Source organism: Mya arenaria, chromosome 4 (genome assembly GCF_026914265.1).
Source record: "Mya arenaria isolate MELC-2E11 chromosome 4, ASM2691426v1".
Classification (NCBI taxonomy): Eukaryota; Metazoa; Mollusca; class Bivalvia; order Myida; family Myidae; genus Mya; species Mya arenaria.
In genome coordinates, this window is record NC_069125.1 from 50803195 (window position 1) to 51067575 (window position 264381).

General features: G+C 35.8%; 10 protein-coding genes and 1 long non-coding RNA gene across 29 annotated transcripts; 5 read left to right on the plus strand and 6 right to left on the minus strand.

Moving 5' to 3' along the window:
- Positions 1-7134: 7134 nt before the first annotated feature.
- Positions 7135-55065, minus strand: LOC128230375 (TPR repeat-containing protein DDB_G0287407-like). 2 transcript variants are annotated; one of them, XM_052942588.1, is made up of 28 exons: positions 54366-55065; positions 54029-54205; positions 50944-51081; positions 48676-48714; positions 48376-48565; positions 46500-46640; positions 46142-46395; positions 45530-45688; positions 45221-45325; positions 44337-44404; positions 43131-43215; positions 42681-42820; positions 42397-42459; positions 42062-42122; positions 38971-39107; positions 38688-38850; positions 38250-38345; positions 37296-37453; positions 36265-36367; positions 34818-34973; positions 34061-34179; positions 33631-33775; positions 32650-32764; positions 32112-32364; positions 31831-31957; positions 9521-9631; positions 9106-9330; positions 7135-8884 (listed from the first exon to the last, which is right to left on the minus strand). In XM_052942588.1, exons 1-28 carry the CDS (start codon positions 54621-54623, stop codon positions 8819-8821), a joined length of 3852 nt encoding a protein of 1283 aa, XP_052798548.1. In that variant the 5' UTR covers positions 54624-55065; the 3' UTR covers positions 7135-8818. The 2 variants fall into 2 exon arrangements, with proteins under 2 accessions (XP_052798548.1, XP_052798547.1); XM_052942587.1 differs by lacking the exons at positions 7135-8884; positions 9106-9330; positions 9521-9631; positions 31831-31957; positions 32112-32364 and adding an exon at positions 33222-33270 and having other exon boundaries at positions 32696-32764.
- A 1947-nt stretch (positions 55066-57012) lies between these two features.
- Positions 57013-72658, minus strand: LOC128231787 (clathrin heavy chain 1-like). Its single transcript, XM_052944982.1, has 9 exons — positions 72514-72658; positions 70102-70215; positions 68715-68817; positions 67840-67995; positions 67492-67610; positions 65837-66001; positions 65402-65518; positions 64023-64196; positions 57013-61406 (listed from the first exon to the last, which is right to left on the minus strand). The coding sequence occupies exons 1-9, from the start codon at positions 72556-72558 to the stop codon at positions 61269-61271; spliced, it is 1131 nt and encodes a 376-aa protein (XP_052800942.1). The 5' UTR covers positions 72559-72658; the 3' UTR covers positions 57013-61268.
- Positions 72659-73872: 1214 nt separating this feature from the next.
- Positions 73873-95905, minus strand: LOC128232261 (uncharacterized). 3 transcript variants are annotated; one of them, XM_052945728.1, is made up of 11 exons: positions 95874-95894; positions 94499-94555; positions 90373-90503; positions 88195-88349; positions 87411-87441; positions 86907-87093; positions 85890-86030; positions 76841-78808; positions 76524-76615; positions 75836-75995; positions 73873-75230 (listed from the first exon to the last, which is right to left on the minus strand). In XM_052945728.1, the coding sequence occupies exons 3-11, from the start codon at positions 90476-90478 to the stop codon at positions 74462-74464; spliced, it is 3609 nt and encodes a 1202-aa protein (XP_052801688.1). In that variant the 5' UTR covers positions 90479-90503; positions 94499-94555; positions 95874-95894; the 3' UTR covers positions 73873-74461. The 3 variants fall into 3 exon arrangements, with proteins under 3 accessions (XP_052801688.1, XP_052801686.1, XP_052801687.1); XM_052945726.1 differs by lacking the exon at positions 94499-94555 and having other exon boundaries at positions 95874-95905; XM_052945727.1 differs by lacking the exon at positions 95874-95894 and having other exon boundaries at positions 94499-95311.
- Positions 95906-95929: 24 nt separating this feature from the next.
- LOC128229674 (uncharacterized) lies at positions 95930-163883 on the plus strand. Of its 7 annotated transcripts, none has more exons than XM_052941454.1 (12): positions 95930-96022; positions 111501-115020; positions 133692-133864; positions 136886-137853; positions 140226-140899; positions 142372-142529; positions 144016-147532; positions 147808-148074; positions 149341-149492; positions 156822-156944; positions 157181-158797; positions 158940-163883. In XM_052941454.1, exons 2-12 carry the CDS (start codon positions 111720-111722, stop codon positions 158988-158990), a joined length of 11001 nt encoding a protein of 3666 aa, XP_052797414.1. In that variant the 5' UTR covers positions 95930-96022; positions 111501-111719; the 3' UTR covers positions 158991-163883. The 7 variants fall into 7 exon arrangements, with proteins under 7 accessions (XP_052797414.1, XP_052797418.1, XP_052797417.1 ...); XM_052941458.1 differs by lacking the exon at positions 95930-96022 and adding an exon at positions 96424-96538; XM_052941457.1 differs by lacking the exon at positions 95930-96022 and adding an exon at positions 101121-101243.
- Positions 163884-164564: 681 nt separating this feature from the next.
- Positions 164565-170643, minus strand: LOC128230361 (RNA guanine-N7 methyltransferase activating subunit-like). Of its 2 annotated transcripts, none has more exons than XM_052942564.1 (4): positions 170536-170643; positions 165892-165961; positions 165402-165506; positions 164565-165066 (listed from the first exon to the last, which is right to left on the minus strand). In XM_052942564.1, the coding sequence occupies exons 2-4, from the start codon at positions 165951-165953 to the stop codon at positions 164841-164843; spliced, it is 393 nt and encodes a 130-aa protein (XP_052798524.1). In that variant the 5' UTR covers positions 165954-165961; positions 170536-170643; the 3' UTR covers positions 164565-164840. The 2 variants fall into 2 exon arrangements, with proteins under 2 accessions (XP_052798524.1, XP_052798525.1); XM_052942565.1 differs by having other exon boundaries at positions 170503-170577.
- Positions 170644-170683: 40 nt separating this feature from the next.
- On the plus strand, positions 170684-179620 carry LOC128230036 (cyclin-H-like). 2 transcript variants are annotated; one of them, XM_052942019.1, is made up of 9 exons: positions 170684-170753; positions 172737-172883; positions 173215-173337; positions 174031-174306; positions 174626-174739; positions 174981-175036; positions 175491-175561; positions 176837-176948; positions 178569-179620. In XM_052942019.1, the coding sequence occupies exons 2-9, from the start codon at positions 172767-172769 to the stop codon at positions 178684-178686; spliced, it is 987 nt and encodes a 328-aa protein (XP_052797979.1). In that variant the 5' UTR covers positions 170684-170753; positions 172737-172766; the 3' UTR covers positions 178687-179620. The 2 variants fall into 2 exon arrangements, with proteins under 2 accessions (XP_052797979.1, XP_052797978.1); XM_052942018.1 differs by lacking the exon at positions 170684-170753 and adding an exon at positions 171010-171028.
- Positions 179621-182556: 2936 nt separating this feature from the next.
- Positions 182557-185196, plus strand: LOC128231867 (thioredoxin domain-containing protein 17-like). The gene is made up of 4 exons (XM_052945111.1): positions 182557-182728; positions 183488-183569; positions 184050-184131; positions 184565-185196. Exons 1-4 carry the CDS (start codon positions 182590-182592, stop codon positions 184631-184633), a joined length of 372 nt encoding a protein of 123 aa, XP_052801071.1. The 5' UTR covers positions 182557-182589; the 3' UTR covers positions 184634-185196.
- A 3205-nt stretch (positions 185197-188401) lies between these two features.
- LOC128230893 (14-3-3 protein epsilon-like) lies at positions 188402-200473 on the minus strand. Its single transcript, XM_052943321.1, has 10 exons — positions 200301-200473; positions 198335-198540; positions 197622-197746; positions 197121-197464; positions 196719-196771; positions 193594-193606; positions 193030-193229; positions 191960-192066; positions 190651-190994; positions 188402-190237 (listed from the first exon to the last, which is right to left on the minus strand). Exons 1-10 carry the CDS (start codon positions 200362-200364, stop codon positions 190179-190181), a joined length of 1515 nt encoding a protein of 504 aa, XP_052799281.1. The 5' UTR covers positions 200365-200473; the 3' UTR covers positions 188402-190178.
- Positions 200474-206407: 5934 nt separating this feature from the next.
- LOC128232143 (uncharacterized) lies at positions 206408-214326 on the minus strand. 7 transcript variants are annotated; one of them, XM_052945530.1, is made up of 7 exons: positions 214196-214326; positions 213258-213352; positions 212144-212164; positions 211774-211890; positions 211187-211374; positions 210739-210843; positions 206408-210162 (listed from the first exon to the last, which is right to left on the minus strand). In XM_052945530.1, the coding sequence occupies exons 2-7, from the start codon at positions 213334-213336 to the stop codon at positions 209614-209616; spliced, it is 1059 nt and encodes a 352-aa protein (XP_052801490.1). In that variant the 5' UTR covers positions 213337-213352; positions 214196-214326; the 3' UTR covers positions 206408-209613. The 7 variants fall into 7 exon arrangements, with proteins under 7 accessions (XP_052801490.1, XP_052801491.1, XP_052801492.1 ...); XM_052945531.1 differs by having other exon boundaries at positions 214233-214304; XM_052945532.1 differs by lacking the exon at positions 212144-212164 and having other exon boundaries at positions 214233-214304.
- A 1032-nt stretch (positions 214327-215358) lies between these two features.
- On the plus strand, positions 215359-227647 carry LOC128232306 (gametogenetin-binding protein 2-like). The gene is made up of 12 exons (XM_052945787.1): positions 215359-215768; positions 218232-218425; positions 218744-218887; positions 219173-219271; positions 219997-220107; positions 220573-220776; positions 221463-221643; positions 221880-222092; positions 222610-222988; positions 223910-224022; positions 224247-224336; positions 225657-227647. The coding sequence occupies exons 1-12, from the start codon at positions 215682-215684 to the stop codon at positions 225840-225842; spliced, it is 2001 nt and encodes a 666-aa protein (XP_052801747.1). The 5' UTR covers positions 215359-215681; the 3' UTR covers positions 225843-227647.
- A 27327-nt stretch (positions 227648-254974) lies between these two features.
- Positions 254975-258709, plus strand: LOC128230608 (uncharacterized). 2 transcript variants are annotated; one of them, XR_008260274.1, is made up of 4 exons: positions 254975-255058; positions 257602-257729; positions 258276-258434; positions 258603-258709. It is a non-coding gene; the product is annotated as an uncharacterized LOC128230608 (long non-coding RNA). The 2 variants fall into 2 exon arrangements; XR_008260275.1 differs by having other exon boundaries at positions 257602-257720.
- Positions 258710-264381: the final 5672 nt, after the last annotated feature.

Genomic DNA, 264381 nt, shown 5'->3' on the forward strand with positions numbered 1-264381 from the left:
AGTTCAACCATTCGATATACATAAATTAGTTTCACCATTCGGGATACGTAAATAAGTTTTACCATTCGGGATACGTAAATAAGTTCTACCATTCGGGATACGTAAATTAGTTCTACCATTCGGGATACGTGAATAAGTTCTACCATTCGGGATACGTAAATAAGTTCAGCCATTCGGGATACGTAAATAAGTTTTACCATTCGGGATACGTAAATAAGTTCAGCCATTCGATATACATAAATTAGTTTTACCATTCGGGATACGTAAATTAGTTCAACCATTCGATATACATAAATTAGTTTTACCATTCGGGATACGTAAATAAGTTTTACCATTCGGGATACGTAAATAAGTTCAGCCATTCGATATACATAAATTAGTTCTACCATTCGGGATACGTAAATTAGTTCAACCATTCGATATACATAAATTAGTTCTACCATTCGGGATACTAGTATATAAATAAATTCTACCCATTGGGGATACGTAAATTAGTTCTACCATTCGGGAAACGTACATTAGTTCTACCATTCGGGATACGCAAATTAGTTCTACATTCGGGATACGTAAATAAGTTTTACCATTCGGGATACGTAAATAAGTTCAGCCATTCGTGATACATAAATTAGTTTTACCATTCGGGATACGTAAATAATTTCAGCCATTCGATATACATAAATTAGTTTTACCATTCGGGATACGTAAATTAGTTCAACCATTCGATATGCATAAATTAGTTTTACCATTCGGGATACGTAAATAAGTTTTACCATTCGGGATACGTAAATAAGTTCAGCCATTCGATATACATAAATTAGTTCTACCATTCGGGATATATAAATAAATTCTACCCATTGGGGATGCGTAAATTAGTTCTACCATTCGGGATACGTACATTAGTTCTACCATTCGGGATACGTAAATTAGTTCTACATTCGGGATACGTAAATTAGTTCTACCATTCGGGATACGTAAATTAGTTCTACCATTCGGGATACGTAAATTAGTTCTACCATTCGGGATACGTAAATTAGTTCTACCATTCGGGATACGTAAAATAGTTTTACCATTCGGGATACGTAAATTAATATATTCGAGAAATTCAAGTAGAAGTAATTCTAACTGGCCAATCGTGCAAATGTGTATATACCAATCATTGAAAGCTCTTCTTGAAGTAGATCCAAAGTAAGTAAGTCAGTAGATAACAAAGTCCTACAACAGTGCACATCATGATAATATTGTTAACACCCCCTTGACATGAAAGTTGTTTGCAGACCCCAAATGAGTGTATTATTACTTTAAAGAGAAGGGCAACACTATGACTTGGCCGTTGCAAACAAAAATTAAGCCAGGCACAGGGTTCACCCAGTGGTCGAGGGTAGTCTGTAAAAAAGCATATAATAACTTTAATATTGACCTTGTAGATCCAGATACCGAGAATAACCCCAAGACGTTTTGGAGAGTAATCAAGAGTAAGAAATGTAACAGTGTTGTGGTTGCACTGCCTAAATAGTCAGATGGGTTTACCAATGTGGATAGCCAAACAAAAGAATGTTTATTAAACAATAAGTTTACCTCAGTATTCATTAAAAACCCATAAATAATTGGATAACATTCTGAAGGAACTCCTCATCCAACTATGTCAAACGTGAACATCTCACATGCTGGCTTGGAAAGACCCTTCCACATCTCAAGCTTAATAAAACCGGAGACTGCTAAAATAACTTTCTTCTGAACTAGCACAAGCATTTACCATAGTTTTCTGTTGAAGTATGCAAGAAGGGCGAAAAGAACAAGACAGCAAACTACAGGCCCGTGTCTCTGTCTTCAGTCTCGTAATAGTATCCCAAGTCCCACCTTGAAACATCTCGACTTCAACAACATGCATACAGATAAAATGCTCAATATAGATTCCGCAAAAGAAGATAATGCGAATCACAACTCATTCTAACCATCAACAACCTTGCTAAAAATAAAGAAAACCACGATATTATATTACGTGTTTGTACTTTTTTGTCCATAGCCAAGCTAGAGGCTACTATACACGTGCATATTAGATAAGGTTTTAGTGACCATAAACAGGAGTGGATACAGGATATCCTCGTTTCGAGAAAACAACAGGTTGTACTGGGCCTATTTCCAATACTTGACATATTCAATCAGGGGTGTCACACGGACATGTACTGGGTCCGCTTCTGTTCCTGGTTCGTTATTCTAAAACATCTTAAGGCATTTCATAACTGGAGTCATTTTCTTAAGAAATACTTTTTATTGATTAAATTCATCTAAAAACATCTTAAGTCAGTTCCTTAACTTAAAATTTCCATAGTATAATTATGTAAAGTAATAAAGTCATTGGAAATAGTTTTTTAGAAATTTATTATATCAAGTGAGATACTTAAATTTAATAGGAAAGTCATTAAAGCTAGGAAATGACTTAGGATGTTTTATGAATACCGGCAGTGCTATAAAACCTATAAGGCCTTTAACTGAATATACGGACGTAATATGGGACCCTCACTCAAAGAAGTTCAAGCCAAAAACACATAGGGAAGAGCTCAGATACTTTTATATCGGTAACTATAGGAGGACGAGCAGTGACGCAGGCCAATCTAGGTCAACTCACATAGGGAAGAACTCAGATACTTTTATATCGGTGACTATAGGAGGACGCGAAGTGACGCAGGCCAATCTAGGTCAACTCACATAGGGAAGAACTCAGATTCTTTTATATCGGTGACTATAGGAGGACGAGCAGTGACGCAGGCCAATCTAGGTCAACTCACATAGGGAAGAACTCAGATACTTTTATATCGGTGACTATAGGAGGACGCGAAGTGACGCAGGCCAATCTAGGTCAACTCACATAGGGAAGAGCTCAGATACTTTTATATCGGTGACTATAGGAGGACGAGCAGTGACGCAGGCCAATCTAGGTCAACTCACATAGGGAAGAACTCAGATACTTATATATCGGTGACTATAGGAGGACGAGCAGTGACGCAGGCCAATCTAGGTCAACTCACATAGGGAAGAGCTCAGATACTTTTATATCGGTGACTATAGGAGGACGAGCAGTGACGCAGGCCAATCTAGGTCAACTCACATAGGGAAGAACTCGGATTCTTTTATATCGGTGACTATAGGAGGACGAGAAGTGACGCAGGCCAAGCTAGGTCAACTCACATAGGGAAGAGCTCAGATTCCTTTATATCGGTGACTATAGGAGGACGAGTAGTGACGCAGGCCAATCTAGGTCAACTCACATAGGGAAGAACTCAGATTCTTTTATATCGGTGACTATAGGAGGACGAGCAGTGACGCAGGCCAATCTAGGTCAACTCACATAGGGAAGAACTCAGTTACTTTTATATCGGTGACTATAGGAGGACGCGAAGTGACGCAGGCCAATCTAGGTCAACTCACATAGGGAAGAACTAAGATTCTTTTATATCGGTGACTATAGGAGGACGAGCAGTGACGCAGGCCAATCTAGGTCAACTCACATAGGGAAGAGCTCAGATTCTTTTATATCGGTGACTATAGGAGGGCGAGCAGTGACGCAGGCCAATCTAGGTCAACTCACATAGGGAAGAGCTCAGATACTTTTATATCGGTGACTATAGGAGGACGCGAAGTGACGCAGGCCAATCTAGGTCAACTCACATAGGGAAGAGCTCAGATACTTTTATATCGGTGACTATAGGAGGACGAGCAGTGACGCAGGCCAATCTAGGTCAACTCACATAGGGAAGAGCTCAGATTCTTTTATATCGGTGACTATAGGAGGACGCGAAGTGACACAGGCCAATCTAGGTCAACTCACATAGGGAAGAGCTCAGATTCTTTTATATCGGTGACTATAGGAGGACGCGAAGTGACGCAGGCCAAGCTAGGTCAACTCGCATAGGGAAGAGCTCAGATTCTTTTATATCGGTGACTATAGGAGGACGCGAAGTGACGCAGGCCAAGCTAGGTCAACTCACATAGGGAAGAGCTCAGATACTTTTATACCGGTAACTATAGGAGGACGCGCAGTGACGCAGGCCAAGCTAGGTCAACTCGCATAGAGAAGAGCTCATATACTTTTATATCGGTGACTATAGGAGGACGCGCAGTGACGCAGGCCAATCTAGGTCAACTCGCATAGGGAAGAGCTCAGATACTTTTATATCGGTGACTATAGGAGGACGAGCAGTGACGCAGGCCAAGCTAGGTCAACTCACATAGGGAAGAGCTCAGATACTTTTATATCGGTGACTATAGGAGGACGAGCAGTGACGCAGGCCAATCTAGGTCAACTCACATAGGGAAGAGCTCAGATACTTTTATATCGGTGACTATAGGAGGACGCGAAGTGACGCAGGCCAAGCTAGGTCAACTCACATAGGGAAGAACTCAGATTCTTTTATATCGGTGACTATAGGAGGACGAGCAGTGACGCAGGCCAATCTAGGTCAACTCACATAGGGAAGAGCTCAGATTCTTTTATATCGGTAACTATAGGAGGACGAGCAGTGACGCAGGCCAATCTAGGTCAACTCACATAGGGAAGAGCTCAGATACTTTTATATCGGTGACTATAGGAGGACGAGCAGTGACGCAGGCCAATCTAGGTCAACTCGCATAGGGAAGAGCTCAGATACTTTTATATCGGTGACTATAGGAGGACGAGCAGTGACGCAGGCCAATCTAGGTCAACTCACATAGGGAAGAGCTCAGATTCTTTTATATCGGTGACTATAGGAGGACGCGAAGTGACACAGGCCAATCTAGGTCAACTCACATAGGGAAGAGCTCAGATTCTTTTATATCGGTGACTATAGGAGGACGCGAAGTGACGCAGGCCAAGCTAGGTCAACTCACATAGGGAATAGCTCAGATACTTTTATACCGGTAACTATAGGAGGACGCGCAGTGACGCAGGCCAAGCTAGGTCAACTCACATAGGGAAGAGCTCAGATACTTTTATATCGGTGACTATAGGAGGACGCGTAGTGACGCAGGCCAAGCTAGGTCATCTCGCATAGGGAAGAGCTCAGATACTTTTATATCGGTGACTATAGGAGGACGCGAAGTGACGCAGGCCAAGCTAGGTCAACTCACATAGGGAAGAGCTCAGATAATTTTATATCGGTGACTATAGGAGGACGAGCAGTGACGCAGGCCAAGCTAGGTCAACTCACATAGGGAAGAGCTCAGATACTTTTATATCGGTGACTATAGGAGGACGCGCAGTGACACCGCCAAGCTACATGTAGATCAACTCAAGTGGCACTCAATACCAGTCTAGAGATATCATGCTGTGAAGAGTTGTCAACTGCCTTATAGAAGTCCCTTCAATCTATATACCTACGCCAATGACTGCTTATGAACATGGCCAGAAGTGTTTGCTGCTATAAGCAAGAACACTGATATACAGATAACCCCTTTTCCCTGATGGCACCAGACTATGGAATCAGACTATGTTGACCAGTTTAGGTCTGTGGCACTGACCACCCAGCTACGATACATGGTCGATATATGAGCTGTTTTAAATACACTGTATTACACTTTTAAAGGCACGTGAGATTCTTGTTCCAAGTACACATGAATGCACAGTCCCATACCGGAGGAAGAAGTGATATTGTGTACCATGTATCGGAACACTCCATGTTAAACTGTGGTTTGCTTAACAAAGTCACGTGTTTCATTGAGCGTAAAAATTCAAGGCCACATACATCTAAGAAGATTATAAGTATCTTCCATGGCCGAGAGTGTAAGATAGGTTCATTCCGACCCGAGCGTAGGGTGTTTTGCGGAAACGAGGTTTACCGAGTTTCCGCAAAACACCATGCGCGAGGGTCGGGATGAACTTATCTTACACGAGCGGCTATGGTAGATGCTCTTTCTCCAACCTCAGTTAAACAAAATTAAGTAAAAATGTATTTTTTTGCTGGAACTCTTTTGTGCTTAGTGAAAATAATTGCGTACGGATATGCGATAATTTTGTGGTTGTCATGGATATTCGCGCTGTGATTCAGAGTATGTAAATGGTCTGATTGGTCTTTAAATAGTTCTAAGAAGAGTGAAGCATTATTTCTTGAAAGGTGCGTGAAAACTGTTTTCTGGTTACATTTGAAGCGATAAATAATTAACTAGGGTTCTAAATATTGTCACAAGACAAGGTTTCCATGATGCGCTACAGACGACAGTCTTCAACAAGGGAGGTAATTACAATGTGGTAACAATTAAAAGAAGTTCCATACGGGCATTTTATCTTCGCCCGTGGGCAAGATAAGAATTTCTAGCATGGTCAAATTAATGGATCTACTTATCCGAGGTGGGAGAAAAGGTTATCATAACAATCAACATTATATTTTTAACAACCGGTTTCTCTGCGACCAAAACATTAAATTCGTTATACAATAAAACAGTTATCTTTAGCTTGCAAATAGTTGCTATTCGTGATAAAAAGGCACGGGCCTAGAGCGGGCCGAGGATTTGACGTTGGGGGGGGGGGGGGGGGGGGGGGTCACCTAGAAGCGTCAGCTTAAGTTGGCTTAAAGTGTTGGCATTGGCCAGTATGTGGATGGATACTTTCCTCTTGTATTCAAGTATCAGTTTAAGGGGGTCCGTGTTTAATGTTTATACAAAAATGAGGAAAGCCACGCCCACCTCATTTATGTTCATGAATACTTACGAAAATTTAAAAGACCCATTACTGCCTTATGTTGGAATGGCTTTGAAACATAAGTTCAGTGTACTGATTATTTTGTTCAATTTAAGGATCAGGGCAAATCAAGATTACAGTTGATTTTAAACAAGAGGCGTTGATTATTTCAATGCCTTGGTTTATACTCAATCATTCTAGCTTGATTATGCAGACGGATGAAAGTGGAAATGAATCACTCTTCAGTACGTTACCTGGGTAGAAACCATTCCTTTTTAAGGGGCTATGAGAAGATACCTCTGATGGGTAACTAACACACGAACTCTCATGAGAGGAGGACACCTCCAAGTGTATACCACCAGATCAATCTCACGCCAATATGTTTTGTATTACAAGTTAGATAGATTCAAAGTTTAAATGACGGACACAGATGGACAAATCAGGCTGAACAGCGCTGCGACGTGCAGAAAACAAAGAACAAAATCGTTCCAATTATCTATACTATGTTTAATAATGGCAAAGGCCAAAAACTACAATCCATAAGATATATATATAATTGCACATACATGCTTTGTCTTAATAATGTGAGTATAAAAAATGTAAAATAAAAATTCAAACACTTAATAAACATACCTAAATTGGAATGAGTGAGCTATCACAGTCAGAAACAAATAAATTAATTACAGTACAGCTTGTATTTAAGAATATAAAAAGTTTCAGGCGCATAGCTGCTTATTTGGGAGTACACAGCAGAATCCACATGATTCTGACAAAAAATAAAATAATTCTGCCAAGGTTACAGTATTCGTTGTTAACAGTACATGCTGTTGCAGACATGGACATTGACATTGACAAATGTAATGATACAGTTCAAGGGCAAAAACGACAGAAATTTATTAACATAATCGGTGCTTAATTGTTTGCTATTTTAGACAAACAATCTGCCAGGAAAAGGTATTACTTGTTGATTTATTATCCTAAAACTGTCCATTTTTCAGAACTTAATAAAGCACCTCAGAACGCCAAGAATGCACCATAAAAAATCAAAAATTTAAGGGGAGAGGTGCATGCCCCTAGATCCCTCTGGTACAATTATGAATCCACATGAATAGAGGACCAGCTACCCTGAGTTTGCACAAAAAGGTTCCTTTTAACCCCATGAAACTGAGCAATAAGTGTATAAATGTTCTATATGTGTTCATATAGTGAAACAGTAGCTGCATGTTTATTATTATTTATATCTGAAAAAAATCATATCACAGTCTTTATCAAAGATGTTTATACTAAAATAGGTAAAAATAAATGCAAGAGAATCAAGTTCCTAAAGATATATGACAAAAAAGTCAATATATATATATAAGTGAAAAATAGACAAATGCTGAATATTGCTATAAGATATTATACATATAAAATCAATAAGAAACATGCATTTAAAATATTACATTTTATTACTACAAAGAAAGTGTGCCTTGATATTACTTCATTAGTTTTCAAACTTTTTCTCAACATGAAATACAGAAACCAACTATAGGGAAAAATCTGGTCAAACATTTAAAATATCTCTTCAAAGTTAATCTTTCCTTTAAATCAAATCAATGAATTTTCTGGTTTGTTTATGCTTAAATTTATGAAGTATTTCAACTAAATTCGAGTTAATTTGAAAATTATGTGGGAAATTTTATTAACTAGTATGATACCTATCATTAATAAGAGCAGCGAAATATTAAAATTTTATATTTTCACAGCAGTGACAAATAACATATTTCACAAAAAAGCATTAAAAACCTAATAAAACTAAATAAATATTTTAGTGAAAATTGCAAATTAAGTACATAAAAGAAATACTCAAAATTGTAAACTATTGCACAACTACTGGATTAGGCTAAATATACATGTAGATTACATTATCTAATGGTCACGAGCATTGACAGGTTTATAGCACATTTTAAATTTAACGCTTGTTTTTGTAAACGTAAGTCGGGTATGAGTTTGTCCTCAATAATATCTATTGGTTGTCCTCGATGATATTGATGGTTTGTCCTTGATCACATCTATGGTTTGTGCTTGATCATATCTATGGTTTGCCATCGATCATATCTATGGTTTGTGCTCGATCATATCTATGGTTTGTGCTCGAACATATCTATGGTTTGTGATCGATCATATCTATGTGTTGTCCTTTTCTTGTGTTTTTTTTTGTCCTTCCTTTATAAATTCTTGCAATTCAGCAGCCTGGCAAAAACAATATAATACATACATAAAGTTTGGTTGACAATCTGATTTGGTAAATATAAGAATAAAAAAAACTCTTTACCTGATACCACTGTGTACGTCAATTTTCTGAAAATCTTGAATAGGAATAGTTATTAAGACCTCACACGTACATACATATCACTGCAGCAAGTATAATGTTATATTTATCTGTTCATGAACAAAGGCTTATTTTAACTTACCGAAGCAGCAAGGCCTTCGTCCTTTTCAGCAATGTCAACAATCTTCTGACAATACCCGCTGGCAGCATCTAAGTGCCCTGCAAGGGCCGCCGTCTGGGCGACAAACATCAGCAGGTTCCCGTTGCTAAGCTGGGAGCCGTCCTCCATAGTCTTTTCAGCGTGCGGGTATGCTAGGTCTGGTTGGTTCAGGCGACGGTAACTCTTTGCCATATTCAAATTCATTTCCTGAAATATGATGAGTTTGCTGTAAAAGTCATCATTTCTAGGATGTTTTCATACAGATACAGGAATGTACTAATTTTTATACAATATCTTAGTATTAAATTCAAAATACTTATGAAATAAAAATTGTAACATCGACAGCAACAATAACAAAAAGGTTATGCTACATGATTTAGGGTTACAGTACACTCACAATGTTATCTGGGTATCTGATAAGCCCCTCCTGTAGAATACGCTGCTGACAGTCCTCATTTACCTCCCCTGTGTTGTTGTTCACACACCAGGCACTTGTCAGTACATACACCTGCAGACATGATATGTATATTTGTAAGGGCATTACTTTCATGTGAACACCATCCACAAGCACATACACCTGCAGGCATAATATGTATATTTGTAAGTGCATTACTTTCATGTGAACATGGTTCATGAGCACATACACCTGCAGGCATTATATGTATATTTGTAAGGGCATTACTTTCATGTGAACATGGTTCATGAGCACATACACCTGCAGGCATAATATGTATATTTGTAAGGGCATTACTTTCATGTGAACATGGTTCATGAGCACATACACCTGCAGGCATTATATGTATATTTGTAAGGGCATTACTTTCATGTGAACATGGTTCATGAGCACATACACCTGCAGGCATTATATGTATATTTGTAAGGGCATTACTTTCATGTGAACATGGTTCATGAGCACATACCCCTGCAGGCATTATATGTATATTTGTAAGGGCATTACTTTCATGTGAACATGGTTCATGAGCACATACACCTGCAGGCATTATATGTATATTTGTAAGGGCATTACTTTCATGTGAACATGGTTCATGAGCACATACACCTGCAGGCATTATATGTATATTTGTAAGGGCATTACTTTCATGTGAACATGGTTCATGAGCACATACACCTGCAGGCATTATATGTATATTTGTAAGTGCATTACTTTCATGTGAACATGGTTCATGAGCACATACACCTGCAGGCATAATATGTATATTTGTAAGGGCATTACTTTCATGTGAACATGGTTCATGAGCACATACACCTGCAGGCATTATATGTATATTTGTAAGGGCATTACTTTCATGTGAACATGGTTCATGAGCACATACACCTGCAGGCATTATATGTATATTTGTAAGGGCATTACTTTCATGTGAACATGGTTCATGAGCACATACACCTGCAGGCATTATATGTATATTTGTAAGTGCATTACTTTCATGTGAACATGGTTCATGAGCACATACACCTGCAGGCATTATATGTATATTTGTAAGGGCATCACTTTCATGTGATCACCGTTCATGAGCACATAAACCTGCAGACATTATCATCATTTGTCAGTGTATAATATGTTAATGGCATCAAATGAATACGGCACTCATAAGCACATGTGCATGTGTGTGTGTGTGTGGGGGGGGGGGTGCGTGTGTGCGTGCCTGCATGTGAGTGTGTTATGTAGACAAGTGCATAATAGATGATTGAGCACATATTTATGAAGACGGATATGTTTGTATGTATATCACCATTTACAAGCCCAGCCACATGCACACATAACATGAGTATGACAAGGACATAACATGTATAAACCACTTATCAGCACAAACACCAACATACAGATGTGTTTGGGTGTAGTGTAAGTAGACTAAGGCATAAGAGATAAACAACAGTTGTCAGCACATACAACTGCAGACAGATGGGTTTGTATATGTATTATGTGTACAGGGGTGTCACATGTGTACACTACTTGTCAGCACATACAACTGCAGCCCGATGGGTTTGTATGTGTGTTATGTGTACAGGTGTGTCATATGTGTAAACTACTTGTCAGCACATACAACTGCAGACAGATGGGTTTGTATATGTATTATGGGTACAGGGGCGTCACTTGTGTACACTACTTGTCAGCACATAAAACTGCAGACCGATGGGTTTGTATATGTATTATGTGTACAGGGGTGACACATGTGTACACTACTTATCAGCACATACAACTGCAGACCGATGGGTTTGTATATGTATTATGTGTACAGGGGTGACACATGGGTACACTACTTGTCAGCACATACAACTGCAGACCGATGGGTTTGTATGTGTATTATGTGTACAGGGGTGTCACATGTGTACACTACTTGTCAGCACATACAACTGCAGACCGATGGGTTTGTATATGTATTATGTGTACAGGGGTGTCACATGTGTACACTACTTGTCAGCACATACAACTGCAGACCGATGGGTTTGTATATGTATTATGTGTACAGGGGTGTCACATGTGTACACTACTTGTCAGCACATACAACTGCAGACCGATGGGTTTGTATGTGTATTATGTGTACAAGGGTGTCACATGTGTACACTACTTGTCAGCACATACAACTGCAGACAGATAGGTTTGTATATGTATTATGTGTACAGGGGTGTCACATGTGTACACTACTTGTCAGCACATACAACTGCAGACAGATAGGTTTGTATGTGTATTATGTGTACAGGGGTGTCACATGTGTACACTACTTGTCAGCACATACAACTGCAGACCGATGGGTTTGTATGTGTATTATGTGTACAGGGGTGTCATATGTGTACACTACTTGTCAGCACATACAACTGCAGACCGATGGGTTTGTATGTGTATTATGGGTACAGGGGTGTCACATGTGTACACTACTTGTCAGCACATACAACTGCAGACAGATGGGTTTGTATATGTATTATGTGTACAGGGGTGTCACATGTGTACACTACTTGTCAGCACATACAACTGCAGACAGATGGGTTTGTATGTGTATTATGTGTACAGGGGTGTCACATGTGTACACTACTTGTCAGCACATACAACTGCAGACAGATGGGTTTGTATATGTATTATGGGTACAGGGGCATCACATGTGTAAACTACTTGTCAGCACATACAACTGCAGACAGATAGGTTTGTATATGTATTATGTGTACAGGGGTGTCATATGTGTAAACTACTTGTCAGCACATACAACTGCAGACAGATAGGTTTGTATGTGTATTATGTGTACAGGGGCGTCACATGTGTACACTACTTGTCAGCACATACAACTGCAGACAGATGGGTTTGTATGTGTATTATGGGTACAGGGGCGTCACTAGTGTACACTACTTGTCAGCACATACAACTGCAGACAGATGGGTTTGTATGTGTATTATGTGTACAGGGGTGTCACATGTGTACACTACTTGTCAGCACATACAACTGCAGACAGATGGGTTTGTATGTGTATTATGTGTACAGGGGTGTCATATGTGTAAACTACTTGTCAGCACATACAACTGCAGACAGATGGGTTTGTATGTGTATTATGTGTACAGGGGTGTCATATGTGTAAACTACTTGTCAGCACATACAACTGCAGACAGATGGGTTTGTATGTGTATTATGGGTACAGGGGTGTCACATGTGTACACTACTTGTCAGCACATACAACTGCAGACAGATGGGTTTGTATGTGTATTATGGGTACAGGGGCGTCACATGTGTACACTACTTGTCAGCACATACAACTGCAGACAGATGGGTTTGTATGTGTATTATGTGTACAGGGGTGTCATATGTGTACACTACTTGTCAGCACATACAACTGCAGACCGATGGGTTTGTATGTGTATTATGGGTACAAGGGTGTCACATGTGTACACTACTTGTCAGCACATACAACTGCAGACCGATGGGTTTGTATGTGTATTATGTGTACAAGGGTGTCATATGTGTAAACTACTTGTCAGCACATACAACTGCAGACCGATGGGTTTGTATGTGTATTATGGGTACAGGGGTGTCATATGTGTAAACTACTTGTCAGCACATACAACTGCAGACAGATGGGTTTGTATATGTATTATGTGTACAGGGGTGTCACTAGTGTACACTACTTGTCAGCACATACAACTGCAGACAGATGGGTTTGTATGTGTATTATGGGTACAGGGGTGTCATATGTGTAAACTACTTGTCAGCACATACAACTGCAGACCGATGGGTTTGTATATGTATTATGGGTACAGGGGCGTCACATGTGTACACTACTTGTCAGCACATACAACTGCAGACCGATGGGTTTGTATGTGTATTATGGGTACAGGTGTGTCATATGTGTACACTACTTGTCAGCACATACAACTGCAGACAGATGGGTTTGTATGTGTATTATGGGTACAAGGGTGTCACATGTGTACACTACTTGTCAGCACATACAACTGCAGACCGATGGGTTTGTATGTGTATTATGGGTACAGGGGTGTCATATGTGTAAACTACTTGTCAGCACATACAACTGCAGACAGATGGGTTTGTATATGTATTATGGGTACAGGGGCATCACATGTGTACACTACTTGTCAGCACATACAACTGCAGACAGATGGGTTTGTATATGAATTATGTGTACAGGGGCATCACATGTGTACACTACTTGTCAGCACATACAACTGCAGACAGATGGGTTTGTATATGTATTATGTGTACAAGGGTGTCACATGTGTACACTACTTGTCAGCACATACAACTGCAGACAGATGGGTTTGTATGTGTATTATGTGTACAGGGGTGTCACATGTGTACACTACTTGTCAGCACATAAAACTGCAGACCGATGGGTTTGTATGTGTATGATGGGTACAGGGGCGTCATATGTGTACACTACTTGTCAGCACATACAACTGCAGACAGATGGGTTTGTATGTGTATTATGTGTACAAGGGTGTCACATGTGTACACTACTTGTCAGCACATACAACTGCAGACCGATGGGTTTGTATGTGTATTATGTGTACAAGGGTGTCACATGTGTACACTACTTGTCAGCACATACAACTGCAGACCGATGGGTTTGTATGTGTATTATGGGTACAGGTGTGTCATATGTGTAAACTACTTGTCAGCACATACAACTGCAGACAGATGGGTTTGTATATGTATTATGGGTACAGGGGCATCACATGTGTACACTACTTGTCAGCACATACAACTGCAGACAGATGGGTTTGTATGTGTATTATGGGTACAGGGGCATCACATGTGTACACTACTTGTCAGCACATACAACTGCAGACAGATGGGTTTGTATGTGTATTATGGGTACAGGGGTGTCATATGTGTAAACTACTTGTCAGCACATACAACTGCAGACAGATGGGTTTGTATGTGTATTATGGGTACAGGTGTGTCATATGTGTACACTACTTGTCAGCACATACAACTGCAGACAGATGGGTTTGTATGTGTATTATGGGTACAGGGGTGTCACATGTGTACACTACTTGTCAGCACATACAACTGCAGACAGATGGGTTTGTATATGTATTATGGGTACAGGGGCATCACATGTGTACACTACTTGTCAGCACATACAACTGCAGACCGATGGGTTTGTATATGTATTATGTGTACAGGGGTGTCACATGTGTAAACTACTTGTCAGCACATAAAACTGCAGACAGATGGGTTTGTATGTGTATTATGGGTACAGGGGCGTCACATGTGTACACTACTTGTCAGCACATACAACTGCAGACAGATGGGTTTGTATATGTATTATGTGTACAGGGGTGTCACATGTGTACACTACTTGTCAGCACATACAACTGCAGACCGATGGGTTTGTATGTGTATTATGGGTACAGGTGTGTCATATGTGTAAACTACTTGTCAGCACATACAACTGCAGACAGATGAGTTTGTATATGTATTATGGGTACAGGGGCATCACATGTGTACACTACTTGTCAGCACATACAACTGCAGACCGATGGGTTTGTATGCGTATTATGTGTACAAGGGTGTCATATGTGTAAACTACTTGTCAGCACATACAACTGCAGACCGATGGGTTTGTATGTGTATTATGGGTACAGGGGTGTCATATGTGTAAACTACTTGTCAGCACATACAACTGCAGACAGATGGGTTTGTATGTGTATTATGGGTACAGGGGTGTCATATGTGTAAACTACTTGTCAGCACATACAACTGCAGACCGATTGGTTTGTATGTGTATTATGGGTACAGGGGTGTCATATGTGTACACATCTTGTCAGCACATACAACTGCAGACCGATGGGTTTGTATGTGTATTATGGGTACAGGGGCGTCACATGTGTACACTACTTGTAAGCAACTACAACTGCAGACAGATGGGTTTGTATGCGTATTATGTGTACAAAGGTGTCATATGTGTAAACTACTTGTCAGCACATACAACTGCAGACCGATGGGTTTGTATGTGTATTATGGGTACAGGGGTGTCATATGTGTAAACTACTTGTCAGCACATACAACTGCAGACCGATTGGTTTGTATGTGTATTATGGGTACAGGGGTGTCATATGTGTAAACTACTTGTCAGCACATACAACTGCAGACCGATGGGTTTGTATGTGTATTATGGGTACAGGGGTGTCATATGTGTACACATCTTGTCAGCACATACAACTGCAGACCGATGGGTTTGTATGTGTATTATGGGTACAGGGGCGTCACATGTGTACACTACTTGTAAGCAACTACAACTGCAGACAGATGGGTTTGTATGTGTATTATGGGTACAGGTGTGTCATATGTGTAAACTACTTGTCAGCACATACAACTGCAGATCGATGGGTTTGTATGTGTATTATGGGTACAGGGGTGTCATATGTGTAAACTACTTGTCAGCACATACAACTGCAGTCCGATGGGTTTGTATGTGTATTATGGGTACAGGTGTGTCATATGTGTAAACTACTTGTCAGCACATACAACTGCAGACAGATGGGTTTGTATGTGTATTATGGGTACAGGGGTGTCACATGTGTACACTACTTGTCAGCACATACAACTGCAGACCGATGGGTTTGTATGTGTATTATGGGTACAGGTGTGTCATATGTGTAAACTACTTGTCAGCACATACAACTGCAGACCGATGGGTTTGTATGTGTATTATGGGTACAGGGGTGTCACATGTGTACACTACTTGTCAGCACATACAACTGCAGACAGATGGGTTTGTATGTGTATTATGGGTACAGGTGTGTCATATGTGTAAACTACTTGTAAGCACATACAACTGCAGACAGATGGGTTTGTATGTGTATTATGGGTACAGGTGTGTCATATGTGTAAAATACTTGTCAGCACATACAACTGCAGACAGATGGGTTTGTATGTGTATTATGTGTACAGGTGTGTCATATGTGTAAACTACTTGTCAGCACATACAACTGCAGACAGATGGGTTTGTATGTGTATTATGGGTACAGGTGTGTCATATGTGTAAACTACTTGTCAGCACATACAACTGCAGACAGATAGGTTTGTATGTGTATTATGGGTACAGGTGTGTCATATGTGTAAACTACTTGTCAGCACATACAACTGCAGACAGATGGGTTTGTATGTGTATTATGGGTACAGGGGCGTCACATGTGTACACTACTTGTCAGCACATACAACTGCAGACAGATGGGTTTGTATGTGTATTATGGGTACAGGGGCGTCACATGTGTACACTACTTGTCAGCACATACAACTGCAGACAGATGGGTTTGTATGTGTATTATGGGTACAGGGGCGTCACATGTGTACACTACTTGTCAGCACATACAACTGCAGACAGATGGGTTTGTATGTGTATTATGGGTACAGGTGTGTCATATGTGTAAACTACTTGTCAGCACATACAACTGCAGACAGATGGGTTTGTATGTGTATTATGGGTACAGGGGTGTCACATGTGTACACTACTTGTCAGCACATACAACTGCAGACAGATAGGTTTGTATGTGTATTATGGGTACAGGGGCATCACATGTGTACACTACTTGTCAGCACATACAACTGCAGACAGATGGGTTTGTATGTGTATTATGTGTACAGGGGCGTCACATGTGTACACTACTTGTCAGCACATACAACTGCAGACAGATGGGTTTGTATGTGTATTATGGGTACAGGGGCGTCACATGTGTACACTACTTGTCAGCACATACAACTGCAGACAGATGGGTTTGTATGTGTATTATGGGTACAGGGGCGTCACATGTGTACACTACTTGTCAGCACATACAACTGCAGACAGATGGGTTTGTATGTGTATTATGTGTACAGGGGCGTCACATGTGTACACTACTTGTCAGCACATACAACTGCAGACAGATAGGTTTGTATGTGTATAATGGGTACAGGGGTGTCATATGTGTAAACTACTTGTCAGCACATACAACTGCAGACCGATAGGTTTGTATATGTATTATGTGTACAGGGGCGTCACATGTGTACACTACTTGTCAGCACATACAACTGCAGACAGATAGGTTTGTATGTGTATTATGGGTACACGGGCGTCACATGTGTACACTACTTGTCAGCACATAAAACTGCAGACCGATGGGTTTGTATATGTATTATGTGTACAGGGGTGTCACATGTGTACACTACTTGTCAGCACATACAACTGCAGACAGATGGGTTTGTATGTGTATTATGGGTACAGGGGCGTCACATGTGTACACTACTTGTCAGCACATACAACTGCAGACCGATGGGTTTGTATATGTATTATGTGTACAGGGGTGTCACATGTGTACACTACTTGTCAGCACATACAACTGCAGACAGATGGGTTTGTATGTGTATTATGGGTACAGGGGCGTCACATGTGTACACTACTTGTCAGCACATACAACTGCAGACAGATGGGTTTGTATGTGTATTATGGGTACAGGGGCGTCACATGTGTACACTACTTGTCAGCACATACAACTGCAGACAGATGGGTTTGTATGTGTATTATGGGTACAGGGGCGTCACTAGTGTACACTACTTGTCAGCACATAAAACTGCAGACCGATGGGTTTGTATGTGTATTATGGGTACAGGGGGCGTCATATGTGTACACTACTTGTCAGCACATACAACTGCAGACAGATAGGTTTGTATGTGTATTATGGGTACAGGGGCGTCACATGTGTAAACTACTTGTCAGCACATACAACTGCAGACAGATAGGTTTGTATGTGTATTATGGGTACAGGGGCGTCACATGTGTACACTACTTGTCAGCACATACAACTGCAGACCGATGGGTTTGTATGTGTATTATGTGTACAGGGGTGTCACATGTGTACACTACTTGTCAGCACATACAACTGCAGACCGATGGGTTTGTATGTGTATTATGTGTACAAGGGTGTCATATGTGTAAACTACTTGTCAGCACATACAACTGCAGACCGATGGGTTTGTATGTGTATTATGGGTACAGGGGTGTCATATGTGTAAACTACTTGTCAGCACATACAACTGCAGACCGATGGGTTTGTATGTGTATTATGGGTACAGGGGTGTCATATGTGTACACATCTTGTCAGCACATACAACTGCAGACCGATGGGTTTGTATGTGTATTATGGGTACAGGGTCGTCACATGTGTACACTACTTGTAAGCAACTACAACTGCAGACAGATGGGTTTGTATGTGTATTATGGGTACAGGTGTGTCATATGTGTAAACTACTTGTCAGCACATACAACTGCAGACCGATGGGTTTGTATGTGTATTATGGGTACAGGGGTGTCATATGTGTAAAATACTTGTCAGCACATACAACTGCAGACCAATGGGTTTGTATGTGTATTATGGGTACAGGTGTGTCATATGTGTACACTACTTGTCAGCACATACAACTGCAGACAGATGGGTTTGTATGTGTATTATGTGTACAGGGGTGTCACATGTGTACACTACTTGTCAGCACATAAAACTGCAGACCGATGGGTTTGTATGTGTATGATGGGTACAGGGGCGTCATATGTGTACACTACTTGTCAGCACATACAACTGCAGACAGATGGGTTTGTATGTGTATTATGTGTACAAGGGTGTCACATGTGTACACTACTTGTCAGCACATACAACTGCAGACCGATGGGTTTGTATGTGTATTATGTGTACAAGGGTGTCACATGTGTACACTACTTGTCAGCACATACAACTGCAGACCGATGGGTTTGTATGTGTATTATGGGTACAGGTGTGTCATATGTGTAAACTACTTGTCAGCACATACAACTGCAGACCGATGGGTTTGTATATGTATTATGGGTACAGGGGCATCACATGTGTAAACTACTTGTCAGCACATACAACTGCAGACAGATGGGTTTGTATGTGTATTATGGGTACAGGGGCATCACATGTGTACACTACTTGTCAGCACATACAACTGCAGACAGATGGGTTTGTATGTGTATTATGTGTACAAGGGTGTCATATGTGTAAACTACTTGTCAGCACATACAACTGCAGACAGATGGGTTTGTATGTGTATTATGGGTACAGGTGTGTCATATGTGTACACTACTTGTCAGCACATACAACTGCAGACAGATGGGTTTGTATGTGTATTATGGGTACAGGGGTGTCATATGTGTAAACTACTTGTCAGCACATACAACTGCAGACAGATGGGTTTGTATATGTATTATGGGTACAGGGGCATCACATGTGTACACTACTTGTCAGCACATACAACTGCAGACCGATGGGTTTGTATATGTATTATGTGTACAGGGGTGTCACATGTGTAAACTACTTGTCAGCACATAAAACTGCAGACCGATGGGTTTGTATGTGTATTATGGGTACAGGGGCGTCACATGTGTACACTACTTGTCAGCACATACAACTGCAGACAGATGGGTTTGTATATGTATTATGTGTACAAGGGTGTCACATGTGTACACTACTTGTCAGCACATACAACTGCAGACCGATGGGTTTGTATGTGTATTATGGGTACAGGTGTGTCATATGTGTAAACTACTTGTCAGCACATACAACTGCAGACAGATGAGTTTGTATATGTATTATGGGTACAGGGGCATCACATGTGTACACTACTTGTCAGCACATACAACTGCAGACCGATGGGTTTGTATGCGTATTATGTGTACAAGGGTGTCATATGTGTAAACTACTTGTCAGCACATACAACTGCAGACCGATGGGTTTGTATGTGTATTATGGGTACAGGGGTGTCATATGTGTAAACTACTTGTCAGCACATACAACTGCAGACAGATGGGTTTGTATGTGTATTATGGGTACAGGGGTGTCATATGTGTAAACTACTTGTCAGCACATACAACTGCAGACCGATTGGTTTGTATGTGTATTATGGGTACAGGGGTGTCATATGTGTACACATCTTGTCAGCACATACAACTGCAGACCGATGGGTTTGTATGTGTATTATGGGTACAGGGGCGTCACATGTGTACACTACTTGTAAGCAACTACAACTGCAGACAGATGGGTTTGTATGCGTATTATGTGTACAAAGGTGTCATATGTGTAAACTACTTGTCAGCACATACAACTGCAGACCGATGGGTTTGTATGTGTATTATGGGTACAGGGGTGTCATATGTGTAAACTACTTGTCAGCACATACAACTGCAGACCGATTGGTTTGTATGTGTATTATGGGTACAGGGGTGTCATATGTGTAAACTACTTGTCAGCACATACAACTGCAGACCGATGGGTTTGTATGTGTATTATGGGTACAGGGGTGTCATATGTGTACACATCTTGTCAGCACATACAACTGCAGACCGATGGGTTTGTATGTGTATTATGGGTACAGGGGCGTCACATGTGTACACTACTTGTAAGCAACTACAACTGCAGACAGATGGGTTTGTATGTGTATTATGGGTACAGGTGTGTCATATGTGTAAACTACTTGTCAGCACATACAACTGCAGATCGATGGGTTTGTATGTGTATTATGGGTACAGGGGTGTCATATGTGTAAACTACTTGTCAGCACATACAACTGCAGTCCGATGGGTTTGTATGTGTATTATGGGTACAGGTGTGTCATATGTGTAAACTACTTGTCAGCACATACAACTGCAGACAGATGGGTTTGTATGTGTATTATGGGTACAGGGGTGTCACATGTGTACACTACTTGTCAGCACATACAACTGCAGACCGATGGGTTTGTATGTGTATTATGGGTACAGGTGTGTCATATGTGTAAACTACTTGTCAGCACATACAACTGCAGACCGATGGGTTTGTATGTGTATTATGGGTACAGGGGTGTCACATGTGTACACTACTTGTCAGCACATACAACTGCAGACAGATGGGTTTGTATGTGTATTATGGGTACAGGTGTGTCATATGTGTAAACTACTTGTAAGCACATACAACTGCAGACAGATGGGTTTGTATGTGTATTATGGGTACAGGTGTGTCATATGTGTAAAATACTTGTCAGCACATACAACTGCAGACAGATGGGTTTGTATGTGTATTATGTGTACAGGTGTGTCATATGTGTAAACTACTTGTCAGCACATACAACTGCAGACAGATGGGTTTGTATGTGTATTATGGGTACAGGTGTGTCATATGTGTAAACTACTTGTCAGCACATACAACTGCAGACAGATAGGTTTGTATGTGTATTATGGGTACAGGTGTGTCATATGTGTAAACTACTTGTCAGCACATACAACTGCAGACCAATGGGTTTGTATGTGTATTATGGGTACAGGGGCGTCACATGTGTACACTACTTGTCAGCACATACAACTGCAGACAGATGGGTTTGTATGTGTATTATGGGTACAGGGGCGTCACATGTGTACACTACTTGTCAGCACATACAACTGCAGACAGATGGGTTTGTATGTGTATTATGGGTACAGGGGCGTCATATGTGTAAACTACTTGTCAGCACATACAACTGCAGACAGATGGGTTTGTATGTGTATTATGGGTACAGGTGTGTCATATGTGTAAACTACTTGTCAGCACATACAACTGCAGACCGATGGGTTTGTATGTGTATTATGGGTACAGGGGTGTCACATGTGTACACTACTTGTCAGCACATACAACTGCAGACAGATAGGTTTGTATGTGTATTATGGGTACAGGGGCATCACATGTGTAAACTACTTGTAAGCACATACAACTGCAGACAGATGGGTTTGTATGTGTATTATGGGTACAGGGGCGTCACATGTGTACACTACTTGTCAGCACATACAACTGCAGACAGATGGGTTTGTATGTGTATTATGGGTACAGGGGCATCACATGTGTACACTACTTGTCAGCACATACAACTGCAGACCGATGGGTTTGTATGTGTATTATGGGTACAGGGGCGTCACATGTGTACACTACTTGTCAGCACATACAACTGCAGACCGATGGGTTTGTATGTGAATTATGTGTACAGGGGCGTCACATGTGTACACTACTTGTCAGCACATACAACTGCAGACAGATAGGTTTGTATGTGTATAATGGGTACAGGGGTGTCATATGTGTAAACTACTTGTCAGCACATACAACTGCAGACCGATAGGTTTGTATATGTATTATGTGTACAGGGGCGTCACATGTGTACACTACTTGTCAGCACATACAACTGCAGACAGATAGGTTTGTATGTGTATTATGGGTACACGGGCGTCACATGTGTACACTACTTGTCAGCACATAAAACTGCAGACCGATGGGTTTGTATATGTATTATGTGTACAGGGGTGTCACATGTGTACACTACTTGTCAGCACATACAACTGCAGACAGATAGGTTTGTATGTGTATTATGGGTACAGGGGCGTCACATGTGTACACTACTTGTCAGCACATAAAACTGCAGACAGATGGGTTTGTATATGTATTATGTGTACAGGGGCGTCACATGTGTACACTACTTGTCAGCACATACAACTGCAGACAGATGGGTTTGTATGTGTATTATGGGTACAGGGGCGTCACATGTGTACACTACTTGTCAGCACATACAACTGCAGACAGATGGGTTTGTATGTGTATTATGGGTACAGGGGCGTCACATGTGTACACTACTTGTCAGCACATACAACTGCAGACAGATGGGTTTGTATGTGTATTATGGGTACAGGGGCGTCACATGTGTACACTACTTGTCAGCACATAAAACTGCAGACCGATGGGTTTGTATGTGTATTATGGGTACAGGGGCGTCATATGTGTACACTACTTGTCAGCACATACAACTGCAGACAGATAGGTTTGTATGTGTATTATGGGTACAGGGGCGTCACATGTGTAAACTACTTGTCAGCACATACAACTGCAGACAGATAGGTTTGTATGTGTATTATGGGTACAGGGGCGTCACATGTGTACACTACTTGTCAGCACATACAACTGCAGACCGATGGGTTTGTATGTGTATTATGTGTACAGGGGTGTCACATGTGTACACTACTTGTCAGCACATACAACTGCAGACCGATGGGTTTGTATGTGTATTATGTGTACAAGGGTGTCATATGTGTAAACTACTTGTCAGCACATACAACTGCAGACCGATGGGTTTGTATGTGTATTATGGGTACAGGGGTGTCATATGTGTAAACTACTTGTCAGCACATACAACTGCAGACCGATGGGTTTGTATGTGTATTATGGGTACAGGGGTGTCATATGTGTACACATCTTGTCAGCACATACAACTGCAGACCGATGGGTTTGTATGTGTATTATGGGTACAGGGTCGTCACATGTGTACACTACTTGTAAGCAACTACAACTGCAGACAGATGGGTTTGTATGTGTATTATGGGTACAGGTGTGTCATATGTGTAAACTACTTGTCAGCACATACAACTGCAGACCGATGGGTTTGTATGTGTATTATGGGTACAGGGGTGTCATATGTGTAAAATACTTGTCAGCACATACAACTGCAGACCAATGGGTTTGTATGTGTATTATGGGTACAGGTGTGTCACATGTGTACACTACTTGTCAGCACATACAACTGCAGACAGATGGGTTTGTATGTGTATTATGTGTACAGGGGCGTCACATGTGTACACTACTTGTCAGCACATACAACTGCAGACAGATGGGTTTGTATGTGTATTATGGGTACAGGGGCGTCACATGTGTACACTACTTGTCAGCACATACAACTGCAGACAGATGGGTTTGTATGTGTATTATGGGTACAGGGGCGTCACATGTGTACACTACTTGTCAGCACATACAACTGCAGACAGATAGGTTTGTATGTGTATTATGGGTACAGGGGTGTCATATGTGTAAACTACTTGTCAGCACATACAACTGCAGACAGATAGGTTTGTATGTGTATTATGGGTACAGGGGCGTCACATGTGTACACTACTTGTCAGCACATACAACTGCAGATAGATAGGTTTGTATGTGTATTATGGGTACAGGGGTGTCATATGTGTAAACTACTTGTCAGCACATACAACTGCAGACCGATGGGTTTGTATGTGTATTATGGGTACAGGGGTGTCACATGTGTACACTACTTGTCAGCACATACAACTGCAGACCGATGGGTTTGTATGTGTATTATGTGTACAGGGGTGTCACATGTGTACACTACTTGTCAGCACATACAACTGCAGACAGATGGGTTTGTATGTGAATTATGGGTACAGGTGTGTCATATGTGTAAACTACTTGTCAGCACATACAACTGCAGACAGATAGGTTTGTATGTGTATTATGGGTACAGGGGCATCACATGTGTAAACTACTTGTAAGCACATACAACTGCAGACAGATGGGTTTGTATGTGTATTATATGTACAGGGGTGTCACATGTGTACACTACTTGTCAGCACATACAACTGCAGACAGATGGGTTTGTATGTGTATTATGGGTACAGGGGCGTCACATGTGTACACTACTTGTCAGCACATACAACTGCAGACCGATGGGTTTGTATGTGTATTATGTGTACAAGGGTGTCACATGTGTAAACTACTTGTCAGCACATACAACTGCAGACAGATAGGTTTGTATGTGTATTATGTGTACAGGGGTGTCATATGTGTAAACTACTTGTCAGCACATAAAACTGCAGACCGATGGGTTTGTATATGTATTATGTGTACAGGGGTGTCATATGTGTAAACTACTTGTCAGCACATACAACTGCAGACAGATGGGTTTGTATGTGTATTATGGGTACAGGGGTGTCACATGTGTAAACTACTTGTCAGCACATACAACTGCAGACAGATAGGTTTGTATATGTATTATGGGTACAGGGGTGTCACATGTGTAAACTACTTGTCAGCACATACAACTGCAGACAGATGGGTTTGTTTGTATGTGTATTATGGGTACAGGGGTGTCACATGTGTAAACTACTTGTCAGCACATACAACTGCAGACAGATAGGTTTGTATGTGTATGATGGGTACAGGGGCATAACATGTGTACACTACTTGTCAGCACATACAACTGCAGACCGATGGGTTTGTATGTGTATTATGTGTACAGGTGTGTCATATGTGTAAACTACTTGTCAGCACATACAACTGCAGACAGATGGGTTTGTATGTGTATTATGGGTACAGGGGTGTCACATGTGTAAACTACTTGTCAGCACATACAACTGCAGACAGATAGGTTTGTATGTGTATTATGGGTACAGGGGCGTCATATGTGTAAACTACTTGTCAGCACATACAACTGCAGACAGATGGGTTTGTATGTGTATTATGGGTACAGGGGTGTCACATGTGTACACATCTTGTCAGCACATACAACTGCAGACAGATGGGTTTGTATATGTATTATGGGTACAGGGGCGTCACTAGTGTACACATCTTGTCAGCACATACAACTGCAGACAGATAGGTTTGTATATGTATTATGTGTACAGGGGTGTCACATGTGTACACTACTTGTCAGCACATACAACTGCAGACCGATGGGTTTGTATGTGTATTATGGGTACAGGGGTGTCATATGTGTACACTACTTGTCAGCACATACAACTGCAGACAGATGGGTTTGTATGTGTATTATGGGTACAAGGGCGTCACATGTGTAAACTACTTGTCAGCACATACAACTGCAGACAGATAGGTTTGTATGTGTATTATGGGTACAGGGGTGTCACATGTGTAAACTACTTGTCAGCACATACAACTGCAGACAGATGGGTTTGTATGTATATTATGGGTACAGGGGTGTCACATGTGTACACTACTTGTCAGCACATAAAACTGCAGACAGATGGGTTTGTATGTGTATTATGGGTACAGGGGTGTCACATGTGTAAACTACTTGTCAGCACATACAACTGCAGACCGATGGGTTTGTATGTGTATTATGGGTACAGGGGTGTCACATGTGTACACTACTTGTCAGCACATAAAACTGCAGACAGATGGGTTTGTATGTGTATTATGGGTACAGGGGTGTCACATGTGTAAACTACAGTTGTCAGCACATACAACTGCAGACAGATGGGTTTGTATGTGTATTATGGGTACAGGGGCGTCACATGTGTACACTACTTGTCAGCACATACAACTGCAGACAGATGGGTTTGTATGTGTATTATGGGTACAGGGGCGTCACATGTGTACACTACTTGTCAGCACATACAACTGCAGACAGATGGGTTTGTATGTGTATTATGGGTACAGGGGTGTCACATGTGTACACTACTTGTCAGCACATACAACTGCAGACAGATGGGTTTGTATGTGTATTATGGGTACAGGGGTGTCATATGTGTAAACTACTTGTCAGCACATACAACTGCAGACAGATGGGTTTGTATGTGTATTATGGGTACAGGGGTGTCACATGTGTAAACTACTTGTCAGCACATACAATTGCAGACCGATGGGTTTGTATATGTATTATGGGTACAGGGGTGTCACATGTGTACACTACTTGTCAGCACATACAACTGCAGACAGATGGGTTTGTATGTGTATTATGGGTACAGGGGTGTCACATGTGTAAACTACTTGTCAGCACATACAACTGCAGACAGATAGGTTTGTATGTGAATTATGTGTACAGGGGTGTCACATGTGAACACTACTTGTCAGCACATACAACTGCAGACAGATGGGTTTGTATAGGTATTATGTGTACAGGGGTGTCACATGTGTACACTACTTGTCAGCACATAAAACTGCAGACAGATGGGTTTGTATGTATATTATGGGTACAGGGGTGTCACATGTGTAAACTACTTGTCAGCACATACAACTGCAGACAGATAGGTTTGTATGTGAATTATGTGTACAGGGGTGTCACATGTGTACACTACTTGTCAGCACATACAACTGCAGACCGATGGGTTTGTATATGTATTATGTGTACAGGGGTGTCACATGTGTACACTACTTGTCAGCACATACAACTGCAGACAGATAGGTTTGTATGTGTATTATGGGTACAGGGGCGTCACATGTGTACACTACTTGTCAGCACATACAACTGCAGACAGATAGGTTTGTATGTGTATTATGGGTACAGGGGTGTCACATGTGTACACTACTTGTCAGCACATACAACTGCAGACCGATGGGTTTGTATGTGTATTATGGGTACAGGGGTGTCACATGTGTACACTACTTGTCAGCACATACAACTGCAGACAGATAGGTTTGTATGTGTATTATGGGTACAGGGGTGTCACATGTGTACACTACTTGTCAGCACATACAACTGCAGACAGATGGGTTTGTATGTGTATTATGGGTACAGGGGTGTCACATGTGTACACTACTTGTCAGCACATACAACTGCAGACAGATAGGTTTGTATGTGTATTATGGGTACAGGGGTGTCACATGTGTACACTACTTGTGAGCACATAAAACTGCAGACCGATGGGTTTGTATGTGTATTATGGGTACAAGGGTGTCACATGTGTACACTACTTGTCAGCACATACAACTGCAGACCGATGGGTTTGTATATGTATTATGGGTACAGGGGTGACACATGTGTAAACTACTTGTCAGCACATACAACTGCAGACCGATGGGTTTGTATGTGTATTATGGGTACAGGGGCATCACATGTGTACACTACTTGTCAGCACATACAACTGCAGACAGATGGGTTTGTATGTGTATTATGGGTACAGGGGCGTCACATGTGTACACTACTTGTCAGCACATACAACTGCAGACAGATGGGTTTGTATGTGTATTATGGGTACAGGGGCGTCACATGTGTACACTACTTGTCAGCACATACAACTGCAGACAGATGGGTTTGTATGTGTATTATGGGTACAGGGGTGTCACATGTGTACACTACTTGTCAGCACATACAACTGCAGACCGATGGGTTTGTATGTGTATTATGGGTACAGGTGTGTCATATGTGTAAACTACTTGTCAGCACAAACAACTGCAGACCGATGGGTTTGTATGTGTATTATGGGTACAGGGGCGTCATATGTGTACACTACTTGTCAGCACATACAACTGCAGACCGATGGGTTTGTATGTGTATTATGGGTACAGGGGCGTCACATGTGTACACTACTTGTCAGCACATACAACTGCAGACAGATGGGTTTGTATGTGTATTATGGGTACAGGGGCGTCACATGTGTACACTACTTGTCAGCACATACAACTGCAGACCGATGGGTTTGTATGTGTATTATGGGTACAGGGGCGTCATATGTGTACACTACTTGTCAGCACATACAACTGCAGACCAATGGGTTTGTATGTGTATTATGGGTACAGGGGTGTCACATGTGTACACTACTTGTCAGCACATACAACTGCAGACCGATGGGTTTGTATGTGAATTATGGGTACAGGTGTGTCACATGTGTAAACTACTTGTCAGCACATACAACTGCAGACCGATAGGTTTGTATGTGTATTATGGGTACAGGGGCATCACATGTGTACACTACTTGTCAGCACATAAAACTGCAGACAGATGGGTTTGTATGTGTATTATGGGTACAGGGGTGTCACATGTGTACACTACTTGTCAGCACATACAACTGCAGACAGATGGGTTTGTATGTGTATTATGTGTACAAGGGTGTCACATGTGTACACTACTTGTCAGCACATACAACTGCAGACAGATGGGTTTGTATGTGTATTATGTGTACAGGGGCGTCACATGTGTACACTACTTGTCAGCACATACAACTGCAGACAGATGGGTTTGTATGTGTATTATGTGTACAGGGGCGTCACATGTGTACACTACTTGTCAGCACATACAACTGCAGACAGATGGGTTTGTATGTGTATTATGTGTACAGGGGCGTCACATGTGTACACTACTTGTCAGCACATACAACTGCAGACAGATGGGTTTGTATGTGTATTATGTGTACAGGGGCGTCACATGTGTACACTACTTGTCAGCACATACAACTGCAGACAGATGGGTTTGTATGTGTATTATGGGTACAGGGGCATCACTAGTGTACACTACTTGTCAGCACATACAACTGCAGACAGATGGGTTTGTATGTGTATTATGGGTACAGGGGCGTCACATGTGTACACTACTTGTCAGCACATACAAGTGCAGACAGATGGGTTTGTGTGTGTATTATGGGTACTAGAGCATCACATGTGTACACTACTTGTCAGCACATACAACTGCAGACCGATGGGTTTGTATGTGTATTATGGGTACAGGGGTGTCACATGTGTACACTACTTGTCAGCACATACAACTGCAGACAGATAGGTTTGTATGTGTATTATGTGTACAGGGGTGTCACATGTGTACACTACTTGTCAGCACATAAAACTGCAGACCGATGGGTTTGTATATGTATTATGTGTACAGGGGTGTCACATGTGTACACTACTTGTCAGCACATACAACTGCAGACCGATGGGTTTGTATGTGTATTATGGGTACAGGTGTGTCACATGTGTACACTACTTGTCAGCACATACAACTGCAGACAGATGGGTTTGTATGTGTATTATGGGTACAGGGGCGTCACATGTGTACACTACTTGTCAGCACATACAACTGCAGACAGATGGGTTTGTATGTGTATTATGTGTACAGGGGCGTCACATGTGTACACTACTTGTCAGCACATACAACTGCAGACAGATGGGTTTGTATGTGTATTATGGGTACAGGGGTGTCACATGTGTACACTACTTGTCAGCACATACAACTGCAGACAGATGGGTTTGTATGTGTATTAAGGGTACAGGGGCGTCACATGTGTACACTACTTGTCAGCACATACAACTGCAGACAGATAGGTTTGTATGTGTATTATGGGTACAGGGGTGTCATATGTGTAAACTACTTGTCAGCACATACAACTGCAGACCGATGGGTTTGTATATGTATTATGGGTACAGGGGCGTCACATGTGTACACTACTTGTCAGCACATACAACTGCAGACAGATGGGTTTGTATGTGTATTATGGGTACAGGGGCATCACATGTGTACACTACTTGTCAGCACATACAACTGCAGACAGATGGGTTTGTATGTGTATTATGGGTACAGGGGCGTCACATGTGTACACTACTTGTCAGCACATACAACTGCAGACAGATGGGTTTGTATGTGTATTATGGGTACAGGGGCGTCACATGTGTACACTACTTGTCAGCACATACAACTGCAGACAGATGGGTTTGTATGTGTATTATGTGTACAGGGGCGTCACATGTGTACACTACTTGTCAGCACATACAACTGCAGACAGATGGGTTTGTATGTGTATTATGGGTACAGGGGCATCACTAGTGTACACTACTTGTCAGCACATACAACTGCAGACAGATAGGTTTGTATGTGTATTATGGGTACAGGTGTGTCATATGTGTAAACTACTTGTCAGCACATACAACTGCAGACAGATGGGTTTGTATGTGTATTATGGGTACAGGGGTGTCACATGTGTACACTACTTGTCAGCACATACAACTGCAGACAGATGGGTTTGTATGTGTATTATGGGTACAGGGGTGTCACATGTGTAAACTACTTGTCAGCACATACAACTGCAGACCGATGGGTTTGTATGTGTATTATGTGTACAGGGGTGTCACATGTGTACACTACTTGTCAGCACAAACAACTGCAGACAGATAGGTTTGTATGTGTATTATGGGTACAGGGGCGTCACATGTGTAAACTACTTGTCAGCACATACAACTGCAGACAGATGGGTTTGTATGTATATTATGGGTACTAGAGCATCACATGTGTACACTACTTGTAAGCACCTACATGTACAAAGCATCACATGACTTTTTTTTGTATGCCACTTGTTGGCACATGTATATGCAAATTGGCTTGTGTATGATGTATCACGTGTCAATACATACATTTGCATGGGAATTATGGGTTTGGGTAGTTTTGTCTGTATTACGATGTTTGTTGGGCAATCACATGTGCATAAGTAGTAATTCTTAATCAACCTAGAAAAATAATCCAAGAAATACCACAGTATTTTAAAACTGGTACTTGCTCGGGAGTTTGATGTAAATTAACGTGTTTTTTGTTATGATTACTTAAAGGCATTGTTTATGTATAGTTAGTGGTACGAGTGCTGCCTTCTCTCAGACTATTATAACATTTTTTTCTTAAAATTGTTTTTCCTCCAATATACTTACCTGTGGTCCAAGCTCAGTGTCCCCCTCATGTAGTGTGTTGACCATACGTGCCACCTCGTCAACATCATTTCTGGGTATCAGTGTGTGAATCACATAGTTTTGAACTATTCCTACATTGCCTGGAAATCTGTGGTAAGCAGAAAGACTTGACACATACATGTATGTAGGTCTGAGTTGAGTTAGGTAATACTCAATTATTTCATTTTATATAATAAGAATGTCGTAAGTTTAGGGCAACTATGTTACATTCAGAGAAATATGTGTGGAAAAAGTTAACATACAGATCCACAGCATAAGCCAGCCTATGTTCTGCTGGCAATCTATCCCTGAATTCAGGTGGAAGGTTCTGGCAGACGATCTCCATGAGTAGATAGGCCACCCCTTGACTCGCCCCGCGAGCTGAGGACCGCAGCAAGGCTTCACATACTTTGTATGCTTCCTCATGCCGCCCCTCCCGCAGGTAGAACTTGGCCATTTCATGGTGGATACATAGAAGACTACGATCAATACTCCCATCCTGGACTCTCCAAGCAACTGTATTTAGGAAGATAAATAGGTAACTCATTTTACACTTTCATGACTGTTTGCTGTTTCTACACAAGCTATTGAAGAGATAAATAAGGTTGTTCATCAAACTCACTCAACATCTTAGGTACATCAACAGTATTTACCAAATTTGTTTAAGATCGAACAAAATATGGTAATGTTCCAAGAAGTCAACTTGAATGGACTCTGCCACCAAGGTGATTCCATACCATACATTTTGCAAACAAGCATTATGTTCTTCCTTATAAAGTAGAATTTACTATAAAATCTTACACAGTTGCTGATAGTCTTCATCCGCTTTCTCATATTCACATTCATTGATCAATGTTAACAGATTGTTTTCCCTGACCATCACGTATGCACTGTTGTCCCAGGTCTGACCCAAGCTCTGCAAGGTATTTATATACATCATTGCATCTTAACAAAGGATTATAACATAACATTCTTAAACATAATTTGAATTATTGCAGTTAATTTTAGTACAGTTATTATTTCAAAACTAACAAGTTTTGGTAGTAACATGATAGTTCTTCATCGGTTTTAAGCCTTCTAAACTACACTTGCGATTTACCTCTCGGATGAAGGGTTAACCTATAGGCCCCTTTGGTGGAATAGGTAGGGAACATAAATGGGCTAATTGAATAATATAATGTATGCTATTGTTGTCTGCCCATAACAAAAGTTGAAAAAACAAATATCCTACATTGTTAACGTTACATATAATAATAACAGTTAGCACGGGACAAATGTGTACTAGATAAAGTCAAACCAACATATACACATATTTATGGCTACATGCATTGAAACCGCTTTCACCATGTTCCCTGAAGACACCATAAGCTCACCTTATGATTGTTTTCTTTATACTCCTTTTTAAAAGAGAGTGAGATGGCGCTGGAATAATTCAAAAGAAGAGAGTTTTTACTTTCAAACAAAGAGATTTAACTTTCACTCAGTTACACAACACAAGGGAAACTCGATATGTTGTTACAAGAAATTAGGACAATCTTATGGATTATAGCTTTATTTTTATGAATCACTGATTCAAATATGTAAAGGCCAATGTAGTTGATTTATCCCCATATCTGTTTATTAATCAATGGTCATGATTTTCAAACAAGTGAAACTATAAATATATTGTATCAGGGCCTCATGAAGTATGTTGCAATTATGATCATGGATCTTGTGCATCGAAGACCTTGAAAATTTAGGGTCCTCATATGTTACAAGCTCATCATGTCAAATCTCCCATACCTCGTATATTTCCAGTGCCTGTTTGTTATACTCAAGGGCCTTTATGCTGTTCTCTCTGTGCGACTCCAGGGTCCCAAGGTTCATATAAGCCATGGCGACAATGTGGTGCTTCCTACCAACTGCCTTTATCTTCACATCCAGGGACCTGAGCATTGTATAGATATATCAAAATTAAGTTAAATTAACAAGCTTACTAAGTGATTTGTTACAAATTATCTTTACAATATCACACTGAGCATGCCAACTCCTTCCTAAGAGCTACCAGTGAAATCTCATTATATTTTCTACGTGTTCTCAAGACTGTTTGGTCCATACTTAAATTATAGATCATTCTTAAATGTATGCAATAAATGCAACTAAATTTTTAGCTATATCTGAAAATGTGGTTTAATTAAAATAGAAAAATATAGTTGAAATTATAAGCACAAACTTAAAGTATAGTTGTTCTGCTTCATCAAGCCTGTTGAGTCTGCGTAGACACAAGGCCTTGTTAGTTAGAATCTCTCCAATAAGTGGGGGAACCTCATGGAAATAGTACTCCTCCAGGGTCTGTAAAAAATATTTTCAAATTCAATGCCAAAAGACCTTATCAATTTACTTATTCAATATACTGATAGGCAAAAAATACATAAAACTTTAACAGACTTAAAGAAGCTGAAATTCAGTTTAACTGACACACATAATATAATACTCTTCTTGGCTTTCATTTTTCCATAGATCAGCATTTCCCATTAAATTTATCAACTAGTTAAGTAATAAATTGGGGACCTTATGACTTGGGAATGCTTTGACCAAATGAAAAATGGAATGGGGGCAAATTTACCAATTGACTTGCATGTTATTGAGCAGAGGATTATTCACAGCAAGTCTTACATGTATTTTTAGAATCTAATATATTACAGCAGTTGTCCAGTTAGCACATGGTTTTTACCAAGGCATCCTGGGTTGGATCCCAGCTGAGTTTGGTTGGAGGCCATCAAGCTGGAAATGTGGGTTTTCTCCTGGCTATATCTCTCATAACATAAGACCAGCACCTTGCGCATCATCATGCCAGTGAGAGTGACTTAGCATAAGTTAATATAACTTTCTCTACAATACATGTAGTTGTAAAATAAATAAATTTGAACTAATAGCAGGAGTATGCAGCAGGTCTTTACTTTGTAAGGGTACATTAGACAATTGCCCACCTTTATAGAATTGTCAAGGTACTCTATTGCCGCTTCATATCTCTCCTCGTGCATGTGGCACATGCCAATGTTGGTCCAGGATGTGGCTATGTTCTCAATGTCTGGATGTCTGCATGCTTTATGGTGCTCTATGGATTTCTCTGTATACTCAATCACCTGTTACATAAGTGGAGCAGACATTAAGCAATATGGGAGTTGGTCTTGGTGGGGTTGAAAAAACAATACACCAGTAACCTAACCTGTGTTTTAAGGTGATATTTTCCATCATTGTAAAGGAAAGGCCCAACAATAGGGATGAGAAAATACGGTCATTAGACCAGACTTATTACTTTTAAATTGTTTTCTGACATTATTGTAATAAGTATTTACTTATTTCTGAAACCATATTGTATTACATGCTAAAACTGCCCTGAGGTATTTGTTAATAAAATATATATAGAAAATACAAGGTTGTTTACCTATTTTTTTCATCTTTTTTTGTTGTTTTTTTAAAATTGTATGTGTAATTCTGAATTTTAACTTTTTGTGTCCATTGGATGTCAATGTTACACCACCCAACGCTGTAGCTACTTCATCGTCTTTATCAGTCACCAATTAATGCTTGATTGATTGTCACTATTTGTTTATTGTCATTGTACATGATGTATGCTGTATTTGTCTCATTGAATATTAAAGAAATATTTAAATAATTGTACATTAACTGCTAGTCCGCCTAACAAATCAATATTTTTGTTTACTAAATGACTTGGGAAGTTGCATAAAGTTGGTACATGGCTTATTAATAAACACAAATATCAGTCGATCTTCAAGCAAGTTTTTCCCACTGCGAATACTGTAAGCTGGGCAAGAATATGCTTAATGTTGTCAGATGGCATGCTTATATAACATTGATAATAAGCACAAAAAGGTAAAAATGTTTATGCAAATTTATAATATAATATGAAAACTAGAACATTAATTCTATTCAACAGAAATTTACAAATATTCAAGGTTGAAGATTGATAAAAAAAAGTGCTTAAATATAAGAACTTCTGACGGTCTTAAAATCATGATGGTTTATTATAGCATATTGTTTCTTACTTCTATTGACATTTGATGTCAGAACTTTTAAGATCCATTTCGACGGTATAAGAAAATAGAAAACTTTTGATTTTAAATTGTTTCAGATTACAACACTGATGACTGTGTCTCATGAGATTTCATATAATACATACTATTAGCAACTCAAATCACATCAGCAAATATTTTTTTTACAAATGCTAGAATAAAGAGACGGTATATGGCCATTTTGTTTCAATGTTTGGCCAGATCTTATTGCAATACCCGTGGCTTGTGATTTGTGTGTCCATGCGTCTCAGCAACAGCAAATATCGAGACAGTATCAATATTCTTTGAATCAACTCATCCCTACAAAAAAATATATGTACACATATATTGAAAAATATACCTTGTCATATTGCTTGAGATTCGTGTATCCAACCCCGATACCATGGCAGCAATGCCCCATCTCCTTCATCAAGTGGTCAGTCTTACCCTGTTGTTGGACCTGACTGCAAATCAAACAAATGAATGTAATGTTGAACGCACTATATTTCTCTAACACACACATGTTTAAAGGTGCATTCCCTCCTCTGTTTATATTCATGCATTAACTTCAGAATGGAAAAATACCACAGATTTGCATTAGCATTAATAAAGCAGATTTCATTCATCAATGAAATGTAGAAAAAAATTGTTAAATTCTTATAATTACAACTGAAGTACTATTATTTATGTAATTTCTATTATATAACCAAGTGATCCTTTTATTTTTTTTATTAGAGTATCATATACCCCGGTAGCCACCAGACATGTACAGTATGGATATTGTTGTCCTGGAATACAATATGGCAATGCCTGTGGAAAGTTTACTCAATCATTGTAACAAAACAAACAATATATTTACCAGCACAGTTTTGAAGGTTTAACAAACACACAATATTTTCCATAATGATAACATTAAAATCATCTCCAGAGGTACAATATGTATGGAAATGAAGTTCTATTTGCATGTGCCAGAATGTTCTTACTGTGTGTCTTGAATTCAAGTCTGAATTGGGGGAAAAGCTCCTTGCACCACAGTTTATTTAAATAAAATCGTAGCCAACCTGTATTTAAAGTCTTTTTACACTGTACCACATTCTTCGATTTTCCAAATATAGGTTATAAAAATATCAGATGAAATATTAGTCAAAATTAAGTTTTTACAAATAAACAAATGGCACAGCTGCAGGTCAGAAGTGTCCACATCTCATTTTCTTTGCAGCACACATAAGTGGTGTGCCATTGAAATGATCACAGATTTCATTGTAAAAATAAAAAATAAATTTTGTTAATGTCATTTCAAATTTGTCTTTCCATGAATTCTTAGGAGGAAATGAGTTTGAAACCTGCTGCGACCAGAAAACCATATTTCTCTTGAGCACGGGCCACCCTTACCACTCGTATCCAGCCAGAAGTTTGAGATGGAGGTCAATTCCCTGTTGTGCTGTGTGGTAGGACTCGCATAAATGACAGGCAAGATCATACTGCAGCTTGTGTAGGGTGCTCCTTAAATTGCCAACATTATCACCATGATTTTGCTCTAAACTTTCAGTCTGAAACAAATAACAGACATTTAGCTCATTTGTTAGCCCTGTCTGTTGATGCTTCATTTATAACAGATATAGAATAAACAAGAGAAGTTATGCTCTTGATTTTCTTTTAAATAAAAATTATACCAAAGGCAGAGTTATGGTTCCTGTGCATAAAACTTCTCCTTATTTAGATATATCTGTGTTTGAAGTATGGAGTCAATACCTAAAAGGCTTCAGGAGTTATGCTCCATCATCAAAATGAACACATTGCAATAACACTTAAAATATCAAAGACTGAGTTATGGTTCCTTGCACAATATTTCTCCTCAATCAAATCTATACATATATAGGTAGGAAGGTTTGGAGTTATGCTCTGGACTGAAATTTATATAAAAATTATTGTAAAGCGTGCATTGAAAGGTAATTTCAGGATTCATTGCTCAAAAATGCTTTCGATGTGACCTCAACCTTTGGCATACTAATCCCAAAACAATAAGGGTTATGTACTAGCCAAGTGAGAACTACCAGTGGAGAACATGGTACTACATTAAACCGTTATTGTGTGGACAAATATTTCATAAGACTGTTGATAGTAACCTTTACTGTTTTATGGTCCACGGTCAAACTGTTTTCAACAAACCATTAGACCAACCGACTAAACAACTTATGGACATTTGCATAATTCTTTCTAAATGGATGAAGAGTAAAATTTATCGTTACACATATGTACAGCTCAAGGTCATGAATGAATATGTCGTGAATGGAATATTTCAAACTATATTTTAAGGATTGCATACCAGATGTGGATGATGCCTACCACAATGTTTATGGCCCTCTCCAACACCTCCTTAATACCCTCAGGCAAACCGGCCATTTTTAGAAACTTATTCACACGCATAAGAAATGGCACCAACTGAAATATATAGACTGTCGAATTAAGCTGTGCATTGAGCATTAAAAAGCAGATCCATTCATACAAATAATTAGATAAGAATACAATGTATACCAATCAACCAACAAAAACAACACAATTTGACAAATGACATAATGCTACACATATGTGAAGGCCAAAGTTGAAGTATTTGAAGTGTTCGCTAAAAACACTGACAATACAAAGGCTATTACAAAGCCTACGGTACACTTTTCCTTCAAAAAACTATAAAGCTCAGCTTTAATATGCTATCTAAAGTGTGATAATATATTACCAGTACTTATTAAAGGATATGTTAAACAAAATTTATGGCTGTGTGTTTACCATAGTCCCTGGTCTGTTTGAGCCCTTCAACTGATCAGTGTCAAGCAAGTTGAAGTAGACCTGGGTCAGTCTCTGGTCAAAACTAGCCAACAGAAGGTTGGCTATCTCTCTACCTGTCAATCCAGTCTTCCGCCACAGGTATATCTGCTGGTATGGGTTGGTCCTGTAAGGTACATGGAATAACAAGGATGAACATACTGGCAAGCTGTAGACAGTGGTCAAATGGTATGAGGACTCCATTGTAAGCCCTTTAAACATGGCATTTAAACCATGTTTTACTTACCCACACAGATATGTGAACACGAAGAAGTTGGACAGACAATGTGCCAGTGCCTCCCTGTCACCAAGTTTGACCAGTAACCCGGGCAACTTCATGGCGGGCTGTAGAAGACCCATCTGGGAATCCTCTGTCAGCATACTCTACAACAAGAGAGCACAATTTTGAGTATGTACAGTTGTATAGTTAAAGCCATACAATATGTACCCACAAGTACAGCAAAGTGTACATGCCAGTGAGATGTGGTGACTCAGTAGACTGGCTAATTTAAACTTTAAATTTTAGGCCACACCAAATTAATAACTTGTTCATCGGATTTCCCGCACCTATTTTTTCAGAAAAGCAAAAAAAATTTTTTTATATTTTTATCACTTTTATCTAAAACAATAGTTATTTTTTTACGAGCGCTAAGTAGAATGTAGCCTTTTCCCTTATAACCTTGTTTTTCGATCATAACAATTATCAAAGCACCGGCTAGTCTCAATCATGCAGCCGCTCTAATTAGAGTCAATGAACAATATATAGACCCAGATACAAGCGTCTAGATGATCGAGACTAAATTGGCAACATGAAAACATTTATTTCACTTCCTGATTCTTGAAAATTACGTGAACAAATGACAATTCTACCACCATTTAAAGTTTGATTAAATTTTGGACAAATGTGTTTGTTTTAATTTGGCTTCCGCTTAAAGTAAACATATATATTCTGGGCAAAAAGTGCTGAATTTCATCGTGAATGACAGCGATTATCCAAAGTTTGAATTTGGTTCGACATGTTTGACGGGAATTCGGATGACCGTTACCTTGAAAAGACAGTTTCCAATCGGTCATCTATAGCTACTTCACCTGTCCAGGTAAAAACTTCAGGTGTGTATTTTAACTTCTTTGTTGTTAGCAAATATGATGTATTTTTTGTATTATTTGTTGCCTTCAAAAATGTACATTAAATGATTTATGCATGTTTGTTTTTATTTTGCTACAGATCAGAGTATAGTGTTTATTTAATTCATATGCAATGCATGTAACAGTAATAGAAAAATAAAGTTTGGCCAAAAAACAAGCACCACCTTTCTTGTGTTATCATCAAACTGTTTACAAACAATGAACGTTTATGTATAATATTGCTTATTAAAATTTCAGATTCCTCCGATGCAGCAGATCATGAAATTCCTGTCCCCATGAGGCAACGAGGGCGTGCTAGTGGTGGAGGCCTTCGTCACCAATCAGTCAATGTTCGTGGACAGTAGGATGACGCTAAAAATTAACCTGACTGATATTCATATGTGCTTCATGCAATCCCATGAGTTTTACCATTCACAAAAAAACATCAAACAAGCTGGATAGTCAATATTTTGTGAAAAAATGGTGTCAGACTGTGTGATTGGAAAAAGGTATTAATCACACTTTGGGTTGTGAATAATTGTTTGTAGATTTTTTAGATGTTCATGTGTATATTTAAACTATATTTGGAAATCATTCAAGTGTTAAATATTTATGCTGATTGGTTTTTATCTACGACAAAATATTCCATATTCTTGTATTTTCTTGCTATATATGAAAATTGACACAATCAGTATTTGCAGCACAAAAGAAGTAAAAGTGTCTTTTGTATTTCTATTACTTGTCTAAATTTGAACAAAATATCTAAAAAAATTAAGTTTAAAACAGATAGGCGTTCAATTCTGAGAAAGCCTAAAATCAATCTGGCGCTGGCTGGAATTTTCTGTAACATATTTGGTGCTGAAATTCTCTTCCAGAACTAAGATGGCTACCAAGGCCAATCATGTAGTTATTGCAAGAGTGATAGCTGTAGTTTATATTTGATTGCAAATGCCTATATTTATTTTGTGATTTATTTTTCAAGTCACCTTGTCTAGTCATTTCCATGGCATGAGATATGACAATGTATTTTAATATGACAATGTATTTTAATAGAGAACTATTTTTAACCAAGTTTTCCTAAGGAAAAGTGGAAAACCTAGTTAATAGATTTGGATATGCCATTAGGCAGGCAGGTGGCTGTGACCATTGGTGCTTGTGTCCAGGCTTTAACTTAGCCATGCATAGGGTATTTTGAAAAAAAATCAAAAAGGTTTAAAAAACTGCAAAACTGTGGTTTTGAGTTCTCTCATTTATTAAATATTTTAAAGAAATACATGCTTGATCTCAAATAGCATTTGTTTGATCTCAAAACTAATATCTGTATAGAATTATCTTTTAGTGTTATCATTCTTTCACTGTATATGTTATCCTTGTACTGTTTACAATTTCATTGTTTAGTTAATAAGTGAATAAAATGAGAGCAAAAGTGACTTAAATGCCTATATATATATATATTTGTTCGCTCCTCGCTCACTCCTCTTTTTTGCTAAATGCAAAACAAATATTTTTATTATTATTTCGCTCGCTCACCCCATTATTTTTTGGAAAAAATCCGATGAACAAGTTATCAATTTGGTGTGGCCTTACCAATTTAATACTTTGTCAGATTTTGGTCAAGAAAAAAAAATGAAATGTGCCAGCAAAAAAAAAAGTACAATTTTTTCCATTTTCTTTAAAAACAGGACTGGGTGTCAGAAATTCCCCATGAAATATTTATTTTATTAAACGACCTATTTCAGTCTTCTAGAATTTTTTACCAAAAAAAACCCAACATTTTTTGCATTGTTTTATGCTACATGGCTTTACATAGATTTTTTGTAAAAAAGATTGATAGCTTATTTGTTTTTTTTATTTCAATAGCTGTAGTTAATCCCTTGGAACAATGCTTCAATAGAGTGTGGTCTTATGCTGTGAGCAAAACCAGTGAACATAGGGGAAAACTATTTTCTTGCTTTGTGGTCATCAACCAAACTCACATATCCCCGGCATACCTTGGTGAAAATAAATGCGCTTACCTGACAACCATAAACTTGTTGGATTTAATGCTTACCGTACTCTGACACTGCTTCATGTAAAATAAACGCAAATCCTTTTTTTTCATAAGATACCAACACCAACTTACATGCAATAGTAATTTGCTAAAAAACATTTTGTGTAAGCCTAAATATATACATGTACCATAACTTCTTCTATCCAAGTTGTATCTTTTTTACCTTGTCAAATTTAAGAAGAAATGCTTTGAAGTAGTCTACCAACTTCTGGAGATAGAAATTTCTGAAATGTAAATCCAATAACAAACATGTATCATCCATTTTTAATTTCTCTGTAAACAACTCAAGTGAAATTGTATTCAAATTGACAGTACATTTCATAATTGTAGATCACAATTCTACCCTAAACCAGTTTTGCAATGTCAAGCATATATTTATAAAAGGTGTGCCTGCATTCCTGTTTCCAAAATCTACCATAGTAGAGCGAGATCAAAGGTCTCCCAGCAACACATGCACAAGTAAACACATTCATAAGTTTTGAAAATCTTTGAATGTACCTTTTATCTGGGTCTGAGAGGTACTTGGCTTCAACTGCATCGCCCAGCTGCTTAAAACCAAACCTGCACAAAGAAATTTAACATGGCAATAACAAATGCATTATTATTTAAACTGAAAGTTGATGGTGTAATAGGCTTGCTGTCTAATAAGCTATCATTTTAGACACCAATACACTCACATTTACCAAATTAATAGACTTAAAGGAGTGATCCATATCCGTGACATGTTGCTGTTGTATTATGGTCTTTGCAATTTTTGTAATTAGATATTTATTCCAGCCTACTTGATCATGTTTCCCTGGTGTATGACCATGTTTTCAAGGGCGTAGTACAGCGGTGTCCAGATGTGGCCAGGTATGGAAAACATCTCCAGTAGAATGGTCTCCGACATTCCCTGGCTGCACAGCTCAATACAACACAACACCTGTATACAGAGTAGAATAGCTTAACAATCTCAAGTTCATTACACATGAAAGCAAGGTTTTTGAATCTATTGTAGGATTTAAACAAGGCCTATGAGCCATACATAAAATATCATAGAAGCTGTGTAGGATATGTAAGGTTTTTGTTACAAAATAGATTGTCTGACTCCAAATGATATAAACATTACATTTTAACCATTGATGTAAATAATTTCTAATAAGGGATCCTTCAGAAAGGCACAATACATCCCCAGTATAAAATCAGCACTCTAAATTGGGTTGAAACTGTTGATAAGCCACCCTTTCTTGCACCTGTTCGACAAGGTTCCCCTGATATTCTTCAACATTGTAGTCTTCCTCAAGCCTCCCCAGCATGTGGGAAAACAGTTCCTCTATACTGAAATACAACAAACCTAAGGATCCCATTTTTAATCATTGCCAAAAATTGATATTTATCAACAATGAGGGATTATTATACATATTTGTCTGAAGGTATTCTATATAATTTAAAAATCAAAACAGATATTAAACAAGAGCTGTCACAGAGACAGGCCACTCGACTATTCTGTCGCTTTTACGATTGCAAAGACTTGGTGAAACATGCATGGATCACTGTAAAATTAGATTACATGCAAAACCTTAACGAGTAAAAAACATTATGAGCATAATTTGCATTATATGCTTGATTGTATAGTTTCAATGCCATACATTTAGTAGTTGCAGAGTTATTGAATTATATGCAAAATCTTAACCAGAATTCATAAGTCGAATAATAAAGGGGCAAAATTTATATTATATGTAAGATAGAGTTATCTAAATTGATTTATTAAGAAGATTGGATGGTTGGGAGCCAGCCCTTGTCTAAAGCTAAAGTCAATGCAATATAATTATGATCTATTTTTTTGTGATATTGTGCGAACATGCAAAACCTTGACCAGAATTTCTAATTCAAATAATAAATGGCCATTATTTGGTTTATATGCAAAATACAGTTATCTAGCTTGGTTATTCAAGGAGGTTGGATGGTCAAGTCCTATTGTATAAAGTCTCAGTACAATACATCAAGTATTTGCTGAGATATCAACCTATGTGTGCTTACATGCAAAACCTTAACCAGAATGTCTAAGTCGAATAATAAAGGCCCATAATTTGCATTATTTTCAAAATATTGATATCTAACTTTATTATGTACGTTGGGTAGTTGGGAACACATATCTAAAGTTTCAATGCAATACATGATGTATTTGCTGAGATAATGACTTGAAGGTGCTTACGTGCAAAACCCTAACCAAGGTGTGACACCGACGTCAAAGCAAGGGTTAGTAGTACAGCCCTCCTGATTCTTGGTATAGTATAGCTAAAAACCTTTGCTCATGTTTATTTTCAGATTTTGGCAGGTAATTTTAAAAAAAATTCAAACAAAGCAAAGGGCTCTTTAAATCTTTGCAATTGTCATTGTGGTGTGATTAAACAACTTTCTGTTGCACATTACTAAACGTTTTAAAGTTCAAGGATTACCTGCTAGAGTTTATCAATGTATCTATCTTCTTGTCCAGCAGCCGGAAGTAGCCAAAAGCAATCAGTTCCTGGAAATAAAGTAAAGACTCAATCATACATGCCATACATATATATATATAGTTAAATTGAAGAATCAAGTTTCAGGAAATGTACATTGACATATCTTACTAACTAGTTCTAGTTGTTTGAAAACTTCTAAAGTCATTCCAAAGGGAAAAGTTTTTCGGCAGAGTAACAGCTAAAAATATTTCAGAAAATAAAAAAGGGTCGGTATTTTTTTTTTAAATCAGCATCTCCTTTTTTTTCGCCATGATGCTCAGTAAATTTTATCAATATGAATGATCATCAATGAAGCACCAAAGAACCCCTTTCTTGCGGAGTAATGTTGCTGCTCAGCTCAGTTCTGTACTTAGAACATTGAAAACACTTCAGATAAAGTTTCTATGTATCACCGTATTGTCAAGGTAATATTTATGGATGGAATGTGTATCGGATAGAAATTGACCTGACAACACTTCAAATGCATCATGGAAATAACATTGTTTGCACATTTCTCTACAATGAATCCCCGTGGAAATGTGAGAGCTATTCCACAGACCATTTAGAGTAGTCACTCTGGGTTTACACATATCAAATCTAAAGTTCACACACACAATATCAAAAGTTATCAGAAACTTCTAAACAATGAAAGTGTATAAACAATTTATGTAAGGTATGTAAGACAACAACTTATCGCCATGGTTATATTAAGAAAGAGTGGTATCTTGGTCATTTCTGCAGCCACAATCATCTCCAGCTGGGATGGGGACAGCTCCTTACCACAAGCTCCATGGCTTTGCTTGAGGTGGGGAATAAAATACCTTCAGCTCCTACTACCAACTTACCGCCATGGTGATGTTGAGAAAGAGAGGTATCTTGGTCATCTCTGCAGCCACAATTCTTTCCAGCTGGGGTGGGGACAGCTCTTTACCACTAGCTCCAAGGCTTTGCTGTTGACAAAATGTATGTTTATTAACATAGACTGTGTAACATATACTTGAAGTTGCAGATTTTTAGATAAGAAAAAAAAATATAAAGTCGTTTTTAGTTTCTCTAATGTTGGTTAAATTATGATGCAGCAAACGTACGATTACACTTAATACCTAGTTCAACTCCAGCCATTTATAAAACCCCAGTAGTCATTCAGTACCCACCACAGCCATGTCCCTCTTGCTGTCAGTGTCAAGAGGTTGGATGGCAATGTTGAGGTAGTTCCTGGCTGCCAGCTCCGTGATGTTGGCCACGTCAGACGTCAGTGTGGACACCACCACCAGGCTTCCTGTGGGCAAGTTATGGGGTAACCAGTACAGAACCTGAGCAGAGGGAGGAATATGTTGTGTATTAGTCTCACCAGTATGAAACCTGAGGGGGTGAAGAAAAGTATTACTTATAAATATGATTTTATTAGGTAGAAAGATTTACTACCTTCTGTATCACAGTGTTAAATTCAATACAATAAACCCGATGAAATGTTTTTTTAGCAAAGTTCATACATCAAATACATTACCCATTTATTATGCTTTTTTGAAACTTTTATTAAAACAATAAAACTTCCGTCTCAAGAAGTTGTTGATGTTATTTTCATGACAATGTAAAAAGTTGATAAAAGGGGCTTTTCTCCACAATATATGCAAAGTTTTATTATTTAACACAGTTCTGGCCCATGTTGCATCAGGACAATGATGATGACAACAAAAATGATGAGTTTATAACAATATCTAAACTTTTCAAAATCAAAAAACAAATATCAATGACTGTTCACAAACCTTGGTAATTTTGCTGATGTATGTCACTTTGTCAATTCCATCCACAACAAGCACAGGCTTCTTGCCCCTAGAAATAAGTTGTCCCATGACACTTTGTAGCTTTTGTACAAGGGCGCGTATGTCCCCAATATCATCACTGCCATCTGTTGATTTGGTGGTCTCCACATTTTTGTCAGATTTTCCCAGACTGTTATCTTTACCAGTGTGTATATATTCAAACTCTGTTACAATTCTGGACAAAAGGCTGCTCACATCTGAAATACAAAACATAAGATCAAATTTTATCTAACATATTATTTGGGCATAATATTTATAACAATGAAAAAAATATTATCATTAAAGAACCCATCTCACATACCTGTGCTATTGTCAGCAAAGCCACAAAAGTGATAGGCAACTGCAATGACCGTGTTTTCTCTGAGAGAGGCGACCCAGTTACACAGCAGGGCTGACTTTCCACTGCCTGTCTCTCCTGTTATGTAAACATGCTGTGGCTGCTCTAGAAATAGAAAAAGAAAATAATCCTAGAGTTGTAACTTAAATCTCACATTTAAATATTTCAGCAAAATATAAGTTGTACTGATCTTTCAATATTTAAATAAAATAGCTAATGTTAAATTAATTTTGTATATTTTTGATATCTTAAAGTCAGTCTTAAAATGAGCTTGAAATATCTTTGTTAATATACTTTACAGTTTTCCTAAACACATACAAAAGACATGTACCATAATAAAATACCTAAACCATTCTGTGCCACACTTAATGCCAACATATCTAAACCATTCTGGGTCCTAGTAACTGCCAGTATACCTAAACCATTATGTTTCCTACTTTACTGCTTATAAACCTAAACCATTCTGGGTCCTACTTTACTACCTATGTACTTATAAACCTAAAGCATTCTGGGTCCTACTATACTCCTTATAATCTAAAGCATTCTGGGTCCTACTTTACTGCTTATAAACCTAAACCATTCTGTGTCCTACTTAACTGCTTATAAACCTAAACCATTCTGTGTCCTACTTAACTGCAAATACACCTTAACCATCATGTGCCCTACTTAACTGCAAATACACCTAAACCATTATGTGCTCTACCTAACTGCAAATACACCTAAACCATTAAATGCCCTACTTAACTGCAAGTACACCTAAACCATTATGTGCCCTTCTTAACTGCAAATACACCTCAACCATTATGTGCTCTACTTAACTGCAAATACACCTAAACCATTAAATGCCCTACTTAACTGCAAATACAACTAAACCATTCTGTGTCCTACTTAACTGCTTATGAATCTTAACCATTCTGTGTCCTACTTAACTGTAAATACACCTTAACCAGTATGTGCCCTACCTAACTGCAAATACACCTAAACCATTATGTGCCCTTCTTAACTGCAAATACACCTAAACCATTATGTGCCCTACCTAACTGCAAATACACCTTAACCATTATGTGCTCTACTTAACTGCAAATACGCCTATATCATTAAATGCCCTACTTAACTGCAAATACAACTAAACCATTAAATGCCCTATTTAACTGCTAATATACCTAAACCATTATGTGTCCTACTTAACTGCTAACATACCTAACCCCGTCTGGGTCCTACTTTACTGCTAATACACCTAAACCATTCTGGGTCCTAATTAACTGCTAATATACCTAAACCATTATGTGTCCTACTTAACTGGTAATATACCTAAACCCTTCTGGGTCCTACTTTACTGCGAATACACCTCAACCGTTCTGGGTCTTACTTAACTGCTAATATACCTAAACCATTATGTGTCCTACTTAACTGCTAATATACCTAAACCCTTCTGGGTCCTACTTAACTGCTAATACTCTTAAATCATTCTGGGTCCTACTTAACTGCTAATATACCTAAACCATTATGTGTCCTACTTAACTGCTAATATACCTAAACCATTATGTGTCCTACTTAACTGCTAATATACCTAAACCCTTCTGTGTCCTACTTAACTGCTAATACTCTTAAATCATTCTGGGTCCTACTTAACTGCTAATATACCTAAACCATTATGTGTCCTACTTAACTGCCAATATACCTAAACCATTATGTGCCCTAACTGCTTACATCCCTTACTAACCGCTTGCAGACACCTGTTTATTGAAAAGGTGAAGGTACTGTGTATATAAATGTTACACCTGCTGGCCAGGAACGCTGAAAACTTCCTAGCTTCAACATGTACATGTATTTAACTCACCTGCAGACACCTGTTTGTTGAGAATGTCCTGATACTGTTCCCCGTGAACATAAATGTTACACCTGCTTGCTAGAAAGGCATCATGTTGACTAAGCACCTCCTCCCGGGGAGATTTCTGATGTGATGACAGATCAGCGAACAACACTGTCTTTAGGTAGGACATGATTGTCTCATACATGATCTTTGCTGCCTGAGATGGAGAAGTATCATTGATATGTTCGGTAACAGACAAAGCATGAAAAAGGAATCTTTTTGAATAAGCAAGAGAAGCTTATAATGTTATATAAAAAAACCATTTACCTCTGCTGGCGTCTTATAGTCGATATGAACTCCTAAAGTCTGAAAATAAAAAAAAAGGATGTAAATAACAGTTATTAGAATGAAAATTATCATAGGCCTCACAAGTACAAATCTACAATAAGGTGTAATGGGAGATAAATATTGAACTAACAACGTCACTTCAAAAGTAAAAGAAGTTTGCAATCGACATGCACCAGAAGTTGGTCATTTGTACACATGTACATGCACTATAATCCTACCTTCTCCCTGTTTTCAGAGACCCTGTGTTTGAGAAATGGGTCACTCTTACACATGTACATGCACTATAATCCTACCTTCTCCCTGTTTTCAGAGACCCTGTGTTTGAGAAGTGGGTCACTCTTACACATGTACATGCACTATAATCCTACCTTCTCCCTGTTCTCAGAGACCCTGTGTTTGAGAAATGGGTCACTCTTACACATGTACATGCACTATAATCCTACCTTCTCTCTGTTCTCAGAGACCCTGTGTTTGAGAAATGGGTCACTCTTACACATGTACATGCACTATAATCCTACCTTCTCTCTGTTCTCAGAGACCCTGTGTTTGAGAAGTGGGTCACTCTTACACATGTACATGCACTATAATCCTACCTTCTCTCTGTTTTCAGAGACCATGTGTTTGAGAAATGGGTCACTCTTACATATGTACATGCACTATAATCCTACCTTCTCTCTTTTCTCAGTGACCCTGTGTTTGAGAAATGAGTCACTCTTACACATGTACATGCACTATAATCCTACCTTCTCCCTGTTCTCAGAGACCCTGTGTTTGAGAAGTGGGTCACTCTTACACATGTACATGCACTATAATCCTACCTTCTCTCTGTTCTCAGAGACCCTGTGTTTGAGAAGTGGGTCACTCTTACACATGTACATGCACTATAATCCTACCTTCTCCCTGTTTTCAGAGACCCTGTGTTTGAGAAGTGGGTCACTCTTACACATGTACATGCACTATAATCCTATCTTCTCCCTGTTTTCAGAGACCCTGTGTTTGAGAAATGGGTCACTCTTACACATGTACATGCACTATGATCCTACCTTCTCCCTGTTCTCAGAGACCCTGTGTTTGAGAAATGGGTCACTCTTACACATGTACATGAACTATAATCCTACCTTCTCTCTGTTCTCAGAGACCCTGTGTTTGAGAAGTGGGTCACTCTTACACATGTACATGCACTATAATCCTACCTTCTCTCTGTCCTCAGAGACCCTGTGTTTGAGAAGTGGGTCACACTTACACATGTACATGCAATATAATCCTACCTTCTCCCTGTTTTCAGAGACCCTGTGTTTGAGAAGTGGGTCACTCTTACACATGTACATGCACTATAATACTACCTTCTCCCTGTTTTCAGAGACCCTGTGTTTGAGAAGTGGGTCACTCTTACACATGTACATGCAATATAATCCTACCTCCTCTCTGTTCTCAGAGACCCTGTGTTTGAGAAGTGGGTCACTCTTACACATTGACATGCACTATAATCCTACCTTCTCTCTGTTCTCAGAGACCCTGTGTTTGAGAAATGGGTCACTCTTACACATGTACATGCACTATAATCCTACCTTCTCTCTGTTGTCAGAGACCCTGTGTTTGAGAAATGGGTCACTCTTACACATGTACATGCACTATAATCCTACCTTCTCTCTGTTCTCAGAGACCCTGTGTTTGAGAAATGGGTCACTCTTACACATGTACATGCAATATAATCCTACCTCCTCTCTGTTCTCAGAGACCCTGTGTTTGAGATATGGGTCACTCTTACACATGTACATGCACTATAATCCTACCTTCTCTCTGTTCTCAGAGACCCTGTGTTTGAGAAGTGGGTCACTCTTACACATGTACATGCACTATAATCCTACCTTCTCTCTGTTCTCAGAGACCATGTGTTTGAGAAATGGGTCACTCTTACACATGTACATGCACTATAATCCTACCTTCTCTCTGTTCTCAGAGACCCTGTGTTTGAGAAATGGGTCACTCTTACACATGTACATGCACTATAATCCTACCTTCTCCCTGTTTTCAGAGACCCTGTGTTTGAGAAATGGGTCACTCTTACACATGTACATGCACTATAATCCTACCTTCTCCCTGTTTTCAGAGACCCTGTGTTTGAGAAGTGGGTCACTCTTACACATGTACATGCACTTTAATCCTGCCTTCTCTCTGTTCTCAGAGACCCTGTGTTTGAGAAATGGGTCACTCTTACACATGACTGTACATGCACTATAATCCTACCTTCTCTCTGTTTTCAGAGACTCTTTGTTTGAGGTCCTCCATCATGTGTGAGGAGTGCTCGCTCTCTGCTGAGTACTTGAACACCTGCTTCTTGTCTCCCTTTTGTACCCCTTCCTCTCGCATCATGTCATCGTACATCTGTGAACAGATGTCAAGTAAAAGTACTCCTCCAGTACAACATGTTCTGTGAAAAATTCATATTAACATCAGGACACCTTATAGCATAATTGTGAGAATATTCATAAATATCAATAAATCTTAATGAAGATGCAAAGACTTTCTACCATTTTGATTTTTAATACTGGGTATAAACATTTTAATTCAAGAAACAAACTGGTTTGCAAGCTAAAGTTGCTTAACTGTTTAACTGCATATTGTTTTTATTGGATATGGAATGTAGAGAAAACAACTGGTAAAAAAACTGTCACAAGAACATGACAATTGCCCCCAATTAGGTTTTGTCTGGGTTGGTAATTGGCCTCTAAGCTAATAATATCACTATTATGAAGCAATAGCAAAAAATGTAGTTGGAGCATTGCATAAATAAAAAGGAACCCAACAACGGTTCTTAGTCAAAGCACTTAGATTCAGATGCATTTGAATGTAATAATTGAACAAGAGGCCCATAAGGGCCTTTGCTCAACTGTCATGGCCCTTGTGGTCATTTTAAAACCAGAGCATGTATGTATGGGTAATAGGCAACAAACATATAATTCACGTTTTGTGTTTGGGTTAGCTGAAAACATTGCCCGTTCAACATTAAAGGACAGAAAGTGTTGTAAGCAGATTAGTTGTATGAACTATTTTAATATGTGCCAAGTCAAGGTAATCTGAGGAAATTTTTTATTTGCTTTCAAAACTGTACTCATAGTCAAAATTTCATTTCTGTAGCTTTAAAAATATAAAATTTGGTCAAAAGGTCAGTCAAGGTCATACGAGGACAAATTTGACACTCGTTTGCAAAACTGTACACATGGTCCAAATTTCTTTACTGTAGCTTTAAAAATAAAAAAGTAGGTCAAAAGGGGTGGGGCCAGCTTTGGCCCCAGGGGCATAATTTCAACTGTTTTGCTAGATGGTCATCATATGATGCTCCACAACAAATATTAAAGGTATGAGCCTTGTGGTTTAAAACAAGAAGATAAAAAATATTGAGTTTGAAAATATTTCTTAAATAAGTCTCTAGGAAACTTGTGACCCCCAGGGCAGTGCCAGTTTTGACCCCAGGGGCATAATTTGAACAACCATGGTAGTGGAACACTAAATTATGCCTTATTCAAAATAGAAAATCCCAATTTAAGTATACCAAACCTGTGAACACCAGGGGCATGGTCAGTAATGACCCCAGGGGCATAATTCAAACAAACATTCACAAGCAATTGTGTTTAGATGGATACGGGAACGACAGACACTTTGGCCAATAGAGCTAAAAATGGCCTTTGGCAACAACAAGAACAAGGGAGAGTAGTACACAAAACCAACTGCGCAACCAAAAGGCAAGTTGTCTCCCTTTAATCCTAGACTTGACTTTACATGTAAACTTGGCTAAAAATAGACTTCGCTCATGTAGACTTGGCTAAAAATAGACTTAGCTAAAAATAAAAAAATAAAAATACTTTCAAGGCCCATAATCTAGGCATGCATGGGCAGATCTGGCTGGTATTCGAAAGGAACCCAGCTGTGATGGATATAAAAATACTGTTTAAGTTTCATCGAGATACAATCAAAACTGAAGACTCTATTGTGTTCACAAGCAATTGTTTACAGACGCACGCACTGACGCACGGACACAGGGATGTACATACGACCTACACATTACCATCGCATAAGCTCATTCCTTATACGTGATTGGCTAGTCGGTGTTATCCGTGATATATCCGAGTTAGGTGTATAGCTTAATTATGTCACCCGATTAGAGTAAGCCATCGTAGCTCAGTGGATACGACGCTGGACTCCAATTTTGGCAACACGGGTTCGAACCCGGTCTCCGACACAATTTGTTTTGTACATTTTGGTACTTTTTTTTACAATTATGATTTCTAAGCGTAACATATTCTATGAAATAATTGTCCTGAGATTCGTTACAGATAAAAACTTTTTTTGGTGCCAATCTGGTGTACAGTCCCTTTAACCTTAATAATGACCGTAAAATCAGGGAGCATATTATTGTCAACGGCAACCTACAAACGAAGTTCGATAAAACGTTATTTGGGACAATATTTTGTAAAACTATTGACTGTGACCTTAACCTTTGGCCTAGTGACCCAAAAATCAATAGGGGTCATTTTCTGGTGAAGGGCAACATAACACCCAAGTTAATTGTTATTAGATGAAAGCATTCTTGTGTTAATGTCAAAATGTTTTGTAACAGATTGATATAAGGACAGATGGACAGTCAAATGATATATGCGCATCTTTTTTATGGGGCATAAAGAGTTCATACATTGACCAAAAAGTAATTTAGAGGCTTTCACACAATTTAGTCCTAATTTACTTTATATTTGCTCTCACATCCATTATTTATGGGACAGTAAATACTAACACCCAATTGGATTGAAAAGGGCTGATGTATGTTGCATCTGCCGAATTTATTTTGAAAAGGACTGGTGCATTTGCAACCCAGTCCGCATAACTTGTATGATAATGATTACATAATAGTGTAAGTAATGGGTAAAAGTCCCATAAAGTTGGACGTATAAGAAAGTCCAATATAATTATTTACATAATTATAAAGCAAATTGGACAAGCAGAGAGGAGGCGAGGAGGGAAGGTGGAAAGATCAACAGCGAATTTGCAGCTTGCAATCTGCATGAGCTTGGAAAATAGAAAGGCCGTAATGCGCATGCTTGCTATGGTGCTTCCATTGCGCTGAGATTATTTTATACTGATATATGTTTCATTCACAGAACCCAACACTGCTTTGCCTCTCAGCCTGTCCAAACTGTTATCAAAATATACACATGCACAATATAAATCAATTTATATCTCCTTTGTCATATAAATTATGTTTTATTTTTCAAACGTTAAGACTTCATGATATTGTCTACCAGATACTGGAAGATTAAAACACTGAATATCACAGTACCTTATCCCTGAAGAACAGTGTAGCTGGTATATATCCAGGGTTGTTAAGGAAGCCATGAAGAAATTCCAGCTCCGTGACACTTCTGTCTCTCACATCAGCCAGCCAAGGGTAGCGAGGTAGTGCATTGTCAAAGTTCTTTTGCAGGCCAGCATCATCCGCCCCATGCCAGCCATACCGCTAAAAGACAATAAAAATGTTCCTCTTTTTCAATTCAAAATGTTTGAAATTAAATATATTTAAAAGTCTGGAGTATTTTAAACCTAAACAAAGCTAAAACCTATGAGTTTTCAGAATATATTTACTGAACTGAGGAAAATATTATCATCTATAAATTTACCTGTCCAAAGAATCCTACAAACATATCAGATCTGTCAATCTCACGGAGGCAGATATTGATGACCTGTGCCTTGTCCGAGGACTCTGCTGTGATGCCCCAGCGCATGTCAACAGCCGCAAACTGTAGTCCATGGGAGTTGCAAAGGTGAGCAATCGAGGGCCAGTAGCGCCGTGTTAGTTCTTCTCTTTCTTCCTCCATACCCCCAAAAGGGGAGGAGAAAAATATTTTAACCACATGTGGACTTTTTAACTTAGACATTTTATACTAATGTGATGGTCCTGAAAGTAATCAATGTTTATAGAATAAAGGGCTAGGAAATGAAGTAAACCTGGGAGGAAAAGAGCGCCCGGTGTAGGGCTCGAACCCACGACCGCCGGAACACTAGCACGGCGCTCTAACGAACTGAGCTAACCGGGCGGCTGGTTCTAACCCACACACACTACAGAAAACTTAAAAATAGTTTGCTTCTGTCGCCTGCATACAGTATCCCGGAACAACCTATTTTCGACCACAACTTATTTTCGATATGTGGTGTAAACAAGTAAATGATTGATATAAATTGGCAATGTCAGTGACGATATCAAATGACATGACATGGCACAAAGTAAATGCGAGCTCGTTTTTCTATGTAACCTAGAAGCGTTTTTATATAAAATACGTGCAATATAGATCCTATATATTCCATTAAAATGAATGTTGGATACAGTGCACAGTGGTTTTTATTTGTTTACAAACAGAGAGTTTTCAAGGGAAATCACTCCCGCAACAGGTCGATTTAAAACTGTTGATTGCTCTTTTTTTCGTTACAGTAGAGTTATTTCCCATTAATGCTCTACGTTTGTAAACTAATAAAAAAAAGTTTATGCGCAGGTTTCTATCATTAAATGAAGTAGCAATGATGTTGTACGTGTCAATATTAAATTACTGCTACAGTAATTATAACTATGAAATTGCCATTATGCTATGTCATGTCATTATTTTATCTACACTTGTGCATGTTTAAGAACCAGGGTAGCTCTGACAAGCTCTTAGCTATGGGTAGCTCTAGCCAGAGTAACATGCCTGAGCACTATTTGGGGAACAAACTCTAATATGTCTAACAATCTTATTGGAGCACTCACCCAATGGGCCTTTGCCCGAGGGCGAGTATAAATGAGCTTGTAACACTCCCAGATGTCATGGGGTTTTCGCTCTCCATGAAGCAGGGGCAGTTTATCATGGTCTCTTTAAAAAAAAATCATAGTGGTTTTAAAGCTTAGGCCACAGGCCTACTGTCTGTAGTACCCCATATCGAAATCAGGTATCGTCGGATCTTCTTTTTGACATGACTTGTTCAAAGAATTAATGCGACAGAGTTAAAAAATGTGACCTATTGTGTCAAGCAGTTTAAAATAATGCAAATTCAAAGAACAATTTATGTCCATAAGATTACAATGTTAATCTGAATTTGAATGCAAGCTGAAGAATATTCAATAAATCTTGGTGAGGAACAGTGGCGAAAAGATTATTATAGATAATTACGCAGAAAATGAGAATGTATTGACTAAAAGACCCCGGCTTACATTACTCACTACAAATTGTCAAAATGTTCCCAGCCAATATCAGGCTTCATTTAATTAGCTTTACATTTCGATAAACTTGCGAGAGGTAAGCAATGTTAATGTATCCTAGTACACATAGGTTTATCAGTAACTGTTACTCTTAAGAAACTAGCCAATAGTATTAAAAATTGAAGAAAGGCCTACCAAGGGTCGTCTCGTGTTGTTGGGGAAACCAGATAACCTAGAAAAAACAACAACACTTGAAACCATTCTTGTGTTCTTGAAACATCCTGTCTGGGTTGTTAATTTTTTTCAACTTAAAAGATAGAAGCATACATTTTCTTTTACCTCATTTAATTTTGAGAACATCTAAGACTGTGATTTTATCTTATACAATTGATATTAATATATTAACGTGTATACAACTTATTGCTCAGTTTTATGGGTGTTAGAATACATATGACTTCTAGAGCCTTTTTTTCATCACACTCAGTATCATTTTTCATAAACTGGCCCCAATTTCTTGGACAATATCAAGTCCTTTAAACCAGGATCAAGCTAAGCTCACTATCTTTGTTTGGTATAAATTGTGTTATAATGCTTCCCCCCCATATTTGTTTTTGTCTGATTTGTTTGTCAGTCTATCTGTCTGTCTGTAAGACTAAGTCCATCTGTCACACATCGAATACAATAAAATTTAAAAATAAGATTTTGATACTGATGAAACTTTGTTTACATCTCCTACTCGTGATGGCATTGTGCAGAACCCATTGTTTTGTGCCACCTTGTATTTCATGTTGCTCTGTATCTCATTTACTCATTGAAGGATATCAACAAAAACATGGGTCATATAGTTATCTCATCAATTCCCTATTGCAACAATCCAAAACCTTGTGTGCAAATCTAGGTCAAGGTCAAAAGTCAAGGTCAGTTAAAGGATAGTATATTCATACACACTTTTTGACTATGTCATAGCCTAGATTTCAAATCATTACAAATCTGTTTGAACAGTGTTCTGTGTTATCAATATATGATTATAGACATGATGTGATAAGTTTCATTTAAGAATGGATAGGAATATAATGAGCAATGAACAAGAACAAATCTCAGGTAACAATGTATATATTCTACCAACTATAAATAATCAATAAAACAGTGCATTAATACAGGCGACAGCATTTGGCAATATGAAGGTATAAAACAGGCAGTAAGAGTAGCCCAAGCAAGCAATTAAAGGATATCATCCTCTACAATAACGGGACTAATTATACTTATTAGCACTTGTAAATCCAATCAAAGATTTGTGCAAACAGAGACTGCATTCCACACAATTCCTTCATGATTGATACATAAATATATAACAACTAATTACAAAATAACTACAAACTGACTTAACACATAAACATACGTATAGAATAATACTTGCTTTAAGAAATATAGCAATCAATTATTCAAAGAATAGGAAACAGATAGAAGATGGTTAAGATCTCTTCTCCCACTTATGCTCTTAACATGTCCACAACTAAAGAAAGCTTCGAAATAAAGTGATAAGTGGAAACTACATTTCCAAATTAAATCACTGATTTATTGTATCTTTTTGTGTAAAGAAATATCAAGAAATGGGTGCCAAGAGGTGGCACAATAAATGTTCATCAAAAGAACCCTAAATTAACCGGTTCAATTTAAATTTAGACAATTCAAAACAATGTTTATCATAATGCCACATTTATAGAAAATATTCCAAAGTTTTGTTGTACAGATTGGACTGGTCCAGTTAAAGAGCGGACCAACATCACTTTGTTCAAACTTTGACATTTCAAGTACCATAGCTCAAGAGTTCCAAAAGGTACCAGGCAGGTGGTCATCAAACTTATATTATGCCCATAAATCTAGGGAGTTTGGTAAAAATTCAACTTAGTGGACAATATTTTGGTTGTAAAAAAAATGTAAAGTTGCATAAATCAGGTATTGCACATTTTGAAGAAAATATAAAACTGTTATAATGTTATAGATATCTGAAAAAAATCATATTTAATGCTTGATGTTGAATTAAAAACATTTTCTGAGATTCCTAAGTGAATACTGATTGGAAAAAACATGTGAACATATAATCTTACTGAACCTTTCCTTCGTAAACTGCTGGTGGTCTATAGCAAAAATATATGATCGTTTCCAGTTATACAATTTACACTTCTTAAAGTAATGCATCAATGTGATATTGACATGTGAAACAAATGAATATATTAATCAATAAATGTACATGTATTACAATTACAATGCTTTTTGATCATCATTTGTAAATGTTACTGGCCTATTGAAGATATAAGCAACAAAAATCTAACGATAATGGTTCCCACTGGTAACCATCCTATGTTTTACAAGCAAATGCATTACCCTAAAAGTACCCTATTGTCTATGTCGAACACTCAACAAATACTGCAGAACTATCAAATAAATACTCACAAAGAAAAACACAAATAAATGAGGTTCAACTTTCAATAAAATGTCTTTTTCTGACTAGTTGTTTATGATTATTTTATTTCAGCTGAACTAACATCAATTACCGGGTTAATTATAAGGACACTGCCCTAAAAACATGTTTACTATGGTGAAAAAAACAATGCTATGTTAAAGATACTTGAACAACTGTGATGAGAAATTTGAATGAACTGAGACATAAACTGTTGAAAATCCATGTGTACATATTAAATATGTTTTATCACATTCAGTTCTACATTTATTGACTTCTTTTAAAAGCCAAAGCAGCTGAACCATTAATGTAAAATTAGCCTACACTATACATCAACATGATACTGTTACAAAAAATCTAGTTGTATATACAAGGGTCATTCATAAAATGCTTAGACTTTCCTTACACTTTATCAAGAATTTAAAGTGTTTTCATATTTGGTAAGATAAAATTAAATAAGGTAGTCAAATAAAATAAGGTAGTCTTTTAAAGAAAATTGCAAGAAAAATGGCAAAATTAGTGTTTACAATTAAATGCTTCGACAGAGCACACAGTTTAACAAGAGCTGTCATAAGACAGTGTGCTCAACTATACACTGTTTGTCTTAGAAATGAATGCCTGTCAAAAACAATGAAGAAAAATAATAATCTAGAAATGTGTCCATAGGTCACAAAAGCGAGGGTCATTATTTTGTTCTACATAAATGTGCATCAAAATTATGAGAGCATCAACTTAATTACATCAAATACCTTCCTGAAAGATCTCATGAGTGTTTGACTAACAATTTTGAAGTTATGATGAGCAACATGAGTTCAACAATTTTTGCTAATTCAAGGGCCAAAACTAGTTGTTCAACGTGCTGTTGGAAAAAACAACCTGTGCACAACTTCATCACTAAAATAACATTCCGCCAAGGTTTCTTTATTCAAGATGAACTAGATTTGGAACTTTAGCTACACAAGTCCAGAAATACAATTTTTGTGAACTCAAGGGCCCAATCTCTGGTTTTACACTGTGCAGTGAAAAACAAAACCCTAGGAACACAACTCCCCTGAGGTTTAAAGATTTTAGGTCAAATAGTTTTGGAGTTTTGAAAAACACAAGTTTAAAAAAAGGACAATCTTTGGTAACTGAAGAGCCATAACTCCCCCATTTCTATGCTCAGGTGCAATGAAACCCCTGGTGCACAACTTTATCATCTCAACAACATTCCCTTAAGGCTTCAAATATGTTGTAGTTTAAATGATACTTATGGATGGAATCATGGACAGACAAATTGTATATACCTCCCTCCCGTAAGTGGTGCATAAAACAGTCAATCAATGGCCATTTGTGTTTTGGTTAATATCAAGTTACATAACCTAATTGTGTGATGGCCTTGAACAACAGTAGTACGAATTCCAATGTATAAAAATTATTTGAGATCTGACTTAAAATCCAAGTTGCCCTAAAACTTTAACCAAACTTTGTGAGTTGTTAAAGGGCCATACTTTGTATTTATGATAATATGGAGTAATGAAACCTAATTTGTGTGATGGCCTGGGACAACTGTGTGAGATATGAAGGCCGTTGAATGAACAGTATTGGAGTTATATGTGAAAATGCCAAGCTGCCCTTAAACTTTAACTAACCTATCTAAGTCAATCAACATTTTTTTTAGTTTGAAGTGAATTAAATGAAGGATATAGGAGTTGTTTGTGAAAATCCCAACTTGCCCTAAAACTTGAACTTGTCACAATGTGCCCAAAAACTTTAACCCAAGACAATCAGGGGCCATAATTTGTATTTAGGGTGGTATGGAGTTATGGCACCAAAGTGTGTGATGGTCCTGAAAAACTGTGAGAAGTATGAAGTGAATTGAATGAACAGTATTGAAGTTATAAGCATAAATGTCAACTTGCCTTAAAACTTTAAACAGATGTGGACGCAGACCCGGGGGTGAGTAGTTACAATAGCCCTCCTTATTTTTCGAATAGTAAAGCTTAAAAGGGGTTGTATGAATATCTTTTAGTGACTTAACAACATCCAGAAATGAATGCACTGATGTATTATTGGTAAAATGTAAGGATAATAAACAAATCTGAAGCAAACTTTCTGAGAATTAAGCTTTTGTTATCGAAGTGAGCGCTATAAATGAATTATGTCGAAATATGGACGGAGCAATTTTCTTTTAAGCTCTATTCATAAAACTCAAATTCTGTATAATTTCTGTTAAAAAATTATATTACATTACATACAGATGCAATAATGCACTTTTATACTTCTGCTAAAATTTGAAGCTATTTAAAAAAAAATCAGCTTTTTTTCACATCAACAAAACAACACCCAGATAAAGGTGCAAATTGAAAAACATGCCCTTGGCTGTGAATATCATGCAAGTATGATATTTAAAAAAAAAATATATGATGAGCGTAACTATTCAAGGATTATGTAAAGTCATCTTGACTCTGCAGTCAAAATGTTATTTGAAAATAAAGAAAATAACTGTTTAATATTACCACTGAATAATGGTAGTTTTACACATATGTCATTGGGTGCCACCATTTTTTCTACCTACAATGATTTAAAATATAACTACATCAGGCAAAAACAATGTAGCTAAATGAAATTTTGTACATTAAAAAAATAACTGTGATATGTTCAAATATAATAATTATCTCTATGAAATGTTTTATGTACAGTGTCCATGTATTTTAAGAATAGCCCTCGTATACAAAGTTTACAATGATCTTACATGTAAAATGTATAAAAGTTCATAGAAATGTACTGTTTTTAAGTGATAAAATTATTAAAAAAAAAAGCATGCATAACATAATACATACATGTGTTACAGTCTAATTATGGCTTATCAAAATATTCAGCTAAAAACAGCACTAGTAGCTAATAATAGCACTATGGGAGTTTCCTGCTAGTTCCTGGCTCATTGATGGTGATAATGGCTCTCTCCAGCCTGTCTGCCTGGTTCCCCTTCTTGGCTGTGTCCCGCACATAGTCAATCAAGGTGTCCTTCTTAATATCAACAGCTAGCACCTGTTGCAAATAAATCACTCATGTATTTCATCTTACAAAAACATGTACTTGTTTGGTGTTTAAGAGTTCATACAGTTATTAATAACAAGAGGCACATCAGTGCCTGTGCTCCACTGGCCAAAAGGTTCAAGCAAAGACCACCTAACGAACATTTTTCGTCAAGTTTCATAGAAATACAATCATCAATTTTTGAGAAGTTATTTAAAAAATTTTTTTACTTTAATAGCTCTGGCTGCCATGTTGTGCAGTGGACCGAAATGATTTGGGCAATTTGAGTAAAGGAGCACCAAACAAACATTTCTGTCAAGTTTTATCGAAAAAAGGTCATCGGTTTCGACGACAAGTCGTATAAAGTTTTTTTTATTTTTAGCTCTGGCAGCCATGGTGTGCAGTGGACTGGAACCATTTAACAAATTTTGGTTAATGACCACCCAAGGAACATTTCTGTCAAGTTTCATCAAAATCTGATCATCGGTTAACATTTAATCTGAATAGATTATGAAGCAAATATCTAACCTGAACAAGAACTGACGAGATAGAATCGACTTGGTGTTTCACTTACACTTTTCGGCCACTTAAGTTACTAAAAATAGCTGTTTCATAAACTTTCAGAATGTCACTTAAACGAAAATTAATGTTCAGTCTATATATACTTTCCTATGTATAAATGTAAGGTTTTTAAATTGATCTTTTTGTGAGAACTTTATGCTTATATGTTTACTCATAAATTATTATTGTTTAAAAATTATTTAAAGATGCTATACGTGAAAAATTAAGACATTATTTTTTTTTCTATTAAAGGGAGGTAATTCAGTAGTAAAATGTAATCAAAGCTATTAAAGCATGGCATTTCTTTTCTAACCATGTTGATATTATTACAGTCTATTCAAGCAAGATGCCTTTTGTTTTTACATAGTACCCATAGGTTCTGAAAAACAAGGAGCACTATTCCCAACAGAAGGATGTCACTCCCTATCACTGCATGAGCATCATAATAAAGAAATGTTTACTCAAACTGCAAGCTGCTCAATTGAAATAGGTATTTACCTCAAGCATACAGTTTTATAATGTGGCAAAATAGTCGGACTACTAGATTGTCATTCGGACTAGTAAAATATGCCATTATGCTAGTCCAACTGGCTAGTAGGTTAAAATGTTTTTCGTGAAGACTGCGGACGAGAAGTCCTTAAAGGTTTTTCTATTTTTAACTTTGCAGCCATGTTGTGCAGCGGACCGGAACCATTTGGGCAATTTTGGTTAAAGGGCATCCCGATGAACATTTATGTAAAGTTTCATCAAAATCTGATAATCGGTTTCTGAGAAGATGTAGTTTAACGTTTTTTTCTATTCTTAGCTCTGGTGCCCATGTTGTGCAGCAGACCAGAACTGTTTGGGCTATTTTGGTTAAGGACTACCCAAGTAACATTTCTGTCAAGTTTCATTGCAATACGATCATCGGTTTCTGAGGAGAAGTCGTTTAAAGGTTTTTCTATTTTTACCTCTGGGGGCCATCTTGTGCAGTGGACCGAAACCATTGAAGCAAATTTGATAAAGGACCATCCAAGGAACATTTCTGTTAAATTTCATCAAAATCTGATCATCGGTTTCTGAGAAGATGTTCTTTAAAGGTTTTTCTATTATTTTGCCCTGGCAGCCATGTTGTGCAGCGGACCGGAACCATTTGAGCAATTTTGGTTAAGGACCACCCAAGGAACAATTCTGTCAAGTTTCATCAAAATCTGCCTATCCGTTTCAGAGGAGATGTCGTTTAAAGATTTTGCTATTTTTAGCTGTGGCGGCCATATTGTGCAATGGACCAGAAACATTTGAGCAATTTTAATAAAGGACCACCCAAGGAACATTACTGTCCAGTTTCATCAAAATCTGCCGAACCGTTTCAGAGGAGATGTCGTTTAAAGATTTTGCTATTTTTAGCTCTGGCGGCCATATTGTGCAATGGACCAGAACCATTTGAGCAATTTTGGTAAAGGACCACCAAAGGAACATTCCTGTGAAGTTTTGTCAAAATCCGCTTATCAGTTTCAGAGGAGATGTCGTTTAAAGTAAAAGTTTACGCACGCACGCACGCACGCACGCACGCACTCACGACGGACAATCTGTGACGACATAAGCTCCATGGCCTTCGGCCAGTGGAGCTAAAAATCACATGTATATTATGGACTTTATAACTATAAAAAAATATTTTTTTCTTCATTTAGTAGTTTATGTTACTTTATCAGTGCTATGTAAACAAAGTCCTATCATATATTTGTAATATTATTTATTGTAGAAGCCTATTATAATTAGTAAAATACAAGGTTTTTTAATTTTATTTCCAGTATCGAACAGAAATCCAAGAAATATTTCATAAAGGGAGAAGAACATTGTTTATATAATTTTAATCAAGTAAATGATTTTACTAAATGCAATGAAAGGAATATTTCAACAAATTTGATAGTACTGTTTTATTAAGTTTGGCGTCATTTTTTAATGCTGAACTAGAAACAAGACAATTTTAACAAGATAATCTATTTGATGTTGTAATGATAGACTGGCAATCCAAGCTTTGGACTAGTATAACAGCATAAACCATTAGTCGTATAAACATCCCCTGACCTGTCCACTCCTGGTGACCCCAATGATGCCCTGTGTCTCTGTGTTCAGTGTCGATGTAAAAATGATGTCCTCTGCCACCTTGGTGGAACACAGGCACGTGGACGTCTCCATATCACATAGGTAGAGGTAGCCATATTTCGTAAGTAAAAACACCAGTCCAAACTCCTTTGACACCTGTAATAATACATGTTTAACAATGTAAAAAATATATATATTCTTGATCTTTAATAAAAGTTTTAGGGTATCCACCTGAAACACCATTTAAGCTTGTTTGTTTCCATTTAACTTTTAATTTCATGCAGCATTTTTCAGTGAATGCCTCATCACTACATCAGACGAGGACATTTTCCTGTAACATGTTTCTGCACTGACATATTATATCTTGATATTGGAATTATAATCTTTATACATGTAATTAACTTGTTTAACTACTTCACTGAACAATATGAATTTTTTTTATAACTTGCAGATTAGTGCCACTCATGACTCCATGACATGAAATGGCGAGACACTTATTTGCCGACATGTTTTTTTCACACATACAATATATTTATTTTTAAATTAACCCGAGATTAAATCACTGTAACACAAAATACCTGAGAACTGAGTTTTGGGGGTAGGGTAAGGTATTTTTTCTATGGTAAAACGATTTGTTTTTGGTGCAAGAAGAGGTAAGTAATTTCTAATGGCCCATAATTGGGAATGCTGGTTTGAATTTTATTTATTTTTTTTTATTTTTATTTATACAAAAATGAACCCTCTAGAAGCAAACTATAAATACAAAAACTAAGTCTTTGTTGTTGAACTTGCATTTTACCTTAAATATATCTAAATATAGAATTACTATTTTGGTGTTGAAAAAACTACACTCCAGTCTCTTGTAATTCTATAATAGAATGGCCACCCACATATTTTACTGTACACTTTAAAAACGTTTTAACTGAAATAAATGTATGTGGATGAGACTTAAATAAAATAAAGATATGTTACGCTAATTTGTATCAATGGCAACAGGCATAGTAACATAAGTCATTACACTTTGGGGAGCATTTCTTAATACTGGGAGCACAGGCAAAGTCTTTAAAATTTGTATAAATGATGTAAAAGGAGACAAGCTTTTCGAAAAATACATCTTATTCCTCACTTTAACAGGTGGATTACCTGAAGTCTGTTACCATAAGTTAGGTTAGTAAAAGGGCAAGTAACATAACCCAGTAAATATGATAACATATTTTCAAGGTATAGATCTTCTACTCCTTGATTTCAGTCAATGGGAATGCATTAAGTTTTGTTTTCTGACGCCAATCAATAGAAATGCATAAATCCAACACATTGTTTTATACTGGTCAAACAGAACGTTAAAAAAATGTTGAGCTCACATGGAGGGCAACTGGGAAGTCATAATGTTCCTCATCGGGCTCAAAGTGGATGTGGTCGTACGTGTTGCGAAGGGCAAAGTTCCCCTGCTTGTAGGGCCCAAGCTCTATCACATGCACCTGAAGATGGGGTGTGGTCAGTGAATTAGAAGAAATTCTAAATCACTTCATGAACAGATTATGTCAACATGGAAGTTTCATGTAAATTAATTAAAAAAGTTATGCAAGAACAGAACAAATTTCTCTTTAAGCAGTTAGAAAGCAAATATATTTAATGACTTCTAAAAATTACTTTCAGTGATTTATATGATCACAATTGTTTTTTTTAGGTCATGATCAACAATTGAATATAAAATTGACTAATTTCCAAAATACAGATAACTAATAAAAATTAATGAGCCAATCTGCATAGCCAGCCTATCCTCGCTACATTTGTACCTTGCCATGGTTGTGAATATCTCGGGAACCAACACAGAATACAGTGGACCGTGAATTGTTTCCAGCAAACTTGTATGTGTCAAAGCACACAGCGTGGCATGCGATGCACTGGGTGATGTCCTCGTCCATGTTGTACAGCTGTGTCAGACCGGATATCTTGTCTTCCTGGCAATAACACATATAATACATTCTATAATGTGCATCAATTACCACACATCATTGCAAGTGCATGTTTGTTCTTTAAAGGTATGATTTTGTTAATGTTTTAATAACAAGTCAGTTCTTGCAGAAAGATATTAGTTTTCATTCTATAACTCCAAACATTACAAAACACTCTCTTAGTTTAAAAAAAAGCCTATACATGATACATCTAAACATAAAAGAGCATGAAATGGCACACTGAATGGTAAGCAATGTGTTCATGTTCCTCAGAAGTGAGGCCTGTAATGGCAGACAGAATGTTCATTGACATGTTTATGTACCTCATGAGTGAGGCCTGTGATGGCAGAATGAATGTTACGTAATGTGTTCATGTACCTAAGGAATGAGGCCTGTGATGGCAGAATGAATGGTTAAGTAATATATTTAGGAGTGAGGCCTGTGATGGCAGACAGAATGATAAGTTATGCATTCATGTTCTTCAGAAGTGAGGCCTGTGATGGCAGAATGAATGTTGAGTGATGCGTTCATGTTCCTCATAAGTGAGGCCTGTGATGGCATAATGAATGTTCAGTGATGTGTTCATGTTCTTCATAAGTGAGGCCTGTGATGGCATAATGAATGTTGAGTGATGTGTTCATGTACCTCAGGAGTGAGGCCTGTGATGGCAGAATGAATGTTGAGTAATGTGTTCATGTACCTCAGGAGTGAGGCCTGTGATGGCAGAATGAATGTTCAGTAATGTGTTCATGTACCTCAGGAGTGAGGCCTGTGATGGCAGAATGAATGTTGAGTAATGTGTTCATGTACCTCAGGAGTGAGGCCTGTGATGGCAGAATGAATTATGAGTAATGTGTTCATATACATCAGGAGTGAGGCGTGTGATGGCAGACTGTATGTTGAGTAATGTGATCATGTACATCAGAAGTGAGGCCTGTGATGGCAGACTGTATGTTGAGTAATGTGTTCATGTACCTCAGGAATGAGGCCTGTGATGGCAGACTGTATGTTGAGTAATGTGTTCATGTACATCAGGAGTGAGGCCTGTGATGGCAGACTGTATGTTGAGTAATGTGATCATGTACATCAGAAGTGAGGCCTGTGATGGCAGACTGTATGTTGAGTAATGTGTTCATGTACATCAGGAGTGAGGCCTGTGATGGCAGACTGTATGTTGAGTAATGTGTTCATGTACATCAGAAGTGAGGCCTGTGATGGCAGACTGTATGTTGAGTAATGTGTTCATGTACATCAGGAATGAGGCCTGTGATGGCAGACTGTATGTTGAGTAATGTGATCATGTACATCAGAAGTGAGGCCTGTGATGGCAGACTGTATGTTGAGTAATGTGTTCATGTACCTCAGGAGTGAGGCCTGTAATGGCAGAATGAATAATCAGTTGTGCGCTAATGTACCTCATACTGGATGTTCTGCGACTCAGGAATGAGGTTTGAGATGGCAAACTAAATGTTAAGTAGTACGGTATATAAATGTACCTCAGGCGTAAGGCCTGTAATAGCAAACCAGCGCAGGTTTACATCAGCCTTGTAACTTGTAATCTCACTGAAGGCCAGTCTGCTATGTCGGCAAAACACCTTCTCTGGCTGGCTGTCCTCTGTAGATAAAAACATACTAATTTCATTAAGCTCTATAGTGACAAAAGCTGTCAGCTGGATCAAACCTATGACCTCTTAGCCTAGGTGATGGACAGACATCTTTACCATAATACTGCTTCTCTTTTTGATAAACATGTTACTTACATCAAGGAAATAAACTTTTTTACTAAACTGAAACGAAAGTTACTAGCCTTCAACAGAAATTTAATAACAAAACAATATATCTACTTGTTTTGAAGAGGTGCCAGTGATACACTGTAGTGTCTGTAATGATTGCCAAGATCTCTGGTGTCAGCCAGGTCCAGAAATGAACAGGGTCATGCACTTTGGTCTTTGTCAACAGGAGCTTTGTTTCAACGTTGAAAACCTCAAATCTTTGTTCAGCTATAAAACATGAGAAATGTAATCAAATAGTGTAAACATCTGCAAGCAAACATTATTTCACAGTGCTTTGTCACTATTTTTGGAACAGAGCAAGAACCTTTCTCACTCAGAATTTTCATCAATTTGACTAAAATTGGGAATCTAATTTTGTTTTCAAATGAACAATAATGCTTTAAAAAATAGACAGAAAAGATAAAAGAATGAGATAGAGTGTGCTTCTTTTAGAATATACCAATTCTTCAATTGGTTGGGGGTGGGAGGGTGTTCTCATCAAAAATTATATTATTACTTCCAAAACAGAAATTGGATATCTTATATTTATATATTCACTCTTGGGAAAAACATGTATGCTTAAGTATTGGGAAACTCGGCCCCAAATTGATAATAGTTACATATAAAAAATATTTTTATTTATTTAACAGCATTCATAATCTCCATAGGCATCAAATAACAGCATTTAACTGTATCAACAGAGTTTTATTGTAGAACTTTGCACTTTTTTATCTCAGTTTTGTTCATGCGTTTGCATATTAGAAACTTATCATAAGAGATATGTGTGATTGTTTTGTGTTGGAGACATATATTACATAAGCATTTAATAAATCTTGAAGAGTTTTGATTGGTCTCTAAAAACTGAAAATATCATATATTCTTATAATTAGACATCCAATTATTTATGTTTCATGAAGATATGATAAATTTTGAACAAGTGGACAAACCTTTTAAAGCAATGACTGGCTCTGAGGGGTTCATGAGGACAGAGTCAGCACTGGTCTGGCCTGCGTAGGAGATGGAACCATCCTTCAGGTTAAATACAGTCACCTTCAGCAGAAAAATCCATGCTTATACTTAAATGCTTAATAATTTTGTATTATATATATTTAACTCTTTTTTTTTAAATTGCATGTATCTAATGTATAATAAGCATCATAATGTACATTCAGTAATACCAAACAGATCAGTCAGATCATTTTGTTTATCAGAATATAATTTCAAAAAGATACAGGCATAAACTTTGTGTTGGTGCTAAAATTTACAGTGAAATTACACTTATACATAATGTTTGTACACTACCAACCACCCAATTTTTGCAGATTTTGCTTATCGTCAGATAAATGCTGTACAAGGTGTTGCAAAGTGTTATTTAACCATAATTAAGTTAATGTAGCTGTATTCAATTTTCTGAAGGCTATTTCTTTGATCCAGTCCTATAAACATAATTAGTCAGTTTTATTGAAATCATACAAACTCACCCTGTAGTCTACAGATCACTTGATTCACACTCTATATGGAGTTTGATCTCTGAAAATTATGCTTTGCAACCGTGAAGGTTTTCAAACCCCATTGTCACTTTATTCACACATGTCTAAATTTTTAATGCCCTCCTTAAACTTGAGTGAACGTAAATAAATCATAAATTGAATACAATGTAGCATATGATTATATGAGGCAAACGAGGCAAGAAAGCCCTAAACCATGCTCTGTGAACTTTTAACAATGTTTGACCTCAGTCACTTTCAATCATAATTTTCAGAAAATTCTTCAAATAGTTACATGAATAACAAATCACATTTAAACAAACAATGTGCAATGATAACATTTTAAATGAATACTAAATTCAATTATGTTCTATTAGTTTCGACATTTACAAAAGCCTACAATATATAACCTCTTCTCTTCCAACAAAGATGCGTTAAAAAAACTAATGGAGCTTCTGTTACAATCTCTTCCTAAAGCTGTGAAAGCCCTTTCGTATATTTTAGTTTCAATTAACTTTTTTTAAAAATGCATTAAAAAAACACTCAATATTCCAGCGACCTAATTATCAAGTGTGGGGAACAAGATAGATACCCTTGTAATAAGCCATTCTGCGAGCACGGTACAATTTACAATATATACTTTTTGTACATGCTACCTGGTTAAATACCTGCATGTCGCAGTAAGCGGCATTGCGGTGATATGCTGGGTGCATGTTTTCAATAGTTGTACTGCAGAATATATCCCTGCGATAACGCAACCTCTTCTGTGAAGGCAATTACTTTTTTTGCAAAAAAAATGTGTGGTTGGTAGTGTATAACAAATTATTTAAATTTAATCTTTACACACCATGGACTTCCCTCCTTCCTCCTTCTTGCCATGCCTAACAGCAATCCACCTGTCTGAGGTGATGGTAACACGGGACCAGGTCACTTGATCAGCTGGTATACCTACATTGGTCAACTGAAAAATGCAAATAAACATTTGTTGACACTTGCTGTCAATCTATGATATTTCAACTTGAAGTCAATCGTTGGATCTACATTTACATCATACGTTGATGCAGTCACACTTGACTATTACGCAACGAGTGGTAACTGGTCAAGAAAAAGAAAAAATTGAAGGAAATATAGAAAGTGAGCTTGGACAGATAAAAGGGTAAAGTAAAAGAAAGTTTTGGCCAGCTATGTGTTCACTCCTTTAACCCAAACCTCTCCGATTTCGGTGGCAGGAGCCGGCACAGCAATGGGAATCATGTGATACTACTTGTAGCTTGAAGAAAAATGAGAAACCTGAGAGCCCCTGCTTGAAGGATACTAAATCAGAGGCTTCTGCAATGTCAGCTGAAAGGCTGATCCACTATGAATTGTTCTCGGAAAGAATGAATTCCAGAAATGTGCTGTAGATGTAGACTGCTGGCGGTACTCATTAGAGTGGGAGAATCTGGTGTTGCTCAATGCTGGGATGAGGTACTTGCTGGCATGGATGTCCACAAGGTCGTTGGTGATCTTGAACATCTTAGTTTGGCCTTGGCTTGTCTGGATTCTAGAGATTCCCAATTCAGGTGGTCTAGCATGGAGGAGATGCTGCTTGTGTCGTGATGGCGGTTGGTCACATATCTGGCAGCCGTTCTCTGTACCTTTTTTTTTTTGACCTCTTTATTTTTGATTTGCAGGTTATGGCAGAGGAAACCAAGTATATCGGTACTGTTCGCTATCGTTATGGTGTTGTCAATGTGGGTGTTCCAGGAGAGGTCTTGGGACATGGTTACTTTGTATTTTGTCTTTGGTTCTACTTCCCGCTTGTGGCCCTTCAAGAAGCATTCATGAAGTATTGGTTTCCTCTTCCTGTGTACCTGCAGGATGCTGCACATTTCCGGAAGGGAAAGACATTCTCAAGCGCCTTTACCATGAAGTTAGCTTGTTGAGATCATCCTGGAGTATCTACAATGTCTGGCATGGTAGGGGATGGTCCACCCTCGAGGTTTGGGATGTTGGAGTTATATTCTTGGGTAAAAACTGAGCTGTATTGCTGATTAAGTATGTTTGCTTTGGCAAGTAAATCACTGAATAGCTTCCCTTTGTCCTTCAGTGGGAATACCCCGCAGTTGTCCTTTCTGAGTGACTTGATATAGCTCCAGAACTGCTTCTGCTTGTTAGGTTGCTGGCCTGAGTCTTTGTCACCAACTTCTCTATCAGGTTTTCAATGTTTTTTCAATAGGCTTGGCATTATTGTTTCTGTGTAAAGCATACCCTTAAATATAATTTGACCTATGAGACGGCCAGATTCCTATAATGAAATATAGGTTACATTTTCATTCCAAATAAAACAGTTGGTTAAGCATACCATTTTCATTAACATCTGTCATATGTCTAGAAAAATAATGTGACTCATTAAAAACAACATATTTTTGTTTAAGAATATGTAAATAATAAGTTTTACTAAATTAAGTACTCAGTAATTATGTCTAACACTTGATACTTCTTCATGCCTTTCTGGGCAAAATTAAATACATTCTTCCAAATCTTGACCCGAACTACAGCAACCTCCTAGATATGATAACATGAATAAACACATGGTCAGATTCTCGGTCAATTAGGGGTTAATGTGGAGCTGAAATTGACTCTCGTGTAGAAATGAAAAGTGGAAAAATTGGCTGGTATTTCTTGGCATGATTGGCTGATGAGTATTTTGTTGTTGGTAAAGAAGACTTTGGTAAAGAAAACTGGTAAAGAAGTAAGTTTCTGGTGTATTCTGTGATTCTGGTTGGCTTGTCTACCATTTGGTCATGGTTGGTATCTTTTGTGATGTTATAAGGGTTGATGGCTCTGCTTTACGTTTGTGTTATGCGGCTGTAGACACTCATTTTTCCAGTTAATGTCTGCAATTCCATGCAATCAAATGTATAAGCAGAGCATGATTTTTTGCTCATGATTTTGGCTTCTTAGGTGAATTCTTAGCATAGCATTTGCTTTGGGGGTCTGTGGTCAGTGCCAAGTCAGGTCGGAAAGCTTTTCCATTTTGAAGAAACCTATGCTAATGTTTGGCAGTTAAGAGGTTTGTACCCTATTTTTAGGGTATTTTCCTCAAAGATTTACTTTATTCATATATACTTTATAGTTGAGTTACAGCTTATGGACAAGGGGTTCTTGTTTAACAAATTTACACACCGAGTCATCTTCGGTCACATTACTTCCCTTCTTTATATAAAAAATAAATAAATGTCAATGAAAAAAAAAATCATTGGAAATGTCACATTACCTGAATTAGTTCGTTGATAGTAACTGGTGGGCCCTTTTCGGCCATGCCATCTGCTTACTAGTTTACATGATTTAAACGTATCCTTTAGAGCAAACAGTGTAGGACTTCTTTTTTTCTTTTTTTTTTTGGGATATTTACCCGGAAGTTTAACACTGGACGTCAAAACAAAAACATATACCAAAGATAGAGGCTACATCACACTAATAATTAGCGAGAATGTTACAGTCACGGTAGAACCAATACTTACCATTATGTGCTGATCGGTGTGCACCTGCAGTGCACTGTATTGTCAATCCCAACCATTATAGGTCTGACTATTCATTTTTGTGTACCCATACTTGCTATGATTTTGCATGTCATATAATTACACCGTCCCATTCGGCTAGTGTTCAATGGTAATGGTAATACTCATTTCAGGTCAAAACAGTTCTGTGGTACTGTATATCAGATAAATGTACACAAAGGAATTAGTATTCCTGATAAAAGTGTGAAATAAGGCTTGAATGATGGATAGTTAATAAAGTGTAATAGGTTTGAATAGATATCAATGGTCCAGTGGTAATCATGTTGGATCCCGGATTCATGATTTGATCCCAACTAATGACTTTGATGGTGATTTATACTGGCTATCACCAAGAAATGGTAATTGGTCCTTATTCACATGTACATAGCAGATTATTGTTTACTGTAAATGTATATGTGTGTCACTATAAAAGAGGTCCTCAGAGTATAGTAAAAAAACACTGTGTATATTTTAGAAAAGGGTATAGTACCACTACTAACGAAAGTCCATCTGATATATCATAAACAAGAATTGGTCAACTTGCTAAAATATAACATTAACAAAACCTACAAGATCAAATAAGACTATATTTACAATAAATTTATTTATTCAATAATGTTACAACAAAAATATAAATAATGATCATGTTAACAATCAGTATTTTCTTATGATTTAAAAATCAATCATTGAAAATCTTCACATATATTACTGTTCACTAATTAGATCACAGTAAAGGTTACGTCAATGTTTGTTATTTATTCAGTTGAACAAGGGGCATAACTCAAAAATTATTAAAGCCAGAGTTATATACCTTATTTATCATGTACATATTGTCTTTGGTAGCATGTATACCAAGTTTCATTTGAATACTTTGAACGGCACCATACTGTACGCAAACAATAATATACCTATAAACTGTTTTTACTCAAAATTGACTGTTTTTTATTTAAAATTATTCATTAGTAAATAACTTGGGTCAAACCAAACCGTAATACACAATAACACAGTAATACTCCTGTGATCTGTCTAATTATAACCTGCAATATTCCACTCCATGTACAAATCAACACTATGGATTGAAGTTGATATTTATTACATTGTAAATATAAAACAAATGCCACTGAAACTAAATTAATGCAATGTGATATAGTATATACCCTAAAGACAATCTACCCGTAATTAATGCACTGGAAAACAGAAAAATAAACAATGAAAAGCATGAAGCTCAGAGCATAAACCAATTTTGTTCATTAAAGCTTGAAACAATTCAATGACAAAAGCAATAAATATAAACATTTCAGTCTGCTTTCATGCATTGTTAATCAACAAGGAGTTCTATCATATGCAAATACAAATAATTATAAACTTATACACTTGTAACAGGTGGAATATTGGTCCAAAAAAGTTGTTTCAGTAAATGAGATTACCATGTGATGTTATTGAAATGACTCATGAAGAACAAGGCTTTTAAGAAGCAAAAGAATTACTTCATTTAGTTACTGCTTGGAAAATTGAATCAAACAAAAAGCCTGGTGTTTCATTTTCTTTTGAACATTGTTTCATTTTCTTTTGAACACAGTCAACAGTTACATCTAGAAACAATAAAATGTTGTATTACTATAATATGGCACTTCTCCGAGTATAAAGTGTAATTAATTAAAATCATTATTCAGTAAGAATATCACAAATTGTATCGATAAATAATTCTGAGTAATCTGAGCACAAGAATTTCTGAACATTTTTGACAATTCTCTCAAAATCGTTGTCACAGAACACTCTTGTCACAGCTGCTTTGAGAAATTTGGTCCATCTGTATAAAGCTCCAACTTTGAAAATGGAATATGCTGTTTCTGAATTGATGTATGTATAGAACAGGCAGTCAGAGGCTTGTGCTTTCAGTCCATCAAGCATGTATTTATCTGCCTCATTTACAATGTCAATCACTTCACTGACTGTCCTTGTGTTGATATCATTACAGTACATTTTCTGAAGCGTATCACAAGTCCGGACTTCACATCCATGAATGTAGTGTACCACACACCGGAATGCCAGAGAACAACAACATGTCACTGGCACTTCTGAGAGAGAGGACTCTGAGAAGTTACCACTGAGCATGGCAGAAAATATGTCTGACCTTGAAACCAGGGTTGACCTATCTGCTAGTACTTTCTCATCATTTACAAGAAAACATACACTATCTGAGGACTGGTCCACATTTTTCAGCTTACAGTCTTCATTTAAATATGGCTGAACAGATTGCCTTATGGGTTTACAGAACTTGTTAGCTGCATGGGTGACTTTGGTAAGAAGTGAGATCCCATAGAGAACACTAGCAATGTCTCCTACAGGTGAGGAGCAGAAGTTCTTCATCACAGTCAGAACTTGGTCCAGGATAACCAACTGTATGAAATAATACTGTCTTGAATCCAAACTCCTGAAATTACATGTAAAACAAAAATATGAATGGTTAAATACATGTATTTGTACACATATGTAAGTTCAAAACCAATTTACTATCAATGTTAAAGAGAAATCATGATTATTTGTGCAGATCAGATCTCCACTAGGTAAAAAATAACAGTCTAAACTGTGACAATTCCTATTATGTTGTGCAAATACCAAGGAGTGTGACATTGAGCTATGATATCTTTTGTGCTCTGCAGAAACCAACCTATGTGACCTTGAGCTAATAAAGCCCTACTGTCTATGCAAAGATAAAATCTTTGTGACCTTAAGCATAGAAATCATTACTGTGCGCTGCAAAGACCAACCAGTGTGGCCTTGAGCTTCTAAATCCCTATTGTGCTCTGCGGAGACCAACCAGTGTGACCTTTAGCTTTGAATTAAGAGTTCAAATTATGATGGCTTAGGCAAAGCAAATACTCCCATGGTGATCTACATTTGTGTTAATGTTACAACAAAGTAGAGGCTGTAACAATGATTACAGACTAAGAGATGAACAGCACCATTACTGTATGCCTCCATTGAGACACATAAAAGTTTTTTACCCCTACTTCGTTCACTGATCATTTATATTACCATGTGATGTAGAGTATATTGAGAGCGGTGTGTAACTGTGGTGCTGTCAGAAGAAGCCTTTCCACCAGCCCTCGCCCATACATAGAACTTGCCACACCCGATAGGTCCTCAAGGAGGGCAAGCCCGCACCAGCCTGACCAGCTTACATCCTTAACATGGCCTGGAAATTAAATATGTTTATGAACATGTAGTTCATGGATTTTTTTATGTTATGCATCAAGGTACTGACTCACACTAACAATGGCTAGTGCCAAGTGCATGGTGGGACTGAGAATTGTGGTGAGTTATGAGGCCCAAACTGGTTATAAAGGTCTGGTAATTTAGTGACAAATCAAACACAAAGAGGGTGAATTTTGGTCAGAGAGTATGTGAGTTAGCTCAGTTGTAAGAACACCTGTTTTGCAAGCATGTGTTCCCAGGTTTGATCCTTGTACTGGCTGCTTACTTTTCTGAGTATGTGACATATTGAATAAGTAATGCAAAATTTTTTATCAAGGGGCCATAAGTCTTTATACCTTCCATGTTTCTTTAAGTGGAGAACTGTATTTTTTAATAACTGTATATTATATGCAATAAGCACACTTTACTGATAAACAAATTGACAAGCTTCAACACTTGCAACCACTGTTCAAACAAAATCAGACATTACTTCAAAATGACTTCTAGAATTTACTAGCTGTATGTTTACCCCTTGTAGAAGAGTGGCCACCATCACTGTTGTTTTTCTGGCGTTTACTAGGAGGTTCATTCTCAAACATTGACCAATCACTCACTGAAAACCTTAAATTGTTGGCCAAGTTAATAACTAGTATAAATATATATAGAACATTGAAATAACTGTGTTGATCTTCGAAAAATATACCAGCAGAGCTTAAAAATTATCCTGTTCTCATAAAATAATGTTTTCTGTAAAATACTACAAGCATCTTTGCATATATATGTTTCAGATATCAAAGTTTATCCCAGTATCATATCTTACATATTTTAATATCTGTAAAGATGTACCTGTCTGAATCAGAATCATCCTGCAAGCTGCTTCCTTTGCTGTATGTAACTTTCCGTTTCTTCCTTCCTCCCATCTCATTCAACAAAATCGCTAGCTTGCTAACATCCTTATCTCGTAACAACATGTTATAAATCAGGACTGGAAGTCCCAGGTTGATTATCTGTTCAAAGCACAAAGGATTCCTGAAAACTCTTGACAGAAGTCTGGCACATCGTGCATGAGGTTTCTCCATTTCTGACAGGTAGCTGAGAAGACTAGAGACAGTTTCCATGGTTACAAGATGTGGTGTAGGGTTTTCCATCTGAGAAACCCGGGATAAGAGAACCAAAATGTTGTTCACGTATGGATCTGACATCATAGGTAGACTTCTACAAGCACGTTGTAATTGGGGATTATTTTCTGAAGAAACTATTGACATAACTTTTTCTTCAGCCTGATTTTTAGTGACCACAGTCTCTTGGTCTTTCTTATCTTGCATGATACTGAAGGCATAATCGTCAATGTCAGCATTGTCAATCTCATTGTCAGCTACTCTATAACAATAATCCTTATCATCCTTCTTACTTTTATCACATTCCACCTCAACATCTTTTTCTTTAATTTCATCGGACTCAGACATTGGTTCAACATCAGGATCCACACTAAAACAAGGGCTGTACACTGGGCTATAACCTCCAAGATTATCCTCAAAATCCCCACTATACCCAGACATGCAAGACTTGGGTGAATCAGCTGTTTCAGGCTGCACTTTGTCATCTCTTGCAAATAGATGGTGGTCACTTCGTTTTTCTGATTTCTGTGGACTGTGAGAGGCATCTGGCTGCTCTTCATGCTTGTATAACTGGCAACTGATGTCCGTGTATTTTGGGTATTTGGGATGCATCTGGTCAGGACACTGGGAACCAGACAGAGGTCTGTATCCACGGTGACCGGGCCTACCTACAGGACTAGCTTTACCATCATCAACATTGTGACTCGACTGCGGAGGAGAACAAGAGTTACCAGTCTGAGGAGAAGTACATGAGCCATACTCCGGAGAACTTTCCCCTGGTGAGTAGTAAGAGGCACTACTGAATGGGCTGTAACCTGTACTGGGGGCTGAATCTGCTGCATGCAGGGGTGTAAACCTCTGAATACAGGTGGGTGTGTCAGTTTCCTCACCCTTCCAGTATGGCTGGGGTTTGTATGTTGGACTGTTTATGCTATACACTGGTCTTCCTGCTGAGGCTTTGATTTCAACTTTTCCAATCTCGTTATCAGAGTCAATGTCACCAATGTCTACCCCTTCCACACTCCCAAAACTTTTACTTTCATTCTCTTTGGCAGTTATCATTTTAATAGGGTGTGCTGTAATTGAAACTACAGTGATTGTTGATTTATTTACTTCCTTAGTTTTGCTTTCCTTCTCTTCAACACCAAAAACTTCATCAGATGTGGACTGTAATTCATGTGTATTTATATTCTGTTCATCCCTGTCATTAACATTTGTGTCTGCAGTACTTGCGCTGTTATCAATGCCACAGACTAACTTTAGACACTTTATAAGAACATTAACAAGTCCAGCCTCAAGTAGCATGGGAAATCCTTTATCATCATAAATGAAGTAAAGCAATGCACTAATGATCCTCTCATGAATGTGCTTATATTCTTCACTCTCAAGAGATTCCATGAACACATTAAACACTTTCTGCTCTCTAATCTTCAATCTATTAACAACCTCCTTGCAACATAGACAAAGCACATTCAGTATATCTAGTCTCCAATTTTCCAACTCATTTCCTTCACTTTGATACATTTCCTTGAATGTTTCTATTCCTCCCGCACTTCCAAACTCTTGTCTGAACACACAATATTCACAGAGCCTGACTACAAGCTTGAAGGCCTCATGACTGAAAGACTGGGCTAGGGTTAGAAGCTTGGACAGCTGGCCTGAGGAAACAACCTGGCATGAAAACTGCTCACTGCAACTGAATTGCACAAATAGATTTCAGCATTGTAGTAAAGGTATACATCTCATTCTGTTTAAAGTTTTCTGCATGCAAGTGTTGAGATTCACTGAATTTTGGATATCAAGCTGGTTCCTTTTTTTTCTACAGACCCACGGTACCTAATACCTGCATCATACTACAGACCCATCGTACCTAATACCTGCATCATACTACAGACCCACCATACCTAATACCTGCATCATACTACAGACCCATCGTACCTAATACCTGCATCATACTACAGACCCACGGTACCTAATACCTGCATCATACTTCAGACCTATCGTACCTAATACCTGCATCATACTACAGACCCACCATACCTAATACCTGCATCATACTACAGACCCACCGTACCTAATACCTGCATCATACTACAGACCCACCATACCTAATACCTGCATCATACTACAGACCCACCATACCTAATACCTGCATCATACTTCAGACCCATCGTACCTAATACCTGCATCAAACTACCGACCCAAAGTACCTAATACCTGCATCATACTACAGACCCACCATACCTAATACCTGCATCATACTACAGGCCCACCATACCTAATATCTGCATCATACTACAGACCCATCATACCTAATACCTGCATCATACTACAGACCCACCATACCTAATACCTGCATCATACTACAGACCCACCATACCCAATACCTGCATCACACTACAGACCCACCGTACCCAATACCTGCATCATACTACACACCCATCATACCTAATACCTGCATCATACTACAGACCCATCGTACCTAATACCTGCATCATACTACAGACCCATCGTACCTAATACCTGCATCATACTACAGACCCATCGTACCTAATACCTGCATCATACTACCGACCCAATGTACCTAATACCTGCATCATACTACAGACCCATCATACCTAATACCTGCATCATACTACAGACCCACCATACCGAATACCTGCATCATACTTCAGACCCACCATACCTAATACCTGCATCATACTACAGACCCACCATACCTAATACCTGCATCGTACTACAGACCCACCGTACCTAATACCTGCATCGTACTACAGACCCACCGTACCTAATACCTGCATCATACTACAGACCCACCATACCCTATACCTGCATCATACTACAGACCCACCGTACCCAATACCTGCATCATACTACACACCCATCATACCTAATACCTGCATCATACTACAGACCCACCGTACCTAATACCTGCATCATACTACAGACCCATCATACCCAATACCTGCATCATACTACAGACCCACCATACCTAATACCTGCATCATACTACAGACCCAACGTATCTTATACCTGACTCATACTACAGACCCACCATACCTAATACCTGCACCATACTACAGACCCAACGTATCTAATACATGCATCATACTAATACCTGCATCACGATACAGACCCATCGTACCTAATACCTGCATCATACTACAGACCCACCATACCTAATATCAGCATCATACTACAGACCCATCATACCTAATACCTGCATCATACTACAGACCCACCGTACCTAATACCTGCATCATACTACACACCCATCATACCTAATACCTGCATCATACTACAGACCCATCGTACCTAATACCTGCATCATACTACAGACCCATCGTACCTAATACCTGCATCATACTACAAACCCATCGTACCTAATACCTGCATCATACTACAGACCCAACATACCTAATACCTGCATCATACTACAGACCCACAATACCTAATATCTGCATCATACTACAGACCCACCATACCTAATACCTGCATCATACTACAGACCCATCATACCTAATACCTGCATCGTACTACAGACCCACCGTACCTAATACCTGCATCATACTACAGACCCACCATACCCAATACCTGCATCATACTACAGACCCACCGTACCCAATACCTGCATCATACTACACACCCATCATACCTAATACCTGCATCATACTACAGACCCACCGTACCTAATACCTGCATCATACTACAGACCCATCATACCCAATACCTGCATCATACTACAGACCCACCATACCTAATACCTGCATCATACTACAGACCCAACGTATCTTATACCTGACTCATACTACAGACCCACCATACCTAATACCTGCACCATACTACAGACCCAACATATCTAATACATGCATCATAATAATACCTGCATCACGATACAGACCCATCCTACCTAATACCGACATCATACTACAGACCCACCATACCTAATACCTGCATCATACTACAGACCCAACATATCTAATACATGCATCATACTACAGACCCACCGTACCTAAAACCTTCATCATACTACAGACCCCCCATACCTAATACTTGCATCATACAAATACCTGCATCACGATACTACAGACCCACCGTACCTAAAACATGCATCATACTAATACCTGCATCATACAACAGACCTACTTTACCTAATACTTGCATCATACTACAGACCCACCGTACCTAATATCTGCATCATACTTCAGACCCACCGTACCCAATTCCTGCATCACACTACAGACCACCATACTTTATGCCTGCATCAAACTACAGACCCACTGTACCTAATACCTGCATCATACTTCAAACCCACCGTACCCAATACCTGCATCACACTACAGACCCACCATACCTTATGCCTGCATCACACTACAGACCCACTGTACCTAATACCTGCATCATACTACAGACCCACTGTACCTAAAACCTGCATCATACTACAGACCCGCCGTACCTTATACCTGCATCATACTACAGACCCACCGTACCTAAAACATGCATCATACTAATACCTGCATCATACAACAGACCCACAATACCATATACCTGCATCATACTACAGACACACCATACCTAATACTTGCATCATACTACAGACCCACCATACCTAATACCTGCATCACATTACAATCTTCCGTACCTGATACCTGCATCATACTACAGACCCATTATACCTAATACCTGCATCATACTACAGATGCACCGTACCTTATACCTGCATCATACTACAAACCCACTGTACTTAATACCAGCATTATGCTACAGACCCACCGTACCTAATACATGCATCATACAACAGACCCATCGTTCTTAATACATGCATCATTCTACAGACCCACCAAATCTAATACATGCATCATACTACAGACCCACTGTACCTAATACCTGCATCATACTTCAGACCCACCGTACCTAATACCTGCATCATACTACAGACCCATCATACCTAATACCTGCATCGTACTACAGACCCACTGTACCTAATACCTGCATCATACTACAGACCCATCACACCCAATACCTGCATCATACTACAGACCCACCATACCCAATACCTGCATCATACTACACACCCATCATACCTAATACCTGCATCATACTACAGACCCACTGTACCTAATACCTGCATCATACTACAGACCCACAATACCTAATATCTGCATCATACTACAGACCCACCATACCTAATACCTGCATCATACTACAGACCCATCATACCTAATACCTGCATCGTACTACAGACCCACCATACCCAATACCTCCATCATACTACAGACCCACCGTACCCAATACCTGCATCATACTACACACACATCATACCTAATACCTGCATCATACTACAGACCCACCGTACCTAATACCTGCATCATACTACAGACCCATCATACCCAATACCTGCATCATACTACAGACCCACCATACCTAATACCTGCATCATACTACAGACCCAACGTATCTTATACCTGACTCATACTACAGACCCACCATACCTAATACCTGCATCATACTACAGACCCAACGTATCTTATACCTGACTCATACTACAGACCCACCATACCTAATACCTGCACCATACTACAGACCCAACATATCTAATACATGCATCATACTAATACCTGCATCACGATACAGACCCATCGTACCTAATACCTGCATCATACTACAGACCCACCATACCTAATACCTGCATCATACTACAGACCCAACATATCTAATACATGCATCATACTACAGACCCACCGTACCTAAAACCTTCATCATACTACAGACCCCCCATACCTAATACTTGCATCATACAAATACCTGCATCACGATACAGACCCACTTTACCTAATACTTGCATCATACTACAGACCCACCGTACCTAATATCTGCATCATACTTCAGACCCACCGTACCCAATTCCTGCATCACACTACAGACCACCATACTTTATGCCTGCATCACACTACAGACCCACTGTACCTTATACCTGCATCATACTTCAGACCCACCGTACCCAATACCTGCATCACACTACAGACCCACCATACCTTATGCCTGCATCACACTACAGACCCACTGTACCTAATACCTGCATCATACTACAGACCCACTGTACCTAATACCTGCATCATACTACAGACCCACCGTACCTTATACCTGCATCATACTACAGACCCACCGTACCTAAAACATGCATCATACTAATACCTGCATCATACAACAGACCCACAATACCTTATACCTGCATCATACTACAGACACACCATACCTAATACTTGCATCATACTACAGACCCACCATACCTTATACCTGCATCACATTACAATCTACCGTACCTGATACCTGCATCATACTACAGACCCATTATACCTAATACCTGCATCATACTACAGATGCACCGTACCTTATACCTGCATCATACTACAAACCCACTGTACTTAATACCAGCATTATGCTACAGACCCCATCGTACCTAATACATGCATCATACAACAGACCCATCGTACTTAATACATTCATCATTCTACAGACCCACCAAATCTAATACATGCATCATACTACAGACCCACCGTACCTAATACCTGCATCATACTTCAGACCCATCGTACCTAATACCTGCATCATACTACAGACCCACCGTACCTAATACCTGCATCATACTACAGACCCACCGTACCTAATACCTGCATCATACTACAGACCCATGGTACCTAATACCTGCATCATATTTCAGACCCATCGTACCTAATACCTGCATCATACTACAGACTCACTTTACCTAATACCTGCATCATACTACAGACCCACCGTACCTAATACCTGCATCATACAACAGACCCACTGTACCTAATACCTGCATCATACTTCAGACCCATCGTACCTAATACTTGCATCATACTACAGACCCACCGTACCTAATACCTGCATCACACTACAGACCCACCGTACCTAATACCTGCATCATACTACAGACCCACCATATCTAATACATGCATCATACTACAGATGCACCGTACCTTATACCTGCATCATACTACAAACCCACTGTACTTAATACCTGCATTATGCTCCGACCCCATCGTACCTAATACATGCATCATACAACAGACCCATCGTACTTAATACATGCATCATTCTACAGACCCACCAAATCTAATACATGCATCATACTACAGACCCACTGTACCTAATACCTGCATCATACTACAGACCCACCGTACCTAATACCTGCATCATACAACAGACCCACCGTACCTAATACCTGCATCATACTACAGACCCATCGTACCTAATACCTGCATCATACTACAGACCCATCGTACCTAATACCTGCATCATACTTCAGACCCATCGTACCTAATACCTGCATCATACTACAAACTCACTTTACCTAATACCTGCATCATACTTCAGACCCATCGTACCTAATACCTGCATCATACTACAGACCCACCGTACCTAATACCTGCATCACACTACAGACCCACCATACCTAATACCTGCATCATACTACAGACCCACCATATCTAATACATGCATCATACTACAGACCCACCGTACCTAATACCTGCATCACACTACAGACCCAACGTACTTAATACATGCACATACTACAGACCCACCATATCTAATACATGCATCATAATACAGACCCACCATATCTAATACCTGCATCATACTACAGACCCACCGTACCTAATACCTGCATCATACTACAGACCCACTGTACCTAATACCTGCATCACACAACAGACCCACCATACCTAATACCTGCATCATACTACAGACCCAACTTACCTAATACATGCATCATACTACAGACCCACTGTACATAATACCTGCATCACACTACAGACCCAAAGTACCTAATACCTGCATCATACTACAGACCCACCGTACCTAATACCTGCATCATACTACAGACCCACCGTACCTTATACCTGCATCATACTACAGACCCATCATACCTAATACATGCATCATACAACAGACCCACCGTACCTAATACCTGACTCGTACTACAGACCCACCGTACTTAATACTTGCATCATACTTCAGACCCACCGACCTAATACATGCATCATACTACAGACCCACCATATCTAATACCTGCATCATACTACAGACCCACTGTACCTAATACCTGCATCACACTACAGACCCACCGTACCTAATACCTGCATCATACTACAGACCCACCATATCTAATACATGCATCATACTACAGACCCACCGTACCTAATACCTGCATCACACTACAGACCCACCATACCTAATACCTGCATCATACTACAGACCCACCGTACCTAATACATGCATCATACTACAGACCCACTGTACATAATACCTGCATCACACTACAGACCCAAAGTACCTAATACCTGCATCATACTACAGACCCACCGTACCTAATACCTGCATCATACTACAGACGCACCGTTCCTTATACCTGCATCATACTACAGACCCATCGTACCTAATACTTGCATCATACAACAGACCCACCGTACCTAATACCTGACTCGTACTACAGACCCACCGTACTTAATACTTGCATTATACTTCAGACCCACCGACCTAATACATGCATCATACTACAGACCCACCATATCTAATACATGCATCATACTAATACATGCATCATACTACTGACCCACCATACCTAATACCTGCATCATACTACAGACCCACCGTACCTAATACCTGCATCATACTACAGACCCACTGTACATAATACCTGCATCACACTACAGACCCACCATACCTAATACATGCATCATACTACAGACCTGTGCACAGAGAGGCTATGGATGCACCTGAGGGCCGCCTGGCAGATATCGGGCGAGTCAGAATCTAGAAGCCTTGCCACCTCAATTACACCATTCTTCTCCACCAGTCTCCGTACATGGGTGCCCGTCTTACCTAGCAGTCTGAGACGGGACACAATGCAAGACATTCTTATATTTTCTTTTAGAAACAGAAACACGCATATTATTCACTGTCTATCCTATAAATATTAATAAGGAAGATCAAGGTCAAACACAATAAATGCAATCAGCAATTATATTATTGCGGGGTTTTGATTTATTACTTTGCGAGGAAACATTTCAGATTTCTACTACAGCTGGAATAAAAACAGCTTATGAACATTAAAGTGAAATTTTGAAAGCACTATTTCAAAAATCAAATGAAACAAATGATGTCACAGAAACGTGACAAATGCCCCAGGATGGCCTTGTAGGACAGATAGCAAATAGTATTTTGCTCTGTCTATACAAATAGCCTTCAGTATCTACCATATTTTCATGGTGACCTATCTTACCTTCCCATGAAGTTTGTAAATATTCAGATGTCAATAAAGCCTGAATGAAAGGGTCATAATTTGTATTTAAGGTCAAATAAAATTGTGAGCAGCCACCATGACCTTAACTTTTGTTCAACTGACATCAAAATCAATAGGGTTCAACTGCTTGTTGTAACAAAATGCCAAGATGAGGTCCCTGGGCCTCAGCGTTCTTCAGTTATAGACCAAGACAGATTTCAGCTTAAGGTCGCAACAACCTTGACCTTTGACCCACTGACCTCAAAATCAATGGGGTTTATCAGCTGGTCATGAGGAACTTGCTTATCGGATCTGAGGTCCCTGGGCCTTCTTTAGATATTAAGCAGAAACCTTGGGGACTGACAGACAGTATGAGACGGGCGTTCCAATCACTATATGCCTCCCTTTAGGGGCATAAAAAGAAATTATAGAATTTTAAACAATTTGACAGATCTCTCATAATCAATTATTAGTATTTTTATACCTTATTGTCCTTATGTAATTTGATTTGTGTTCTTCTACATTTGACTCCTTCAGAAGCTTGACAACTCTCTCGATGACTGCAGAATTGTCTGCCACTTCCCAACTCTGGGTCAATAGAAGCATGTTTGCCAGGCAACGACACGCGCGGTTTTGCACATGCTCTACATCAGTGGTTAGAAACAACTCCACTGTGGGGACAATAAGCCATTTACATTTCATATATTGTATACCTTGAATACTTGAGCATAAAACAGGTTATCAGACATACCTGTACTGTATGATAATAATGAATCCATGGTAACAATAAAAAACACTTTATCAAACATTTTTCTGTTAAAATACAGATTTGATACAAAAGTAAAAGATAATCAACCATGGATAACTGCGCCAAAGATAGTACAGACTATATTGTCATAATTAACAAAACCAACTATAAGGTCTACAATGTTGTTCAGTAAATTCGATAGATATATTTAATTGTCTATAAAAAAGCAGCATACAGTACCTAACACAGCCATGCCTCCAACTTCATTAACCTGTAAAATATAACCAAGATTCAATAATTGAAGAGAGTGGTCTTAGTGGTTTATGTGTCAACCCCTCATCCAAGAGGTTTTAGTTTCAATCCCTACTCTCAGGTACTTTCTCATGGCTTCTCAACAAAGACACCAGCTGCTATGGTTTATACCCAGGAAATGGACTCATAGCGGCTTTAAGCTGTCCTCACAATTAAGCTATAATAATTTAATACAACTTACAACTGAAGATAACATTGGTCATAAAGATTTCAGTGAATATGTTATAAAATATATACTTTTTGTAAACTGAATGTGAATGAAACACGAGATTATCCTTAATGCAGGTGCATCACTCATGTTTTAAAGTATGTAAGTTATAGCTGGATCTGTGTGTCAAAGATATCCTTGGTTTCAAGCCTTCATGAAAGGTTTTGCACAGAAAATGAGTGTAAATACTTCATCAGCTTGTTTCAAGCAGGTGTTAATGCTCACCTGTTTCATATAAATAACTTGAACCTTTTCCAACTTATCGCTTACATTCAAGGTTTTGCAAGATGATGAAGATGCTGTGGACGACACAAAGCCTATGACAATACCTCAACTTTGATTTAAAAACAACAGATGAAAATTACTGATTAATCTAGTGTCTGTAATAATATCAACATTTATTCTTACTAAGTTTTAACATTTTAGGAATTTACAGTGTACTGGACAAAGTGAACTCATCCAGCATTCTAAGTTCTTCCTATGTACATCCTATGCTTTACAAACCTTGGACCTTGCACACTCCTCCATGCACATGTTACCCAGAATGCTGGTTGCCATGTCAATGACCTTTGACCTGTACTTCTCCTCAAGACTGGTTCTAGTTTTGATCAGCTCCAGTAGCCTTTCCACCAGTCCTCCCAAAACCATTCTAGAAACTCCTGAAAAAAACTTGGTATACTAAATTATATATACTGATTGTATCTCTCAGCTGTGAAGCTATGTTATGACTTGTTACAAATGGAGATGACTTTCATAATGAATGATGTATGCACTAGTCTACTAGGTTTATTGAAAACAGTTATTGTTTATTTTTACTTTACTAATAATCTACCGGTATTTGGTGTTAGCCGGCAGTGGCACATGCATGTACCACTAAATACAGTCGAAATTGTTATGTCGACTTTGTCGGGACCTAGGGAAAAAAGTTGACATAATGAACATTCGACACATCCGAATTACAAAAACAATATCACCAAACTCAACACATCCGAGTTCAATTTATGTCCGACTTCTGCAATTGAACGGTCTTGTTACACGTTACCGTCATGATAACAGCTAATGTCTTATTGAAATATAAAGTAAAAAATGATTTATTTGTGTCAAATTTATTTAATTCAATTCAATTAATTGGTTTAAAAGAGTTTGCTTTCTACATGTAGTGTAGAGAAATTTCTTGGTCAAGTAACTTTCATTGTTGTCGAATTTTCCCATGATATCACGGGCCTCCTCGTGGGTTTCAATAAATGTCTCTTGTATAATAAATGTTTCTTTAATAAAAAACATAAACAAACAACTTTATGACAGTTTGTTATTTTGACACGCACGGTAGTCATGAATATTTTCGCACCTAGCTCGATCTATAGTTCGACATAAGGAACAAGGGAAACGTGTGAAATTCAACCACAGGGACTGAAATAGGAGGTCAACATAGCGAAAACGTCGACATAAAAAAATTGACACAAGCATATTTATTTTATATAAAATAAGAAGGAATAAATTCGGGACCGGATAAAAAAGTCACAACCGGAAAGTCGAGATATCCGACGTCGACATAGCGAGTCTGGACTGTAATTCACTTTCTAAAATCAATTAAAGACTAAATGGAAGATTGGCAGTTATCTTCTTCTGAGGCTTTCTAAATGATTAAATCACAACCCATCCAGTGATCCATAACACACACTGCTTGTAAGTGTTATATGACTCAATAGCATGCATTATTGATGAAATATGTGCATCTCATAAACAGGGGCTATTTAACTTGTATTGAGAATCATACAGAGCTAAGGAACATAATTGTCTTGCGGTCTTGAAGGCAAACAATTGAAGTGAAGTATTATGTCTGGGCCATAATTTATATTCAGGATAATTAAGAGTCATCTACTCAATTGTCTGATGGCCCTGAACAACTATATAAGGTATCAAGTCAATTCAGCGAACATTATTGGAGATTTGAGAAAATCCCAAATTTGGCCTAAAACTTGAACCAAACTTCTTTGTCAATCATGCGCCAGTATTTGTATTGAGGGTCATAGAAAGTTGTAACACATGATTTTCTGATGGCCCTGAACAACCATATAAAGTATCAAGTCAAATGAACAAACGTTATTCGAGATAAAATCCAAACTTGCCTGACGCAAAAGCAAACGCCAACACCGAGCAAATAGAAAAGCCTACATTATTCTTTGACTTGTCAATCTAAAAACCATACATTCGTCAGTTACCCATCTGACTAGTAGACAGATAAGTGCTGGTATTGTTGCAATAACCCTAATTAAGACTATTTATCATGAATCATGTGACCATGTTTTAACATGAGAAATGCAAAACAAATCGGTTTAATAGTAAATCGACTTATCGATAACAATGCACCACTGTAAAAAGCCCAACAGGATAATAAGATTATATAAAAATGAATACATGTAATTATGACAATAAACTTCTCAATTCTTTAAATATTAATTTAATGGAATCTTAGGCTTTAATGATTGTTGTCTTGTAAGGTTGTGTTACTTGTTTGGTGTTTATTAGATCTTGATCCTTGTGCCTACATTTATAAACATGGTCTTAGTCTGGGCTTTACCCTGTAGTTTTCATTGATTAATTGTAAACAGATTAAAGACAGAGGAAATGACCCAATGGAAATACATTTCACTTTCAAACACCATTAATATCGAATCATACCTGCAGGAGATTTAATGTAAGTCTTTCGGATCTCAACGAGTGCTTCTAGAACATACTTCACTCTTGAACTGTTCGCCTGCCTAATAATATCCTTCACAGTCATCATTTGTCTGCACTTTTTAGCATATTTCCTGAAATTTATCAATTAAATTTATCAATTTCACATAACTATATTATCCCACAAAACAATGGGCAATGCAGTACCCTACATTATAGCTGGATTTTCCATTTTGACAATGACGTAGAATGTATGGTAAGTAGGCAGTAATTAAAAATTGCTTTTACTTCCATTTATTGTATTGTTCAGAGCAGAAGGTTAAACAAATGTCTTAGATTCAAATCTTCAACAGTTATATTTATATATATATATATTTGACAGTTATAGGAATGAACATATATACAACAATACAAACAATCGAAAAATACAATTGAAAGAAGTGAAGATGGTAAGTTCGATATAGTATTGTTATAATAGCAAATTTACCATTTATTCTAGGTGCTAATTTGGTTCATTTTTATTGTATTTATATTTCCAAGAAACAAATCAGGTTCAGAAAATAGGAGCATCTTAACATTTAACTAAACTTTCTTTATTTCAGTTTCATGTTGATAGCTGTAAAACACACACATCGTTTTAAAGGATGCTAGGATAAATTATTTCTTTCATTTTGCATTTGTTTTACATCAAAGTTCAGTGATTTTCATTAATTTCTGGTGTTACTTATGGAAATCTCTGGCAATTTATGTAAACAGTGTAAAACTGTTGAAAATGGTGAACAAATAATTATCTTCAAATTGCTGGAACCTGGAGGAATCTTCCATAAAAAGCCACCAAAGTTCAATGAAATTGATGGCATTTGTTGACAGATGATGATATTCATTGAAAAATGGGTTTAGGGATACAGGGATGAAAATTGTTGGTAAATGTTGAAAATTTGAACTTTAAATATATTTTTGCCAGAGGTGAGTCACAAGGATATGAACTATGCCCTGGTTTATCAGTTAATCAAAACTTGGTAGGTCAAAAGGATCAAGCCAATCATTTTGAAGTCAGCATTTTAAAATTTAAACATGTTTTTTTATGTGTGAAACATGTTTTCACATGAAATTATATGTAACTGAATTGATAAAACTATGATTACCGGTATTGCTTTTATTGCGATATGAATTTCTTAACATTGACATCTTATTGATGGTTGTAACACAAAATGACTTAAAAGTATGACAATATTTAAATTTAAACAATGGAAGTTAAAAAGTAAGCCCCTTCTATAAGATATGGCCTAACAATTTTCAGTGGATAAAACATAATGGCATTGTTATCAATTTAAATTGCATGTGTTGCTTGAAAATCAAAAATATAAAATGTTTGAAATAACAAGTGCAACTATAAGTATGGAAAAAGGTATCTTTTCTACACTGAAATATCAATTCGAATCAGCGATTGTAAGAAACAATCCTTGATAAGATGGTGTCATAGTCTATAATTCTAAATTTAGACAAATGGCTCATTTTTCTCTATTATATATTTTGTTGTTTGTACATCTTAAATGCAAGAAGAAAAGGTGAGCAACCATAATCTGAACTCCACAGAATGAGATAGAGACAACTGATAAAGATTCGCTGACTAGCCAGTGAAGCATGGCAAATTTGAAGTTGTTAGCATTATTTTTAAACTTACAATGATGATGCTGAATTTTTTTTTTAACAAGCACTGTCACAGGAACTTGACAAATGCACCCAAAAGGCCTCATTAGAAAGAGACCCATTAAATTGGGCCAACATGGACAGATAGCCTTTAGTTTCTAACATTTTTTTCATAAGGACCTTCCCTTAGGCCTTCCTATGCAGCTTGCAAATATTGTTCAATTTTTTTTTTAAAAGGCAAGAAGGTGATAAGTAACTGCATGAAGGAAACTCTGAAAGTCAAATTGTGTCTGTTGAACTTTTTTATGAGATTGTTTGGCATTATTGATAAAAAAAACCTAGAATAGAAAAATGGTATGAAAAAAATAAACTTTTGTCTTTAAATATTTACACCTCAACTTCCATGCCTTAAATGAACGGCCTTTCGACAATTGCGATTATCATCCGATGAACGAAACATCTTAGGATATGCTCAGATCGCATAACAATATACTTGTAAATTGAAAATTGTTTATCTTGTTGTTGACTCCACATACTTTAACCAGCCCAACAGCGTTCATACACCAATTATGACATCAATCACGTAATTCATTCCTTAAATAAATAAACAAAATAACAAGCACTTATAACTTTGAAGTTAATAATGTAGGTAAATGGCTCGATCAATGGCTTCAACTGCTGGTATGGTTCAATCTGCAAATACAGTATGAGGTTCCTAGGTAAAAAGGTTTATCAGCGGTTGACCTTAACCTTTGACCCACTGACCTCAAAATCAATAGTGGGCATGTGCTGGTCATGACCAACCTGGCCCCAGCATTCTTCAATAATGGATCAGAAACAGCTTTTCAGATCAAGGTCACCATGACCTTGACCTTCGACCCACATACCTCAAAAACAAAAGGGGTCATCTACTGGTCATGACCAAACTGCCTACCACATTTGAGGTCTCTTGGTCCCAGCATTCTTTAGTTATTATTTGGAAACTGATGTTTCTGCTCAAAGTAACATAACCTTGACCATTGACTAACTGATCTCTGACCTAAATCAATAGAGTTCATCTACTGGCCATGAACAACCTGTCTACCAAGTTTGGGGTCCCTGGGCCCTTTGCCTCTTCAGTTATTAATCAAAAACAGATTTTCTGCTCAAGTTCACCACAACCTTTCCCTTTGACCCACTGACCTCAAAATCAATAGGGGTCATTGGCTGGCCATGACTAACCTGCCTAGTTGGGACAGACAGACAGATGGGCTGATTACTATTATTATAATATATTTAATGTGGAATTATGTTTTATTTCTTAATAAATCATCTAAAAACTTGCATATTTTGAAGGAAGGATTGTAAACTGCTGATAAACAAGTCTATCAAAGAACAATTTTATCCATGGTTAGTAATGTTTTTCCTAAACTCAAGAGTCAAGACTGTGTGCATTCAAAGCTTCACTCACACAGATTGACCGTTTTGACAACTCCTTTATTTTTTGTCTTGGAATGAGTCAATTTTGCGTAAATGTCTGGAACCCAGTAAAACAAACCTGATAACAAAAGATGATATTGAGTGTTTCATATTAACGTTCAAAATTTTATGTTTTTTGGCAAAAGCGTTAATAATACAAAAAAGAAAAAAAATGGCTGTTTTCTGAGAAATTGAAATCTGTTCTCTTGTGAGTAATCTTAAGACTGAATTGAAGGCAAATACCCAAATTAGCTGATTCTGAGACAAAAATTAAAAACATATCAAAACTCTCAATCTGTGAGAGTGCAACTTTTAAGTTCAGCTGTTTTATTTTTAAACTCATGTATCCTACAATTAATGACAATTAAGTCTCATCGTAAAATTCTCCATAGAACAATGACAGAACCAATTAAATGAACGAGCAGGAAATGATGATAAGACACTTCTCAGAAATAACATTTTCCTTGAAAATGAATTGATATCAGGGCTGGAATTAAGCACTCGCACACTCGCAAAATGCAAGCCAAAGTTGGAAAATGCGAGTTGAATTTAGAGACACTCAAAGTTTGCGAGTTCAAAATTTGCAATCCTTGAAATAGACATGAACATAATCAGTGATCACAATCGATATAAAACTAATTTAAGAAATGCCAACTTTCATTTTTCTTTAATCACAGAGAAACTGATGACGTTGATTAACGTTATGCGCACAGGCAGGTACTCATTTATATGTGGCAAGTACTTTTTACTATGTAAAAGAATGTATTATCAGTGTAACATATATAATGATATTGTTTAAAGAACAATTACATAATCATTTATTAAAACAATTACGCTATTCCTTAAACCATTGTTTTTCATACAATATATACCTTTTCCTAGCGAACACAAAGGTTTGCCCTCAAAACATTCGAGCGAGTGTCTGATTTTGTCTGATTTTGCGAGTTGAAAATTTAAGCACTCGCAAAAATTTGCGAGTATCAAAAAAAGTTAAATTCAAGCCCTGGATATAACAACTTACTAATACTTCCTTTTTGGAATAAGGCTTGATGAATCCAAAGGTGCTCCTCAAAACAGTCTGCAGGTAATGTATGCTAACATTAGGGTCCTAATTTTTTCTTGAACAAAAACATTTAAGTACCAGGCCCCAATTTCTCGAACCACCTTAAGTCCCTCATAACAGAATCAAGCTCAGAACACTATTTTTGAATTTGTATAAAATCAGTAATGTTCTCTTTTAAAAGAGTTTTGAGACTTTTAAAGGAAATAATATTTGAGATTAATAAGATCAACTACTTTTTGTTTCACAAAATCATATTCAAGTAAGTGTTTTTTTCTAAATGAAATAAGATACTTAAGTGAGTTATACTTAAAAAAATCAAGAAATTGGGACCAGGTACCTAATAACACTATTAATCTAAGCCCACTTTATTTGTTTTGGTTTAACTTGTGTATTATTCTCATTTGAAGTTTTAAGAATTTAAATGAAACTAAAAAAAAAATTATCACGATAATCAGATAAACTATTTTTTTATAAAAAAAATGTTAAGTATTTTGGTTAAATTAATTGAAATAAGAGACTTAAGGATTGCTCTGCCTAAACTTGTTTAAGAAATTGGGGCATGGAAATAAATCTAAGACAGTCATCCTCTTAATGAGTATCCATGAAAAAGTTGATTGGTTTGCTTGTCATAATCTTTTAATAGTTGAGTGAAAAACTATGAGGAACAATTGAACTGATCCAAAAATGGGCATACAAGTTACTGTATGCTTTTGAACACAAAGAAATGCAAAAGCTTGCACATTAGTCTAACAGAACCCTGCGAATACTTTATGAAAGACTTGTGGAAGAGTAAATGGATCTTGGGAGTTATTTTTAACAAGCTAACTTATAAATTTCAAAAAGCACATACGTAATTGAAAAGGTTAAGAAAGCCACAAAAAACCTTGGAATCATTACGAACTTTGAATTCCTTCCATTTCATGTCTAAAACTCTATAAGGCACTGAATAGACCATTTGGTAGCCTGGATTTAAAAAATTTAAGAAAGATCAGAGAAATATAAACTCTGTTCAAAAAGCTCAACATCTTGCATATCTTATGTATTATCCGGCTGTTCAAATATAATATGATAAGTATCATATAAAAAAGTAAAGCGATTTGTAATGAAAAAAATAGTGTCATGCATTGTAAATGATGTATGATTAAGCCAACATATCGTCCGAAAAGATGCGTCCGAAATTAGAAGGAGTTGAGTTCACACTAATACTAATTCAGATTTTTTTAAGTAAAATTGCAACAGACGAGTAAGTCACATGCTAATTCCTCGTTGAATACAAGAAAACTGACAAAAATAATATAGAATATGTTATGTGAGTAACTTTGTGTATATATACATTTGTTATTTCCAGTACGACGGTGCTAAAATATTACCCGGTTGTAAAATTAGGTTTGACAGGTCGCGGTAAAGGATGACGTGTATTTTGTTTCCTGACTTTAAAAGTTTGATTTACTGGCGATAGGAATCACCTGAAGCACAGCTGATGTAATACACTCTTTCCATTTATATTTAAGTTATTTTTTATCCGTTTTATCAGTGTTGTCATGTGACTGTTTTCTAAAATTAGTACAGTAACAATTGACCCAGTTTCTGAAAATCATCCAAATGTAAACAAGATAAAAATATTGGTCTTTTAAATCCACGCTCTTAGTTTTGGTCATTATATATGTTAACATTCATCAATAAAGAATTAAATTTGTATAAGGCCTCTTGAATGCTTCTTATTGACCTTCTGCCTGACTGCAAAAAGTTTTTGTAAAGAAAAAAAAATGTAACTTGATTCAAGAGTTATCTGAACCTCTTAAACATGGGCATAAGCCTTGAATGTTGAAAATTATTGCTGCAATGTTGACATATGCGGATTTAATCATGAATTGTGATAATAATCATAAAATTAGTTACATTGATGCCTTTGTGGTCCAGCATTAACCTGTTGCAGATCAAAAGCATTTTCCTGTTCTTTTGTATGTTAATTTGTCTGCATATGAAGAAACAATCAAGGTATTGTCATAACATGTAAAATTAAGGTAATATTAAATGTTAGTGAACATACTTGAATAGTGTTTTTTTAATCATTTACTGTTGTTTGAAATTGTTAAAAAGTTGAAAAGTGTTGAACCCTGACATTAATATTAATATTTTGTAACTGAGCATGAGCAATTGAGTATTGTGTAACCACAGGAATTAAAAGAATCAATTGTTTGCTTTTCTTACAAGATAAGTTTAAATACAATGTAGAATTAAATTTAAGGAGTCAATGATAAGTTATTAAAAGTAAGAAATTTCAAATACTTAGGTACTTAGATTAAATTAAATAACAATTTAATTAATTTCATTAAGCATGAATGTAAATAATTTGAAACAAACTGTGACTCAAGGTTAGACTGTTAATAAATTTATACAAATTTATCTGTGTTAAATACATGTACTACACAAATTGCTATGCACATCTCGACAGCTTGGGATTAATCAACAACCCCTCGTTCTGTAGGTGAACACACTCAATAGGGAAAGGGGATCAGTGCCACTATTATATACTAATACATATCAATTGCCCAGTTACAATCACCCCTAAGTTTGGATATGCTACCTCAGATTTTGGAAATTTGCAATGACCTTGAGGCTTACATTGAATTATTTATGTTGGGCGCCGAATGAAATAGACTGCACGAATTGCTATGTGCTTATGGTGAGGATCAAACCAACATCTTAACACATAATCTGTTAATACAATTTTTACTCAGATAATCAAATATGCAAATCAATTACAAACTAATCAGGTGTATCAATATGGATCATAAATAGATTATCTTCACAGACAAAAATAATTATTGTACAGAAATATGGGCCGCTCAGCACTAAAAAATTGTTCAAATAATCTTAAGTTGTATGTTTAGTCAACTTTTCACATTAAATACAATTATGATTTGTTTCTTTACTCCCAGACAAGGTATTTTACTTGCTACTTCAATCTGTTACATCCATTTAACTTTTTTTCTGAGATATATTTTCTTGTTTCATTCTAAATGACTATCTGGTTGGGCAATGTCCTCCCATGGGCTTCTGTACTTTCCTTTGACAGTTATGAATCATAAAAAACAAAACAAGGATGTGTTAAATATTTAAACATCAGTCTGTGGGTTTTGAAGTTAGTTCTTGATAAATCAATAGAATACAATTTGCATGACTGTCATAATTATAATGAATTTATAACACAAAAAGTGTTGGTTTTGTTCAAAACCTAATAAACTTATAAAGAGACACAGAGAATGGAATGTCAGCCTGGTGCATGTGAAATTAATATTTATTAAGAAATTGCTGTTGTCCAAATATTATACACTTATTCCGTTTATTGGAACTGATTAGAAGTTTTGTTGTTGTTGCATTATTATGCCCCCCTTCGAAGAAGAGGGGTATATTGCTTTGCACAAGCATGTCGGTTGGTCGGTCAGTTGGTAGACCAAAGCTTGTCCGAGTGATAACTCAACAATTCCTGGACGTATGGTCATCAAACTTGACATGAAGGTTGGGCCTGATCAGTAGATGACCCCTATTGATTTTAGGGCTCATCGGGTCAAGGTCACAGTGACCTTTAATGGTAAATGAATTTTAAAGCATGTCCAAATGATAACTCAACAATGCCTAGACCTATGGTCATCAAACTTGATATTGAAGTTGGGCCTGACCAGTAGATGGCCCCTATAGATTTTAGGGGTCATTGGGCCAAAGCTCAAGGTCACAGTGACCTTGAATGGTAAAAGGTCCCAGTGATAACTCCACAATGCCTGCACCCATGGCCCTCAAACTTTACTTGGAGGTTGGGCCTGACCAGTAAATGACCCCTATTGATTTGAGGGGCCAAAGGTCAAGGTCACAGTGACCTTGAAAGCAAACTTGACAATTCCTGGACCTATGGTCATCAAACTTGACATAAAGGTTGGGCCTGACCAGTAGATGACCCTCTTTGACTTTGGGGGTCATCGGGCCAAGGTCAAGGTCACAGTCACCTTTATCTCCCAGTGATATCTCAAGAATGCCTGAACCTATGATCATCAAACTTGACACGGAAGTTGGGCCGGACCAGTAGATGAGTCTTAATGATTTTAGGGACAACGGGTCAAAGGTCACGGTCACAGTGACCTTGAGTGCAAAAATGTTTCGAGTGATAACTCGACAATGCCTGCACCCATGGCCCTCAAACTTGACTTGGAGTTGCGTCTGACCTGTTGATGACCCCTTATGATTTTAGGTATTATCGGGTCAAAGGTCAAGATCACTGTACCTTGTACGAAAAAAGCTTGTCGGTGTGATTACTTGTCAATGCTCTGCACCCATGGCCCTCAAACTTGACATTTAGATTTTTGGTGACCCACTGATGACTCCTATGGATTTTGAGGTCATAGAGTCAAAGGTAATGGTCATAACACACTCTTTCCTCACACTTTGAATGGTCATAATCTTAAAACTACCTTAACGGCATCCAATGTCAGTGAGGAATCAGCTGTCATTTCGGTCCATGCATAGTTCATTCAATTGTCCATATAATCCAGACAACATTGCGCTCAGGGGGGGCATAATGTTTGACAAACATCTCTTGTTTTTACTTAAAATGCTAAATGGAGAATGTCATAAAAACATCAGGCTCCAAACTTGTCACAAAAATTTAATTGGAGCCATACATTATTAAAGACATGATTGCCAGCAAAGCCTCTATAAATGTCAATGTCTGGAAGAGTAATAGTCTTGCCTTTAAAATACTACGTGTTGTTAAAGGAACCTGTCTGATGGTTAGCAATTCACAAGATAACAGAAAGACAATGATTCAGACATGTTATTTTGATCATGTTTAATTTTCAAGGAGGAAATTGTATATTTTTTTAAAGAATTAGCTATTATTTATTGACAAAATGTAATTCCTTTATTGGTTAATTGTATATGTGCAATCAATCCATTCGTTTGTCCATGCTTCTGTTATAATCATTTCTCAGCTGCAATTTGCTTAATTTAAATCTGATTTTGATCAAACTTGTGTAATATTATGGGAAGCTGGGTCACATACAAATATTGTGCCCTCATCTCAAAGGTCAAGGTCAGACTTATAGGTCAGTGTTGTACAATATAGATTTCATAGCAATAATTTGTGTCTCAGACATAACTTTCTAATTATTGATTGTAATTCAATCAAGTTTAAGATAACATGAGAACACTTTCCAAAACTTTCCAAAATAATCGCTCTCTATTCTAAAAGGCCAAGTTCTAACTTAGAGGTCATGTTGCACAATATGTGTTTTTTAGCAATAGCTTGTGTCTCAGCTATTAATGGGAATTCAATCAAATTTCACATATTGTAAAGTACCATTGGAAAGAGGGGCCGTACTAATACTTGCATCAGAAAGGCAATGACTTTTGTATTAAAATATTAATTTCATTGCAATAATTATAAATGGAATATCAAGCAAACTTCAAGTATAGGTCAGAGTTAATTTAGTTTATTTAAGTATTTCGTTGGTTAGAATTTATTAAATAATTTCTTTGTGAATGAGAAACCTAAGGGAGCGGAGCAGTTTTCTATTCACAAAGAAATTACTTAATAAATTCTTACCAACTTGTGTTAGCCCAGGGCTTTCAATTGACCTAAGCTCCTGGGTAATAGCCCCTCCCAAATTGCAGCAGCTTTGAAATTAAGAAGTTTGCCTGTGAAAAAGACCTGTTTATCACTTAATGGGGGACCATGCAATCTAAATGTGACACTGAAATTTCTATTACATACGCAAACAGAAGGCATGGCTCAGTGCGCATGCATACCTACAGCAATTAACTTAATCATGAAAAGTCATCATCAGCAATAAGTATGAGTCTTCACAAATAAGAAACTATTTTAAAAACATTTTAAAAATATAGCACCCCTGATTGGCTGGAAATGTAGTGCGAAAGAATTGTAAAGCAACATTGGAAGGTGTGTCATGCATACAATTTGTGCTCTCATCCCAAAGTTCAAGGTCACACTTATAGGTCATTGTAACACAATATGGATTTCATGCCAATAATTGATGAATAATAAATAATTAGTACATCATCCATTTACAAGGCCAATTAAATCAAATACATTTGTCAAGTTCTGGTGAAAGCTCTTGTGTCTGTCATTCCCACGACCTTCACTAGGGCTTAATATGTTTTGTGTATGCAAGAGATGCCTTTTACAACTGCAATATCTATTACTATTTTTCAACTGTTTTGTGTAATTGAAGCCAAATTATTTTATATTTTCATAATTCAAAGTTAAATTTTATTACGGCATAAATTTCAAACAAAGCTATTGGGTTTTACTTTTGGCGGAACATTTTTTCCGCTTTATGTACTACATGTTGGTACTCATGGGGGGAAATAGAGTTTTTAGTCTTACCCACAATATAATGAAATGTTTACATTGATAATTGATTCCTTTAAAACTATTAACAGGATGTTTATTTTCAATTTTGTATTCAATTTAGTTTAATGACAGTACATTATTGGACATAACTTGTTGACATTATCACACTCTTACAAAGTTAAATTTACATGCAATATGTATTGATGTCTTCAGGGCACAAATTGTTGTTTACTTTAAAATGTCACCAAATTAACTTTCCTAAGATTGTATAATCTTTTGGATTATTGTTCTATCAATTTTAGGAGATGTACATGTTGTAATTATGGAAAAAATAAGGTTTGTGTTCTTTTCTATCATTGTTTTCTCCCCATATCAGACATCTCATGGAATCAATGTTTGTTTTTCATCTTTTTAACAACATCTGATGTTAAACAGTGCTATGTGAGTACATCATAATTTTGATAAATTGGCAGTTAAAGGCAGCAATAGTAGATTAATGATGAGCTCACTCATGTGGCATGAACAGTAAAATAGTCAGATTTTTTTATTCTTACAAAATTTTACTTAAACATTCCTATGATGTTTGACACATTGTGTTGGCATCTAATTTAAGTTTTTTAACTTTTATTGATGTATTTTATGCAAAAAGTTAGCTTTTAATCCAAAAATAAAAACAAGTTTGTACAGACTGTCTTAAAATATAATTTTAACTAAATGGCAAAAATAAGTCTCAAAATCCACAATCCTAAGAAGCCCACTCATTTTAACTCTTGAAATAACTGGTACAGATATGTGTAAACGCAATCTTTGCCTCTTTAAACCTCAAACTCTGGGGCTCTTTTCATAAAGCATCTTAAGTAAAAAAAAATCTTATCTTTAGTTGATTTCATAGTCAAATGAAAAAAAATGTATATGTTTTAACATGTAGTGTTTTTAATATTTTTTTTCAATAAAGTCAATAACAATGACGTGTTTCAGAAAGTTTTTATATCATAAGGCCAATTCTATTTAAAGAATGATATTTGTTAAAAGCATTTTTAGCTCGACTTTTCGAAGAATAAGGAGAGCTATACTACTAACACTGGCGTTGTCGTCGGCGTCACCCCTTGGTTAAGGTTTTTTTGCAAGCACACATAGGTTAATATCTCAGCAACTACTTGAGGTATTGCATTGAGACTTTATATAATGGTACTCAACCACCAAACCTAGTTGTATAGCCAAGTTAGATAACTCTAGTTTGCATTTAATGCAAATAATTGTCCTTTATTATTCGACTTAGAAATTCTGGTTAAGGTTTTGCGTGTTAGCACACATAGATTAATATCTCAGCAACTACTCGAGGTATTGTATTGAGACTTTATACAATGGTACTCAACCATCCAACCTACTTAATTAACCAAGTTAGATAACTCTAGTTTGAATTTTATTCAAATAATGGCCGCATTTTTTATTCGACATAGAAATTCTGGTAAAGGTTTTGCATGTAACCACATTTAAGTCAAAATCTCAGCAAATATATCATGTATTGCATTGAAACTGTACTCACAGGCTCCCAACCATTTAACCTTCTTACTGAATCAAGTATGATAACTCTATCTTTCATATTATATAATTTTTGCCCCTTTATTATGCGACTTAGAAATTCTGGTTAAGGTCTTGCATGTTAGCACACATAGGATAATATCTCAGCAACTACTTGATGTATTGCATTGAGACTTTATTCAATGGTATTCAACCACCCAACCTACTTGAATAACCAAGTTAGATAACTGTGTTTTGCAAATAATGGCCATTATTATAAGACTTAGAAATTCTGGTTAAAATTTTGCATATAACCACATTTATGTTAATATCTCAGCACATCATGTGTTGCATTGAAATCTAATCTTACAGTGATCCATGCATGTTTCGCCAAAACTTTTCAATCCTTACACTGAAAAGCGGTGGAATAGTCAAGCGCGCTATCTCTGTGACAGCTCTTGTTTCTATTCAAATGATTGAAAGCAGACCAATCTGATGTCATACATAAGACATTTTGATATTTAAATGATGTCATGTTGTTTGAAGTGTCACACTGTCATGTCTGTTCTCTTACTTGACCATTTTATGATTTATTACATGTGGCTCTATTATCTCTCAAGATGTATGGCCCTTGATTTGTCAAAATTTGACCAAATACACATTAACAGCTCTCCAACATTTCTTATCCAATCTTTACCAAACTTGGTCGCAATGTTTATCTCAGTTTGATCAACAGTTGGATCACATTATTAACTCTGGAGTTACGGCACATGATTTGAGAAATATTGGCCTTATACACATTGATAGCTCTCAAACTTAAGCATTTCTTATCCAATCTTTTTCATACTTGGTCGCAATTTTTATTTCAGATTGATCAACAGTCGGATCAAATTATTAACTCTGGAGTTATGGCCCATGATTTGTGAAATATTTGCCTAATTCACATTGATAGCTCTCAAACTTAAGCATTTCTTATTAAATCTTTACCAAACTTGGTCGCAATGTTTATCTTAGTTTGATCAACAGTTGGATCACATTATTAACTCAGGAGTTACGGCCAATGATTTGTGAAATATTTGCCTAATTCATATTGATAGCTCTCAAACTTAAGCATTTCTTATTAAATCTTTACCAAACTTGGTCGCAATGTTTATCTTAGTTTGATCAACAGTTGGATCACATTATTAACTCAGGAGTTATGGCCCATGATTTGTGAAATATTTGCCTAATTCATTTTAATAGCTCAGCAACTAAAGCATTTCTTATTCAATCTTTACCAAAGTTGGTCACATTATTGTTCTCAGTTTGATCAACAGTCAGATCACATTATTGACTCAGGAATTATGACCCATGATTTGCGAAATATTTGCCTAATTGACATTGATAGCTCTCCAACTTGAGCATTTCTTATTAAATCTTTACCAAACTTGGTAGCAATGTTTATCTTAGTTTGATCAACAGTCGGATCACATTATTAACTCAGGAGTTATGGCCCATGATTTGTGAAATATTTGCCTAATTCACATTGATAGCTCTCAAACTTAAGCATTTCTTATTAAATCTTTACCAAACTTGGTCGCAATGTTTATCTCAGTTTGATCAACAGTCCGATCACATCATTCACTTAGGAGTTATGGCCCATGATTTGTGAAATATTGGCCTAATTCATTTTGACAGCTCTCGAACTTAAGCATTTCTTATTAAATCTTTACCAAACTTGGTCGCAATGTTTATCTCAGTTTGATCAACAGTCGGATCACATTATTAACTCAGGAGTTATGGCTCATGATTTGTGAAATATTGGCCTAATTCACTTTGACAGCTCTCCAACCTGAGCTTTTGTTATCCAATCTTGACTACATTGGGATACAATGTTTTAAGCATGTTCTATCATGAACAAATTTGGTCTTCAGCTTCATTCTGAATTCAATAGTATACCTTTATTGAATGGCATGCCGGTCAATATTCAAAAACTATTTGCCAAGGGTTTGGGACGCACCAGTGAACTATTGCCGAGGCCTTTCTTCCCTGATAGTGGGCAAATAATGTTGGCTATTGATCAAAAACTCATCCAACAACTGTTTGACATAAGAAAATAATGTTTTGATGTAATTCTTATTCACACTAATTTTTGATAATAAAAGTTCCATTTCACAATTAAAATAGTAGCAGTGATTTCTAGTGTTACTAGAATTTTTTTAAACAAACACCTGTCTCAACAGATAAAGTTCAAACTAGGTCACTTTGAAACACAGTTTTATTAAGAATGAAAAAGTTTTCATATAATTAGATTTTTATGCCCCCGAAGGTGGGCATATTAAAATCGCACCGTCCGTCCGTCCGTCCATCCGTCCGTCCGTGTGTCCGGCTCAATAACTCGTGTCCGGGCTGTAACTTTCCCTTGTATGGACAGATTTTAAAATAACTTGCCACATGTGTTCCACATACCAAGACGACGTGTCGCGTGCAAGACCCGTGTCCCTACCTCAAAGGTCAAGGTCACACTTAGTGTTTATTCACAATGGAGTGCTGCATATAAGGACATAGATTATAGGTTGTCGTGTCCGGGCTGTAACTTTCCCTTGTATGGACAGATTTTAAAATGACTTGCCACATGTGTTCCACATACCAAGACGATGTGTCGCGTGCAAGACCCGTGCCCCTTCCTCTAAGGTCAAGGTCAAACTTAGTGTTTATTCACAATGGAGTGCTGCATATAGGACATAGAGTATAGGTTGTCGTGTCCGGGCTGTAACTTTCCCTTGTATGGACAGATTTTAAAATAACTTGCCACATGTGTTCCACATACCAAGACGACATGTCGCTTGCAAGACCTGTGTCCCTACCTCTATGGTCAAGGTCACACTTAGATGTTTATTCACAACAGAGTGCTGCATATAAGGACATAAAGTATAAGTTGTCGTGTCCGGGCTGTAACTTTCCCTTGTATGGACAGATTTTAAAATAACTTGCCACATGTGTTCCACATACCAAGACGACGTGTCGCATGACAGACCCGTGTCCCTATATCTAAGGTCAAGGTCACACTTGGGTGTTTATTCACAATGGAATGCTGCATTTATAAGGACATAGAGTATAGGTTGTCGTGTCCAGGCTGTAACTTTCTCTTGTATGGACAGATTTTAAAATGACTTGCCACATGTGTCCGACATACCAAGACGACATGTCACGTGCAAGACCAATGTCCCTACCTCTAAGTTCAAGGTCACACTTAGTGTTTATTCACAATGGAATGCTGCTTATAAGGACATAACAGTGTTGGTTGTCAAGTATGGGTGGTATTTTTTTATGTTTAGAGGCAATTTAAAATAACTTGCCATATGTATTTGACACGTAAAGGCAAGATCAACTTTTCATGTACTGACCTTGTTCATAGGTCAATGTCACAATCGGGGGCATTCGTCACATACTGTGACAGCTCTTGTTCAATTTTACTTTTTAATTAAATGAAACATAATTTAATATAATTTCTTTCAACCTGGCTCTGATAAGTTTTACTAAATATAGCAAAATGAACAAATATGCAATTATTGTTTAATTAACTAATAGACAAAGTTTTAGCCTCAAGAAATCTTTGAACTTTTGGCTAACGAACTATTGATCAGTTCTATAGCAAAAACTATTAATTAGTGATTTACATATATATAGGAAGTCATGTAATAATGTACTGACTAGTATTGCCCTAGTTATATCAGTCCTACTCATAAATTAATTATCAAATATTAACTACTCAGTTTCCATTTCCTAAATGAACTGCCTTTCGGCAGTTGCGTTTACAGTATCAACCAATGAACGCGACATCTTCGGATATGTTCGGATCGCAATTCATCGCATAACAATAAACATTAAAAGTTTTGATCTTGTCTTTGTTTGTATAGTGTTGGCAGGTCCCGTAAAATATATATCAACACGTTAATTTATTATATTTTAAATGTATTGTTGCCATTTAGTGATTAAATTTTATGTTTTAAAGTGATTTCAAGTGGTTGATCTTTTCCCGCGTTATTGTGACGTCATTTGAAAAAATGATTCCGGTTACAGTCGGGTCTTTCTATTTACAGAATGGGTAAGAAAGGGTTACTGAAAGGTTTTGTAAATGAAATAAAGTATTTTTTAACAATTCTTGAATGAAATAATGAATTATTGGTGTAAATATAATTAATGAATTGTGGGGTTGATGTCATTAGTAAATTGAATCTAACCTTTTATATGAATGTCTCTGAAATTTTAGGAAAACCTTTTTTAATGATGTCATTGGACAGTACCCTATTTTTGGACTTAAATTCACTTTAAGAAAACATAAAACAGCTTCAAAAACAGTGCTTATGATACATAAAAAAATAGATAACACATTGGATCTTTTGTGTGCAGATTACTGTCTATGTAAACAAAACAGTTTCAAAAGAGATTTGAAGATGTAGTGTTGGTCCGCATTGTCTCTGTTGAAATCAGGGAACAGTTATAGTAAGTTTGAGAAATTAAAACAAAAAATCTCAAACTGTAAAAGTTACCTTAATACCCAAAGTAAGCATTGTTCAACACTGTATGCAACATGAATTGCTGTTCAGAGAGTTAATTGTACATTGAAATACTGATAAAAATCGTGACAGGCTTGTGGGATGTCATAATGACGTTACCAGCTGCCCTACATCCTGCATCTTTCTCTTATGATTTTTTGTAGGATTTTTTGCTTTGTTTTATTTACAAACATGCAAATTAAAAAAGATATACACATGCAATGAGACATTCTTTACTTCTCCATGTCATGAAGCTGGCTGTGTTTATGTTATTTTGTTTTGGGCCTTCCAAGGTGCAAAAGTGGGTGGAGAAGGCTAATAATTAAAACATTTCAAAAGTTTGTTTTATTTAGTTTTGAGGAATAATCTTTTTAGGGAGTAAATCATACATCCTTTACCACTTGTTTTGGGGTATATATTTGACCAAATTTTATGAAAGAAGAATTTATCAACATTTTCACTTTTTTGGAAAAGTCTGCCAACAAAATAACTATGTTTTTGGGTCAAAATGCTCCAGACTACATAAACAACATTTTGTGAGTTTTTGATGATATTTTTATAAATAAAAAAGATATTCAATAATATAGTTGAACATAGTGGGTTAAACTGACATTTCCTGGTTAGAAAAATGTGAATATCTTGCTGAAAATAGCTGCAATCAGCCTCAAGACACTGTTGATTGCACAGTATGTACTATTTTGACACAAAAACATATTCATTTTGTATAAAGACATTTTGGGAAAAGTGCAAATGCTTTTTGTTAAAAATGATATGAAATGTTCTTTTGTAAAATTTGCTTTACTCCTAATTACCGCTACACATGTTGCAACTGATATATATGTAATTATGCTTGCTGAATATTGAACATCGACCGATTTTTGCACTGTGGAAGGCCCTTAAACTTTGGTTGGAAGGTCGCATATAATCAAATTTCACCATTATTAACATTTTTCAATTATTGGTATGAGGCTCAACCATACACACACTAACAACTAGCATACTTGATAAAAGTGAAATATGGATATAATGAACTAAAGCAAAAAATGATTGAAAACGAGGAAAAGTTAAAAAAGGATACTTCTAAGATCTTGTATTAAATTAAACTCAATGGAGCTAGCTATATATGCTCTTCAGGTAAACTTTAGAATACAATCATTGTTTCTATTGGCTCTTATTTATTCATTCAAACGAAATTTTTCTGATTGCTTTTCTACAGAGATAATTGAACAGGCATTCAAGATTTACTATTGTAAAAAAATCTCCTGATCTTATAATACAATGGCACACAGCCTAGCAGCATAACAGCTTTGTTCAATGTGGTTTTGAATCATACAGAAGTATTATATTACTTAAACATTCAAAATGCCCATGCTTGAAGATAATACTCGGGAGTGCAACTTGATATCTCGTCTTTCCGTTCATTTCGTTCTGATTTAGGTCAAAGTCCTTGTGATTATGCTTATTTAGAACATAAGCCAAAACAAGTTGTTACACTTGAGTGATTTCCTTGAAACTTTGTGACTTTTCAGGAATTAGTTTGATACTAAAGTGAGTAAGTTTTATAAATAGAGTAAATGTTGAACAAACAACTTCCTTTGTATGTTATCTGAACAGGTATTTTTGTCTCGCTGTTAAAAATGTTATTCTACGTAGGTTGAACATGTTGTCATGGACTAATTTGCTTATTATTGCCCTTCTTTGTAAGGATTGGTGAAGAAGAAAATGGTGAAGATTGATTAAATACATATTCTACATTCAATTTGATATTATTATAACAGACATATACTTTAAGCTCATCTGATTTAATAAGTTGTCAGCGGGTGCAAAAAATCAACTCATGGCCATAACTGCAAAACTATTAATAGATGATTAATGTTCACTATGTAAATGTTAGATAGCATGGAGTTAAATCTTAATGCTTAAAAATGGGCAGAGTGAGTGTACCCAATAAGCCCTTCTTTATCATTAAGTTTTTACTTTAGGTCATGTAACTGACTTGGATGTTCAACCTAATTGTCAACACAAAATCTGACACAGGTAGTGTGTATCAGATGACTGGCAGTGGGTGGACCAGTAAATACCCGCGAAAGTATTTATACAAACAACTGCGAAAGTTGAAATTCTAAATGATTAAGCCTGGTACTTAATGATTGCCTATCTGCAATTTCATTGGCAGAAAAAGTAGGTTGTATTATAAGATGAAACTTGGAACACATGTTAACAATGGCCATCCAGTTTCCCCCTACAACACAAGACCACACTCTTCCGCAACATCTTGCCATAGAGAGTGACTAAGCATAAGTTAATATAACTTTCTTCACAATCGTTCAAGTTTAAGCTTATGACTTTGCACATAATGCCACATATTAATATAGCAGTCCCTTGACTCAGGCTTGAATATTTATGCCCCTTGATAAATTGAAATAAATGGATGAGCAATGGTATCTACCTGCTGCAGGTATTTTTTTATTTTTTTTTTTAAATGAAATTGTATTAATATAAGTTGTAAATTCTTTAATTTATTTGTTACAGCAATGGCCAATAAACTGGACAAAATTTATCTTAAAGGCAATGCTCCCTGTGGTTACAAGGCATAAGGACAGTCACATTGATTAGCAGTATTTCACCCATCACTCATACAAATATTTGATGCCCTATATATATATATATATATATATATATATAATTTTTCCAGTTTTCTGTGTTTATCAATGGTCACAGCTTTATTACCAATCATACTTTCAAACATTAGTTACTCTACAAATAGATCTGATCAGGGCCTCACAAAGTCTGCTGTTTTTAACATTGAAAACAACTGTAAATGTCCTAGGAAAGGCACTAGGCGCATCCTTTTTTGTCTAAAAAAATACCTTGAATAGAAACTAAAAATCTTTGTAGAATTTAGGGTAGGTAAGCTATGGGCCAAACTTTTCTTTTTTTGGAGAACCGTGATTTTGTACCAGACCTACCTATAGCAGGGTATACCACTATCTCCTCCATCTGTATGTCATTCATGTGTTGGTGAACTTCACTGCTCTACATAACACAACATTGAGTTGTATTTTAAGTATATCATCATTAAAGTGCGTGACTTTTTTATAAAGGTTTAAAAAATAGAAACCACATTGTCATTTTTAACTTGCTGTTTGCATATTGATTCCTGGGAAAAAGTAACTTTGTTTTGAAAAAGTTCAATAACTGAAGTGCTGGATCATGGTTTTTTTATTGATGATATCTGAGAATGTTATACAGGTAAAGCAGGCCATTATATGTGTGTTTGTGTCAGTTGTTTGAGTTCAAATTCGGAGATGAAAGGTGTTAATGACATCATTTTTATCTCATGTGTGATTTTGAAAACTATTGAAAACCTGTAGTTTTAAAGATAATTGATAGATTAAATTCATCAATTACTTTATTATAAACAATAACCTGTACGTTACACACTACAGGTTATTGTTTATTTTAAAGTTTACGTGACATGAAAGGTTCAAGTCTAATGCAGCCAGATAAACAATTGATTTTCATAAATATAGACCTCCAAATAAACATTAACATAAACTTATCTGGCTATTGTTGTTTGATATCTGTGTGTCTTAGCTCTCAAAATTTACTGAGGATGCCTTCTTCGGCCTTTATTTAAATATTAATTGTATAAAGTCAATAGATCATGTGCCATTCTAACATAATAGCTATCACTTTTTGGTTACACTTGACATGTTTTGTTGAAACAAGGTATCGATTACAGCAGCACATTATACCCCTTGAGTTCATACTCCATGAATAAATTAGTGCAAATTATTTTTGAGGTACTGACAGAACATTTATATCATACATTTTAGAATTGTAAAATAAGGTCTGGAAGGTCATTCATGTAGCTTGTAATTCCAATGCCTCTGTATTTGTCAGCATGTCAATTGAACTGTTTCGCTCCGTCAACCTAAATAAACAGAAATTGTAAACATACCTAACAGACAGACATGTTCTCGACAAATAAAATTGATGCATTTTCATTTTACTTTATCCCTAACTTTGCATAAGCCTGACACATAGAAAGAAATGTAAATAGATCTTTCTTGGTGTCTGCAACATAAAAATTTATGACCCAATGACAGTCGAGGAGTTTTCAAATTTTCTGCGGGCTCCATTTTCTGTACATTGCCGAATTTAAACTGTATTAAATATATACGTCAAGTTCAGGCAAATATTGAAAAGCTTTATCAATAATCAAGCAGATGTGTTAATCAATAATTTGCTCATAAAACGTATCAAACAAAGGCATTGTAGGTTGTAGTGAATACTCATTGTGATCTCATGCATTCATACAATATGGTGCATTATTATTATCATGTTCGATTTATTCATATTTCATATTTTTTTAAGAAATCTTACCTAGTAACAAGGTAAAGGATTTATACACGTTTATCATCCCACAAAAACTACTTAAAAATACATGATATCATTGTTTTAAACGAGATAAACTGAAGATTCGTTCTTAGAATAAGGTAAGCATTTATTTATTTTTATTTTTTTTCAGGTTGCCATTGAGTTGGAGGCAGAGCTGTGTCCCCTGATGCTTTTAAGATAAAAGAAAAATGGGAGACAACAGGATAGTTGACATGTTGTGGAGAAGTTATTGTGTAACTTTGCCCATGGAAGATACATAGAAGCTACAAAGTTTTATTTGTTAAAGCATAATATAATAATGTAAATGTAGAATTAGTGTATTGTAAAAAAATGTGGACTTTTTTATCTGATGAAGTTTAAACATTCATGGTTGGAAGTAATGGATGAAAATGTGGAGAAAACTGGCAAATTGATTAGTATTCAGAGAGGAGAACTGGTGAAGATGCGAAGGATGAAGAAACTGGAATCTGAAGAGAAATTGGGAGCTGATGTAGACGACAAAAGGAAAGCTCTTTCATTTGAAGAGCAATTAGGCTTAATGGAAAAGAATAATTCCAAGAAGAAAATGCCCCATGAAAAACTTAAGGATATTGAAAGAAGCAAGGGTCCTGGAATTCAGAAGATCAACAAAGTTCAAAAAGAACTTCTAGATGAATCAATTCAGGGAAAGATGCTGCGAAGGAAACGTCCAGGTCCAAAATGCTCAAAGAGTTTCGATTGGACATCTGAAGGCAAGGAGTCTTTTGAATCTAATTCACCTGATAAGCCTTCAATGGAAACTGTTATGGATCATTGTATGAGTAGATATTACAGACTTAAAAGTTCAAACTGGTCCTGTGATTCAAAAACAGCTTTGAAATTGCTTCGTAAGAAGTATAACTCGTTGAAACTTTTGTTTGAAAAATACCCAGTGATATATGTGCAAAGGATTAAATCAGAGAAGAAACATAATTCCATCAAAAAAAAGGAAAAAAATAACAATTCTTTGAAAAGAAAAGAAAGACTTATTCGTGAGAGTAAACCAGAAAGCATAGAAGACATTGTTAAAGGAACTAACACCACAGATGTTGATAAGAAACCCAGTATAGACTCATTAGTTGATCCAAGGGTGATGTCACTTTCAAAAGCATTGCAGAGTAATAATGCTGGAAAAGTTGGAATAGAAAAAACATTCAAACAACATACTAAAGGTGGCAAAATAAAGCAAGAAGAGTCAAAGACATTAAAACAGAAGAAAAGGACACCACTTGTCTCTAAACCCGATTGGTCTAAATTTAAAGAGAAGCTGAAAGAAGCAAATTCTCGACTAGTTGCTAAAAAGAAAGATGGGATGGTTGTCGAGAAGAATCTCTCCAGCTTTACCTTTATTCAAAGTAGTAATCAGTTGTTTTCAGCAAAAGTTCCCCAGTTCCGAATTCCTCGTAAACCTCCAACAATAAAAACTGAAGATGAAAAATCAGAAAATAGTGATGTCAAGACCAATACCATTGAATCAAAAGAAACAGTTAAGGAGAAAATAACTACAAATTGTTGGTCACAGAATAAGCCCAGTGTTAAAAGAAGCGATGATGAAGAGGTTTCTGATATCATAAATACTCATAATACTTCTTGGAAAAACAGACCTCGTTCTACTTCTTTAAAAGACAGACCCTTTGAAAAATTTGTTCTTGATGGTTATACCATTGAAATAAGTAGAGATAGTCCTTTAGATGCTGAAATGGAAGATCATGACAATTTTAATCAGAATGGAACTGATAATAATTCAAGCAACTATTATGAAAATGAGTTTTCAGACAACGACTCTGAATCTTGTAGTGTCAATCAAAGTGTAAAACATGACAAAGGTTCTGATAGTTATTTCGACATGCTTTTATCAGATGACATTGATTATGAAACGGTTGATACAACTATGAGTTCTGGTGGTGAGATTATTGAACAGCAAAGAGATATGGTTCTTGTTGAAGATGTAAAAGGTGGAATATTGGATTTTCAAGAGCTTGATATAGAAAATATTGCAGATGTGAGCAGTCCATACAGTATTACTGATAGTCCAATTCAGGTTGAAAATGATATGTTTGATCCTGATTATGAAAGTGATCCCGATGTTGGTGACAGTGAACAAAGTTCACATGAGAAAGGACATGAACACTTATTAGATATTGGGCAATGTTTATCAGACATAGGTCTTGAACAATTCAAACGAATGAATGATAAGGAATCTGCAAGAACTGATCATAATGCACAAGTTGTTGATAGTGTGATGGAAAACATCCTGCTTGAAATTGAGGGTAGGGATTTTTCAAGTGAAAAAGAATCTATTGCATCAAAGGTAGAAGATGTTTTAGAATGTATTGATAAAATGGTTAATATGCTTGTTACTCAAGAAAATAAGATTGATACTAGTAGCAACATTTCAACAATCGAATGTAATGATGATGCACTTCATAAGCTGAATAGAGAGTCTGAGAAAAAGAAATCACTTTTTGTAGGGGACAGTGACTTAGATGCAACATCTGTAGAAAGAAATGTGTTTGATGTATTTGGAGAAACATCAGGCAGTACAAAAGCTGAAGGTTGTGAAATACCATGTCAATGTTCAACCAAGGGGCATGGTACTTCATACAATGGAACAAAAGATACTACAGTATCACTTTTCAAGCCTTTTAAAATACAGAGAAAGTCAGATTCAAGTCTCAAGCTAAATGTTCTTTCCAGAGACAAAACATTCCTAGAACAAGACAATCCTGAAAAGAGAAAATCTCTAAACAGTAATGGACATGAGTTCAGCAGGGGTAAGAGAAAATCTGCGGACAGCAGTGGACAGCAGGAGTTCAGCAGCGACAATAGACAATCTCCTGACAGCAGTGGACATGAATTCATCAGTGACAAAAGAAAATCTTTTGACAGCAGTGTACAGCAGGAGTTAAGCAGCGACAATAGACAATCTCCAGACAACAGTGGACATGAGTTAAGCAGTGACAAAAGAATATCTCCAGACAGCAGTGAACATGAGTTCAGCAGTGACAAAAGAAAATCTCCTGACAGCAGTGGAGATGAGTTCAGCAGTGACAAGAGAAAATCTCCTGACAGCAGTGGAGATGAGTTCAGCAGTGACAAGAGAAAATCTCCAGACAGCAGTGGAGATGAGTTCAGCAGTGACAAGAAAAAATCTCCAGACAGCAGCGGAGATGAGTTCAGCAGTGACAAGAAAAAATCTCCAGACAACAGTGGAGATGAGTTAAGCTGTAACAAGAAAACATCTCCAGACGGCAGTGGAGATGAGTTCAGCAGTTTAACAACTGACATAAGGAAAGGGAAACAAACAGCATTAGCATCAGTCTTAGATGAAATCTTTACAAATTCTGTGAAACAATGTCACAATTTTGAGACATCAAAAGTAGAAGATATTTGTGAAACTCAAGGGGGAGAATTCAAATCACCTGCTAATGGAACAGATAATGAAAAAGAAATTAATGAAAAAGAAATTGATAAAGGTTTTGTGACAATAAGTTCTGAAACTAATTCATCTGCAGATATTGACAGTAATAAACACGAAAAGCAGTCTACTGTACAAGAGTGTACAGAGGCGTTAAAAGTGGAAAAGGAAAAACACCGATCTTGCAAGAGGGAAACAACCTTATGTTCCTATGGTAAGGTTCTATTTGATATCTATGTATTTAGCATAACTGAACTTGTAAAGCTGTTACTAAAAAGTTATTAACATAATAATGAGGTATTTAACATATTGATATATATACGTATATATGTATGTTTTATTCGTCAAGTAATTATCTTCTCAGGACGCCTTCGGATAAAAAAAGTGAAGTTTTTTTTTTAATATATATCATACTACAGTATGTTTAAGACCAACTGATAGCCGCCATCAAAAGGTGGTCATATATGTAAAGCAGAGTAGATCAATCAATAAGAATAATGCTTTAAGTATCATGATAAACATCTGTTTCAATTGCACAAGCAGTGTTAGAAATTGCCGCCTGCCCGCTTGCCCGACAAAGTAAAATACGGTCGGGCAAGTTACTTTTGACAGCAACTTGTCCGCCGGGCAAGTTAAAAAAATCGCCGATGTTTATACTTTGAAACGAAACTCCGAATCAGAGTATAGTTTGTTATGTGCTCATATCTTTTAGGCACAGGTTTTTCAAAGGAAAACCTAGATTATGAGCTTGGGGCAGTCGGTGGGCAGGCAGCAGTTGTTTTCAATGACCAAATAAATGTTTTAACATTTCAATTTTTGTTCAGGTTTGTGGTCCAATATTTAGCAAGCATTCAATACTTCATTTGCAGCATTTTGAGGTGTAATAATGTGTTAAGCAAATTTAAGGAAGAAATGGTAATAGATTTTGGCTATATGGTGATTGCTTTTATATTAAGAAAAATATTTGCATTTTTGTAACTAGGAAGATAATTATTTTCCCCACTTTTCACAATTTTAATGAATATGTTTATTACTTGAATGTTATATCATCATGAAACTAAATTTCATTGTTGTCTAGTCGAGAGCAGTTTGAAACTATTTATATTGTTGTTATACTTATCAAAAAAAAGCAAACACACTTGAAACTAAATCTGATGTAAAATTTGCTCAACTCCTTATTACATCAAAAGGGGTTTTAAAAATGTATGTTTTTATGTCCTGAAAAAGATTGCTCCTTTAAACATGAACTTATGAAACATATCACACAGATACCTTTTTTTAATACTATGTTTAAAGCCTCACACAGATACGCATTTTTTACTCCTCTGTCCAAAGCCTCACACAAATACCCCTTTTAATTCCTCTGTCCAAAGCCCCACAGATACGCCTTTTTACTACTCTGTCCAAAGCCCCACAGATACGCCTTTTTACTTCTCTGTCCAAAGCCTCACACAGGTACGCCTTTTTACTGCTCTGTCCAAAGCCTCACACAGGTACGCCTTTTTACTGCTCTGTCCAAAGCCTTACACAGATACGCCTATTTACTTCTCTGTCCAAAGTCTCACACAGATACGCCTATTTACTTCTCTGTGACAAAGACCCACACAGATATGCCTATTTACTGCTCTGTCCAAAGCCTCACACAGATACGCCTATTTACTTCTCTGTCCAAAGCCTCACACAGGTACGCCTTTTTATTCCTCTGTCCAAAGACTCACACAGCTACACCTTTTTTACTAGCTGTCCAAAGTCTCACAGCTACGCCTTTTGACTATTCTGTCCAAAGCCTCACACAGATACGCCTTTTTACTCCTCTGTCCAAAGTCTCACAGATACGCCTTTTGACTATTCTGTCCAAAGCCTCACACAGATTACCTTTGAACTTTTCTTTCCAAAGTCTCACAGATACGCATTTTGACTATGCTGTCAAAAAGTCTCACAGATACACATTTTACTCCAAAGATATATAATGAGGGGGCTGATGTGGCCACTTCTGCATGAAGGAAATGGTTAAGACTTGAAGATTTCATTGTATTTTATAAGTATATATTTTAAAAAGTTTTTCCCGAAATTTGATGAAATTCAAACATTATATTTATACTACCGTAAATGACTGGTTATAAGATGATAGGGGTTATAAGACGCAGGTAAAAACATCCGTTAAAAACTCAAGAAAAAAACTTTTAATCTATGTTTTGCATTTTAAGACGCATAGAAAAAATGTTAAAAGTGTCTGCCAATATCGGCCACCATGTTTGTTGACAGTGGTGATTTTCGTGAAAATGTTGATGGTTATTTTTAAAACCATACAAAGCAAAATATTCTTTCTGACGGTGTATCGTAATCGATAACCTGTCGAGAATGAAAAGTTTTGTAAAGCAAAAACCTTATATTGTATGTGTTTGTTCTCAAATTGTCAACACCTACAGGAAAGTTTAAAGAACGTGGCAACTTGTGAAAAAAATGACTTTTATCGCAACAGTTATCATACCACTGACAAAAAATATTTCGACAGTGCACAGCTACGCTGTTTTATTTGCAGGTTTAATTATTGTTTATACCAAAAAGTATTGAATAATTTTATTCGTACAATAAAGAAAATTTAAAATAATAAATGTTTTACAATACACCGTATCCCAATTTTCAACTGCCGTTTTAACCTGTAACAAACTTGATCAAGATGATGCGAATGACATCCCTTTCTACATAAATCTAAATTCATTTTATGTACTTTTACATTGTTTTGGTTTATAGTCAAGTTTTTATCTGTTGTGAATGTTTAATATTTGAAAGTAAATGTAAATAAGGTCAATATACATCAGAAATGACAACAATGTGTGAGTATACAATCATGTCACATCTTATTTGTAAACCCTGAAACAAAATGGCCAATAAAAAACTTAAAAAGTAAAACAAACAAAAACAGAGAACATTTTAAACAAAAAAAATGAGATAAAGATGTGTATTGCTTAGCGCCTCATTATCTATTTTGACCAGTGTACTGTAAGTGTTTATATTCATGGATAAGGAAATAATTACTGATTGCATCAGGCATCTTGAGCTTGTTACTAACCTTATGTCAGGGAGCACAAAGGCTTGACAAAAAAAATAACCTTGTTTAAAAGAATGTTCACCTAGCATACAGTTGACTGGTAAAACATAAACATAAGTATTTCAATGTAGGACATCTTTGCTGCATTGTTATTAGATTCCACCATAGGAATACATTTTGAAAGTATCTGTTTACTGTAATGCAGTGGATATGGTCCGCTACTGCTCGAGACCTGCTAGCAGTGCAATATTTTTACTTTTACTTACTACATTTCTTTTTAAATGCTCTTATTTCATCAAGTACTTGAGTAGCCTTTGTCCAATCATCACCACATTTGGTAAGAATGTGCATGGGCATAATATCTAGGGAAAAGTTTGATAACCAGATATATCGCTTGAGTCATTCGAAAGTTATCACCCTTAGTTATTGAAATTACCTTAAATTGGTCTTCACCGTTTAATCAATAATTTTAGAGGCTTTTGAACAATCATTACCAAATTTGGCCAGGTGTGAATGGCAACAATATCTTGGACAACTTGGTAAAGCAGCCATATCACCTAGTTGTCAGTCAGAATGTTAAAAAAGTCTGAGTGCAAAAAATTGAGCTATAAATAGGGTTTATTATACTGCTGTTTGCAATTTCTTTTTAAAAAGGTAAATAGCACATAGTAAAACATTTAAGGGTATCAAATTACGCATGGAAATATTCTTGAAGGTAAGCTTAATTCTTTCTACATGAAAACATAATATCACAATTATGAATTTGAATTTAAACCCACCTGCTTGTCAATAGGCAATTTGTTAGGTTTTTTAATTTCACAATAAATTTTGTAAAAAATCATTTTAATTGATGGATAAAAGGATTAATTGTATATGGTGACGGGTGTATTATGTTGCTGTATGCCATGGAGAAACAATAAATGCTTTGAATGCTTAGGTGAATTAAATTGCTGATATTTTTTCTCAGTCTTCACCATTTATTCAAGGTCATTGATACATGGGGTAAAAATCCCTGGCTGTATTTATTTATAATATAAGCAATACTGTTGTTATGATTCAGAAATTGTTTCTATTTCAATAAGCTGTGAAGGTACTTCCATTTTCTTTTATTATACCTCACGTGACCTGGCCATGTTAAATTCTCATAGCCAAAGCGTACAGTTACCCTGAAGCTTTTCATTGGATGATATGATTATGTTACTCTCGCTTTGGTCTTAAAATAAACACTCGGAATTTCCAAAAGATCGAGTCAACTTTTTGCAAAAAATAAACTTTTGGGCCAACACCTTACTCCCTTGTGATAAAAAATGACTGGAAACTGCTCAACTATCTTGTTCATTAAGGTTTCATTAATTCTAAGATGAATGAAGTTACTTATGTAAATATACCAGTAAATTTGTGAAAATGAAAATCTGTGTTATAAGACGCAAAAATCCTAAATTGAAATTTCAATTAACTGAAAACAGTTTATGATATAATAATAACACCGGAAAACTCCCTACACGAAAGCAGACGTAACCGGATTCAAACAATATTTGTTTGATATAATAAAATAAATATCAGATGCCATAGAGGGTGATTATCATGTTCACCCTCGAAATTTTCATTTTTAACCAATGAAATGTAATAATAACGCTGGAAAACTTCCTACGATTGCAGATGTTAACATTAACATTCTTGGGTTAACATTATATATGCTATCGACCTCCATGGTATCTCCTGTTTTAGATGTCACAGGTTGATTTTTAATGAGTATGTTAATTTGGCCACATAGGGGTTTTAATTTCTGAGTATTTGCAAGTTACAGATGAAATCAAGCCCAGATGGTGTTTGCAAAGATTATTCGGGCAGATATGTCATGCTGTTACCTGAAACTGATGGTGTTCATGAAGTTTTATATGCAAAACATTTTATTAGTTTAACAATGTTATAATTGTATGACTAAGTAGCTGCCTGCTGGAGAGTGTATGATATTATAGTAAATAAAATGATACAAAACGACATGTAAAATTGTTTTTTGAAGGCTAAAGGTTTTGGTTACATTGAATATGTATTACAAATGTTTGATTGTGTTCCTTAAGGGAGCAACAGCACCTGTAGGAATGTATATATTCACTCTGACTCAAAAATGCATGAATGATAATTTCTTATAGTTAATCATTAAAACTAACTTAAGTAAATCATTCGCATGAAGTCAAGCCCCATAAATGTTATCACATAGCCATACATATAGGGTAATAACAAGATAGAAGACACTATATTCTAGGGGCTGATAGGTCTTAGTTAATGAAAAGATCAAGGTGACCTTGAGGTGAAAAAATGGTTTTCTGTTGAATAACTAAAGAAAGCTTGGACCAAGGAACTTAATACTTGATATGCCTGTTGGTAATGACTAGTTGATGACCCCTACTGGTAATGACTAGTAGATGACCCCTATTGATTTTTTGATCAGTAGGTCAAAGGTCAAGGTTGTATGACCTTGAAGTGAAAAAACTGTTTCCGCTGAATAACTTAAGAATGCTTGCACCTAGGAACTTCATTCTTGGTACACCAGTTTGTCATGACTAGTTGATGACCCATTTTGATTTTGGGATCAGTTGGTTAAAGGTCAAGGTCACAGTATACGTCGCAGTGACCTTGAGGTAAAAAAAAATGGTTTCGGCTCAATTACTAAAGAACACTTGCACACAGGAATCTCATATTTGGTATGCCAGTTGGACATTACTAGAAGATGACGGCTATTGATTTTCAGGCTATAAGGTCAAAGGTGAAAATTACCTTGAGGTAAAATATCAGTTTCCACTGAATAACTAATGAACTCTTTGCCCCAGGAACTTCATACTTGGTTAACTAGTTGGCCTTGATTAGTAGATGACCCTTATTGATTTTGAGGTCACAAGGTCATGGCCACAGTGACCTTCAGGTGAAAAATAATTTGTTGGTCAAGTCTTTTTAGCTCTACTGGCCAAAGGCCAGAAGAGCTTATGCGATGGTAATGTGTACGTAGTATGTGCATCTGTGCGGCCGTGCGTTTGTGCGTCTGTAAACAATTGCTTGTGAACACGATACAGTCTTCAGTTTTGATTGTATCTCGATGAAACTTGTACAGTATCTAGATATCCATTAGAGCTGGGTTCCTTTCGAAAACCGCAAGATCCGCCCATGAATGAATTTTAAAGAAATGCTTTCTGTTTTTAGCCAGGTCTGCATGAGCGAATTCTATTTTTAGCCAAGTTTACATGTACATTTAAATTCAAGTCTAGAAATAAGGGAGACAAAATTAAGGGCTTTTTCTATAGTACCCACGGGTCCGACTATCGGACTCATTCCCAAAGCAAAAAATAAGATATTTTTCCCAATCTTCAGAAAAAAATCCCAATCCCCCCCAAAAAAAAAAATTATTATTTTTTTTTTGAAATTCTTTTTACCTGTACTGGTTCATTTTCAACATCCTAATAAATAACGTGATGTGAATTTTTTTTAGTAAGTGAGTTCAGAAATCATTGTTTTCATCACATTCAGAGATATGAAATATTATCTGTCATGATTTATTGCAATAGATATTTACACCCCAAGGAATGATATTTCAGGCATTGTGGGTCTTTTAAAGGGAAAATGAACTAATATTAAATAATTTCCTAATTCATGGGAGACCAGACAGCTTTTTCTTTTCACTGTAAAATTTCCCAATTTCCGCATTTTCACGACGCAAAATTTCCCAAAATGTCGAGGGTCTTTTTCCCAAAATGGGCAGAAAAAGCCCTGCAATTTGCAAGTCTAGGATTTTGAGAGACAATTTGCTTTTTGCTTCTGCAGTTGATTTTGTGAATTACTCTGCCTTGTTCTTGTTGAAAGCCCAAAGGCCATTTTTTAGCTTTAAGTTCTGTAGTTTGCGCATTCATCTTAACAAAATTGGTTGTGAATGTTTAAGTTATCCACCTGGTGTCATTACTGGCCACACCCAGGGTTCACAGGTTCGGTAAACATAAATCTGGAAAGGTTTGAAAATCTTTATGTGTGTTCATGCATCCACCTCAGCACAATTGATTGTGAATGTTTGTTCAAATTGATCAATGTTGTCCTAGGATGCCCTTGACTTTGACCTTTTGACCAACTTTTTTTAACTTTTAAGCTACAGAAATTTTTACTATGAGTACAGTTTTGAAAGCATTTTTTATTTTGTCAGATGACTTTTACTTGGCACATATTAAAATAGTTCATGCAACTAATCTGCTTACAATACTTTCTGGGCTCTGATGTTGAACGTGCTACGTTTTCAGGTAACCCAAACACAAAACATAAACTATATGTCTGTTGCCTTTTACCCATACATACAGGCTCTGGATTGATATCACAACAAAAGCCATGCCAGTAGAGCATAGGCCCTTTTGGGCCTCTTGTTTAAAAAAGCAATCTCTAGTTAATTATACGTTGTCATTTAATGTCACCATTTTTAAAAATATCAATGTCCTTTGTGAATTGTACATTAAATTTATTTGTAAATACAAACAATTATGAAACAAGTTTAGGGAAAATAATAAAGCAAGCCTTTGAAAAGCTTTGACACCTGACTGTTATGAGTTTCATTAAATGCTGTATTAAATGGCAAGGAATATAAGGTTATTTTGTATCACATTCATCACCAAAAAGGGAGGTTTTATTTATTTTTTTGTTAAAAAAGTTTGATGCTAAACCAGTAGTGCAAAGTGACATCATTGTCAATGTTTATTATATACCCATCATATTTCCACAATACATATCGCAAAATACGGTAGTCTGTGCTCCAATGCAATTTGGACGTATTGCACTCTGCTAATGTAATGTCATAACAAGTATGAGCTCTTAGGTCATGGTCACATTTAGTGTTTATTCACAATATAAGGCTGCACATAAGGACATAGAGTATGGTTGTCATGTCCGGGCTGTAACTTTCTCTTGTATGGACATATTTTAAAATAACTTGCCTCATGTGTTTGACATACCAAGTCGACGTGTCACGTGCAAGACCCTTGTCCCTACCTCTAAGGTCAAGGTCACATTTGGGTTTTTATTCACAATGGAATGCTGCATATAAGGACATAGAGTATAGGTTGTCGTGTCCGGGCTGTAATTTTTTCTTGTATGGACAGATTTTAAAATAACTTGCCACATGTGTTTGACACACCAAGACGACGTGTATCAAGAATCACTAGTGTAATATAAGAAAATACATAATGGTTGTACTACACTCAAAACAAGCAACATGGGATGAATTACTGCTTACCTCGGATCTAAATAACCGGTGCTGTCTATTTTTGATATATGATTCAATTGTAATTTTCTTTTTTGTAATTTTATGTTTAAAAATGTTTATGCATGGCTACTGAAGACATTCAATCTCCTCAGTTTAACATTTTTGGTACTCTTTTTAATATGCTTGAATAAATAAGAATCTGATATGTTTTATAGGTAGAAAGAAACTGGTTCGTGAAAGTAGAATAATGTCAAGGATATTTATTTTTATTTGAGGTGCGTAGTTATATTTCCTTTTGTATTGTGATATCATCTTTTCAATTTATATTTTAAATTGATTATGCTTCTGTTAACATTTCATGCTTTAATTATTCCTGATTTCCTAGTTATTGCTTGTATGATATTACAAATAGATGGAGTTTTCTCCTTTTGGATCTTTGATGGAGCTTTTCTGCCACCAGCTGCAGGTTACAATAACAATTTTTATGATAACTGCTAACCAGGGGTGTAGCAAATAAGATATGTAGTTCTGTCATGCTTATGCACCAGTCAATGGTAACCATGGCCCCCCCCCCAGCCGGAATTTTGACTTTTGGTCCAGCCAAGCCCGGGTAAAATCCCTGTCCTGCGGGGATTAACTGATCATAAAATCCCCGCCAAATGCACCCTGTACCCCAGGGACCCTATGTAAGGCCCATGTCCCCGTTATATTTGGAGAAAGACAAAACCACCACATTTACACAGCACTGCCGGGCGAATCCTGGAAGGTAAAAACACAGCCCATTTCCCCGGTTATCCCCCGTGTACCCCCGAAACTTTATTCATGAATGCCCAAATGCTTTCTGAAAATGGTCTACAGTACCTACAGGGAGGTAAGCGAGTGCCAACCATTTATTGATTGGTTGATTGGCAAACGTGAGAGAGCCCCCTACCAATATAATAATGATGAACTAATTTGTACATGCCTGCCTGTGCTCAACACATTCAATGTGTCTGATATACCCAATGTTGCTGAAAAAAAACAAAACTATTAAAACCTTAAAATGAATGTGTACTAATTTATAGGTCAAATTGAGGGATTTTAAAGGGACTATTCACCAGATTGGCACCAAAAAAAAGTTTTTTCAGTAACAAATGTCAAGACAATTACAGTAAAACTGCGATCGCTCAAGGACTGCGGGGACCGAGCCAAAACCTTGAGGGAACCGATGTTTCGAACGACCCGAATTTCAACTTTCCAGTCTGTTATAAAATATCTTTCAGTGTATTTTAAGTTTGAAGTCTTCAAACCGACATCAAAATTGCCATATTGCAAAGCAAAGTGACAAGAAGGAATTCTTTTCAGAGATTCCGATGTTGGATCATATGGTAGTGTTTATTCATATTTTTATTATTCATTTACATTTCTCACAATAATATTCTGTCATTAACTTCTCATAGTTATCTTCTCAAATGCCCTTATCAACTACTTTGGGTCATGCATAAACAGTGATAAACATTTTTTGACACCTTATCAAATTGCCTTTGAACTGTCATTGCATTTTTTACAACTTGCGAAATTTTAAACACCTAGCAATTGTTTGATGATTTTGGAACACGCGTTCGGGGGAAAAAGTGTGAAATTATGACCTCGAGGGACCCATAAGGTTTTGTGCATGATTTGTGGCATTGGGACGGATTGTATTGCTCAACTCCTTGACATTTTTAGGTTTTGATGCAGCGTAGGTATATTTTATATGAAAATAGAAGGAAACATGTTTGGGACCAAGCTCCGACCTCGAGGGACCGCCGGTTCTCGAACGACCCCTTGTTCGAACGACCGCAGTTTTACTGTATTTAATAACATGTTTTACTCTTTGATATCATAATTGTAAAGAAAATACCAAAATGTAAAAAAAAATAGACCGGGGTCGCCAAAATTGCAGTCCACAGTTGTATCCACTGTGTTACGAAGGTTTACGATATATGATAGGAATATTTAAGATATATACCTAACTTGGCAATATCATGTGATAACATTAACTAGCCAATCACACACAAGGATGAATTATACTAGGTATACATTCCTAGTAATCTTTTTTAATGGAAAATATGAAAGAATGGCGAAAATAAATAAATTGTAAACTATGTGGTACTTCAGTTAGTTTAGTTTCAATGCATTGTACACATGGATACCAAGTTTATGTCAGTTTTTGACAATTTTCTTTTTTTTTTTCCCTATTTCATCATATGCTGTATAGCCCCTTTAATATATAACAAAGGAACTTAATTATACTCTTAAGTGACATTGACGGTAAAAATGTGAACGAAAAAAAAAGATTACTTTTCTCTACTGGGGTTATATCCTTCAAAATTACACATTAACAATCCTTATATACGGCACGATAGGTTGGCATATTTTTAGCTCACCTGGGCACAAATTCTAAAGGATGAACTTTTGTGATAGGGGATTTGTCTGCTGTTAGTCACCGGTTTTCAACATTTTCCTTCAACTCACAACTTTGCCTCTGAAACCACTAGGCCAATTGCAACCTAATTTCACAGGAATGTTCCTTTGGCTAGAATTTAAAATAATTTCACAGAAATATTCAGGCTTATAGCCCATTATCAAATTCCATCAAGATATGTTGTGTTGTAAAAAACCTGTCTGACAGGGGCTGGGGCTAGTTTTCACTTTATGACTTTATTGAAAAATTCTTCTCAAACCACAGACCAGATCACAATTTCACAAATATTTATCTGCAAGCCATTTATCAACTGTCTTCAAGCCATGTTGGTTTGTAAACAACTTGGCCAATAGGGGGCCAGATTTCAATGAAATAATTTCACAGAAATGTTCAATTCCTTCAAGCCATGTAGGTTTGATATAAAAATTGGACAGCAGGGGGCGGGGCTAGTTTTCACTGTAGGACTAAATGGAATACTATAAAAATCTTCTCCTTAGAATCAAAATAATTTTTCAGAAATTCCCATGGGACCCCTTATTTAGTTCCATGTTGGTTCATAAAAGGCTTGGCCATCAGGTGGTGGGGCTAATTTTCACTATATGACTATATGGGAAAAATGGCTACACCTAAAAATCCTTTATTTGTTGTTGGAAACCACTTTCCCATTTGAAAATAATTGCATACAGTTGTTCCGCTGCTAAACTTGAACCATTTACTCAGGTGCATGAGCTAAAGGGCCATCTCAGTGGCCCTATTGTTTTGTATTTCCGCGAAATGTAAGCTATATGTCAATGTCAGCATGCTAAAGAGATTTGAGGCAAAAATCCCCTAACTTGTACGTGTTAGTTTGGTATAGCCATATAAAGAAGTAGAAGAGTTCTTAGGTTTGTTTAACTGACCCTGCATGTTAAAGCAATTTTAAGACAAAAAAAGAAACTTAAGTACACAGAAAATAGAGGTTTGTATAGAATCAAATCCATAAGTTCTACAATGAATATGTGGGTTATAGTGTTGGTAATGCTAAACAGATAAAAATCTGGGTAGACCAGAATCAAAATTTATAATGGTTCTTCCGACAGCTAGTTTTTCATTGTTTTTATGTCTGAAATGCTTATAAATAATTCATTATTTTTCAAAACAGAAGCCATTGACTTTTTACTTGAAAATTCACTATATGCAAGTTTTAATAGATTCTTTTATCTGTCTGCTTTTAGGATGTTTGTTTAAGTGTTATATTATTGATGAGAATGATGATGGAAGTTAATGTACACAACTGTTTTGTAGCCATATATTGATTGGAGGCTATGGAAGTATAATCGTTCAGTACCTGAGTATAGTGACAACAATGAATTATTTTAGCAGTAACATGTCTGGGATAACTAACAATGATGGTAATATACATTTTCTATCATTCTTTAGTGATTTTATATATATTGAGAGCCAGACCTTTGGTGTGTTGCTCAAGCTGTTCGCTATTGAACACTATTATTTAAACTACCAATTCCTATGCAACAATACGTTAACAGAGAGCGCCACCTAGTTCAAGTGGCTTGATATTACCTGCTCTTCTTCTATTGGTTTATTAAGGTTATTTTTAACTGGATAGTGCAATTTTAATTCAGGTCATTGCTATGGTCAAGAGGGCTCATATGTTATACTTTCAAAATGCACTATGTCTACGCAACTCATCCCTGAAGGTTTCAGCTCAAAGGGTCAAGTTCACAAGGTCATTTAGAGATTATTGGTCAAACCAACTAGGAACAGTCAAGTAACTTTAATGTTATTTGTTTGAACAACATATCACCATATTTATGAAAGGATCCCCAGGGGATTTTGTTATAGAATTCCAGGGGAATCCAGAGGAAATCTGATTTTAAATAATTTGACATAGATGATCTCAACTTCTAGTGGATATTTGCAAGGTCCTGAGTTCGAAGGTCACAGTCATACTTGAAGGTCATTCTTTTGCTGCATGGATAAGCTCTAACCCCACTTTTTGGTACACGTTATTCAGGGGCTTTTGAAGGAGTACTTAGTAGAATGTAGCTTTAATTAAGAAAGTGGTAGGCAGTATGTAGAAACACTAAATTTGGCAAGATTCAGTAGGCTGACACCAAAAATAGTTAATGATTGTTTTTGATTAACGCTGGAATCAGGTGGAAAATGAGAGATAATAGGTTATGCAAGAGGAGGAGGTTTATGTCCTGTTAAATGTAGGGGATATCTAATTAAGTGCTTTAAAGGTTTGAGCCATAGATAACGTGTTGGCTCTTTATTTCCTTAACCTCAAAGAATTTTCGTTAAAATTAAGTAAATTGTTCACATTGTTGAGACAGCGTGCATCACCAACATTCCAAGCATGCCACCTCATAGTCAAGGTCACAGTTCAAGGTCAAAGCCTTATTTTTGTGTATACTTTTGTGTTTGCTCTGTATCTCTAAAATACAACCCTTGAAGGATTTTCATGAAACTTGGTTCAAAAATAAATTTATACCACATTCAGATCAAGTGAAGAACTCACACTCAAAGTATGCATGTTGAAGGTCAAGGTGACAGTTCAAGGGCAAAGGTTTGAGCCATAGATTTTTTTGTTGGGCTTCGTAACATAAATGGTAAAAAAATCCTTTTGTATTGCTTAAAAAATTGTAATAACCCTTGATTCATTACTATAAATACAGGTCTCATTTATGGGTTGTTTCTATATTCATGAGAATAGGACAACACAGTGAGTTCATATGGTAATTTAGCACACCATGAACTAAACAAGCTGTCTGTTACACTTTCATATCTGCTCTACTTCTGTTACAAGACTTCAATGATTTTGTAACTCTTAATAAATGTGACCAATGTTCATCTTATCAGCACAACACCCACAATCTGCTCCATATATCTGCAAATGTCAAATGTTTTGGAACAGTATGCGATAGGCATTGGGGGAGAAAATCGTTTTTGTTTCTGAGTCTAGTTTGAGAACAGTACTTTAAAAGATAAAGAAGTCAATATAGTTACATCTATCGAGATGTATCATTTATTATATATTAGTACAAACTTGGTTGAATACCACAATCAAATCAAAAAGGTCAAATTCATTTTGCTGAATGAAAGCAGTTTTTCAGGAATGTAACAACTGATTCAATCATTCTGTACATGTATTGAAACTTGTACGTATTTTAAAAACAAAAATGAGAGCCAATGTACAATATTAAAGACCTTTGGCAATTTTTTAAGCCTCACATTCAGCTGCATGTTACTACTGTTTGCAAATAAACTCAGCAATATGGGCGTGTCAGTCACTTAAACATATCACATCACATTGCCATAACAGTCATGACTCACTTATGGTTTTGTAAAATGCACCTTTTTTATGACGAAATAAAGAGTGGCAAATCATTAGAAAAATTAAAACTGAGATACTTTACGCTGGAACCCTTTAACAAATGTTGATATATGTTATTGTTGATATGTGTTATATTGTCTGAAGTCCATGTTTTTGAATAGCTGAAGGTTAAGTTATCCTTGTGTTTGTTTATGAGTCCTAGGGTTTGCTCCCCTCTGAAATCAGAATATTTTTTCAGCTCACCTTAGCGGTTAGGCTGAGGGTGAAGTATTAGAATCGATGAATGTCCATCGATCTTTCACACTTAGATTGTTAACACTCGAGTGGTCACATTTTTAGCTCGACTATTCGAAGAATAGGTAGGCTAACTACTTGCCCCAGCATCGGCGTCGGCGTCCAGTTAAAGTTTTAGGGCAAGTTGGGATTTTCACTTATAAGTCCAATACCCTACATTCAATTGACTTAATACTTCACACAGTTGTTCAGGGTCATCACATGATGAGGTTAGATAACTCCATATTATTCTTTACACAGATTATGGCCCCTGATTGACTATGGAACTTAGGTTAAAGTTTTAGGGCAAGTTGGAATATTTATTAATAACTTCTATATCCTTTGTTTAATTGACTTAATACTTCACACAGTTGTTCAGGACCATCACACAATGAGGTTACATAACTCCATATTATCCTAAATACAAGTTATGGCCCCTGATTGACTTAGGTTAAAGTTTTAGGGCAGGTTAAAGTTTTTGGGCAAGTTGGGATTTTCACTTTAAACTCTAATACCATTCATTCAATTGACTTCATACTTCACACAGATGTTCAGAGCCATCACATGATAAGGTTAGATAACTCCATATTATCTTTTATACAAATTATGGCCCCTGATTGACTATGGAACTTAGGTTAAAGTTTTAGGGTAGGTTGGGATATTGTTTAATAACTTCTATACCCTTCATTCAATTGACTTAATACTTCACACAAATGTTCAGGACCATCACCCAATGAGGTTACATAACTCCATATCCTTAATACAAGTTACGGCCCCTGACTGACTTAGGTTAAAGTTTTAGGGCAAGTTAGGATTTTAATAAAAAAACTTCTATACCGTTCATTAAATGCACTTAATAAAATTCAAAATTATTTACGACCATCTTACAACAAGAAACATAACTCCGTTTTAAGCCTAAATACGAATTATGGCCCTTGAATTTTTTTTATTTTTTTTTCCTTTGAAAGGCATATTTGTATATTCTTAACCAGATTTTCATACCGGGAAATCAAGTTATTTGATTGACTTGCATCGTTGTTTGGGCGGGCTGGTGGGAGGGCAGCATCAAAGTCACCTTATTTATCGAATAATTTTAGTTAGGTTTGACATAAAGAGTCCAAACTTGGTATTATTACATCGTTATTGTATTCTAAGTCAAAGCGGCGTAGTCGAGAGCGCTGTCTTACGACGGCTCTTGTTGTCTCAATTGTCACAAAGCTTGGTCAGGGTGTTTGTCTCAGTAATTATTCGGACAAGTTCGAATATGGGTCATCTGGTATGAAAAACTAGGTCACATGACCCAAAAATAGAAAAATCTTGTTAACAGTCTAGAGGCTACTTTCGCAGTGCAAATATCCTGGAAATTTGTCAGAAAGTTTGTTCATTGATTTCTAGCTCAAGTTTTAATATGGGTCATATGGAGTCAAAAACTAGGTCACAGAGCCCAAACACGGAAAAACCTTGTTAACACTCTAGAGTTAACATTTTCAGCCCAAATATCCTGGAAATTTGTCAGAAATGTTGTTTCGTAGATTTCTAGCTCAAGATGTAATATGGGTCATCTGGGGTCAAAAACTAGGTCACAGAGCCGAAGTTTTGAAAAACCTTGTGAACACTCTAGAGGTAACATTTTCAGCCCAAATATCCTGGAAATTTGTCAGAAAGGTTGTTTTGATCACTATTAAGTCAAGTTTGAATATGGGTCATCTGGGGTCAAAAACTAGGTCACAGAGCCCAAATATGGAAAAACCTTGTTAACACAAATGTTTAGACCATTTTACATGTGAGCGATCTAGGGCCATTATGGCCCTCTTGTTTATACATGAAGCATAGATTTTTTGGAATTTCTGTATCAAAGAGTTCAATAGTTATAATATAAGTGCTTTCAGATGCATTAAATCCAGGAAAAATATTGGTACCAAAACATGAGTGCATGAGTCCCTTTAATTGGCAGGTTGAAGAGAAACTATTGCAAACTATACATGTATGGATGTATGTGGGGTATTCATCATCTCAGCCCACCTCTTCAGTAGTTAAAGTTCAACTTGACATATGTTAAAGAATATACTAAATAGCTGACGGTTTGGGTGTTTCTTTGATTGACTAGCCATAGATGTTGCTTTTTTTTTTAATTTCACTCGCTGGTTTTTGTTGGTGCAAAAGCCACAATCATTCAAGCATGCTACATTCATTTGCATTTAGTCTTAAAACTAGGGCTCTTAATTTGCGTATTCTAATTTATTTTTTATTTTTTCATAACATATTTGCGTATTTTAATGACAAGGCATCCTTGCAATCAAGCTATATAACTATGGCACTTTTGAAACATAAAAAATGAATGTTCACGATACAACAACCTGCTAATATCCACTTAAAGCTGCACCCTTACAAATTGAACGTTTTGACAACTTTTTTTATTTTTTGTCTTGGAAGGAGCAATTCTTTGCGATCTGATCTTTTGTCAGCAGTCTTTCATTACAGGTTAGCAGATATTTACGCAAACATTTTCTAATTACAAGACAAAAAATAAAAAAGTTGGAAAAACGGTAAATCTGTGAGAGTGCAGCTTTAAATTATGTCAGTAACGATGCATGCATTCAATTTGAAACCTCCATCATTTTTTCTTTTGAAGGTCTGTTAATTTATATTTTATTAAAATATTATAAAAGGCTTCTTTAATGTTTTAAAAGTTATAATATGAAAAAGCAAAAAGATAAAACAGTGAAAGAAGAATTGCTTTTTTGCGATGGTAATGTTTACGTAGTATGTGCATCCGTGCGTCTGTAAACAATTCCTTGTTAACACGATACAGCCTTCAGTTTTGATTGTATCTCGATGAAACTTGTACAGTATCTACATATTCATTAGAGCTTGGTTCCTTTTGAAAACCAACCAGATCCGCCCATGCATGCCTAGATTATTGGCATTGATAGTATAAAAAATCAGTGCGTCTGTAAACAATTCCTTGTTAACATGATATAGCGTTCAGTTTTGATTGTATCTTGATGAAACTTGTACAGTATCTAGTTCTTTTTTGAAAATCTTATTTTACTTTTATAATATGAATTTGAACAGCTCTCTTTAAAGAGACTAGACACCAGAAAATCTGTAAATACAGTGTTTCCTCAAAACAAGCCTAGAATTGTCAATGTGGGCTAGTAGGGGGCCGATGCATGATGGAAAGAACACATGCAACACTCATGTTGCTCTCGCATTTGAGTTTCCCTGTTTAAAAATAGCACATAATGGTTTTCGAGTTAAAATTATATTGGTTTATGAGTACAAATAAATAAACCGACGCTATTTTTAAACTTACAAGGATTTACGTTGTAAACAACCCCAGTAAATTTGGAATTGGAAAAATGCATAAAAACTGCGAAAGATACAATTGTGTCATACATCATTAAGAAAGATCCATTAATTTGTACACAACTATATCAATTTTAAGTAAGTTTTTTACTAATTTTTTTTCTTGCAATTGTATCATTAGGTGTTTGGTATGAACATCTTATTAATCATCCACAAATACTTTTTTTTATCAAAAAAAATATTAAAATTTGCCATCAATGTTTATTTCCATGGATATTCATTGTGAGTCCACTGTCCATGTTCTCTGTCAGCCTACTATCATTTGGTCCATTCCATGTTTGTATCTCAGCATTCGCATCCAACCTGCATTTTTAATAGCACTGATTCAAGCAGTGAATGATTTTGGCGATTACGGACCAAAAGCTTGGAAAACATTTAGAAACAGTGGCAAAAAAACATTCTATTGTAAAGCTAAGCATGCGTAGAAACTTTTGCATTTATCTTTGCTCAATTTGAACATAAATTTGACATAACATTCTAATAAAGCTTTTTTATAATGCATTTCAAACATTTATAACTGTAATTGTAAAACAATTGAGGCTATTGAAATAAAATGAGATGACATTTCAAACTAGAAATACAGTTTTCTTTATTTCACCTCAGAAACATGGAATTATGGTTTCATTTTTGATGATAAATGTGTAATACAGGTGCTTTATAAATATGATCAGATGACATATCCCACTGTAGATGTGATTTTCTCTTCTTTTTCGAAACATGGAAAATAGTTTAGTTTTGAAATAAAAATGCGATACACAGATGAGGACTAGGATGAGGACAGTGTGTAAATGGAATACCATGGCAGTACATTCAAATGCAATATCTTGTTAAAAATATAAGGTAGAGAATATAATTGTAGTGTTTTCAGCCCTTTGATTATAACAATCTTAGCAATGTGTTTAAGTAATATGTTGGGCCTAACATAAAGGTATGCCATGTTGTGTGCATCATGTTTGAAAGAAAAAATTAATGGACAGCAGCAATGGTGCAATCACAGATAAAGGCAGCTGATAAGCCTTGTTTTAAATACTTTTGAAGCCTGTAAGCTTGTGTTTGAGCATGTGTATCATGGGCTACTGTATGAAATCAAATTTTCATGGCTCAATCTCAGTCTGATTTCCACTGAATTTTCATTAACACCCTCAATTAGACACTACCTACTCTTCCTGTTTCAGACTGGTTGAGCAGCGAGGAGAGTGATGCCCGTTCTGACTCAATGGAGCATACCGAGGAGAGGCTGATGCAGGATTTCCCAAATCACAACTGGCTTTTCAACAAGTACCAGCTGGAGATCTCAGAACCATCTCACCATGACATGCCGCTTGGGAAGCCGCGCAGGAGGAGGAAGGTTGGTTCCCTTGATGATTGTGTTTCCCAAGGGTCATGAGCTTTTAACACTCCTACGCACAGGGTACAGAAGGTAGAAAAATCACCTGTCTATGTGCTTATCAAATATTGCTCCTTCTGAGCCACTGTGCGCAAGAGTGTTTACATATTCGTTTTGACAATCTGATTAGAATCATAAACAGACTTACATGATGTGTGTACAACAAGTGCTGTGGTGCATGTGCATGTATTGTCTAGATGAGTTGGTATTATCAGAGTTGTTGCACTTTAATTAATGAAATTGGTATACTTTAAGAGATTACTACTATATTATTTACGGAGTACAACTTTATGAAGCCAATATCAATCAAAACTTAAAATTGTGAGCTCACAAAAGAAAATCTCATATTTAAGTTGTGCAATTTTTTTTCATAATTGTTTGTTATTAGCTCGACTATTCGAAGAATAAGGAGGGCTATACTATTCACCCCAGCGTCTGCGTCGGCATCCGGTTTAAGTTTTAGGGCAAGTTGGAATTTTCACTTATAAGTCCAATACCCTTCATTTAATTGACTTAATACTTCACACAGTTGTTCAGGGCCAACTTCACACAGTTGTTCAGGGCCATCACATAATGAGGTTAGATAACTCCATATTATCCTTTATACAAATTATGGCCCCTGATAGGCTATGGAACTTAGATTAAAGTTTTAGGGCAGGTTGGGATATTTATTAATAACTTCTATACCCTTCGTTCAATTGACTTAATACTTCACACAGTTGTTCAGGACCATCACACAATGAGGTTACATAACACCATATTATCCTTAATACAAGTTATGGTCCTTGATTGACTTAGGTTAAAATTTTAGGGCAGGTTAAAGTTGTAGGGCAAGTTGGGATTTTAATAAAAACTTCCAGGACCATCACATAATGAGGTTAGATAACTCCATATTATCTTTTATACAAATTATGGCCCCTGATTGACTATGGAACTTAGGTTGAAGTTTTAGGGCAGGTTGGGATAATTATTGATAACTTTTATAACCTTCATTCAATTTACTTAATACTTCACACAATTAATCAGGACCATCACACAATGAGGCTACATAACTCCATATTATCCTTAATACAAGTTATGGCCCCTGATTGACTTAGGTTAAAATTTTAGGGCAGGTTAAAGTTGTAGGGCAAGTTGGGATTTTAATAAAAACTTCTATACCCTTCATTCAATGCACTTTATACTTCGCAGAATTATTGACGACCATTTTATAACAAGGAACATAACTCTATTTTAACCCTAAATACAAATTATGCTCCTTGAATGTTGAATGATTTATTTTTATTTATTTTTTTATTTTTTTATTTCTTTTGAAAGGCACATTTTTATATTCTTAACCACATTTTCATAAAGGGAAAACAAGTTATTTGAATGACTGGCATCATTGTTCAGCCGGGCTGTTGGGAAGGCAACGTCCAGGTCACCTTATGTATTGAATAATTTTAGCTAGGTTTGACATAAAGAGACCAAACTTGGTATATTTGAAGAGTTTATGGAGACCTTGTATGAGAATGTGTTTTAGGCCCCTAGGATCAAGGTCAAGGTTACTTTTTATAGAAAAAGGGTTGGTATTGAATACCTTAAGTAAGGGTCTACTAAGTCTTATTGTGACCAGACTTGGTATATAGGAAGAGTTTATAGAGACCTTTCCTGTGATTGTGTTTTGGGCCCTGAGAGTATGGTCTAGGTCAAGGTTGCTATAAATAGAAATATGCTAAGTACTGAATAACTCAAGTTAGGGTTGACATAGTGTGACCAAACTTGGTATATAGGACAAGTTTATGCAGAGCTTTCATGTATTGCCTTTTGGCCCCCTTGGGTCAAGGTCACTGTTACTAAAAATAGATTACTGTTTCAATTATGGTTGACATATTGTGACCAAACTTGATATGTAGGAAGAGTTTATGGAGGACTTCCATGGGATTGTTTTTGGGGCCCTTAGAATCAGTCACTGCATGTTACAAAAAATAGAAGAAAGCAGTTGAAACTGAATCTCTTCTGCCAATCATTAAAAATCTGGATTTGTCACATCACGATTATTGTTCACTTTTTAATTTGATTGCTTTATTGCTTTTGACAGGCACATATTACATCATTATTGTATTAGCTTCTAAGTCAAAGCGGCGTAGTCGAGCGCAGCTCTTGTTTAAATAAAGTACCAGTACCGGTACTTCTTTATTTAGAGTTTTGCTTGAATTGGCCCCTGATAGGCTATGGAACTTTAATAGGTTAAAGTTTTAGGGCAGGTTGGGATACTTTAGTCTTTTAATGTTTGGTTCTTTGAACATGAATCCTTTGGTGTGCGAGATCAATTCTCAATTGTGCTTGTTTGAAAAGAAAATTGATGACCGATATGAATTTTAACATGTTACAGAAATATAGCTTGTAAAAAAATTATACAAATAGTGTAAAAAAAATCAATGTATTTTATTGGGAAAAGCTGAATAGTGCTTTGTGCGGAGCACCATGCGACTTCTGCTCACGATATAGATAAACATATCTGAAAAAAATAACCTTGAAAAAAATATATTAGGCTAGTATCATATTTATCAAACTTCAGGAAGTTGGTAAATAATATATATTGACATTTTTGCTTGAAGTTACTTATGATTCATGTTAAGAAAATATCAAATTATTAAAGTTTTTACATAAATAACTTTATAAGATTGTAAGACAGAAGTTTTTAATATGTCAGGTATAGGGCCGGTATTCACACAATATTTCAAGTTATTTTCTTAAGTAAAGTATCTAACTTCTCATATGATATAATAACTTAAAAATATCTGAAATATTTTTATTTCATTGATTAAATTGAAATCACATACTTTTTATGTTTAAAACACTTACATTTCTCTTTTTATTTGACAATGAAAAGTTTAGGAATTTGACTTCAGTTAAGAAATGAATGAAGAGTTGTTTTATGAATACCAACCCACCTTTATAACTAATGGCAATGGAATTACTTTGTTTTATTTCAAACAGAAGTCAAGAAGTTCTGTAAAGGGAGGCAAGATTCATCAGACGTCCGAAAAAAAGTGCCAGAATCAATCACCACGTAGACTGAAGTCTACAGGGTTCGACAACAGACAGAACAGGCAGAATATCTCAGGTTACAACCAAAAGCTTAGTGGCAAGGCTGAGAATGAAGAAAGCATGAAGGAGTGTCAACTACAAAGAGGAGTGAGCCTGGATGAGTCTCAGGCTGGCAAATGGAAGTTTGCTACATCAGGACACCAGGATGAAACTGTTTGTCAAAATGATACAGTCTATAGACGCAATAGTATTACTTCTCAGCCTGAAGATACAACAAATTTGAGTTTTAGGAAGAAATCAGAAAGTGAGATTAAAGGCAAGAGCTTTATTGAAAGCTATAATGAATTTATACAAAAAGGTGTAATGGACGAAAGGTTGAACATGCCAAGTGATGATGTTGAGAACATTGAAAGGACGCTGATATCAACAAAGCAGGCTTCAGAGTGTTCTGTTGATGACAACTGTCATATAGGGGATGAACTAAAACAGGAACATGCTCATGACATTGTGAATAATGACGAGCATGAGGTCAGTTGGTTGAATGACCATGAGGACGTACCTGAAAAGAAAGAAGATTCAGTCAAGCAATGGGAACAGATTGCTACATTCATGCAAGGTCAGACTGAGGAGATTGCTACTTTCATAAGAGGTCAATCTGATAATGAGGACAACGATGATGGACAGGCTGCTTTAGATCTTTCTCTTGTGAATAATAGCAGTTCAACAAGAGCTGACGGTATGAGCACACTTGAACATCCAGAGGAAACAATCATGCTCAAAAGTGGCCCACAAACGATTATACCTTCTGTTGCTACAGACCAAAAATTATCTACAGATTTTGATGAAGTTCTAAGTGATTCAGACCTTGAGGACAGTCGGCTTGAGATCGATGAGTCTGCCAACACATCCATAGAAAGGTAATGAGAATTATAACATTTTTAAGCCTGTTAGAGGTTAGGAAATTGTAGTATAATATACTCGTATTCAAATAGGTTTGTATCAATATTTAATGATGCACTTACATTCACTAGATGCATTGTCTCATAAATTATTCTGTAAAATACAGAAAGTTAAACTGCTAATGTCAGTGTAGCAGTTCATTTGAAGATACTTTCACAAATTGTCATGTACATTAATTAGATTCAAGTGTTCAGATTCAAGTGTTTTCATAAATCATGACAGTATACATCACAAAGAACTTAAACAAAGCCTGAGTTCTGATGAACAGTATCAATACTTTGAATTGAAAGTTTACAGGATATCAGTTTATGATATTTCTAGTAACGGTACATGCAGTTATGAATATATCAACTTGTAGAATAGGTTGAACTAATTTAATAGGTTTATTTCGTAAAAAAAAGGTTTCTTACTTCCGACGACATAAACAAAAAGTTAGTCTTAAAATGTTTTAATTTAATAAATATTAATTTCATATAATAACTGTTTTAACATGTATACATATAAAAAAAAGCACATACATACATATATATATAATGTATATACAGAAAAAAATATTCTGATATTCGCAATATGTAAAGATTTTTGCACAAGCTTCTGTGGCATTAATTCATCCTTGAAGGACTATAAACCTCTTTTATGGAGTCACTTGTACTTGTTTGTAATATGTTTCTAATAATAAACATTAATTTGCCATAAAGCCCTACTTGGGTAACAGTACTAAGATTGGCTAAAACTTTGCATGGGTCATGTTCATAATGTTGGCCCAAACCTTTGACCATCTCTGATAAGATAGCCTGCTTAATGCAGCAAGTGAGCTTAAGATAAAAATTATCATCAATATACATATGTAGCAATAATTTTATATGTCACACAATTGTCATACAGGCTTGTGTCAAGATAAGGTCTATAGTGCACAAAAGTTCAAAATATTGGAGAAACTACCACAAGGTATCTGTGTCACAGTTTTTATGATTAATATTGTCTGTGGTCATAAATATTCATAATAAAATATTTTTAAACATACATAGTTTTCCTAATATATCTTCAGTAGAAACCAAGATAAATGTTGACCTACATCTGGTTCATATTGAGTGTTTGAAATTGAATATATATAATGCCAGGGGTCGAGGCTATGTTGCTATATGGAAACCTTTGAAAATCTGAATTTTCAAAATAAATTTCAGTAAAATGTTTTTTGTGGGTCGCTCCGCTCTACCGATATCTTCAATTAGTTAGTTAATAAGCATGGCTGCTAGGGGGGCAAAGTTAGATTTATATAAGTAAACTCTTTAAAATTGTATATTCCAAAATGACTTCGGGTTAGTTATTTGGCATGAAGCATCACCTGGTTCTTCTCTACTAAATTTGTTCAAATCATGCTGCAGGGGTCAACATTGGCCTAGCCCTTGGGATCACTTGTTTAAAATAGATTTTTTTAAGGAAATATTTAAGAATTCTTTTCTCAAAGACTTCAGTGCCTAGAACTTGCATATTTACTCTTTAGTATTGTCTTGTTGTCCTTGAGTAACTTTGATCAATCACCATATTTCCTTAGCAGCCATCAGTTTCTTAGCAACCTTCGACCTGCATAACATAATTTTTAGCAACCTATGACTGTCTTAGCAGCAGCTTGTTTCCCTAGCAACCTTATCTTCTTAGCAACCATGGACCTCCTAATCAACCTGCAATGTCCTAAGCAACCACCTTTTTTACTAAGAAACCAATGACTACTTTGAAAATGGCTTACTTCCCTGTAAACTGTCACATTCCTTAGCAACCATGGACCTTCTTAGCAACCACTTATTTCCTTAGCAACCACCTTTTTGTCTAGCAACCAATGACTTCCCTGGCAACTTAAGACTTCCTTGTCAATAGCTTGCTTCCCTTGTTTATCCAGGTATTCAGGTGACGATATATGCCATATTGGCCCTCTTGTCTGAAAAATAATGCACCAGTCAATTGTAACCAAGGCCCCCCCCAGGTCCCGTGAATAGGACTTTGACTTTCAGTGCAGCCAAGCCAGGGCAAAGTCCCCGCCCTGTGGGGGAAAACTGCTTGTGAAACCCCTGCCAAATGCCCCGCACCCAAGGGACTCTAGGTAAGGCCCATTCCCCGCTATATTTGGTGGGAAGACAAAACCACGGCATTCACCCGGCTCTGCGGTGCCACCTGGAAGGTAAAAACACAGCCCATTCCCCGGCCTGGGGGGGCAATTGTTACAATTGACTGGTGACATAAGTTTGGTAAATCCGCAAAACGAAACATCAGTTTTGCGTGGCCTAATGTTAGTATCCATTTCTACAGTAATTTGCAATGAAATAATTGAAAGCTTCAGCTTGGTGCCATCCTGCAGTGAGATGGAGGAACCAGGAAAGATGACAGCGTTTTCAGACGTCACCTTAGATCCAGCAGTTGCTGCTAATGCTGTCCCGTCTTCAACTTATACATCTACCACTACAAGTTCATTGACATGCAGGGAACCAACAGTGTGTTCAGGGCCTGAATCTCCCATCACCAATAGGTCAGGTCAGTCTATAGATGAAACTGAAACATCGCCTAGTCTAGATGTACTACCAAGTTGTGATTCAGCTTATAGGCTCAGTGAAAAGCAAACTGATTCACTGAATACTCCTTGTGGTGAAGTTACATGTATAACAAGAACTGAAAGCCTTGATTCTCCAAAAGAAGTGGAAAATAAATCATTAATAGCCGAAATGCCAGGGGTTGAAGAATCAGATGACATAAATGCTGACCTTTACACGGAATCAGATCCATTGAATATTTCGGATATCTCTGCTGCATCTGAAGTGACAGGGGAAGTAACTGATGATTTAGATCATCAAAGGGAAGAAGCTGCTGATGAAATCAGTATTGATGAAGAAAAAGAAGTTGTAGAGAAGACAGATAAAAATATTCTTGAAGTTCAAAAAGAGTCAGATGCTTGTAGAAGTGAAGGAGGCACCAACAAGAATGACCCACTTGATTTGTGTGTGGCAAAATCAGGTAATGCTCATAATTTTTGTACAGCATTTAGAGATTCACTTTCAGCATTGCATTTTTTGGAAGAAAAAAGTTATTGTCAAAGCCTTTGTGTCATAAGTGTTTTCTGCATGATAGTGAGAAAACTTTAACCATTGCCATTACGCAAAGGCCTTTAAAGAAATTCAAATGAAACTTGGTACTAATGCTGCCAGAGACAATCGGTACATAACTAACAAGACAAATAACTCTGCCGTCAATAAATGTTGAGTTATACCCATATGTCGACTAAAATGCCACAGACGAGCGTTCTTTTATAAATATGAAAAAAATGCTATACAGAAATGTCATTTTTCATTTCAATCACATCAAACTTTAATAAACAAATACATGTTTTTATTTCATATATATTCATATGCGGAAACTATTAGTGGTTTTAAAATATCTGGGATTTATTTGTTTATCCTCAGGACAAAACAAATTATTGAAAGTTCATTTAATTTCATTTCCTACTCATACCTCAAAAGTTTTAATTTAAATGGTATGATGATGTTATTTATTGTAGTAAGTTAATGTAGTATCACAAATAATAAATTCAGATGATAAGCTACGAAAGGAGCAAAGACAAATTAGTTTAAGTGTTTCCTAACATTACACTTACAAAATGCATCCCACAAGGAAACAACAATTTATAAACTCTTGAAATCAACACTTTTATATATTGTTTTTGTAAGATGTTGTTAGTTGCTTTTTATTGATAGGCAAGGAGTTAATTGGAATATGACGATCTCACTTGAAGAAAAGTTTCACTATTCTGACATTACTTGAGACAACGTAATTTTTCAAAGGTTTTCCAGTCCTTTACACATAAATAATGTTCTGCATTTTTCAATTATTCCCTTCTCAAAAAAAGTGTGTTAAATGTTTTTCTGCATTATAAGCCCATTAATGCACTTAAATGCACTTTTTCTGCGTTAAAAGCATATTTTTTTTGCATTTGAAGCACTTTTTTTTCTGCATTTTAAGCGCATTTTTTTCTGCATTTTAAGCGCATTTTTTTAAATGCATATTTTTTTTTGAGAAGTAAAAAGTAAACTCCATTATAATTTTGTAATCATTGTGAAGGAATTTATGTGTAGAGAAAAAATATGTTAATACAACTTCGGTCTATGGAAACAAAAGTTACAATAAAGGCTTTTTTTATCTTAATATTTGAAAAATCAGTCATTTTTAGTGATGATCTGCACATATCTAGCAAAAACATTTCTTTTTTTGTCCTTGTTTGTCTGTCAATAGAGTAAATGAAAATATATTCAACCTTTAAAATGGTTGACAATCATATTAATGATACGGAGTATTATTTTTGAAAGAGTTTCTACTGTATGACAGAATTGTTTTTACATTACCATCTTCATTAGTAAGAAGACTTATATTTGCTCCTGCATGAACATGAAAGACACATTTCCATTATAACAGTAATGCTCTTCTTATTTCAGATGGAGGGAACATCAGTTTCCGGCCGCGAGCCAGGCCCCCTGTCCAGCTTGTTCATCCTCAGGTCCACAAACCTATCCTTATCTCCATGGCAACCCTACCATCACCCATAGCAACCATCTCCAGTAGCAATAGCATAGAGACTGCCGCCATCACTGAGGTTAGATTTTGGAGAAAAATAGTGTAATATAGAGATTTTTCCATCTTCTTAAACTGTCTTGATAAAAATATTCATATAAACTTGTTTATAATTCTTTATGAGTCTTCATTTGCTAATGACAGTTTTCATTTGTAGTTGAGATAAAATAAGCAGTTTTGATAAAACACCCAGACACACCTCTTAGAAAGAGTTTTAGGTTATTTTGTTTAAACTATTCAAAATCAGATGGCATACCATCTGATATATATATATTCCGTGTCGTTAGGAGTAGTAACAAAAACTGGCTCAACTGTATGTTGAAAAATATCTTGATGAATATTCATATGTCGCCAAAGATTAGATCTGGTCAATAGGTAAATGGTTTCTTCACATGCAAAGTTTTTAACATCTTTGTGCTTCCGTAGTATTTTTTCAGATTTTATGACTGATTTTGTTTCAAATGTAATGATGCATTAAAGACATTGAGATGGTTCTCTTAGATTTGATCATCTTATTTGAGATATTTTTCTGCTCTACTGTACGTAATCCATGGTTATAAAACCTGTGTGATTTGTAACAAACATGTCATATCTTTTCTTAATTTACTCAGGCATTCATTCCTCTGATTTTAATTCTTGTTTGTTTTAAGCAATTTAGACAATAAACATATCATTTAATAATATTGCTCTGACAACTTTTTTCTCTCTGAAACTTACAAGGTACTATTCTTTAATTTGAAAAACAGTTTTAGAAAATAAGGTAAATCAAATGCTTATTATCTTAGTCATTAGTCATATGCCTCAGTCCATTTTATTAAGAGAAAAGAACAACAAAACCCAGCTATATTTGAGCTGCTCCGCCAATTTCTGATTTTGTAAACATAGGAAATTACCCGACTATAACAATATCAAAATATTGTCACCTTAAGGTTTCATTTACCTTGTCTGTTTTCACAAAAAATAGAATTGAGGTATTTTGATAGCATTGGTGTGGACTGCATTCAAAAACTTTATCCTTGTTAAAAAAAGAGTATGAGATATTCAAACTTGGTACACATTTTGCCAGAGACAATTCACTCATGTATATAGCAAGAAACATAACTCTGGCATTCATAATTTTAGATTTAGAAAAAAGAAAATGTTGTTGGTGTTTCGCTCATCAGCACTTTTGTTTTATGCTAATATTACCACAAAATTTAATCCTTTAGCTAATTAAATGGTTTAAAAATTAATTAGCACAATTCAAGGAATGAGTATTAAAAAGTTAATTCTAAACTGTTGAACAGTTTTTAACTTTAATCAGTTTTTAATCTTAATTATTCCATAGAATTTGTAATGAGAATCAATACAATTTTATGATATGACCCAAATTAAACTATCCAGTGCTTCATCAAACATTAATTTTTGTTGATCATGTTTTTTAAAAACATGAAAACATCCAAATTTTGTCTACATCCCTGGTCACGGTCATTTATTTTCACACAGTTCACATTAGTTCTCTTTTCCAGATTTCAAGGAGTGCTGCCATAACCCCAGCTCCTAGAATGGCAGAGCCTCTGCAAAGTGGAACCCTAGTGAATCCACCCTACCAGACCATCCCTGTGTATGCAATGGATCTCACCACTGTCTCCAACATGGGCATGGTTGTACCAATTCAACCGTTAATGCACTCTTCTTCTACCATGCTTCAGCAGCCTTTATCACAAAACATTTACCTCAACCAGTCTGCAGCCTCACAGGGATTAAGTCAAAACAGACCTAATGTTCCACGGATACATCATAGTACTCAGGGGTTTTCTCAAAGTAATTTTATTCGATCTGTGTCAACAGTAGTGCGACCTCAAAACGCAGCATCTCCAACTAGTGCAAATTCACAGGTTTTTGCTGAAAGACACCCAGTTCATTCATCTGATCAAAACATTCCTAGTTTGCAGTCTAGTTCTAGTTTTACATCACACATTGTGCAAAACTCAGTTTCTCCAAATGAGACAGATTCAGTTACTATTCACCAAGAATCATTGAAAGAAGTGCAATCTATATCAGTAAAGCCATCAATCAAAGGCCCTCCACCGTTAATAAAAATTTTGAAAACTCCAGTTGTGTCAATTTCACCACAAGGAAAATCCATTTCCGAACCAAGTCAGGGTATTACATTTTCCAGTAATGTTAAACAATGTGGTTTCTATTCAGAAAATAGAGGCCAAATAACAGCTTTTGAAGATATGCAGGTCATAACAAGAACACAGAAAAGTATGTCTTGTAACAACACTAATGATGATAATACTATGGGTATTGTTGACACTAAATGCAGTTTGCAAGATAAAACATACACAAATTTAGAAAAAAAAACAATCATACCAGAACATGACAGTGGAAGTAATGACAGTGTGTTTGAAGATGATGATGATGACATCAAAAAGCAAATGGAAGAGCTAGACAGGGAAATAAAAAGGAGGGAGCAGGAGCAAGAAGAAATGCGGAAAAAACGAGAAGAATTGCTTCTAAAACGAAAGCAAGCAAAAGCAGGTGTAACTGTGAAGACATCTGTAACAACCATTGAAACTTCAACAACTAGACTGGCCATTGCCCCCATTTGTAGTCAAACTTTACTGACTTCACAATCATGTCATGAACAACCTGATGCAAAAGTGAATCATGAAAAGACTGATAGTCCGGTTAGTCCGATTGAAAAGAGCATTTACACACACCAGGCAAGTGAAACTGGTGGGAGAAGAAGGAGTGAAAGTGAAGTTGATCAAGAACAAAGTTTTGATAAAAAGAATGAAGCTATGGATTTATCACAAGTTCTGTATCAAACTGTGACCAAGAAATCAACTTCTGATGAAATTACTATCAAAGAAAAAAATGTTCCTTTTCATGAGAAAGATTTTACAAACACTACTATGTCTTTGAAAGACAACATAGAGGACAAAATCCATGGGGTCAATACAGACAAAATAGTTTCAACAGATGTTTCAGACATAAGATACATATCAGATATATCTAATATCAATCCTTTCACATTTGAGTGTGAAGATAAAAACGATGATTTGGTAGTAGACTTGACAAAACCTGGTCTTGTTAATGATCAGTTGCCTGATGTGCTGATGAAGGGTAAAGATGTTGAAGCAGTATCATCAGAATGCTTAAATCTTACAAAGAATAAGAGTGTATCAATGAACAATGATATTCAGTCAGGTATTTTGAAAATATGCACTCAGACATCTGAAGCATTACCCACAGTGGTGTCACCAAGGAATATGTCATCATCTATGAGTTCTATATCTGTACTGCCACTTTCCTTAAGCTCTTCTAGTCAGAGTAGCATGCCACTGGATCTTGCCAGTAAAAGTAAATCTAGTATTTTAAATGAAAATGAGATGGAAGTGATTTCCAGTATTCATAGAACTATCAATGTAGATAAATTAAATCAGCCTAGTGTTACAGCTAATATTGATGTAATTGATTTAACTTCAGACAACAATGAACATTTTAATAACACAACTAGTAGATCAAGTATTGGGAAAAAGAAAGATTCAATGAATGCTCCATGCGACAGTGCTTTATTTGGACACAGTCTTAGAAACAAGTCTTTGAAGGAACTTCAAGAAGAGGCAATAAGACAGATGCAGCAGAGGAAAAATCAGATGGGAATACCAGTTGATAGTGACAGTCTTACAGTTGAAGATCTGAAAAAATCTCCCTATGGAAACAATGGTTTAAGAAAACAGAGCTTTTGTCAAGATGTTCAAAGATTAAGCGGAAGAAAACGTTCTAGTGAAGTCATGAGTCATACAAAGGACCAAAGGACAAGAGAAATACCGGAAGCCCATTGTCCACTTTCCCCACCAAGAAACAGGCCAAAAAATGCAAAAGCTGAACCTGCTCATATTCAGGTTACAGATACAAGAAAGTTGCTAAAATGCCTTAATAAATGCAGTAAATGTTCTGTGCCACCTGCTATTGAACAATCATGTCCACTGATACGGAGGAAAAGAGAGTGTTTTCTCTCCCCAAAAGAAATATTACAACCCAACCCAAAGAAATGGGAACAAAGGCAACCAAAGCCTGCACATAGCCAGAGACCTTTTGGTATTGCCGGTCAACTGATTGTTCAGACTGTAAAACAAACCAGAAAAAGAACTCTATCCAGAGATGTTCAGACTTCACCAAATTCTTACAGCTTACCAAACACACCTACTAGTTTAGATCATTCAACATCAAGAAGAACCACTTCTGCATCTGCTGAATTGGACAGTAGTTATGTTGTAGAACAGATATCACCACCATATAGTGGATCTCATAGTGATGTTAACACTTCAAACAGCCATAGAGAATTTGTCCATTCACCTATAAGAGCACATAGGGACTTTAATGAACAATTAACAAGAACAGGTGTTTTAAGACCTCCAGGTTATGTGCCTTCCTCTAATTTGCCACACATGCATCAAACAAATAACTCTGGTGGCTACAATTTGTCCACAAAATCTCAGACTGATAAAAATGAGTCAAGCTGTGATATGGAAAAGGCTGTACAACAAGAATTAACTGTTGCCTTAGCAAAACGACAGAAAATGGACAATGCTGAAATATATCCTGAAAAGCAGGTGAGTCATCAGATGGGAGCTGTAGCAACAAATGAAAGACAAATAGTCAGAATGCATCAAAATCCCGCACAAGCACCTGGCAGAGCAGCTGTAGGATCGCAGCACAGTACACAGGAACAATCGATGAGATATCAGTCAAGAATGGATCAATCTCTGCAAAGAGTTGGACAAGTAAGAGTTGAAAAGACAGTGCCTGAAAATAGGGTCGTAGTGAATAACACAGAGAGAGAGCATGGTTGGCAGAGAAGACCAGGTAACAGATATGAGATGCCTTCTGCTGGTCACAACGTGGAAACTTTCATGGGCCCTCAGTATAATAACCAACAGGTGCAGCAAAAACAGCTATTACCCTCACCTAACAGATATGAGCAGGCAATGGAGAGAGATGGAAGGATGGTTAGAAGAATTAATGCTCCAGGTATTTGACTGTTGTTTTGATAATTATGTCAAATTATTGCACTCGTTTTTGACAGTAAAGACCATAATAACAGACATGTAACATGAAATAAGTCTGTTTTAATCTAAATAAAAAAATACAAGAACTAACCTAGAGCAATCATTGTAAGATTGATTAAGCTGATTATTTTGGTAATAAAATGAATATGCAATTACTTTGGGGAAAACAGTTGAATATGCAAACATTTAAGGTAAAAAATTCACCGACCTAACAACATTTCTTTAATTTTGTTTCAGTCCCCAGAGAAATTGATTCTAGTTCAAACCAAACTGAAGTACATAATCTTCTCCTTCAACCCCACCCAATGAGCCGCTTACAACACCCACAACAGGTCAACCCACAAATGGTTCAAAACCAATATCCTAAGATACAAAGGCTTCAGGATACCACTGTTTCTTACCAAGGACAGCCTAATTATGGAAGGCAAGGAATGCAGCTTCAACAGTATCAGCCTTCCCCAGCTAGTCAGATGAGCCAGTTACGATCTCAAAGACCTTATATGAGTAAGTCATAATAGTGTCTTAGTTAAAAGCTTATATAAAAAGTCCAGGACATTTTTGTTAATCTTACTGCTCATGTTTATAGTAAATATCCACACAAAAATTGTATATAAAGGTTGGTCACCCTGTAGAAATCAATTGTTGATTATAATGACTAACAACAGAAAACACACGAGACTTGACTTTCATGTCTGGTATTCATGTTTAAAAATAGGATGCCAAGCATTAGTTGTACATGTACTTGTATGCATACTTGTATGTGTATTCATATATGTACTTGTATGTGTACTTGTATGTATATTAGTATGTGTATGTATTTATGTACTTGTATGTGAATTGTTTGTGTACTTGTATGTGTACTTGTATATGTATTAGTATGTGTTTGTGTACTTGTATGTGAATTGTATGTGTACTTGTATCTGTACTTGTATATGTACTTGTATCTGAAATTGAATGTGTACTTGTATCTGCACTTGTATGTGTACTTGTATGTGTACCTGTTTGTGTACCTGTATGTGTACTTGTATCTGCACTTGTATCTGCACTTGTATGCGTACTTGTTTGTGTACCTGTATGTGCACTTGTATCTGCACTTGTATCTGCACTTGTATGCGTACTTGTTTGTGTACCTGTATGTGTACTTGTATCTGCACTTGTATCTGCACTTGTATGCGTACTTGTTTGTGTACCTGTTTGTGTACTTGTATTTGTACATGTATCTGTTCGTGTATCTGTTCTTGTATCTGTTCTTGTATCTGTTCGTGTATCTGTTCTTGTATCTGTCCGTGTATCTGTTCTTGTATCTGTTCGTGTATCTGTTCTTGTATCTGTTCGTGTATCTGTTCTTGTATCTGTCCGTGTATCTGTTCTTGTATCTGTTCATGTATCTGTTCGTGTATCTGTTTGTGTATCTGTTCATGTATCTGTACTTGTATCTGTACTTGTGTAGCTACAAGTGCAAATGGGAGTTGAAAATCGTTTGCAAAGTTTCACTTTATGTTGTATTTGTAGGCTGGCTGTTACAGGTACCCACAAAAATCACTCCTCATGCTACCTTGTATGTCATTCTACACCTGTGCAATGAAAACATACTTGGATCATGTAGTGGGCATAAAATAGCCATCAAGTTCCTGTACAAGTCCTTTCTTACAATCTCTCTATTTACTTCATTTAAGCTTACTATTATTTTAGGTTTAAAATTATGGTTTATATTTATCATTATTTTCTATTAATGCATTGTTCCTGATGTTTATGTTTACCATGATTCAGCTGGCCAACCCCAGCTGACAGATGATCAGAGGTTGGCACGCATGCGGCAGATTAGAGCACAACACATTGCCAGGAACCAGGGCAGAAGTCAGGCTGCTCCAGGGCAGGAAACCAGTCCAACAGGCCCGCACTTAATACCAGGGCAAAATCAGGTTTGTGTAAATTGAAAATGTATGCATTTCTGTAATAATTGTTTCCATTGATAACGTATAGTTTTTGTTACAGTGGTAGGTAGTTCAAATATGTGGATAGGTATCATAAGCTAGATGCATGTAATAAAAGGATAGGGAAAATTCTGAAATTTAAAAAGCTGCATTGTTATACAATGTAATGTATAAAAGCATTGAGTGCCTCAGTTTTGTCAATACTGAAAGTAACATTATGTAAATGTTACTGGTCTGTCATTATGTATTTTGTTTCTTTTAAATGCAGCTTTGGCAACAGGGGTAAATATCTTTGTAATTTAAGTTTCTTGGAACATATATAAATCTTTAGGTACTTGTATGGGACCTTTTTGACTGTGGGACATATAATACACTATATTCTTGGTCTATTTTTTGAGGCAATAGGTTCAGGTAGTGTCATAGTTTTGGGTGTTGTTGTGGATGCACTGTTATTGTTCAACATAATTTAAACTTGGCCATAACTTCCAATATATACTATCATGAAACTTGCAACACATCTTCAAGTGACAGTATGTACATGGCGCTTTATTCTTTCTATGATATTGTCGAGTTTTATCACATGATCGACAAAAAGTAAAACAGTATTGTGTTGGCATCTGCCTGCGATGCTCCTCTTTATTCAAATGCATGTTCCGGGTATATTGTAAAATGCAACAAGTTGATTTAGAGTTTGCTTCGGTATGCAGGGTTATCGCAATATATTCAAAAATGCTTAAAAACAAACTTCTTTCCTTACATAATTGCGCGAGTCACAAGAAGTTTGTCAAATTTTGATAAAGGCAACACCTTTCTAAATAACAACATTTTATTTCGTGGGATGGTTAATTTTGTAGGGACATTTCTTCAAGGCCAAATGAATGTTTTGTATTATGTTAAATTTCAGTTTAATCTAAATTTAAATTAAATGATACACACATTGTTTTTTTTTTATACATAGAACATTTAAATACCTCATCAAATTTGTTATGGGCATATGCTAGAAAATTAATATGAAAGAATCACTGTATGCTGGCTTTAAACTGAAGATCATTAATTGTCATACACCTGAGAGTTCATCACAGAATTTGCAATTATTTTATTTAGTTTAACTATTTACTATTGTATCAGCTACTTCACATTTAGCAAGTTGTTATCTTCTTATTTTTTGAACCACTCAATAGTTGTCATATTTTCATTAAATTCTCGGGTTATTTCTTCAATGTACACACCCATTAACCGTTTTAATACTGCTTTAGGCAAAAAAGACTAAAACTGATTACATACACACCCATTACTCTTGTTATTACTGCTTGAGGGCATGTTTAGGCAAAATGACTTAAATTATTACACACCAACCATAACTTTTGTTATTACTGCTTTAGGCAAAAATGACTAAAACTGATTACATACCAACCATTACTTTTCTTATTACTGCTTTTGGCAAAAAGACTAAAACTGATTACATACACACCCATTACTCTTTTTATGCCCCCGAAGGTGGGCATATTAAAATCGCAACGTCCGTCCGTCAGTCCGTCCGTCCTTCCGTCCGTCCGTGTGTCCGGCTCAATAACTCGTGTCTGGGCTGTAACTTTCCCTTGTATGGACAGATTTTAAAATAACTTGCCAAATGTGTTCCACATACCAAGACGACGTGTCGCATGCAAGACCCATGCCCCTACCTCAAAGGTCAAGGTCACACTTAGTCTATATTCACAATGGAGTGCTGCATATAGGACAAAGAGTATAGGTTGTCGTGTCCGGGCTGTAACTTTCCCTTGTATTGACAGATTTTAAAATAACTTGCCACATGTGTTCCACATACCAAGACGACGTGTGGCGTGCAAGACTCGTGTCCCTACCTCAAAGGTCAAGGTCACACTTAGTGTTTATTCACAATGGAGTGCTGCATATAGGACATAGAGTATAGGTTGTCGTGTCCGGGCTGTAACTTTCCTTTGTATGGACAGATTTTAAAATAACTTGCCACATGTGTTCCACATACCAAGACGACGTGTCGCGTGCAAGACCCGTGCCCCTACCTCAAAGGTCAAGGTCACACTTAGTGTTTATTCACAATGGAGTGCTGCATATAGGAGATAGAGTATAGGTTGTCGTGTCCGGGCTGTAACTTTTCCATGTATGGACAGATTTTAAAATAACTTGCCACATGTGTTCCACATACCAAAACAACGTGTCGCATGAACGACCCGTGTCCCTACCTCTAAGGTCAAGGTCACACTTAGTGTTTATTCACAATGGAGTGCTGCATATAAGAACATAGAGTATAGGTTGTCATGTCCGGGCTGTAACTTTCCCTTGTATGGACAGATTTTAAAATAACTTGCCACATGTGTTCCACATACCAAGATGACGTGTCGCGTGCAAGACCCGTGTCCCTACCTCTAAGGTCAAGGTCACACTTAGTGTTTATTCACAATGGAGTGCTGCATATAAGGACATAGAGTATAGGTTGTCGTGTCCGGGCTGTAACTTTCCCTTGTATGGACAGATTTTAAAATAACTTGCCACATGTGTTCCACATACCAAGATGACGTGTCGCGTGCAAGACCCGTGTCCCTACCTCTAAGGTCAAGGTCACACTTAGTGTTTATTCACAATGGAGTGCTTCATATAAGGACATAGAGTATAGGTTGTCGTGTCCGGGCTGTAACTTTCCCTTGTATGGACAGATTTTGAAATAACTTGCCACATGTGTTCCACAGCGCATATTGTTGGGCTTTCCTGCTTTGACCATTTTTGAAAGAGTTATTGCCCTTTGCTTATTTTACATTTAAAATTGGTTTCTTCACAACTCCTCTTATGTTTTTCATGCGATTTCTACCAAACTTTCACAGATTGATTTTCATAAAGTGAAGCAGCGCATATTGTCAGGCTTTCCCGATTCGACTATTTTTGAAAGAGTTACTGCCCTTTGCTTATTTTACATTTAAAATTGGTTTCTTCACAACTGCTCTTATGTTTTTCATGCGATTTCTACCAAACTTTCACAGATTGATGATCATAAAGTGAAGCAGCGCATATTGTTGGGCTTTCCTGATTTGACCATTTTTGAAAGAGTTATTGCCCTTTGCATATTTTACATTTAAAATTGGTTTCTTCTCAACTCCACTTACGTTTATGACCATAAAGTGATGCAGCGCATATTGTCAGGCTTTTGCAATTTGACCTTATTTGAAAGAGTTATTGCCCTTTCTTAATTTTACGCATTTCTTATGTTCCTGAGAAACTACCCTTACCATTGATTGGCTTTCGTAACAAAAAATGCCCAATGAGGCGGGGGATATAGCTGTCTGTGACCGCTCTTGTTATTACTGCTTTTGGTAAAAAGGCTTAAACTGATTACATACGCACCCATTACTCTTTTTATTACTGCTTGTGGCAAAAAAGACTTAAACTGATTACATACACACCCATTACTCTTGTTATTACTGCTTTAGGTACAAAGACTTGAACTGATTACAGACGCACCCATTACTCTTTTTATTACTGCTTTAGGTAAAAAGACTTAAACTGATTACATACACACCCATTACTCTTGTTATTACTGCTTTTGGCAAAAAAGACTTAAACTGATTACATACACACCCATTACTCTTGTTATTACTGCTTTAGGTAAAAAGACTTGAACTGATTACATACACACCCATTACTCTTGTTATTACTGCTTTAGGTAAAAAGACTTAAATTGATTACATACACACCCATTACTCTTGTTATTACTGCTTTAGGTAAAAAGACTTAAACTGATTACATACACACCCATTACTCTTTTTATTACTGCTTGAGGTAAAAAAGACTTGAACTGATTACATACACACCCATTACTCTTGTTATTACTGCTTTAGGTAAAAAGACTTAAATTGATTACATACACACCCATTACTCTTTTTATTACTGCTTTAGGCAAAAAGACTTAAACTGATTACATACGCACCCATTACTCGTTTTATTACTGCTTTAGGTAAAAAGACTTAAACTGATTACATACACACCCATTACTCTTTTTATTACTGCTTTAGGCAAAAAAGACTTAAACTGATTACATACACACCCATTACTCTTTTTATTACTGCTTTAGGTAAAAAAGACTTAAACTGATTACATACGCACCCATTTCTCTTTTTATTACTGCTTGAGGCAAAAAAGACTTAAACTGATTACATACACACCCATTACTCGTTTTATTACTGCTTTAGGTAAAAAAGACTTAAACTGATTACATACGCACCCATTACTCTTTTTATTACTGCTTGAGGCAAAAAAGATATAAACTGATTACACACACACACACACACATTACTCTTGTTATTTCTGCTAAATGCAAAAAAAAACTGAAGCATATTACCTATATTGGAAACAAACACTTGAAACTGAAATACCATTGCTAAGTAATTTATTGGAGGAAAAAATCATATTTGTCAAGTCTGACATAACAAAACATCCTTTGTGGTAAAGCTCTGTGTGCATTAAGACATGCATGGATGCAGGAATAACAATAAGATAGCTTTCAAAACATAGATAGGGTTTTTGAATATTTTAAGAAGCCTTGACATTTTGTATGCATGCAAGTCATTGTTGAAGACTTATAACATTATTCAGGTTAAAAAAACATGTGAATGAAGCCCACACCCATTTATGTTTTTGTTTGATGAATTTTGGCCAAAATATTTTACAGTAGCAAGAAATCAAAAATCCTTTTTCGTTATAGAGATTACAGAAGCAGGTTATAAAATAACTATTAAGATGATTATGCTCCACAAATATAACTTTTTCTCTCTTTAAGTATAATTTAAAGGATTGTCATGAAGTGCTCTTTCTGCCATTTTATACAAATCTTCCAAAAGTGATAAGAGGGTTTTTTTGCATTTAAATGTGTCAAATTTTGATTGACAGTTTATTGCAATGAAAAATGGGTACAGTCTTATATTTAAAATAGATAAATTTATTTTTTGAAAAATGGATTCGTTCAGTCGGACAATATGAATATCAATTTAGTGTGGCCTTACAAGGAATAAGGAAGTACTTATAGATAAGCTGTACTTTGCCTTTCGTCACAGGTAATTTTGCCCACACATTTTATTTACATATTTATTTTTTGCCATATATTTTAAATAGATGTACCAAGCTATTTTTAAATAAACCATTTTGCCTGAAGGTGGTATTCGAATGTTAGATCATTTTTTAAAGAACAGCACCACTGTATTAAAAGGTAAAGTACAAGCATTCAGACAAGTCAATAATAAAAAATATTAACTCAAATGAAGACAAGTCAAAGGTATTATATTCAAAACAGCCAGAGGAAAATCACTTATCATACATTCTCTTGCTCCTGACTGAAACAGTCTATGTCTCTATGTTTTATCTTATCCCTAACTGGTCCAACTAAATCCAGCTGCTACAATGTCTTATATCATCCCTACCTGCCCATGTCTTAACCCCTCTGCCCCTGACTGAACAGTTCTCGCTTAATGTTTGATCTCATCCCAACATGCCCCTGTATAAGCCCTCTTCCTAAATGTTCATCTCAACCCTACCTGTATCAACCGCTCTGCCCCCATCCCCCCTCCTGCCCTAATGTTTTATATCATCCCTACCTGCCCCTGTCAAAAACACCCTACCCCAATATTTTATCACATCTTGGCCTGTCCCTGCCTAAATATTTTATCTCATGATCCTGCCCCTGTTCTAACACCCTTGCCTCAATGTTAGTTCTCATGCATACCTGTCCTTGTCTGAACCCCCTGCCATTCTCTGAACCCCCTACCCCTGGCGTAACACCCTTGCCTCAATGTTTTATCTCATTCATACCTGTCCCTGTCTGAATCCCCCTTGCCAAAACCCTTTGCCTCAATGTTTTATCTCATTCATACCTGTCCTTGTCCATTCTCTGAACCCCCTATCCCTGGCAGAACATCCTTGCCTCAATGTTTGATCTCATTCATACCAGTCCTGTCTGAACCTCCTGCCCTTGTCTGAAACCCCTTACCCCTGGCATAACACCCTTGCCTCAATGTTTTATCTCATTCATACCTTACCCTGTGTGAACCCCCTGCCATTGTCTGAACCCCCCACCCCCTACCCTTTCCTCAATTTTTCATCTTATTCATACCTGTCCCTGTCTGACCCCCCTGCCCTTGTCTGAACCCCCCTGTCCCTGGCAGAATACCCTTGCCTCAATGTTTTATCTCATTCATACCTGTCCTGTCTGAATCCCCCTGGCCAAAACCCTTTGCCTCAATGTTTTATCTCATTCATACCTGTCCTTCTCTGAACCCCCTGCCCTTGTCTGAGCCCCCCTGGCGCAACACCCCTGTCTCGATGTTTTATCTCATTCATACCTGTCCCTGTCTGAACCCCCCTGGTGGAACACACCTGCCTCGATGTTTAATCTCATTCATAGTTGTCCCTGTCTGAACCCCTGCCCTTGTCTGAACCCCCCCTGGCAGAACATCCTTACCTCAATGTTTGATCTCATTCATAACTGTCCTGTCTGAACCTCCTGCCCTTGTCTGAACCCCACTTGAGGAATACCCCTTTTTCGATGTTTAATTTCATTCATACTGGTCTCTGTCTGAACCCTATGCCCTTGTCTGAACCCCAATTGGCAGAACATCCTTGCCTCAATGTTTTATCTCATTCATACCTGCACCTGTCTAATACTTCTGCCCTTGTCTAAACACTGCTGCCTCAATGTTTTACCTCATCCCTCTCTGCCCCTGTACGTGATTTTAGCCCCCCCAATGTTTTTATGTTGGAGGAACACCCCTATCTGAGGCTGAAGCCCCTGCCCCTGGTGGAATAACCCTACTGGTGGCTGAACACGCCGGCCTCAATGTATTATCTCATCCCTAGCTGCCCTTGGTGGAACACCCCTGCTTCAATGTTTTCTCTCATCCCTAACTGCCTTTACCTATCGACCAAGAAGTGGTAAAATAATGGTGAAGCAGCACCAACAATTAATGTACAACATGCTTTTTTTGGCTCAAAAAATAAAATTAGCCAAACTGACGAGTTAAACTTAAAATCTTGATGAAAATCTGATGATTTTGTAAGCCAAATTTGTTTTGTAAGCCAAATTTGTTTTGGCCTAACGAATGTTCCGCAAGTATGCTCATCGATATCCTGCATCTAACAACAAAAAACTATGTATACACTGACGTCCTTAACATTTTTCAGAAGAATTTCTCTTGAAATTGAAATAAGGACCAATGTTCTGTTATTGAAAATAACAAGAGTGTCATTGATACCCTTCATTGAAATATAAAGTAATTATATTTGAATATTGTGTTGTAGATGGGGCCAGATGTCACCATGGAAACTGCGGGCCCAACAGTTGATGTGGCAAGCCCTCCGTTTGCAGAGGCACCCACTGCCCCCCAGATATCACCAATAACACCACCTCCATACTCCCCCAAGGTAACACACTGATACATTATCACTGCATTATATGATAGGTATCTTGAGTTATACATCAATGATTGAATAGTAAATTTCCATTGAAGAATGTGGTTAAGATCAGTTTTAATGAAAGTTAATACTTAAAGTCAGTATTCTCTATCATTAAGATATATTCAAATAACCTCACTGACAAATGGTTTGTAAGTGGATTATTTTTACTAAATATCTAGGAAAATATCACCTTATAATTTCAGGAATGCCCTGCCTATGACAACAACAGGCATATACATCCCCAGGCCAGCATTCAGGCAAACCAGTCTGGTCTGCCAGTAACTAGTCAGTACCAGCACCTGCAGCAAGTAAACCAGTCTGGTCTGCCAGTAAGCAGTCGGTACCAGCACCTGCAGCAAGTAAACCAGTCTGGTCTGCCAGTAGCCAGTCAGTACCTGCAGCAAGTAAACCAACCTGGTCTGCCAATAACCAGTCAGCATCTGCAACAAGTAAACCAACCTGGTCTGCCAGTAACCAGTCAGCACCCGCAGCAAGTAAACCAGTCTTCCTTGCCTTACCAACAGCAGTCTGGTGGACCATTGATGGTGTCCATACCATACCCTCAGCAGGTGGCAGTGTCAGCAGGGGGAATGCCAGCTGGAAATCACCAACCATTTAATCAGCAATATCAGCAACATAATCCTCATAGACCTTTCCAACAGCAACAGCAACAACAGTTTCAGCAGCAGCAGCAGCAACCAAGACCACAGTTCCTACCTCAGAATAGGTTTGCTGCAAATACACAGTCACCGCCAGGGTCTGTACCTCAGCAAATGTTTGTTAACTACAATGACCAAAGACTACTGCAAAGGGCTCCGTCTCAACAGATGCAACAAATGGCGTCTACAAGACAACAGCAGCAACAGTTTACTGGTTATAAAATCCCTCCACAGAGAATGCAGCAGTATAGTCCACAGTCTAACAACAGTACTCCTCCAAGTCAGTATGGTGGACAGATTCAACTGACTGTTAATTCTCCACAATTCGTTAATACAACTTACCCTGGGGGAAACCAAAGAATGCCAGTTCCCCAGATGCCAGCTGGCCACCATAATACGGCCACAAGGTTTCCTGGTCAGAGACAAATAGTACCTGTTCCTGGTCAACCTCAGGGTCACCGTTTCATGACAAATAACAGTCAGTATATCATGCCTACACCTGATAGTGATGTTGATTATACTGATCAGGCGATAAACAATAGCAGACAGAGAAACCTGAAAAGAGAAGCGCCCAAAAGGAAATATAAAAAACGGAAAAGTAAAGATCAAACTAAAGATTCAGACAATACTGAAAGGGAATCACCAGTAATGGTAGACCCCTGTAAAGCCAAAGAGGATTCCAGTGATCAAACAGAAAATAAATCATCCGCTATTACCATTACAGATGAAGAAAACTCTATCCCTGAACCAGATCTCACAATTACTTCAATTAATGCTGAAACAGATGCAACAACATCAAAAGAGGCCTCTTCTTGTGGCGAGGCCAGTGAAATCAAATGCAGTACATCAGATGATACAACCATTCAAAACTCTGAAGAAGATCTAGCTGATCAAAATCAAAAAGAGGCAAAAACATGTGAAAATGTTTCAACTGATTTAAGTGAAACAGAGAAAACTTTAGATAAAACAGAAACCACAGAGAGTGAAGTGCAGTCGAAGTCAGATCTAACAGTGGAAGTAGAAGAACCGGAAGAGAAGTCTAAAAGGGAAGAATTGCCCCACTTGCAGCAAATCCATGGACGGTGCGTGTTATGTGGGAAATACTCCCTGTACCTGTGCAGCAACTGTAAGAAGATCTGGTACTGCAGCCCAGGATGTCAGGTAAGGCATACTTTGAAAACTGAGATTTTGTGTGATTTTATGTACCAGGGTATTTGTATTTCTTAAAATGTTTTTTTTATTTTATATTAGCCACAGAAAAGTATGATGAAATAAACTATAGACATTTCTTTCTTTACTTCAGTTAAGCCACTGGCAGACACACGCAGATGAATGTGATGGCGGCAGTGCTTGACCTTGATCTCACAGGCAGTTGAATTGGATGATGACATGGGTTGACCTTGACCTCACATGGAGCTGAATGGGATGATGACATGGGTTGGCCTTGACCTCACACACAGCTGAAAGGGTTGGTGATATGGGTTGACCTTGACCTCACACAGAGCTGAATGGGATGATGACATGGGTTGGCCTTGACCTCACACACAGCTGAAAGGAATGGTGGTATGGGTTGATCTTGACCTCACACAGAGCTGAAAGGGTTGGTGGCATGGGTTGACCTTGACCTCACACACAGCTGAAAGGGTTGGTGGCATGGGTTGACCTTGACCCCACACACAGCTGAAAGGGTTGGTGGCATGGGTTGACCTTGACCTCACACAGAGCTGAAAAGGCTGGTGGCAGTGGTTGAAATTGACATCACTTGCAGCTGAATATGATGGTGGCAGTGGTTGACCTTGACCTCTCACCTTCACAGTTGCCATCACAACACTCAAAACTGTGTGGTATTAGAAGATCGTGTTAAACTTTTGTATGAAATTAAATTGATATGTTTTGATAAACTGTTTTGAAGTATTTTTATGTAAATAATCATCATTATTTGAGGATTTTCATGAATGAATTGTTTTGGTTTTTTGTATGAGTCTTTGAGGTGTTCATGTGCTGCTGTTTTGTCATTTGTCAAGTGTATGACATTCATAAAATGTGGTTATACACAGTATGATTGCTATTTGCATAAATACAAAATTTAATGTTTCAAATTGCTCAATCTTCTTTATTAGATGAACTACTCAATTATTTATATTAATAAATATACTATCTGTTCATTGCAATGTCATATGTTTTCTGGTGTATTTAATTATTTCATAAGATATATATGCATTAGAAATACCATATCTTACATATAAATAGTATATCATAAATAAATGAATATCAAAATATCCATAGATCCATTTGAAAAAAATAACGCAATGTGACAAGTCATAATATGAACTTCTAAATTGTTTTGGTTTATTTTTATAACCATGGTGATGTTTATGAACATGAATGTCACAACTCCTTCTCTGAAGATACCTGTGTACAGTGTTTATGGTATTGTCAGTCCTATTATAAGTGCCATTCACATGTGTATGATCATGATTCATGTATTATTTTACACTATTAAATCCATTTTGCAGAGAAATTAGTGCTCAATTTTGTATATATATTTGTTAAAGATTACATAATCATTTCTATTTTGTTGAACGATTTGGCAAGAGAAAATCCAATATGCACAATCGTATGTTTTAATTATTATGCATTTTAAAGATATTTTATAACAGTCTTGCAAACACTGGTGTCCCTGAAGTACTTGTCCATTTTTGTTTCTGAGTATTCATGGGATTAATATCTGGATACTTTATGTACAATCCCTCAAAAGGCATTGATATATTCCATTTCTTTTGATTATGCATTATTTATTTGTTAACCTGTCCGGTTCTTAAATAAAGTGAAGATAATGTCCCGGTTCTCTCATTATGTAAAGGGTACAGGCAAGTGCCTAATTCAGAACAGTAACTATGCACAGTGATAGTGTACAAACGTCACATTTTGATCTAAATATTTTGGGTGCATATTTCATATTTTCCTCAAGTAAGAAAAAAATTGATCCAATTTTAATATATGCTGGGCATGAAGTGATTTTACTGTATTTTGTATTTTTTTAATGATGAATTTAATTTTTAAGATAATTTTGTTTTAAATTTGATTATGTAATTATGTGATATTAGGTGTCCGATTTATTTGTCACTGTCTTGAATTAGGCCCTTGCCCAGTGATTGCCATGGGCTTTGGCCTAATGCAAAAAAAGAAAGATTATCACATGAACCTTGATAAGTCTGTTTAAGTCCCATCACTCTGGCTAACACCCTTTTGAGTTATGTCCATTGGTCAAATGAAAGACCAGTGTTGGCATCTGGTTGCAGTGCACTTAAAGCTTGTTGATTTTCTTCACATGTTTTCTGTTTCTTATGTTTGCTACATCGAAAAGATTAATTGCTACAACCAATGGTATAAAACTGGATAAGTTATATACGGTATATATATTTCAGCCAATTTTTACCAACAAAAATAAATAATGATTTTTTTACAATTGGCTGCGGGCCATTTCGTTTAATACTAGTAATAATGATCAGAATAAAGAGTTTTATCCTGAAAAAAATAGTCAAATAGTATTCTGTCAGCAATATACATTTGTATTGCAAGAAAAATGGTAAAAATGCTTTTAATAACATAACTGTTTAAGTTTAATAGAAACGAAATGTCTCAAAAATCAAAATTCTACTCATTTTATATTCTCTGCAGAAATGTACTGAAATGCAATGTGTAATTTATGTTCTCATTAAATAATGTATATTTTAAAACTAGGGGCATTTATGCGTGTGTTCACATTTCTACACATCTTGATTATTATTTCTCATAATGTACACTGTTTGAGACTTTTATCAAGTAACTGTTTAACTGAATTGTTTTTGTTGAAGCACATGGTTTTAAGTTTTCTGTTTCACCATATTTTTGGTTTTAATATAGATTTGTATCTTAAAAACAAGTTTTAGTGTCATGTTACCATAATTAATGGTGAGTCATTAAAAAAACCACAATAACATTATAATGATTTATGTATTATACAATTTTCTATAAAACAAACCAAAGTTATTTTTCATGAATGCTGTAAATGTCCTATCACAGGCACCAGGCACATGACTTTTAATGAAACCTGAGCATTTAAAAAGAACAAATTTCACCTATTCAGCAAACGTTTTAAAAATGGTACGCCAGAATTACAAAAAGTGCTTTATAATGGCCCCGATGGGATGCTTTTCAATGAAATAAATAGACCCATGAACCCCTGGCACATCTATTTGGGCATACATGTTTAATGGGACATTTACGGTAAATAAATTTTACAATGCCCCTATTCGTTTTGGCGAATAGTATTTAATTTTTGTTACATTTGCCTGTAATTGAAAGTATAAATTCAACTGGTTTTACTACAATATTGAGATACATAAAAAATGATGAGACTGAAATCCATTAAACTGTGTTGTTTTTTGTATTTCTTTTACTGTAAAGAATTTCTTGCATTGTTAAATATTGCTGTAATAGTACTGTATTTTTAAGGGAATTAAACCAATTCCGAAAAACACAGATTTATTTTCAAGTTGAATGCCTTGGAGTTCATTAACAGTTACCGTACATTATTCATATGCAAGTAAAATAACTATGCAGTATTTTACTATAAACAGTTTTGATGGATATTTATTTTCATGTGATAATAAAACAGATATATATGTGTTATTTAATATTATAAGACATGTATAATTCAGGCGGTGATTTCATATTGGCTATGCTATTTGGACATGGAAAGTAGTATGAGCCTTGTCTCAGTTTGTGCCCCATTAATGCTTACTCAATAGTTTTGTATAGCAAAATTAAACACAAACTTTCAGGGCTTTCATTAAGAATTTAAAACTGGAAGTATGAACTTCCTGACCATTAATATTGGAAGTTTTACACTGAATTTGGAAGTTTAAGTTTCCCCGAATACATTTTTTTTTCAGTATTTGTTAAATAGTACGTGAAAAATCAAATAATTTGAAGATATACCCTGCCAAATTCACAGATATATGTTATAATAATTAATTTTACTTCAAGAGTGATTGAAATCGTGGGCTTTAAAGTAATAGTGACACCAGGTTTTGATATTTGACTACCAATCTTTTGACTTCGGGAGTTTTCTTCAAAACTATGGAAGTTTTTGTACTTTCAAGGAATTATGTTTGGAAGTATTAACCCATTTCTAGAGAGCAATATACTTCCAAACTTCCTTTAATGGAAGCCCTGAACTTTTACATACTTGGTTCTATAGTAGCCTGAATTGAGTGCAAACATGACCTACGCAAACGTGTACACAGCTGTGTGTTGGGTTTTTGAGAAGACATGAATATTATGACATAAACACCATGCAATATTATATTCTTTTTTGACTCATACACATATATATTGCTTGTTCAATGTTTGCATTTAGAACTCTTTGGGCATTATTAAAGGCAAGAGATCAGAAACCATTTTGTTTCTCAACTCATCTGACTGTTTCTCCATTGACCAGTGTTCACAGTGTTCAGGACACAGCTACATTATAACAATATGAAATCCAAGCTCACTTTTAGAACTATCGACATGTTTTTCTTCTTCATTTCTCTCATTCCATGAACATTGTTTCAGTATTCATTATTTATAAAATTGTTCATGTTATTTGCGCAAGTAATATTTTCTTTATATGTTAATAATATGAATGTTTTGACTTTGATCATGTGGCACTTTAGTTTTCAGATTTATGATAATTCTTTGGGTTAATTCCAGAATAATACAAGAAGGTACCAAAGGTACCCAACAACATAGCTATATAGGCGGCTTTGGTATTATCTGGCATTGACACCATGAATTATAATGATGCTACAAATCAGAAATGTTTGTTGTTAAGTTTTATTTTAAAGGTTCTTTTTAAAAAAAGTTAGATATATGGCTGGAACGGTATCGAGCGTGTCTTATATAATTTATATCAGCTACAAATTTGTACGTTATTAAATTTCATAATGAAAAATAACTGCATAATAGACCATTTCATGGTCACTTGTGCTGGGGTTTATATTGGTGTGCAACCTACATTAATACACATAAAATGGTGCCATAATTTGTTGTTATATAGGAAGTGTGATGTTGTACAAAAACACTTATTCTATAGTTGCCTTTTTTCATTAATGAACACATACTTAATAAACATATGTGCCTTGTTGTATGATATATGTTTCTATCATAATTGTTTTGAATGTGCATTTTATTAATTGTGAGAATAAACTAAACAAAGTGATTTTTGTTTCTCAGCTGAATCCAAAAAAAATAATGTGCTCTCTTAATCTGTTATTAAAAAAACTGAAGTTGAAAGTGACCCTGTGAAAATCGTGAAAAGTTGTAGATGTAATGTCTTTGTGCCGTCTGCCAACCTAATTGTGTAGATAAGCAAAAAGAAATAATCACTTCCTTAGTTGGTGTGAATGTCTCTATAAAGCACTGCATACATAGGCAGATACATGAGCACCAACATTAAATTTATTATGCTCCAAAATTTCTTGTACAAGGCAATGACCACACTTGACTGAAAGTTAGATTACGTTCTCATGGGCACCACTCAACTCAAGACTGCAAGTTATGAGGAGTTATGAGGTTGAATTTGTTCATTAAGAGCATCGTGGAGCAGTATACACCTGTTAAAGGATCCATCAGTTCACAGGCCATAAGTACTATTCAAATTTATTAAACATAGAGTCGAAACCTGTTGGCTCGATATCCAAGGGACCGACCATAGTGCTTGGAGCCTTGTTAATATTGAGCCAAGCAGGAATGATTACACCGAGTAAAATCAGTCCTTGACATCCAGTTCAAGCCAACGAGGAAATCAAGCCAAGCGATATTGGCCAAAGGGTTTTGTCTGTATCTGGGATAGAATGCCATACACTTTGTAACAGAGGACAATTTGTTAACAAATAATTCAAACAATAAAGTGTTTATTCTTTTCTCCCAAAAAAACACAACATAAATCTGATTTGTCATAAATGTATATTTGTATCAGAATGTGATGAAATTCAAGATTATAACTATTCAATACCTTTCTGGCGGAAAAATGTATCAAATGTAACAAATACTAATCAGGATTTATCTTTTGCTTGCAGATTATGTGTGACCTTTACCTCCGGTATATACCGTTATCATTCCAACTTTTAGAGGTGAAGTCTTAATAACACAAAAAGCAAACACATATTCATTACATTTAGTATGGATTGTATCGCCTGCCTTCATAATGTCTGTTGCCTCTGTCTCTACTTTCACCTTCATTGTAACGATCTTGACCTCCATAATTTCTATTGTGACCTTGGTTTCCATGGTAACCATCATTCCTGCTATAATGACCCTGGTCACCTCCATACTGGTTCTGGTTTCTATTGCCATATCTATTCCCTTGGCCTCGTGAGTTCCAATTTCCCCTGCCTCTGTTTCTACGAAGAGAAGATCATGAAGTTAAAAAGATTGGCATAAGCACCAAGTCACTGCAATCCTGAACACACTATCAATATCATTAACATAAGTTTGACCTTATTGCTAGTCACCCAAAACTTCCATAACACATCAGAATTAGAGATCATTAATGCCAATTTAAAATTTCTCATAGTAGGGCAAATATACAGCCAGATATCAAAACTAAGCAAGTATGTTTTGTACTTCTATAGGTATAAGGTACATGTATGCCTTCAGTGTTGGGTTTGACACATGTACTATTGCTTGCATGTTGGAAATTGGTACAATCATCTGAATAGCTACAGTCAAAACCAACCGGTTATCCTGGTTTCGAGAGCGGGTGTAGTAACCTGTCACACAGGGGCAGGAAGGGACTGGACTGGACACTGTCTCCACATAATCTTTATCCTTATCGGTGTACCTGGAAAATATCTGTAACTGCACACAAATTGTTAAATGCATCTAAAGGGCATCAACCCAAAAACCCTTATGCTGCCATAGCTGTAGGTTATTTGTAAAACAGTATTCAGTGCCATGATTAGAATGACAAGTTACATATGTACTTAAATGAATTCTATTTTTTTTTCTAAAAGTTAGACTTGCAACATGCTTGTATTTTCATTTTTGTTTTGCCCTGATTGATAATTATCTGTATCAACATGTCGGTTATGAAATATATGTGTGAAATATTTGATTGCCAGTATTTGACACCTTGATTTACATCATTCAGATGTACATGTACCAACCATCCATGTGGCCTCGGTTTATTACTACATGTATTTCTTATTGAAATTAGGCCTATATACCTGTATGAAAACATGTCTCCATACATCTTCTCCAATTCTTCGTAGTTTTCTTCATTTGCCATGCCTCTTACTGAAATAGATCATCATAAAAATAAAGATTTAAAAAGGTTTTGAAATATTATATGTTTCGACGGACCAAACTAAGTTCAGAAGGTTGCTGTGATCTTGAACTTGAAAGTAGGGACGGGGGTCGTGTGCAAGATACATGCCCATACAATGGTGGTCACTTCAGCCAATGAATGTGCTTTGCATACATATTTTATAAGACTTATGAGCAACCTTTTGTGTTATTTATTAACATGCAGACATGTGAGAGGTAGATTGGGGTCAAGAAAGTAAGATTTTACAGAATGCACGTATTCCACGATTTAAATAGTTTTTGTATCTTTACTTGTGTGTTTTAGATACACTCAATATGATATTTTTTGTTATTTACCACCTAACTTTACCGTTTAGGTATTTACAGATGGAAAACACTAACTCTTTTTTTGTTTCCATTTAGTCATAATATAAATATATATCATATACTACTATAAAAACAGTACATGAAAATGTATTGATTATCAATAGATAAACCTTAATTTATATTCAAATTCAACTTAATTGTTTTCTCAGGTATAATACTTAATAGTGTACTTAAATAATAAAATATAAACAAAGGAGGAGCAAAGCTGGGAAGCTCTTGGTATTACTTATCTTGATATGTCAATCTTTTTTCCATTTTGATGTTTACAGTCCTAGTCCAAATAATTGTATGTGAAAGGATTTGATATTTTACATGGCATATCCTGTGATTAGAATGTAATAAGATAAAGTTTATTTCCAATCATTGGCCATTTGTAGCCAAAATAATGTGCATATAGGCACGGACCTATAAAGCATGGATTGGCAACTGCCCCATATCGGTGAAACGATAAGAAATAATAATTTACCCACAATCCTTAGCGCGCGCTCGGCAAATATCGAAAAATTCCGCCGAATCTCCGATCGGTGATTAACGGCAATCTTCGGTTATTTCCGCCAACTCTGCTAATAATGCCTTGTTCGTTATAGATTTAATCATAATTAATAACTGTGATTTTAATCAGATTCCATTGGACTATTATCAACTCAAATAAAAGTACCACGCATTTAAGTCAATTTTAATTAATGTTTTCCCACATGTATATATTCGGCCGATGTCGGACGTCTCGAAAATGACCACACGGTAAGATCTCGGAATGAAATCCCGCTGCACGCGTGAGTTTGAGATGATCGCATTAACACAGATGAGAGTTGCCAATCCATGGTTTATAGGTCCATGATATAGGGAACATTTGGATATTCATTTTGTTCCCTAAACGAGACGCCAAATCAAAAATTGTCAAAGACTCTGAAGCGGCTGTTTATATGGACTAGGGTCATTTATAGTCTTAAATAAGTGTTCAAAACGTGAAGGATTTGCCATATGAAAAAATCGTTAAAAAACTGTCTACAATTATAACATTCTCATGTAGAGGTTTTGTAATGATAAATCTAACGCATGAATGAGAATGTATTATAAGGAGTCATTTGAAGTTAGTCCAAATAATTGTACGTTGACGGATTGGAAGAATCCCGTATAACATGTCAATTATTTTAGACTAATTTGAAGTATGACATGTGAATCACACGGGTCACGGACACTACGGACCATGGACATTACGGACCAGACATTACGGACCAGATTTAGGGACACTACGGACCAGATTTAGGGACATTACGGACCATCTTCGGAATCTTACGGACCATCATTTATAATGTTTTTAAACATTTTTTTTTAAATTTATTCACTCATTAGTCTGAAATTTGTTAATAAATACTTGAATATTAGTGCTCAGTATGAAAATTATCTTTAATGTGACTGAAAAATCCAGGAAATTCCAATGTTAAACATCAATGTATTTTTAATAAAATATTATAATAATTTGAATAATAATGAACGAAATATGTGTTTATCCTATAATTGTACATGTGAATATTAATGTTTTCATATGTGATCGATTGCTTTCTGAAATAAACTTTGAATCGTAATATTTGTTTGTTATCCGTTTCAGCTGTTTTAATTGAAAGGTTCAGTCAAGGCGGGAAATCCACGTGACCAAATGGTTGGTTTCAGTGTAAGATGGCGTCACCAAAACGCTCGACTCGAGCCGAAAATCAACGTTATATCTATAATTATGATAGTTTCTTGGAATTTAAACATAGCCTATCATATGCCTACCTACCTAGTGTGTATTTACATATCCATATTTTCCTTGAAACTGTTACCGTTTTCGAGAACACTTCTGCAATGTTTCCAACATGTACACAATCCGACTGGAAGGTTACAGTTCCATTTATCATTTTGGCTCAGATTTAGTAGAAAATGAGATAAAAGTTCGGGAAAACCGCATAAAACACTTAAGTTTTGTTTAAATATAACAGGTACTGGTATTTGTGAACAAATATATTAATGATTTTAAAAGATATGAGAACGAAATGAAAATGAAAGGTTGCAGCTCCGATTTTTACAAAGATAGGTTGCAGTTGCATATATAGGCTTCCGTCTTGACTGCGAATTCTTTGACTTATTTTTAGTGTCCAAACCAAAAGTATAACCTTTAACTTTTTTACTTACGTTTGAACAAGATCAACGAATTACACTCGACTGGTTTGTAATGTCAACATGCCATAACCTCATTTTCCGCTAAATCTGAGCCAAAATGATAAATGGCAATGTAACCTACCAGTCGGATTGTGCATTGAGCCGTGGGTTCAGTGAAAGTGCGCCGCTACAATGGGTTTTCACACTTTTATGATTGCCAATTAAAGGTTGTCAGTATAATGTTTTTTCTTTTGTTATATACCGCCGATAATTGCGGGTACAATTATAACTAATAAACACTAATTAAGGCAACAGAAATTGCCAGTTTTAAACATCAGTTTGCAAGAATTGTAACAAACACACATCGTTTATTTAATATATGCTTGATTTATTTTGGTAAATAAACTGTTTTGGAAAATATTTCTGCTCGATTTATTTTGGGAAATAAACTGTTTTGGAAAATATTTCTTCTGTTGCTTTTAACTGGTTTAACTGCCGATCTTTCAAATTTCGTTCATTATTGTTCACATAATTGTTATAAATGCATAGGTCTTTAACACCTTTTGGAATTCCACAAGATTTTATATTGAGATCTATTCGAACTTCACGGGATTTTTCAGTTTTATGGAAGAAATAACGTCATACTGAGCACTCATATTCAAGTATTTATTAACAGATTATAAACTAATGAGTGATTAATTTAAAAAAAAGTTTAAATCATGGTCCGTAAGTAGTCTAAAATAATAGACATGTTATACGGGATTCTTCCAATCCCTAACGTCTAAACGGGAATGTGCAAAAAACGGGGGTGTTTTAAAGATATTGAAATTGTTTCAACGAAAGTTGACTGACACAGAAAACAATTATGCGAGTGGGAACAACTCGATACAATCGTAATAACTCGACCTCCTCCGACAAAGCTTCGAGATAGACCTCGTTACACAATCGTAACAACTCGGCCATGGCCGAAATGTTCCGAGCGATTTAAAACTGTGCCCTGAAGCCTTGCAGGTGCCCCATTCGGAACTCCTCGGCCATTTTTTTCAAAAACAACCTCGGATGTATGCAGGTACATCAGTTGAAGTAGTTCGTAAAATGTTGAATTATATCATTAATTAAATGTAGTGTTTCAGAGTTGTATTTATTGATCTAAGTTTAAATTGATTGCCATTGAATTGAATTATTGCAAACATAATTAAGAATTCCAAGAGTTAAGTCACAAAGTTTAACTGCTAAATAAAATTACTACGCGATCTACTTGCAGCGGACTTAAACGTACCACTTTTTCAGTATGTAAACCGTCCAAATACATCCGAGGTTGTTTTCGATAAAATGGCCGAGGAGATCCGAATGGCAGGTGCCCGTCATGTATATATCGTTATGTTTTGACAGAATGAAATGAAGAAAAGCCGTCAAACTCATAATTATAAGTTGGATAATTATTTTTTGTGAACGGAACTAATATAAAATAACATTATCTGGTAATATTTCTTGTTTTTATGATATTTTATAGACGCTATATGCTTTAACCCGGAATCCTGATCGGAACAACTACCCACTTTTGATACTAAACAATTTGTACGTGAAGGATTTGCCATATCAAAAATCTAAAAAAATCCGTCAACGTACAATTATTTGGACTAGGTCCGTAAGATTCCGAAGATGGTCCGTAATGTCCCTAAATCTGGTCCGTAGTGTCCCTAAATCTGGTCCGTAATGTCTGGTCCGTAATGTCCATGGTCCGTAGTGTCCGTAATTCAATCACACAATATATAATTGCAAAAAATAAATGTAATCACAGAAACGTTTTTAATTTAAATAAAGCTCTTTTCAATTCTGATTTATCAAACACTTAAATCATATATAATAAGATAAGTATGTAGCTGGTTAAATGTTAATGATTTGATTAAAATCAAATGTTAATATAAATATTTAACGTGTTTATTTCTTTAGCGATCTAATTATTTCTTTGCTCATGGCAAAGAAGGTAACCATTTGATACTCACTTAAAACCTAATTATATATAAAGTAAAACAAACATTAAATTGAATCCTGTGACTGTTGTTGTGCTGTTCCTGAGATGCAGTTCCTCAAAGTTCTGTGGTTGTTGTGGTTCAAAGTGAAAGTAGCCCGGCTTTACAAAAGCGTAGCCGGCAATCAATTATTAAACCGCTACGCCGGGAACCAATGCAAGCGTTTGCTAGTCAATCGTCTACCCACACAGATTAAAAATACAAGGCCCCGATGTTTTTTCCAAGTAATTTATGCTTTTGAATTAATTATTTTATTATGTTAGGTCATTAAAATACTGTTTTTACTTAAAATAACATTATCTCACATTAATTTATTTTCTTTTTATTTTAAAAGCCAGAATGCAGTTTTTGTCACGAAAACAGGTGACTGTTTTTTTTTATGGAAATGTTCAGGTTTCCCAAATCAGTAGGTGTCGGTCGCCTTATGAATTCTGATCAAATATGCCCAGTTACCTATCAGTATGGACCATATCGGCATGCATTTTTATTATGAACGGAGGTATAATTTTCGAACGAAAATAACATTTTAAGGTGACAATATTATACAACCTCAATTATTAAGCCCTTGTCATGTGCTCATACAGACTTCTGTACACACTAGTGTCAGTTTGCGATAGGGACATTCAACAAAAAGATGTAATTTTCTGTAATTCATGCACATACAAGTCTAGCCACAAAAATGCATGTTAAGGGAACTTGTTTAAAACATTCATATAAGGATACATTCATTGTTTCCTTAACATAAGGGCACAGGCGTCTGGCTCATTGTTTGTGTCTAAAATGTTGATAAATATCATTTTGGGTACATATAATCACAGGCATCTGGATCATTGTTTGTCACTTAAATGTTGTTTAAAACCATTTTGGGTACATACAATGAGATAAACAACACATCTGAAGATATTTAGTGTCTTTGATATATATATATACAAAAAAGAAACAAGGTATGTAACTCAAACTTACCCAATTTCACGGTAGAGTCCAGTTTTATGCAAATTTCTCAACCAACATATAAACAATCCATTTTTAAATAAGTGACATGGAAAGAAGAGTCAATTACGATATGTTGGTATAACTATATTGTCTTTAGACAAACAAGCATAATTCATTGTCCAATTCTTGTGTTTTTCTTTAGTCGGAAAGAATACAGCAAATTCAAATCTTCAATTTTCCCCATGTAAACAGTACTAATCACAGACCTATTTTTATGCTTCAGTGTACAGATAAATTAAGAGTTTATTAAATGAGACCTTTGATGGGATTGTGTTTAGGGCCCCTAGGGTCAAGGTTACTGTTACTTAAATTAAAACAAAAACAGTTGGTACTGTTTAACTTTTGTTTGGGTTGACATATTTTGATGAAACATTGTATTGGAAAGAGTTAATGGGATTGTGTTTGGGATTCCTTTAGTCAAGATAAAGGTCACTGTTACAAAAAATAGAAGAAAACTATTAGAAGAAACTGAATATCTTTAGTTTTGGATGACATATTTTGACCAAACTTGGTAAATAGGACAAGTTTATGGAGAGCTTATATGGGATTGTGTTTTGGGCCCCTAGGGTCAAGGTCAATGTCACTGTTACTACAAATAGAAATATGGTTGAAACTCAATATCTTCAGTTATGGTTGACTTTTTGTCACCAAGCTTGATATGTAGGAAGAGTTTATGGAGATCTTTCATGGGTTTGTGTTGACAAAAACACAACACGCAACAAATCAGCTTACATATAATTCTCACAACACAGGCTGAAGTTCTTCTGTCAATCATTGAAAACCTGATTTCGTAACATTGCTCTTCTTGTTTGTTTCTTGATACATTTTTCATGATTTATAAACCATATTTTAAGTTTAAAACATGCTTTTATTATAAATGACTACTATCTGCCAAAATTAATTAATTTAAACAGATTATATTTCAACACATAATATAAAGCATTAATTTGGACATTTTTAGTCTTAAATACATCTATTACATTTATACATATATTGTACGGGCTTTTCTGATCGTGAATTATTCTGTATATGGTACAATGTAAGGTGGCCTAAGTTTCATCAAAAGCCTAAAGAAATAAAGAGATGAATGTAGCATAGAATGACATTTGAAACAACTTCAAAAGTTTATTGCAATGTTTCTATTAATATGGCTCTGTTGTTTTAAAATTTAAAGTTTGTACACTATCTGTTAAAAACACTTGTTTAATTTACAGACTGAGACTAACCGGTAAACTAAGTTAAAAATGTTTGCATCTGGAACGCAGAAGAACCACTGGATGTTTACTGGACCGGAGGAGATTGATTTGCTTAGACAGGAGGCAAATGAACGATTTGTGAATGAATTTGGCAAGAACATGGATGTAAGTCTCTTGCTGAAGTTGTGACTGTGATTAAAAAATTGGCAAACTTAGCCAATGTGCGTGTGTGTGTGTGTGTGTGTGTGTGTGCGTGCGTGCATGTGGGCGGGCTGGTGGCCTTGTGTGTGTGTGTGTGTGTGTGTGGTAAATGTATTTTCCCTTGAGAATTTTAATTCATTTATTTTCATTTTTTTGTATTTCCAGTTGTTTGTTTGGAAAATGAAAATAAAGACTTGTTACTGGTTAACTATTAAAGATTTTTCTTTCATGGTACTATGCATTATATGAAAATATTTATGTATTAGTTTTGCTTTTTATGACATATATTTTTCAGGAAGACCATAGGAAGGCTCATTTTTTGTTGCCTGAGGAAGAGAAACTGTTAATGAGACATTTCGAGTTCATCCTGCGTGAATTCTGCAAGAAATTCCAGCCATCCATGCCCAAATATGTACTGGTTAGTGTCAGCAAATAGCTTTTGAATGAAGCAAACACTATGTACCATTATTGTTATAACTATATTGTTATTTCATGCTTTCCATTAGCTCATTGAAGATAAAGATGGGTTATATGATTATATATATATATATTTTACTGATTCTCTGATTCACTGTGAAAACGAATATAAAAACACACAGTTCTGGGAAAAAGCTTCTTCCACTTCAAATATTTTCGGTGAATTATAACCATAAAATAAAAATAAAATCTCAGTGTATGTTTGCAATATATTCACATACAAAAAGTAAAACACTTATCATGTCATTGATAAAGATTTTAGTGAACACTTAATGAAATATATTGCTATCTTACACAGCAACAAACAATTAGCATTTAAATCAGATTTAGAGAGTTCACCTATACATGTTGATAGTTTGCCTTTGTATGATTTCTCTTAACAATACAATGTAGAGAACACTTATACACTGTATACTTATGTTTGTCAAATACAAGCAGCAATTATTTCATGTATATTTAGTGGTCAAATTTAACGCAAGCCCTGAATTTTATATACACTGTAGCAGGTCTTTTTAAAGAATTGATGCCAAGCAATTAAGTATAAGACTTCAGGCTTGTTCATCCAAAAGTCTAATTTTGATGACTGTATATTCTATGTACATACATGAATATCATTGTGATTTGCCATGACCAGGGTACAGCATTGACATACTTCAAGCGTTTCTACATCCACAACTCATTGATGGACTTCCATCCCCGAGACCTGATGCTCACCTGCGTGTACCTGGCATGTAAGGTGGAGGAATTCAACGTTTCCATTGGCCAGTTTGTGGGAAACTTGAAGGGTGACCGGGAGAAGTTTGCCAACATTATCCTCGGGTTTGAGTTGTTGCTCATGGACAAGTTACATTATCACCTCACTGTTCACAACCCTTTCAGACCTCTTGAGGGATTTCTTATTGATCTTAAGGTAATTTATTTGTTTTGTTATTGTTTCATGGTTTTATGATGGTTAAATTGTATAATTATTCCATATGTTGAAGTCAGGCTCCTTTATTTTCCATGTTCTACCTGACAGGTGAAATATTTTCAATTAGATGTTGAACAACATAAAACATTGGCAAATATGGATGTAAAATGGACAAAATCATACATATTAAATCTTTATAAAAAGATAAAAGAAAAGATAAAAGAAGCTTCCATCAATCGTGACTTACAGGAAGTTTTTATTTATGGGTCAAGATTTGTAGTCTATTTACGGTAGTTGAATTTTGAACATTATTTTTCAGACTCGATATTTCAAGAACAAAGCTGAAGATGTAGAGAGATTACGTAGAAATGCTGAAGATTTTGTGGACAGATCTCTAGCTACAGAAACCTGCTTGTTATTCTCTCCTTCACAGGTACATGTTTATTTGGTGGTGCTTTTCATTCTTTTACATCAACCACAGTACTCGGTCTAACTTAATGGTAATGCATGCAATCATAGAAATTAGACTTTCTTATGGACAAGCCCAACTTTTTTAGCGACTTGACATAGATTTATTTCTTAAATTGATGACTTTGATACATACATGTGCATGTTTATTTTGTGTGAAATTAATATTTGTAGAACCTTTTAAAGTTGATGAAATCTCCATTCAGATTGCGTTAGCAGGCATCATCCACAGTGCTGGAGAGGAGGGCATCAGCCTAGACAAGTAAGGAAGCAACTAGGTCACATGGTTTTAAAAAATAGATATAAAACCTTGATATAAAAGATTTCATTATAATGCATCTTCTTATTGTAATCTCTACATTAAAGGGACTCCATATGGGGTTCATTTTAAGTTATAGTAATGCAGCCTGGCACAAACAAAAAATAAAAAACAACTATTGCTGTGTTTTGTGCAAAATGTATACTAGCCAACATATATGCACAAACCCCTATAAAGTCCATTAAATAAAACAACAAATTAATGGAATTCCAAAGCCTTCTTAACAATTAAATTGCTAACCGGCAATCTTATTGGCGGAAATTTTCATGTGAACACTAATAAGAGGTAGCGGAATCAGTCTCCAAAGTGCCATACTTCCTTGTTTGAGTTGCCAACAATTGCTTATTTCTTGCAAAGATATTTAACATTCCTTTTAGCATGAGTGTTGTATTTTCAGTTATGTAACCGGTGTACTGATGCAAGGAACCACGAATGAAGAAGTGAAGAAAATGGCCAGCCAGATCAAACGTAAGAAGCTGGATTCTGTGAATTATTCATAGTATCATCATCCATTCATCTATAAATGTGAAAAGCAGTTTTCTTTTGAGAAGTTAATCAAAATAATTATATTTGCAATAGTATCGTTCTTTGCATTTTAACAATTATATACAAGGAAAATTTATAGGGCTTTTTCGTGGATACCTTTTTTTAGCAAGATTGTGCACTCTCATGGGTGAGAGGGGGGTCACCTATACCACCAGCCCTCTCTCATCCTGGTGGGGATCAAACCCCCAACTCTTGGGTGAGAGGGGGTTCACCTATACCACCAGCCCACTCTCATCCTGGTGGGATACAAACCCACAACCTCTTGGGTGAGAGGGGGGTCACCTATACCACCAGCCCACTCTCATCCTGGTGGGGATCAAACCCACAACCTCCTGGGTGAGAGGGGGTCACCTATACCACCAGCCCACTCTCATCCTGGTGGAGATTGCACCAACAACCTTTTGGGGGAAAGGCAGACACCTATACCACCGGCCCACTCTCATCCTGGTGGAGATTGCACCAACAACCTTTTGGGGGAAAGGCAGACACCTATACCACCGGCCCATTCTCATCCTGGTAGAGATCAACCCACAAACTCTTGGGTGAGAGGCAGACACCTATTCCACCAGCTCACTCTTATTCTGGTAGAGATCTAACCCACAATCTCTTGGTGGCAAAAGCAGACACCTATACCACCAGCCCACTCTCATCCTTCTTTTTATACCCATCCTCTTTCCAACAAAGCCTTAAAATACACTTTTATGCTCAAAACTATGTATTAAATCACATGAGTTGTGCACATCAAAACCTTTTTTTCAATTTCACACCTCTATTCCACACCTTGAGGTGAAATATGAATATTGGTATATACCCGGTAGTCCATAAAGCAGAGACCAGATAATGCTGCATTTTACTGTCTGGAAATTGTTCTTTTAGATCTTTCGCTGCAAAATCTGGCTGAATGCAGCATCTGCTAAAAAGACCTATAGAACAGCTTTAGTAACTAGTTTCCTGAGCTTTCCTTCCATGAATTGTATTACGTTAGTTATTGATACAGTTATGGTTCAAAGTTGAAACTACTTACATAATCAAATGTGAGTTATTTATTTTCAAGACAAGATTGATAATCAGTTTAAAAGTGAGTTATTTATATTCAAGACAAGATTGATCATCAGTTTGAAAAATTATTGTGTTGTTCACATAGGATAAAAAAGTTGTTTCATTGTAGTTGAACACTTACTTATGATGTATTTTCAGGCATAAAGTATCTCGTTAAAAACCAGCCATCCTTGCAGCGAGAGCTGATAGGGCCAGTTCAGAGAAAACTCGAGCCGTGTCGTAATCAGGCAAATAACCCTGAATCAGAAATGTAAGTCTTGAATTGTCTGCTTGGCTAACGTGTTTGAGATTTCAAGTAAATGCAGTTTACCAGTAACAGCGATGAGTTGAATTTCTATACAAAATTATTTTTACTTCATTTTATGTTACATGTACATGTACATGTTTGAGCTGCCATGAGTCAAAGGTGAGACTATTTCTCGGTATAAACCATTACTGGCAATTTTACGACGCCATTTTTTTGGTATTTGTTCGATACTAGTCATATCTTCCCTGACATGCTTGTTAAATTGTATGTACTATCTGTATGGAAATAGAATATGTATTGTTGTTTAATGTTTCTGACGTAGTACATTAGTCGACACCAGTTTAAGGATGAAAAACATTGATGGAATTGGCCAATATTACAAAGACCCACGTACATGGTACATGAACATGTCACCCTAAAAACAAATTCAAGTTTTTACAAGTACTCAAATACTCAATCTAGGACCCAATTTCCCGAAACTTCTTAAGTCTCTTATAACAGAATTAAGCTAAGCTCACTATTTTAGTCCTTCAATAATTTGCATAATATTTAATTCTTTAGTGAGTTTTTATAATTTAAATAGGAATTATCTTTATTATAATCATGATAAACCATTTTTCATTTATCAAAATTCAATTTTAGTATGTATTTTGGCCAATTGAAATAAGCTACTTAAGCCTGTTAAGCTTAAAAAGTTTAGAGAAATTGGAGCCGGAAGATTATCCAAGTACTCGAGGTACTGATTTTACTACTTGTTGCCATCCCTGATAATTTTATAAGAATGTGTGCAAAATTAAATACCGGTATGTAATGTAGTTTAATGTTGGTGATTGTAATATTCTCTACATTGTAAAAGCCCAGTGCATTTAAACCTGTACCCACTAAGATGAAATTATGTCTCCCCCATTCAAAGGGAGACATATTGTTTCCATCAGTCACACTTCATTTCCACTCAATAGCATAAAGAGCGCTTGGACCCAGGAACTTCATACTTGGTATGGAGGTTGTTTACGACCTGTAGATAACGGCTAAAGATTTTGAGATCTGTAGGTCAAAAGTCAAAGTTCCGGTGACCTTGAGGTGAAAACACGGTTTTGACTCAATAACTGAAGATCCTTTGGGTCCCGGAACTTCATACTTGGTATACAAGTTAGTCATGACTAGTAGATGACCGAAATTGATTTTGATATCATTAGATCAAAAGTCAAGGTTGCGGGACCTTCAAATGAAAAACGATATGTTCATGGAGACCATAAGCTGAAAAATGGTTTCCGCTCAAAAACTAAAGAACGCTTGCACCAAGGAATTTCATACTTGATATTCCAGTTGGTCATTACTGTTGGATGACCCCTATTGATTTTGATTTCAGTAAAACAAAATGGTACTTCTTAAATCCATCTATCATATTAATTCTTAATATTCATAGGATTACTGATCTTATGCAGTAGATGTACACTATTGAATACAGGTAAATAGGCCAAACTTCAAGGTCACTGTAGGTTTATCTCCAGTCCAAAAGTACACATTTAATGTCCATCTTTGATTATTTCTCACGTACAACCACACAATGGGGGAGACAAAAGCTTTTTTAAAAAAATTCTCAAGTGTCAATCTGCTTTTCAGCTACAAACGTCGGTTGGAGGAGATGTTTGAGGAGGAAGAAGAGGAGAGAAGTCGCAAACGTCAGAAACTTATGGAGGAGGAGCGCGCTGCAGAGAGGGCTCTTATTGGCATTCCTTGACTCTACCTGTCATAACCTGTAGCGGTGATGATTGAAAACTTGCCAAAGAGATTTTGGTGTATTGACTAACAATGACAGTCCCCAACAGTTGCAGGGATTGTGTTTCATAATTAAAAGTTTGGCCAAAATACTAGTAATTGTTTATTGGGATGGACATCTAGCCTCCATACTAAACATGAATGCTAACCAGAGTAGCTAAAACAAAGATAGACACATGAACGCCCTGCCCTGGTCTTCTCTGGGTTGGTTTTTGCCAAAACTGATTGTTTTGGATTGAATGACAGGTTCTGCCTGGACCTTCAGAGGATAAGTTAGTCTGGACAAGTATTATGTTCAAGATTTGTCAACAAGTTTAAGTTAATCAATTGAGTAACATTTTGATGATTATAGAATTATTATTCTCTTAAATATTTCTACATTGATTATTATTTTGAAAGAATTTTTACCATCTAGAGCTATTTATTACTAGTATCACATTTTCAATATTACAGACCATATGGAGGTGCATTTGTTTGGGTCTATTGTTCTTGGCAATCTAGCATAGCTGAAGATGGCCAGAGAGTGCTATTCTTTTACATGCACCATCAATTTTCAGTGTAAGATCTACTGGCAATTTTATGTTTGACTTGGCAGATCTTAAGATGTAATATTTTGTTGCATGCATATGGTTGCAAGTGTGTCTTCTATTCGGGATGCTTCCTATCATATAAATAAATTGTGTGGATGATACAATAGTAGATAAATTGTATAAATTATTTTATGTAGAAAAAAATATAGGAAATTGATAGGACTCAAAGATAAGTGTGTGCGTTATGGCATGTTGTGAGATGCTGTTGTTATATGAAAGTGCTTCTGTTTGACAAGCAATACTTTATGTGTTCTGTTTATGTAAACATGTCCATTGTTTTGTTTGAAATAAAAATACATGATTGTATCAATGTCGTGATCTGTTATTTTCCTTCAAGCAATTAATCATTAGTCATTTTCTGCAAAAACCAACATTTGACACACATGCGCACATTGTGCTGAATGTGAGCTATTTTGACCTTATTTGTATAACCTTTGAACTCTCTACAGCAGCTGAAGATCATATCAGATCATTATGACCTTAGAAATGAGTAAGATTGATGGAGGCTAACAATTCTTTTTTTAATGTGGGTCAGGTTAGTTTTAAATCTAGGTCACTAGGACAGATCATTGAAAATCTCTTCGAATACAATGGAAACGGTAATCATGAAACTTGAATTATTGGCTTTATTTAAATCTAGGAAATCTAATCTAAAAGTATCTTGTGAAAACTACAGCTTTGATTTCGACCTGATTGCGCAACTAACTATTTGTAGTGTTAGGTCAAAATCTAGGTCAATGGGTCAAATCTCTTGAATATTTTGTAAACACAATCGTGGCTTTATAAGTTCATTGAACCTTTTTAAAACTTGATAAGGATAATTGTATTTATTAGGCCCCTACAAGTTTCATCGGATGAGGCTACACATGTAGGTTTACCCTCTGTCCGGAAAACCTGGACGCTGCAATAACTTGAGATGTATGCAAGCTAGATTATGCACATCATTTTAATATTTTTGTTTATCAAAAATTAGGTTTTCTATTTCAATACCATGTTTTTCCCCAGATCGACTCGCCTGGCGTTGTGAAAAAAATCCCGTGATGCGTCACCTAAACCGCTTTAATGAAATATTGGTCCAGTCAAAGTATATATCATTTCCGAATAAAAAAGAGGTCAAGAGGCCAAATCACCGCTTTAATGAAATATTGGTCCAGTTAAAGTATATATTATTTCCGAATAAAAAGAGGTCAAGAGGCCAAATCAGAGAAAAAGTAAAGGTCACTGCTTGTTCAAGATATTCTGGTTTTAAGACACACGTGTCTGTGATAGAAACATTTGAAACCGTATGTTAAGCAATATTATAGTGGACTGAGGAGACCTTCTCTATGCCTGGCAATCATTTCGTGGATGCACTGCAAGACCATGTAATAACCATGCATATATTACATGCTGTGCTTCATTTCAGAAAATGCGAAAATTGAACGTAAATAAAGACTAAACCTATCACTGAATGTCATTAATACCCACGCACGCCCAAGTGTCGGAATGCCAAATAATTTTAAAACTGTATGACTAAGCAAAACATACTAAATTCAGAAGTTTGCTGTGACCTTGACCTCAAAGGTAGGGACACCTGTCTTAGGGGCAACACGTCATCATACTAGTGTGGTCACTTTTTTATTTAAAAAAAAAAACGACCATGAATGAGAAAGATATGAACCGGGCACAAACTATCATCAATAAGGCTTTTTCGGCTAAGAAGGAAGATTGGACCTTGGGGATACATATAGGGACACGGCAGTCTTGTGTGCGACACATCCTCATGCTATGGTGGTCACTACTGCCAAATAATTTAAAATCCGATTATGATGAATGCGGACAGAATACAAACTATCATCAGTAAGGCTTAAATGGCAATACATACTTAGTTCATACGATTGCTGTGACCTTGACCTTAAAGGTATAGACACGGATCTTGTGACCGGCACACTCTCATGCTATGGTGGTCACTTCTGACAAATAATTGTAAAATTTGACCGTGAATGTGTCGGTTCCACAAATGAGAGTCATTTCGGTCCATTTGCACTATCGAGCTGGACAATATTTCTAAAATTACTTTTGAATATTGTACCTGTATCTAGTGAATAGTGTGGTATCTGAGATATTGCTCCCAGATGGTATTTGCATTCAAAATATAAATATAAAAAGAGGGCCATGATCGCCTTAATTCGGTCACCTAAATAAAGGTCTAAAGCCTTTTTATGACAATGAGGTTTTCCTTGATATCTCTATCAAACATACGGCCTTCGGGCCGGGCGAATTTTGACCCCGGCGGGGCCTAGTGTGAACAAAATGTCACAGTTTAGGTCATCCAAGCACAACATTGATATTCGTTTTTCAAACTGTAAACTCGGTTCAAATTTCATTGTTGTAGCATCATAATAAGAATAAAGGTTGTGGGTGGGGCCATTGCCCCACCAGCATTGGTCCAGTGGTATAATTTGAAGAAACTTATTTGAGGGCCATCATATGATGCTACATAACAAATACCATAGGTCTAGCGATTTCAGACAAGAAGAATTTTCAATCGATATCCCAATATACCTTGTGAACCATGGGGCGTGGTTATTTTTGGCCCCAGGGGCATGATTTTAACAAACTTGTTAGAGAGCCATCATATGATGCGTCATAACAAATAGCAAGGGTTTGGGCCTAGTGGTTTCAGACAAGAAGATTTTCAGAGAGTTCCCTATATAACTTGGGGTTGTAGTTAGTTTTGGTTAAAACAATATTTATTTCGATATATATAACATTTACAATAAGTTCAGTTCAACAAATTAGAGCATAATCAAAATTAACAAAGACAAATAAGTTTAGCATTGAAAGAAAACAGGTAAATTATGCAAAAAAACATAATTGAGAAGAAAGCCTTGAGCGGTGGCCAGTTATGACCCGTGAGGAATTCGTTTCTTTGGGCAATTTTAAAAGGGCATCACCCAATGAACATCCATGTGAAGTTTTATCAAAATTGTTCAAACGGTTTAGGAGTTGACGCTGTTTAAAGCAATTGTTGACGACGCCGACAACGGACATAGACCGATCACAATAGCTAAAATAAAATGGCCGAAATTGGTAAAGGACTGACTCCCGCCAACACGATAATGTGTCTAGTCACAGCATGTCCCTAGGATTTTGTCAAATTAGAATTGTTTATTATGAACCTACTGCAGTACTGAAACTCTTCTGAAATTCGAGTCTGGTCATAGCTTGCTTGTTATATTTCTTTAGGTTAATATGTTTAAAAGAACTCTTCAATCACGAACAAGATAGCTGACATGGCAAAATCAGTGAAAGTCGAGGGATATGAAGCCTTTAAAGCCGCTGTTGATGAACACAAAGGAACGACCATATTCGCTCTGTTCTGTGGCTCCATCGGAAAGGACGGGAAAAGTTGGTGCCCGGATTGTGTCGTCGGTAAGTGTGATTTATTTGAGGTAAAGTGAAAGTAGAAAGGGCACGCCCACTTTTCAAGATGTTAATGCAGGTGTATACAGTACAGTACCTGGTTGATACTGTATCTAGATATGAGCATTTACGTTGCGATAGAGATAGCTGTTAACGGCCATGAAATTGACTATAAATAACTACAAATAAAATAATCATATGACACCATTTTTCATACACATGCCTGTCACGCGGCATTCTAATTTATTTTTACTAAAACAAACTTAAATCGATCAATACAATATTTGTATAAGTCATATTTATCAATTATATGATATCTTCCAAGTCTCGGACAATTAATGAATATCAATGATGTGCATTATCTGGTAGGCTCTTTACATGTGCAGTAACTGAATAAATTGCAATCAGAGGTTACCCCCAAAAGGATGTCATAACCTAAGGTTTACCCCAACAAACTTGAACGATGCAATCTACTACAAATAAGATCATTTCAAGGATGTCATAACAGTATTTCTTTCACCTAAATGCATTCAAGTATAAACCCTCAACATCCTTTCTGCTTTAGCAGGGTTTCCCTGCGGAGTTCAGACTGATTAGATATGTTAGGGTTGCCAGGGATAGCCATTTACACAATGCAAGACTTAACTATGATTCTATGTTATAATTATATTGTTAGCAGCTTAACCTGTCATCTTAACATTTATAATGCCATCGTCAAATATTTAACCACTAAGTAAATTCCTTATTACAATTCCATGTGGATTTCAGCTGAGCCTGTGATAAATGCAAACCTGTCCAAGATCGCCGATGACGGAGTTTTCATATATTGCAGTGTTGGAGATAGGACATTGTATGTAAATCTCTACTTCAATATGAACAATTGTATGTATGCATTCAAATGATTGATTTAAAATGATAACAACAATTTGATAAAACTCTGGAGGATTATGTTTCCCCCGCCCTCGTTATATAATTTCCAAGCAACCCTGTTGTTTCGATGCTTATTGAAAACGTTTTAAATGCAAAATATCAACTATACGAATTTTGACTCGAGACATCACTGAATATGCGTTTGAAGGCAAGCGGGTGATGGGGGTAGTTCCCAACGTACGCTATTCCCTTACAAGTCCACTTGATACCATTCGTGTTGTTATACATGAATATAATGTATCTAAATTATACACATGTCATATACTTTAACTGAAATAAATTCATAAATTGATTAAAAATCAAGATGAATGCAAATACGCATGTTTATTCGTGCAGCCACACGACTTAATACAAGTGTAAGAGAGCATATTATTTAGTTAAAGTTCCTGAATATTTTCAGTTGGAAAGACCAAAACAATGCGTTCAGAAAAGACCCATCGTTGATGCTAAAGGGAGTTCCAACACTTCTCAAATTAGGACAGGTGTGGTCGACATTAAAGCAACACTATATATATATGAATTATATGATCTATAATTACATGTATAATATAATATTATATATTATGATGAAACTTTAATTTTTGTATGATTTATATATAAGTGTGTTTACCAAATTCGGATGATTTAAAAAACAAAACAAAAAACTTAGTTATGGACTGTTTGAGTGTCAACAAGGTGTCGAATTCAGTTTTAACTAATGTGTTCTAGGTGGATCATTGTCCGTGTTTGCAATTGTGTAGTTCTAACTCTTTAAAAACAGTCAAGCCTTGAGTCAAGGTATTGTTATGTAACGTTGTTGTCGGCATTGGTGTTGCCGTGCAAAAACGTTAACATTGGGGGCATAACTAGAACAAGTTAAGAATATTTACATTTATCTAAATGTATATATTTCATAGTTTTTTCAATCCTTTTCAGCCCAATCGACTTGTGGAGGAGCAGTGTGCAAAAACTGATCTTGTGGAGATGTTGTTTGCGGACGATTGATGACTTGATGGAGTTGGCTTGATGGAGTTGACTTGATGGTTGAAGTGAATTCATTTAAACAGAAAAAATCAACAACAAAATACACATCCCAGCTTGCAAGATTATGATGTGAACATCTATATTATAAACATCTATTCAGGTGCTATATTTGTCCTCTTCGCGGTAAAAGGGAACTCCAATTTGTCGTTGGTTGCACACATTGCATTAATACCAGCACATTGGGTTCTGAACTATTTCATGTAAATATTCATTTCTTGATTGTATTTATTCTTTATTTGTTCTTTTTTATTCCGGAATTTTCTCTACATCATGCCCTGGCGGTTTACTTAAGCAAAACTTGGTGGTCGGTGGCCTGACCGGCAAATTACACAAAGCACAATCAAAATAATCTGAAATGTGGGCATTGAGTTCAGTTTTAGTCTCTTAATTTCCTGGAAAAACGGTTAGTTTAAACATATTTTATGCATCATAAATATCATACCTTGCAGCAATGTATGTCATTTTATACATGATATATTGAATCGGATTAAAATGAACCGTTTACTATACGTTAGCGGCATACAGCTGTTTTCGCTGGTCTTGCCTCTCCACAGGCTTGTTTGGAAGTTTTCCTGATCAGTTGCGTGGCCTTTTCTATAGCTCGTCGATGCACAAGAGCGCCTTTAGGTGGAGCAAAAAGTGTGTGTCCGAATACTTAAAATTGTCGAATTTAAAGATCAATAAAGGAACAAAACGTCAAATGCTGAGTAATGAAGGGCCATACAAATATTACCATGGCAACTGTAGAGTGTCTATTGAATTATGACTTGCCCGAAATAAATCGAATTGAGCGATCGTATGCTAAATAGAGATTAAATTTGAGAGCTGGAAATGTACAACGGTCGGACAAGTTACCGTCGGTTGAAGAAAATGGCTGTTGGTTTCTTGTTTCGACGTGTGACCTTAAACTTTAAGGTATGTCGTAACGTGGCCAGAACGCTCTGCTCACCAGCTGGATGTCGAAATCATGTATGCCAAATTATCTCTGCATGCTTCATTTGTGTTAAGTCATGGGAGTAGACGCAAATGATTTATATCTGGCTTTTAACGCATGAGTGGTTTGACCAAATATATGACCAGTTTATGCTGTTATTTCAATATCCTTCCATCAGCTTAGTGATGGAGCAGACATGACATGCCATACAGACGGTCAGGGGACAAATCGGCTCATTTGTGCACATACACATCTTAAATTCGGCACTGCACCAACTTTTATCTTCTAAAGAACATATCGTCTTATTTATAACCATAACCTTGATGTTTGTGAACTTTATATCAAAATGTTAACAGAGCACTATCTTAATGTTCAAATCGTGGTAGCGAATCACTAAAATAACAAAGCTGAATACTTTTTACTAAACTATATAACTTACATGAATATAGACGATAACCCGACTGGGTATTACAGAAAGGGCGCCGCGGAGGTAACGCCAACACAAATGTTTTTAAGTCGAACAACAGGCATAACTCGCAAGAGTTTTGGGTCTTCTTTATATGTTAATATTGTCTGGAACGACACGCGCGCATAGCTTCATAATTATGAATATCTTGAACAGTTTCTCTGTATATGGCAAAGATTAGTGTCTGCACAACGACGCCGACGACGACATTAAAGCTACGATAATGCCTCGACCTTTTTTGAAAAACATTCGAGCTACTTTTTTCAAGAACAAACGCTGTCACAGGAACGTGACAAATGCCGTCGAATGGCTTCGTTGAAGAGATTAAACTATGTGGATAGCCTTTAGTATCTAACATATATTCAACACGACATTCCCATGCAGTTTGGAAATATTGATCATGAACACGAAGAGAACTCATTGTAGATGGAGTGGATGTCAAATTGTGCCTGTTGTACTTTTAAATGTGATTATTGAACATGCATGCAAGTGAACACTTTCCTAGATGTTAGAAGTATTTTGCGAGGTTTCTTTTAATGAAGAGTGTATTGAAAGACAACTTATATGTAAAAGAACATGAAGAAACACATTAACTAGTACCGGAAAGTTTTAAGTGAATGATGTAACTCAATGACTTAATTGTGGTAAACGTATTAAAATCCTGGTATACATTATCCGTTGGTAGTGTTCAAACTACCTATCAAGTTTGAGGTTCCTGAACCGAAGTTAATGACCTTTACCTTTAACCAACTGACCTCAAAATCAATGTTTCATCTACTGGCCATGACTAACCTGCCTACCAAGTTTGATTTCACTGGATCCCAGCCTTCTTCAGTTATTGGTCGCAAACGGATTTTCATCACAAGATCACAAAGTTGACCTTCAACCTGCATACTTTCATCACAAGATCACAAAGTTGACCTTCAACCTGCATACGAAGTTTGAGGTCTATGGGCCTAAGCGTTCGCATGTGTGCTTCGGAAACCATAGGGACGGACAGAATGTATGACTTTACAACATCATGCCGCCCTTCGGGGGAATAAAAGGTATATTAAACACGGATCGTTTCTTTTTCGAGTCCCATGCCTCTGTGACAAGAAATTTTCATTTCTTGTGTTTAGACAAAACAGCCTCACGACTCAGTTCATTCTTGATGAGGAAATGTATTATATTTCAACAGATTCTGTTTGCAATATTTACTACCGGTAGTATTCACTTATATTTGGAAAAAGAATCAAATCAACATTTTTGGTAATATAAAAACAGCTTTTCTGTTTTTGGACTTGCAGATGTTACATGTGAATTGATGTAGCTATAGCCTGTACAACAAGAGGCCCAAAAGGGCCTATGCTCTACTGGCATGGCTTTTGTGGTCATATCAATCCAGAGCATGTATGTATGGGTAAAAGGCAACAGACCTATACTTTATGTTTTGTGTTTGGGTTACCTGAAAACGTAGCACGTTCAACATTTGTGCCCAGAAAGTATTGTAAGCAGATTTGTTGCATGAACTATTTTAATATGTGCCAAGTAAAAGTCATCTGCCAAAAAAAAAATGCTTTCAAAACTGGACTCGTAGTAAAATTTTCTGTAGTTTTAAAAGTTAAAAAAATTGGTCAAAAGGTCAAAGTCAAGGGCATCCTAGGACAACATTGATCAATTTGAACAAACATTCACAATCAATTGTGCTGAGATGGATGCACGAACACACAAAAAGATTTTCAAACCTTTCCAGATTTATGTTTACCAAACCTGTGAACCCTGGGTGTGTGGCCAGTAATGACACCAGGTGCATAACTTAAACATTCACAACCAATTTTGTTAAGATGAATGCGCAAACTACAGAACTTAAAGCTAATAAATGGCCTTTGGGCTTTCAACAAGAACAAGGCAGAGTAATTTACAAAATCAACTGCAGAAGCAAAAACCAAATTGTCTCTCAAAATCCTAGACTTGCAAATTGTCTCCCTTAACTCTAGACTTGAATTTACATGTACATGTAAACTTGGCTAAAAATAGAATTCGCTCATGCAGACCTGGCTAAAAATAGAAAGCATTTCTTTAAAACTTTTATGGCCCATAATCTAGGCATTTATGGGCGGATCTGGCTGGTTTTCGAAAGGAACCGAGCTCTAATGGATATCTAGATACTGTACAAGTTTCATCGAGATACAATCAAGACTGAAGACTGTATCGTGTTCACAAGCAATTGTTTACAGACGCACGAACGCACGGATGCACATACTACGTACACATTACCATCGCATAAGCTCTTCTGGCCTTTGGCCAGTAGAGCTAAAAACAGGTTGTTAAATCAGAACAACGTTCGTTTAGTACAAGTTTATTCGTTAAAAGCCAAATAATGTTGGGAGTACATCAACTTACAAGATTGTTATAAGAGGACAACAAGACGAACTGCATATTTATGCCACAATACAAACTAAGTCTTGGAACTGGAAACTTTCCACAAGTAGAGCTACCGACCTAACCAACAACACAATAATGTGTGTTCTCATTAATAGAGGGCAGTTTCATTAAGTTCGTACAACATGGTGATTAAGCCCATACAGTTTGTTAACAAAACATGGCCATGTTTAACTGAATCTAAACAAATTATAAACTACACCGAATGTCATCACTAGCATACCCTGTGTATTAAACTAAGATTGTAATTCTGTAATCTTCAAATGCAATGGTGGTTCTCTGTTTACCCTTTAAATGGTGTTAATAGCAGCCTTGAACATCCTTTTCCTTTTCTGTGTGCTGATTAGGTTGGTAGCTATTCGATATTTCAAAATAAGTGCTTCAAAACTAGACTTTAAACATGGAAAACAAACTTAATATTGTATGAAAAAGTGCAAAAAAACATCAAGTGGCCAAACCAAGTCAAGTTGTAATAAGATCAATCAAACAAGCACTTACACAATATCAAATACTATTACATAGTTGAATACATACATTCAAAGTTATCACAATAATGAAAATATTACTAACATGCAGAGCTAGCTGATATTACTATCCGTTCAAAAATACTGTCAAAGTTAAATTTATCCCAAATCGGTTTCTTATTTTAATTGATATGCTCAGCATCTACATGTATAATTGTCTATCTTCCAACTGGTATTTAGCCAATGACTGGAGTACATGTAAATTTTAAGTGTAATTACTCAATGATTCAGCTAACACACTTGGTTGATACTGTATAAGGTTAATCTATTGTCTTGAAACTCCCAAGTATACATCTAACATAAAATTAGCCAGTAAACAATCACTTTCTAAACAAGTTTTGTTCATCACCCTGCAAAGTAAATACAAGCGGAGGTAAAGAAGTGTTTTATATAACGAAGATGACCTACACAGTCATTGAAATTAGACTTTTGGATGAACAATCCCGAATTCTTATACTATTGCATGGAATCATATTTTTGAACAAGCCATGCTCTATAAACTTCAGAATTTGAGCAAGCCCGGAAGACTTTTTACCACTGCAGGGCTTGCAGGCTTGTGCTAATTTCGACCACTGCTACATGTATTTGTCTTTGTTGATTTTTTTGTTACCACATCTACAGAACTATTACGTAAAAAGCATTATAAAAGCCATATCAAAATAGCAGCATTAATAATTCAAAGAGGTGCATGCAATGAGGAAATATTAAAATACAGATCATGAATTCATAAACTTAACAAGTCTTAATTAAGATGTACCAGTAGCAGTCATCGTGTTCAGGAGAAGGACCGGTTGAGCATGTTGCAAAGATTTAACAGAGAATTTAGATCTACTTTGCAGAATGATGCTCAGATATAAATAATGACTATTACAGTAAAAGTATCAAACATATAAGACAGACAACAAAATAATTCTACATTTCAAACTAAACAAATTCCTGTCCCAAAACACTGGTCAACAAAACCATTCTTGTTCAGATATTCGTATTACAATAAAAGTGATGATCCGAGTCCTTCCACATCTCTAGACTTCGATTAATCTCTACAAACTACAAACGTGGGAAGGAGCGAAGGAGATGAGATGACAATTCTGAAGAGCCTACTGGATTTATGTGTTGTGCAGACACTTGTCACGATGCTGGTGGTGGTGTTGTGTGGTCCTATGAGGCGTCCTGGCCCTCTATATCTTCAACCTGCTCCTTCTGTTGACCGCCCTCCTCTGTAAATCAATGACAAACATTATTTAAACACAAGATCCCATCAAGAATGAGTGGCAAAATATATTGTGTGGCATTGTCTATAATCTTGCTTTTGTTGACAACATAATTGATGGATACTAGTATTTGGCAATAAGTGAAAACCTGGGGAAGGGTCATATATGGTGGAGAGTCATATATCACTTTACTATGGGGCAGGGTTCTTGATATTGAAATTTTGAACAGCCTTATCAACAATGTCAATAAAATCAAAGAATACTTTTAACTATGGATAAGTAATACACGTCATTAGACTAATATGATGACATGCTTAAAATTTTCAGGATTAAACTTAAACATGTTAATGTGTAGATCTGTACATGTTTTTATTTTTATCTATTCATGATTGTTAAACACTATTAGATGTGCCATATACCTTCTTGGCCCATATCCGAAGTCCAGAGTGTTAGGTTATCTCTCAACAGCTGCATTATAAGCGTTGAATCCTTATAGCTTTCTTCACTAAGACTATCTAATTCAGCTATTGCATCATCAAATGCCGCCTTCGCTAACCGGCAGGCCCGGTCTGGTGAATTCAAGATCTCATAATAAAACACGGAGAAGTTGAGGGCGAGACCCAGCCGGATGGGGTGTGTGGGCTGGAGCTCTTGCATGGCAATGTCACTAGCAGCCTTGTATGCAACCAGAGCATTCTCTGCAGCGTCCTTGCGGTCCTTACCAGTGGCAAATTCAGCAACATACCGAAAGTAGTCACCCTTCCTGAAAAAACAAACGATACAAATTTTGTAAGGTCTTCCGGAAGGGTATATGATATAACATATATGGAGATAGCAAGTGCACAGCATACCAAGGCCAACTGTTTGTTTTCTCTATCAACATCTTTCTCATCAACGAACAAGAAATATTAAATATTTGGCCTGGTAGTTTCAGAGCAGATGTTTTTTAAAGCAAAACAGGAAGTTGGCCATTTTGTTGTTGTTGTTCATCAATCATGACCCCTTGTTGTAGTTTTGTAGAGGATCACCAAAGGATGCTTCCTGTAAAGTTTCATTGAATTTTGAGTGGTAGTTTCAGAGGAGATGTTTTTTTTTAAAGCAAACAGGAAGACAGCCATTTTGTTGTTGTTGTTGATCAATCATGACCCCTTGTTGTATTTTTGTAGAGGGTCACCCAAGGAAGCTTCCTGTAAAGTTTAATTGAATTTGGACTGGTAGTTTTAGAGGAGATGTTTCTTTAAAGCAAAACAGGGAGTTGGCCATTTTGTTGATGTTGTTGTTGTTGAACAAGAATGACACCTTGTTGTAATTTTGCAGAGGTGTCACCCAAGGAAGCTTCCTGTCAAGTTTCATTAAACTTGGCCAGGTAGTTTCAGAGGAGATGATTTTTAAGCAATTGTTGACGGACTGACGTTGACGGACTGACGGACAGACTGACTGACAAAGACCGATCACATTAGCTCACCTTGAGCACTTTGTGCTCTGGTAAGTTAAAAATGACTTCATTTATAGAACACTATTCAAAATTAGAGTGCAGTACAAGCCCTGTATACCATTTTGAAATGACTTCTTTCGATGTAACAAATTTGTTCAATTGATATAACCTGTCAGATTAGGCAAAGTAGATAGCAGGGGATAATAAAAAACAAATCACAGTATTATCATTTTTTTCATCAACTCTAGCAATGATAATAAATCAACCGTACACGATTGATAGGCTGTACTTACATTTTATAGTAGAAAACTTTCGCTTCCCCAGAGGTCGCATTGCTTATCAAATGCTTTTCCAAAATAATTAATACATCATCGCAAATGTCTTTCAATTCTTTTTCAATCTGAAAAAAAAACCAAAAAACATACATATGTTTTGACATCAAAAACAGATATATAAATACATTTTGTAAATTTATAAATTTTTTAATTTTTCCTCTACAAATTACTGAACCAAAGTTTTTTTCGCTATCAAAACTGGTGCTGAAATTTGGCCCCATTCACTATTACAACAAAGGCCCCAAGTGTCACAAAACACTCCTGACCTAATTTTAGGACAAAGGTTGGTGAGAAATGGTTTAACAATAAGACAAATTTGGAGAGCAGACACTGAAAACAGTTTTTCGTCAATTGAAGGCTCAGAACTCTGCGTTTCGGTAAATCCCAATTCAAGGGTTGAAATTCTGACTGGGGTTGGTTATGGAACCTTTTGCCCCAAACACATTCTGACTTAATTTTGTGAGGATTGGACAAAGGCTTCAAAGTTATCGAGTCAAGATGAGTAGACAAGACATTAAATTTAAAAATGAAATGATGAAAAAAGAAAAGCTTCTGCAACAGCAGGATTAGATTAGGTCTGCAGTTTTAGACAATGGGACAATCATATCCACTATTAAAAGGTCAAATTTTTTCAAACAAACAGCAAGATTGGCTGGAAATATTACTCCTTGCCATTTAACTTAAGGTAACAAGTTATATCTTTAATTCTATTCCGAACACTCGCTTTTATATTAGTTGAGAATCACGATCTTACGACATTTTGTCATATGCATTGATAAGATGGTCCCAGTGGTCGAAATAAGCACAAGCCCGCAAGCCCAGCACTGGTATAATGTCTTTCGGGCTTGCTCAAATTCTGAATTATATATAGCAGGGCTTGTTCAAAAATTTGATGCCAAGCAATAGTATAAGCATTTGGGCTTGTTCATCCAAAAGTCTAATTTCGATGACTGTGGTCCCCATATCCATTCGACCATGGTTCAGTTTTAAGCAAGATATTAAATAAAAAGGTCAATTTTCATCTATACCTCTGCTCTGTATTTCTTGATGGTATCTACTTTCTGGGAGTCTTTCTTGTCTTCCTCTTTCTGTTCAATACTACTGAGGATTCTCCATGAGGCTCTTCGCGCCCCAATCACGTTCTTATACGCTACAGACAGCAGGTTCCTCTCCTCGATCGTCAGTTCTTGCTCCATCTCGGCAACCTTCTTCATGCTTTCTACCATTTCTACAGAGGAAAAGAATCGTTTTGACTACTAAAGACAGGAAAACTTTTTTTTTAAATATGCCTCAGCATTTCCAATTGTTACAAAACAACCTGGCCCAGTTTATGCTTTTAGCAAGATGTCAATACCGCATTAAAGCGGGATTTTGTATTTGATGATGCAATTTTGCAGATTTGAGTTAGTAACCTGTGTAGTTTTAAAACCAAGAAGACCCATAATGATACTCATTGAGATATTGTTCATACAAATAACTACATCAAATTTCATGAAGATCAACAGAAACTTTTCCATTTGTGTGAGAAGAAATGAACATTACATAACATCAGCTTTTCCTAAAAGAGAAGTCCAAGCCACCTGGTTTTTTACCCCAGATGACAGGCTAAAAAAGCAAAATATAAAGATCCTGAAAATACAATCATTGACTGATTCTGACGGTCAATGATGTGAGCATCAGTGTGAAAGCATGTGTGTGTTTGTGTATGTGTGCATTGTAAACTAACCAAATGTCACAAGAATTGGAGAATTACTTTTGAAATATCCTTCCAAAATAAATGTATTTTTGCTAAATTTATTTCTATTATACTTTAAAGTGACTAAAATATCATGCAGAAAAAAAAGTTTTAAGTTATGAGATGGGGAAATATTTCCGAAGGTTTGACCTAAGGTGACCCTTGTTTATAAATGTTAAAGACAACATGAAGACAAGTACTCATTAAAGTTTCATAACAATTGGATAAAAACTATTAATTTTATGACATGGGAAAATATTTGACCTAGTTTTTGACCTGAAGTGAGCCATATTCACAAATGTTCAAGACAACATGTAGACAAATATTCATAACAATTGGCAAAACTCTATTGTCTTTGACATGAAATAAAAACTTGAATGCAGACCTGTTATGCCCGTCCACTTTTTGCCATTATATAACCAGTCATTTTTCGTTGAAAAATTTGGCTGAAAATAGTATCACAGGATTCTCAACCATCAACCATCTCAAAAAGTAATGCTACCTATCAGTTACCACTTATTCCTAAATTTCACTTATTTTGATTTGAATCGGCCTTGTTGCCATTTGAACTGTCCATTTTGGACAACAGCCATTTTTTGAGGACAATGATACTATGAATCATATCATGCGGTTCTGTGGTCAAATGAACCGATACTGCCATTGAAATTTGACAGAAATGGCTAGTGCACACCTTCATGATTGAAATTTCATGTGTGTAGGTTTTAATTTTTAAGGTACACGTTACACGGGATTGTGACGTGATGTGACAATCACAACTGCTACATAGACCCCATATTGTTTTGCACAGATGAAAAAGTTTTCAAATTCGACAAGGATTACAGTAACTACTGAATGCAACTTCCCAATACCTCAATGCTGGAAACTATAGACAGTAGTCCCAGCCTACCAGAATATGACTAGAACTCCTAGTTATTAAATGTTAAGAGTGAGGCAGACTTATAATAGTCCTGTGCGAGTAATTGCAACTATCAAAAACTAAGTATGTTTTTCAGACCAAAGAGTGCTTTTATGCACTAATTCTTGCGCTGGCTTCAAAAAATGGAATATTCAGAATATATATGTATTAGGGTTAAATTAAAAAGAAATAAACTCTTCTATCACATTTTATTGTGTCACAATTGTTACAATACTGAAAACTACTTCATACACAGTGCTAACAGATCACAATGCGAGATTCATCCACAAAAAGAACGCACTCACACAATATTGAACTTTGAACGATCAAAAACTTGGTTAATGTTATTTTTTTGTTTCACAGTAAATACAGAAATTATATCCAATTTATTCATGTATTCAACAACACCACATTAACAATATGAAGAGCTACAAACCTTTTACATGATTAAATATCAGATTATAGTATAGAAGTCATGACCATTCAAAGTTTTGGCTTAAATATCATTCGATACTTGAACAAACACAATGAATTAGAACTGTAAAATATACTAAATATAAGTAAATGAAAATATATAGAGGTGATCCATGGATTAGATAATGGTAAAAAAAACTTGTTATAAATGCAACACTTCCATTGGTTGAACTTCTCAAAAGCCCATAAGCCCTGCACTGAAAAAATGCCTCCCAGGCTTGCTTAAATATTTTGTTGCCAAACACTAATGTAAATAATCTGATTTTGGTGGCTGAGCTAATCTTTTCTCTCTCAAGTTTAAATGTTACTAACAACATATTGTTGTTAAATGCCAAATAGCTACTCAAGAGATTCCACAAAATGTTCTGAGCACTAACAGCTGCTGTTACCACCATTTTGAATTAATCAAGACTTACGGGATCGGGTTGTCACAAATGGCTTCAAAGCAGCGTATACACAACATTTACAAATAGACACGTAATTTATTGCTTCAACTTTAAATGTTAATTTGCTCTTGAGTCTTTGTCCAATTGCCATAAAATCTCTTACCCTCAGTCAATTGTATAAAACTTGGAATTCTTTGGTTTGGTTCAAGTTAGCCACTAAAGATATTGGTTGGTCAATAATTATCCAATAATAACTATTGACCAATCATATTACTTGTATGTGCAAGCTGGCCAAAATGTAACATGTGAAGAACTTGTTCAAATATACAATTGACTGTAGGTTAACATGACTAAGGTTAGATTTTTTGATACTGGGCTCTCTGCTATTCCATTTAAATGAAATAATGTTCATAATCCAACATGGTTACTAAATGAATAAACAAGACTAAATCAGCAGTTTTAATATTCATTAAACTTTTGTGTCAAATGTTGTATACAATGCAAAAATCTGATGTTGGCAAACCTTATTAAACTTAAATCCTAAGATCTGCTTAACAACTATAACAGTATTAAATAACTAAACTTGTCAACCAATACATTCTGCCATACTAATGATAACTGTGATTAGTAACTAAAGAGAATGCTATAAACAAATAGTATATTAAAACACTAGTATTACATAAGATGTTTGAAAGAACAATATTACAAGGTAAGTCATCACTCTTTAAATGATACGTTTCATTTGAAAAAAAGTGTAGTGATAATTTTTTTTTTAATTCCTTTCTAAACCGTACATGAAGATTATCCTTTATTATCTATTAAACTGTTCAGATGTATCTACAGCAGAAAATGGTCTACTTTGGGATTAAGTAAATTAAACATTTGATTACATATCATAAATGCTTCCACAGTTATGATTTTTTATGGTAATCTTAAAATATAAAACATGGAAAATAAAAATATCACAACAACTGTGTTTAACAGGAAATTTTTTAAGAACATGCAAAACATTCATTAATATGTTTCCGAAACAAAGGTTATTGCTATACTAAGTCAATGTTCCTCATGTCGTAAGATATATGCAAAGAGAAGGAGAATAAATAGAGTATGTCAAATTGCAACTGAGTACAAGATTGTTCCATGTCCACATGGGCCCACGTGGTGGTTGGGTTGAAATACCCTATGATGTGGTACCCTCTAGGAGGCATCCTGGCCCTCAATGTCCTCGAGCTGTTCCTTATCCTTGTCCCCTCCATCACCTACAACACCAACAATAGCACATTACATTGGGTTAATTTCACACTCATTCATTTACCTCAAGTGAGAAAACATTCAAGCTGAGTTGAGACCAGTTCTGATGATCTTTTTGAGATGTCGAGGAAACATGTCCTTGAAAGGGCTTATTCTAGTGAGCTTTTGACAACTTAACCATGTCAGACGTCCCTTTTATCATCAATATTGATTTTGTTCTATAATAATTTTGTATCAATAAGTCTTTGCAAACAGTATTGCTCTGCCTAAATTAGGAAGATGCTAAAATAAATATCTCCAAAATCTTACAATACTAAAATTTGGATCTCTAAACTCATTGAACGAAACAATTCTAACCTTCAGGGGCCATGTCTGATGTCCAGAGTGTGAGGTTATCTCTTAGCAGCTGCATAATGAGGGTGGAATCCTTGTAGCTATCTTCATTCAAACTGTCCAGTTCTGCTATTGCATCATCAAAAGCCGCCTTTGCAAGACTGCATGCTCTTTCTGGTGAATTCAAGATCTCATAAAAGAAGACAGAGAAGTTGAGGGCTAGTCCCAGCCTGATTGGATGAGTTGGTTTTAGCTTGCCTAATGCCACTTTGTTGGCTCGCTCATAAGCAACCAATGCTTCCTCTGAATACTTTTTGCGATCATCTCCTGTGGAAAACTCAGCCAAATAGCGATAGTAATCTCCTTGCCTGCAAATGTAAAACGTTAACTTTTTCGAGACACTTTATACAATTTCATTAAAAAATCATAAAAACAAAATTAACAATTTATTTCTTAGAAAGCAAAGAATCAAATTAGCTGAGAATTAAGGTGTTGTTTTTTTTAAAAGTTGGTTGGTCAACTTACATTTTACTGTAGAAGACTTGTGATTCCCCTTGTGATTCTTCTTCGGAATCAGTAGCTTCTTTGATTAAACTGCTCTTCAGCAGATCTATGACATCACCACAGATTTTCCGAAGTTCCGATTCCACCTGCAAACACAAATATTGGTGACAAATTTGTTCATCACATCTGATAAATGTTGAGAAGTTATTGAAATGTACTATAAAGAAATGACTGAAATTAACACAAGCACTGCACTGATGTAATGCTTTCTCAGCTTGCTTGTGTCGAGCACTGGTGAACAAAGTCAGTGCTTGTTCACCAAGAAGTCTTATTTCCAAAGGATGAATATTTCAATTCAAGTTGGGATTTTTTTATATAAAAAATAGCAACAAACAACAGACTTGTCGACGGGTCCAGGTAACAAAAAATGAAAAATCTCATCTTATTCAAAGATATATTGCCTAACAATGACCAGTTCTTACACACATGATGATAACGACTTTAGTTTTGTTGCTCTTGTAGGAAGTACATCTCTTAAGTTTAGAGAGGAGCAAATCAGAAATATTCTCAATGTAATCTATTGTTAAACCAGGCTATAAAGAGTCAAACTTAAGTTGGTACTCAGAATTCATTTTCCCATTCAAAGCGCAATGGGAGATTGTGAATGCCGTCTGCTATGACCAAGGGAGGTCAAGTATTTCATACCAGCATATAATAATGATCTTTATAATCACCTGTGCTCTGTACTTTCTGATAAGCCCAATCTCATTTCCTCCAGCTTTCTTTTCTTCCAATCGTTGCTCTGAAGCAGTCAGTATTCTCCAGGATGCCCTACGAGCTCCAATGACATTTTTGTATGCCACTGACAGAAGGTTTCTCTCCTCCACGCTTAATTCCTTGTTACTCAACTCCACAACCTTCTTCATGGCAGCTACCATATCTGCAACAAAAATGTATTTACTGTATTATCCATTACTGAAATGAAATTTGGTGGCATAACGAGTTTAATTCAACAATAAACTGTCAGTAACACCTTCTGTGTGAAGGCACAACTAAATGAGAAATCGTTTAAGTAATTTATTGTAAATGATACTTGTTATTAAATGTAATCTTTTATGATCATAAACAGTTCAACTTACCAACATATTTCATCCGTGAAAGATTTGTGGAGCTATGAAGTTTTTTTCACATCTTTCTTCAGTAAAAATATAATCGATAACAGCAACAAATTAACTTTCTCATGATAAAAATCATTAGGGATGATGCAGAGCCTTTCAGAGCAAATTTTGTATTATTCTGTTCTGGTTTCATGAAAGTTTTCATTAAGAATTTAGTTTACAATAAAGCCTTGCTGTATATGCTAGTAATACTTCTTAGTTCCACAAATCACACCTTTATCACAATTACTCTACATTTGTGACAGTAATTCCAATATCTACATAGGACCGAGTGACAATATAAAGTCTTAAAAGGCCAAGATAAATCATTGTGAATTGTAAGATAATTGTGTATTAATGTTCCAAACCAGAATAAACTGTTTTCATCAAGACAGATTACAATTGAGTGGAGGTGTTAAGAGTGTTACATTGAAGTTGAACTGCATCATCCCCATCATTAGAAAGCAGGAGAATTCCGCGAAATAACCTGTTTTTTCCATGTATGTTTATGTTAAACAACGTGGTATAAAAGTGAAGTAGCAATTTTGTACTGAAAGCAATGGTAATTTTTTGTTGAAGTGGCATATATATCAAAATAATACATTAATTTAAGCATTTCAACGCTGGTTTTGAAAGCTGGATAATACCAGTCAAGTATTGCTTGTTTAATGTATTCGGCAGAACTATTTTTTATTTTCAAGGTAATTTGTACTTTTTCATATTTATTTTTTTCACCTTGAAATCTTGCTATGCCAGTAGAATAGAGACATGTTGCGGATAAAGTCAAACTGACAAAATGCTAACAGTAATTGAATTGCTTCAGTTTCTTTAATTAACATCATAAAAGCAATAACTGTAAAGATATGAAACAACTGTCAAATTTTTACAATTTAGATTGGCCCAGTGAGGAAAAAGATCATCTTGGCAGTTGAACAAGTCGAAGAAAAGCCAGAAGTTAACTTCTTTTTAAGGATCATCATTAACAGGACAGCCAACGGCAAACGATTCCTACCCACATTCACTAACATAATAAACTTAATAAAAAATGAAACGTTAATGTTTTCATGGTTTCTAGTCAACTTATAGCATTATCATTATTATGATTATGTCTGGACATTATGATGACAGCTAATTTAGTACTTGGAATAGCTCAACAGTAGACTTCAAAATTCAGTACTCGGAATTCAGATATTAACAAGGAATAAATGCAGATGAAAGTTGTTGAATACACATCAACGTAAGTGCTAATCAATGTCGAACTGGACATTCCTTTGAGGAATTCTCGCGTACTGACTCATTATTCAAAATGGCGTCCACCTGTCAAATAACCATGGACACAAACCAAAGCTTCTGACCTTGTAGGAACTAAAACTATCATTGAAAACATATAATGTGAACTCGATAGAAAACAGTTATCCGAAAGGCAAGATCTAAGTTTCCACAAATGTCGAAGGATACAAGTTTTTTTATAACTTCCTGAAAAAAATAGGATTTTTGCCAATTCCAATCTTGTACGAGAAATATACGCCGAAATGGGAATTACCATCGTATCTTTCTGCCTGTTCCGCTAGTTTAGCTTGATACACGTTATCCTCTCTGTCTGCCATTGCTGATGATGCACGCTGACCAGTGATTGAAATGGATACGATTTGTTTACGCGACACTGGGATAAAATGGCCTCTACCGCCAACTGAAAATAGTCCCTAGATAGTGCAATCGAACAAAAATTACTACGCATATCAAACAAGTTCAATCAAGTTAATCCGAAGTTCGACGTACAGTACGAGTTCGCGTCATTTAAAATGTTTCCAAGGGTTCTTGAAAACGGGTAGGGACATGGAATGATTTACACAAATTGGCAGATTTTCTTCATTCCGGGATGTCAATTTCTCCAGTGAGCTCCCTTCGTTATGGCTTTTACATACATGTAAAGCTATCGAAGCGTAGATCTATAAGATCAACGGTAAAAAGAGTGCGAACGACGTCATATCTCATAAATGCTCTCTATTCGGTCCGTGTGAGGCTTTCACATTCTTTACGGCGTGAAATTACTTATATTTTGTTGTATGCTTACCGGTGAATTATAGAGATTTATCAGCGGAATTAATACCATAATATTGCGTATTTTGAATACTAATTTTTACGTTTAAGCAAATGCACATGTCGCCACATCTTGAACGGAAGTCGCTACGTAAAGTATTAAATGACACGCACCATCATCGTATGACTATCAACATTGATGCATTTCAACAATTGGGCCTATTTAAATAGAGAGTAGGCCAAAAAAAGGAGCTTTTTTCAACAACACTTATATATATCCCAAACAATAGGGTAGAGGTGCCATCACCCTTTACCACAGTTTTTAGAGAAAGGGATTCTGTACCAAACCGACCGATCTGTGTATATCACTTTTGCAAAGAAAATACAAAATGGTCAAAAGTTCACATGTTAACTCAAAAAATCACATTTCTTGAGCAAATTCAAAAACGTAAAAAGAGTGTAGGGTGGAACATATAGGGTCGGTCGGGTCAAAGTGGAAAGAAACCATTTATTTTTGTACGCCTTACGGATTCAGTCAAAACAAGACGGGACGAAATCCGTGGTAACGAAAGAAGCATTAGTACAGTAAATGTCTTAGATTTCCAAGAAAATGATGCACCAAAACAAATCACAAACACAGAAGTCCAAACTAAACTTATATAAACCTCGGCATTGCATACCAATGACCATTTATTTTGTTATAATAATTTTGTGTCCGAAGACCAAAAACTTAGTTCCCTGGTAGTAGGATTGATACCGCAACCATCATGAGGAATATATATATATATATATATATATATATATATATATATATATATATATATATAATAACCTCAGTTCAGAGATTCTCGTTAATAGTTTGTTAAAACCGTGCGCCTGGGGTTAGGACTGCTTCGGTTCGCCTTTTGCTACCAAAGCTTCTGTTATAAACCCTCTTGCCCTTCAGTATCCGGACCAAGAGTCTAAATAATCAGTGTACGTATATATCACACGCTAGATCGAGTTCCTACTCGGTTGGTATATAACGTTACCAATTTTGTTGAAATCGTGCCTCTTGGGCCTGAATTTGCCCCTTTCCGGTGCGCATTATTTTCAGACTGTAGGCAGCAGGCTATTTTTAAATTCAAAGATGGAGAATGAGACATATTATTATGATTTTAAAATGATATCATTGAATGTGAACAAGGAACACTGGCATAAAATATTATCTTAACAAAGACATTTGATTGATCTAGTTATTGTTCTAAACCAGTTATGGATTAATTGGTGACGAAGTCGATGTTTAACAGCTGGAGAACTAACATGTTGATCTAACCAAACGTTTGACAATCCAAGGTTATCCAAAATGGTATATATATGTGCAAAATGAATCCAGCTAAAATTTAAAGTATTGTCAGCATACATATTAAGCAAAGTTTTTCTACAAAATATTTGATATTTTCGAATGTTTAGACATAACAACATTACACCAATAAGAAAGAATTTGACTTTTAATACGTACATAAATTGATAAACTTCCAAGTTTCCAATATATACCATACGCAGTTTGGAGAAGACTGCATTAGGTTGAGGATAAGTTAACAAAACTTTAACTGGAAGCGATCAATTAATTCCAGGTTTTCAATTCCCCACACTTCTGATCCACACATAAGAATAGGGGCTATCATTCAGTCAGAAAGACTCAGCTGCATATCAATAGGCAGTAATAATTTACGAGCTTTGTCAAAAACTGAAGACATAGCCTTTCTAGCTTGATTGATAAGATATTTTTTGTGTCATTAACATTTCCATTATAAGAGAATTTAACTCCAAGGCCTACAGAATTAAATACCGTAAACGTCAGATCTACTTTTTTATATAACATGTTAAAATAATTAATGCACCGGGATTACAAAATGCAACGTATGGTGTTATCCGGTTGAAAATAGTGCGAATTAAAAGACCACTTTATTACAGAAATACGTTCATGCGATTGCAACGTTAATGTGAATTTAAAAGCAAGCTGAAGAATCTTAAATATTGGTGAGGAACCGAAGGGGAATAGATAAATAAATAAGTACGCAGAAAATTGAAATGTATTGTTTAAAAACTCTGACCTACTACAAATACCTGTTCAAAACGTTCTCGGGCAATATATCGGATTTCATTTAAGTATTAACTTTATACTTGCAAGATTAACGCAATGCTCATATATTCCTATGAACAGAATTGTAAAAAGAGTAAAAATTATGTTTGTCACGCTATATAAAGCCGTTCAACGCTTTCAGCGCTTTCATTTATATAGTCCTTCTCGTTGTGTTAAGTGCACTTTGATCATTGTGCATATCAACAAGTTCACAGTGAATAACTAACTATTCAACTATAACTAACTGGACTCGTTCCGTAAGCTTAAACTTTAAAAAGATAAAAGAGAATAAACACACACAAATAAAATGGACAGTTTTGTGCCGTAAACATATATGCACTCAATAATGGGCGAAAATGAATAATTTTAAACAAAAATATCAACCAACTTGGAGCTTATTATATTTGTGTTGATTTCCATACTAATATTTTAAATAAATTGTAAAGAAGTGTTCATGTTGTTGGTTTCCCCCATCCGTGTTTTGCAAATGCAATGCGACAATGCGCAAAGCGTTGAGGCGAACATGCGCCAAGTGACGGGGCGAACATGCGACAAGTGGCGGCGGGGCGAAAATGCGCCAATTGGAGGGGCGAAAATGCGACAATGGGCGGGGCGAAAATGCGACAAGTGACGGGCGGAAAAACGCCATGGGACGGGGGAAAAATGCGCCAAGGAGAGGGTGAAATGCTCCAACTGACGGTGCGGAATGCGCCAAAAGGCGGGGCGAAATTTCTCTAAGTGACCCCCGGCAATGCACCCAGGGCCGGGGCGAAAATGCGCCAAGTAGAAGGACGAAAATGCGCCGCATAATCTTCACGCAATTTTCGCATTGGTTTTCGCATTTTCACCTTTATCGATGTTCTGTGATGTAGACACACTTCGTATCTTTGGATTAGCTTTTCAGGGATTTTGGCAACGCCTCGGATGTTGCATTTCGCCAAGTCGAAAATTTCAGACATTCAGTAGAATGACACAAATAGATAAATAAAAATAATTGTACTTGAAATTATACATGTATATTGCAGGCTCTGAATGTCAACAGGTGTGTTGTTTACCTCACTATATATAGGTCACCAATATGATATCATAAACATTTCGACACACGTAATGAGCCAAACACCTGCCAATGGTATACCTAGGCATGAATTTAAGATCATGCGAAATGGCAAGTGCTTTTAAATCGGGCTGGTATTCCATATTGGTCTTAATTAGATCTAAGAACGATGTAGCTAATCGGATTACTTGTTTTAAATAAATGACCAATTAAGTGAATGAAGCCAATGATGTATGACCTTAAGATAAACTTAAGTTGCATATTGAATACCACCCCAGGACGACAGAGGTTAAGGTTCAGGTGAAGAGGGGCTGTATATTCATGCAACATTTCACGTTAAAAACAATATTCATGTTTCTGAATGCTTTAGTGTTTAGTATGCTTTTAAATGGTTCCTTTATCACTGTTTTCTTAACAAATGTCTCATCCCTCCCACTCCCACCTCATATAACATATTGTAAAGAAAGACCATCACATGTGGACACCGGCGTACAGTTCAAAATGCTCCAGGTACGCCACTGCCTGTGATGTGTACATGCTAAATACATTGGGCCGATTGTTCAGAACTTTTATAAAGTTAACAACGTTGTTAACTTCATCGTTGTTAACTTTCAAATCTATATTCCTCTGTTAGTTTCACAGGTACACTTATGATCTGCAGTATTCCTAACAGGAGTTCAGACAACTGTTTCAGCTGTACTTTTTTAATTAAATATGTGAGCATATCATCAAATTGTTCACCATTTAAAGTTAACAACAATGTCGTTAATTTCATTGTTAACTTTAACAAAGTTCTGAACAATCGAGCCAATGAGGACATGAAAACGCCTGTAATGAGTATAGTAAATAAATATTGCACTGTATTATTTAAAATAGGTTTTTTAAACCAACTTAGCACAAATATTGACCGTAAGAAGTGTATGTCGCACTTAAGGCCCATTTCTAGAGGTCAAAGGTAAAAATCACACGTAAGGGTCAATGGTTAAAATTACCTTGTATTTTGGCTTGTCAAAGCTGTACCTTGACCATACACTCTTGCTGTTGTTTTTGAGGATGTTATTTTTTAATTACTTTAAACACAACTGTTAATCATGAGAATGCGACATATTTTCATTATGTCCAAACTTCGTGAACATTGGGAAATACCAGAAAGGTTAACATTTGTTCTAAAGACGTGTCCTTTTATACTGCATGTAGATTGCCTGTAATCGTATTTTACCAATATTTGATAGAGCCACACATTTTATATTACCTTCATGACGATATGGGTAGTAATTAAGGCCAATAAAGTGTGTAAAATATAAATTACTTTTGTTTTCAATCGTTTGACCTATGGTCTATTTTTTAAATCAAACAAGACATCAATTCGTAATTGACATACATTTCAAAGAGATGCACTTCTATACAAGTTTCACAAAGATTGGGGATTCATTTCGCCCCCTAAAGTATGTTAAAAAAGTATTTCAAACATTTGACCTATGACCTACTTTTCTTTATCAAACATGACTCAAAATCAAAACTGACCTCTCGAGGTCATAGATTTGCACATTCTGGCTAAGTTTTTAAAAAGATAATGAAGAAAGTGTTACCACTTGAGTGTTAACCATGTATTTTATTTTTTTTAACTGACTTTTGATTGTACCTGACATGGTCTATAAAGGAAAATGGCCTTGAAAAATAGAGTTGCACATTCTAATCAAGTTTCATTAACATTGGGTAAAAATGCAGCATCTCATCTAGTGTTTAACAAGGTATTTTTATCATTTAAGATATTTTATGTAAAAATCTTTTGACTCTGACCTTACACACATTCGTGGCTTAGATTTTATAAACACACATTCTGACCAAGATTCATGAAGATTTTGTTGAAAATATGGCCTCTAGTATTCAATTAGTTTGACGCAACATGACCCATAATCAATCTTGACCTTGATTTCGGAGTCTGTTTTTCATTCAATCAAGAGACCACTCAACAAAAAAATAATCCATATTTATGGAACTTGCTCCACATCTGCCACAGTGAGCATATTAAATAACATCCATGCTGACACCTTTAATGTTCTTTTGACATGTATTCTATGACAATATCGGGTCTTTTCGAAAAGCAGTCAAAATAGCAATGATCTCCTGGGCGCGGTCAGTTCTCACCATACGGGCACGATGTTTTTACTTATGTTTAATACCAAATATCTTAGATCTAGAGCCATAAAAAAGTATTTTTAAGACAGAGATTTTAGCTCTGGTAGCCATGGTTTTCACTGAAGATTCTTAGGCTAAGGTGAGCTAAAATATAGTACCAGGTACACAAATTTTGTGGTCAGTATAGTATTAAAATATTTCAAGGGAACACCTTCCTTTAACCCCCTTAAGGGTAAGTTAAGCCTTGAACTAAAATATCTTGGACACAAATCAGAAGTCGCAAATAAAGCTATTAAAATAATATAACTTTTATTTGTTTAAACAAAATTATAATAAAGCATAACATAGAAAAATAAACAAGTAATCCACTACAGAATCAGTCATCCAAACACAACAGTCATGTACAGTTATTTTGAGCATTTCTATGGAGGCTTGAGCTATTCTATTTACAATTAAGCTAGTGATTTAACTCTTGATGCCTAGAGACCCCATAAAAATTGGTATTATTTGAAAAGGCATTGTTTGCTGATTTCTAATGTGTAAAATTAATGATCGAAAAAAATAAATAAAAAACACATTTTTGCAGTTTGTGTTTTTGACTTTTTGTTCATTATTTAAACTGAAATAAGATGCAAAATTACCTTTTTTAAATTTATCAAGGCCAAAAAGCTTCTTTGTAATATTTGTTTGAGTATAATTTTTACATATTCTTTCTTTACACAACAAACCCTTTCAAACAGATACAACAACCGAGCACTTAAAAGAACCAAGGGGTCTCTTCGAAAAAGAGCTAGGGTATCGCACCCGGACTTCCTTGTATCCAACCACTGTCTCTTCAGCATGCTGTCCCTTCAGCAAAAATAAAGGACCCCGTTGGAAATAAGTGCTTGCACTTTCACGGGTTATCCTTGACCGCAAGGTATAAAGAAATACACATACACAACCACTCACCAGGCATCAAAATGTCCCATTCTTGTACATGGGATACATGAAGTAGAGTATAAATATAGAATTACTGTATTCAACTTATACCTGCCCATCCATAAGGTGAGGTTAATAAACCAGTGATTACAAAGGTAATATCTACTTTCTTCTCTTTAAAGGATTGAAGACAGAGAAGATGAATTTGTATGTCGCTAAACAAGAATCACAATTGTTGGGACATCTTTTTCAATGAGTAAATATTTCAAAACAAAGTAATAAGGAGTAAAAACCGAATATGTTCGTTTCCAAATATGTTCGTTTCAGGTTTCATGCCCCCCAAAATAGAATAGGTAGTTCAGAAATCGTTTTTATTTATTCTTATTTGGTTTCTTTAGATTTTTCTGTTACCAAAATCAATAAATTATACGCTTAAGAACACCTTTACAATCAGTTTTAGCATCACTGGTATTGTTAAAAAAACACTTCACCTCTAACTTTTAAAAGATTTTTTTTTCACAAAAATGATAAAAAAACATTTCTCAAGACAATAAAAAGGCCTAGGGTAGGGGAAAAAATAGGGGAGGGCGGGAAACGGTAAACAATTAATTTTTTTACGCCTTATCATCAAACACACAGTCATTTTGAATTAACTTCTAAAACATTAATTTTAAATAATGTTTGGAAATATCATATTTTTTAACTACATCTTGGTTCATACACAACAGGACAATCAAATTAATCCATAAACTTATATAGACCTGTAATAATACATTATAATCTACTATCAATTACAATGTGTAAACATACATCGTCATATCTCTATGAAGATTCAAGTAGCAGTTTATTATATATATATTTATTACAAAGAGTAAATGGATGGACAAGAAGTTATCATATGGTCAAAACCAATGGTAGCCTACAAACAAGTACACACACAGACAAGATAACAAGGTGTCTTAAAGTTAATACTTAAGTACATAAAAAAATGAATTACAACATACAATGTTTAAATACAATTATCACAGAATTGCAATTTCATTATGATGTAATTATTGCCATACAAAAGCACCATGCAAATGAGACCTGTCAAGTCTGGATAGCTCAGCCAGGGAATTGGCAAGTATTTTCATGGGAGCAGTGGTCTCGTGGTTTCTGCCTCGCACTCAAGAGGTTTTGGATTTGAGCACCACCAGGGGCCAGTTCCCTCAGTTTACAATCAAGGTAAAATAAATTAATACATGAATATAAGGACCTTTAAAGCATTGCACATTATGCCCTTCAATATGCAACCTATCACACAAGCATGGTTAACAGAAGCATAACTTTTAACAAAACAAAATTTGAATTTAATATTTTTCATCATTAGACAACATAAAAATTTAGAAACCAACATATGTATTCCAGACTCTCATGTCATGTTTTCATGTTTAACAGATATGTGATTCCGCGTTTATGCCAGGCCTGGATTTCTTTCATGCCAGACATGCGAGTTATATGACCAGTTCTGGAAGATTTAATCTTACTCCCTTTATGTAAGATGAGTCATGCACAAGAACTCCCCAATTTGAAGTATTTTAAAGTATAAATTTACACAATTTAAATTAAGTCATTAAAAACCCCAACAACTAATAAAAAAAAATTGAATACAATACACATTAACTTCTATCAACAAATTGTGTTAAACACCTGCCCTTGGATGAAAGAAATTGTGCTCCCGACGGTCACTTTAAAAACTAAAGCTATCACGGTAAGTGATGAATACCCTGGGTGTGGTGTGACAACATCTTATGGTGGTCTCTAATGCCAAATTTAATTACCTCCAAATTCCAAATCCTGCATGACAAAACTATGGACCAGTCACAAACAGCAAAAGAACATAAAATGTGCAAATTACATGGCCATTTAAAACTAAGACATACATTTGTTAACCTATACGTATGAGCTAATAAAGCCATGCCAATCAACATTATATGTTAAGGATATCACAATAAAGAGTTAAAAAAACACTCTTATTTCCTTGTGGGTACAAAATTCTGAGGCGTGCAATAACCTTTACATTCAAGCTAGTGCACACATTATCATCTTATAGTGCAAAAATATTTCTAATAAACACAAGAAATGGACTGGACATAGCACCTATCATTTGAAATGGTTTATAGTAAAAAGTTCTAAAGCACTCAGTGACCGTGACCTTGAAGCTAGAGACCAGGGTCTTGGGTGCGACATCTTGTCATCAGTAAGCCTAAGATAGAAAAAGTTCTTACGTGCTCAGTGACCAAATGTAGAAAAACAGCATTTACAACTCATTAATGTGTATTCGAGTGGATCGAAATCTGCAAATGCCATTTGGATCAAATGTTTTAATAACCCTGCAAACACATAAAAGAAACTTATAATTTATTGAGCTAACAGGCAAAAAAAATAAAATAATGACCAACAAGATCTTTCACTAAAAATCTTATAAACATTTGTCTTTTTGCTCAAACCTTTTGTCTTTTTGCTCAAAATTTTATGCATTTTAAGTTATGAGTATTACTAGTAAATTTTGTGAAGAAAATTTATAAGAGCTACGTGTTACATGCATGTTTGACTGTTTGCCACTCGAAATTCATTTACAAACTGTGGTAAATACCACTCTTCATCAGCACTTTTACAAAACCTGTAAAATTCATGGTGCATAATATGGCTTTGAATATTCTCATGGTATAATCTTAAGAGTAAAATACTAAGAATAGACTGGTCGAATCTATGACAGTCAAAGTAATGAGGTTTACTAGCATCACCATTACAATTTATATACTTTGAAGGACTTTCATCAGGCACTAAACACCCTTTGGTTAAAGCACAGGACACCCATGGTTTCAGAAAGTATTCCCTTACAAACATAGTGCCGTAAATCATAATAAATGTGGCTTCAAACTCTTTGTCTTCTCTAAATGTACACTGTTTTTCTACAAGTGTTTGGAATGTTAAAGGATGTGTCCTCATCGCAACTGGAGCATGTCCTACTGAAGCTAACACTCCGAGGTTCCTGACCTTGTCAAACCAGGGCTGAAGGTCTTTTGTAATGAACCGCACCGAGGCATCCATCCATATCACAAACGGGTGATCTCTAGCTACTAACTACAAACCAAAGACAAGGCGATATTAAACAATTGTATCACAATTTATTCTTCATGGGGATAAAACTGTGATTGAGTTCAGTTAGAAAAAAAAATGTATATATTTTCATTGTTCACATTTTAATGCGACTTACTTTCGTTCAATACTGCTTGTGTTTAAACAATCGAAAGGGCTTGACAAATTGTTTCTGATGATTGATTAAAACTGTTTGCAAATAAGCTTAGCGAAACATGCCTGTCAACCAGTCAAACAAAGTATATTGACATTGCTATTTTGCACTAATGGCAAGTACCCAATGCAGAACAGTCAGACTCAACATCTCAAACAGCTTTGAAAGCTCTGTACTGTGTAAGCATTCCATGTTAATTCCTGTTGCAGACTTCCAGAGATCTTAAATTTCAGCTTCAGTGAAGTCTGTCAGTTTAAAATCAGCAATTTTGTCATGTGATATTCAAAAATACATTACTGGCTGCCTTAAAATGTATATTCAGTAGGAAATCATGGATTGCAACAGAGTTAATACCAATTTTTTGCAAACAGTGGGATGATTTAATCCCTAATTATTACTCCCCATACCTGAATAGCTAAGGGCTTCCAGGCATAACCTTTCATTATACCAACAAAGTCTGGAAAGCGCTCAAATGGAAACAGTCTCAGCTCACAATCACAAACAGCCAAAACCTAAAAATATAATTAATTCAATTTAACGATATATTTCAATCATCAAACGGAGATTTAAGCCCCAACTCTTCCAATCCCCTTCCCTCCTGTACACTTATTTTAAAGCAAGTTCTATTTACAATGGCATAGCTCCATGAATGCACTGTTGGCTGTATCATGAACATTATCTTTAGTTATAAGTAGGCAAAATGTTTACGAATATGCATCATTAAGATTTTCCATTTTATAGCTATGGAGATAAAAGAGTTTGGAATGAATATTGCAATAACCTATGTCTGGAGTCTTAAATGCTGCAAAATAAATATTTAAGCTATAAAGTACAAAGAAAGAGCAATCTGCTTACCTTCACTTTATGTTTTTCTGACATTCCAAGGTTGTAAATGATGAATTTTGAATTGGGGAGTATTTTTCGTATTGTCGATACATTTTTCACCAAATCCATCCCTTCTATAAAATGACTTTGGGAAAAGGCTGACAAAAACACTGGATCCTTGGGCATATTACCATCCCCTGGGTGGGCTCCAAGTAAATCTGAAACCGGAAATCTGTAATTTAGTTCAGTTAACATAAGTAAATAAACTTTGAAGCTTACTAAAATGAAGTTAGATGTTAGATCAGAAGTATTGACTTGTACTGTCAGAGGTATTTCATGTGGCAATCATCAGATAATGAATGTAATTGCTTTCATCTAAAGAAACACATACAAGTGTAAACATTACGTTATACAACGCCCCTTATTCTAAAAAGCTTCTGTGGCCCATTGGTAATGAGGCCTACTGATCAAAAGGACCAAGATTTGAATCCTGCAACAGAGAGGAAAAACGGTATGTTACTTTGCAAAGCGTTTTGTGTAGACCGTATTGGAAGTGACATTATTCATTATATTATCCAAGTGAATTATCCAACTATTGTTCTGATCTGTATTCGCACCTTCTAAGTAATGATCAGCTTGCGGAAACTTGTAAGACGCAACTTTTTCCAGGTTTTTCTCTTTACTCTGCTTCAGTGTTTCAGCACATGGCTCATGTAGATCTATAGGCTTCTGCTCTGAAATATGTTAACTTCACATGCTGTATGTTACTTTGTTATTGACAATTAACTGTAACAAGAGAGGAAAGAATGCTTATTAAGGCTTCTGCTAGGATGTAGGTTGGACACAGGTTAAGTGAAACATTTGTAAAGCGACACAGAGTAAGTCAGAGTTATCAAGATGTTTGTTTGATGACATCCCTAAACAAGTCCTTACATTCTGACAATATATCTCGGCAATATAAAACTATAATATGAAGCATACATGCACCTGCATTGTTTGATGACCTCACTGAAATAAAGACGAAAACACAGTCTTTATAATATGTTGTACAAAATATTCATATTTCAATCACAGATCATTTATCTTTTCATTTCATCTTGTATGAGCTGCCAAAGTTTCAGTAAAAGGCTCCTCATTTTCTTTTTTATTGTATAGTAAATTGCATAAATTAGTTGTGTGTGTATTTTAAAATGCACATGAAAGAGTATGTAAAAATAATTTAACTTAGACTTAGTGCTTTATATGTTAATTTTTAAACATTCCGTTATATATTTTCACCTCACAATGCTTATAATATTATCAGATATGTGAACTCTACTGGCGGTAGGTAAAATCTACCGCTTTTGAGACCCCCCCTACCGCTCTACCGCCCACCAGACTAAAACTAACTCTCTTTGAAAAAATAATTGCCTTCACTTTAAAACCCTCAAAGTTCTATCAACCATGTTAAAATACCCCATTATCTGTCACTTTAAGGAAATGGTGCAACAAACAACCTGTCAAATAACTTGACACTTCGGCTGAGATTGTTGCTAAGTAATGGTACTAAAGACCGGCATACTACTATCCAGCATTCTTTGTTCATTGGCATCCTATTAATCAATATTCTTTGTTAATCTTAAAGACATATATTTTAATGTTTTGATTGAAACATAACTGGATAGAAATAACATTCCCAAAGTATTATCAATTATCTTCAACAAATGTATAAAAAATGTTTACATTTTGGCGTGAAAATTAACATACACGATCTTGCAGTTGTCTGCCCTTCCATTCTGTACTTTACCTGTTGTGCAGTTTGATTGAATTATCAGCAGCTCTACTAAATATAAACTAGTCAGACAAAATATTCCTTCTGTTTCACAATCAAAACACCGACTTTTGACAGAGCCTTGAAAAATCTAGACATAGCAACAACCATAAAGTTTTTGTTTACTTTGTATCTATCATTGTTTTTGACTGAAAAAGAAAGGGTTTTAGAAATTCTACTGCTTTTGAACCCAATCTACTGACTTGGAGAGCCAAATCAACCTCTCAGGCATTGCCAGAGGTTCACATCTCTGATAATATTATAATATGAATAATTATAAAAAATAATCACCCAAAAGTATGAAGATGACAATAATTCCCAGTCCACCTAAGACCATCAATGGTCTTCCTCTCCAGTGTTTCCGCATCATGTTTCCAGCTTATACTCTGAAAATTAACAACTTTGTGAGATTGTCCACTGTATTTTTTAAGAGCAACTGATAAAACCAACTGATAACATGTTCATTCCTTTACACATTTCAAAGCTGCACTCACACAGATTAACCCTAATATGGCAACTTTTTTGGTTTAAATATCTGCAAACCAATGAAGATTGCTGACAAAAGATCAGATCGCAGATTGGCATAATTCCGTTTGAAAAGTAATGTTTCTATGGCCTAAACCGTTACTAACGGCTTAAACCGTTACTTACGGTTTAAGAAAGATGCATAAAACATTAATTTTAAAGTTAAAAATCAAAATCTGCGATCTTAATCTTTGTCAGCAGTCCATGGATTTTCGCAAAAAAATGGATTGTTCCAAGACAAAACATGAAAAAAGTTGTCAAAACGTTCAATCTGTGAGAGTGCAGCTTTAAATATCTAACAACCAGTGACATAAGACTGCTGACAACAGATCAGATCGCAAATTTTCATATTTTCATTTAATTTCCCGAAAAAAATTGTTTTATGGCTAAAAGCATTACTTACCCTTGAAGAAAAATGCATATAACATGAACATTTGAACATAAATATGAATAATGAAAACCTCCAATTAGATTGTTAGGCAGCTGTCTTATATCACTGGTTTACATGTTTTTTTTTTGCAAAAAATGGCTCGTTCAAAGACAAAAAGTAAAGAACAGTTGTCAAAACGTTCAAACTGTGAGAGGGCAGTTTTCAAGAAATAAAAAAGCTATCCGAAGACAATGTTATTATCCGGAAATATACAAGACTTCTAAACAACGTTTATAACATGACATTTTTAACATAAACATATACTGAAAATCACATTTCAAGCAATTAAATAATGTTTCTGCTGGCAATACGTCTGCTGTATTAAAATGCTACACGTATGATCATCTGCGTCTTGTTTGGAAATCTGTGTTTGGTAGTGTTCGTTTGCTTGGTAGCAGGCAACAGCTCAATTTATACAATGCAATCTTCTGCGCAGTGACCTCCCCATATATCGCACACATGGTAACCGATTTTTTATCAATATTTATTATATTTTTATAAATTAATTAATGTTTTGTATCAAAAGTATAAGTTATTTTGTGCTCTGGAGCGGAAACGCTAGAATTAAGGTAAGGTGCACGTGCAAATTGTGTTACGCAGGAATAACTTACAAATTGAAATTTGATAGCTAGTTGATATTCACACTTGGAAATCCTATGATGGATCAATTATCAATCTCAGAAAGAGGCTAGCAATCGAGCTTAAGTAGATAGGACTTTTGCATATCGAGGTTACTTTTAGCACATTGCATTTAAGCAGTGTTAAACTCAATCATAATAAACGATTGGACAAAAAAGCATTCGCTTAAAAAATCTTCAAATTATATTAATTTAACCAAATTATAATTCATTTCCTTTTCCAGGAAGTGCAAAGGATGAAAGTACAGAAGAGTTACATCATTGATAAATATTCCAAAGCGGCCACGTACAAAACGATGACATGAGGTCAAGATCGGTTTGTGATATCATCACATCTTCGGCAGTAGAACCTTCATGTACTTATTGTACGCTGCCCACATTGATTCTCCCGGATATGACATAAAAAGTACCTGAATCCTGCGTACTTAATATATGGGGGGGGGGGGGTAGACAATCCAGCTGCGATCGAACTTCGTGATAAGGACTGTTTTAAATGCACTGTATTTATCCTTTCTAAGGCACGTGAGGTTTATGTTCAACACATACAATCACTCAAGGTACGATAATACACCAGAGTGTGGTTAAGTACCTTGACGTAAAAAAGAAGAAGAAGAGGTTCACCCCCATGAACATAAATGTAATTACACTACTAGAGGACCCTTAATATACTAGTAAGGTAGGTAAACGCTCTGTGGAGTTTATAAAACTGTTGTACGCATTATTCGAGCACCTTGCAATTTACGCATGCGTATAGGGACTTTGCGTATGAAGGAACTACTTGGTTTCAAATTAATTTTGTTTAGAATGCTCAATTAATAGGCTTTGTTTAGGTTTTAAATGCACATTGTGTTGATGAATGTGACATTCAGAATATAAATAATTGTATTAGTGTTGTAATTCGCCGGAGTAAAACCATTTTTTATTTTGACAGCTCGGATGTTTACTACATTGGTGGCTGCGTAATGCGGTTCTTAACTTGCAGTCAAGGAAATTCTTTAACGGGACAAATGTTCTCGAATTTATGATTGCCTAAATTTATGTTGCTGACAATCCATAATCCGTATTAAAACCTGTTTAAATTTCTTGTTCTTCAAGGCTGTCATCCCCAGATTTATCATTAAAATGGCCAAACTCATCGCAGTTTGTCGTTCTGACGATTATCAATTCGAAAGGAGGCAAATTCCACTTTTCGTGGACGATTCCTTAACAGTAAGCAATTGTACCTTAGACACCATTTGTAATGTAACGTGTTTATTAATTTATCAAGCAGTGTAATCAAATTTTGATTGTATAATTTACAATTGCAAGGTCAGTTACCCCACCCACTTCAATCAGTGACATTTATTCATTTCGCTTTGCCCTTACTTTCAACCCTGATTCACAAAATCTTCATGAAGTGTTGACGTTTTGTGGACTTTGTACTAGAAGGCATTTGCATGTTTACCGAAGAGTCCTGCTGTTATGACTGAAAAGCCATACCAAGTTAACTGTTCAAAACTGTTGTGACAATTGGGGATTTACGTTCTATGGACATTACTGACCATATTAATATTATTATTATTATTATTCAGTTTGCACCATTTTTTTACTCTCACAATTAAAGAAAATATTTTATGTATAAGTAATATAAACTAATGTAACACCTCTGTAACAAGCAGGGCCACATTTACCCCTCTTCTTGAATATAGGGATAATACCTCCCTCTGCCCAAGATTTAGGGTAAACACAATAATATTATTGTCATGTATATAAAATAATTAAAGATAGTACATAAATATGTTTAAAAAAATCTCAAGTACATAAATATGTTTAAAAAAATCTCAATTGTAATTCTGCAGTCAAGTTGGTCAATATTAAAAAATCAAGGTATCATTTCTAACATAACTGTGATCATTAACATGTAATTGCCCTGGTTGAACAATACTTAAAATTTAAAAAGCATGTAACAATAAGTTCTCTCTCACTAGACAAATAACATCGTAGATGCTGCCTACTTTCACAAATGTCGCATTCCACATCGCGGTGGAGGAAATAAACACTGTAGATGCTGCCTACGTTCACAAATGTCGCATTCCACAGCACGGTGGATGGAATAAACACCTTATTAAGTTAAGAACAGTGAATACAACGAGGGCAAGGCATTGTCATAGATCTTTTCAGTTTTAGGGCTTAGGAAGTTGCGAGGATATAAGATACAACTAGTGCATTTTTATTTAAAGAAAGATGTTTGTTTGTTACAAGTTTTGCGAACTGATGTTTAAAAGTGATAATTTGGGTTGCATTTAATTAGTTGTAATTTTGGCCTCTGGTTATTGGGGGCATATCATAACAGAAATACACATACTGACAACCTTTACTTGGCAATCATTTAAGTGTGAAACGCCATCTTGATGGCATACTTTTACTAGAACATTATTGTTGTCTTTATTTAAAGTTGATTGCAAAAAAAGCTGGCGTAAATATATTTTTGATCCATCCTATTTTCAAGCGTAGTGTTCCGAAAAATGGTAGGTTATAAAGTTCAAATAAACTGTAAGATAAATTCTATATCATGGTCAGTAATGTCCCCAAATGTGGTCCGTTATGTCACCAAATATGGTCTGTTATGTCTGGTCCGTAATGTCCATTGTCGGTAATGTCCTGACACCCAATTAGGCTTTATCATCTGAGCATCTCATAAGGTGTTCTGCAGTTACGATTTGTCAATATATATATATATTGTTGATAAAAGCATAAGTGACATTTGATTTAATTTATTTTAGTAATCTGGTCCAGATAAACACTTGTTTTATTGATAATCAGTAAATTTTCTGAAAATAATTCAATTTCTGGTGGCAATGCAGTGATTGTTTTGGCAAATATTTTTACCGCCTGTGCCTTGTAAATTGGGATAAAAAATTGAGATTGGGAAAAATTCAAAATCAGAATAAAATAGCAAATATACATGTTTTCACCTTTTTATGAATACATTATGCTGTGAAAGAGTTAGTCTTGTGAAAGTTTGTTTCATTTTTCAAGAAATTCATTGCTTTTTTATTCATGAAAATAAATTGGGAAAAATTTATAATTTTGGGAGAAAAATGGACATTTTTTTCGCAAGGGGAAACAGCCTTTTAAAGGCAGTACATTGTAAATTGCAAAAAGAAAATAACTGCAATGGCCCAATTGAACAAATATTGCTTAAACCAGCACTTTCTAACACTGATTTTGAATTTAATTTTATAAACTCCTATTGCACCCAGGCACTGGAGAAAGCATGTAATATATTATAGACGACCCGTATTATTCAAAATTATCACATTACAGAGTCGTGGTTTTCATGCCATTAATGCAACTGTTTCTATCTTATTATCAAAAATGAATAATTCTGCTTGAATGTGTTTGCCGGATTAACCCCTTGTTAAGTGTTGTTGTTTTTGTATGGCAAGGCCTTAAGTAATTATTGAGTTATGCCCTTTATTGGACTAAGACATATGGATGAGCATTGGCATTAGCTTGTAGTTGTCACATTTATATAATTAATCAGTTTGGGTCAGGAATAGTTGTTTTATATTTTCAAACAAGCATAATTTATAAAGACTGTTTTTCATTAGTGACTATAAACAAATGAATATATGTTGATTTAATTATTGTTAAGTTTCAATGGATTATAAACTACATTGTATCTTTCAGATGGTAGTGCAGTTTGCAGATAAATGTATAGACTGTGATCATGTGAATGGAATGAAATGTAAAGATATGGAACGATTTGTGCAGAGGTTTGGTGCTCTTTCCAAAGATGAGGTTGCTGTTGCCATGATGGTTACTAGTAAAGACATAATGAATCTTCTAACTCACCTTGTGCCATGTGTTGGTTGTCGAAGGAGGTAATTTTGTAGTTTGTGTCGGCGAAATATTTATTACAGCAACATCAAATATGATTTTGTTGAAATGCATAATTTTATTTTGAATAAATGTTCTAAATTACAATAGTGTTTTTTGTAGAGAATGTAATTAAATTAAACTGTCACTGAATATCATTTAGGTTACTACCGTTACTTAGTGTTTTTGATTTTAAGAATATAATTGTCTTAAAGAGACAATTTGTTGTTGTATGATTTTTCAATGGATTATTCTCTTACTTGATAAGGAGAAAATCAGCAAGTAAGTGTTCATGTCTTTGATTGGTTGAATTTCAATTGCAGTGTTGAACGTCTGTTTAATCAACTGGTCAAGTCTCAACATCCAGCCTTAGAGCCGTTAATAGTTACCCAGGGAGCCGTGTTGTCGATTAACCGAAACTATTTGTTTGACCCAAGAGCTCTCTACTCCCTATTTTATATTCATGGGTAGGTAACATGGCGTTTTATGTTATATTGTTCAGCAGTCATGTGAATGTTCCATAATTGTGAAAGAAAACAATGTAGTAGAGGGGAGGGGGATCAGTAATTATTAATGAACATACATGTCCAGTTGGAGAGTTAAACACATCAATTGAAAATTCGACTTAAAACCCCTTCACTGCAGTATTAATATTATATATAAATTCACTTGCTTAAATGACTTCCATTATAAAAAATAGTTTAATATGTAAGATATAAGATACATTTTCAATTTGAAATACTTTCTTGCAGGGCAAAGCTATCAAGCATGGTTGATTCTATTCCCAAAAGTAAAAAGAACAAGCGTTGTAATCTACATTCCCTAGAAACACACAAAACTAAGACAACAGCGTAAGTACCAGGATGAGCATAGTGTTACATATTGTAGATTATTGAATTTAACACATGTGGTGTTCTCTGAAACATTTTTTAAACCATTACAGAATGCAGTATATCATTCATAGAAATTAAGATTTTCTTGAATAAGCCAGTTCTAATGCTATATGCTCATAAAAAAATAAAAGATTTTAACCAAGAGGGCCAAATATTGAAACATTATTTATTAGACCCTGACCTTTTTAACACGCCCTAGCTTCATTTGGGCTTGATTTGGACTTATTTCGTTTACTGATATAGATAAAACTTTATTTGGCTGTCCGGTTAGCGCAGTGGTAAGCGCACTCGCTTCTCACCAAGGCGACCAGGGTTCAATTCCCGGCCTAGACGCGGGTGAGTTTGGTTTGTGGTCACCAAGCCGGACAAGTGGGTTTCCTTCGGGTACTCGTGTTTTCCCCACAACACAATGCCACACTCTCGTGTAACATCATGCCACACTCTCGCGTAACATCATGCCAACAAGAGTGATCAATATAATGTTAAACTAACTTGTTTCACAATTGTTGTACAATAAATAAGTTTAAACTTAAACTTTATTTGAAAAACATAGGTCACTGACACAAGTGTTTTTAACAGTGTTATTAAGGAGATTTTCATACAGATTAAACTATTTCATATTATTTTAAAATGTGCATCGGCAGTTTGATTTGAAATGAATTTACTGGCAATGTTATCCACAGGAGCTGGATAGATATATGGGACTTGCTTTCAAAGGAGTGTAGGGAAGAAGTGCTTCTTGTTGATGCCGACTGCCTTCTTGATACACTAGAGACCTACCTTCGTAAACACAGGTATTGATCTAGTTGTAGTGGGATTGGAAACCAGGTTAACATGTTCTGTTTTATCTTATGTATATATATAGTCTTGTAAACTGATAGGAAGGGTGAATGGTTGATTGTGTAGAACATTCACTAAACATTTGTGGTCATACAACAATCATGGAATGAAAATGAGGAAACTCAAGGAAGTACGGGCAATGGATTTCTGTTTTTGGGAAATAAGAAAACATCAAAACCAATACATGCAATTACAGGTGCATGTTCCCAACTATTTCTCTTTCCCACCATGGCGTACTGAATGTAAATTTACTACATGTTATGGGTGTGCAATATCTCACATTCATCATTGTGACAGGGTATTTGTTTTCGTTATTATTAGGGTACACAAATGATACAAAGTTCAGATCTGTCAATAACCACAACAGTGTAATGATTTTATGAGAATTGCATTAACATGTGAAATGTTGAAATTTTCAGGTTTTGTTCTGAATGCAAGTCAAAGGTGTTGCGGGCATACAGTATCCTTGTTGGTGATGTGGACAGTGCGAAGGAGAAGGGTTACTGCCCGGCGTTATACGAGGGTCTACGCTGTTGTCCCCAAGAGAGGCACATACACATGTTGTGTGAGACAGACTTCATTGCTCACCTTATAGGCCGGGCTGAGCCCGAGCTCATTGGCAGGTAAATAGTAAAGGATGAGGCTTCAAAACAAAATCTAACAGTTCCAAAGGTTAAACTTTATCTTTTGCATAAACTATAAGCTTACAATATTTTCATTTAAGATATCGTCAAACATAAGTTCACTGGTCAAAGTCATTTGTAGGTTTGGCCATTCTTATTCTTCATAAGTGATTAAAAAAAATTACTACATATAATTTATGTCATGTCCAAATATGCAACTGGTCATGAGTAGCAGTTTTATAATTATCAATAGTGAGGTTGTTAAACACTTCAGGTATGTGTATTTGTAAGTTTAGAATGGCAGATACAAAAGCACAGAAACGAAAAAACACACACCAATGTTTGAACAACTTTTTCACTTATCTACAGTTATTTATACAGTGAAGTCTTACATTCATTGTTCCCTGAGGACCCTTCATCCTTAATTTTCTCCAACAGGATGCATTGTTTTAAACATAAAAGTAATAAGTTAACAAAACTGTGTTTTGGACTCCAAGATTTTTGCCTTGGACCTATGACTAGAAAATACATGTGAGGCCAACGGATGCATTCAAGCAGATGTAAAAATGAATCACAACAAATTTAGCTTTAAATTCTAGTAGGTAATCAACTGTGTACATGTTCCTATACATTGTAATTTAGCATATATACTAAACCTCTTACACTGGACATTCTGACATTGACAGCAATGGAAGGAGGGACCGCCATGCTAAAACATTGGACATTGCTCAGGAAGAAGTGTTGACCTGTCTCGGCATCCACACGTACGAGCGGCTACATAAGATATGGCAGAAACTGAAGGCAGAGGAACAGACCTGGCAGATACTATTCTTCCTTGGGGTGGACGCACTGAAGCAGAGCTTTGAGGTAGGGTAAATTGTAAACATATCTTCTTCTTTAGTACTATTTCTTTAATTTAATTCTCTGCTTCTTTGCCAGAGTTCACACATCTAATATCATAACCATGTTTAGTGGATGAGAATGATGTCAAGTTGTAATACCTTTGGATCGAGTAATTCACTTAAAAACACTCTTAAATAATTAAAAAAATCATGTAAAATCAACCATAACAAAATTCCATGACATTGAATATCTCCCCCCAGATGGCGCTGGAGCGTAAGCAGGGAGTGTCCAACCTGGAGCTGATGTGTGAGGAGCTGCTGGAGGAGGAGAGGGCACGGGAGCACAGGCAGGAGAAGAAGCGGCAACGCAGGAAGAAGAAGAAGGCCAAGTCTGGCCAGCTTGAGCTCCCTGCTAGCGAGAAGGAAAACATGCAGGTTGAAGAGGATGAGGAGCCGGATGACAGATGTGAACAGGTGAGTTTGTAGAATAATATACAGGATAGAGGAGGATGACATATGTAAACAGGAGAGTCAGTAGAAGAATATACTGTTGCAGGATGACAACAGGTGTGAACAGGTGAGTTTATAAAATAATATAAGGTAAGAGGAGGATGACAGGTTAGTTTGATAGAAGAAAAATGCAGTTAGAGGGGATAAAAAACCCACACAGTTTTAGTTAGCGTTAATAATGGCTTCGAACGATTCTTTGTTGCGATTATTTTTTGACATTATCACATGATCTTATCAATGTATTGTTAAAAGGTCAAAATATCCATCACTTTTGTACAAGTCCTGGTAGCCTACTAGTTCAGGTATCTGTTTTCTAATTTTGTTTTTACTTTACCTGCCTGAATTACAAACCACTAAAACATATTACTCTATGCAAGTAAGTTTTGTTGTCAGTACACCCCTAGAATCTTATAACAGCATATTGTTCAGTTCTTAAGATTGTACTAAGAATTGTTGTTCATTTCTTTATTTCTTCTTACAGTGTGATAGTCCTCCAGCATGTAATGTGACAAAGAAGCCCCCGCAGTCATGTACATCTATGGGTTTGCACCATAACTGTGGAGACCACAATTCCAATACAACTCTTGCCTCCATGGAGAGTTGTCGTAGTTGTGACCGGGCGGGAGACAGCCATTGCTGGAGTTCCCCCGACCCGAAAAGTGCCCGAGCTCGATCACCTCACTCCCTCAGCCCTAAACGACACTCACCTCTCAAGCCCCTCACTATGATGGGCAGTCGGAGTAGTGATAACGGATATTCTTCTTGTGGAGATGGTTCGTGTGACTGCAGCAGTATGCCCAGTTCCAATGATGGCTCAGACATTGCTTGCTCAGAAGGAATTTGTACGGGTGCACTTGATGGTGAGTTCATCTGCTTTGTAAAATAGCTGTAAGTCCACGTAAGGATTGATAGATTTTTTTCTTGCATTTATGCTGTATGAATGCAGTAGGGCATGCGAGAAAATTTCAGTAAGGGCTCTAATGCTTTTTGGTCATTTGTTTGCTTGTCCTACTGGCTTCATACAGCATAAAGAGAGAAAAAATTTACTCAATACATTTTAAATTAATTATAGTTAATTATGATTAAAAACTAGCATTATCTTCTGCAATTGAGTATTGATTCCTAAAGAAATGTAACCGACACAATATGTTTAAAAGAAAAGCTGATTTTTGTAACGTCGTATATCATTGGTTAAATTACGTAGCGCTAATTCAATCAGAGCGCAATATTGAAAAAAAACAATGACATCATAACTTCTTGCAAGTTATACAATATAAAGTATCACCTGTAAAAAGGACTAGACGTATGCAAATATCTGCTTTTCTAAAGAATGATATGCAATCATGGTGAATGAGTGACTTATGGGTTCTTACCCATAAAACTTACAATCCACCCCAGGAAGGCAAAATATAGAAGTTCTGTATTAGGAGGTTCCTGTTCATTTTTTCTTTCTTTCATGTTACAACTTCTTAAGCAGATGGTCCAATAGGAAAGTGCCTCCATGGGGTGGAGTGTATGTTAAAATAAAAAAAGCCTTTACTAGTAATAGGGATTTTTTCGAATCATAAAACTTTTCATTGAATTATCTGTAAAAAATAGTACACTGTTGACAATTTTGATTGTGCATTCAAGCAACTTTGATGCTCAAATCTCAGTAATCAAAGGGTTCAAGCAGTTCAATATGATTCCAAAATGTCTATTGTTTATGTATTTAAACTGTATTCAGGCATGTACAAAGCTGCTCGTATGTTTATCATATTTAGACATGAACTCATTTCAAGGTGAGGGTGAGGACCATGTGTGTAATCCCCAGCAGCATAAGGTGAGATGTCCGATGTCAGAACTGTCTCTGGAAAGCGGCATACATACCTCCCCACCTCCAAAAGGAAACAAGGTTGGTCCTTTGATACATAGGCACTCAGTTGTATGAGAAAGATGGTTGTCATTATTCACTGTATTTCTCAAAAAAGGGTCATTCATTATTCTCTGATTTCCCTCCAGATACAATGCATGTTTATTCTGAGAATTGAGTTGTTTTCTAATGAAACATTTTGTTAAATAGTATCCTACGTTTAACCAAAGGTTCTGCATATATATATCTCCTATATTGTGTTTCAGTGTGAGGACTACTTCATTCCTACCTGTAAGGGTGACTGCAGTAAGCAAGGCCAATACAAGATGACATTCAGCTTAGAGGATATGCTAGAGGTAAATTATTTCTACATTATTTTTATGTGCTTATTATCCAGTGGTAGATTTGAACTGTTTTTGTGCAAGAGGCCATCATGCTACCATGTTCTAAGTTTAGGAGTCTGCTTAGTTTTCAAAACGTCCAGCAGTTCAAGACAAGATTATAGTCATACAGAAAAAAAGAAATGATTATAGCATTTTAAATTGAACTTGTTTAATGAGCAACGTTAGTTATTAAAGCAATAAGGCTAGTAGATGTAAAATATCCTTCGATATTGCATTTTACTTTTGCCTGATCAAAAATCAAGGAAACCTGGCCAAAATGAAAAATCTTGGACTTCCAGCCAAGACTCTCTTGATTGTAAAAATCTGTATTATCTTGACATTTAAATTCAATTTACTCTGAAAGTCCCTACAGCTGTTGTGGACCTGTTCAAATCAATGGTATAGGACAGTTACAGTTTGATGTTCACAATATGACAATTAATTTTATGGATTATACAGTTGCATAGAAAGCACGAGGGCATTGATTTTTTGACTATTCGCTGAAGGCTTTAATACTCGCCCCAGCATCTGCGTCTGGTTAAAGTTTGAGGGCAGGTTGGCATTTTCACCTATAACTCAAATATCCTTCAGTCGGTTGACTTATAACTTCAATACTCTTCATTCAATTCACTTAATACTTCACACAGTTTTATAGGACCATCACACAATGAAGTTACATAACTCCATATTATCCTTAATACAAATACTGGCCCCTGATTGATTTAGGAACTTGGGTTAAAGTATAGGGCAGGTTAGGGTTGACATATTGCGACCAAACTTGTCATATATGAAGAGTTTATGGATCCTTTTATGGGATTTTGTAAAGGGCCCCAAAAGATATGGTCAACGTCAATTTTACTGTTGCTAACAATAAAAGAAAATGGTTAGTAATGAAAAAACTTAAGTAAGGGTTTACATATTGTGACCTAACTTGGTATCTAGGAAGAGTTTATGGAGACCTTTCATGGGGTTGCATTTGGGGCCCCAAGGGTTAAGGTCACTGTTACTCAAAATAGATAACCATTTGGTACTTCAATAACTTTAGTTAGGGTTGACATATTTATACCAAACCTGTAGGAAGAGTTTATGGAAAGACAAAGCAGCATAGTTGAGCGCGCTGTCCTATGACAGCTCTTGTTTTATGCTGCCTTCAATCTGGGATTTGCATTATGAATTTATAAACAAGACTAAGCAGTGAGAATCTAGTATTATGAGTCATCTTTACATGAAAATACCTGTCCTCTCAATAGTATGGGACTGAAAACACAACCATTTTGAAACTGTTTACTTCAGCAATTCTGTTCATCTGAAGACGAGGCCGTGATATCGGAAGAGGAGATTCTGAGGTTCAAGGAGAACGAGTCGAAGCTCAAGGCAAAACGTCAGGAGCTGCGCGAGACATTACGCGAGAGGTTCAACAACATGCAGCACAAGAGCCAGTCCGGGGGAGGGGGGAGTACCCCACCCACCCAGCAGTAGTGATGGGAGGGTGTGCAGGGAAATCCCCAGAAACCCATGCAGATAACAGACATGTCATTGAATTCGGACTCTGTGCGCTTCAGTACTTTTATCTGTGATGTTTTTAATTATGTAGAAATTTAATGAACTGTGTTATTGGGACATATTTGGTTTAAACTATCTATTCTATATTATATTTAATAAAGATACATCTTAGGATACATATTGTGAACAGGGACAGGTGCATGTCATTTTATCCTTAATCATTTTCTTTTTATGTGAGTCATTAACTTCTGATCCTGTGATTAGTAGCAAATTTGTACATGAACAAGTGAGCGAAATCTCTTTAAAATTACAGCCAATGAAATGCATTATGCACATACATGTACATGCCCCAAAATATGGGTATTTATAAGTGATGTTTAGATAAAGGGAACTGCCCATTTAGGATGTGATCTTTTCTAACGTTGCAAAAAAAAGCTCCGAGTATTGTCATATTATGAACACCAGGAAATGGTCTGGCTTTATATGTCTCTGTTATTTTTTTTTTACTGACTAAGTGTGAACAACCTTGTGCTAATAAGTAATATATGTTTAAATTATTTGTATTTATTTTCTTTATTTCCAGAGGTATTTTGAGAATTGTTACTGTAACGAAATAGTGTTGTATTGACTGGTGATCATATAATGTACATGTATTTGGTTTAAAACAATATTCATTTATAAGACAGATACAAGGTTATACATACATGTGTAAACATTAAGCAATTTTTACATGTGCGTATCGACATATGTTTTACAAAAATAAAAATGGTACCAAACTAATTGAGCACCTGTTGAATGCTTAATGATATTGATGGAGACAGAGTGAAGAAGAAAGCCTGAAGCTTATCCAATGTCTGGCTTCTGAACATGTATTTCAACTATTGGCCTTACATGTAGGTTATTTCAGTCTATAGCTATTGTCTGGGTTATATTATATTTTAACTTGGTTAGTGTTTAATGTAAGAAGGGGCATCACCTTACAGTTGTTGGGTTTTTTATGTGTTTTCTTTTTACGTTTTTCATGACCAATGCTTTCAAGGATTCTTACACTCTTATTAATTTCTTCGAAAAATATTTTGTATGTGGTTAATGCTTTGGCTTTGAACTATTCAGTGGTATTGGCACACAAAGATAATACTGTAATAACGTAATTAAATAGATGAGAATGCATCTAAATCAAATTATATTGTTGAGTTATTGTCATAGCCTTGGTGTCGGCAGTGTTAAAGTCTTGGGGTAAAAACTTAACCATTGGTCATAACTCAAATTTATCTTTCAAGATATTCACATAAAACTTCGTACACATGTTACAAGTGACACTATGTAATTGTGTACCAAGGTCCATAACTCTAGCTTCTTTAATGATAGTTGGAAAAGTTGTTGCAAGAATTTAGCTTGAAAGTACCCTTTTTGCACATGTGCATCAAGGCCAAGAACAATGACTTTAATAATGGTTGAGTTATGCCTTATATTTGATTGAAAAAATCAGTAAAAACATACAAGCGTTCAGCTCCCTCTATATATATTCGATCTTTAGATTGTTATTGACACATTTATCTGTAGGCGTCTCTGGACAGTTATATGTTTCAATATAACGAATATTATCTATCTTGAGATAGGAACGTGTTGCATTTTTATTTTGTCTTTTGTTTTTTCTGGCTGAGTTCAATATTTTGTGAAGACATTTTGGAGTCTTGCTACAATTTGTTAATGACATTGTTAATGTGATACTATTTTAATAGCATGCTTGAAGGCTGCCGAATAAAACATTATATTTAAAACACATTTCTTTTCACTGTACCTTTGTTTACTACTGTACAGTTTTTATGTTTTAACTATATCATCTACTGTTGGAAGTTGGACAATTTGCTGACTTAGCAGCAAGTCTTGCTCTTTAGTGCTAGAACTATTCTATAAACAAAAAAAAGAAAAAAACTCTGCACAATGAACACAAATTCAAAAATAGTCGTAAGAAGTTGTTCCTTCTATTATTTTGCCTCAGTTATTTAACATTCCCTATGCAATATTGATAAAAAAAAAGTAGACTGACATGGTTCTCAAATGTCATTTTTAGCTGGATCATCAGAGAAAAAGGACAATTCTACTCATCTAGGCTTTGGTGGTAACACAAATTATATTACGTTAACCAATTACTATTTTACTTATTAAACGGAATTTGCAATCCATAACTAGATAACCAGTTATTGCTAGAGGCCAAAAGTGCATAATAAGTGGTAACATGAATCTTATCTAGTTAACAAGTTATTATGTTACTTATTAAGTGGAATTCGCAAGCCATAACTAGTGAACAGGTTAGTGTTGTATAGCTTAAATGGGTTATAGGTGGCAGTTCTGGGCATTTTCAAGCCTGTTTTAAGTAACTGTTTTATTAGCTCACCAGAGCACAAAGTGCTCAGGGTGAGCTATTGTGATCGGTCTTTCCGTCTGTCAGTCAGTCTGTCCGTCCGTCAGTCTGTCCGTCCATCAGCAATTGCCTAAAAAGCATCTCCTCTGAAACTACCACTGACACTCCTAATTCAATAAAACTTCACAATAAGCTTCCTTGGATGTCCCTCTACAAAAAAATAACATGGGTCACGATTAATTTACAACAACAACAACAAACTGGCCGACTTCCTGTTTTGCTTTAAAAAGCATCTCCTCTGAAACTACAGGTCCAAATTCAATAATACTTTACAGGAAACTTCCTTGGGTGATCCTCTACAAAAATACAACAAGGGGGTCACGATTGATCAACAACAACAACAACAACAAACTGGCCGACTTCCTGTTTTGCTTTAAAAAGCATCTCCTCTGAAACTACAGGTCCAAATTCAATAATACTTTACAGGAAGCTTCCTTGGGTGACCCTCTACAAAAATACAACAAGGGGTCACAATTGATCAACAACAACAACAACAAACTGGCCGACTTCCTGTTTTGCTTTAAATAGCATCTCCTCTGAAACTGCAGGTCCAAATTCAATAATACTTTACAGGAAGCTTCCTTGTGTGCCCCTTTACAAAAATACAACAAGAGGTCACGATTGATGAACAACAGCAACAATAACAGAATCGCTGACTTCCTGTTTTGCTTTAAATAACATCTCCTCTGAAACTACCACTCCAATTTCAATGAAACTTTACAGGAAGCTTCCTTGGGTGACCCTCTACAAAAATACAACAAGGGGTCACGATTAGTGTTGGGAATCGGACAGAAAAAATACTCTCAATAAACTGTTTATAAGACTGATCAATTAACGATTATTAATTGATTTAATCATTATTTAATTATCTTTGGTCATCATATTATCAGCATATAGATACAGTACATGCACCAATTTTAAGCACCAATGTTCCCTTACAATATTGTGTGTACATGTCTTTGTATAATTCACATTATTTATTTTGAACGCAACTATCTTTTAGTGTTTACAAGTTACTATTACAGAACATGAGACCACAGGCTCTAATTTTTGGCTTACATTAAGTATTGTAAACATGTGTAAAATTAACACAAAGAAAGATATCATTTTCTTTCAGAAAACTAACTTCTTACATGGTAAGAATAAGTGATAACGTTTTTTATGAATCACTTTTAAACCACAACCATTAGAAGTTGAGAACCAATCTCTTAGCAGTTCAATAACAAAGACAATTTGTAATAAGGTACTATAGTGACTTACTGACTTGATAAGAATATGACTAAATAACTTAACATAGTAACACCATAACATTTCAACAATAACAAGAAGAAGAAAAATAGTATTTAGCGGTTGCATCCCTTGTTTCTATAATCAATTGTTCAAATTTCATTATCGATTGTCGCCGACGCAGGCCTTTTCGATCAATTGTCGATTATAGTCGATCATCGGCACAACACTAGTCACGATTGATCATCAACAACAACAACAACAAAATGGCCGACTAACTGTTTTGCTTGGACAAAAACTCTGAAACTACCAGGCCAAATTCACTAAGACTTACCAGTAGCTTCATTGCACGGCATATTAAACAAGGCATCGTCATCAGTAAAGATATGTTTAAATTGCAACATTTTCATTAATGCATAAGTTTAGTTTAAACATATTTATTTTTCAACGATTGTGAAACAAGTTATTACAACATTATATTAATCACTCTCTTTGGCACGATTTTACGCGAGAGTGTGGTCTTGTGTTGTGGGGGAAACCGGAGAACCCAGAGGAAACCCACTTGTCCAGCTTGGTGACCACTAACCAAACTCACATGCGCCCAAGCCGGGAATCGAACCCGGGTCGCCTAGGTGAGAAGCGAGTGCGCTAACCACTGCTTTATCACAGAGGTGTGGCCCTTTGCTTATGTGAGCATTTTAGGCCCATGTGGCCCCCTTGTTTTATTTATCTTACCATAACAGTATCGCGAATATTGACTAGATGGCTAGATAATTATTTCGAATATTAAGCGGTTAACACGAAATAATTTGCGTGTGCTATCAGGTTATAATGCGGCAGTAAAATGCCACCGTTGTTTTAAAGGTCAGATATACTGTCTAAGGTGAAATATCTTTCACGGTGTGACTTGGACATTTATTGAAAGGCATCTTGTATTTTGACTGTTATTATTTATTTTAACAGAATGTGAATGAGTCACTTTTGACATTTATGTATTAACTTGCGTGATATTGACTTATTTAGCGTCTGGATTATTTTGTCAAACAAAGGTTTAGTACATTATGTGGTGGTTCTAGTGTCTTTTGAAAACCTCTACTAATCTTTCTGAAGTCCTTCTCCGTGATACAATAATTTTTAAACCATATTTGTATTGCTCTCCATGATGAGCTGATAAGCTTTGGCCGAGATGACATAGAATATGGATGTGGTATGAATGGCTATATTTATATCAGCGTTTAGATTAGGCGGGGCTTATCAGTTGCCCGTTGCTATTCGCCATGACCTCCAACAATCTGCACTTATCATCAGAAGTGTAATTGCGCTGTTTACAATAAACGTAATGGAAAATATGTTCCTCTAAACTGCTCGAAATATTAGGCAAATCAGGAAAGCCGAAATACTGACATTTTCCCTTAAATTTGCTTAAATTAAACATTTTTTTTGTGTTTGTTTAATAACAAAACGGCCTTTAAGGAGATCATTTTATCCCTCCAAATATATTAATCGTTAATGTAACTGTACATAATAAACGTTTATTTTTCCGTTAGTCTTAAAATATGAAATATCATAAGTATACACGGATCCATTTATGATGTATGTATAATATTGACGATATCTTGCGATTTCTTTTATTTTGAAATTTGGCTCCTTTATGTGTGTTAAGTTTTAGACACAAAGCAGTTACTTTTTATAAGCAAATATTAGGATTTAACAGGGTCGTACCTAGGCATACTTCAGTACGCTGTGCGTAAAAACCAACTTTGGTTTTACGACATTATGAATAACAATCGAAGGCTTTAAAGGGCTTATATTAACATGGTTATTCTTATTGGTTAAAGTGTGTCGTAATATCATTGAATATTGGCGTTTAGAGTCATGAAAAATTCATGAAACATGTTCCTATATAACTATTCTTCAAATATTTTCTTCGTAAGGGTCCCACCCAAATAACATATTGAGACCAGACTAATGAAATGCCTTTCATAGCGTACGGGCGTACGATAAAAAATGCTCCCAGTGCGCCCTTGGATTAAAACAAGTCATTTTAAATGATTTGGGTGACATTTTTTAAATAAAACATCTCATATCATATAACTTTAGGTCACAAAATAATGTACCTTTTTATAAAAGATCATCTTTGTTAATGACCTTGGACCAATAACTACCACCAGAAAGGACGCAAATCAAAGGCTTAACTCGTGCATTAATTACGACTATGATAATTGCATTTGTTACTTATTTTTTGCTTGTAAGAACGGTACTGCATTGCATTTAATATGGATATTAATACATTGAGAGAAACAATAAGGTAGTTATATAAATAATAATAATTCATTAAACCTGTATAAAATCTGATATTCTTAATGGAGAAAGGAAGAAAAACAGCGAAAACTACTAAGCTACATTTGATCTAAACAAACGTCGTTTTTCGTAACTATCGTTCAGGAAAAAAATACACGTTTTGTTTTCCTAAATTCAAATTTTGAAATAGAGATTGCCTTTCTACTGTAACAAAATTCCGAAGTTATTTAGAAATAACTTCTTTAACAGTTTAGATACTAAATTATTTCTACTTGAATCATACAGTGCATTCAATTAATAATAATGAATAATTTTAATGTTTTGTACGCTTTTTGTTACGTACTTGTTCCATGATTTTTTTTCTTATAGTCAAGTGCAGCTTCTGTATTATTGTCTGCTTCTTCGTACTTGTCGAAGGACCCTTACCATGGGGTCACGTGGCACCGTAGGCGTAGCCTTTTCGCTATCGGCGTGGTGTCAATTACTTAGTGTTGTCCATTGAAATTTCTAAAGGCATGTCGCATTCGACATGGGATATTTTTGTTTATTAATACCGTTTAAATAACATTTCAGGCGCCTTTTGCAATAATACATTGTAAAAAATAACATATTTTAGCTTTGTTCCATAATCATTAGTATGTTTTTTCAGTCAGCTTTGGTGTGTCAATTTACTCCGAGTGTAAGTGTAGCCTTTTCGCTATCGGCTAGGTGTCAATTACTTAGGCATGTCGCATTCGACATGTGACATTTTTGTTTAATAATACCGTTTAAATAACATTTCAAGCGTCCATTGCAATAATACATTGTTAAAAATAACATATTTAAGCTGTGTTTGCTTTATCGGTAGTATGTTTTTTTCAGTCAGCTTTGGTATGTCAATTTACTCCGAGTGTCAGTGTACTTTGACCAGAAAGGCATAAAAATGAAATATACTTTAATGTTCTGTAGATAAGGTTTCCTAACTTGGAGAAGATAACAGGGTGGAATCGATATGGATATGATCATTTATATGACCCTTCATGATTTTTTTACTTATTACACTGCACAATACAAGTGATTGTTATCTATTTGATTACAGGTGCATTTTCATAAAACATTTAAAACTGATCAGCTATTAGAACATGGATAAAGGATATAACTTTTGTTTTGAGACTTAGCAATGTGTTAAAACAATCTGTGCCAGTGGAACACAGGTGATACTATTTTTCTAGTTAAAAGTGTACTTAAGTTTAAACTGTATTTATTTTACAACGATTGTGGAGAAAGCAATATTAACTTCTACATAGTCACTGTCGTTATCACAGGTTGCGCGAGAGAGTTCGCTGGTTCTGTGTTGTTGGGGAAACCGGAGAACCAGGAGAAAAACCAACTTGCCCGGCTTCGGGGCAATGGACCAAACTCACATGCGACCAAGCCGGAATTGAACCCGAGTTGCTTTGGTGAGAAGCAAGTGTGCCAACCAATGCGCTAACCGGACAAGATACGTGATCTTAAAATACGAATATGTTTTATTCTTAGTTTGATTATTGTATAAACCTATTTAAACATATGAATTGGTTCTCATACTCCTTGACATTATCTTAGATTCACGAATGTTTCTTTTTCACTTGCTTTGATGAAAACTCCAAGGTTGTGTTATAATATATTAATTTTATAATATATTGTATTTATAATCTTATGAAATAAATGAAACTCCGGAAAGCACACAAAGTCACCATGTACTTTTTAATACCAGACGTGTGCATACACTATTCAATCTTTTGTTTTGGATTGGCATTCAACAGGGAAATGAAAAATGTCTGTGCCACAATTGTAGCTACTAGACATTGTGAATGATTTTTATGTTTACTATGAACGCTTATACATTAGCGTAAATATTCTATGATTAGATCAATACTATGGTGGCACATCATACTGTCGTAAGGTAATCAGATAGGGATTGCAAATTGTTTCGTGTTAACCACTTAGTTTTCTCGATAATTATCTAGCTTTCTGGTTGATATTCGCGTTACCTTTTTGGTAAGATAAATATCATATGACTATTAACAGGCTTGAACGTGCTCAGAACTGCCATCTTTTACCTTTTTAGCTGTACAACATTAACAGGTTATCAAGTTATGGTTTGCGAATTCCACTCAATAAGTTAAATGCTAACTGGTTATTTGGATAAGATTCGTGTTACCACTAAGCTATAAATGTATTCTAGATTCAGGCACTAACAGGTTATCTAGTTATTGTTTGCGAATTCCACTAAATAAGTAACATACTAACTGGTTAACGTAATAAGATTCGTATTCTGGTTGTGCAAATGAAATAAATTGATGCATTTTTAAATGACATTTTTACCGTAACATAACAGTGGAATAGGAAATACCTTTAAACTGTTTACAAAACCTCTAGCAAAACAGGAGATGGTTTTTGAAACTTGAAACCAGACTAAGTTGATACTAGAAACAATATATCAACATTTTTACCATACAAAATACATATTAACTAAAACACAAAACATGAGAGTATAGATCCTTAAGGTATTTTTAAACAAACACATTTCTTTTTGCGTGGTTTATAGAATAAGCTACCGACTAAACTCAAAATTTACTAGGCGATTCAGTAAACGCATTATTACTTACAATATACACCATACTAAATGCAACATAATGTTTCATCTTTTTGAGAGTTTAAGCACAGTAATTTGCAAAAAAAAATAATTGGTTGACCTTGACTTTTTAACGAGGAAGATTGGGTCATGTGCAAGACTAATAATTTCATGGATAACATATGTGCAGTCATTAGAAAATTTGTTCAGTTATACATTTACTGCAGAAACGAAATAAAATGTGCTAAAAGCTCCTTGGAGGGATATTTTGAATATTCTAAGAGCCTTAATAACCACCATATCATGGTTTATTGATTAAACTAGAAGCGCCGTAATGCGACGAAACCAGATTTCATATATACGGGCAATTAGACATTATAGCCAATTAATGTCTTGTCTGAGTTAGAAAAAAAACATTAATAAAACGTCAATTCAATGAAATTGCTAAAATGTATCATTGAACTGTCTACATTTACCGAAACATGGGTAAACAATTGCTTCTGTTTTACTCACTTAATAAATTTCGTATATAATGACCACTTATGACTTGACCCCCATATTAGATAAAAATCTTGATCTGACAGCAATATCTTGTTAATGTTGTTATCCTAGATAGATTGTTAAGTAGAAATTTCGAAAAGTTGTGTTCTTTTTAAACTGGTCATTAATGAAATAATGTTAGAAGACAAACTTTTCATTAATTATATTTGTCGAATCTTTGTTGATCCGCCAATGCATTATTAAAGACAAAAATGAGTTTTTAAAATAGTTTGTGGAAGATGAAAACGCCAAAAAAATCTGATATTTATGAATATACTACAGTACAATCGATATGGTAAATAATGTAATCCTAACCTGAACACTAAGGTCCATATGGGCTAAGCTTGCCTTACCAAAAGCTTAAACGGTATACAACACATTAACCGTTAATGTTGATATTATGTTTATCATGCGGGTGGCTAAAAGCCAATAAGTACATAGTTCTAAGCTGTGCTAGGTGATTTACTACCATGCAATGTTACTTATCAATTGCCTAAACCCTAAGGTCCGTGTATACTAAAGTTGCCTTGCTAATCATAGCTGAGATGGTAAAATCCATCATAACATAGGCGTGCAGCAGAGGATATTTAAAGCTAGTAGGTACATAAGACTATCAACATCACAGTCCCTGAGCAATCTCCCATTTTATTTTCTTCAACATCTAATGACATCTGGTCATTGTCAGCATGCTCAGCATGACCAACTTCTATAGGGTCTGTCTACATGTTCAAAATGAAAATGTGAAGAATAAAAGAGGAGGATAATACCGCCGGAATTTCTTCTGCCTTTTCCATGTCTAGGTATTCATCCGGCTGGATTAACACTTTAACAGAGTATATATCTTTCAACATCTACACGAGCAGAAGAGTGGCACTTGTTGAATTTATATTCTTGTCAGTAGGGAACTAGATCATGCTTTGTATTTAGTGGATAGGCTGAGTCCAACGAAACATGAAACTCCTCAGAAAAAGTATGTCTCTTATCTGCAATGAGACTGTTTCTGATCACACGTGCGCCATGAACAATCCCTGAACATCCAGTTTACACATCTAAAAACTTCCGATTGCTGTCACACATCATCTGAAGAATCATACTAGAAAACCTTTTCATGTAAATGCTACATCATCAATTAAATTTTCCAACCTACGTCCATCGTCATGTTAGCATCTGTCAATTATTGCAAATCATCAGCATCTAGTGTATCCGAAACGAAGAGAACTTCATACGCAGAACTGATCCAAATTTTTGGATGTTAACATTACAATTTAATTTTATAACTATATAAATATATCTGCAATAAATGTTCGTATACATTTGATAATATTCTTGCTGTTGCAAACGGATCCGAACTTGCAGAAGAAGAGTTAATTCATTTCCCTTTTATGTTTTAGGGAGGATCGAGGTGGCTAACAGAAGACGTAAAACTCAAGAAAATTGTACACAACCACAAAAGCTAAGCGAGCAGCAATTTACGTTGAACACCGCCACCCCTGTTCTCATTCTGACTCCGGTATTTCAGGTTTTACATGTCTTCTGAACTTTGGTAAGCTATGTCGTCTCTGCGAATGTGGTACGAGCATCGAGCAAAATGATGAGCATGTTTTTACTGCTTAAGTTACATCATCACCACTTATAAAACGCTAACTCGCTGTTCTTACTTTGCTTCGCTTATATAACAAAACGCTGACTTACTTGTGTGCTTTTTAATTTAGTGAATAGTTGACTAGTTTTATTGTAACAGGCGTTTGGCGTTGGCTTCTTACCAAAGACAACCTTTGATATAAGATTGTAGCAAGTCATTGTTGACATTAATTAAAATTAAATTAGCATTAAATGCATTATACTTTATTACACCGTACAGTACAGAACTGCAAAGTATACAGTGCAGTTTTGCAAAATAATTTGTGAGGTAATAGTACATATATTTGATTGTATTGTTATTTTATATTTGATTGTATTGTCAGTACTGTTGATTTGTAGGGTAGTGGTTTATTGGGTGAGGAAAACTACAAAATAGTTTTATTTTGTATGTACTGTTTATGGTATGTGTAACAATGTTCTCTTTTCAATATGCCGATAATCGAACGCCTTATCAAAATCAACTAACTGAAAATCATTTTAGATGGTCACGTAACTAGGCGATAACTAGCGTTCCGGTGTGTTAATGGACGACTGGGAGGAACGGACGCCACAACTGAGGCACGAAGAAGTAGCGGTGCAGATTGAAAACTGCCACAGGCAGTGTAGAGAACGGACGCAGGAGTTCGTCCAGAGGGCAGGTCAGTTCGTCGTGCATTCCAGACAGTAGAATCAATTTAAGATGACCTTTATAATACAAAATAGCGCTAATCGCTGCTAAGCATGTTAAAGTCCGTCCAAGTATGTAGTTTAAATGAAAAGAGCCTTATTCGTTGAAGTGTTTAATTGTATTGCCAATAACATATTTTTTCAGAAAGCCTCCAAGATGTAACCGCACAGTTTGAAAATACTCCACCGCGACGTGAGTCCTCGTGTTGTAAACGGTGCTGCACTATCTTATAAACTGTATACTAGTATGAGAAGTTAGTGTTAATTATAACTATATTGACAACATTGTTACACAATAAAATATCTTCTAGACACAAGAAGTCGTTTCAAGGGAACCCCCTAGAAAAGTATATGTATTTCCGGACATAGCTACATGAACATTGTACAGATCTGTAAGAGCATTATACTGACTACAAATGAAGTTTATACTCGTGCAGATATATATATATATATATATATATATATTTTTAAGCCAATGACTTAGAAATTGTTGCAACGTTATGATTATATGTATAACAGGAATAACACAAAGACATGACAAAATGAAATATTGACATTTTGTACTACATATAACATCTTCATATTTAAAACAAAATAATCATTATACACATCTACATAATTGAAGTATCCTAAGTAACCATTTAGCTCATAATATAAAACACAATCCTTATATTAACAAAAAGACTGTTTTAACTACATAATTACATAACATGCTTATAAAGGTTGGATCTATTCACAACTTTGATAATGGTGATATGAACCCATCTTTTAACATTATATGTATCTTGAAGCAGACAAATTGTATATCTGGACAATGTTTCTGTCAGGAATTTATTCTTACATTTTAGATGAAAAATATTGTTCTTTTGGGGCTGACCAAGAACAATTACTTAAATCCACACCATGCGCTTTTAAAACTGGTATCGATTTTACCGGGGTAAAATGACAGATGAACCCCCAGAAAGAAAGTTCCACCAATCTTCTCGCATACTGGAAGAGCCCCTTAACTTCAGACACCACTTGCAATGGTGAACATGACAGTATTATTTCACAATTAAAAAGAGCAGGTTGAAGTAATTGAAAATGCTCATTTTATTTTCGTTACTTCATACTTACAATGCAATAGACATTGTTTCCATGGATCGATTAAAATAATAATTACGTAAATAAGTTTCAACTGGAGACTTCATTTTACTTCTAACAAACACTGTCTTTAATGTCTAAATGCAATAGTTTCAGTTTCAGTAGCTTCCGAAGGAATTCTCGCAATATTTAATGCCATTTAGAAGCAGGCTAACAAAATATGTTAAGGCCTTTCATTTCATTTCATACTGGAGTTTTTTTTAAAAAATACGTTATGCAATAAACTCAATCTTGAAGTGCTAGATTTTCTAATTCGAGAGCGTCTGATTCGTTAACGAAAAAGTAATTTTCTGTTGTGTTTTTAGTGAAATATTCATATTTATTTGTACATATATCATCAGCAATTTTATGTAAAACTGCTATCAATGTCCTTTCTATATTTGACAAGAGGAAGCTGATTATTCATTGTTACAATTGCTTCTCATTTTCTATTTACAAATGAAACGTACATGTGCAACACATGGTAAATATGGGTATCTTTGCTACACGTATATTAAGGAAAACACAATAAAGCATATACAGAACAAATTACAAAATAATAGTTGAACGGGGACATCATACTTATACACTTATAGCACGATCGCTTACTAATAAAATATATATGTCGAAACCTAGAGCTCTTAATTGGTCAGCTTATATGAGCATCTTGCTATACGTGTATCAAGGACAACACACACTTCACCAATAATAACCTGTCTGAAGAAGGCCAAGTAAATTTTCCATGTTGAATTTGATAAATTTAATCTGAAAGGAAAAAAGTTCAAACGTTTGGATGACTGGTAACAATGTTGCAATATATATGAATGCAAGGAAAACAACTCCAATGTTGCCGCCCATTACATGCATCTATTTTGCAAAGCAGGCTTTACTATGCAAAATGTAAACTTTACTTTTGAACTTTTCTATTTGCCATTACTCATTGTTTTCGAGAGATTCACTTGAAACCTTGTAAACATGTTACTAGTGACAATATGCACATATATAGCAACTTGCAACAACACTTGTTTTAATAATTTCAACGCCAATAATAATTGTTAAATTTTCATCCTCTTATCAAATTGAAAAAAAAAAATCAAAAAAAAATCGAACACTAAGAGTTCGCTCCACAGCGCTATTGTCTTTAAAGCTGCACTCTCACAGATTTATCGTTTTTACAACTTTTTTGTCTTGGAATGAGCAAACGTTTGCGTAAATATCCGCAAACCAGTTATAAAAGATTGCTGACAAAATATTAGATCGCAAATTTTCATATTTCAGTTCGAAAACTAATGTTTTATGGCTAAAAGCGTTACTAACAGTTTAAGAAAAATGCATAAAACATCAGTTTTTGAACTTATTAAAAATATAAAAATCTAGAACTAATTTTGTCAGCAGTCTTATATGAACGGGTAACATGCATTTTCGTATAAATTGGCTCGATCCAAGACAAAATTGTCAAAACGTTTAATCAATGAGAGTGCATCTTTAATTAGCATCATTGATAGATGCCAACATTTGAATGAAGTTTGATCTACAGTTTGCTATTGACACATTTATCTGTAGGCGTCTCTGGACTGTTATGTGTTTCAATATAACGAATATTATCTATCTTGAGATAGGAACGTGTTGCATTTTTATTTTGTCTTTTGTTTTTTCTGGCTGAGTTCAATATTTTGTGAAGACATTTGGGAGTCTTGCTACAATTTGTTAATGACATTGTTAATGTGATACTATTTTAATAGCATGCTTGAAGGCTGCCGAATAAAACATTATATTTAAAACACATTTCTTTTCACTATTCCTCTGTTTACTGCTGTACAATGTTTATGTTTAAACTATACCATCCACTTTAATAGGAAGTTTGACAATTCGCTGACCAAGAAGCAAGTCTTGATCTATAATGCTAAAACTATTCCATACTAGCAAACAAAACTGCATGATAAAACAAATTCAAAAAAAGTCTTAAGAAGTTAATTATTTTGCCACAATTATTCAACATTCCCTATGCAATTTTGATACAAAAGTGAACTGACACAATGTCATTTTTAGCTTGATTATTCGAAGAAAACGGAGGACAATTCTAGTCGCCCGGGCTTTGCTGGTCACGCGAATCTTATCAAGTTAACCAGTTATTATGTAACTTATTAAATGGAATTTTCAAACCATAACTAGATAAACATTTACGCTAGAAGCCAAAAGTGCATTTATAGCTAAGTGGTAACATGAAGCTTATCTAGGTAACAAGTTATTATGTTACTTATGAAGTGGAATTCGCCAACCATAACAAGTTAACCTGTTAGTATAATAACTTGAAGCGGTAATAGGTAGCAGTTCTGGGCAATTTAACGCCTGTTTTTAGTTTTATGATATGTATCTTACCAAAACAGTATTGCGAATATTTTCTAGATGGCTAGATAATTATCTCCAAAATTAAGTGGTTAACACGAAACAATTTGCGAACGCTATCAGGTTATCTTACGGCAGTAAAATGCCACCGTAGTTTTAAGGTCAGATTGACTGTGTTTTTTTAATTTAATAATAGTTTATTGCATGTATGTTGACAATAAAGCAATACAAATAGATTATATATATATACCTTATTTAAAACAAATGAGTGATTATCTGACATGCAAAGGGATCGGGCCACGAGTTATACCAACATCAGTTACGGCCCTCTCCCAAAACGTCAAATTAAATACCAAGCAAAGGTGTCGTAATATCAAAGTTAGTTTTTATATAAATAGAAATTTGTATTGTTATAAAAAGGACATAAAGAAAAAGAAATATAGAGAACAATATGAGATAAGATATATAGAAAGAACACGAAAAAGAGAAAAATAGGCTCCTGCTACTGATCTTGTAACTTAAAAACGGTTGGTGTTTTTAATAAAACAGTGAACTTCTCTGAATATTTGAACATTTTGATCGGCGGAAACCATGTCATGTCCGAAAAGTAGTTTAGCTGTACTCAGTGGATGAAATTGTCTTGTGTTTCTGAACATTGTTAATCTCTGCTCTGTAAATAATGTACATTGAAAGAAAAAATGTTCAGCATCTTCGACTTCTTTGCAATGAGTACATAGCGGCGAGTCTCTAACGTGGTTGTAAAACAAATCTGAATTTAAATCACTACAGTTATTTCTTAATCGCGCATGATAAACGGATAGACGACGTTCGCCATATAGATAAAAAGACGGTACAGCGCGTTGTTTGAATTTGTCTTTTAATTTGTACTTGAAACTCGAAAGTGTCGGTGATTGCCTTATATCTATATTGAGCGTGTTCCAAAGTGACACGGATGATGGTAAAGTTGAGCGATTATATATTTCTAAACGTCTATTCATTGTTACAAAATTTTCGTTGTTCCGCAAATTATAAGGAGTAGAATCGTTCACGATGGTTGGAAAATGTTCAGATAAGTATGTAGGCAATTCACCGCGGGAATATTTGTAAACTAAAATTAACTTTTGCATTTCTCTTCTGTTCGACAAAGAAGTCCATCCTATTTCTTTGATAAGTCCATCAATTGATACTGATCGTGTGAGTCCAGTAACAATTCTTGCAGCTTCGTATTGAAGTTGTTTTATTGTTTCCTTTTCGTAAAGTGTACAATTATCCCAGACTATTGAGGCGTATTCAAGAATTGGTCGTAGGTATGATATATATATATATATTTGATTTAGAGTTTTGCGGTGCAGTTTATATTTTAACGCTTGCATTGACTGTGTAAGGTGAAATATCTTTCACATTGTGAATTCTCCATAACTCTTGAACACTTCTTTTTCGTAGCATGCAAGTTAGACATTTATTGAAAGTCATCTTGTATTTTGACTGTTATTAATTATTTTAACAAAATGTCCTTTGAATGCGTCACTTTTGACATTTATGTATTAACTGGCGTGATATTGACTTATTTAGCGTCTGGATTATTTTGCCGAACAAAGGTTTAGTACATTATATGGTGGCCCTAGTGTCTCCTGAAAACCTCTACTAATCTTTCTGAAGTCCTTTTCTACAATAATTGTTAAACCATATTTGTATTGCTCATCAAAGCTGATAAGCTTTGGCCGAGATGATATAGAATAGGGATGTGGTATGAACGGCTATATTTCTATCAACATTTAGATTAGGCGGGGCTTATCAGTTGCCCGTTGCTATTCGCCATGTCCTTCAACAATTAGACAAATAAGGAAAGCCGAAATACTGACATTTTCCCTTAAATTTGCTTAAATTAAACATTTTTTTTGTGTTTGTTTAATAACAAAACGGCCTTTAAGGAGATCATTTTATCCCTCCAAATATTTTAATCGATAATGTAACCGAACATAATATTCGTTCATTTTCCGTTAGCTTAAAATATGAAATGTCATAAGTATACACGGAATCAAGTTATAATCTTTGTATAATTTTTACAATATCGAACGATGCGATTTATTTTTATTTTGAAGTTTGTCTCCTTGTTGCTTGTAAAGTTTTAAAACCGGAGCATTTACTATTTATTAGCGAATATTAGAATTAAAACAACTTTTTTAAAATGATTTGAGTTACATTTTTTTTTTAATTTCGATCAAAGATCTGATATCATATAACTTTAGGATACAAAAGAATGTACCTATGTATCTATAAAATCATCTTAGTAAATGACCCTAAAACTACCACAAGAAAGGACGCAAATCAAAGTATAAACTGGTGCATTAATTATGACCATGACCATTGCATTTGTAACTTATTTGTAGCTTGTTAGAACCGTACTGCATTGTATTTAATATGGATATTAATACATTGAGAGAAACAATAAGGTAGTTATATTAATAATAATAATTCATTAAACCTGTATAAAATATGATATTCTTAATGGAGAGGAAGAAAAACAGCGAAAACCATTACGTTTTGACATTTGATCTAAACAAACTTTCGTAAAGGAAATAATACACGTTTTTTCCCCTAAATTTAAATTTTAAAATAGAGATTGCCTTTCTACTGTAACAAAATTCCATTAAGTTGTTTAGAAATAACTTCTTTTTAGTTTAGACACTAAATTATTTTTAACTTGAATCATACAGTGCATTCAATTTATAATAATGAATAAATTTAATGTTTTGTACACTTTTTGTAACGTACATGATTCATGCTTTTTATCTGATAGTCAAATGAAGCTTCTGTATTATTATCGACTGTTTCTTCGTACTTGTCGAAAGACCCTTACTACGGGGTCACGTGACACTGTAGGCGTAGCCTTTTCGCTATCGGCGTGGTGTCAATTACTTAGTGTTCTCCATTGAAATTTCTAAAGGCATGTCGCATACAACATGTCACATTTTTGTTTAAAGATACCGTTTAAATAACATTATAGGCGCCTATCGCAATAATACATTGTAAAAAATAACATATTTTAGCTTAGTTACATTATCAGTAATATGGGTTTTTCGGTCAGTTTTGGTATGTTAATTTACATCAAGGGCCAGTGTGCTTTGACCAGAAAGGCGTAAAAATGAAATATGCCTTAATGTTCTGTGGATAAGTTTTCCTTATTTGGAGGAGTTTACAGGGTGGAATTTATATAGATATGATTATTTATATGGCCGTTCATGATGTTTTACAATGTTTGCATTACACTGCACAATACAAGTGTTTGTTATCTTATTTGTTTACAGGTGCATTTCCATGAAACGTTTACAAATGATCAGCTATGAGAACATTGATAAAGGATATAATTTTTGTTTTGAGACTTAGTAATGTTTTAGAACAATCTGTACCAGTGCAACACAGGTAATATTATTTTTCTAGTTGAAGGTGTACTTAAGTTTAAACTGTATTTATTTTACAGCGATTGTGGAGAAAGCAATATTAACTTCTTTATTGTCACTCTCGTTAGCACATGATGCGCCGGAGAAAACCCAATTGTTCTGCTCGGTGACAATGGACCAAACTATCATACGCCAAGGCCGGGAATTGAACCCGAGCGCTCTGGTGAGAAGCAAGTGCGCCAACCAATGCGCTAAATGGACAAGATACGTGACCTAAAAATATGAATATATTTCTTTCTTAATTTCATTATTGTATAAACATATTTAAACACATAAATTGGTTCTATTTCTCCTGACTTGACTTTATCTAAGATTCACTAATGTTTCTTTTTTTCACTTGCTTAGATGAAAACTTGAAGGTTGTATTTTGATATATTCTTTTTATACTTAATTGTATTTTTAATCTTAAGAAATAAAAAGAAACCCCGGAAGCACATAATCTATTCAATACCAGACATGGGCCTACAATATTCAAACTCTTGTTTTAGGAGTGGTATTCAGCAGGGAAATGAAAAACAAATATGTTTGTGCCACAGTCCTACTAGACATTGTAAATGTGTTTACTATATCCATGAACGCTTACAAAATAAAAATCTAAATATTCTATGTGCATAAACCTATGATGAATGAAAAAGAAAAAAAAAGTGGAGCCAAAAAGAGGCAATTACTTATTTGACAGCAAAAAATAGAACACTTTTCAGAAAGCAATCTTACCATTTAGGGATTTGATGACATAACAGAACATGTTTTTGATGGAACAAACTAAGGACGGGAATAATTTGGCAAGTAGTATAGCTTACATTTTTCTTTGAGTAGTCAAGGTAAGGCTGACATAAAGGTTGCATTTATTATAATCAATTTTCTCTTATATCCAGTTTAATTGTACCATTATGATAGCAGGATAAAGATTGAACCCCTTTGCCTTCAAGGGACACGCTCAGTTTTTTGGACAAGTTTTCTCGGTAATACATCTGAAACATTTATTGTGCCATTATTTTACTCGTTAATGTCGAAATTGCAGAAAAAAATGCATGTATAAAAATATATTTTGGTTTTAAAAGGGGACGAACCCACGAAGGTAAAGTCAAGAAAACATTAAAAAAACGACGCCTTGACCACTCGGCCATCAGGACTCCTTCGCAACTGAATATTTTGACCTTCTATGAATTTTCATACATTTTAACATCACGTCAATCGACCAATCACGCAACAACGAATCGCTCAAAGCCATGCAGTAGTAAACCTATTGAAAAAATGTGGTATTCAGAGACGATATTTGAGCAAATATCATCGTTTGCTAAAGGGTTTTAGCTATCAGTTTCTCAGTTTTCACACTTCTAATGATATGCAACCGTGTGTTTTGTAATAAAAAAAAACATTTCACATACCATGAGCGAGTAAAGCTCATGTCTTTACATTATTTAACTCAGATCTTGCTGAGCAAATGAAATAAAGTGTGTGTCAATGAATACATTTTAGAATGACATTTTTACCTAAACATAACAGTGAAATAGGAAATATTTTTGAACTGTTTATAAAAACTCTAGCTAAACAGGAGATGGTTTTTGAAACTCGAAACCAGACTAAGTTGATACTAGAAACAATATTTCAACATTTTTTTAACCATACAAAATGCATATTTTCTAAAACACAAAACATGCGAGTATAGATCATTAAGCTATTTTAAACAAAGACATTTCCATGAGCTTGGTTTAAGGAACGTGGGTCATGAGCAAGACAAATAATTTCGTGGTTTACATCTGTGCAGTCATTTGAAAATTTGTTCAGATATACATATACATGTACTGCAGAAACGAAATGAAAGGTGCTAAAAAGCTTCTTGAAGGGATATATTGAATATTTATTGGCTTTGCCTTCTTACCAAAGACAACCTATATAAGATTGTAGCAAGCCAATGTTGAATTGAATTAGAAATAAATTAGCATTAATTGTATTATACCTTATTACACCATACAGTACAGTACTGTTAAGTCTACAGTGCAGTTTTGCAAAATAATTTGTAAGTACATATATTGGACTATTGTAAAATAGTATTCGTTTTTTTGTATGTAAGTTTTATGGTATGTGTTACAATGTTTTAGTCTCTTTTCAATATGCCGATATCCGAACGCCTTTTCAATAAGAACTAACTTAAATTAATTGAATCATTTTAAGATGGTCACATACCACGAGACGGTAACTAGCATTCCGGTGTGATAATGGACGACTCGGAGGAACGGACGCCACAACTGATCCAGGAAAAACATGCGGAGCAAATAGAAGAACACCACAGGCAGAGCATAGAGCGGACACAGGAGTACGTCAAGAGGGCAGGTCCGATCGTCGTTCATTCCAGACAACTATTGATTAATTGAAGATGACCTTTATAATACAAAATAGCGCTAATCCGCTCGTTGCTAAGGATGTTAAAGTTCGTCCGAGTATGTAGTATTTTTGAGGGGAGCCACATTCGTTGAAGTATATTATTGTTTTGCCAATAACATATTTTTCAGAAAAACTCCAAGATGCAACCTCAAAGTTTGAAAAGATTCCACCGCCACGCGAGTGCGCCTGTTGTAAAAGGATCTGCACTATCTTATAAACTGTATACTTGTATGAGAAGTTATAGTGTTAATAATAACTATAGTGACAAGATTGCTACACAATAAAATATCTTTCAGACACAAGAAGACGTTTCAAGGGAAGCCACTTGAAAAGTATATATAATTCCGGACATAGCTACATGAACATTGTACAGATCTCAAAGAGCATTACAGTGACTACAAATGAAGATAATACCCGTGCAGAGATATATAAATAACACATTCTTGAAACGCCCTGTTTTAGCCAATGACTTAGAAATTGTTGCTACGTTATGATCATATGTATAACAGAAATAACACAAAGACATGACAAACTGAGATATTGACATTTTATTTCCATATAACATCTTCATATTTAAAACGAAACAATCAGTATACACGTCTACACAAATTAAGTATTATAAGTAACCATTTAGTTCATTATATATAACAAAATCCTCATATTAACAAATAGACTGTTTTAACGTTATAACTACATAGCATGCTTAATAAGATTGTATGTATTCAAAACTTTATAATGGTGGTATGAACCAATCTTTTAACATTATATGTATACTGAAGCAGACAAATTGTATATCTGAACAATGTTTCTGTCAGGAAATTTTTCTTACATTTTGGATGAATATATATTGGGTTTTTTTTTTTTTTGGGGGGGGGGGGTTGATCATTGATTAACAACGATTACTTAAATCCACACCATGAACTTCCAAAACTGGTATCGAATCTACCGGGGTAAAATGACAGATGAACCTCCAGAAAGACAATTCCACCAAATTTCTCGCATACTGGAAGAGCCCCTGAACTACGACAGTACTAACAATAGTGAACATGACAGTATTTTTCAAAATTAAAAAGAACAGGTTGAAGTAATTGAAAATGCTCCTTTTTTTAATTACTTCATACTTACAATGCAATAGACATGTTTTTCCATGGATTGACTAAAAATTATAATTACGTAAATAAGTTTCAACAGGAGACTACATTAATACTTCCAACAAACACTGTCTTTAATGTCTAGATGTAATAGTTTCAATTTCAGTAGCTTCAGAGGGAATTCTCACAATATTTAATGCCATTTAGAAGCAGGCTAACAAAATATAGAACGGCTTTCCCAACCATTTCATTTCGTACTGGAGGTTTCTTTGAAGTAGACTTGTGTTATGCAGTAGACTTAATATTGAAGGGCTAGAGCTTTTAATTCGAGAGCGTCTGATTCGTAAACGTAAAAGTAATTTCCTGTTGTGTTTTGAGTGAAATAATTATATTTGTTTGTACATATATCATCAGCATTTTTTATACGATACGATACGTGTTTATTTGCAATTAAAGGCCACCGGCCCAAAATACACAGGTTCCATATATACATATATATAAATATATATTTATATGCATTTTAGATATACATCAGAAGAGATTAATCAACAACATATTGTCAATGACTTGTATACTCATATTTACAAACTTCAATATACAACATGCATATATAGAAATGTTCTTGCTTTTAAATACATATTGTCTTAACATATTCAGTTTCCATTTCGTTGTAGCATATATTAATTATTGTTCAAAATACAACAGGTACAGACAAGACTAGCCACGTCTATCACCCTCAATAAAAGTTTGCCTCAACATGTTTGCTTTATGTAGAAACTTTGTTAGTGAAAATATTTGTCTCTCTCTAACATCAGACATCATACAGTAAAATAATGCAAGAGTTCGAATCCTATCAAACCATACAGTTTCAAAGCATTCTAGCCTTATCGATTCATACAGTGGACATATGACAAGAAAGTGAAACTCATCTTCAATGATATACACGTTACGTGTTAAACAAAATGCACAAAATCGCAATTCTCTGTCAACATTTAAATGTCTGCCTCTTTCAATCATCAAGTTATGCCCTGAACATCTAAAATTTGACAGTGATCATTTCAGTAAGAAAGGTAACTCCAATGTTAAATATCTTTCAGTGTCAAGCATAGTCTTAAATTCCTTGTAATGCAATGCTTTGGGTGAACTGTTTATTTTCGAATGTATGTCTTGAAATGCACAGTCCTTTAGCCTGTTCTTAAACTGTGCTAGAAATATCACTGAGTCTCCAACACCATCTGCTAGCCAGGCAAATCCAAATCCATACTTATGAAATTTTATGCAAACATAAAATTATTTATGGAATTGTTCAACCATTAATTTAGTGGTTTTTAACCATGTCAGCACCCTGCATAAATTATTGCCTCAGCCAATCACCTTTGAGTTTTATCTCATGTGGCTCTGAACAGTCAATCACGATACGTTGTAGCCATTACTGATATATTTTTAGCGTGGGCGAAAGCCTCGGCATTTTATTTTAGTTTTCATATAATACATGAAACGTTTGTACCTTTCACGGTTATTTACTTATGTCATTTATAGCTGTTTGCTATACTTACCGGTTTGAATTAAACATGTCAGGGTGGCGACCCTGTTTTATAGCGAAGTTTTGTGCGGAAAAGGCAACAAACCAAATCGGCTGTTTACGGGATCACGTGACTCAAGATGGCAGCGCCCAGTGTCGCAATTTAGATACATCTACAAGTCTTCAAGAATTCTTCTGTCATTATTGTGATTTGATACCCAATCCGGACTTATAGGGGCCTCCTTACGTGCTATGCTTGGAGTTTTCCTGGTGCTTAGTTCAAACAATGGATAATATGAACACGGTGTATGATTTCAGCCCTTATTATTCTCGTGCTGGTCATTAACCCATGTTAACCAAGAATACGTTGCTACCAGAATTGTCATTTTTTCTGAGCAAGTTATAAAACTGTTTGGGATACCGATGTTCTGGCATATCCGTAAGTCGAAGCCAATACTTAACACAACGAATCTGATAGGTCACTGAAATTGGCAATCGCCCACATTCACTTAAAGCAAAGAAGTTTGCTACATTTTTGTTTAATCCACACACGTATTTGCAAAAGTTTATATGTATTCTTTCCGTACAGTCTGACAGTTCATAACCCCATTCTTCTGACGAATAGCATAAAATAGGTACAACCATCGCGTCGAATAGTTTAAATGCTTCATCTGGTCCAAAGAAACCGAAATGTTTACGGTAGTTAAATATGCTATAAACTGCCTTTTGAGCCTGCTTAGCCAATGTTTCTCTCGTCATTGTCCAAGACAGTTTAGGTGTGAAAAAAACGCCAAGATATTTGTAATATGGTACCACTTCTAGTAGCGCCCCTTTATATTTCCACCGCTCGTAATATCGCAGTGGTCCGCCATTTCGAAAGACCATAACTTGTGATTTTTCTGTATTAACCTTCATGCCAACCTTATCGCTGAAGTCCGCTATATTATTAATAATGCGTTGCAAATTCACAGCCGTTTCTGCGAAGCTTGAGACGTCGTCAGCGTACATAAAAGCATACAGTTTATCAACTTCCTCACAGATAAAGATGCCATTGTTAGTATTTGTTCGTAAATAATGAACTAAATCGTTCATAAACAATGCAAAAATTATCGGCGAGCTCAAACACCCCTGTTTTGTGCCTATATTACACGCGAAGAAGTCTGTCAGACCATTTGCGACTTTAACACACGCTTTCATTCTGCTATACATGGATTGAAATTTTTTAAGAAATTTCCCATTTATGGTGTAACGTGAGAGACACCCCCAGAGTCTATGGTGATCACAACTGTCGAAGGCCTTATAGTAATCGACGTAAAATACGTAGAATTTCCCCCTCTTTCGAGTGGTATATTTCTGTATAATTGACTGTAGGTTGAATATATTATCGCTGGTTGAATACCCACGCCTAAATCCAGCTTGTGACTCGTCTATAATATCATTTTCATTACACCAGTTCATTAGTCTTTTAGACAAGATATTTATAAATATCTTGGTTATCGTATTACTTAACGATATAGCACGGTAATTGTTTGGATCTGATTTAGTTCCTTTTTTGTGAATCGGGGTGATTATGCTTTCACTCCAACTTTCTGGAAAATCGCCACATTCAAAAATCCCATTAAAAAGTTTGTGCAGGTAAGACAATGTTTTATGAATAGTACATTTGAACATTTCTATTCCTATGCCATCAGTCCCTGTCGAACAATTTCGTTTTAATGTTCGAATACTGTTTAAAATTTCGCAATGGGAAATTGGTAGATTTAACACATTTGAATTTACCTCCCTTTGTAAAGGGGCAAAATCTTCGTTCAACGTATTATCATTATTATTGTCTATGTTGATCGAGAAAAGTTTTTCAAAATATGTATACCATTCACCGCTAGAAACTAAGTCATTTGAATTTAGAGTAATCCCCTTGGCACGTTTGATATTATCCCAGAATAGCTTTGGATTATCTCTACAGTCCAGTAATTTCTTGCGTCGCCCACGTTCTAGTTGCAATCGCTTTAATCTACACGTGTTTCTAAACTTTGATCGATCATTAAGATAGTCATTCAAGTCAGAAGAAGAGTTTGTGACCCGAAATTTTCTCAAACTCTTGTACTTTTGATGTTTCAAATCTTTGCACTCCAAATCCCACCATTCAGGTTGTGTCATAATGTTTTCTCTAACTGCCCCTCGTTTTTTCTTCATACAAATCCCTGCCGATTGAAATACAGCGATGAATTCTGCTAATTTGCTTTTTGCGTTTTCATTTGAAACAGTTTCAAAAAGCATTATGTAAAACTGCATCATGCTATACGTGTATCAAGGACTACACTCACTTCACCAATAATAACCTGTCTGAAGAAGGTCAAGTAAATTTTCCATGTTGAATTTGATAAATTTAATCTGAAAGGAAAAAAGTTCAAACGTTTGGATGACCGGTAACAATGTTGCAATATATATGAATGCAAGGAAAACAACTCCAATGTTGCCGCCCATTACATGCATCTATTTTGCAAAGCAGGCTTTACTATGCAAAATGTAAACTTTACTTTTTGAACTTTTCTATTTGCCATTACTCATTGTTTTCGAGAGATTCACTTGAAACCTTGTACACATGTTACTAGTGACAATATGCACATATATAGCAAATGACCACAACACTGGTTATAATAATTTCAACGCCAATAATAAAATAATTGTTGAATTTTCATCCTCTTATCAAATTGAAAAAACACAAACAAAAATATTCGAACATTAGAGTTTGTTCCACAGCGCTCTTGTTTTACAAAAACTTGCATTGTTTCAAAATGTCATTTTAGCTCGATCATTCGAAGGAAAAGGACAATTCTACTCGCCTGGGCTTTGGTAGTCACACGAATCTTATTAAATTAACCAGTTATTAGGTGGAATTCGAAAACCATAACTAGATAACCAGTTACTGCTAGAAGCCAAAAGTATAGTTATAGCTAAGTGGTAACACGAATCTTATCTAGTTAACAAATGTTTATGTTACTATTAAGTGGAACTCGAAAACCAAATCTAGTTAACATGTTAGTGGTATATAGCTTTAAACGGTAATAGGTGGCAGTTCTTGGCTCTTTCTAGACTGTTTTTAGTTTCATTATATTTATCTTACCAGAACAGTATCGCAAATATTAACTAGATGGCTAGATAATTATCTCGAAAATTAAGTGGTTAACACGAAACAATTTGCGTACGCTATCAGGTTATCTTACGACAGTAAAATGCTACCGTAGTTTTAAGGTCAGATTGACTATGTAAGGTGAAATATCTTTCACATTGTGATTTCTCCATAACTCTTGAACACTTCTAAAGAGACCATTTTATCCCTCCAAATATATTAATCATAACAAACTCGTGCATTAATTACGACTATGATCATTGCATTTGTAACTTATCTGTTGCTTGATAGAACGGTTCTGCATTGCATTTAATATGTACATTAATACACTGAGAGAAACATTAAGGTAGTTATATGAATAATTATGATTCATTAAACTTGTACAAAACATGATATTCTTAACGTAAAGTTCGTAAAGGAAATAACACACGTTTTGTTTCCCTATATTTAAATTTTAAAATAGAGATTGCCTTTCTACTGTAACAAAATTCCGAAGTAATTAAGAAATAACTTCTTTTACAGTTTAGACACTAAATTATTTCTACTTGAATCATACAGTGCATTAAATTAATAATAATAAATAAATTAAATGTTTTGTTCGCTTTTTTGTTACGTAAATGTTCCATGCTGTTTTATCTAATAGTCAAATGTAGCTTCTGTATAATTATCGCCTGCTTCTTCGTTCTTGTCTTACTATTGGGTCATGTGGAGCTGTAGGCGTAGCCTTTTTGCTATCGGCAAAGTGACAATTACTTACGGTTCTCCATTGAAAGTTCTAAAGGCATATCGCATTCAACATGTGACATTTTAAGCTCAACTATTTGAAGAATAAGGAGGACTATACTACTCGCCCCAGCGTCGGCGTCCGGTGAAAGTTTTGGACAAGTTGGGATATTCACTTTTAAGTCCAATACCCCTCATTCAAATACTTTACACTGTTGTTCAGGGCCCTCACATAATGAGGTTAGATAACTCCATATTATCCTTTATACAAGTATGGCCCCTGATTGACAATGAAACTTAGGTTAAAGTTTTAGGGCAGGTTGGGATATGTATTAATAACTTCTATATCCTTCATTCAATTGACTGAATACTTTACACAGTTGTTCAGGCCCATCACACAATGAGGTTATGGCCCCTGATTGACTAAGGTTAATGGTTTTAGGGCAGGTTAAAGTTTTAGGGCAAGTTGGGATTTTCACTTATTAGTCCAATACCCTTTTCTCAAATAACTTAATACTACACATAAATCCATATTAACCTTAATACAAGTTATGGTCCCTGATTTACTTAGGTTAATGTTTTAGGGCAGGTTAAAGTTTTAGGGAAGTTGGGAATATTAATAAACATCTATACCCATCATTCAATGCATTTTATACTTCGCACAATTAATGACGACCATCTAACAATAAGGTCATATAATTCTTTTTAACCCGAAATACAAATTATGGCCCTTGATGTTGTTGTTTTTTTATTTTAATTTTAATTTCTTTAGACAGGCACATTTTTTATATTCTTAACCAAATTTTCATTTCAAGGGAAAACAAGTTAGTTGAATGACTTGCGTCATTGTTCGGGCGGGCTGGTTGAAGGACAGAATCAAAGTCACCTTATGTATAGAATAATTTAGCTAGGTTTGACATACTTGGTATATACGAAGCGTTTATGGAGGACTTTTATGGGAATGCGTTTGAGGTCCCCATGATCAGGGCCAAGGTTACTATTAATAGAAAAAAGGGATGGTATTGAATAAATTAAGTAAGGGTCTACATATTGTGACCAAACTTGGTATATAGGAAGAGTTTATAGAGACCTTTCCTGAGATTGTATTTTGAGCCCCGAGAGTCATAGTCTGGGTCAAGGTCACTGTTGCTAAAAATAGAAATATTGTAAGCACTGAATAACTCAAGAAAGGGTTGACATAGTGTGACCAAACTTGGTATATAGGACAAGTTAATGCAGAGCTTTTATTGGATTGCCTTTTGGCCCCCTAGGGTCAAGGTCACTGTTACTTAAAATGCATGACTGCTTTAGTTATGGTTGACATACTGTGACTAAACTTGATAAGTAGGAAGAGTTTATGGAGGACTTCCATTGGATTGCGTTTGGAGCCCTTAGGATCAAGGTCACTGTTACAAAAATAGAAGAAATCATTTGAATCTGAATCTCTTCTGCCAATCATTAAAAATCCACATTGCGAGTCTTGTTCACTTTTTAATTTGATTGTTTTATGGCTTTTAACAAGCACATATTATATCGTTATTGCATCCATTTCTAAGTCAAAGCGGCGTATGCGAGCGCACTGTCTTACGACAGCTCTTGGTTTAATAATAAACCGCCTATAACAATAATATATTGTAAAAATAACATAATTTAGCTTTGTTTCATTATCAGTAATATGTTTTTTAGTCAGCTTTGGTATGTTAATCTACTCCCAGTGTCAGTGTACCTTGAACAGAAAGACATAAAAATGAAAGATGATTTAATGTTCTGTAGATAAGTTTTCCTTATTTGAAGGAGTTTATGGAGTGGAATTGATATGGATATGATCATTAATATGGCCCTTCATAATTGTTTTACTGATTATACTGCACAATACAAGTGTTTGTAATCTATTTGATTACAGGTGCATTTTCATGAAACGTTTAAAATGATCAGCTATGAGAACATAAATAAAGGATATAATTTTTGTTATGAGACTTAGTAATGTTTTAGAACATCTGTACCAGTGCAACACAGGTAGTACTCTTTTTCTAGTTGAAGGTGGATTATTTTTTTAATTCGATTTTTGTATAAGCATATTTAAATAAATAAATTGGTTCTAATTCCTGACTTTATCTTAGATTCACGAATGTTTCTTATTTTCATTTGCTTTGATGAAAACTTGAAGGTTGTGTTATAATATATTAATTTTATAATATATTGTATTCTTAATCTTAAGAAATAAAATTAAACTCCGGAAAGCACACGAAGTCATCATGTCCCAATCAATACCAGTCTTGTGCATACACTATTCAATTTTATTTTTTTTGAGTGGCATTCAACAGGGAAATGAAAAATGTCTGTGCCACAGATCTACTAGACATTGTGAATGATTTTTTATGATTACTATGAACGCTTATAAATTAGTCTAAATATTCTATAAATAGACCAATACTATGATGCCACATCATACTGCCGTAAGATAATCTGATAGCGTTCGCGTTTCGTGTTAACCACTTAGTTTTCGCGATAATATATCTAGCTTGTTAATATTCGCGTTACTTTTTGGTAAGATAAATATCATAGTACTAACAACAGGCTTGAAAGTGCCCAAAACTGTCACCTGTTTCATTTTTAGCTGTACAACACTAACAGTTTAACTAGTTATGGTTTGCGGATTTCTAATAATAAGTCACATGTTAATTGGTTTAAACGTAATAAGACTCGTGTTACCACTTACTAAGTGAAATTCGACAATCATATGTAGATAACCAGTTGTATAAATATATTTAAAGATAAGTGGTAACACGATTATTATCAAGTTATTCTATAGTGGCATGTACTATTGCCGTGAGAAAACCTGTTAATTGTTTCGTTTTAATCACTTAATTTTCGCGATAATTATCTTGCAATCTAGTTAATATTCGCGTTACTGTTTTGGTAAGATAAATACTATCAGACTAGAATATGCTTGGAAGTGCCCAGAACTGCCACCTATTACCTTTCTGTAGCTGTACAACAAACAAGTTAACTGGTTATGGTTATGCGAACTCCACTTAACAGTAACATACTAACTGGTTAAATGGATAAGATTCGTGTTACCAATAAGCTTAAAATGCATTCCAGATTCAGGCGTTAACAGGTTATCTAGTTATGGTTTGCTTATTCCACTAACTAAGTTACATACTAACTGGTAAACATAATGAGATTCGTGTTACCACGAAGCTATAAATGCATTCCAGATTCAGGCGCTAACAGGTTATCTAGCTATAGTTTGCTTATTCCACTAACTAAGTTACATACTAACTGGTAAACATAATGAGATTCGTGTTACCACGAAGCAATAAATGCATTCCAGATTCAGGCGCTAACAGGTTATCTAGCTATAGTTTGCTTATTTCACTAACTAAGTTACATACTTACTGGTTAACATGATGAGATTCGTGTTACCACGAAGCTATAAATGCATTCCAGATTCAGGCGCTAAACGGTTAACAAGTTATGGTTTGCGAATTCAAGTAAATAAGTTACTGGTTAACATAATAAGTTTTAAAATATTTTCACCTTAAAGCGTTAGTAACGGTTTAAGCCATTTCGAACGGAAATATGAAAATGTACAATCTGATTTTTGTCAGCAATCTTATGTAATTGGTTTGCAAATATTTACGCAAAAATTTGCTCTTTCCAAGACAAAGTAGAAAAGTTGTTAAAATGGTCGATCTGTGAGAGTGCAGATTTAACATAAAAGTGGAAAAGGAAATGATTCAAACTGTTTACAAAAAACTCTAGCTAAACAGGCGGGTTCGAACCTCGAAACAAGACTAAATTGATACTAGAAACATTATTTCAACATTTTTACCATACAAAATGCATATTTTCTAAAAAACAACAACAACAAATACATTTCTTTTTGCGTGGTTTATCGAATGTGCCACCGACTTTACTTAAATTTTACCAGGCGAGTCAGTAAAAGCAAAATCACTAACAATTTACACCATACTAAATGCAACATAATGTATCATCTTTTTGAGAGTTTAAGTTCAGTAATTTGCAAGAATTTGAAATGGTTGACCTTTGCCTTTTTAGAGGAAGATTTGGTCATGCGCAAGACAAATAATTTCACGGATAACAGATTTGAAGTCATTTGAAAATTTGTTCAGATATACTTGTTCAGATATACATATACTGCAGAAACGAAATAAAATGTGCTAAACTCTCATCCGAGGGAAACTTTGAATATTATAAGAGCTATAATTACCATGTCATGCTTTATTTAATATACTAGAAGCGTCGGAATGCGACGAAACCAGGTTTTTTTCATATATATGGGCAATTAGACATTATAGCCAATTAATGTCTTGTCTGAGTTAGAGTTTGTAGCTGCAATTAGACTGTTTCTGAACACACATGAGTCATGAACAGTCCCTGATCATCCGTTGTACAAATTTAAAAAGTTCAGATTGCTGTCACACATCATCTAAGGTATTATACTAGAAAACCTTTTCACGTTAATGCTACATAGTCATTTTCATTTTTTTCCAACCAAACAGAGTAAATTCGATTTCCTTTTATTGTTTTAGGGAGGATCGAGGTGGCTAACAGAAGAATCAAAACTCAAGAAAATTATACACAACCACAAAAGCTAAGTGAGCAGCAATTTACGTTGAACACCGCCGCCCCATTTCTCGTTCGGACTCCGGTATTTCAGGTTTAACATGTTCTTTGGTGTTTTTTTTCTGAACTTTGGTGGTCTATGTCGTCTCTGCGCATGTGGTACGAGCATCGAACATAATGACGAGCACTTTTTCACTGCTAACGTTACATCTTCAAAATTATAAACTCGCTGTTTATACTTTGCTTCGCTTATAAGAAAACGTTTACTTATTTGTGTGTGTGTGTGTGTGTGTTTTTTTTTTTTTTGTTTTTTTTGTTTTTGTTTTTTTGTTTTTTTTTTTTAATTTAGTGAATAATTGACTATTTTTTATTGTAGCAAGAGTTTGGCTTTGGTTTTACAGCAAAGGCAACCTTTGATATTATATTGTAGCAAGTCAATGTTGCCATTTATTAGAATTAAATTAGCATTAAATGCATTATATTTTATAACACCGTACAGTTACTGCTTAATCTACAGTGCAGTTTTGCAAAATAATTTAATGGTATGTGTTACAATGTTAAAGTCTCTTTTCAATATGCCGATATCTGAACGCCTTATCAAAAAGAAGTACTTAACTGAAATTTATTGTATCATTTTAAGATGGTCACATACCACGAGGCGGTAACTAGCATTCCGGTGTGATAATGGACGATTCGGAGGAACGGACGCCACAACTCAACCAGGAAGAAGTTACTGTGCAGATAGAAGACTGCTACAGGCGGTGTAAAAAGCGGACGCACGAGTACGTCCAGAGGGCAGGTCAGTTCGCCGTGCTATTCCAGACAATAGCATTAAGACCTTTATAATACAAAATAGCGCTAATCCGCTCGTTGCTAAGGATGTTAAGTCCGTCAAAGTATGTCGTATAAATAAGAGGAGCCACATTCGTTGAAGTTTTTTATTGTTTTGCCAATAACATATTTTCAGAAAATCTAGAAGATGCTGCCGCAAATTTTGAAAGGAATCCATCGCGACGTGAGTCCCCGTGTTGTAAACGGTGCTGCACTATCTTATAAACTGTATAAAAGTATGAGAAGTAAGTTTTCATAATAAACATATTGACAACATTGTTACACAATACAATATCTTCCAGACACTAGAAGACGTTTCAAGGGAACCCCCTTGAAAAGTACATGTATTTCCGGACATAGCTACATCATCAGTGAACATTGTACAGATCTCAAAGAGCATTTCATGACTACAAATGAAGTTTATACTCGTGCAGAGATATATAAATAACACATTCTTGAAACGCCATGTTCAAGTCGATGACTTAGAAATTGTTGCAAAGTTATGAGCATACATTGTATGTATAACAGTAATAACACAAAGACATGATAAACTGAGATATTGACATTTTATTTCATTGTAACATCTTCACATTTAAAACAAAATAATCATTATACACATCTACATAATTGAAGTATCCTAAGTATCCATTTAGTTCATAGCATAAAACACAATCCTCATATTAACAAATAGACTGTTTTAACTACATAACAACATACCATGCTTATAAAGGTTGGATCTTTTCACAACTTTGATAATGATTGATATGAACCCATCTTTTAACATTATATGTATACTGAAGCAAACAAATTGTATACCTGAACAATGTTTCTGTCAGGAATTTATTCTTACATTTTAGGTGAGAATATATTTATTTATTTGGTCGATCATTGATTAAGAACGATTACTTAAATCCACAACATGAGCTTCCAAAATTGTTATCGACTCTACCGGCGTAAAATGACAGATGAAACCCCAGAAAGAAAGTTCCACCCATCTTGTCGCATACTGGAAGAGCCCCTTAACTCCAGACACCACTTGCAATGTTGAACATGAAAGTATAATTTCACAATTAAAAAGAACAGGTTGAAGTAATTGAAAATGCTCATTTTATTTTCGTTACTTCATACTTACAATAATAACCTGTCTGAAGAGGGCCAAGTAAATTTTCCATGTTGAATTTGATAAATTTAATTTGAAAGGAAAAAAGTTCAAACATGTGCACATATATAGCAACTGGCCATAACACTGGTTATTATAGTTTCAACGCCAATAATAATTGTTGCATGTTCATCCTCCGATTAAAAAATGGCGAAAAAACAGCAAAAAAAACACGAACATTAGAGTTCGCTGAACAGCGCTCTTGTCTTTAAAAAGCATCATTGATAGATGGCAACATTGGGATGAAATTCCATTTAAAGGTTGCTATTGAAACATTTCCTGCGGCATCTACGGACAGTTATTTGTTTCAGTATAACGAATATTTATCTCAGGAAAGGAATATGTTGCATTCTGTTTGGTCTTTTGTTTTCTGGCTGAGTTAAAGATTGTGTGACGACATAATGGAGACTTGCTACAATTTATAAAGCGATACTATTTTAATAGCATGCCGAATAAAACATAATATTTAAAACAAATTTCTTATCACTATACCTACGTGTACTACTTTACAATTTTTTTTTGTTTTAACTATAGCATCCACTTAGGAAGTTGGACAATCCGCTGACCAAGTGACCAGCGCAAAAACTGTCTATGATAAAACATAATCAAAAATAGTCTAATGAAGTGTTTTTTTCCTCAATCATTTAACATTCCCTATGCCATTTTGATACAAAAGTGAACTGACATTGTACCAAAATGCCATCTTAAGCTCGATCACTCAAAGAAAAGAGAGGACAATACTACTCGCCCCGGCGTTCTGTCCAGTTAAAGTTATATAGCAAGTTGACATTTTCACTTATGACTCCAATACTGTTTATTCATTTAAATTTATACTTCACACAATTGTTCAGGGCCATTACACAATGAGGTTCCATAACTTAATATCATACAAAATACAGATTATGGCCCTTGATTGACTTTGGAATTTAGATTAAAGTTTAAGGGCACATTGTGTCAGGTTGAAGTTTTAGGGCAAGTTGGGATTTTTAACTCCTATACCCTTCATTCAATCCACTTAATACTTTACACAACTGTTGCATACGATTAGATTACATAACTCCATGTTATCCTCAATACAAATTATAAAACCTGATAGACTGTATATAGAAATTTTGGTTCAAATCAACAGTGCGATAATACTTGGTGATGCGCTTTATTGGAAGAAGAAGGGGAAGAAATTGTACGACAATATGTGATTTTCAACAACTCCTGCACTTTCATTCAACTCACTTCATACTTCACATAATTCACTTAGAAAGTTTCAGTTTTAAGGCAAGTTGGATGTTTCACTTAAAACTCAAAATTAATTCATTACTTCAATGCACTTCATAAATCACACAGTTGTTCAAGACCATCACACAATTAGGTTACAAAACTCCATGTTATCCTCAATACAAATTATGGCCCTGGATTGTCTTAAACAATTTTCTGGCAACTAACGGTTTTAACTCTGATCTCAAATTATGTTCATTCAATGGATTTCATACTTTAAACAGCTGTTCACGGCCATCATACATCATCCATATTAAAATGGCACTTGATTTTCTTTTTTCTTGATTGTTTTTGACAAGCACTTATAACATCATTAATGTACATATGTTGATAATTGTGTGGTTGATAAAGAAATGATATATTTTAGGATAAGATTATTCGGTTTTATATATCTGGAGTAATTCCATTTGACCAACGGTGGCTCAGACGTGACCAACCCTTACAAAAGACAGACGACTGTCGGGATCGCTTGCAGTGATCTTTTTCCAACAGCAGAAGGTAATGCGAACGGTTGAAGCTCGGCGTCGCCGTCGATGTTTGAAAGCAGTTTTACATGCACTCATAAAAGTCTCAGTAACCATTCAAGTTCACATGGGAATTTATCTGTGACGCAAAGACAAGATTGCACTTAGCTAAAACATATGTAAAAAACAAAATGCACGGAATAAGAAAGACGGAAGGCGGGCAGTGCAATTTTCAGACGCGGTATTGTCGTGCCTTATAGAGTTCAAAGGTAATTACTCAACGTTTATTATTGTTACATTGTCCTATAAAATGCCGTAACATACAGCTCTAGATGGATGGATGGATGGATGGATGGATGGATGGGATGGATGCATGCATGCATGCATGCATGCATGCATGCATGAATGAATGAATGAATGAATGAATGAATGAATGAATGAATGAATGAATGAATGAATGAATGAATGAATGAATGAATGAATGAATGAATGAATGAATGAATGAATGAATGAATGAATGAATGAATGAATGAATGAATGAAGCATACCAACATGTTTTCTTTGATGTGAAAGGCAGGGTGACAGGGTGGGCATTCTTAAAGAAAATGTGTTTTTCGTAAAAACAATTACGGTATACGTAACTAATGAAAAAAATGTGTTGAAATACAAGCTAATGAGACTAAATTTATCTCAATATACTACCCGGTACCATATGTTGCCAGCTGTAAGAAGTGAGTAAAGGCAGTTAGATAGACAATAACGTTTTTGGAAATTTAGACAGGATCTCGTTCGCATAAAAAACGACATTGCCTCAAGTACCATCAATTATCTATATATGCGGAAGTGTAAGGAAATCCAAAACGCAAAATACTTGTATTTCATACTTGAAAAAGATCCAGAGGTTGGATGTAAACATTACTCGACTATTATATAGCTATATCTGCAAAATATGCAGCTTAAATATACAGTCCAAACTCGCTATGTCGACGTCGGATATCTCGACTTTCCGGTTGTGTCGACTTTTTTCTCCGGTCCCGAATTAATTCCTTCTTATTATATATAAAATAAATTTGCTTGTGTCGATTTTTCTTTCTCGATTATTTCGCTGTGTCGACCTCCTATTTCAGTCCCTGAGGTCGAATTTCATACAGTTTTCTTGTTTCATATGTCGAATTGTAGATCGAGTTGTAGGTGCGAAAATATTCATGACGGTTTGCGGCATGTCGCTAAATTACCGTGCGTATCAATATAATAAACGGTCATAATTGGATATGGTTAATTGGTAAGTGTGAATAATTAAAGTTGTTTGTTTATGTTGTTGATTAAAGAGAGATTTATTCCTCAAGCTATTCATTGAAACGCAAAAGAACGCCGACGGTTTCATTGGAAAATTCGACAACATTGAGATTACGTGACGAAGAAATTTCGCTATACTGCATGTAGAACACAAACAGGCATAACGAATGTGCTATTTTAACTTGATCTCATATGTGCTATACCGTTGTCTTACAATAAACAAGTGAAAGTAATTGTGGATCTATATATGTTTTGAGTAATCCATAAATTGAATTAAATAGATTTAACACAAATATTTTTTTTCAATAATACGTTTCTGTTTTCATGACGGAAACAAGACAGTTCAATTGCAGAAGTCGGATGACGTACATAAATCAAACTCGAACAAAAAATGTGAAGGGATTGGTAATATTTTTTTTTGAAATTCGGATGTGTCGAATGTTCGTTATATCGATTTTTTTCCCTAGGCCCCGAAAATGTCGACATAACGAGTTTCGAGCCAGTATCTGTTAATGTTGTTATTGCACAATGATATCTGCTTGTAGAAAACGTGAGTGAATTAAGTTTCTGGGAAGAGGTGGCAAGCAGAAGAAGAAAAAAAGAAAACAATACAGAATCGCAAAAAAAGCTAAGCGAGCAGCAATCTTCGTCGATCACCGCGGTCCCTCTTCTCGTTCGGACTCAGGTTATACATTTTATGTGAATCTACTTAAGTTTGGTATTCTCTGTCATCTCTGAGCATGTTTAAACTATATCTTTCACTGGCATTCTAGGAAGTTGGACACACCGCTAACCAAGTCTTGCTCAATAGTGCTAGAACTAGTATGTACTAGTGAAAACAAAACTGCATGATAAAACAAATTCCTAAATAGTTAAAAAATACTAAAATGATTTAAGTTTAAGTTTATTATTAGTGAAAATTATGAAAACTACAGAAAATGGTAAAAACATGTATATCTCATTATACATAAAAACCTCGACTGCATTCTTGATGAGTTGGAATAATCGGACGGAAAACTGACTGACTTGGCCTGTTTTTCGAAGAAGATAAGACGGCTTGCTATGGCTGCGAACTGTGTCCTACACATTTGCAGGATAAGACCGATTACTCGACCTTTTATATCAGGAGTGATTCCATTTGATCAACGGTTGCTCATGCGTGACCAGTCCTCACGTGAAATGCAAACGACTGTCGGGAACCGCTTGCGGTGGTCTTTTTCTTCCAACAGCAGCCTAAAGGTTATGCAGACAACAGCGCATACTTTGAAGCTCAACTAGAGTTTTACATGCGATTACAGTGCACGAAGAGAGACACATATTACACAATGATACAATTACACATTACTGAAGCAGATGTGAAATAAACACACAAAATGTGCAGAACAAGAAAGGTGCATGGCGGGCTGGGGAATTTTAGACGGATAGTCGTCATGGTTTTAACAAGAAAATAATGGTCTGCTATCAACAACGACCTCTGTTGAATGTCGTTACGCGACCCACTGCCGAGGTACCCCGGTGGGGTAGATATCTAAGTACCCCCCCCCCCCCAGTCGATTTTCATGCAAAGATTTTAACAAAAGCAAATGCAAATGTTCAATTCTTGTTTTCTTGATTTAAGATTTTTTCTTCTGTAAACTGCCAGTCTGGCCAAAGGGAATGCAGATACTTGACAAAGAGATTGCACTTACTAACTAGTAGTGTTCCCTTTTGGTATAATGCCAAAA

What these genes read in the sequence shown, in the direction of transcription:
- LOC128230893 (XM_052943321.1), bottom strand. Translation starts at nt 200,364, where the DNA reads ATGGCAGACAGAGAGGATAACGTGTATCAAGCTAAACTAGCGGAACAG. An exon ending in TCAGAAAGTACAGAGCACAG is followed by an intron (nt 197,747 to 198,334) that starts GTGATTATAAAG and finishes TTGTGTTTGCAG; the next exon opens with GTGGAATCGGAACTTCGGAA. An exon ending in TCAAGAAATACAGAGCAGAG is followed by an intron (nt 192,067 to 193,029) that starts GTATAGATGAAA and finishes TTTTTTTTTCAG; the next exon opens with ATTGAAAAAGAATTGAAAGA.
- LOC128232306 (XM_052945787.1), top strand. Translation starts at nt 215,682, where the DNA reads ATGGCCAAACTCATCGCAGTTTGTCGTTCTGACGATTATCAATTCGAA. An exon ending in CGGATGACAGATGTGAACAG is followed by an intron (nt 222,093 to 222,609) that starts GTGAGTTTGTAG and finishes TTCTTCTTACAG; the next exon opens with TGTGATAGTCCTCCAGCATG. An exon ending in GCTTAGAGGATATGCTAGAG is followed by an intron (nt 224,337 to 225,656) that starts GTAAATTATTTC and finishes TGTTTACTTCAG; the next exon opens with CAATTCTGTTCATCTGAAGA.
- LOC128231867 (XM_052945111.1), top strand. Translation starts at nt 182,590, where the DNA reads ATGGCAAAATCAGTGAAAGTCGAGGGATATGAAGCCTTTAAAGCCGCT. An exon ending in GTGCCCGGATTGTGTCGTCG is followed by an intron (nt 182,729 to 183,487) that starts GTAAGTGTGATT and finishes TGTGGATTTCAG; the next exon opens with CTGAGCCTGTGATAAATGCA. An exon ending in CACTTCTCAAATTAGGACAG is followed by an intron (nt 184,132 to 184,564) that starts GTGTGGTCGACA and finishes AATCCTTTTCAG; the next exon opens with CCCAATCGACTTGTGGAGGA.
- LOC128231787 (XM_052944982.1), bottom strand. Translation starts at nt 72,558, where the DNA reads ATGGCCGAAAAGGGCCCACCAGTTACTATCAACGAACTAATTCAG. An exon ending in AGGAAGGAGGGAAGTCCATG is followed by an intron (nt 68,818 to 70,101) that starts GTGTGTAAAGAT and finishes TTTCTGCTGAAG; the next exon opens with GTGACTGTATTTAACCTGAA. An exon ending in GGGTCACCAGGAGTGGACAG is followed by an intron (nt 61,407 to 64,022) that starts GTCAGGGGATGT and finishes TATTTGCAACAG; the next exon opens with GTGCTAGCTGTTGATATTAA.
- LOC128230361 (XM_052942564.1), bottom strand. Translation starts at nt 165,953, where the DNA reads ATGGCAAATGAAGAAAACTACGAAGAATTGGAGAAGATGTATGGAGAC. An exon ending in GGAGACATGTTTTCATACAG is followed by an intron (nt 165,507 to 165,891) that starts GTATATAGGCCT and finishes GATATTTTCCAG; the next exon opens with GTACACCGATAAGGATAAAG. An exon ending in TCTCGAAACCAGGATAACCG is followed by an intron (nt 165,067 to 165,401) that starts GTTGGTTTTGAC and finishes TTCTCTTCGTAG; the next exon opens with AAACAGAGGCAGGGGAAATT.
- LOC128230375 (XM_052942588.1), bottom strand. Translation starts at nt 54,623, where the DNA reads ATGTCTAAGTTAAAAAGTCCACATGTGGTTAAAATATTTTTCTCCTCC. An exon ending in TGAAGACTATCAGCAACTGT is followed by an intron (nt 32,365 to 32,649) that starts GTAAGATTTTAT and finishes TCCTAAATACAG; the next exon opens with TTGCTTGGAGAGTCCAGGAT. An exon ending in ACACTGAGCTTGGACCACAG is followed by an intron (nt 9,632 to 31,830) that starts GTAAGTATATTG and finishes TCATGTCTGCAG; the next exon opens with GTGTATGTACTGACAAGTGC.
- LOC128232143 (XM_052945530.1), bottom strand. Translation starts at nt 213,336, where the DNA reads ATGATGCGGAAACACTGGAGAGGAAGACCATTGATGGTCTTAGGTGGA. An exon ending in TGTCATCTTCATACTTTTGG is followed by an intron (nt 212,165 to 213,257) that starts GTGATTATTTTT and finishes TCTTTATTTCAG; the next exon opens with TGAGGTCATCAAACAATGCA. An exon ending in AGCTGATCATTACTTAGAAG is followed by an intron (nt 211,375 to 211,773) that starts GTGCGAATACAG and finishes TTCCGGTTTCAG; the next exon opens with ATTTACTTGGAGCCCACCCA.
- LOC128230036 (XM_052942019.1), top strand. Translation starts at nt 172,767, where the DNA reads ATGTTTGCATCTGGAACGCAGAAGAACCACTGGATGTTTACTGGACCG. An exon ending in AATTTGGCAAGAACATGGAT is followed by an intron (nt 172,884 to 173,214) that starts GTAAGTCTCTTG and finishes TATATTTTTCAG; the next exon opens with GAAGACCATAGGAAGGCTCA. An exon ending in GATTTCTTATTGATCTTAAG is followed by an intron (nt 174,307 to 174,625) that starts GTAATTTATTTG and finishes ATTATTTTTCAG; the next exon opens with ACTCGATATTTCAAGAACAA.
- LOC128232261 (XM_052945726.1), bottom strand. An exon ending in TGGAGGCATGGCTGTGTTAG is followed by an intron (nt 87,094 to 87,410) that starts GTACTGTATGCT and finishes TTGTCCCCACAG; the next exon opens with TGGAGTTGTTTCTAACCACT. An exon ending in AATATACTCTACATCACATG is followed by an intron (nt 75,231 to 75,835) that starts GTAATATAAATG and finishes ATGTAATTTCAG; the next exon opens with GAGTTTGGATTCAAGACAGT.
- LOC128229674 (XM_052941454.1), top strand. Translation starts at nt 111,720, where the DNA reads ATGAAGTTTAAACATTCATGGTTGGAAGTAATGGATGAAAATGTGGAG. An exon ending in TAGAAGAATTAATGCTCCAG is followed by an intron (nt 147,533 to 147,807) that starts GTATTTGACTGT and finishes ATTTTGTTTCAG; the next exon opens with TCCCCAGAGAAATTGATTCT. An exon ending in TAATACCAGGGCAAAATCAG is followed by an intron (nt 149,493 to 156,821) that starts GTTTGTGTAAAT and finishes ATTGTGTTGTAG; the next exon opens with ATGGGGCCAGATGTCACCAT.